Below are 287,211 nucleotides of genomic sequence, written 5' to 3' on the forward strand. Positions count from 1 at the left end.
CCGTCTTCTTGCCATTCTTTGGCAAAGGACAGATTTGTGGATTGTCTGACCAGCAAAGTGGTCATTGTTCTCTTGTCTACCTTTTTAATTAATCCTTGAGGACTGAATCTATATGCAAACCTTTTTTATTCAGACTTCTGCTAATATGTATCATTTTCCCTCCCATTTACAATCTTACTTTACTTTGTATTGGTGTTACTTAAAATCCAAACCAATTGCGTTGAAGTTTATGGCTGTAAAGTGTCACAATGTTACAAAATTAACAGGGTGTGAATACTTTTGCGATGCTTTATGATTAAATAAAGATTTCTTCTATTAATAGTTTGCTACAAACTACATTGCAAGGACCTGTTTTATTGAGGCTGAGCAACTTATAAAAGTTACATTTTAGATTTAAGTCCTTATTTTAAAATCCCAAGCAGACTCCAGAATGTCAGGAAAATAAAACTAATACTAGTTTATTAGATACATTCTGTAAAAATGGATTTGCTACTTAATATAATCAAAATAAATTTTCAGTATAAAGTGCTTCAATAACTATAATCATAATTATGTCCTGTTTTTGTGTTTTCAGGTATAGCATCTCTTACATTCCTTTCGCCAGGTAAGACCAGTGCTCCGTCTGCATGTGACCTTTCATAATGTCAATATTAATGTTTTCCTTCCTGAACGCTCCTCAAATGTTAAAAATAAGCCTCCCACTCACGTCATTTGATTGAAATCTTGTCAGATGCAACATGGATATTCTCCAATGATTGCGCACACAACAAATGGGAGGAATTTGCTTAGAGTCGTCTTTGAAAACATGTTTTTATTTACCACTGTTTGCTTCCACCATATGGCTCTAATCCAGCCCACTATAGCCAGTGTGACCAGTCTGTCAAACAAATGGCAGCTGTTTGTTTCTTTGTCTTTCTAGGTATTAGGCCTGGAATGTTAATATGTTCCTAATATCAAAATAAATTGATTTTTAGTGGCGTAAAGCTCTTTCTGACAGATTTGACAAATATTTTTCTTCAGTTCAGCTTTTATGGGTGTAATGAGCTTAGGGTAAGCTCTCGAGGGTTAACGCTCGATGCAAATTTTTGATTAGACGTAGTCTGGATTTAAGTCCTTGTTTTTGCTTTTCTTTTGGATAACTTAAAGGATTCTCAGTGTAAAAATGCATTTTATTCTTCCAGTTTAAAACTGGCCATATGTCGTTCTTTCTGAGTGCGCCGAGCAGAAGGTGTGATGTCGTTTTGTCAGTCCAGCTGTAAGCGGGGTTACGTCTCATTTGGTGAGCAGTCTGGATCCCCCATCCCCATTAGGTGCCTTGTGTGTTTGGGTGACCCCTATAATCTCTCCTGACAGCTGAGAGACATCATGTAACCACCCTGAGCTCCCCCTCCCCCAACACAAACGTAACAAAACAAAACCAAGACAAAGGAGCCGCAGCAGCCTCCTGAAAAGCAGATTCATTTGAAGAAATACATATTTATTTGTTAGTTATTTAAATCCTTGTGATCAGTTTTTGTTATTTGTCAGCCTTTTTTTCCCCCTCCCTAAGCTGCTTACGGTAATCCATTTTTCATTTAATTTTGATTCGATCACTTGGCTTTTTGTCATCCTCACTGTTGTTGTAGAGCAGCAGAATGCACTGATCTCCTTTGAGTGCCTATTAAACCTTTACATTCCCGTCTCTGGTCCCGCGAACCCATACCTGTCGAGACTCTGCACCACATGGCCAATATGCTTGATCCCTTAATGTGTTTTACCTTGTTACCTTGAATAACCTCTAAGGTTTATAGATGGAGGCACTTAAACCTGCTGCATGTGCACTTCCTATAGTCTTGTTAGGCTGCTGTTGCTCGACTCAACTTGTAGAGGACAGAATTAGATTTGATCATTTTTCAAGAGTGGAAAGCTGAGCAAATTGAAAAGAATTTTCTGATTTTATTCATTATTCTAGTGTGTGAAAAACAGAAAATCTGAATTTCTGAGGGTCATGAAAGCAGGAGTCCTCAACTTCAGTCCTCCTCTCATCCAACAAACCTGAATCTAAAGGCTGAATTACCTCCTTGATGTGTTAGGAAGTTTTCCAAAGGCCTGGTCATTAACCGTTCATTTGATTAAGGTGTGTCGGAGCAGGAGAGCATCTAAATGTTTCAGGACAGTGGCATTCAAAAACTGGAGTTGCAAAATCCCCCAAAGCAATCAAATTTAAATCGCAAACATAATGGAAAAATAGTTTTGTAATGTAAATGTTGGACTCAGACTCTGTTTGTTTAGATAGCAAACTCTAAAACCAAACTTTAAAATTTGACTTTGTGAATATGAAGTTAAGCTCTGACATCCTGGGAAGCTGTAGAGTGTAATGATTTAAGTAATTTTATCCCCATAACTTATGAAAATGCTTGATCTCAATGAAAAGTATATCAGTAAACTTTTAAGTTCACACAGTAAACGTGTCAAAGATCACAAACTGAGGTTTAAATCATCTAAATCAAAGCAAAACTCGAGTCGCAAAAAATTGTTTTCTAAATATACGCTACATGAAGTGTTAAATTATGAAAGCCAACAAAAGTAAACTAAAACTTATTTCTAGTTTCAGATTTTAGAATAAAATAATTCCTCTATTACTAAAACACATGGAAGATGAGGCGAGGGTTTTCTATAAATATGGAAAATAAAGAAAGATAGGTTGCATAGTTTGAAGCTAGTTGCTTTTAAAAGCTTGTTTTAGACATTAATGTGGATTTTCATAAATATTTAAAATTTCCAGTTGAAACTGTTCTTTACAAATTAGTGCTTACCAATCTTTGCATTATTATTTCCTTATAAATACATTATTTGAAAATGCCCCCAAAGCAACATTATTGTTGATGGCAGTAATTACTGGGACAATTTATTGTCCAGCAAATTTGATGTAGTGACAGGTCTATGTTTAGTATATATATATATTTATTTTGAAATAGAGTTAAATTAAATGCCAAAACAACATTTACATATCAGTTTTCAGATGTTACTGAACATCTCAACATTTAAGTCGCTACTGTTAAGCTGAGATGTGTCTATTTATAGAGATCTAAAATTAGCTTCAGTTGCTTAAAAATAGTGAAACCATGATGGCTGAGCGCTGCTGTAAAGAGCCGTGGGTTAAGAACAGCTCCATGTTGAAGCAATCCACTGGTTTCCTCTCGACCCCTGAACCCTCCAGGTGGCGCCTGGAGGGTTCCCCTTGATGGCGTTTTACAGCTTGGTCAGGTGAAGTCTGCATAGCAACACACTGATAGGAAAAGCAAAGAGGCAGGAGATGGATTTGGCAACAACGCGTGGTTGCCATGGTGAGGCTCCCACATTGCATCACCATTCAATATGGCGCACCTGGAGCTGGGGAGAACCCCACGACTGAGAGCGTGGAGTTCCTCCCCGTCAAAACATGCTAACTTATTCATGACGAACCGTACCTGAAATGCTGGTGGAAAAGGATGTTAGTCTCATGGAGATGAACTCAGTTGATTTGTTTATTCAGGTTATTATTTCAGAAAAAAGTGATGTTTTAAACATGTATTCCTGCTGTTTCTGTGTGATTTGTTTTTTGCAGAGATGCAGTGATGAAGTGCTTCACTACCTGCCTGAATTAAAGCTCTGGATGCTGCGGTTTCCACGAAAGCTGGCCCCAAAACGCAAAGCAGTTGTTAAATATGTCTGTACACTATTCGGTTTCACTTTTCACCTCTTTCTGCCTCATACTGTGAATTCTTGCCTTTCACCTTTAGCTAGAGGTGTTGCAATTTAACTATAATGTAACTGTAAATCATCTTTTTTCTCCAATCATGCCTAATGCCTAATATATTTAAGAAAAGGGGATTCTGTGAGATTCTTATGCTTTCTAAAGTTTTTATGCAAATCATATGCAGGAAAATTATTCGTATTATGCACAACAAACTGTAACAATGGCGCCTTAACACCTTGATGAAATAACTGTATTTATACCAAACATACATTTTCGATTATTGTAAGCTTTCTGTTTTCGTTTTTCTGAATATTTAAAGTGATGTTAAAGCCTCTTAGAAGAAGTTAGAAGCATTTTCTTGGATGTTTGGTGCTGATGGTTTTTTTTTGGGGGGGGGTTTGAGTCAATGCTTTACTGATTATGCACTGAGATGTATAGTACCTACATCTCTATAAAAGATTTCCTTTTTTTCTCAGCTGCTAATGAGATTTGTAAATGCTGCCTTTTTCTCTTGTCTACTGGTCTTAAGTGTGTGCATTCTAACACGCTGCACCCCCAACTAATAAATGTCGTTAAAGAAACACTTTTTCTCTGCTTTCAGATGTGATTTCCTGCCATATGCAGCGATGACCCAGTTAATTACGCTTCCCTGAGCATTGTGATTTTGACATGACCTAATAACCCAACTCCCTCTGTTGCGTTGGCATGTAGCCTTTGAGGATGTGGTTGCCATGACAACCTCCTCTGAAGGATGCGGTGCCTCTGCCTACCCCCATTTCTTTTTTTTTTTTCTTTTTTTAGAGCAGATGTTCACATTATGCCGATGTGGGTTTTTGTTAAATGGGAATCCTTTGGACCAACAGTTTCTTCAGCTCAACACGACGAAGACGCCGTCTTCTCCAGATACATCCGATTCTTCACTTCATTCCTTTTTCTCGTTCTGTAATCCCCCACACGGCCGCTAACGGTTTGCATTCAGGCAATCTCTCATTTGGCAGGGATCCACTAAAATCCGTCATTGTGATTTCAGGGATGAAATGATTATTCTACGTTGGGTGTCTTTGCGATTGTTTTCATCTGCCTGCTATTTTTGGATTGTTGTAAAGTTCGAGGTTGAAGGGGGCGAAGCGTTCTGACCTCCGCAATCTGCTTCAGGCCCAGCTGTTTCCTCCAGTTTTTAATCTGCGGTTATGTCAGAGATGAGGGAGCCCACACGCCTGTGCTTCCTCTTTAGATTAGTGCTCCAAATCTTCTTGCAAAGATGAATAAATAACTTGGCCAGTCTCCTGTGTGTTTGTCATTTTTTATTTGTTTGTTACTTTTGTTAGTTTTTCCCTTATGTTGCTCTCAGTAGTGATATTGTAGCATTAATGGAGACCTCAGAGCTACAGTTACACTTTTCCAACAAAATTTAAATCTTTTCCAATGTAGTGAACCAGGGTCTCACATTCTGGAAAATCCTTGTCATTGTCCTTCCCTTTTTCCCTCTGTTCTTTCTTAATCTCGTGCTTACCTCCTTCTTTCCTCTCATCTTTTTAACTTGTACCCTGTATTCCTCCTCTTGTTTGCTTCCCTTCATATTCCCTTCCTCCATTGTGTCCTTCCTCTTTCCTTATCCTTTCTTTCAGGTTGCATGTTTAAAACCTGATTACTATTAAAAAAAATAAGTCTGAAAGTTGAACCTGGAAAAGTCTGGAAGTCTTCGTGACAATGTGTTAGAACCTTAAATCCTTTTAATCACACAAGGTCAAACTTGCAAATTTATTATTAGAAAATGTCACTCATTTTCATGTTCATGCTTTTATAAACAAATTTTAAAGATTTAAATTGTAATAATTTCTTTATATAAAGTACAGTTATATGCATAAACCAATTTGTAGGAAGTAGGGAGTTCAGCTTTGAGTGCAGTAACATCATCTCAACCTGAAAGCCCTTCCCTGTCTTCATGTTTCACAATAAACTTTGACTATTCCTCTTCAAAACGCCTCTCTAGATCCTGCCTGTCCTGTTCTTGCTGCTCTTCATCTCACAGGTTTTCTATAGGATTTCTATCTGAGAACTCTGTTGGTCATGGTAGAAGGAGTTTGTTTCTGTGTAAATTTGGGAAACTGAAACTGCTTTCAGTTTTATCTAAAATGCTGTGGGGTTTTAAAGAGTTTGTGATGTCACCAGTAGCTTTAAGAAAGGAACGCCAGTTCACATCATCACAGGTCCACCACCATATTTAATTACCTTCCTACATAATCATGTCTTTAAGACATGGAGTATGTCTTAAAGATAAAGTCTAGTCCGTTTTCTTCAACTTTACATATAAATTTTTGAAAGATTGATTTATATTCATAACTTTTCATATTAACTCCTGTTGAAGTTTCCAATCAGACATTTTATGTTGCTTTAAATCTGGAAAAATTTTTTAATGAGTTCAGAAGCAGTGTTTTTTTAATTATTATAAAGTCCTTTGAAAATTCAAACCACAACTGTTGGAAAAATGACTCATTTTGTCAAAACTGTCCATTAAGTCTAAACCAATCATGGTCCGGCGAATTGGTAACCGTGGTTTTTGATAAGGGTGACATGGTTCTCTGCCTTGGGCGCCCTCCTGTCAGGGGGTGACACCATTGCTCCAGAAATGGTGCCGCCATCCAATTCAATAACTTGGATACCAATTACTGCTTATTTGCATGTCCAGTCAATGGGGACTGCAAGATGAAAGCAATGTAAAAAAAAAAACAAACAAAAAAAAACCTGTGCATTGCAGCTGTTAGAGTTGAATAATCTAAAATAGATTTGACAAAAAAAGGTTTCTTTATTTTCTTTTGTTTTTTTTTTTAGGTAGCTTGAATCTTATCTCTGGTCTAAATTAACTTGATTATTTGACATTAAAATTAGAGAGTATTTTATGTCATTTTGCAATCTGAGAAATTTAAGATTGAGATAAGTGTTAAAATTACAAATACAAACAGATGAATTATTCTACATGAGATTGTTTCAAACACAACTTTGCATTATCCCCAAAAAGGGAGAATAAATAGAAACAGTGTATTATATGAACAGTGTGACCATCAGGAGGTTGATGTGATTCATTGTTTTAGGGAAGGCCCTAAAAAAACTTAAATGACGTAATTAGGTTTTCCGTTTCTTTGTTTGGCTCGCCTCTTGGCCACGCCCTCCTCCACCAGATCCACAATAAAAGAGCCAGGATGTGTGTGTGTGTCTTTGTGTGTGTGTGTTACTCGAGCCTGTGTGGACAACAGGTGCACCACCGCTCCGGTGATAATGCCTACAGAGCGCCTGTATTCGCTCTGCGCTGGGCTTTTCAGGATACACTCGCTGCTTTTTATGTCTTGATTTTCTTCATTATTTCTGACCGTAAAGATGCCTTTTCCTCCGATCAGCCTCCAACAGCGGATCTCCTCTCCTGGCAGGGAACTATTTGGGAAAAAGAAGGGCAACGCAGACCACTCTCAGGCTGCACAAGCCGGCAAATCTGGATCCGAAAAGGGAAAACAGCCCAGTTCCTGGGCATCAGCAAACCTGCGGAATCTGGGGCGAAGATCGCAGCCGGAGAAGAATAAAAGCCAAGCTCAGAAGCCCAGTTCAGGGCAAGAGACTCAGGGAAAGTCCTCCTGGCTGTCGGTGCCCAAACCGCAGGAGCCATCCTTGGGAATAAGGCGCTCCAGCTCAATGGACTCCGCCAGACATCTCAGTGGGAAAGAGGAAACAAAGAAGGAGATCCAGTTCTCGCTCAGCCTCACTCCTGAAGCCATTCTAGTTATTAAAAAGCGGAACCTGGAGAAGCAGATGATGGCCAAGCAGCAGAAGTGCTGCGCCTCCGCGGACTTTCGGCACCGGCGAGTTTTTCCGTCCAAAAAGGCGCACGGAGCGTCCAAGTGCTGCGCTCCGGGCGGCAAGACGGACAGCGCGGAACAGCAGGACATTACCGCCATTGTTAAAATATCTCTGCTGAACGATCAATACAAGTACGATGATGTGGAGTACGAGGATGAGGACGGGGATGTGGATGAGACCGTTGTGAGGAAATGCAAAGAGTGGCTGAAAGGAGTGGAAAATGCAGCTGCTTTGGTGAAAGCAGACAAACTTTCAGCACTTCCGCACCTCAAAGGCTGCTGACACCTGACTTCAAATCTTTATCATTATTATTAAGTTGGAAGAAAGGCATGACGGACTAATTCGTTTTATTTACAAGACTTCAGACAAGTGAAGGAGATCTACTCTAAGAGGATGTCAGGATTTAAAAAGATGTCACTAAGTTTAAAATGCCACAAAGGGCAGATTACTTTTAGATAAGAAACATTCAATAATACAGTTCAGGTTTAGAAGAGTCACGTTCTTTCACGTTTTTTTTTTCTTTTTAAATCGTCTTGGTTCAAGTTCAGATGCCATTTTGCTCTCACTTTCTTCTCAGTTTCTCTTTGCACACGGATTTATTTCCAGTGGGCGTCTGTGGATTGGCTGAGGTCAGCGGAGGCAGCCAAAGCGCTCTTCTCCTTTTGTTGGAGAACAATAAACTGCTGGAGAACATCAGCGACTCAAGCACAGACTGACTGAAACCCAGCGCGGATTCTTTGGTTTTTATCTTCTGCTAATTGGGTTCACTTGATCAATCAGTGATGTGGTGAATTCAGGAAAAATGGGACAGGAAAAAATGTATGATCTGAGCATCAAAACGAAACTCCTTTTAGTCGGTCAAATATATTTTCTAAATTAGTACCTTTTTGTCCCATTTTACCAAATGACATGGTAAATTGAGACGTTCTAAACGAAATATAGCCTATCACTGTTGTCAGCACATAAGATCTGATATACAGATTTAAATTTACACATTTTTGAACGCAGTAAAAGTTTATTATGTGGGTTGTCGTGGTAGGTAGAGAAAAGAAAGAGCAAGGAAGACTGGATCATATTTTCAAATGAATTTATTTATTTAACAGAATTTACATTTATCTAAAGTTATGAGAAAAGAGTCAAGCTGTTGGTAATTATATCAGCGCTTCACAGAGCTTGTAAAACTTTGACCATTTTAGTGACAGATCAACGCAAATATGGTTTACTATTTTTATTTAACAAACTGGTGAGCATTCATAATAAGTATCACAGTTACAGTTAAATTGTGCCAATTTGCTAAACGTGTCAAATATAATTTTGTCTCAGTTATGATAAAAGCAGAGAGCCATGCTTTCATAAAATAACATACTTAACTTTTCTCACAAACTGAAGAACTCAAAGCTATAAAACACATTATAGGTTAATTGTTAAATTTGATTACAAAGAAAAAAAGTGCCCCAATTTACCTGAATTCACCCTTATCACAAAATATTGATACGGTCAAATATTTTATCAGCTGAAATTTTGTATTAATTTTGAAGTAAAAAAAAAAAAGTTCTTATACAAACTGGCCATATTAAATTGCTTAGATTTATTAGTTTCTTCTTGTGTATTGTTCTCTTGCTGATTTGTGGTCTTTAGGTCTGTTCTTGTCGCTGTTTCCCAGACAGCATTTTCATAAAGGCTCTTTGTTTCTGCCGTGCAGCTACCTAGAGCCATTTGGGCATTAGCGTTTTAAGCTTCTTAGATTTCCTGTTAAGCAGGGTTGACCAATGAGTGCTGCATGCGTTCCCAGGTGCACCATTCCTGCAGGAAATTACCTCCAAAATATGTCGATACATCAAACTAAACATGCCACTAATGTTTGTACAAGAATGACACTTTATTATTTCCTGTATCTCTTTTTTTAGAGTTAGGTATTTTGCAGCCTTGATGTTCTCCATTGTTTTCTGCAATAACTTTGTTTTTACCCTGGAAGTGTTTACTCAGGGAAAAACAGCTGATCAGGAAATGAAATACAGTCAATGTCACAGTGGAAGAGAAATAAAGTTATAGAAGGACCTTTGCGCTTCTGTATTGATTGATTTCACCTTATCCTGTGTGTTTGTGCATATTAGATCACCAAACAATAATTACATTCAACTGGAAGTTCATTCGGGCACTTTCTGTAACTGGGTAACAAGGTGTTTCTGTCATCTGTGGTTTGTTTGAAACAATCAGAATGAATGAGTTACATTGTTGTGTTGTAAATGCTTCCATAAAATCTGGATTTTTATTCAGAATCTTGAGATTTTATCGATTAATTTGAGCTCTTCTCGACTGGGAGATGGACAGAAAACAAATGACAGACTGCAGCTTGATCAAGTGTTTCCACAGGAGCTCAAAATTTGCTCAATTATAAGTGCACACCTGACTAATATTTGACCAAATATCTGTAGGAAATTTGTAGGAAAACTTTTGGTAACCACTAATAAGCTTCTGGCTTAAATTCTTTGAACTGACTAGTTGTTTATATGATGTAAAGTTGAATAATTTAGAAATAGTGGCTCTTTCTTAATCCACCTACTTTGTGCAACGCACCAACAGTACAAGAAGCTAATCGACTGATATCATAATGCTTCCTCTATCATGCTTGCTAGTTGGTAAACTCTCACCTTGGCTCCTTGAGAAAGTTATCTTATCAACAAGATGAATCTTTATCTCTTCTGGTTATGAAATATTTTCTGTTGAAGTGCACTGAGTTTGTCCCATTTGAGAGCAGATGCTTGAAGGTGATTGTTTTAGTGGCGATTTTCCTTTCTCAGTCTTCACACTCAATGTTTTCAACATCGACCAACGCCTCGGTGGCTCCTGGGTTGATCTTGAACATCCTTACTACTTTGATTTCATCTGACCTGGACAATTTGGGTCAGCCGCTTGAAACTTGGATTGCCAAAAAAAAAACCATCATGACTAGAATGGGGTGTCAAACTCTGTCATTTTGGGCCCTATCCAAAATCTGAATGTTCTTAAAGGACCAGAATGTATTAATAAAACCCATTAAACTATTGAAAATTCAATAATATTGACCATTTTTTCACTCTGGTCAATCCATCCAGGGTTTTGTTATTGATAATTACCAAAGTTGTATGAAAAACATTCACATTAATCCTCAGGTAACATTTGCCTAGTTGATTTCTTTGAATATAAAAAAAATGGCAGTAGCATCAACATGGTTTTTACTCAAGGATGAAATCTGATTGCATTTTTCCATGAGATTTCAGTCGATTCCCTGTATTTTAGATGCATAGAAACGACCTGCTGGTTTTGGAAACAAACTCTGCTCATTGGCAACTGGAATTTTCTGTTCTTCACCAACAGTTTTGGAAAGCAGTACTGTAAATATTCAGACATTGCCACAAAGTTTGTCACAATGTGGTCCAGTGTAATACTTCACTTTCTGTCTCATGCATGTCCACACAGTAAACACCTTGTTACAATCAAAGCAACTTGCAGGACAGATGCTCCACATGGGTTCAGACTCGGATCATATCAGGACCGAACCAGTCTGTACGAGGGCCTGTTTGGTCCTCAGTGGCTCCTGTACAGATATCATCATCTGGCTTGTTGACCAAAAGTTATGTAATCTCCTTGTCTATTGTGTCTTTTCAATTGCAGCCTTGTCTGTTGGACTGATTTAAGCCTGAAGCCAAGCTATTCATGACTCTGTTTCTCTATGGGCGGCTTTACTATCTCAGCAGCAAGGAGCAAGCAACAATCTGTTCATTTTCTTACTTTTACAGTTGTTTTCATCATTTTCTTGTGCTTTTATTGCTACTTTTTGTCTGCAATTCAAATCCTTTTTTGGATAACAAATGAAAAGGAAATCGCTGTAATCCTCCTCAGCCCTAAGATCACTTTCTAGGTCAGTGACGAAGCACAGCAACATTATCTGGAGCTGATTTATAGTGTCAGAGAGAAGAACAGATGGGTCCTGCCTCCGCCTCATCGTTAACACTTTGCAGCACTAAGAAGAGAACTGCCAGTCCTTCTTGCCCTAGAAGTGATAGTATTTCTGTTTGTGGCAACTGAACTGTTAAACCAGCGGCACCTTTATGAGAAAGGAAAGAAATGAATGTTTTCTGCAGGGACCTGGCCCAAAAAGCTCTGTAATGTTCCGTGACAGAGAAATTTCTCAAGGACAGAGCGGCATGAGAGAGCAGAGTCTTCCAATAGAAATCAGAACCATGACTCGTCTTCATTTATGGATCATTAAAAGAAGAATTAACCTGTTTCATACAACTTTTATCTATATTAGCTTTTTACAGCGCTGTAAAAGTGTTCACATTTAATCATGCTAGATTCACAAGTTTCCATGTACTTTACTGGGATTTTCAGTAACAATAAAAATGTAAAATTTGCGCCATGTATTGATATTCGACTTGTCTTCAATCTGAAGGGTTTAAGAACCACCATTCACAGAAGATGCAGATGTAAATCATTTGGATTAGATCTCTACCACTTTGCATGTCTAGAAGAAAATTTAAGCACTTTCTTCTTTGCAAAAATAAAAGCTTAATTAGCCTTCCAGATTCTGAACTGGTGTAGTTCAGAATCTAGTCTGAACTAAACCAGACCAGAGCTAGTTAAAATGGTCTTTAACTAGACCATTTTTATTTTGAACCAGAGTTGTCAAACTCCTGTCCTCCTGGGTCAGCATTCTGTAACTTTTACATGCGTCCCTGATCCAGTACCACAGAGTCCTGCTAATGACATAAATATTTGAGTCAGATCTGTTGAAGCAGAGCCACATCTTAAAAGCTGTGGTCATCGACTCTTGGGAATTAGCTTGTCACTTGTGATCTGAACCAGTTCAAAACATTCAGATCCAGACCCAAAATGTATAGAACTGGGGTCAGAAATTAACCTAAATACCAGCAATGATAACGAGAAAGCGTTTGCATTTCAGAAATGTTGAAAAGAATTCAAAACAGGACTTTCAAGTAAATTAAAGCACCATGTTGTATATTTTGATATTTGGTTTGGTGTTCAGTTATCTCTTTGTAAACTCCAAATTAAATATTTAGTTGTGAGTCAGGGTCACAAGTGTCCAATTTTTTAATCTGTGGGTTAGAAACTGGAAGAGTTCAGGAAACATTGGTCTAACCATTCCATCTTAGCTCTGGACAATATTTAGCAAGCTAAATATTTAGCTATCTAATTAAACATTTAGATTTCTAGCTAAATATTTAGCCTGTAGCACCGAAGATAGCTGCGGTGTGGGAGCTACAAACTAAATTTTTAGTTTGTAGCTAAAAATTTAGCTACAAACTAAATATTTAATTAATATGAAAATTGGTGGAAGTGGAATATGAAAATAAAAGTTTTGCGGATCTTTATGTAAACTCCAAATGAAATATTTAGTTTTTGAGTTAAGAGTGAGAGTTACAAGCCTCCAATATTTTAATTTGTGAGTTAGAAAATGGAAGAGTTCAGGAAACATTGGTCTAAACTCTAAAGCATTCCATCGTAGCGCTGGGAAATATTTAGCAAGCTAAATATTTAGCTAGCTAATTAAACATTTAGATCTCTAAATGTTTACATTTAGATTTAGCTAACTAAACATTTAGGTTTCTAAATGTTTAGGTTCAAACTACATATTTAGTTACGGTAATATGAAATTTGGCTTACAGATAAGCAGAAGTGGATTATGAAAATAAAAGTGCTTCAGATCTCTATGTAAACTCCAAATTAAATATTTAGTTTGTGAGCAAAATACCTCTAAGTACTAAATATTTTGTTGGTGAATTAAATATTTAGTTTGGACGTCTGACCTGTTTGAAATGTTCATATAACATGGAGAAAACATGACTTTGAAACATGAACAGCCACATTTATTTGTCTTTATGTTGGGCAAAATGAACCAAAAATATTGCTGTTAATTTTTTTTTACAAAGATGTACAGTTTATTACATCACATTTTAATTAAATTTACTTGCTTTTGTGGTTGTGAAATTATAAAATGTGAAAATATTCCAAGAGTATGAATACTTTTGCCAGTCACTGCATCTGCTGCTTCTTTCCTTCCTTGCTGTTTCTGAAGTCATTTTTTGCTTCTAAAATCTGAGGTGTGTTGGGGATCAGGTAGTAGGATGGTAGCTCTGTGGGAGAGTAGGTGGACTCACTCCTCCTGCCTTTATTTTTGTCTTTTTTTTGTTCATTGCAAAAACTGAAGATAGCTGCGGTGTGGGAGGATGCTCTTGGCTGACGAGAGGGATTACCAAAAAAGAACAAGATGGGTTCCTGATTTTTTTTTCTTTTCTCTCTTCAACAGCGTCTTTTGATAGACAGCTAATGAAAGCACAGATGGACCCTGGAGACAGAGAATGAGGCCAATTCAAGATAGCAGCCCAAATCCCCAAATACTGACACTTCATAGCCGTTTTCCGACTACACATCCCAAGCTGCTCTTTCAAAGCAGCTTATTAAAAATACAGCCGGAGCAGGTATATTTGAAGCACCTCATAGTCTACAGGAATGGCCGAATAATGAAGCAAGAAGTCTGCATTTACTGATCTCCATAGTATAATTTTAAGATCCTCTGATCTGTAATCTGTGCTTAAAGCTGAAACCAGAAATTTGCATACACTAAATAAAAATACAAATTTGCCTTTTTTCCCCACCATCTGAAGTTAAACCAGACCAAGCTTCTCTTGCTTTTGGTTAAAATTATCAAAAGTATTTCTACTTGCATCAAATGGATGGATGGATATGGCCAAAGGGTTCCACTTTGGTCTGATGAAACCAAAATGGAACCCTTTGGCCATATCCAGCCATCCATTTTCTGTTCACCCTTGTCCCTCAGTGGGGTTGGGAGGACAAGTCTCCAAAAATGAAGATTTTTATTCCTGTGTTCATTTTTATGTTTCTTTTGAAGTAAATGCTTCTTTCTTGTTGAGTGGCCTATCAGCCCGTGTCGGTACAGGAAACGTTTCACTGTGGATGATGACATCAGCTTGATGTCATCAGCAGCATCTTCACTAGGGCTTTATGTTCTGTTTTAGGGTCAATTTGCACATTTTGGACCAAAACAAGTTATTCTGTGGGACGCAGAACCTGTCTCCTTCCTGAACATCATGATGGTTGGACATTCCCATCATGTCTGTACTTGCATATAACTTTTTGAACAGAGGGATGAGGCACCTTTAAGCATCTGGAAATTATCAGCAAAGATGAACCAGAAGTGTGCAGCTCCACAGTTCTCTCTTCTTTTTTTTTTTCTTTTTTTTGACTTTCAAATCATTATCAAAAAAGAAAAACCATGTTTTAAGAAATAAATTCTCTCATTATTGAGGCATTTACCAAATAGAAATAATGTTGTTAATTCTAACCAACCTAAAAACAAGAGAAGTTAGTCTGATTCAACTTCAGACAGTGAGTAAAAAATAAAAAAACAAAAGTGTCTTTTGATTTAATGTATGTAAACTTTTGGTTTCAACAGTATGTCTGCTCATACTCATCTCTGTTTCCACTGTTTACTTTCTTTTTCTTTTTCTAGCTGTCTTCAGCTGACGTTTCCAGTCCTCCTGCGCCACCTGGAGGAATGTTTGAAGATACACGACCTAAGACTTGCTCTCTCCTCACAAAGGTAATATGCAGCAAACACAAAGACACAACTAATACAGTTCAATCCTTAAATTGTCAAGTTTATTTTTAGGCTGTTGGTTGCTCATTGTGACATTGAGAAAATCAATTTGTTGTTACTTAATTCAGTCTCGCTAGATTTTTTGTTTCTTTTAGCAATACAGTTACATCTCAGTGAGACATTGTTACACTGAGTCATAAATGAGATAATGGTCCCTTGTCCCACAAACATCTTTTAAATTTATCTTAAAGATGCAGAAAACACAGTAAACTTATAGAAGGACAATAACTGAGAGACTCTTGGACCAAATGCAGATTAAGTTCAGTTCGTAGCTGCGTGTTCTCCATCTGTGCCCACATTTTGGTCCATTTAAATAAACTTTGGGGACACCATATGGTGGAAATGTAACTGAACGTTATTGGATTGGGGCTTTATGGTCGCTCTTTGACGGAATGAACACAAGGGGGCAGCAGAGATTCTTCTCTGTAGCCATACAATTGGCCCCTCACCGTTTTCACAGCAGGATCAAGCTGCCAAATGAACGAAACAGTATGGCTTTTATGATATACAGCTTTGAAAAATATGAAAGAAGAATATTTTATGTCATTTTTTTTATTTGCAAGTTGACTAAAGTAATCACTGGACTAAAGAGAAACTGATAAAAACTGTAAAAATGAATCAATAAAATGGGGGAATTTTTTTTTCAATAAGAAACAACTAGTCAGACTAATTTCAGTTCAATTTATTTCATGGAAATAAAATTACATTTGATGTTTTCACATCCCTGAGCATCGTCTTAATGAGACTTTGTAGGAAAACCGGTGTCTTCAGTCAGAGGCTTCTTCAAAGTCACTGTAAAACTGAAAGCTACAGGAGATTCTTCCTGCCAACACCTATCACCATCTCCAACAACAACTCTGAAGAATCTTAAATAATTTGAGTTACAACAACTTTCAATCTCCCTTTGGGGTTACTCAAGTATTTTCGAATTGACAAAAGGATATACATTTTAAAATTGCTATTATAATTAAATCAAATAAATGATCCCCAAGCTAAATGGCAATAGTCAAGGTTTGTTTATTTAGTTCAAGAAGAACAGCGCATGAAGATGTAATAAACAGCTGCGGGCCATTTGCTTGTAAGAGACAGTATCATTTAGGTTCTTCATGGATGTTAATTTCAGCCCCTGTTGTGTCTGCTCTCTCTTCCCTAAGGATTGACTTTGATTTTGACCGTCTCGTCTCACTTCTGTCTGGGTGTGAAGACAGCAATACGCTCCGGGGGTCTTCCATGAGAGAGATCCTGTCTTATATTCCCCTCCTGTAAAAGTCAAGCTTCATAAGGAGGATGTAATTGTCTTCTCTAATGACTTGCACTTGGAGGGGGTGGGGCAGAGGACAAAGGGGGTATAATAAAGGATTTTAGGGGCCCTCCTGTAGGAATACTTTGCTTCAAATTGCTGAGCAAATGAAACTGCCCGTTGTTTCCTCAGCCTGGGTCGGCGCTCTGCCAGACGGAGGTAAGGCAGGACCAAAGAGGACCCAGTCCAGAACACCTGCTGGGGCCTAATTGGCCCCTGCTGCAGTAAATGGCTTCCTGTGGCTGCGTGTTTACTTCTCATTTGTTCTGTGGGCTCTGTTTCCCAGCCCCTGAAACAAGAGAGGGTCGCTTTAAAATCTTGATTCCCACAACTTTCTGTCTCTGTCCTACTCCGACTGTCTCTCAAATAAAGGATTTCTGAAAGCTGCAGCTCTGCAGCTCATGACTTAACCACATGGGCACGCTGGGGCAGTTTGACACAGGAGGGAAAACATTTAATGTGTTCATCCTAATAATGTGAATTTTCACTTATGAAGTTAGGCAAAATAAATAAACTGATGTTACAACCCACTGAAGTTGATTTCTGATGGTGGCTATACAGACTTTTCCACCCAACCAACATCTACCATTGTCTTCCCAATTCACCTCCACCCAGTTGCTTTTCATACAAAGAAATTTTTAAAGATTCAAGCGAATCCAATCCATACCTTCCTCCAGTCTCACTTTCCTGCTCATTCTGGGAGGGATCGAAGATGTTCCCATTCAACCAAGAACAGCACCTGAGTCTCCTTCCAATGGGACTCACCTGGAAAAATCCCCAAAGGATTCACCTGATCACATATTTATTTGTATGGGATTTAATTTTGTTATTATTGTTGTATAGCTGTTGCTTCCTCAATTGAAAAATAGGTGTTAAATCGTAATGGGACTTCATACGTTGTGAATTTGTAAGGGTAAAGTCTTTTGTTTTTATAACATGAACTTTTTAGTGTGAAATCTCTATGAGCTATGAACCTGCATGTCAAATTTAAGGCAAGAAAAGAAATGTAAAAAAAAAAGAAAAGAAGAGCTGATCTGGCAACTTCTCGGTGTGAAATCCCATTGACCCCACAAACAAACATGACGAGACGGCGGCCTCTCCTGCCTCTACCGTCCGGCTGTACCATAAGCACATTCCCCACATCCATGAGAAATACCGAAAATAAAAGCAATTAGAGATGAAGTCAAATGGAGAGTTTGCGAATCCCCTGGTTGGGCTTTTAAATAACAAGCCAATTCATCCCACCTGCCCGGGTTTTATTTGCTCAATATTAGCTGGGATGATTTATGGGACACTTGGTGCAGTAATTTGCTATCTTCGTGGCCATCTGGTCATAGTCATTTTAATGTGTTGAATTTCACAACTGTGCTTTACAGGTCTGCGAAATGAGATTAGACTAGAACACACCATGTCTATTCACACAAACTTCAATGAGAGGAAGATTTAAGATAGTTACTTAAGCTAGCTAGCTATATTTGAAGGCAGTTTTTTCCATACCAGTCTACAATTTAAGGCTAAGTGTTAGCATTAGTATTGAACATGTGGAAACACATGTCGTCCTGTGTTGTCTGCAGCTGATGGGGTTTGAACAGGTCTGCTGCAGCTGTCTGGTGAGTAAACGCGGCCTCGCTACAGAGTCCTCCCTGAAGCAAGTTTGCACCCAGCAGGCAAAGTGTGTTGTCACCCGAGTGTGCTGTGTTGTCGGGTACGACTATGGCTGCTCTTGAGAAGTAGCACACTGTTAAGAATATCTTAACAACACAACAAATTGTGTGCACAGGTGACACACATCACAGAAATCAAGTTAGCCAGGTTGCTGCAGACTGGGAAAGGCTCAAACCCCAAACTAAATGTAAAAAACAGAAATATTTCAATCTTGTGTTTAGTAAGAGACGTGCTTTATGTCACTTGCTAATTACAAGTAATACAGCACTGTGAAAAAGTGCTTGCCCACTTGCAGATTTATTCTGTTAAACTTTTTTGTCACACTTAAGTGTTTCAGATCATCAAAGAAAATTGCAATATCAGACAAAGATAATATGAGTAAATACAAATACAGAGTTTTTAAACTGACTTAGCACTAAGTAAGCAAACTTAAATATGATTTGTCTGATGATAAGTTAAAAATATCTAAAAGAGCAACACCTGCTGCCCCAATGTAATGAAATTCAAGAAAATATGAGAATCAAACATATTCACGTTTCAGTCTGGAAAGGGTTACAAATACACTTCTAAGTCTTTGTAACTCAAGTTAACTGTTGTGAGTCATTATCCACAAAGGAAGAAAATATGTTAAAGTAGTAGGCCTTTCCATCTGAAAAATAACTCCCAGAGGGACAATCAACAATTTATCTAGGAGGTTACACAAACCCAAACCAGTGACTGAAGCCTTGCAGACCTTATGCACCTCAGTTAAGGTCAGTGTTCACGGTTTTGGAATACTTTTTATGCATTTATTTTTGCTTGACCCAAAATATTTACTAAATAGAAAGATCATTTTAGAAAAGGCATAAGAGAATGGGTTATGTTTCTGAGCAGAGATATGGGCAAGCTAGTGGAGTCCTCTCTTCTCTCACTTCTGTGTGAAGATGGACCAAAGGCAAACAGGGAAGAGCTGGAAGGAGCGCTGGAGAAGACAAACATGTTGGTCAAAGCCAGCTGGCATGCAGGCATATTACTTATCCCAGGTGTGTACTAAAAACTGTTGGACAGTTCAGTCGCTCTGCTCCCTTTATCATTGTCATCCAGGGTTGAGCTCCAGGTATGGGTATTTGAGTTTTTCTTTATTCCTTCATTCAATCCTCTGTGAGTTTAAATAAAATGTTTCAGAGATCCAGTGTTTTCTAGTCTTTGTAACTATTAAATATTTTACTCTTTTCCTTTCCTTAGCAGCCACAGAGGTTTTACAGAAAACATCAGCCAACAAACAGCATCATGAAGACCAGTTAAAACAGCTGATGAGAACTTCAAGCTGTTATAAAACAGCATACCAAACTTTCCATATGTCATGCATAGCGAAAACACAAACTTGTGCTAAATATGTTTGGTCTAGTTTCTTGTGCAATTATCTTAGTACTTAATATTGATAAACATTTTTTTTATAACTTGAGAAAATGTCTTGTTGAAATAATCTCACTTTTTTAACATCAATATTAAGACATTGCCTACTTAAAACAGCATACTCTATCTTGCTCAAAAGCTACTTGTGAGTTAGTTTTATCTTATTTCAAGTGTATAAAGATATTTGCACTAGAAAGTAGACAAAAATGTTTAGTAAAACTTTATGATATTGCTGGTATAGCTATAATCCAAGCTAATTAATTAAATAGTTTATTCTACAAAGTATTGCTAAGGGCTGAATAAAGATAAAAATAATAAAAATCCATACTACTTTTTTAGTTAACACTTTACTTATTTTCTTCCTGAACAGTCATAAAATCTAAAGACATAAAATCCTAATAAAAGCACTCTCGGTTTTGGCTGACGCTGTAGAAATAGATCAATAATGTTCATTTATGATGCTGCAAACATGTGAGGGCTGGCTCATGGTGGGGGTGTTGGGTGATGGTGTTGAAGGAAAAGACTCAGGTGCCGACTGAGACACCAGCACTGTTGAAATGGCACTGGTTATGACACCCTTGATTTTTACACTGTGGTTTCCTCACCTCCAACACAAAGGAGTCTCTTTTCTGATGACAAAACGATTAATGGATTAGGAAATGATAAATAATCGTAATATCTGCCACCCACAGATAAAAGCCCTCACATTTACAACTTTACAACCCCGGGAGATCAGGAATCCTGATTTGCGAGTGAGCTGTGTGTGTAGTGGAGAAGAAAATACCAGAGGACTCTTACATTCAGCTTGGATAATCAGGGAGATTCTTGAGGAGAGCAGGATACTTGAGACAAATATACAATAACTTTAAATGTAGGATTATCTACTTTTCCATAGACTGGCTGCATACTAGCCTGAAACATAATTGAAAAAATGCCCCAAAAACTTCAGAGTTTGACCTGAGTGGTATTTGTTTTTCTACGCCTGCTGTGAACTCCTGTCCAGACAGTTGGACAGAGAGACAGACAGACTCGCTCTGCTGACAGGATGAACAGGACGTCCAAGGTTTGGTTAGTAACATAAACCAGCCACAACACAACAGCTCAGAGCTCTATGGAGGCTGCCATGTAGCCGTTACATTAATGTCTGGTTTTAATGTTTGTTTTCTGTTTTTTCCTCTGCTGGTCCCCACGGTAACGCAGTTGTTATTTATGAGGATGACACTGCAGTGTTACTCAGAAGTAAATTATGTCATATGTTTTATTGTGGTCAGTGGAAGGATTTTTTCCACCCTCTTTCTTATCCGGTGATTTAAAACAAGTCTTTGACACTTGGACTAAACAGTCGTGTCCCTACGCTCAAAAAATAGTGCACTGCTGACATATTTGCATCTTCAGGTTACAACTACAAACTGCAACGTGATTGGTTGGTATTTTGCACAAAGTAATGCATAATTTTGGGATGAAAAGAGATGTCTCCCACAGTTGTAGTTAGTTCTGGTCTTTGATTGGACTATTCTGTAAAATGATTATGCTTTAATCTAAACCATTGTTGCGTTAGCTGTATGCTTAGGGTTGCGCTCATGCTAAAAGAGGAACTATTCCTTTTACTTTATTTCAGTGTTTCAAATTAAATTATTTGGTATATGACATAAAATCTCAATAAAATTTATTTTGTGGTTATAATGTGACAAAATATAAAAAACTTTATAGAGACACAAAAAGATGAATATTTTTGCAAATATTGGTCCATTGTCTCAAATCACCAATAATTACTTCTACAGGACTATCCCAGTTACGCTAAACCAAAAATGGATGCCCCATTTTGTTAGATTAACTATTTTAGCTATTGGTTATAGTGAGTATTTTTGAGTTACTGTGCTCTTTGGTGTGTTTTGAAAATTTAATCTAATCTAATAATTTACATTTTTCACTAGAGAAATTGTAGGTTTTTGGAAATCACTGATTTTGCAACAAAAAACTAAATAAAACGAGAGCATTCTTGGAACTCCAATGAATCTACCGCACTTAAGAACTATTTTTAATGCTAACTAAAAGCTGAGGAAGTAATGAATAAAAGTGGGCTAACTTCGGGCCTTGTGCGGCTGAAGACTGGCCCTGGTCAGCCCTGCAGTGGCCTGGCTGCTGCAGGTGTGGCTTTGATCTAAGTGTCAATATTTACAGGTCGATGTAATAAAGCTTCATTCAAATCGCTGCCATCCTGTGGGCCCTGAATAATATGGCTGCTCTCAGCCAATCAGCGACAAGCCCGCAAAGATCAAACAGCTGTCCAGCCATGGAGCCGCTCATCCGACTATATATTCAGAAACTCATCCTGGGAAACAAAACAGCTTAGGTAATTAAATATTTCCTCATAAAGTCGCAGCTATTGTCAAACCTGGAGCTGTCTGACCTGATGGCGACTGGAGCTGGTGAGTGTCCCAGCAAGGCCGCTCAGTACCGGGTGGACCACCTCCTCAGTGCGGTGGAGAGTGAGCCGCAGGCCGGCAGCGAGAAGGAGACCCCACCGAGAGGGACCTGAAAGTGTCACTGGATGAACGGGAGCTGTGGCAAAAATTTAAGGACCTCACAAACGAGATGATAGTTACAAAGAACGGCAGGTGAGCCTCAGATAGATGGCTGGATGGATGATAGATCAATCAATCTATTCTACTAGTATTTATGTCGTTTTTCCTTTAAGGCGCATGTTCCCGGTTCTGAAAGTCAACGTCTCTGGACTGGACCCAAACGCCATGTATTCCTTCTTGCTGGACTTTGTGTCGGCGGACAACCACAGGTGGAAGTACGTGAACGGGGAGTGGGTGCCGGGAGGTAAACCCGAGCCCCAGACCCCCAGCTGCGTGTACATCCACCCAGACTCTCCAAACTTCGGGGCTCACTGGATGAAGGCTCCGGTCTCCTTCAGCAAAGTCAAACTCACCAACAAGCTCAACGGCGGAGGTCAGGTAAACGTGGAGCTGAAGCAAGCTGTTGCAATTTATCAATTAAATTGATCTATCCATTTGGATATAATTGATTTATTTGAGCATTTTTAATCATTCTTTATTTTTTAAATTAAGGAGACTTTTATGTTTCTCTGATTCGCACAATACATTTTTGATTACTACAATTTGATTTCTATTCTTGCCATGTTTTCAAAATGTTCTGTTATATTGATTTCCACTCGTGATGTTTTTCTTTTATCATGCAGGGAAAGGGCAAAAACACATTGTTCACGACTTTTTAAAGTTTTTGCTGTAATTCCTTTTTTAATCCCAGAATAAATGTTGACAATTTTGACCTGCTGGGATCGGATGACCCATCACTCCCAAAAGAATTCAAATGTGGAACTTTTTGTGAAAAAAGAAAAAAACAATGTATAGAGAGAAGGACTTGAAATGTTAAAATTTGGCATTCATAGGTTAATTTTTAAAAAATGTTCAAAATATTTGTTATCTAAGGTAAATAGTGGAAATAAAAATTAAAAAGAATCAGAAAAGAAGATATAAACATACACAATAGTTTTTGTTATTTTTATTTTATAAATAAGATCCTGCACAATTAAGAGTTAATAAACAACAATGCAATTCTGAATTAATCAATCCAGAATATAGATTTTTTATTTCTAACCTTCAAACTCAAATCAATACACCTGACCAATAATTACGCAGTTTCACAGCTGTAGTCTTTAGTGCAGGTATAGTCTTAATTAAATATATTATAATTGTACAAATATGAATTTAAAAGAGAAGAAGGCAGGTTTCATTGATTTGCTACAATTATTTTTCTGTTTGTTTGTTAATTTGTGTGTTTGTTTATTTTTGTTTCTTCCATTAAATCACCTTTGCTCTTTTTTACTTTAGAGGCCTAAAACATTACAGAAATATTCATAAAGCCACCCTCTTCTATCAAAGCCTAACAAGGTGGCAGTAAAAGCTTTTCCTTCACAGTTTCTGCCAGGATGTTTTTATTCTACCTCAGGGTGAAGAAGCTCGGTTTCTTAGGAAATTTGACCTTAGCATTAACAGGGTTCATAAGCTAGCTAAAGCAGAATAAAAACTTTAATTATCTCAGCAAAGCATACTGAGATAATTTACTGAGCTGTATCACAACAACTTTTGATGCAGCTTGTAGTTTTACAAAGCCCAGCATGTCATCAAGTTTGACACAGACACTTCTCTAATCAGTCTTACTAACATATGTAACTTTCACTAAGCTTGCTTGTTAGCAGGTTTGGTGTTACTATTAATTCTGTCGTTAACTAGTAGGAAAGCAGTATTCTTGCTGAACTGAGCTCAGTTTGACTAAAGTGTTAGCAAGAAAGTTTCAGTTTAGCATTAGCGCTATTGCTGTACTGGGTACAAACTTAAGTTCTTAGCAGTAACCTTAGCAGTAGCTTATCTTAATTGTAGCATTAGCACTGCGGCTAAGTTTGGCAATAGTGTATATAAATCAAATTTTTTTGCCTCAAGACCGAAATCTTCTTATGAGTTTTATCATCATTCTTACATTTATTACATTAATTTTCACACAATACAATGTACGTAAGCAGCCCAATCATCTTATGCTGGTTTGGTTAGAAATTTAAGAAATGAAACAGTTTTAACATTATATTTACAAGTTGATGTGCTACATCTAGTTGATATGCTAGATTTAAAGTTTACCAATTCTAAAATTTGTCCGTAGAATTCACTTCTTTAGTATACCTTCTCTCTTCCATTTTAAAATGCAAGAATAAAAAAAGTGAAATACAAGAATCAATTATGATTTAATCAAAAGTAATTTCTATTTGCTTTGTTCACTTTTCTTAAGATTATGTTAAATTCTTTGCACAAATACGAGCCACGTATCCACATCGTTAGGGTTGGAGGCCCACGTAGGATGATCACCAGCCACTCCTTCCCAGAGACGCAGTTCATCGCAGTAACAGCATATCAAAATGAAGAGGTTGGTGTAAATACATGTTTTGCTTTAATCCCATATTTTTGAAACAGTTTCTTGTACCTTGATTTTTGCCTTTTTATTTTTCCGTGGTGCCCTGAGCGGTCAGCCATATCTCATATAACAAAAACTGTCACTGGAAGAAATCAGAAATCATGCTAGCAGTATTTGCACAAAACACACTTTTAGTTAATGCTTGTAAAGAGCTTCATATGCACTTGAATTTCAGATAACAGCTCTAAAAATAAAGTACAACCCTTTTGCCAAGGCCTTTCTAGATGCAAAGGAAAGGTAAGAATGAGACTAAACTTAAATTTTTACCTGAATATTGATGTAAAGGCAAAATATGCAAACTATTCCCTCTTTTCTGCAGGAATGATCACAAAGACATGAGGGAAGAAGCTAATGAGAATCCCCAGTCTGGTTACTCCCAGTGTAATCTTCTTAAATTACGTTTTTAACTTATATTTTCAGTTTTTTGTAGTGTTAATAATATGTATCCTCTTCTCTGTGGAGCCAGTGGGTAGCTGGTTTATTCACGGCACGGGAACCCTCTGCCCCCCCACCAGTCCACACAGCCAGTATGGGACTCCCATCGCCCTGTCACCCTCCCATGGCTGTGAGCGTTACTCCAGCTTGAGGAGCCACCGCTCTGCGCCCTATAGCAGCCCGTACGCCCATCGGTCCAACTCCCCCAGTGAGTCCCTCCTGCATCCAGACGTACTTAACAAGAAACTTTAACAAAATGTTTCTGAGCCGAGGAATTGTCCACACTCCTCCTACCGTTGTGTGTTTGAAACGGCAGAGCTGTAAATTGTGTGTCTTCAGGTTATTATACTTAACTAAAACTAACAAAATAACAAAGAATTGAAATTGAGAGAACATTTTCGTTAACTGAAATAAATAAAACATTTAATCAATAAGAAAAAACAGCAGCTATCTTGAACTGGTGTTTATAAAACTAAACCATACTGAACTTATAGATAAAATATTCTTTGTTTTGAGCTGAAGCTGAAACCAGTAAAACTGTGGGGGGGGGGTTTTGTGTTGCAGCCGGATATTCAGATAACTCATCATCCTGCTTGTCGATGCTCCCCAGCCACGATAACTGGTCCAGTCTGCAGATGCCGACCCACTCCAGCATGATGCCCATGACCCACAACTCCACCTGTGCAGCCAACTCAAGGTCTGGCTCCCCATCTTTATTTCCTTATTTATACTTTGAAACATAAACCAGCTAAGTCAGAGGGGAAAAGGGAAATGAATAAAAAGAAAAATATATGCAATGATGGTTACAAATGACATAAGTAATAATATTTATGTACAAGCGGTGCAGCTTTAGTTAAAACTACAAAATAAAAACATGAAGCTTAAAAATATTTCTAAACTTTTTATTTATGCTCCTTGAACCAACAAACTTCAGTGTAATATTCTCACGATGGCATACTATAACCACAAACTTTAATGTATTTTTTGATAGAAAAATACATTTCTAAAATATGTAGCAATATGTTTAGATTTCACAACTACAAATAACATTATCCTGTTACTAACGGATATTTCACAAAGCTCACTCACCTTTAAGTTCAGAATGTGTTCACACTGCAGCCTGAAATGACCCAATTCGAATCTTTTGTCAAATCTGACTTTTTTTGCCGTGGCCGTTCACACTTTCAAATATGTGCGACTTGTATGTGTTCTCTCCAGAGCGAATGGGCAAACGACCTGAAAGTGTCCCTCATCCGCAGTAGAGGGCGCAATAACGTCAGTGTTCTCAGTATTTTGCCAACTGCCATGAAAAGAAGTGCTCAGTTTTTGCAGAAGTAAACATGGATGCTAACGGTGAAGCATAGCTTACAATTTTGAAGTTGTTGTCCGACTGGAGCCAGTATATTAACAACTTAATCCTCATTATATTCCGTCAGGGTTGTTGTTTTTCTTCCCGCTTGCGAGTATCAAGACGAAGAATAGAGACATTTGTCGAGTATCAGGTCGGATGAATGCGACCTGGACGTTAGGTCACATTTGAATCGGATACTATCGGATACCCAGGTGGCCTGGATCGCATTCGAAAAGAATCCGACCTGTGTTGTTCAGATTGTCATGACAAGATCTAAAATTCACCAGACAAAAACATATAGCTGCAATTTTTAATAAAGTTTTATAAGTTTTTTTATTGAATGAAACTAATTTTGAAAAATGTTTCTTTTGCCTGATTTTGTTAATTGAATTATTTTCATTTTAGTCTTTAAAATACCAACATTTCCACATAGCTTTATATTTTCTGATGTCAGATGATGTATTTTTAAATACTAAATAATGTTTCGATCAGTTACTCAATACTTGAGTTGCCAAACGTTTTTAGTCTTACTTAAGTAATATCTTGGATGGTTAAATTTTACTTGAGTAAAACTGTGTTGAAGTGGTGCTGTTATTTTTGAGTACTCTGCCCACTTCAGTTCAAGACAATGTAATACACGGTGCAACAACAACAACAGGTACAACAGTGTGACTATGAAAGGCAAGTAAAAAAATTGTCTTTTCACCCTTAATGCACAAAATTTCGGAACTTAAACAATAATATGAAATGTGTAATATTATTAGAGATGAGGTAACAGCCGTATAAATCAATATTGTTTTCTAACAACTTCTTTTCATTCAAAACGTTTGTTTATGTCTACAAAACTGTAAATAAATGAAATATCCAAACAAATAACTATACAAATAAAAAGAGATCTGGACCATAAGATTTGATAATATATCAGAGTGAGATAAAAAAAAAAAAAGGATTTTATCAGCTGTATTAAAATGTTTCATCTGATGCTGAAGCTGAAGCTGCTGCTGCGTGTTTGTGTTTCCAGTCAGTACACCAGCCTGTGGTCTGTGAGTAACTCCCCGCTGACTCCAGTGTCCCAGAACGGGGGGTTAAGCAGCTGCCTCGGCTCCCAGTTTCTCCGAGGATCGTCCAGTCACTATCCCAGTTTGCCTCACTCCGCCACAGCGCCTCCCTCTGTCTCTCCCATGTATGACAGCAGCTCTGCCACAGAGGTGCAGGACGCTGTCCAGTATGAAGCTTCACCCCACGGCCGGCTGCCCTCAGCTTGGACCCCAGTCACGCCTCCATCCCTTTGATTAGAGGGTCACTGAGGATTGATTGAGACCTTCTCTTGAGTAACCTCTTGTTACTTTAAGAAGGAATAAACTTTTTTAAACAAATTGTGTGGAGTATTTCACGGTGTTATAAGAAGAATAAGCAGAGGCTTGAATCAGCCTCTGAACAAATCTCAGTTTATTACTAAAGAATAACATGTTTTTTTTTTTTAATTAGTTGATCTGTTAGATCTGCTTATATTAAGCATAACTGCACAAAATTTAGAGCAGGGACTCATAAAGCTCAAATAATATGAATTAGGAATTAAGAATGTTTATACTGTAAATGGGAAATCATTTTTAAGCTCTGTAAATAAATGTTTTCAATGTTTTGTTTTGCTTTGTTTTTTGTTGCCTTTTGAAAAGATGTGATTTAATAATAGAACACACTTCTTTTGTTTGTTGTTTTTCTTTCTTCTCCCCTTTACATCAAAACAGATTTGTGTTTAAGATGACTAAAATGTTATTCTGGCTTTCTAATGTTTGGATCTGTGGGTCCATAATAGGAAGCATTCAGATTACATTTAATGTAATTTGTTTGTAAATTAATCCCAACCAGTTTTTTATTCCCACAAATCAAGCCTCCGGTTGCATTAATATGTACATTGGGTGGTTTATATTATTATTATTTCAACTAACAGGTCTTCAGGAACTCTATAGCTTTACATATTAACTTTATAGATGCAGTATGTTGTTTTCATAAAGTATGTAATGGGGGGGGATATTTTTACATATTTGTAAAAATATGACAAGACCTGTAATGACAGGAGCTTCATATTTAATCACTGATTTGATAAAATATGAAGCTCCTATGCGTACAGAAAGTGCACACTGCTAGGTCAAAGGCAACCAATCAGAGCCAGGGGCGGGTCTTATGCACCGGGTCAATGGACCTTACCAGAGGGGCCGCTTTTCATCGGCTGATGCTCTTTCTACGTGGTCACGTGGGTGGCAGTCTCACAAACACTAGCTTACCGTTAGCTAAGTAAAGCATAATAGCAGTTCTGATACAACTTCTACACCTTGAAGCCTGTCTGCTACACAGTCTAACGTTAGCTAAACAGATCAATATGCAACGTGTACTGTATCTGACACACACTAAAGATTTTATTTTAGCAGAAAAGGCTTTGTACTAAATTGTTACTCGTGTTAGCCTCTCTAGCACCAAGTACAGCTAGTAAATCAACCATCGCTGTGTTCAGGGAAGCGCTGATTAATAATCCAGAAATAAATATCAAGCCTGGAAACTTGATATCGTAACGGGCTGGATGTTATGTTTTTAACGTAATCTTTGCTCGTCTTGCGGGGCGCAGGCAGTTGATATGGTAACAAGTGTGCTTAAACTACAAAGAGAGACAGACTAAAAAGGTGCGAATGGTTTTGAGTTGATCACCTGTTCGGATTATTTTACCTTTGTTTACATTTGCTGTGGCTCATTACAGCCGCTGTAGTTTCTAAACGTTGGACTAATTACCCTGTTTGTTTATGATTATACGTCATTCATAACAAACATCAAATAGAACAAATAGATTTCATAAAATTTTAACAAACAAATGGCTTCTTTACCGTAACAGAGCTCTTTGGTTCCTCTTATAAGTCTGTAGCTTCTCATATTGAGGTCATCAAACCAAATTTCAGATCTACCATAACTGACCGACTGACACCTGCTGGCCTCAGGTTTGCAACCAGCTTGTGACTGAGAAACCAGTAACCTCCTCCCAGATGATGACATGAACTTGTTATTTCCTCTGTCCATTGTAGTAGCTGATAAATTGTGAAAATCCGGTAGAAATTATGCACTAATGGAGTCATGTTTACATAGAAACAATGCGCTACGAGGCTTTGCTTGTGAGACTTGCGGTCACGTGGGTCGGTTGTGGGCGGAGCTTGGTAAGGTCCATCCCCCTTGTGCTCTGCTGCGCTACAGCTGGTTCGCCACATTATTAGCCTGGCGTAAATGCTAATGCTTGCTAGTATGGCGACCAATGACGACGTATTAGCAGTGTTTCTGACATGGTAAGTTGTTTTTCCGCCATTAGCTGATTGAGCAGCTCCTACACCACCATGGACAGGACAAGTTTGGATGGAATACGAATGAATAACAACAATAAACTTCTCTATTTGCGCAGAAAAACAATAACTGTCTCTTTTGGTTAAGAAGCTAGAAAACAAATTGATGTTTAATGTCTGCCATCGGTTCCCAGACGAAACATTTCTGGAAAATGTAAGAAATAATTGTTTTACAATTATCGGCACCCTTATCAAATCATTCCCAACACACATAATTTAAATAGGCTATTTTATAAATCACACAGTACTTTATTAAGTTAAGAGGCCATGACTTCCATTGTTGCACAAAGTATATAACACGGGTAAGAAATGGCTGGAGGTGGATTGGGTTTTTTTTTCCCGCTATGCGTGCAGGAGATGATAATGGAAGTAAAAAAAAAAATGTACCAGTGGGCATAAAGAGCATATATTTGAAACAATATGATTGTCAACAGCATAAAAATAAAATGCATCACTTAGCAATAGACTAACAGCAGATAAGGTTTATAGTATTTTATTCATTAAGTGGAGATCCTGCAGTAAAACAGCAATGAAGTTAAAAAATGCTTATTTGTCATTTTCTTTAGGGATTTCTTAAATAAATAGCAAATAGGAACACAAGTCTGGGGAAAAATATATAAAGAAGTAAAAACAAAAACACCAAAATGCTTAAATTCACCATGCATAAATTTCCAATAGACAGTGTGGTGACATAAATAATTATATGTGTAATTTGAATGTTTATTACCCTCTTATCTGAACAAACAAAAGGCTCTACAGTCTGTCTGGCCTGAATGTAATTGCTCACTGTTGTTTCCTGCTACAGCTTTTAACCACCAGCCAGTCATTTAGAGAGCAAGAGGGTATTTTATTAACAATGTCGAGGAAAAAACAAGTGTTGATCAAAATCCTGAAAAGACATGATTGATGTTGTCACTGTTCATATTTTTCTAGGTTTTATGAAGGATCATAATGCAAAACTCTTAATGATTCTTTTTTTTAACTGCAGAATGAAATCTCACTGATTTGATTTGTCCTCACAACATCTGATGTTGGTCAAGATGTTCCACTGGAAAATTGGGGAAATCTTTCTCAAAACATGTGAGTAGAGCATTAAGTATGAGCGTAATTATTGTGTTAAGAACTTTATGAATGAGAAAAAATAGTTAGAATCAAACACAACAAGTTGGCCACACAACATGTTTAGTGTCACAGATGCTTTTTAGTTAAATTTGTAGCAAAATTTATGTCTAAAGAGCAATCAGAAGCAAAGTGGTATTCTGTTTTGTTTGTTTTTGTTCTTTACATGACCTGAGAGCAGGAAATGTTGACCCTGTGTGGTATGAACACTTTACTTACTGGAGGAAAACATTTCTGCACACCATGGGTGGTTGTTGGTGTTGAATTTGTTATCCAACTCTCAGATTAGGACTCAGGGTCATATCTCTGTTTTTTAAATATGCTACATCATCTCAGCATCTCAAATTGACATATTCATACAAAAACCGCAATTATTTTGTAAACTGAGTTCATTCTGAGTGACTGTAAGGAGATACTGACAATTTGTAACAAAAAAACAAGCTATCCTCTTTACTTTTACCAATTTCAACTGAGTCATGACAATTTACAGGACTGAAGTATCTGCTGTTAATAGATTTTGGTGCCGGATATCGCCACACACTTTCAGAGGTAAGGTGGACTTTATGCCTGTTGGCTATTTTGACACCAAAACATCAGGTGGTCATAATGTTATGTCTGATCAGAATATGCCACCTTTAAGATTTCATTAATTTCTGTTTATTTCTGTCCTTGCTTTCCTTCTTCAGATAACATTTTGGCCATCTGTCAACAGATAAAACTCGCTGATGTCTGCAGCGGGTTTACTGTTTGAGGAAAAGCACAAATGTGCTGCGACTGAAAGCTTGACAGAGCATGAAAAGAAGCTTTATGTCTGAAGTGCTCCAAGGCTGTCCGAGAGGCACAAGAACCCATTCAGCCCGGGGGATCAAGGTCAGCGATGGTACATTATGACATCCTCCCCCACATTCAGGCAGTCACCAGAGAACAGAGCATAAATCCAATCACCCACATTATTCACTGGAGTCTTTATAGACTCCACTCTGCTCCAGTAAATCCAGTAACATTGGTTACTCTTGGTGGACATTAATGGTACCTGGTTGGATCCTCTTGTAACAAACTACATCAAATATTTTGGTTCATATAGACAAGATGGCTTCACAAAAGTTGAATGTTCAAAACACAAATCTGCAAAAACACAAAATATTACCAAGGATTGGTTCAAATATCTTAGTACACTTGAAATAAGATGAAACTAACTTACAAGAAACTTTTTAGCAAGAAATAGGAGCTTATTTTAAGTAAATAATTCCTTAAAATTGATTTTAAAAATCACTGTTAAGCAACATTGATTTTGTTCCTTTGGTAAATTATTTCATTTATAATATGGGAAATTGTCTTTTTATAAGTGAAATAATCTGCCAATGGAACAAGCAGTTCTTCATCAATATTAAAAACTTAATGAGTTAAAACAAGCGCTTATAAGTTACTTGAAAAATAGTTTTCTCTTATTTCATGTATACTAAGATATTTGCACAAGAAACTCAGTCAAAATTACTTATTTATTTTGTGTTTTTGCAGGGTTCACTACATCTTATCAGATTGAGGCATCATCTGAAGACATCAGTCAAGAAGTTAATGCTTCAGAGCAACTGGATTTTCCAAATGACTAAGAATACTGCCAAATTAATTACACACTGCCCATCACAAAGCACTGATATATTACTCATATAGAAAAGTGTTCTGTCAGGAGGAATGGGCCAAAATTTCAGCAAACGTCTATGTGAATCGGGTGGAAGCAAAAGATACAGTTTAGAAAACTATCATCAATAATGCAAGTAAAATATATCTAAAATAAAATACCTCTCATTATTTCAACACACTGTGTTTTTGTACAATATGTGCAAATATCTGCTTTCAATGGTGGAGCGAGACTAAGTGAATAACGTATGACGTTCCTGATTACTTTTTACTCTCATCCTATTACCATGTTGTCTTGGTGCATTATTGAAAATTATTATTTCAGTAGGTTCTTTCTGAAAGTATGGCCATTGCTTTTATAGCCAAAGGAAACATTATTATCATTAGATTGAGGAAATAACTCGACCTTTCTGTTGGAGCTAATTATGTATCTTGTGTCTTTTTTCTGTATTCAAAGCGAGGAGGGAAAATGGAGAGATTCATCAAAAAAAAATCTATAAAAGCTAGGAAGGCAGGGTATTTCACTAAGCCTAATAATCCCATTATGATCCCAACGAGAAAAAAAAGCTCTCAGTCAAAGCACGGCGCATTGACGCAAGCATTTCTTGACGTCAGCAGCTGCAGTGAATGAGGGATGGGAGGAGGGTAGAGTTAGAGGGGAGGGGTGGGGGGGGACAGAAAGGCGTGTTTACCTTCCCTTCAGAAAATACCAGCGTCAAATGCATGAATGCAACTGCAAGAAAGCAACGAAAAACATTCACCCTGACGTCCAGACGTGCACATTTTAGAGAAACAGCGTAGGTGCTGCAGCTTCGGATATCTAAACCAGCTGTAGTAAATGGAAAAACGATCCTCTGACCTGGGGGTGCTCATAAATAAATCAGCAGAAGAGAGAATGAAAGAGAGGCTTCAGGCACCCATATGTCCCCCTGACAGCAAATTTAACGTGTCAAAGAAATAATCTGTGGAGATATGTAGAGTTTTACTCTAAAAAGGGTATTTTTTTCTTCAAAATAGATTAGAGAGATGAGTGGAGCGAAAGGGAAGGAAAACTGACATCAGGGCAATTTGTAAGAGCCAGGCTGGTGGCGTCACTGGCTCTTTTCTGGAGTCTTGCTGCATTTATTCAAAGCTTATTCTCAAGTTGCAATGTGGCTCAAGTGAAAACAAACCTGTTCGTCCAAGGACTTGCGCTCACAACACAATGCTGCCTGTTTGTTCCCTTTTATGTTACTCTGACTTTCGGATCAGGCTTGTTCAGGGAGTCACAGACAAAACAGCTCTTTTCTGCTCTTTCACCACTTTGACAAACGTTGCGTATTTACCTGCTGCTCATCTGGGAAGAGGTGAAAAACTCCTCCCATGGTTTGGTGTGCGCTAAGAAGGAAGACTGCAACAAGATAATCTACTATTACACTGGCCTTTTCTTTACTGAAAAATGCCCAAGAGTTCCCGTGCGTCATTCCTGATTAGACTTGGAGTCTGACGTCGCCAGCGCAGCATTCAAGAAGAAAATACCTCACAGAAATGTTAAAGTCCAACATCTTTTTTTAATCACATCCGGAGTGACGGATGTCTCTTTTTTTTTCTTTTCACTCTTTTTTTTTTTAATAGACGCGGATCAACAAGTTGCAGTCAGTGCGTAATTTCCATCTGACCAGAGTCCAAACATAATCCGAGAGCGACACACGTGATCCACAAAATCTCTTCGGTTGCAAATTTTCCCCATCTCATCTGACTAGAAGAAGACGAAGGGGGGAAAAATAAGCCGTGGACAATCCTGTGAAATCATCTTGTCCGATTATTAGTGAATAGCTGCAAGAGCTGATCGGCTCCATGCCTCACCGCGTCTCCAGATGCCCGCTTGGCCGGTGCTCGGCAACTTTGCGCGCCGAAAGAGGCTCACAACAGAGACGGGATCTGAATGAATGCGGCTGAAATTTCCTCGCATCTCTTATCTCGCTTCCCCAAGACTCTTGAATGTGTTTTATATCCCGCGGGTTGAACGTATCTCGCGCTATTAGCAGCTGTACGGGTAGATAAACACAAGACTCGGCGGCGCATCGGTCCATCACTGGAACAGGGGAGCGGCAGATGTCGAAGAAACGGAAAGGTCCTGATGACCAGGGCATCCAGGAATCCCCCCCGGCACGCAGCAGCGAGCAGCAGGGTAAGAGAGACGGCTGTTTAAAAGTTAAACTGTTGGGAGAACGCATGTGTTTGCATTTCTTAACACCTGAGCGAGTTAGAGCCACGTACTTCGCCGAATATTACAGATCATCACTAAGTAGCACGTAATTGTGAAGTGGAATAAAAATTATGCATAATTTTCCAAAAAGTTTTTTGCAAATACATCTGAAAATTGTGGCATGCATTGATTTTCATCCCCCTTCTAGCTCTGATACATGCTAATTGCCTTCAGATGGTTGTAGTTGAACCGCCTTCCACCAGTCCATATAAGAATAAAAACATTCATCAGATTTTGCTATTCAAGAGATTGTTTATTTGAATTCAACTCACAATCTGTAGCATTTAATATGCAAATTACCGAAATCTGGCAGAATTTAAGACATTCTGCAGCCAAAGGGCTCACATTAACTTCCTTGGTATGTTTTAGATACACATCAACAGGCATTAGTGTTATACATCAGCCATTTAGGTTGTGTGGTGGTTTGAGGTGAATTTGTGACAATTAAGGGGTTAACTATGTCTATCAAGATAATTACTGAACAAATGCCATCATGACTGGAAAGGAACCAGCAGCTAAGTTTATGGAGAAGTTTCACAATTAAATTTCATTCTGAGTACCGTATCATCGCTAAGGATCAATCCATTGCACAGAAGAGTAACTGATTCACAGACATAAATAAAATCAAGCGTTACATGAGCAGCAGCCACACCCACCCACTAAACCTTGTCTTTTCTGACCTTCTCAGAAAAGACAAAAATGTATCTTTTTGGTCTTCAAGAATGAGATAAAAAGCAAACACATCCTGTCATATTCTGCCTGAACACACCATCGACATGGGGAAACATGGTGCTGGCAGAATTATGCTTTGGGGTTGATTTTCTTCAATAGGAAGAGGAGAGCTTGTCAGAGCTGATGTTTAGATGCATGGAGATAACTCAGGGCAAGTGTTAATCTACACAAAGGTTTACCTCCCTAAAGGAACAACAATCTAAATTCTTTAAGACTTGAGTTATCACCTCCGGTTTATATCTGAACATATTCATAAATTAAGATGGTCCAGTCAAAGTCCAGACCTAAATCCAATTGAGAATCTGTGACAGGATTTGAACAATGATGTTTACAAACATTCTCCATCCAATCTGAGCGAACTTGATCTATCGGCAAATGGACAAAAAAAAAATTGTTTCTAGATGTTCAAAGCTTGTAGCGGCACACTAAAAACTGGAGCTAGTTTATGAAAATATTAATTCAGGGTAGATGGATACAGAAACATGTAATTTTTTATTTGTATTTAGTTTATTAATAACATTCTAATAAATACATTTCTGGTTGTTGTGTGATAAATTGTGAAAAGAAGAATTGAGAAATTAAAACAAAAAATAACAGAGGTTGCCAACTTGACATATTATGGGTTTAGATGAATAAAAGCCACAAAGGATGTAGTCATTTGATCAATTTACAGATAACCCAACACTAATCATGTCAATTCAGTAATCCGGTGTCTCCAAAATGTCTTATATAAACCCATGCAGTCGGAGCATGTTCATTATAGGAGCTACAGATACGTGGAAGTGGTAGCAGTAACTTTATTTCTGGAAAAATAAATTTTGATGCAGAGGATTATGTTTTTTAATCTCCTCTTAGTCGCCTGTGGGGTCACAATTGTGAGACAACAGATTTAGATTTTAGCTACAGAATAAAACAGAAATCCTCAGTGTGTCAGCAGAGTTAAAGAGGAAGATGGAGGTCGGCTCAGTTTGGTCTTCATTCTGTTGGAGAAAAATATGTTGAAGTGGAAAACTGGTTTTAAATTGGAGAATGAGTTTGTCTTTACTCAGTTGCGAAGGTGGGATTCACGTTGCGAACCATCTAATGGAGTTACATTCGGACTCCTGATGAATGTCTTTGGTGGTTTGATTAAAATAAAAGTAACAACTAAACAGTCAATGATATGTAAGGTTGTTTCAAACCAAATATGGTGTTTTCTTCTTCTTTGGTTAGTTCTTTGGTTTATTTTGCCTTACAGCAGGTGTAGATACTGAAAAAACCACTAATTCTTATCAAGAATTTTTTTTCTACTTTTTATTGCAAATATCTTATTATACTTAAAATAAGACAAAACTAACTAACAAGTAGCTTTTGAGCAAGATACAGAAGCTTGTTTTAAGTAATCAATTCCTCAACATTGATTTCAAAAAGTTCTAGTTTCTCTGACAGATTATTTCACATATGAGAAAACATCTATAAGTTATAAGTGAATGTCACTCCACTTTGTGCTCAGTTGGTTTGAAATACAGAAATGAAGTTTTTAAAAAAATTTAAATTATTATTAAAAAACTAACATGTAGCTCACCCTCATGCATAATGCATAATTATGACATAATAATTAGGTTGTATAAATGAACAAAACATAATCAGAGTAAAACCACCACAATCAGACGAAGGCGTCAGTTCTTGCTGCTATAGCTTTAATTGGCCACCAGATGTCACTGTTTTCTGTTAAACTGAAAACTTTGAAGCTTTTTCAGAGCTTCGCCAGGCTTCATCTGTTGTGGGCAGGTTGTTTTTCTGTGTCTTTCCTCTTTTTTCGTCAACTAAGTCCTAAATCAACATTTCCTTTAAAGTTGTTAGGAAAGGGAAGCAGAAAATGTTCTAAAACTTTCTGTTGACTTGATGAAACACAGTGGCGCATCATCGTTAGCTGCTTAATGGGTTCAAAGTGTAATCTTTTTTCATTTTCAATCTGCATCTTTAGACAAATCTCTGCAGTTAGAGCAGCCATATTGGTTAAGAGGTGCTTCAAAATCAAGAACAATGTTTAAGAACCTCCTATTGTTCCTATAGCAATAGGAGGTTCTTAGCGCTATGCTTTTATAGATTTTGGAGCTCTACAAAAAATCAAAACTACTTAGGAGAATCTGAGAAAATTTTAAAACCTATATGAGTTGTAACATTTTGGCATGAATAATAAATAAATATATAAGAGCCCAGATTGGAGAACAAACATCTTTATCGCCATGTAAACAAATGTACATCTTACTTAGATAAAAATATGTTCAGTGATGTTTAATCTAAGTGTAAAGGTTCAGCAGAAGATGTTTTTATTTGAGTTTGACAAAGAGAAACTGTGCCATCCCTGATTTCTTATATCAATAAAGTCCAGTGAGGTCTTTAAAAGGGAACAGTAAGTCAGGCATGAAAAGCTCAAATTACAAATCTAAAAAGCCCCAAAGAGGCTAAATAAGTTCTCACCAGATCATTACAGAAAATAAACTAGAAAGCACACAGAAGCCTGCTGAGGAAAAGTCAAAAGAAAAAACAGAACTTGAATCGTGCAGCTTAGAAATTAGAATTAAAATGAGCCCATGAGTCATTAATCGGAGTGTTATATTGATGTTTATTTCTGTCTTACTGCTTCAAGCGCTAATTTTGTACCCAGAAAACTTTTAAAAAATTAGACAAATCAGTAAATTAACATAAATTGTAGTTTCATAAACTAAAGGTTAATAATTAGAGGCTGAACGTTGTAAGGTTGGTAGCTTTGGATCAAATTTAAATTTCAATGCAAGAATCAACTCTGCAGTACAAGCATTCATTTCTAACAAACCTAGCAGAGCTTTTCTTTATGATCTGATGTTCTGTGTACGTTGTTACCTACTTAGACAGATGCCATTCTGGACTTTGCAGACTTTCTGGTCAATTTTGCCTTCGGTTTGCGGTGAAGATAGACCTGCTTCCTCGGTTTTGTGTTTTGATGCTGGGCTCCTTGCCCAAATCAGAGTTTCCCTTGCTTACGCAGGAAAGAGCAAAGAGCTTCCTTCTCCAACTGTGAGGGGCATCTGTGACTCCTCAGCGGGTAAACAGCTATTGAACCCCTCCCACTCAAAGGTTTGGCCTCTTCTGTGCTTTTATGTTGATTACGTCACTGCGGTTTACTGAAAGAAGCACAATAATATAGCAATTTGGAGAATATCCATCGATCCATCCATCCATTTTCTGTTCACCCTTGTCCCGTAGAGGGTTCGGGAGGGTTGCTAGTGCCTATCTCCAGCTACATTCCGGGCGAGAGGCGGGGTTCACCCTGGACAGGTCGCCAGTCTGTCGCAGGGCAACACAGAGACATACAAGACAAACAACCATTCACACACACACTAGGGAGAATTTTGAGACCAATTTACCTAACAGTCATGTTTTTGGAATGTGGGAGGAAGCCGGAGAACCCGGAGAGAATCCACGCATGCACAGGGAGAACATGGAAACTCCATGCAGAAAGACTCCGGGCCAGGAATCGAACCCAGGACCTTCTTGCTGCAAGGCAACAGCTCTACCAACTGCGCCACTGTGCAGTCGCTTGGAGAATGTGTGAGAAAACAAAAAATGTACCATCACACATCCAGTATGCTAAATAAATTATTTAAATAACAGTATCCTTAAAAAAAATTGGATTTGCTCAAGCTAAATCAAAAAAACAAACTGTGGACATTGCAAATGCAAGTGTATTCATAATTGTAAAAATATTTCAATCATTTAACTCAAAAAGTGAAACTAATATGTTTCATACATTAATTTTGAGCATTTATTTCTGTTAATGTTGATAATGTTCATAATTACGGCATGTAGCTACCAAAATACATTTATCTACCACATTTTTGCCTTCCACTGAACTTTCCTCAACGGTAAAATCTATTAATTTTGAGTTTTTAATATAAGTTTTAATAACAAATGCTTTAATTATTAAATAAAAAATGGGTTTTACTGTTTGAATCAGTTGTTGAAATAAATGACAGCCTGGTGCTTTCTTAATTTACTGAGGGATCCTTTATATCTGCATGTAAAATGAGGCCAGTTGCTGTGTTGTCTCGCTGCCTCATTCACCAGAACATCTGAACACTCAAGCTCATATTTTCTCACAGCGATGGTTTTTGTTTGCTCAGATATTTATGCCTGGGCCATGGAGAGGTGTAGAGGCCGGGGCATTCAGATTCCAATCAGGACAACAAAGCATTTTTGTCTCTCCTCTGATTGTGCAGAGTGAACCTGTCAATTACAGGGCCACCCTTGGGTGCCGACTGCGTCCCCCGACTCCTTATTCATTAATAATCATCACAGCTGTGCAAATGACCTGCTCTCCCAGCCGAGCTTAAGGTTTTACAAACCAGAATAATTTAAAATTGATATTCTTTATTTAGTTCTGAAACTATTTAGAGTGTTAAACAGGTATTAGATTCAAAAATGTTGTTTAATGTTAATTTCCTGCATAAATTGTACGGATTATTGTCTGTTTCAGCATATTGCAGTTTTTCATGTCTATGTCAAACAATGAAACCCAAAGATTTACCTTTATAAGTGAAACAGAATAAAACAGATTTATCAGAAAGTATTAATCTGAAAAGCTTTATCATGCTGATTGAGCCATTTGATTCAGGTGTGTTGGATCAGACTTCTAAAAGTTGCAGGATGCCATCAAAGTTCGACCTTTTCTTTCACAGATGTGTTTTTGTAGCTGTGGGTGCTTGATTTCATACAGCTGCAGCCATGGAAGTGATTGGGGCACCCAAATTCAATTATTTGTTGCATTGAGTCAATACTTTTGGCTATGTAGTGTAGCATTCTTAATATTTTGTCTTATATTTGTTAAGTAATGCCAGAGATAGTTGAGAAATAGTTGCTTTATATGTCGTTCCATAAATTTCAAAATGGTTCCCGTTAACAGAAAATGGTTGTTTCTGACAGTCTGGGGTTAGAATAATCTGAGTTCAGTGCAGATCCAAGAATTAAGTTACACATGGAAAGAGCATTTTCTTTCCTGTTTTGTTATATTTAGCGTCTTTTGTGTGTAATTAAAAGCTTTTAACTTCTTCATTATATGTCCTTCCACAGACCGACACTAGGTGGTGCTAAAGTATAAAGATGAAGCATCTCGGAGCTGAGGCTAGCATCAAAGCAAAGCAGGGCATTCGCGCTTTATGGTTGTTAAATTGTTTTTATTAACAGCTTTATTTCTAATCTTTGTAACAAATGTGGAAAGTCTCCCACAATGTGGCAGATTTATATGTGCCCTAATTTTAAATGAAGCTTTATTATCTGAGTTTTTATGAATCAATAAAAGGCAGATAAAAAGTTTTATTGATTTGCTGACAAAAGTGTTGACCCATAATGTTGAGTTTGTTTCTTCTCATTTTGACTCTATTAATAAGCAAGCACAAAGTTGCAGCAATTAAAGCCGGAGCTATAAAAGTGTTGTTACAGCTTATCAAAGGAGTTCAGGTTGAGGCAGGGGCAAATGACGAGGCTGGTCAGTGTGTGTGTGTGTGTGTGTGTGTGTGTGTGTTGGTATATATGGTTTAGCCTGCCTTTTCACCTGAATACGCACTTACGTTACGCGGACCTAGGGGTAATACAAGGACACCTCCAATGTCCGCATAAACCAAGGAGTGTATTTTAAGTTTTGAATATCTAAACAACATTTTTTCTCATAAATATAAAGTTTTATAGGAACTATGCCCGAGTTTGCATGATTTGGACCATGTATTTGTACTTTTCAGTGAATAAACAGCGGGATATCTCACTTTCTTTAATTGTCCTTTTATACCTGTAACCTGAGTTTTGTGTATTCCAGTGTATAACACAGCGCCTCCTGATTTCAGTGTATGAATTGCAGTTTTACACACATTTTCATACACTACGCGCGCTTTTAGCCGGTCATCATCTGATTGGCTGTAAAAAAACTGTGGGCGTGTCTTATTACCAAAACATCCCAGACGCAAGGTTTTTAAAAATTAAATCCTCATTTGAACCTGCAGCCCTCAATATGGACGTGTTGGTGGAATAACTGTGTACAGGTAAGCATTAATGGTAAATTACAATAATTTTTGCCTAGATGAAGTTATTTACAACTAAATAACTGCAGATGCAAGAGAGGTTTTTGAGCAAAATGAAATAATTTAGATTTTAATTTAGGTGACATTAAAGCTAAGCAACTTGTTTTGGATATTTGCATCAAGTAGCTTAAATATGTATGCTTTTATGACTGAAAAGACTTACCTGAAGCATTATAGTTTTTATTCCGAATGTTTTAAAGTAAGACACTAGCTTGGCTAGAGAGCTAGCCTCCTAGCAAGTCACAGCTGTTTGACAAATTGACGATATTTGGGGTAGGTGGTACCTGTGGTACCTACCCCAAACAGGTACCACCTAGCTTTTGGTGATAAAAGCTGGGTGATGAACTGTAAGTTTTCATAATTATATTTAACAATATTGGCAAACTGCTTGCTTTATGTTAGCTAATTGCACCATTGTGACACTTGTTAAGCTCGTTAAGCTTGATTACAAGCAGGAGATTAATAAAACTAAACTCAGAAGTTTCTGTGAAACTTGTTTATCTTTGGAAAAACACCAAAGGTTGAAAGTTTTAATAATTGGCTGCAATAGGACTGGTGCACCAATGACTTTAAAGCTGTGTACTGTAATCACTTACATGACTTAAATGCTGAAAGTGTAAACCAAGAGTCCTCAAATTTAGGCAAATATCGATGTCCTTCAACTTTTAAATGTGCATTTGTACCTGAATCAATTAGCTGAATAACCTCCTCAAATACAGTCAAATTCTCCAGATTTCTGACCTCATTATTTGACTTAGGTGTGTTGAAGCAGAGATGCATCTAAAAGTTGGAGGAGACTGTCCCTGGAAGACTGATTAAAACTGTTTAATTAAAGATCAATAGGACTTATCTAACAAAAGTCATTTGTGCAACAAACTACCCTTTTTCCTTAAAGTATGGCTCAAATGTTCTTGTAAGGCTGTACTACTGGCTGAACATCAATATATTGAACACTGATCATTGTATGAACTATTTGTAGATGGTAATGCACTTTTTAAAATCAGTGATTAAATAAATTATAGTGTTGGTGTTTTATCTGAGCTGTGTCTTGCATGCAAAACATGTTTCCATATTTATAATTAAATTTTAGCTTTAAAGCTTGTAGGAGTTACAAAGAGGCTTGTAATTCCTTCTTTGACTGTATTAACTTTTCATACATGCCAGTAAAACATGCAGAGGCGACGAAATAAATCCAAAGGAAGATGCCAAATATTATATTGATACCAAAACAGACAAAGTGGGACTTGATGTCAAGTACATCAATGCCTTTAAAGGTATGGGAATTTTTTTGGAGTGGTTTTAATTACAATCAAGCTTTTGTACATTTACACATTTCTACTATTATTTTGCTTTCTTCTTTAGGTCGTGGTATCTTTGCCACAACCTCTTTTCAGAAAGGGGACTTTCTGTGTGAGTATCAAGGTGAACTGATCAGTAAAGAGGAATGTGAGAGGAGACAGAAAGTTTACCATGACAAGCTTAAAGTGTTCTTGTTTGAATTCTACTTTAATGGAAAACTCTGGTGGTGAGTATGTTTGTATCAGAAGTCTAATTAGAACTAAATGGCATCTATATTATATATAAATAAATATTTTAATATTTAAAGTTAAATGTTATGTATTTGCAGTGTTGATGCAGCAAAAGAAGATTGCTCTCTTGGAAGGCTTATAAATGATGACAATATCAGCCCAAATGCCAAAATGAAGTATCTGACCGTGCAACAGAAGCCACATTTGTGTTTATTTGCAACTCGAGATATCAATCAGGGAGAAGAGATTACAATTATGGGGACTCAGACTGGCCATGGCGACTCAAGGTACTAAAAAAATAAAAATTGACAATGTTTATTTAAGAAATGCACTAATAATGAAGATTTACAACCTGAACCTTCTTTTACCATTCTTTTCACAACAATAGATGGCTGACTGTACAAGTCATTACTGGGCAAATTAACCAGTTGCCCACAAATGTATAACAAATAATTACAGTATCATAGTATTTACAGTAGTATTTTATGTATTCTCAAAACATTGTAACATCTACCTTATATTTTTATTATTTAAATTCAACAGAACTCAAGTGGGATGTCTTCAACTGGGCAAGATGTTGAGGTGCCATCCACATCACAGTTGGTTTCATACTATGGAATGGTATCAAGCAAAGACCAGGTGTGGGCAAATGATATTATTGAAAGTTTTAATAAGACAAAATCTGAATATAAGTGAGAGTATCTCTGTGAATTAGTCAAGGGCAGTATGGTGTTGACTTGTATTTATTTTCTGTTTCAGATCAGAGCTAAAAATGACCAGGATCAGATGTCAACCAATGTCCCAAATGAGACAGATCCAGTCCTGGATTCACTCCCCATCAATTCAGAGGTATTTTATTTTTAAGGTGCAGCTAAATGATGTCAGTCAGCCAACCTGTTCAACTTCAGTGTGTCTGTGTGTGGACCTGAATGCCATGTGGTTTATCTGGACATTGGTTTGTCAGGACAGTCTCATGTCATGGTTTTCAGTTTGTAAGCTCAGTGTGTGTATGTGTGTGTTTCATGGTCACCTGCACCAATGTGATATAGGAGGACCATATTGTATATGAGGACCTTGCGTTATTGAATTGATAAAAATATATGTTTTGATTCTTGTGACCTTATAAATATTGGTTTGAACTCTCATAAATGTTAACTTGGCATCACAGAATATATAGGGAAATTAAATATTGAAATTTCATTTAGGTTACAGAAAATATATTACGTTTGGTGATTTTAATCTAACAGAATCAGACTTCAATTTGGTCAGTACTGGTAAAACTCTAATAGTCATCTTGTTTCGTGGCGTTTGTCTTGCAGACTGTTTCCAGAATTCAAAACACTTGGGTTAACCACCAAAATACTTTGTTTGCTACATCAGAAAATCTTCCGTAGGAATAAAGCAATCAATCTTTCTTCTTTTTCACAGGAATTGGAAGAAGAAAGGTCCCAAAGTCCTGACTGTACTCATACAACTTCTACAGCTGGCAACACAGAAAAGGTAGAGTTTGGGTTTTCATTTTGAATTTACCAAACATTTTGGCTGGATTTAAAACTAGTTTCCTTCCACGGGTGTTGGCTGTCATAGAATGCAAACATTTAAGTGAAGATATCTCTGTGAATTAGTCAAGGGAAGTATGTTGTTGACTTGTATTTATTTTCTGTTTCAGATCAGAGCTGAAAATGACCAGGATCAGATGACAACCAATGTCCCAAACAAGACAGATCCAGTCCTGGATTCACTGCCCATCACTTCAGAGGTATTTTATTTTTAAGGTGCAGCTAAATGATGTCAGTCAGCCAATTTGTTCAACTTCAGTGTGTCTGTGTGTGGACCTGAATGCCATGTGGTTTATCTGGACATTGGTTTGTAAGGACGGTCTCATGTCATGGTTTTCAGTTTGTAAGCTCAGTGTGTGTATGTGTGTGTTTCATGGTCACCTGCAGCAATGTGATATAGGAGGACCATATTGTATATGGGGACCTTGCGTAATTGAATTGATAAAAACATATGTTTTTGTTCTTGTGACCTTATGAATATTAGTATGATCTCTGATAAATGTTAACTTGGCATCAGAGAATATATAGGGAAATTTAATATTGAAATTTCATTTAGGTTACAGAAAATATATTACGTTTGGTGATTTTAATCTAACAGAATTAGACTTCAATTTGGTCAGTGCTGGTGAAACTCTAATAGTCATCTTGTTTCGTGGCGTTTGTCTTGCAGACTGTTTCCAGAATTCAAAACACTTGGGTTAACCACCAAATTACTTTGTTTGCTACATCAGAAAATCTTCTGTGGGGATAAAACAATCAATCTTTCTTCTTTTTCACAGGAATTGGAAGAAGAAAGGTCCCAAAGTCCTGACTGTATTCATACAACTTCCACAGCTGGCAACACAGAACAGGTACAGAGTTTGGGTTTTCATTTTGAATTTACCAAACATTTTGGCTAGATTTAAAACTAATTTCCTTCCATGAGTGTTGGCTGTCATAGAATGCAAACATTTAAGTGAAGATATCTCTGTGAATTAGTTAAGGGTAGTATGGTGTTGACTTGTATTTATTTTCTGTTTCAGATCAGAGCTGAAAATGACCAGGATCAGATGACAACCAATGTCTCAAATGAGACAGATCCAGTACTGGATTCACTGCCCATCACTTCAGAGGTATTTTATTTTTAAGGTGCAGCTAAATGATGTCAGTCAGCCAACCTGTTCAACTTCAGTGTGTCTGTGTGTGGACCTGAATGCCATGTGGTTTATCTGGACATTGGTTTGTCAGGACAGTCTCATGTCATGGTTTTCAGTTTGTAAGCTCAGTGTGTGTATGTGTGTGTTTCATGGTCACCAGCACCAATGTGATATAGGAGGACCATATTGTATATGAGGACCTTGCGTTATTGAATTGATAAAAATATATGTTTTGGTTCTTGTGATCTTATGAATATTAGTATGACCCCTGATAAATTTAAACGTGACATCAAGGAATATATTGGGAGAGTAAATATTGAAATTTCTTTGAGGTTACAGAAAATATATTTTGTTTTGGTGATTTTAATCTAACAGAATCAGATTTCAATTTGGTCAGTGCTGGTAAAACTCTAATAGTCATCTTGTTTCTTAGTGTTTGTCTTGCAGACTGTTTCCAGAATTCAAAACACTTGGGTTAACCACCAAGTTATTTTGTTTGCTACATCAGAAAATCCTTTGTGGTGATAAAACAATTAATCTTTCTTCTTTTTCACAGGAATTGGAAGAAGAAATGTTCCAAAGTCCTGACTGTACTCATACAACTTCTACAGCTGGCAACACAGAAAAGGTAGAGAGTTTGGGTTTTCATTTTGAATTTACCAAACATTTTGGCTGGATTTAAAACTAGTTTCCTTCCACGGGTGTTGGCTGTCATTGAATGCAAACATTTAAGTGAAGATATCTCTGGGAATTAGTCAAGGGAAGTATGTTGTTGACTTGTATTTATTTTCTGTTTCAGATCAGAGCTGAAAATGACCAGGATCAGATGACAACCAATGTCCCAAACAAGACAGATCCAGTCCTGGATTCACTGCCCATCACTTCAGAGGTATTTTATTTTTAAGGTGCAGCTAAATGATGTCAGTCAGCCAATTTGTTCAACTTCAGTGTGTCTGTGTGTGGACCTGAATGCCATGTGGTTTATCTGGACATTGGTTTGTAAGGACGGTCTCATGTCATGGTTTTCAGTTTGTAAGCTCAGTGTGTGTATGTGTGTGTTTCATGGTCACCTGCAGCAATGTGATATAGGAGGACCATATTGTATATGGGGACCTTGCGTAATTGAATTGATAAAAACATATGTTTTGGTTCTGGTGACCTTATGAATATTAGTATGATCTCTGATAAATGTTAACTTGGCATCAGAGAATATATAGGGAAATTTAATATTGAAATTTCATTTAGGTTACAGAAAATATATTGGTGATTTTAATCTAACAGAATCAGACTTCAATTTGGTCAGTGCTGGTGAAACTTAATAGTCATCTTGTTTCATGGCGTTTGTCTTGCAGACTGTTTCCAGAATTCAAAACACTTGGGTTAACGACCAAATTACTTTGTTTGCTACATCAGAAAATCTTCTGTGTGGATAAAACAATCAATCTTTCTTCTTTTTCACAGGAATTGGAAGAAGAAAGGTCCCAAAGTCCTGACTGTATTCATACAACTTCCACAGCTGGCAACACAGAACAGGTACAGAGTTTGGGTTTTCATTTTGAATTTACCAAACATTTTGGCTGGATTTAAAACTAGTTTCCTTCCATGAGTGTTGGCTGTCATAGAATGCAAACATTTAAGTGAAGATATCTCTTTGAATTAGTTAAGGGTAGTATGGTGTTGACTTGTATTTATTTTCTGTTTCAGATCAGAGCTGAAAATGACCAGGATGAGATGACAACCAATGTCCCAAATGAGACAGATCCAGTACTGGATTCACTGCCCATCACTTCAGAGGTATTTTATTTTTAAGGTGCAGCTAAATGATGTTAGTCAGCCAACCTGTTCAACTTCAGTGTGTCTGTGTGTGGACCTGAATGCCATGTGGTTTATCTGGACATTGGTTTGTCAGGACAGTCTCATGTCATGGTTTTCAGTTTGTAAGCTCAGTGTGTGTATGTGTGTGTTTCATGGTCACCTGCACCAATGTGATATAGGAGGACCATATTGTATATGAGGACCTTGCGTTATTGAATTGATAAAAATATATGTTTTGATTCTTGTGACCTTATAAATATTAGTATGACCTCTGATAAATGTAAACTTGGCATCAGAGAATATATAGGGAAATTTAATATTGAAATTTCTTTTAGGTTACAGAAAATATATTTTGTTTTGTTCATTTCAATCTATTAGAATCAGACTTCAATTTGGTCAGTGCTGGTAAAACTCTAATAGTCATCTTGTTTCTTAGCGTTTGTCTTGCAGACTGTTTCCAAAATTCAAAACACATGGGTTAACCACCAAATTATTTTGTTTGCTACATCAGAAAATCTTTTGTGGGGATAAAACAATTAATCTTTCTTCTTTTTCACAGGAATTGAAAGAAGAAATGTCCCAAAGACCTTACTGTACTCCTACAACTTCTACAGCTGGCAACACAGAACAGGTAGAGAGTTTGGGTTTTCATTTTGAATGTACCAAACGTTTTTGGCTGGATTTAAAACTAGTTTCCTTCCATGGGTGTTGGCTCTCATAGAATGCAAACATTTAAGTGAGAGTATCTCTGTGAATAAGTTGATCATATAGTGTATGGGAAGTTTGCGTTATTGAATTGATAAAAACATGTGGGTTGGTTCTAGTGAGGTTGAGAATATTGGTTTGACTTCTGGTAAATGTTGACTTGGTGCCACAGAGTATAATATCAGGGAACATTTTTAAATGTTGTCAAAGTTAAATATATATAAATTTTGTCTTCCCTTGTAATTTATCTACATCTTGATCATGCAATATTTTTAATTCAACAATTTAACAATTTGCAGGAAAAGTTGTTTTTATGACTTTAACCCTCTTTAAATATTTTTCTCATTCATTATCCAATAAAGAGTAGAATATACTTGTTGATCCCCAAGGGGAAATTGCTTATTCATTGAAAAGCTACTTCATCTGAGTTAATTTATATCAAAAATACAATATATATATATATATATATATATATATATATATATATATATATATATGTGTGTGTGTGTGTGTGTGTGTTTAAATGTGTTTAATGTGTTCTTTGTAGTGTCAAAAACATCACCTGATGTGCACAACAGTATCCTCTTTGGAGAAGTGTACTCAGTGTTTTGGACCTTGTTCTTCATTCAAGTGGGTTGGTTACCAGTGCAAAGGTAAGATATTTTATTAATTTGTACCATGAATTAATTAATTTTAATAGGATGTATGTCTTTGTTGAACTGTCCACCATGAACAAATTACAGTTTCAGAATTGAGCATATAGATTTCAATACAATGAAATTTATGTCATCATAGTGACTTTCAAAGCAGTGGAAGTTTTCAAAGTACCTTAAAGCTTTTACCCTTGATCTTTATTTAAAACAGAACATAAAATTTTATCGAGAAAGTTCAATTTTGCACTTTCGAAAAAAAAATTGTTAATCCACATATAACTTTTCCATCTGATCTTAAAGTAAGGTGTAGTGGTTTATTTGAGATTTTGGATTTTGTTTGTCTTTTGTGGGTTTTTTACATTTAAATTTTTTCACAGGTTGTTCAAAAATCTGGCATTCATACTGCCTTAAAAAAATTACAAAGGATGACGGATCTCAGGTGAATAGCCACATACGTTCTTTTCAGCTTTGCCTTCTAAATCTCCATTATAACCTAAACTCTATTTCCCACAATTTCAGGGAAAAGAACTTTTTAAGTATTCGATACCTGACTCCTTATCAGATAACAACACGTCACCTTCCAAACAATGTGAAATGTCAGATGAGGACCATGCATCTGATATTGACTACATACCAAATTCAGAATCTGCAGAAACTGATGAAGACTCAGACGTTAGCATTCCCCTTCAGCCCATCAAGTCTAAAGTTGGACAAATTCAAAGAAACCCAACAATACCCGATCTCACTTCATTTTTGCCAGACTCAAGTTCCGTGGTTGAGCCTTGCACATCAAATTACTGGCCTCCTTTTCACACAGATGATATGGGTGATGGCACATTCGAAACATTCAGCCCAGCCAAGTCTACCAAAGACTCAAATGATAAACCAAAATGTCAAAAGGAGCCTCACAAACAGGAATCCTCACAGCATATTATGAGTGCCAAGAACTACTGCTTTGTGTGTGGTAGGCCACAGAGCAAAATTTCACGCCATTTAAAAACCCACAAGACACATGCTGAAATTGCTTATGCCTTTTCCCTTCCGGAAGACTCAAAAGAGCGCAAGGTTCTTCTAGAAAAAATGAGAAACAAGGGGAACTTCAAACATAACTGTGAGGTTTTACAAAGTGGGAATGGATCGTTGAAAGTTAAGAGAAAGCCGAAAGGAAAGATTGGAACGTTTATACATTGTATGTACTGCCAAGGGATGTACATTCGAAAGGAACTGTGGAGACATGTCCAAAGATGCCCCTGTAAGCCAGAAAATGAAGATTTGAACCAAAGACATGGGAGAACCAAAGTACTGGGTTTTGCTATGGCTCAAGAGTCTGCATTCTGTCAGGAGATTTCAAGTGGGGTTTGGAAGCTCCTTGGTCCCATGAAGCAGGATGATGTAGCCACAGTTGTGAGAAATGACCTGACCATTATTCAGTTGGCCCAGTCTCTCTACAACAGACATGGACAAGACCCTACCAAGTACGAGTACATCCGACAGAAGCTCCGTGAAATTGGACGTCTGTTAATATGTATACGGTCTGAATTCTCTGTACATAACTTGGAGGAAGCTGTGAAACCTGCTAACTTCCAAAGAGTTGTCCAGGCAGTAAAGATTGTCTGTGGTTTTGATGAAGAAAAGCATTCATACCAAACACCAAGTCTTGCACTAAAACTGGGACATACACTTCAGAAAATCAGTGACATTATCCATTGCCGAGCACTCATGGCAGAAGATGAAGAACTGATTAAGTCAACAGACACTTTCAAAAAGCTGTATACATCCAAGTGGTCTGAGTTAGTGTCACATACTGCCTTGAACACTCTGAGTCATGCCAAATATAATAAGCCATTAACCTTACCATTCACAGAAGATGTTCAGAGTCTTCATAGGTATCTTAAGGAATCTGGAGAAAATGCATTTTCTATCTTGAAAGATGAGGTCAGCCCCCAGAATTATGCCAAACTTGCAAAAGTTACTCTTGCACAGGTCATTGTGTTCAATCGAAGACGAGCTGGAGAAGTCTCAAAGATGCATCTCAGAGGTTTCCAGCAGAGAGATGACTCAAAGCTCCATGAAGATGTTGCTGCTGGATTGTCCAAGGTTGAAAAAAAGCTCTGTAGCTACTTTAGTCGTGTTGAAATAATTGGGAAAAGAGGTCGAAAAGTTGCAGTTCTCCTTTCTCCTGATGTGGTGGATGCTCTGACTCTGCTGGTCAGCAAAAGAGAGCAATGTGGTGTTTGCTCCACAAACATCTTTCTTTTTGCTCGACCAAGATCTCAAAGTCACTACAGAGGCCAAGACTGTTTGCGTGTTTATGGAAGCCAATGTGGGGCGAAGCATCCAGAGTTCCTCAGGTCCACACAACTCAGGAAGCATGTTGCCACATTGTCACAAGTCCTTAACCTCAAAAATAATGAAATTGACCAGGTGGCTGACTTCCTGGGACATGATATTCGTGTCCACAGGGAATTTTATCGCTTACCTGTGCCAACAACACAACTGGCAAAGATTTCTAAGCTCCTTTTGTCCATGGAGAAAGGACACGTATCTACCCTGCAAGGAAAATCCCTTGATGACATCGAAATTGAAGGTTATTGCTGATTTTTTTTTTCTGTGATCTTATTTCCATTAGTAGGACTTGTCTGACATCACCAACATTTGTAAAACTGATGGATTTAAATAAATGATTATTATTGGAAAAACACTAGTGATTCTCTGTTAGAAAATACTACTAAATACAAAATGTGTTTTAAGCCTCATTCTGGTAGTGCTTAGATATCATTTTATGTATGGCATTCAGTCAGTTGTATTCTAATAATGCCTTTCAGATGAAATAGAACTAAGTGAGGATGAAGAAAAAGAAGATTTAAGTGATTTGGATGACTGTGATTCTGAGGAACCTGAGGAACCTGTTGAACCTGAGGAACCTGTTGAACCTGTTGAACCTGTGGAACCTGAGGAACCTGTGGAACCTGAGGAATCTGTGGAACCTGACCAAAGCAAGAATATGGATGATTTGTGTATGTTACTTGATCTAAAGATGCTATAACCTTTTGTCTACCTGTTTTTTTTTGGGTTTTTTTTAAACTTTTGTTATTTGTCTTAGTGGGAGCAGTGTCATCGGCAGCAGAGGAAATTGTTCCTTCTGTTGAAGGCAAGTCATGTTTCCTTATGAGTTTGTGTTTTGATCCTAGCTACATTTAGTTAAAGCATATATCTACTGTGCTGATCATATTAACTAATTCATGCTTAAGGCCATGGGGTCTAGATGTCCTCAAACTATATGCCATTTGCTTGAGACATGTGCCAACCTAGTGAAGAGTGTTATGACCGGCTCTTTGAGCCATAACAAAGACAGGAAAACACGGAGTTCGACAATAAATAAGCTCTTTATTGAGCACGAGCTTGAAATAAAATTAAACTGAAGCAACTTATTTTTGTCCACATGCCTCCATTTGGGAGATTGCTTTTATTTATGCTTGGACATTTCTCATTGTCCTTCTTCTCCACTCAATTTCCAGTAATTTCACATATTTGAAGCATTGTATTCCAAATTTTTGTCCACTTTCTCAGTTAGTTGATTAGTAGAGAAACTAACAAACATGCTTGGCCAGCAGCCATCATGATACAACTGGCCACTAATAATGCTCTCTATACACAGCTTATAAACCCTCTATGCTCCCTATCTAGTAGAATGTTAAGGTTACTACAAATTTTGAGAGCCTTTTTCATTGATAGCTATCATGATGCTATTGCATATTAATTTCTTTACATTGTCTGGTTTCATTTCGCTGCAGGTTGTCAACTTGTGTAAAGGTAGTATGTTTTAAATATTTTGTTTTAATAAACTGTTTTAATAATTTTTCTCTTTACTGTTTTCCCTTCAGAGACCTCCTCTGTTGCACCCAGAAGACAACCAAAAAAACCATGGTCAAGTGCTGAGATTTCTGCTGTTATGAGGCATTTTAAAGCTCACATAGGTAAAGGAAAACTTGCCACTAAAAGTGAGTGCAATCATTGCAAGTTGGTGGAAGGTCCTGTGCTGGCTCAAAGAACAGCACAAAACATCAGGGACTTTGTGAGAAACCGTGGAATAACTGCTAAGAGGCAGGCACAAAAGAAAAGGCTCTAGATTTTATGTGAAGCAATTACTTGTTCAAAAGTGTTCTCATGCTACTAAAACAATTTTTTTCATTGCCTATCAAATAATATTATCTGTAAAGTCCCATGACTTAAAGGCTGTTTAAATGTAGTTGTGTTGATAGGCAGAAAAATGTTTTTCTAATGCTGAGGCATTTTTCTATTGTCCAGCATAAAAATGATTGGAAAAGATGGCAGAATTTTAATTTAACATTCTTTTACTTATTTTTTTATACTCATAATACATGGCAACATTCTGTACCCTAAATCCCTTATTTTACTTCTCTGTATGTTTTGTTGAATCACTTAAATTGGACTTTTTTGTTTTGGTAATTTCAATTTCAGGCATACTTTTATTTTTTTAAAGAAAAATAATTGAATTATTTGGTCATATTTGCCTAATAAAATATGTTCTGTTAATGCTTTGTGCTGTCAGGTTGTGTATTTATGCTAATCAGCAGGTTTTTAAAAATGACGTAATTGTCCCTTTAAAGTCCTCACAATACTTTGTTTTGTTCTCATAAACCACCTTTTGCTGATGTCCTAATAAGCCACCATGATGTCAGATTGCTGTAAAAAAGGCTGTGTAGCTGCTATCTGAAGTCTAAAGGGCGCTAAATTTTTTTCAGATTTTTTGCAGTGTTTTAAACTACCTCCCATTGCTCTAGCTGCTTGGGAAAGGGTAGTCCATCTAAACCACCTTCGGGCCTGTTTGGCGAAAAAGGCAGGCTATACCCTATATACCTGTATAGGTGTGTGTGTGTGTGTGTGTGAGAGTGTGGTAGGCTTAACATCATGAATGGACTGTGTCCATGTGTTATCAGTAAACAGGCAGACCTGGCGTCTGGCTGCTTGGCCACCTCAGCCTGTGCTGATGTGTACTGTGCAGAGAAATCGACGGGCCTCTACGTCAGCACCAACATTCTCACTTATGATTCATACGGACTTTGTTTAGTTTCGGATGAGGGTTGCAGGAAACCAGCTGCTTCTCACACCAGCAGCTGCAAAACTAATTCTTTTGTTTTTTTCTCTTTTGTTTCCAATAATTTTTGAAGCCGAAATTAATTTATTATTTGACGAAGGCATTCAAAGCTCTGTATTTTAAAACATAACATTGACCTGCAGAAATTGTCTTGTCTTCAGTTTTGACCCATTTGCAACCACAAATTACAATATATGTTTTTCTTTTTTATTAGACCTTTGAAAAATAGTGTAAAGTTAAAGGGAAATGTCGAATAATTTTCAACATATTTTACAAATAAAAATCTGACATGTGTGGCATGCTTTTGTATTCAGCCCTTTTTACTTTCTGCCATGTTGAAGAAAAGTGAAGTGACAGCATGATGCTGCCACCACCATGTTGTATGGTTTGGATGGTGTGTTCAGGGTGATGTGCTCTGATAGGCCTGCCCTTTTGCATGTAGCCCTAAAAGTTTAGTATTAGTTTCCTCTGAGCAGAGGACCTAATTCCACATGTTTGTTTGCTGTGTCCCTCTGCAAACAGAAATAATTATAAATAACTTCTTAACATTTTTTAATAAAGACCAGATTTGTGTATAGTATAGTTGATGTATTGGCAGATTTTCCACCCTGAGCTGTAAATGTGTGCAGCTCCTCCACAGTTCCTTCAGATAAAATTTTTGTTTTTTGGTTCTACTGGATTTGATTTAGGGATCTCACTTTAAAAATAACTGAATACATCAGCACAGCACACTTTTCAGATTGTTGTGACGATATGTTTCTTAAATCTAATACTTTAAGTGTGATCAAGTTTGAGGGTCATTAATATCTTACAAGAAATATATAACAATGTATTCAACTACATTTAACTGTAGTAAACCTATTCAGCCAAGATATATACAGTATATATTTAAAATAAAATCAGTATTTTTTTTCTTTTTGCTTCAAAAAAGCACCACTGCTACAATAATATAATAAAATTAATCAGAATTATTAATATATTATTTAAATGATTAATTATTATGATTGCATCATCATTATTAATTATTGCTATTACTAAGAATTATTATTATATTTTACTATTGTTGCAGCAATAATAATTATAATAATATTAACAGGAATAATTTTGTACATGTACCTCGGTGTGCTCACATTTTCTTTGTAAAACACTAAAATACACACCAATCATGTGCATCAGTAATGGTTCCAGCATGTGTTTAGCAGAAGGTCTGCTGCAGGCCAAGTCATGGTTAGCACATCAGTGTGTGTTGGTGTGTGTGTGTGTGTTCAGCAAGCAAAGCGACTGCATCATATAGCACTGAAGGAGAATGGATGCCTCTGAAGCCAACACTAACTCAGTATCACATGTGCGTGCGTGGGCGTGCATGTGTGTGTGTATGTGAGGTAGAGAGCAGAGTAACGGTTTGATGAGGAGCGGATGAGGTCACGGCTCATGTCTCCTGCTTGCGTCATCAGCTGCACGATGTGTTTTCTGCGAGTGGAGCTGCAGCTGATTCTCTTTTGTTAACGCCACAGAAAAAAAGCAAAGTGAAACACACTTTAATCCCACGTTTTGTTCAAGATCAGCCACAGATCCTTTTTGGTGAAGCACATTCTGAGCACATTAGAGGAAGCAAATTTGACTTCCGTGTTTTCCTCTTATTTATGTTATTTTATTTTTGCAGCTTAAGATTTGCACAATGAGACATTTTTGCTTGACTTTATGACATCGGCAAAGCAAATTTTCTTTCTTTCTTTCCCCCTTCCCACACGGAGCTCTGACCACATGCTCATCATCATCATCTCATCATCCTCTAGAATTACAGCTGTAATAATCTGGGTCAGCACCGGTGCCAACAGAAACTCAAACTGCTAATCTAAAAACCCAGAATTTACATCTGTGACGGATGTGTGGCGAGACGCACGTCAAAGACAGAAAAATGAAAGCAGGGTGGGGGGTTTTATATAGCTATGCGCTGTCTCTTTCCTCCTCTTTTTCTTTTTCTTTTTTGTAGCAATTACATTTTGGCCAAATTGAATTTGATCATTTCCATTTGAGACACCTCCCACAAAACACATTGTATAACACTAATATCATATCTACTGTTACACTGGTGTCTTTGCTGCTTTTTTGAAACATGAAGCAACAATCTTACATTGTATTAGCTGCTTATAAATAAAATAAATAAACAATGTGTTGCTTTATGAAGACTCATGTAACTCAGGGTATGTGGAGCTAATTCTCATCAATTTCCCCAGACAAACTCCGGGTAAAATCTTCCACAGAGATTTACCGGCAGGCTGATTTTAGTGCAGGAGAGCCATGCAGAACATGGGTGTAATGCACATAAATTACATTTTACTGTGCATGCATGTGTCACAGATGCTCAGGCAGACATAATTTGCGCCAGCGCTGTGATGTGGAGGACATGAGGCCCGAGCGGGTTCCTGTGAGTGGCAGTAACAGCATCTCCTTTCTCGAGCCTGCCCTATCTCTGACTTCATTGGCTACGGCTCTGACGCAAATGAACCCCCCCTCGCCTCCCTACTCAACACAACCACCACCACCGCTACAACCAGCCATCACCACAACCACCACCACCCCTGTGCACTTTTTTTCATCGAGTTTTTTTCTTTTTCTTTCGCATGTTTCTTTCCCTTTGATTTATGTGCTTTCTGCAGCTCCACTCACACGGCATTGGAAAGCTGCACCACCTGTCCGGTGTTGTGAGCGTGTTCTCTCCCAGCCGCCGTGATCAAAATCAGTTCTCCTTCTTACTTGCCAGCATTATTTGAACCCGTTTGCTCCTGAAATAACTGCATTGTCAGCATCGCAGAATGCAAATGAGATTCCAAAAGTATTCAAACATAGACTCAAACATATGCTGTCATCCTCTTTATGGCATCTCCCAGCTCTGCAAATCACTGAAATTCCAGATAATGGTGAATTGATTGCTAAATTAGTTGAATATTCATCACAATTAATCTGATTAATCGTTTCAGCCCTACTTTCTGCCAACAGATTATCTCTCCTGAACTGTTGATCTCTGCAGCTCTTCCAGAGTCACCATGGGGCTCTTGGCTGCTTCAGAGTTTAATGCTCTCCTTATCCTACTCATTAGTTTAGATGGGCGCTCATGTCTACCTAGGTTTGCAGCGGTACTGCTTTATGTTTAACTACTGTAGTTGTTCTTGATTTCATTTCTGAAATCAAATGCAGTACAAATGCTTGCTGAAATGTATAATTTTTAAACAATTGATAAGCATTTTATGGAATAAAATGAGTATTTGATGCAATAGAAAAGTAAAACCTAATGTTAGGTGCAGAAACCTTTGTTTCCAGTTCAAATTGTTCCAGGTTTACACAGCGTGGATATTTTTGCCCTCCGTAGAGACCTTCTCCAGATCTTTCAGGTTTCAACACAGAGCTTCAAGTCCTTCCAGTGGTTTTCCACTGGAATCAGGTCTGGGAACCAGCTAGGCCACTCCAGCTTCTTGAAATCCTTCTTACGGAGTAATTTCTTAGTTGACCTGGCTGTGTGTTTTCGGTCTGAGGGAAAGACATTTATGCCCAATATCTCACAAAACCTGACCCCATCCACTCTCTAATTGATAAAGTGCAGCCGGCCTGTGCCCTTTGCAGAAAAGCACTACCAAAGCATGATGCTTCTATCCCATGCTTCACCATAGTGATGGTTTTCTTGGGGCTGTACTCATCCTTCTTCTTTCTCCAAGTGATGTTTACACCAAAAAGTTCTACTTTGTTCTTATCTGACCCCGTGACCTTCTCCCATGCCTCCTATTACCTCCTGACACGCTTCAGATTGGCCTGTACATGCACTGGGTTGCAGCATTTCAATCTATGCATAGTGTGTTGCTATGGCAACCTTTAAGATTGAGTTTCTTCCATTTTCTAATATTTGCTGCAGCAGCAACATGTTTGCCTGTTGTCCTGTTGACCACTGCGGCCTCCTGTCATTTTGTTTCCGGTGTCCTGTAGCCCATTGCAAAGGTCTGTTCCATAGAAGTCGGAGTCTGATTGACAGGTGTATTTTACACAGACAATAAGATCAAACAGGGGCAATTAATATAAGTAATGAGCGGAGGATAGAAAGGCTTCTTAAAGACAAACTAGCAGGTCTTTGAGAGCCAACATTACTGCTAGTTGGTTGTGATCAAATATTTTTAATATGCAGCAAATTGGCAATAAATATTTAAAAGTTATACAATGCGATATTCTGTTTGTTTTTATTTATTCTATCTCTATTCTATTTTTATTATTCTATCTCTAATAGTTGAGGTGATTAAAATTACAGACCTTTTCATTCTTTGTAAGTAGAAAAATTTGAACAAATTATTAGCGCACTTATTGGATACACTACCATTAGTTTCCCCTCTGCACATTCTTATTTAAATGCATAATTTTTTTGGGTTGCAACTCAGCAAAAAATGGTAAAATGAAGGGAAATGAATACTTTTATAAGTTTCAGTGATGAATTACTATTGAAATGCACAGTTAAATTCTTTATGTCTTTAATTTTCTGCTATTCCAGGTTCTGTGTGATGATATGTTGAACAGTCCTTAAATGAAAACATTGTTATATGAAATATACTGCACACTTTAGCTTTGCTAAGTTGTTTACACAAAGACAGAAAGAAAAAAAGAAGGAAAGAGAGGAAGAAAGAAAATATTTTCCCTGCTTGAGCAGTTCTCATTTATTGGGCTATAAAATTATTAACTAATTCAAGACACGGAGTTCTGGGTTGTTAAAGGTAATGGAAACAAAAAACTGGCATTTTCTATTCCCTCTGAAGGCTCTGATTTACAGCTGAAGAAATCTACAGTGCTCAACATCTGCAGACCTGCACTAATGTGTTTATTCACTTCCATTATGAACCAAAGAAAACCTGTTTCATCACATCCCTTCTTGTTCATTCAAAATTTAACACAAAGCAAATTTTGCTTCTTAATATTGTTGCCGGTGAAAATTTTATACCACTAACTTACATTAAAGCTACTTGCAAAGGTATCCGGTAAAACCAATTAAACACTTTAAGATGCCATGGTCAGTTTATAAGATGACTTTGCTATTTTATCATAAATAATCATTTAATTGAGATAAAATCCATCCTTCTGAAAAAAAGCTTGCTCGGGATAATATTTGTCTATGTAAACTGATTACTTTATCTCCTGTGCCTGTTGTACCAAACACACAAATCGGAGTCAAAAGACATTGCATAGTAAGAGCACTGATGTTTACATTGATTTATTATACCTTAAATGACTTGCTTTTTATATATTTAATACTCAACATCTGAAAGAAAATATTCAGTAATAAAAAATATATAATTTCACTTTACTGGCTTTAAATTCATCTGAACTGGACCTGTTCTTTTTCATCGGGTTCTGGTTGAAATGCCAGGTAAGGCACTAAAACTGGTTTTATTGGAAATTGCAGAACCTTGCAAGTTTTCCAATATAGTGTAAATAATGTGCTTTTAATGCAGGACGCTACACTAACACTGTTTGACAAGTATGAATTGATTTTGAAATGGTGTTGATCCATTTGAGTTGCCATGCCAAAGGGGCACTGAAATGCCTCTACATAACACCCCAAAAATCTGAAGCCAACTGCAGGATTGTATTTCATAATGTGCGAAAGACCTTATTGCAATTGAAGCATCTAAAATGTAATAATTTGTACTCAATGTTCAGGTTTTTATTGAAACTCATAAAAAAATGAAACTTGAGAATACAAGCACTCATGCTTTCTATAGGTGTACATTACAAGATAAAATAACTCATTTCAGTTTATTTGTCTACCCTACAACATACCAAAGACATGCATTTGCACACTTGAAAACTGCTTTAGTTGACTCACTTTTCAAAAGAAATGAAGCTTATGAGCTGTGATACCCACAGTGTTTTTTGTAGCGGTACATTGACATCAGAGTGCGCACTCATGCGACTTCTCATCCTGTTTCTGCTTTTTAGTGATGCACATATGAACTTTTACATAGCTCCCAGAACACATCAGCCTCTAGCAGGTATCAAATATGAACTCAAAGGAAAAACATAATTAAAAGTGTATTTTTTCTGGTGTTGATGAATACAGCTGCTGCCCTTCAACAATTTTACATCAAACATGCATCAAGGAATTACAACACTGACATGCGGTATCCCTCTTTATAAGTTATAAGTAAGTTTGGATGCTTTTGTTTACTTTACTCACACCTTTCACATTTCCTGTTCAGGCTTTGTGAATAAAATCGCTGCATTCTTTCCAGGGAAAGCAGGTTATGACTTAATGTGACGCTAAGCTCAGGTTTCAAACTGATGCATTTCAGTTGGAGAAACCTTTTATGGGTTCCCTATATTCCTTGTCCGTATGAGCCTGTCTTTTACGTCTGGCATGCATGCAGGAAGCTTCATATTACATCGGATTTAGTCAATAAATTCTTTAAGCTTTTTGAGATGCCAATACATTGCAAATTTATTAGCTAAACAGCCCAGATGCAAAAGTTAGAGAATGTGCTCCACTCTTTACCCTGTGGATTGAAGATGGGGCGTCACTCAGCTTAATACTTTTAGCAATGTAATGTATTTTATAGCGATGCATAATGACAAATGTGGCACAAATGTGATGCCATTTAGTTGTCAGCAATTTTCTGAAGATACTGATTCTATTGATTGTGGTTCTGATCCTTATTTGGTCCTATATATGACCTACATTTGAGCAAAACCACTGCTGTATTACCTACTTGAGGCACATAACCAGTTGACTATGAGTATATTTTAGAAAATTACATAAAAGCACTGGTTCATTAAGCCTGATAGGACATATAGATTGATCCATTGTTTGTTCAAAAATGATGGATAGCTGCAGCTGAAATTAAACACTGTTTTGGTTTTTCTTCATGTTGTCAACTTTTCATATTGTCTGCCAGTTTTTCTAAACTTCATTTTATTTTCTGTTTTATAATTTATCTGGGTGACTGTGGCTGTATGGTAGAGTAGTTGTCTTGCGATCGGAAGGTTGTATGCGTTCGATTCCAGCTTCCTCCTGCCACATGTCGATGTGCCTCTGGGCAAGGCACTTAACCCCAAATTGCCTACCGATCTGCTTATCATTGTATAAATGTGTTTGTGAGTGCAAATGGGTGAATGTGACTCTACTGTAAAGCGCTTTGAGTGGTCAAAATGACTGGAAAAGCACTATATAAGTTCAGTCCATTTAGTTTTGATGTCATTTGTTGGGAAGCTGAGGCTGTTTTAAATATATAAATAAACTTTGACTTTGACCTGAAAGCATCCCACAAGACAAAACCTGTGAAATAGTGGACTGCCAAAATTAGCAGCAACTTAGGAAATGTTACAGTACTCCAGAGAAAACAACAACTTCTGAAATAATGGATTTCTTAAATCTTATTATTTCTATAAAAGCTATTTTTTGCTAAAAAAAAACAAATAATAGCAGCCAAAATAAAAAAGCCAAGTCCTAGAAGATGGACGAAAGCATTTTCTTAAAAAAAAAATCCTAAGTGTGTCACAAGTTTGTCTCTGTCAATCAGAGACTGTGCACTGTATCAGTGTGTGCAGCTGGTGTCTGTAAATGTGTGCTCCACCATGCCAGCCCTTTGTACACCCAAACCTTCCCATCACACACATACACACAGGCACCCACGCGCGTGCACGCACACAGACACATACAGAGATTTGACTTTACCTCAGCTGCTGACTCAGAAGTGCATCAGCTTAGACCCCCAATTTCACCTCATCAGAGCGGCCAACAACAACAAAGGAGCAACAGTCCTGCTGTAATCAGACAGTAGGAGCTCGAGTTGTCATGCTCCACCTCAGATGTTGCTATACCTATTAGGACAATATGCATAAAAATTGCAATTATTAAAGGTAAACACATTCCTGTTATCGTCATGTTTCATATCATTCATACCGCTGTTACATTATTTCTGTAGATACAGTTTGGTCCAAAAACAGTATTTACACATACACAGTTTTGTTCATATTAATTATATATCTATTACAAGACAATAATAACTTTGTCCTATGAGAAATGAGACATTTTGGTCCACTTCTCTGTGGACTGATCCATTTAAGAGATTTACTATTCACTGTAAACCTTAGCATTTTATGCTACGCTCACAGTGCAGAGCAGGTTCACCAAAGACATTTTGTATGGTTTTAAATACGTTCATGTTCTTTTAAATTTTATTAAATTTGAAAGAACTCTGTGTTGCAAACAGTTGTGACAATACATAACCATTAGAGTACCATTATGGCTAACATCAGCTGCTTTTTTTGTCACTCCACTCATTGATTTGACTTTTGGAGCTAATGGCTACAAAGTGGGAAAAAGTATTTATCAATACACCAGCGGTCAGTTAATCATGTTTGGTAAAGATTTCACTGGGGAGGGCAGGAAAGGGACAACCAATGTGCTGTGCACTGAACAGCTAGCTACAACTGTCCTGACAATGAACTCTAAAAGAAGAAGACATTTTATCCTCTATATTTACTACGATGCAGAGCATGATGGTTTATACAGATTTGTATGCATTCAACTGAGGTTTAGAGCTATACTGTAACATTTTGCATGAGAAGAAATCAATTTAATCCCTTCCATTCTCTCATTTTGGTCTTGGTTGAGATGCTCATGTGAGGACCAAACGGTGTCAATGAGCTGATTTAGCTAACAAGCTTCAAATTAGTAATGGAAATACTCCAGACTGCAGGGAACACAAAACCAGTTGGCAGACAGTCCTAACAAATGTGAATGAGTGAGGTGAGCTGCACTTTCTGAGTTGATCTTTAAACATTTCATTTGCTTGAAAGCAAGACTTATGTATGTTCATCTGTTCTCGATTTTATTATTTAATTTAACAACAATCTAATGACCTCACTGATGAGTTTAACCATTGTTTATCTACATAGTGTTGCCAAACATGATCATGCATATTTTCATAGGTAATTTTTGCTTTTTGAAAATCATGATCTTTGTACAAAAATGCAACTGCAATTTGAAGTGCAACATTTTTCACCATAAACAATCATGTGCTGTTTTCTGCAGGTTTGCCCCCTTCTCATCAGCTCATCCCACACGTTTTCTTTAGGACTGAGAAGATTTGTTTTCTGTTTTTTGTGTCATCTATGTTGTTTTTGGATCATTCTCCTTTTATAAGAATAAATGAAAAAACATTTTCAGCTACTGGCAGCATTTTTCAATTCAAAGAAGTCAGATTGCATGTTGATGGATTGGTCAGGTCATCCGTTCTAGTGTCCGAAAAATTCAGTGTTAGACTCATCTGTCCAAAGTACATTATTCCAATCTTTATACATTTGTTTACATTATGCCTTCATGTTTTTTTAGAAAGTAAAGTTTTCCTTCTTGCTCTCCTCCAAAAAAGGTTACTGCTTTTGGTCTCCTGAAGAGATTTCAGAGACTTCTTTTAGCATCTCACAGTCTGCCTTCAGCGAGTTTTTTTGTCAGTCGGACCTGGGCATGTTAGCAGTTACTTTGACTGTGTATTTTCTATACAGTAGAAATGCTTATTTCTAATTATTTTCTGACCTCTTTTAAGTGTGAATAAATGTGAGGGTGTACTAATTTATTCCTTTCCAGTGATTGCATTGTTTGTTTAAATTTAGCAAAAATATCAAAGGAAGGTAAAAATGTTTCCTCCGGTTTTAATGAACCTTCTCTGTTTTGTTCAAATTAATAAATCCAAATATGTTTGCAAAACTCACAGGGGGATGTTGTAGGATGTCAAATTTTTTTCACATTACAGTATTTAGCATTTAAGGTTTTTACAGAGAGCCCAAGAGAAGAGAGGAAACCACAGGAAATTAACACAAATTCATATATTATCTGTTTCAGGTATTTGATGATGACATATAATTTATCTATAAAATATTCGTCTTCAATCATTTGCTTAGAACAAATAAAAGCTCCCACGCATCAGCACAATATTGCAGGAGGTTTTCAAAACTCTGGGGCTGATTCTCCGCTGTAACCTCACTGCTCTGTCTGTGAACTGTAGGCGTAAATTTGAGTCAGAGCAGCTGGGTGCATTGTTGCTTTCTTCATTTCCAAGCCAGACTTCTGATCTTTTCCAGACTTCAGAATGAACCATTTTAATACCTTTTTAAAAGGAGCCTGAAATAAAAAGCATCCCTTATTGTAGGTAGAATGTGTCTCATTACAACAAAATAAGAAAATGTCTTTATCCTCTTTTTTAATCCAAAACACATTAAGCATTTTATTTTTATTCACACACTAATATTATCCACTGGATTAGATTTGTAATTCTTTAAATTTAATTTTTTTTTCTCTCCCTTAGCCATTGCAGCAAATAATATTTGGTCTCCTGCAGGCAAACTGCAACTACTGTTCACCTGTTCCAAGCTTGAAATTCATGAGAGGAATAAAAACAAAGAGATTATTGGACATCATGTCCTAATGATGTCTCAGAAGAAGAAGAAAAAAACAGAACAAGTTTCATAATATTAACCAACAAACAAAGATGTCATCTTCTCCCTGGGGTACAGGGACGTCTGAGGGAGAAACAAACCTTTCCTCTCGGTGCGTCTACTACGGTCTGACAGCAGTTATTCAAAACGGCAGTAATTAAGACGGCACGGGGCAGGTAAATGGTGTGCTGTGATTCGTATTTCCATTAACCTAAATTATGCACCTATCTCACATTTGTCCTAATGGATTACAGCGCAGTGACGTCCATTGACGTCACATTTGAGATGAGCCGCATTGCAGTCGCATACAAATTTGTGCACGGCAGGCTTTGTGTAAATGTGGACCCTTCTGTGTGTGTGTTTTGTTTTTTTTGTTTTTTTCCACCATGGCGTTCTCCTACGTACGTCTATAAGAGTAAACAGAGGCGGTTATATGCTCTTTGGCTGTTGAGCTAGTTGCAAGCCAAGCTGTGAAGATGTGCATAACTCCCTCAACCCCCCAGGGACCCTGTATTTTCATGGGCCTGCCTCTGACGTCAATGCTCCGGCTGTCCTGTGGATTGTCAGAACAGACTATTCAGTTGGGGGGGAGGGGACTGCAAGTCTCTGTGGTGTGTCTGCTGCATGTGATGTGTGTGAGTGTGTGTGTCTACGTAGATGTAAGTATGCTCCTGTGTGTGTGTGTGTTTTCATGTGTGCATGTGATCTGTAAATGTTTTATCCGGTGTGTGCGTATTGTGCAAAAAGCATGTATAGTGCCTAGCATCTGAAATGGGTTTAAGTGGATGAGGTCTCATGTGGGGTGTAACCGGGGGGGGTGGGGGTTAGGCGTGCACACACATGTCTGAAGGTGTGCAGCCTCTTTGTGTTTGCAAAAGCAGCCAAGAGGGGGGAACAGCTAAGCATGGCGGCCGACCCCTCGCCCAGCAGTCAGCTGTTGATTGGGGCAGAAGTAAAAGCACAAACAGAACCGTCTCGTATTAAGAGGGATGAGATTATGGTTGATCTTTTTAGCCTATTGCGCATCATAAGAAGATGTATTCTGAATTTGGTGGAAGAAAAACCGTCTTGGAACCCGTTCCTCTCATTTTTTTATTTTTATTTTTTCCCCCCTAAAAACGGCTTGTCTAGCAACCAAATCCAGCGTTGGATTCATCCAAGGCTGTTGAACGTTTTCCTTTGCTTTCTTCCTAATTCAAAAGAGGAACATTTATCAGCCTGGCAGCTGTGGTCGACCAAAACACAAAGAGAAAAATTCTGGACTGATTTCAACTTTACAAGCAGATCGCCTTTCAAAATAATTCATACCCCTTGACACATTTTGTCTTGGCAAACACACATTTCAGTGTGTTTTTAGTTGGATTTTATGGGACAGAGCAACACAAACCTCAGAGGCCTTCGCAGAACAGAACATCCATGCTGAGGTTTTTACTACATTGAATAATTAGGTGATTTCTGAAAGCAACTAGTGGTGTTGGGTTTTATTTAGGGGTGTCAGAGTAAAATTTGCCTGGATTCTGCACTTCATTGTGTTGATCTCTTGAGGTTTGATGAAACAAAATGTGAAAAAGTTTAAAGTGTGTCAATGCATTTGCAAGACTCTGTAATTTACTGTGATATAAAAGCAAGTACAGATATTTTTCCATCTATCACAGAAATTGATTACATTTATTTTTTTAACTTTGTTTTGTCTAAAAACAAATAATTAAATATTTATGAAATAGATACTTTTTTGTTGTTGTTGAATTATATGAAAAGATTTTTCTAAGTTTGTCTGTTAGTAATTATTTTGATATTTTCTCATTGTCTTTTGTGTGATATAAACTGAATGCCCACAATTTTTTTATTTTTTTTTTTTTGAGATAATGGCTATTAATTGTAAATGTATATCTATACCTGAACCCAAAGATTTTTATTTGTTGGACATTTTTATTACTAGTGAAATATTGTTGTGACTGTATGTCTTCTTAGTTCCTATATCATGGTAACATGTCAACAGCCGAGTTATCCGCAGGTCAGGCTGGTCAGGTTCTTCCTGTTACGCAATGTATCTTCATTCATCCAAGTGGAAACATGGTGGTTCGGTCCGTCTGGAGAGTTGCTGATCAGTGGGGGGTTCATCAGGGAATTGGACCCAGAATTGACACATCTTCTTTCAGAAACTTGCATTTGAAGACTATGGAGTACATCTTGCAAAGCATTTGATTCTAAATAGTAAACTATTCGCCCTGCGACAGACTGGCGACCTGTCCAGGGTGAACCTCGCCTCTCACTCGAAACATTAGCTGGAGATAGACACCAGCACCTCCCGACCCCACAAGGGACAAGGGTGTTAGAAAATGAATGGATGAACAGTAAACTGTTCAATATTGTCAACCTTTGTTAGAGATCTATAACAAAGGTCGTAGATTGTTTTGCATTTTTGTAATATGAATAATTTTATTTTATTGCAACAGCATATTTTTTTATTTGTATTGAATATAATTTACTCAGGAAAGAAAATAAATATGTTGGTTTTTTTAACATAATCATCAGGGATACATTTTTTTTAGCACCACTAACAATTTATGTTTAAAAACAAAACTTTTGTAGTGTATACTCTCGGTTTTTAGGTTAATCAGAATGTTTAGCAACTTTAAATTAGTAATCCACGAGTTCTTGTTTAACTAAGATATGACCATAATGTGACATAAAATTTTCTAACCTATATTTGTTGCAGAGCTTCATTAAGAACCTCTTTTTGTATGAAAATCTGTCACTGTTCAGGTGAATTCATTCAAAAGTACTCCAAAACTATGATTCACACAGAAGGCATGAAGTTCATTGATTGTCACTTTAATTTGTGTTAAAAAAAAATATAAAAAAACATTTTTGTTTATCTGATGTAGATTTGATGAGGTTGTTTATTTGGACTAAGTAAAAAGCCTCAAAACAAATAAAGTCCTTATTGCTGTCAAACACTACCAAAAGAAACTGATTGAAGAAACATTGATTTAGGATAATTTTTAGTAATCCCATGCAGAGAAAATAAAATACTTGAGGGAAAATCCATAGAACTGCTATTATCTGCATTTTTTTATTTATAAACGCTACCCAATCATTTTTTGTAATATATGTATGATCATTAGATCAGAGTCCTGAAAATGCTTTAACTAGTAATATATAACTTCCTTCTTCGCTAAAGTATAAGTGTAAGAAGTTTCAACAGAAGGCAGCTTCTGTTAGTGGCTCTTTAAAATGGGAAAAACAAGAGAACATGTTGTTCAAAAAAGGCAGATGTTGGTTACAAAAACAAAACTTTAGTGTAATTGCCTGAAGTCAGCATAATAGCTGCTAGAAGTGTCTAATATCTAGAGTCAAAACTAATTGAAATGGGACAAAAAAAAGCTGGATGAGGAGCCAAATGTATCTTCCCACCGTATACAGCAAGCAAGATGGTTTAAAAAGTCACCTACAAAGTTAGATTTTGGAGAACTGCAGCAAAGAATTGCATTTTAAGAACAGCAAATGGCTGTAGAAACAATTTGTTTTGTTGCTTTGAGTCACAACTATAGCAGAGGTGCCAAAATTTGTGAAGAAAGTTGCATTAGACTTGCGAAACAGAGCGCAAAGGAAATTCTTGCAACAGTTTTCTGAATTTCATGTTTTGTTTTTTTTTGTTTGTTTTTTTTACTTTTACTCTAGCACTGTAACATCAAAAACTTTTGTTAGATTAGAACACGTCTGGTTTTTACAGACAGGAAGAAAAGGCAACATCCCTGTTAACAAATGACTTAAGATGCTTTCTCCTTCTAAGGATTTCTTCTAATTGGGTTAAAATGGAGGAAAAAATGTCTGCGGTTGTCAGAGAGAATCCATAATGTTGTGCATGACCTCTAAACGGGCCAGCTGCTCACAAGTGTAGGAATGCCGGTGATTGATAGTGCACTTGCTGACGTAGCCCGTCGCAGCTCACACACCTCTCTCTCCCTCTGTGTCTCGATATGATCAGTATGTGAGGCTGCAGCCGTGAGGGAGTCTGACACGCTTTACGCCGTATCATGTTGCAGAGTCAAAGCCGTTCAGCTGCTCTGAGTGCTGATAGCATGAGAGCACATCTGCAAAGGTTGCACAGATAGGAAACTCACTTCATTTGGGGACCTGATGCTGAGCCTTTGTCTCAACAGCTCCAACGGAAAGACGTTGTCCTCTGAAGCAAATTTAATTAGCATTTATACTGATAGTAGTTGATCATGTAATCTGAACCTCCAGTCCTGCACCTCCTATGACTTTATCAATTAGTTAATCTCTTTAAAATGGTCCCTGGGGGCTTTCAGAAGACTGGTGCTACCACAGGCAACAACAGGTAAACACAAAGGTAACGCTCTATATAACATGATGCTTCCATCTTATAAATTTTAGGATTTATTTATTTATTTATTTATTTTTTTTTTTTTAAAGGACTATTTTTCTTAGTAGGCCACAAAGCCCTACAGTGGTACTTAGAGGGAAGATGGATGAAACTGCAAGACTTTTAACCTTAACGTACTTAATTGCAAAAGTATTTGCACCCTATTAACTTTTTTTGCAATTTGGCCACAAACATAAATGGATTTCATAAAGAAGTACAAGATGGCAAAGTAAAAGGAGAAGTGCAAGGTGTATTTTTATAACAAATAAAACCCTAAAACGTTTTGTAACATTTATAGTTAAACCCACTGAGAGAACAAATATCAGGTTGGATGGAAAACGTCTGTGAACATCTACATTCAAGTATCGCTACAGATCCTAAGCTGCCCCGCCTTATCTCCATCCATCTTCTCACAGCATGATGCTGCCTCCGCTATCTTTCATCATGAGGATGGTGGGCTAAGAGTGATGTAGTGTTAATTTTGTGGCCTTTATAAAGCTACTTAGGCTAATTCAAAGGTAATTAGTGGAAATAAAACATTGTAACTCATATCGTCGATGAATCTGAGGAAGCCTCTGACTGAAGACCGTTGCTATTATGACAGCCTCATAACTGTCATAACATACTAACAGCTCAATTTCCAGGCAGCAGAGATAATACTCCACAGTAGCATGTTCTGGATGACAACATCAGTTGTTGGCAATTACTGCTAATCCCCCTCATTTGCTTTTGCTGCTCCTCTTTAAATCTGTATCTGGCTGAATGGTTAGAAAGTTGGCAACAGAGATGCTGTATTATTGCCTACTATTTGAACTTCCTCTTTTTCTGTCTGCTCCTTTGTCCTGCTGTACATCCATGAAGCCTTAGTTACATTTTGATCTCATTTGACTTGAGGATGTTCTAAAACATGTTTGCTGTTTGTCCTACATGGCTTTTAGCAACTTAAATATTAAAATTTGTTCTCCCTTTTGGTTTGCTCCTTTTTTTTTTTTTTTTTTTTACAATATTCAACAGAATTAGTTCACTTCAAATCTAGAGAGAAATAAACAAAATATGTAGATGAGGCAAAAAGAAAAAAAAAAACTAGCAATCTCACCACTGCTAGCCTAAAAAATCAAGTCAATAAATTTAAGAGTGAAATAGATTAATTTAACCATACAACAACTATAAGAACAATTAAATAAACAGGACTAGTAATAAAGCTATGTTAACAAAGTCTAAACCCCAAAATAAAAGCAATATTTGTCAAAACTACAATGTCAAAAAAAAATAATTGTCTGTAATTTACAGTAAAATACCAGCAGCTGTGGTTTCCAGAATTTTAAAAACTTGTATTTATACAGTAAAATTGTGTAGTAAACTATCACAACTGCCAGTATTTTACCATAAATTAGATGTTTTTTATTTTATTTTATTTATCTTGTTGCAGTGTGTCATTTAAGAGATGTTTCCCAAGTTTATCTTTATAATTATTAAGACAGATTGCAATTGAACTGCAATTTGTATATACATTTTCCGTAGAAAGCCAAAAAACTTAATATAATGAATAAAACCTTGACCCCATTTAGCAACACAATAATGAAAGTGAAGCTTATCTACTTATCAGACTTATGTAAATGTTTTATGTCTATTTAATAGTGACCTCTGGTATTTGCGTATTTTAACTGTACTTTATACATGGATAAGAATTTTACGGATACAATAAAGATACAAGTGTGATCTCATGCCACTTTTATTACCGATACCTTACATCACATTGTAGCAGGAACCTACCATAAAGTCTTACTCAAAAGAGACACTGTAGTAGGAAACTGGTACTTCTTACTGTTAATCTCAAAGTCCATATAGTCAAAGATCTTATATCCTGCGTCATCGCCATCATCACCTGATTCATTCATGACAGTGTCGTTTTTGTGTGCGGTTTGGGGTGAAGGGCCGGGTGTTGTTGGGTCTCATGGTCTTTTGTGCTGGCCTTTGAAGACCATAATTATGAAAAAATCAGTAGTTATCTGTTGGAATATTTAAAAATAAATAAATAAAATACAACATATGTCTTATGTAAAATAAAAAATATTTTCTACCATATGTCTCTGCTCAGAAAAATATCACAGACTGCCAGAATTGATCAGGGACAATCAGAAAATTATTAGCAATTACCATGAATTTGTTAGGAATTATCTTCAGGAGTTATTTGAAAATGTTCCAAAAGTATTAATACCTTTCGTTTGCCTCATGTTTGAAATAGCCTGAAAACATCTCTAATGGTTCTGGCGACTGGACCAATCAAAAAGCTCTAAAAAGTGAGGCAATCAGTGACATTCTGTGTGTATTGTCAACAAACGTTTGGGGTTTTAAGATGTTTTTTAAGATGACAGCATATTTGAAAAGGCAGATCAGTCATAATGTAGGTGTATTTAAAAATGATAGTTTGCCAATTTGAAAATACATCTGTAATGTCTATCTGCCTGGCAATTTTTTCAGTATTCAGTGTATGCGGTAAGAAAAAAATCAAACCATAAAAAAACATTACCACGCACTTCTGGTAAACTGAACTAAAAATCTTAATAATAATCCCAAAAACTTTGGATATTTTACTTGAACTAAATTGGGATTTTTATCCATGAAAACACTGACACCACTGGTACATGGGAACTGTGATTTTGAATTGTTTACAATGTGGATACGTGAATAAATAGATTATGCCAAACCTCTTTTGGCTTTTTCTTTCAACAGTACCATTTTTTGCTTCTATTTGTCAGAGTTTCCCACCTGAGCTGTAGATCTTTTCAGAGTTTCATGGTTACTTTTCTGACTTCCTACTTCCTTGTTAGTTTAGTTGAACAGCAACATTTTGGTTGGTTTGAAGTTCAGTTGTTGTCTTCCAACTGGAAGGTGTTCAGAGATTTGTATATTATTTTATTACACGTTGTGTAGAACACCAATGAAAACCAATGAGTTTCTCGGTTGCAACATAACAGCATGTGAAAAAGGTCAAGCAGTATGAACTTTCTTTCATGGGACTGCATTTGATATTCATCTTCAAGGAGAGCGATAAGAGTACGGGTCAATAAAACTATTGACAACGGAGGTAAAATACGTGCTTTATGCTTTGATCTAGTCCTTCTTATAAATGCAATTTCAACACATCAGATGCTGCTGATTTGGGGAAAATTTGCTCACTGGGAGTCATAAATTTATTTCACACATTCTCCACATTCCACATCTGAATTGTGTTTTTTCTCCTCCACATGGCGGACGTTCATGGAGCTCAGCTCACCTACATTTTGAATATTCTTTTATGTTTTTTATTTTTGATTTTTTTCTTCTAGAATTGCATTTCTAATTCCCAAGAGTGAGAAAGAGAGTCTAAATTTGTTAGTGCCACTGCAGATGTATAGTGTAAGAGTTTCAGGCCTGTGCTTTAAGGAGTGGATTACATTGATTTATTTTACTGAGCCAATTCCAGGCAATATTTACAATTATAATTTATGTAAATGTTCAACTAGGGAAGATGGTGAAATAAATCAATTAAACTTAATTTGAAAATGGAAGTTTCTGCAGGTACTCCTATGGATAGACACAAGTATTTTTGGATAAAAGAAAACAATACAAATTGATTATAAACCTTTTTATATGTATATTTTTAACTAGACAGATTTCTTTTCACAGTTCTTGATTGTATATAAAAGGTTTTTCTGAATAAATGACATAAATCATTCAGGTGTCAGATAGGAAAGGAAATATAGAAATTATTTAATTTATTGCTTAATTTCGTTTACAGGTCAGAACAACTCAGGTTCGGATCAGAAACCTGAAGAATTCAATAAGTTGCAAGATTTGCTTAAGATATTTGTTTATCCTTTTGTCATTTTCTTGTGTCTTTTATGCGGTCCTACTTTAAAAAACACTTTTATTTTTTTTTTATATCAAATTATTTGCCCCTGTCTAACAACATTATAAAAATGTAAATAGGAATGTTCTTCTCTAGGTTTAGGTTTGAATGTTTCATCCCAAATCCGGATTTTCTTTCTTTTCTTTTCTTTTTTCTTTTTTTCTTTTTTTTTGGAGAGTTGAATCAAAATCCAGCTACATTTAAATAAATTACAATTGTAGTGAGAAAATATATTTATTTTGATCATTTAAAAGCAATACTATAATTTTGATTTACTACACACACATTGATTTGTTTCAGATATTATGGCTTATAACTAGTAAAAATTGCAAATCCTTTCTTTATTTACTTATTTTTTTTAATTAGACCAATAATGGGAGGACTGCTACAGAAGTGCCAGCCACCTTAAATGTATGTCCTCTTGAATAAAATACTGGATCAATGCAGTCAGGCATCTTCTTCCTCTTGACAATACTCCACAGATTCTCCGTGGGGCTTTGGGTAGGTCAGATTGCTGGTCGATCAATCACAGCAAAGCAGGTATTGGCCATGTCGGCAGGCACCGAGTCCTGCTGAAAAATGAAATCAGCATCTCCATAAAGCTTGTCAGCAGAAGGAAGCATGAAGTGCTCTAATATTTCCTGTGAGATGGTTGAGCTGACTTTGGAGTTGATAAGTACAGCTTCTTAAGTTTCAGTAATCTTATTGTTTTTAAAAGGGGGACGCATAATGTAAAAGGTACTGGATAGTTTGGCCACCAACAGCTGGATGGATGGATTGGATCAGGCACACAAATTAGTAAACAGTAAAACTAACAGAGTTCAGTTATGGATGCTGTGTGTGTGTGTGTGTTATGATTTTATGGAATGTTTGGTTACAATATAAAATATTGATGTTTTGTACTTTAAGTTTATACATCAAACTTGACAGCTTGCCTGAAGTTTTCTTCTTTTTTCCTGTTTTCATGTTATGTATTTTATCTTGTTTTATCTGTTTTTTATTGCTGATGTTTTTACCGTTTTAGCCATATTTCAGCCTGTACCTTCTGGGAGGAGGACAAACAGCTAAAATCAGCTGGTGTTGCACTTTCTGAACAGACAGCTTCTTTTAGCGGTGAACTTCTGTCTTCTTGTGTCTGTTATTGTATTCTGGACAACTGTCAAGTCAGCAGTTTTTACCAAGCTTGCGTAGGCCATATCATGGACATATCTGCTTTGTACTGTTTGTTTTCCATAGGTCTCAAACCACAATCATCTAAAAAAAATAATAACAGCTGAAACCTGTCAGTTCAACTTTTTGAATTGAATAAATGAAATAAATGATCTAAACATTCTAATTGAATTAAAAGTGCGTGCTCCTGCTCCGCTGTAAATGTGGAGGTGGTCGCCATCTCCCACTTGATCGCGGTTTGAGTAAACAGCAAAGCGTCCCCCGGAGAGCGCTCGGTTTGGGGCTGGCCCCTCGGCCCCTTTATACGCAGCCAAATTCAGGAACAGGAACAGCGACTAGTAACGTCAAACTGTGAGTTTGGCCACACTCCGTGAAGTGCTCAGAAACACCGGAAACAGGACCGATTGGTTTTTCAATCAGCCGCCTGTTTAGGTTACAATCAGTTTCTTTTTGCGTGTCTTTTTGCATTTCAGTCATAATTGAAAGAGTAAGTGGAGATTTATGATAAAGATAATTCAATCTTGACTCATTTCAAGATGCTTCATCTAGTGTTGTAAGTCTTAAATGGAGCTTTTATTTTGAAAATTATGGCGGATCAATGTGGGTCATCCTCCACCGGTACGCCCCCTCCTCTCGGTGTGTTCACTCCCTTCCCTCTGTGGCTCTGCGCTGACGGCTGCGCTCTGCTCAGTCTGCCGCTGCACATCCACCGCGGAGCCACCACGCCGCTGAGGCGGACTGATCGTAGCTCGGCCAGCGGTGCTGGGTCAAGCGCTGCTGCTGCAGGAGGAGGAGGAGGGAGCGGCAGCACACTTCTCTTCTTTCCCCCTCCTGAAACCGTGCACAGCTTCAAGGATTCAGGACATCATCACCTCATCGCGTCCTGGAATAGTTTTTTGCTTTTTTCCGTCCATTTTTTCCCCCTTTTTTCTTTTTCTTTTTCTTTTTCTTTCTTTTTTTACATTTTTTTGTGCTCCAGAAGACGCACAAAGTTGCAGCTGCAGAGACGCACTTTTCTCCGAGGCTCTTCTCCTCCTTTCTGCGCTCATAAATCCGACATGGAAGATGGTCCGTCTTCAACAAGCTGTTTCAGAAGGTTAACGGACTGTTTCCTGGGTGCAAGTAGGTGTTTCTGACTGACAGTCACTTAACAAGGCGTGAAAGAGAAAACCAAAGGTTTACATGCGAAGGAAATGAACCGCTGTGTGTGTCAGCACGGGGCGCAGACACAAGGGGCTCAGCTGGGATGTTTGGGACTGCAGGCAGACCGTATTTCCCTTCAACTTTATGAATGACAGACCGAGAGCTGAACTAGACGAGTGGGGACAGACGGGGAGCGGGACGTCAAATAATATTTTCGGGATTTTAAACAGCATGTAGAGCATGGTGACGGGTCTGATGTCGGCTTTGAAGTTGGTGTATCATAGTGGGGGACAATCAGCAGTTCCGCAAGAAGAAAGCAAAGCCAGGTCTGCAGCATGAGCCGGGCAGAGTGCTTATAAGAACATTTACAGGGATAAATTACGCAGAAATCCCCTGGGAAAATAGACCTTTAATGCACCATTAAAAATTTGAGCTGTGTCTCAATATCAAAGTGATTATTAAGTTGTGCAAAATATAATATTCATTAGAGTAATTAATAGAAACATATATATTACCACAATATCCATATTATAAATGTAAGAAATATGATTTATCTAAATGATAACTTTTCTCTAACAACTTTTTTCAAAAAGTTTTTGCTCGTTTTTGTTTTTATTCAGCTTGCTAAAAACATCGTAGGGCAAGTATCTTTAAATTTTTACAGCTTTTGAAACTAAATAGTCGTTTTATTTATCCTTATCATAAATTTGCCTATCAATAAAAAAGCCATTAAAACCAAACGATAAACTTGTACTTATATCCTGTATCCTTTCAAACCCAACTTCCTAACTTTTTTAACCCCCAGCCTCCACTCTTGCATTACATCGCACTTTGTATCCATACAGTACTACAGTGTAACATAAATACCTACTGTTCATATTTAAAATAAATCACCCCACAATCACAGTACAACGGTGTTCTATATAATCTTAACCCCAAAATGATTCATACCTTGGCAGGCTTAGGTTTAATATTAGTAGTCTTTGAATTTTACCAGCAGTATTTCCAGAAACACGCTGGAAGTGCTGCTGAGGTTTTTGAGTGGCCCAGTCAGAGTCCCGAGTTGAATCTGATTGCGAATCTGTGGAGGGAGGTAAAGATTAGGGTGATGGCAAGGTGGCCTTTCTACCTCAAATTCATCAATTATAAAAAAAAACCTAATCAAAATACTTGAGGAAACATACAAAAAGCTGATCAGTAATTATAAGAAGGGTCAGGCTTTACTACTGATTATCAAGGGTTTAGTTTCTGACATGCCTTTTAATTTAAAATTCATACTCTTTTTATGTAGTTTTATTACTTTTGAAAGGTATGTCTGCACCATTTTGTATCCAGTATTATATTATTTTTGTCTAAATGAAAATACTTTTAATTTAAATTTGCCAGGGTTTTGGGGTTTTTTAATAGTATATGTTGCTGCTTAGTGTCTACATCACTCCTTTGGACTTCTGGCTAGAGATTAACTGCATTTTGTTACATCTCACTTGAGTGTTTTGGGGATATTTAATATAGTAGCTGCTGTTGAATGAGTTTTTGTACTGATTTTAACTGGAGAGGCACGTATAGGTTTAGAGTGAAATTGTTCATACATTTCTTGCTCTGAACAGAGTTGGGCAGGTCAAATATTGAAAAATTTGTGTTAAATGTGCAAAAACATGTATTAACATGTTTATTAACATGCAATTTTTTAATTTAATTAAACAAACAATCATCAGTTGCAGCTTAGTTGGATAGATAAAGGTTGTAATTTGCTCATTATGTGTTAAACTCAAAACTTCTATTCTGCTTAAAGAGCATCCTGCATGTTTGTCTTTTTTTTTTTGCATCGTTTGTTTAGAATAAATCAAAATTGTAATAGGCTGATCCAACCTCAAAGAAAGCTGGAAAACGGCATTGACCAGGAAAAGCCTGATTATTGCCTCTCTAACTTGAAACAAGATAGCTAGTGTAACAATATGCAGTTATTTTATTTGAATAAATTTGATCTAATATTTCTGATTAGAAATTGTTTAGGTGTAACTGCAACCACTTTTGACTTAACTAAATTTGTTCAGTTCTGAAATAATAGTATTGTCTTGCTCCTCTGTCTCATCCCTTATGTAAACAAACAAATAAACAAACAAAAAGCAAATGTGAAGAAATGTTTTTTGATAAGATGCGACTGAAATGGTAATAAAGTTTTTAAATCTGTTCAAGCAAGATAAACATAATCACACCAAAATGTGCTCTTGATTGGTATTGATACCTCAGGTTTTACAAATCTTAGCTTGCTAGTAAGTTTGGCTTTGGTATTAGCTCTGTCACTAAATGAGAAAAAGATGCACACATACAAAACTAGATTTTCAATTCAACACCAAAACTCTCTCAACTAAAGGTTTTATACCAGTTCTTTATTTAACCTCACTAAGCTCAGCTTGCTTGCAATTTTTACTTTCACATCAGCTGGCTTGCTAACTTGTTTAAATTTAGCATTAGTGCTTTTGCTAAGCAAGTTAGAGAGAGGATACAAACTTAGATTCTCAGTCCAACAAAATAACTCTTCCTGCTGCAAGCCTTATTGGTTGCAAATTTCAACTTGCAAGCTCGTTTGAATTTGTTGATAAATCAGTGAAAGCTGAAGAAATTTAAACTGTTGTACCACAATAATTAAAAATACTTCATGTTTAACAGTTTTCAATCTTTACTAAACGTACATCTTAAACTATTCCTTTCATCCTCCACTGGAATATGATAATTAGCTAAGTGAAGCAACATTTTCAGTTTGATTAAAACAAAATGTTTAAAATGTGATAAAATGTAATTTGCCACAACATATGTCAAAATAAAATACACAATGTTTGACTTTGACATTAAACTAATTTATATCTTTAATTTTATGTAAACAATTTAAATGGCTTACATTTAATACCCTCAAAATTCATTTTACAGTGTAATTTGGGACATGAGTTGTTGATGCAAAAGAATACAGATCGTAGCGAACTGCACTAATCCAGTATGATACTGTCTGGCTTCCCCCTTTTTTTCAAAAAAGGACAGGAATACTTCTCAAAGCTTGTTCAAGCTCCCAATGTTATCAAATATGCAAAGCAGTGGTTTAGATATTAAGGTGTAATAACTTCACTGAGAAGAATAAGAATTACGTGTATCGTGTGCTTTTTAATGAATGAGTCATTCATGAAAGGAAGTAAGCACAAGTTCATCATCATCTGTCCAGTTCCACATCTGGTGTGGATGTTTGTGTTGGTGTTTAGAAACAGCCTTCTGAAATTGCTTTACAGTTCCGAGTTAATCTGGGTTTAATGCCGGATTAATACGTCTTGGTGTGAATATCTGCTTTACTTTTTTGTCTTTTTTGTACAGGACTTCAAACAATGTAAAATAGTGGTATTTTGTTATCTTATCTTTCTTCATTTGTCATTTATGAAATAGTACAAGCTGTTCAAACTCAGTCTATGGTAAAGAAGCTCAATCTAAGTGCTAACTGTGTTCACTTCTGATTTGTAATGAGTCAATTTTGACATATTGTAGCTGCAAGTTTCTCTTGAGGACAAAATGCAGCTATCCGTATGTGCGTGTGTGGATAGGTCGGTCAGGGTCAGCCCTAATGCAATCTGTCAGGCCTTTTTAAGTGCAGTTGGTTGTCGACTGTCAACTCAGAAAAGAAGGCTGCATTGTCAGGCAGGAAGTGCTCACGCTAGACATTTCCTGCCATCTCTCACACTCTGAGAACTTCTCCCAGCACAAGTGACAAAATATATATAATTCTGTAAAGTGCTTGATATAGAAATTAAAAGCCTGATTTAGGTTCGACTACAGGAAAGCATACCAAATATGTTCTCACTGTTGTTTGACTTGAGTGTTGATTTGAACCCTATTCAGGAAATTCAAGCCAAAGAAAAATTAGCTCGTTTCTTGCAGTTTGAAGTCTTTTTATACGTTATGATGAGAGCGGGCCAGGGCAAAGGGCACACTCTGAGCAGCAAAACAGATGAGATTTCTCCTCAAGGCGTCCATTGACCCCTTCCTCATCTCGTCATGGGTTGGTATCAGAGAGGATGGGAAAGAGGCCCCTTGCTCAGTGATTTTTGTGCAGCTTGTCCTTGTGAAAAGGCTCATAAAAGAAAACGGCTTTGCAGAAGGAGCACAGATCTGTGGTTCTCATTATTGTGTCCCCACAGGCCCCACTTCAGTTCAGCATCAGACCAGATGTGGAGTGGGGAACATGACCCCATATTACTGATGTGGTATTGGATAATGTTTGGGGACGGGGGGCCTGCTGCAGCGCTGCATCAAAGTAGTGTTTTAAAAAAATATCTACCACTGGTCACACTTTCAGCTTCTTTTTATCTCTATTCCTTCTTTTATCACTCTCACTAAAGATGCCACCCTCATTTACACAAACCCGTCAGAATGCAAAATCATGGTAAATAATTTCCACTGATTAAGTAAAATATTATGCCCAGTTAATCTTAAGAAGGGCAAATCTGTTAGGAAAAAAAAAAAACTAAAACTAACAAAAAACCAACTTGTTTTCATAAGTGTACACACCCTTAAATTAAAAATGTGTTGATCACGTTTTGATTTGTGTTCATATTTGATAGATGTCTGTCAGCATCCTACCTCTTGGATTGGTCATATTTTCTCGCTTCATGATGCTGAAGTTTTCCAGATATGATGGAGCATTTCTTGAGCAGATTAATTTACAAATTTGCTGTCAAAGACCATAGCAGAACTTAAAATGTCCTCCGGATGAACCAATTTTACATTAACTTTGATGAATCCTCTGATTCACTGTAATACTAAAAACTAAAACCCCTTTTCATGCTGAGCATTTTAGCTGAAAATAAACTCAAGTTATTTTGAAATTTTTATAACATTCTGTACATTGACATAAACCTCTGTTCCATTTCAAGAAAAGAAATGCTAGATCATAAAACTCCCACTCCCATGTTTCACCAAGGGTGTTTTTTTTGGAAGCGAGGCAAAAAACGATAAAGTAAATTTTTATTAGACCCAAGCACATTCTAAAATCAGCTTTGGGAAGCTTTAGCCTGGCCTTGATGTTTTCTTTAGACGTTGCTTCTTCGTTGGAGAAAATGGAGAATACAGGAGATCATTGTGATATTTAGAACAAAACAATTGCTTAATGGAAGTTCCTGCAACTCTTTCAGTGTTGGCAAGTTTCATTTTGGTCTTTTAATTACTTTTTGGGAAAATCCAATTTTGTAATCTCCTTACTATTACTGGCAACTTCGTTCACTGTGTCCTGGTTATGTAATACTGTGGAGTTTTTTGTGCTCTTCTCCTGGCTGATACCTTCGTGCAATGAAGTGTTCTTTATTCTTTCAAATCTCTCTAGTTATTATAGCTGCATCTAAAAGAGGCAAACAAAGTATGGAAAACCCTGCTAGGACTGGTTAACTTTATTTCAAGTTATTTAGCATTAATTTAAGAGTTAGCCTACTTGTTTTTAATAATTTTTTCTTTTTGAAAATGTCCCTTGAATCTTATTTGAATTGTACAGGATATTTTGTAAATGAACGGTGGAGAATGTTTTGAAAAAATTAAACAAAGTTACTACCCAAATCTGGCACTCTAACAGAGGGACATTTGAGAGCCAGTGTTTATTTTAAAGGAGCTATGTGCAGAAATATTTATTGTAGGATCAGATGTTTCAGTAACGGCATTAGCATTCCTGAAATGTTATTTTTAGCTCTAATGTTCCATAACAAATCAATAACTTATAAGAATAATACCGAGGATCTTTGCGGTACTCTGTTTAGCCTTTCTGTTAGCTGCTTTAAATCTTAATCTCTCCTGAGCCTTAATGAATCATATATATGTCTCAGTGGATTGTTTCCTTTTTGTAGCTGTGCTACATCTTTTTTTAATTTTTAAACAGGGCAATGTTTTTTAATGTAGCTAACTTTGGATCTTTCTTACTCTGTAACAAACAGGCCTGGACGTGCCTAGATATCGCGTATTCTCTGATCAGAAAAAGATGGGATTTTTCTGTTTCCAGCTCGGCCTTAACCCGTCACTTCCACTGAAGCTGAAAACTGTCCTATTCCAGGCAACAGCTGATTTCTGGGTGCACCGCTGTTGTTCGGCTGTGGTTTAAGGGACAAGTATTATCTACTTTACAGTCAACCATTCTTTTGCTTCTTCCCTTTGTACCTAAACCGTGCAGATGGAAATAATTCAAATCGAAATACCGTGGAAATCTCCCTTTCTCGAGTGTGACGTGAGCTTGCATGTTTGTGGAGAAGAATCTGCATGTCTAGAAAGAATGACAGGACCTCAGTGAAACAGCATTTTTCTAATTTGACACATTCCCACTGACTCGTGTAATGGCTTGGCTTTGGAATGTGCAGAGCGTTGGGTGAATGATGATCACTCAAACATTCACACACACATGTGCACCTGCACAGCCTCAGCGAGCGAGTGAATGAAGTGAGTGGCGGGAGGTGAGGGGCCGTAATTTTAAGCGGCTGCTCTCCGAATGTCGGTTTTGGACGCTGCGATCCAGCCCTGCCATCGATAAGATAAGAAACACATGCTCTTCCCACCTTCTGGCAAGGGAGTCCCAGGCGGACCTGCTGACGCACGCACCCAACAGCAGTCCCCCATCACCTCCCCTAGCCCTCCCCGCTCCTGCCTCGGCCTCATGTCAGGAAAGTGAAAAGTAGTGCTTTGGCAGCTTGCCCTTGACTTGCCGCCAGAAGGAGTGCACTGCAGAAGAAGTGGTCTTTTCCCTTTTTCTTCTCATGTGCACTTTTCATCTATGTGTTGGAAAGGAGGAACAACTTGAATGCTAAATGTCGCCACTGTTGGGATCTTTTTCTGCCCTAGATATTGTGTGACGGGGCTCCTGAAAGCACCATGTTCATCTCTGTTCAGCGCTGTCGCCTGGCTAAATACTTCAGCATGGGGAGAGGGATTACTGATGTAGGAAGAGTAGAACTTGTTTTTAGATGTGCAGCAAATAATCCTTTGTTTGCATGTGTCAGTTTGTCGTGTCATGAGAAAAAAAAAAGCAGATGAAGGGGAATTTGCAGTCTCACGCTGCAAAATAAAAGCTTTTCTTAACATTTAATTTTTGACTAGATCTAGCAGGATGGTAAAAACGTGTAATTGTCTTTTTGCAGTGATGATGAACCCATTCACACTGTTTAAGGGCTAACATAGCCTTAGCAATTGAATCCTTCATCTGTAGTAAAGATGCAGCAATTAGACATTTTTGAATGATTTCTAATTTCTCTTAATATTTTTAATAAAGGCAAATGTATTTGGGATTTCACAATTTAGTTCTTTAAGTGTGTATTCTCTAGAGCAGAGGTCTTCAAAATCAGACAGACGTTAACACTAACCTGAACATAGATTTATTGTAAGGAAAACAGTGAAAGTTAAGGAAGAAACTCTCTCAAAAGGAGAAAATAGCGAAGGCTGAGACGGGTTTTATTCACACTACATGCTTTTGTGCTTGAGGAGTTTAAAAACTGTCTTCCTCCTACGTTCGGAGGAAGCGAGGCGCCCTTGGCAACAATGTTAATTTTCATTGGCAAAGAATTTTTTTTATATTTCTCATCAACAGCCTTTTTAGTCCACTGAAAACTAGAAAACAGTAAATAGAAAGCCACCCCATATGACTATAACAATTAAATGTTTGATATTTGTTCAACTAATAAAAACAGGATGAAAATGTTGGTGGGAGACCAAATGTAAATTTAGTCGTGTGGAAAGGTGGGATTAATTTGTCACTCATTCTAAAGAGACTTAAGCTTGAGTCATAGGGATAATTAAGTACTCTGCAAAAGAAGAGTTGGCATTTAATTTTCAAATGTCATAAGTAAATTTGAACTTGATTCAGATAGTGTTACATCTGCCACTGCTTTCTCAAGAATGTTGTCTGTATTTTGTACACGATGTACATCTTGTTTAGTTTTCTGGGGGGTTTGAAACAAGAAAAATGAAAATTCTTACAAAACTGTTTCTAAAGCTTCTTTTGTGTTTTTTTAAAACAATAACTTGACTATATTGCAAAAACAATGTTAAGCTGTTAAAGTTTTGGTTCTTAAAGGTTGTGTAAAGAAAGTACTTTTTTTCCATAACCAGAAACAGTTTGACACCCTTGTATAACCTTAGTCTCTGTTGGTCTCCTGTCAAAGGATAAAGCTGATTATGATTAAATCTCCTCCAGTTGTTAGCGCAACATGCTAGCATGCAGCTGTGTGGTGCCACTGGTTGGAAGAAGTCTGTATTTTTGTCCAGTCACAATGCCTTTTGTCTTTTCCACACACACCCATAGTGATGGCATAGTTATTTTTAAAAAGTAACTTTAATCGGATTACTGATTACTCCTTGAAAAAGTAACTCAGTTAGATTACTGACTACTTGATTTGGAAAGTGACTAAGTTACATTAAAAGTAACTTTTTTAGTTACTTTCAGCAGCTGCTAACAACAGCGCTGTGAAAATTACATTGAGCTTTGCCAATACTTATTTGTAAGCTATTTTATAATGGTAACATCAACAATGTGTCTCCACTTATAAGGCTGAACTGAAGGGGAGATTGTTTAATGGTTACAACAGTACAAAACAAAACAAACAAAAAAAAACGTTAGTAATTTGTGTGTGTTTTTGTGTGTTCCACTATTGTCTGGAAAACTCTAAGAAGGATTTGAAAGCGACCCTGCGTTTAGTGTCAGAGCGCAGCACACAGCGCTCCTCCTGCAGCTCCACAATTCAGATACACAGATTTGTGACACTTTTCTTAATGTTAATGATTATAATAGTGTTTAGTTGCACAACTTTACGGACTCGTTCATTTGTGGCTGTTTTCACGTTTTTTGTGCTGTTCATATTAGTCTCAATGTTTGCAATTTTCTGGAGCGCAATGCGAAACTTGACGTAAGTCACAGCAAATATATTAACTTGACATTAACAAAGACACAGCGGTTCTAATTACCCAGGAAATGATGCACTAACACTAAATGGATGTCAGACAAATTCTGGGATTTATTATGAGTCTCTGGTTATTTCCAAGCCCAAATGAACAACTTCACGTTTAAAACGAAAAAAAAGGCGCAACCGTGACTCATTAAATTTGTGTTTACTTAAAAAATATATTGTGAAGAGAACATAAAATACGTTTGTTAGGATTGTGTAGGAAAAATGTTGATATCTTTTATAAATAGTGTTTTGTGGTCAATATTATTTCACCATTTTATTAATCTGGGTTGCCAGTTTGGATAAGGCCTCCTATCGAGCTATAAGAATGATAGAAAACAAGCTAACAAAAAGCTTCAGACCTGCAGCTCATAGGAGGTTCTAGACACAGGCTAACAGTAGCGGCTCTTTGGCTCACTTGTACAAGTTTATGTCCAGGAGGCTGGCGGGGGGCACGGATGAGATGTTGCATACACCTCAAAAATATGTAGTTGCGCCCCTGCTTATAATAATCGGACTTGGCGACAGAAACTCAAAATAGTTCCTATTTTTCCACCAACTAAATGCATCTCCCTTTTCCCTCCATTGTTTATGTTTCTGTCGCCGTTCATACTGTCGCATGAAAATGGCGATCACTCCCCAAGACGCGTAGAGAAAATTAAATTAAATTTCAAAAGCAGAAAGTAACGCAAAGTGATTTCAATAAGTATAGCTGTAGTCTGACTACTGGATTTGAAATAGCAGATTATATTATATATATATATCATATAAATATATATATATATATATACATACATACATAGAGAGAGAGAGAGAGAACAACGTCGCTGAAAACACATCGTTTGAGCTTTCAGAGCTTTCAAGGTGTCCGTAGTCTTCTGCATTGTGCCGTCTGGGCGGTGTGGAGCGACGACGATAAGCTGGGAGAACAGTAACTGATAACTGAGCTATTACTTTTATTGGGATTCGGAGTTACCATAGCGACGCAATTCGCAAAAAACGACGACCCAAAAACTCAATGGAGTCAGGTCGTGGAAAATTTTTTAAAAAATTTCCCTTATTTGATGATTTGCTGTCTCGCAATGGCTTCACCTAGAAACACCATTCAACGTTCAGTTCGGAGGTGCTTTGTTCAGAGGTGAAGACAGCATGTTGTTGCGTCTTGCGGTTTTTCTACAGTTTGCTTCTAAGCGGCACAAAGTTTTCCGAATTTTTCGGGTTGAGTGTAGTTACTCAACATCTCAAATATCATTACTCAACATCTGTGAGTAATTGTGTTAATATCTGTGTGTTTTTCGCAATGAAAGGCCAGTTTAAGGTCATTTTAAATATCATTAAATATGCAAACTTTTTATGTCAAAAATTTATGCCCCATTAGATGTAAAGACTTAAAAATGGACTATGGTAGTCACGTGGTAGGAGTTCGTCCTGTAATCGGTGGGGTCGCTGGGCAAGAAGAGCCGATGGTGCGACATGGCTGCCTCCATTCTGTCAGGCAGCTGTGGCTACAATCTGGTAGCTTTTCGTCAACAGCTAGTGAATGTGTGCATGAATGGAAATGAGTGATGTCACTGAAAAGCGTCTTGAGTGTCCAGAAAAGTGTTACTTTAATTTAATTTAAAAGTGACAGTAGGACATTTACTACTTTTAATAGTTTTTAGGTATATTTTCATATTCTGTAAACATTTTGTAATTATAACAGGTCAGCGATTATAAATGAGCTTTAAATCATGTAACCTGTCGCAACTCAGTTTTATTAAGGTAATTTTCATTTATTCATCAGAATATTTACCAATAATATTTTTATATCTAAGCATACATATGTAAATATGTATACATATATTTATTTTTTTAATTTTTTTTGTTTTTTAACCAATAGAACACAATGGAAGAGAAAAGGCCAGTTCAAGTGAGAGGAAAGAAAGTCAGGAAGCAGGTGAGAAAGTTGTCAGGTGATCTGAGTTGAGGCCACAAATTGATTGTCATGTCAGGAGAGTTTACAGTGCTTTAACTTCAGACTTCATTGTGAAATCCAGTGATAAAATGTGCTTGAATTTAATTATTTACTCACTGATGTTATGTTTTGGTCTTTTTGTTAGCTTGTTCTTTTGTTGTTGTCGTTTTTTTTTTTTTATTATGTATATAATTCAATAATTAATTACAACATATTTTCTGACACTCAGAAGACAGAGAGAGGAAAAAGAGAGAAACAGACTGTACATGATGATGACCAAGGTGAGAAGTAGACAGAATAGCGACAAGTTAAAAACATACTGTATGTTGCCTGTATGTGTGGAGTTATTATTGACATCATAGAAGATTGTAAGCGTCCATTGAAACAGTGTCAAAACAAGCAACTACACAAAAGATCCTTTCAGAAGAGTTGGTATGAAATGTTTAACTGGCTAATATTCAGTTAGCCAAAATTCTGCCTTCTGCTTCTCTTATTATATTAATCAGACTATTTTGCAAGCATCTACGCAGGCTTTAATAAAGATGCTTTAGTTTCTACTAAATGTCAGTATTACGTTTGCGGTTTTTCTGGCTGATCACATTTACTGTCTTCAATGTCACAACCAAGTCGAGCAAGTTGTATTTGCAAGTGGGAAAAGCAATGGGATTTGTTAATAGTTGTGGCTAACTGCTAGCTGATGTATATATTTTTTCTGTTTTATGCATTTTAACACAAAAGGAACATGTTCACGTGTTGAGATTTTAGAGTAGCTAATATGTTTTCCTTTAGCTTATTGAGAAAAACAAACATCTACTCTTCCAACTTTGATATGTTTTGTATATGTGGCAGCCATGTTGGATAGTAAGTGTAAGATGGCTTGTGACCTTTAATGGTTTCCAAGTTGGAATTCAGACTTTTTCTGCTGTTCTTTCTAATTTTCTAAATTAGAATTGGGAAAGTCCATGTTCTAAATATAAATCAAACACATTACATATCTGGTCACCCTTTCCTGTTCCTGTTTCATCCTGTTCAGGTTTATTCACAAACACTTGTCTAAATGAGTGTTGGTGATTAGTGATGTGGTTTTTTTAATGAAATCAGAGTTATATTTAAACAGCTACATTTTGCAAGCCTTCATGCAGGCTTTAGTTGTTAAATGCTTTTAGTTAGTTTAAATTCTTTAGTTTCTACTGGCTTCAAATGTATATCCAATTCTGTTCAAATATTAGTTAATTAAAATATTCATTTTAAATATGTTCCTATTGAAAGTTTCTATGAAAAATGTGGGAGAGTTGAGGGCAGCAGACAAATCTGATGAGTGCTGTTGTGAGTCATATTATTACAATAAAAACAGATAAGAAGATTTGAAGAAAACAAATAAATTACATTATACTTCGACAAAACAGCTACATGAACAGTGGAGACAAATCTTCCTAGACTGGTTCCATCAAGAGTGTAATTTTTGTATTTTTCTGATTGTTTTCATTTTTTTCAATAAGAAAAGCACCTGTCTAATATTGTCCTCAGGGGATTCAGCACTGCCCTCTATGAGTGCGGCATGGTACTTCCTGCCTCACTTTGCATTTTCACACTATTTGTGGATGAACAGAAATAGTAAATATGTTTTTTACATTCATTAAATATGTTTGAAAATGAATGTGAAAAAAGACATATATAATGGCGATATAAAGAAACAGCAATGGCCTTTCGCCAACTGCCTGCTTCATTGCGTGTGTGTGGCACACCGCAACCAGTGGTGAAGCACAACATCTCACTGCCTTACCTCACACCTTCCCTCTGTTTGAACAATTGATCCTTACATTTGGAGATTTTTACCATAAAGATGTTTAAATCATACAGAAAAAAATCCTTTATCAAGTGGATAAATTTATTTTATTTGTTACGACACAGTGATATGGTTCCTCATCTGTCACCATAACATTTCTGGATGTATCACTAACCTTCAACCCCCTCTCCAGTCCTTTAGGAGGTGAGATTCTAAAGCATTTCTGATGCTTCATTTTGCACTCATGCTTGTGTTTTGTGTTCTGTCCTCTGTGACACTTTTTGAAAAGTAGCCTTGTCATGTGTTATAAGTGCACACATTCTGGAGCATCAGACCTCTGTGCTGCATGTGGGCTGCCTCACACAGAGACCTGAAATGACTCTTGTGTCTTTTAAGACATTATGGTGGAACGACTCCTCAATAGCTGCTTTTCAGCAAACCACTCCAAACTTAAGTACAACCACAGCTGCTAGCATGCACATGTACTTTTTTATACAAATGTAATTTCATTTTTATAATCTTGTTTAGATGAGATGAAGAAAATCTCTTAAATATTATACAGCTTTAGCTAGCTCTCAGGTTGTCCTAATCAATGCTTATTTTTCCTGTATGGCTGTCATATGTTTATTAGAATATTTTAAAGTTTGCAGATGAAATTTGCCTTTATAGTTAAAAATGTTGACAATGTTTTTATTTTGTAGTGTTTAGAGTTAAAAAGACTGTACCAGCTAATCCATTTATGTCATATTTTCTAAAATTAGCACAGTAGGCTCAAGCAAAAGAAACTTGTTACACAATTAAAATTCATAAAAGCTCACTTTTCTCCTGTCATACCAAAAGTATTTTTCACACATGTCCTACATACATGCATTGATAATGTGTGTGTTCTGAAGCAGATTATGTGGCACATGCAACTAAACCCATCCCACAAGATGCACCGTCATGCTGTAACAGCCAGACCTCACTGCACTGAGGTGATAATATGTGACGAACGTCAGAGATACACAAATTCTCCCTTTTGTGTATGTTTAAGGCAGCAATGTCTAAGATGCACACATGGTGCAAGTTACAGCTGTGACAGTGAAAGTAAAGGCTAGGTGGGGAAAATACTACATTGGACCGACTGACAAAGCTTGGTTGCCAAAGAAGCCTCCATGTGGAAGCATTTTGATAATCTGTGGATTTAAGACACAAATCCATTGTAAAATTAGAACTACAAATTTGTGCTGCATTAATAAAAAATATTGCTGCGTTCACAAAGCAGGCGAATGTGACCCAAATTTGTTTTCCCCCGTCCATATGTGTCCCATATCCGACTTTTTAATGGCAGTGTGAATGTCCCAATTCTGATCTTTCACCCCCAAACACTTCCATATGTGGTACTAAATCCACTATAAGCATCTGCAGTTTGAACAATGGTGTTGCATTTCATCCAACTTTTACATCTTAACGTGAAACATGCATCATAATTCTGCACCAGAAAAGCCAGACGCAGTAAATCGAGACGTAAACAACAGCTGAAGCAAACAGTGCCGATAGTGACACATATCACATTACAATCCCACCTTTCCTGGCTTTGATTACACATCCAAAGAGACTTCTCTACAAAAATTGCAGTGACTGCTAGCTTAAAGTGCTGTTGCTGTTAGCTGTTCTTTTTTTTAGCTCCCTTTGTCTTGTTTGATTTTGTCACAATACAGTCGGCTCCCACTGCTCATCAGTTTAAAAATCAATCCATAGATGGTGACATCCATAATTATTTCTATAAATAATAATTGAGTAGTTGTAGTTACTACATATAATATCAGCTACAGCGGAAGGTTCCTTTGAAGTATTTTCAGGAGTTTTGCCTTCGAGTTTTTTGCCAAGTGTGAAATCTCTTGGCCTGAAAAACTAATTTATCTTTTTCTGATATGTACATAGTGTAAGAATACTGAGATGCTGCTTGTTTTCACCCTAATTGCGAAAACACAAAATGTCTTTAATGCTTTGTTAGCCATTCTAGAATTAGACAAGAACAAAAAAACACTAAGATCTCATTCAACAAAGAAGTCTTTTAAAAGTTACTAAGGTACGATTTTATTGTAAATTTCCATTCACAGCTTCTCTACAAACTACTAAGTTTTCCATGTAAAATAAAATTATTCTAAGTTGATTTCCTGAATGAAAATGCTCATAAATTTATATATATACTGACTTTACCATTCTGGAACATTCTTATTGGAACATTCACACTACAAAATGCTGCTGGCAGCATAAAAAATACCAACTACGCTGTTTACAAATGTATTTTTGTCCAACTAAAAGCGGGTTCATTAAGAATCTTGGATGCGAGCAGGCAGATACCCAGACGGACTGTTACTGGTTTGGCCTTTCCTTCCAAGTCCCAGGGTGTGGTGTCAAGATAAGTGTTGTGCAACAACAGCTCACTGCATGAACTCAGACCTTTATTCAGGAAGCCCAAGTTCGAGTCAGCCATAGAAACATCTGCCAACTGGGCTCCAGGCACTTCTAAGCATGCTCAACACACTGATATCTGCATGTATGATCAAACTCACACTAAAACTTTCTTTATTTGCATTTTTCTTATTCAACTTCAGTATTACGTTTGCGGTTTTCCTGGCTGATCATATTTACTGTCTTCAATGTCACAACCAAGTCGAGCAAGTTGTATTTGCAAGTGGGAAAAGCAATGGGATTTGTTAATAGTTGTGGCTAACTGCTAGCTGATGTATATATTTTTTTCTGTTTTATGCATTTAAACGCAAAAGGAACATGTTCACGTGTTGAGATTTTATAGTAGCTACTATGTTTTCCTCTAGCTTAATGAGAAAAACAAACATCTACTCTTCCAACTTTGATATGTTTTGTATATGTGGCAGCCATGTTGGATAGTAAGTGTAAGATGGCTTGTGACCTTTAATGGTTTCCAAGTTGGAATTCAGACTTTTTCTGCTGTTCTTTCTAATTTTCTAAGTTAGAATTAGGAAAGTCCATGTTCTAAATATAAATCAAACACATTACATATCTGGTCACCCTTTCCTGTACCTATTTCATCCTGTTCAGGTTTATTCACAAACACTTGTCTAAATGAGTGTTGGTGAAATCAGAGTTATACTTAAACAGCTACACACGAGATATGTTATCCAGATTTAAAGATGAATGTTATGTTTGCTCTTCTTTTGCTGCCACTCCTGGTGTGGATTCCTGTTCAAGAATGTGAATTGTTGCCTGTGTTCCTAAATAAAATAGAGTTTTTAGGACTTCATCAGTGCAGCTTGGTTGAATTCACCTTGATCTTACTTAATTATGAAATTAAGTAAGTTTTTTTTCTGTGCTACAGCAATGCTGAAAAGCAACACTTGTTGCATGGCACATTTTCTTGTAGCTTAGAAGTTATCTAATTCTGCTAATTACTAATTAGCATAATTAGCACAGCTAGTATTAGTAATTCTAAACAATATATGTGGTGTGAATTCCTGAGAGAATCCTAACCGACCTTATTTTCAGAAAGGTGTCAACATTTCCAAATCAGCAATGCTTTATTGCAGTGTAAGGTTTGAAGTTTCAGTTTGCTGTAGCCTAAAGCCTTTTAGTATCTACTGGAGTTCAGTCCAGGTCACTGGCTTCATGTAAGTCTCGAAGGTCGTCAAACTAGGGTCATGTGGCAGAAGTTTCCTTTTGGTACCGAAATTAGTCAGATACGAAGAAACCAAATCCTACCAAAGTTTAGCGATCTAGTGTAGCACACTGAATATACAACTGACACAGAGAAAATAATTTGCCCTCAAATAGTATTTCCCACCTTTTGTGCTTCATCTAACTTTATTTTTAACTTCTCACTGATTATGAAAATGCCACCACTGAGATTTATTTCCTTAACAACTTCCACACTGAAAAGTGTTGTTTACAAGACTTGGATGCGCTAAGGAATCATGCTGATTAGAAAAAGACAGGATTTTTGAGTTTTTGACAGGCCGTTAACCCGTCATGACCATTTCAGATGAAAACTGTCCCATTCTTGTTGCAAACTGATCGTAGGCCCGACCCAGGTACACACCAAATAAACAACCATGCACGCTTGCTCACACTAATTGAGAAAGTAAATTTAGAGTCACTAATTAACATTAACAAGTCCATTATTATGAACTGTGCCAAGAAAAAGCTGTAATGCCCAGAGAAAAGCGGCTGGATTTAAACCAGAGTCCTAAAACAAAAACAACCATGCAACCACACAAACCCATTAGATGGTTCCGATGAGAAATTAGAAGTGTTTGTGTAGCCTTGATGTGGCATGCAGACATGAAGCAGAGCAGAGCAGAAACTGTTTAAATGTTTACTGTATTTTTATTTTCCCTGACCTCCCCAAACAAAGCTGGTCAGAATCCTCAAACCTCTTTCCAAACACTCAGGCAAAACGTGGCAAACAATAATTAAGTCTAACATAAAGTCCAATTTCTAAATAGAAATACACAGTTCCACATGTCTAATGTTCAAGACTATTTTTACACTTATTTTAAGCCTGCCGTGATTTTTGTCTCCTCATGAAGTTTATTTTTTTAATTTAGCTTTTCCTTAAACTTTAAATATATTCACAACAAAAGCAGCACATCTTTTACTTGAAGATAGTGTGCTTAATCCTTTCCACCATTATTTAACTTTTATCAGCGAAATGACTATTATGTCCTGCTGTGTACTTTAGATAGTCCAAATTATACAGACAATTTTATGCTTGTGTAAACACAAAAAGCATTCCAAGAACTGGTAGAAAGTTGGAATACTTGACTTTCGAATGTAGAAAATTTGAAAACGTGACAAAAAAAACAAAAAACAAAAAAAAAAACCATTTTAGATTTACAACAGTTTTTTTTTTTTTTTACTGTTATACTTCGCTTGTTTGTTCAACATCTCAGCATTTTTTCCTAAATTCAGAAACATTTTTTTTCTGCTTATCATGATGACGCCTTTCCCTTCTGAAGCACTGCCCAAGTGGGAAGGAAAATTTGACTGAGGTCTGAGAAAATAAAAGGAAAATCCCAGCTCAAACCAGTGACCAAGTCATGGCACCTACCACAGGAGTCTCTCCTGTGATTGAGTGAGTACATGTGGTTCCCAGTGGGGTCAACCACTCAGGAACACAGCATGCGAGACGGATCTGGCTGCACCTTTTGATTAGTCGCCACAGTTGCTGGCCCAGCAAACTGACATTTACTCCTCAGTTCGTAGTGTCATTGTGGTCACATTAGCTTGAGCCGTGGCTTAGAAGGCTCTGATGAATGAGTGGAAAGATGTTGGCAGAAACTAACAGGAATAAAAGTTTCTGCAAAAAAAAAAAAAAAAAAACATAGGTAAAGACTGGTGTTAATATTTGTTTCTTTTGACCTATTGGATGTAAAATCCTAATTTCATTGGATGATTCCAGCTGCATAAGTAGAATGAACTTTTTCCTCTTGTATGTTGGAAAGGGACGAATACATTGAATTAAAAAATAAAAAATAAAAGTTAATGTCCAAGTTTCACCAAGTTTTTGTTTATGCGTGGCTTAGCTGCCCTTTCCCCACCGGCTGTTATACACTGACTGAAACAAGGCTGCTCCACTTTTTTGCTCACATTTGCGGAAAAAAAAAAAAAAACAGCCATGGTGTGGAAACCGACTTATGTTTATGAGATTAACAGTTTTTAACATCTGGTTAACATTGGAAAGCTATGAGCTAAATGTCTGTTTTTATGCAGCTAATTGCATCTTGGCTAGCTGAGTAGTCAGCCCAACTGGCTAACTAGCTTATATCAGCTTTTCTCTCCCATTGTAGTGAAATGACAGAATTATTTTTTTAAAGCATAAATAATGTAATTTTGTAAAAGTGCCATTTTTACTCATGATTGTCCTACCATAAACATCTTCATAAAGGCCCATCGGAAGATCTGAACATACAAAAACCTCTTCATGTATTAAAAAAATTAGTGATTAAAACAATTAAGGTGATCTTTCCAGAACAGGTCATGGCTTTGCTGTTAGGAATTACAATATTGTGATTCCAAACATTAACCAATTTGAGCCTGGGAAACAGATCTGCTTGTACCTCAGCATATCATCTAATTAGTTGGTGTTCACATTAAAAAAGGCCTTTAATAGTCATAAACGGAACATAAAAAAATGGTCTGTGATTTGAGGTGTGTCATTTCTTTAATTTTGTCAAACACTCCTGAAAAAATACCAGGATTTATGGTATTTTCATCTCCAAGAGAAAGGATTTTTATTGTTGTTTCACAACTGCATAATATTTAGAGCATCTTAATTCTTTTTAATTAAATTCTGATATGCATTTTATTTAAAAATGCGACTTATTTTAATTGAGGTGATTTAAGCATGAATAAATAGATAAGCAAAAAAAGGCTGCAGATTACTGCCACCTTACAGAATCAACATGTTTTTTTTTTGCTGTTTATGTTTTTGACAGCATATTCCTATAACAAAAAGAAAAAAAAAACTGAATTGGGGTTTTACTTTTTTACCTGTCATAAAACACGTTAATGTCATTTGTTTTTGTAACTGAGTATACTGATACTGATGTCGTGTGTTTGTTGCTCACAGCTCATAACTGATTTAAGGGTCAAAAAAGAAATGAGGGCTTGATAGCCTTCTGCACAACTGCTTGTCCTTTCCATGTGGGTATGAGGCATTTGACTGTTTTTACTCATGTGTACTGATAGATACTTACTTTAAATGTACAAAAGTTGTAATCATAAATGCACGTTACAACCTTGCAAAATTTTGTGTTGAACATTTGAAAATAGGACAGCGATACACGGCTCCCTTTCTAGTTCTCTTAGTCTTTCTCTCTGTCCCCTGCAACTACCTTCACCCCATTCCCCGTGAACTTTTTTCTGATTTATTAAGCTTAATTCTCTCGATGTGCGTCAGAGCCAGCCAGGAGTCTCGTGAGGCATTGCACACTTAAAGAGCGGTGCCTTGTGTCTGGACAGTGTCAGACTGTATCGCCCTCCTCCACCTCCTGACTCTTGTCCTACCCCATACTCTATTCGCCTCATTCGCCTGCAGCCACAAAATTGCCACATACACCGTCACACACATTCAGTGCAGTTTGAGATGTCTTTTGCAGATCAAAATATTTTTGAGGAAATCAAATCATTTTTGCTTGGAAAAATCCTGAACATCTTTGGATTTTATGATGTTGCATCCACAAAGTTCAATAAATTTTCTTTGGATTTTATGTGAGCAGTGCAGAATTGTGCAATAGGAATAAAAGGTTTTTCCCAAAGGTGACAGAAATTCTTCTTTGACTGGGCTCCACCTTAAAACACATATATTCAAGATAAAGAGAAAATAGACAAGGACACAATAACTACTAATAAAGCCCAATCATACAAAGCAACCAAATTAAAACAGTCCTAAAATGGGTAATATAGCTTAAATAGGGTAATTGCATTAGGAACAAATGACTTTTTATAAATGTATTTCCTTTTCTAAAGCTGGAAGGGAATGTGATTGGTTTCCTGAGCAAAAAGACATTATAGAACTCAGAGGCCTTAGAACCGAATCAGTAATCTTGCTAGACTGGTTAACCATGACGAGAGGATTTCTTTTTTTTTTCTTCATTGTGATGAAATTGTACCAGGTGGAGATAGTCAATATGAGAATGAATTCAATCAATGGCCGGCAAACCAATTCCAGAACATTTTCATTAACATGGAATGCATTCATTTTCCTCAGCAGGCGTAGCTTTTTTGTAAACGTGGCCCACATCCTGGGAAAAGAGAAGCAATTGACCATTTCTATGCCAAGGTATTTAAAGGACTTAACCTGCTCCACTGCCTGGCGTTGGGTGATCAAAGGCTTAAGAGAACAATCTGATTATTTACTCTTGCTTGTAGAGCACAACTCAGTAGTTTTGGTGACATTTAGAGCTAAAGCATCGTCAATTAAACAAGTCTGAATTAAATCCATGCTAAGAAAATCACTTATATAATTTACTTTAAAAAAATCTTATGAGTCTTTATGGCTGGTAAGTTAAGTTAAGTTAAACTAAACCTATTTATCATTTTAACTTCTGTTCTAAGATGCACATGCTTCAAAATAGTATAATATGAGCTTACTTTCTGGTCCATTATTGCTACAACTAAATGTAGTAGTATTAGCTGTGTAGCTATGATCTATTTCAATTAGTGCAATAGTAAGCGTGTGTTAGCATATTTGCAATGGACTGAGTGAAATGGTCAAACTTTGGTTCTTCAGATTATTAAAAGCATCCCTTATTAGCTTTTTATATAACAAATCTGTTTTTAGTCTGAAGAGGTTATTGCCACCAATTGAAGTTTCCTCTTTAGAAGTCTGATCCGATAATTAAAACTTCTGTTTTGTCTGTGTCCCTCGTGCAGTTTTGCTTTATGCAAGCGCCCGTACCTTTATATCTGCAGTGCTTCACTTTACATGTGTGTGTTTTCTGTCAGGACACATGGCTTCCAGCTGCTTGTTCTGCTGTGAATCATAGCAAAGGTTGAGTCTGCACTGATACAGCTGATAACCAGGCTTTCCGTGAGAAAGCGTCATAACAACAATCAGGGCCGTCTGAACACAGCAGTCAGTATATTTATGTTATCTAACAGCACATACAATAGGAGTGCACCTTAAATTAAAACTCTTTTAGCTCTCACATCTGACTTGTTTTTGTTCATTGAGCAATTTTTACTTTTTTATACTACTTTTTTCTAAGACTTGACACTTCATTTATTATTAGTTAGAAACAACAATTTTATTTTATTTTTCTTTGATTCTTTTCTGATTATTCCTTCATATTATTTCAACCAGTCTGAAATTTGGGTTTTGACTTAACTAACTTAGAACTTTTTCTGTACCGGTATTTTATATTATTTTTCAGCATTGTTTTTGTAAATTTTCAGTCACTCTGCAATGATTGTGGTGTTTCATGATCCAGTTCCAGCTGAGGCATATGGTGCTACATTAGCCTTACTTTTCTCTACAGAGGAACTCATGGTGACTAAATTAGGGATGGGTAGTAAGTAGTCTCGAAAATATATTAAAGTTCCAAAAGCGAACGATAGAATGATACAGGGTTTATAAAACAAGAGGTATTTTATATCTTTTAAATTTTCTGATCTTAATCAATATTAAACAACAAAACCAGAGACATTGCCATGGTTAAAAAAGGCCCTGCAGTGTTTAACTTTTAATCTGAGTAAAATCATGTATTTTCTGCCCCCCCAAAAAAATACAGTTAATGGTTATTTAGTTATGAAATGTATGAGTTGGGGCCACTCTGTAGGATTTTATTGTAAATTCAAATAGTAAATGTATTTAACCTTGAATCAAAAGATAAACCTCGCCTGGAAAGGCATCTGAATTAATCAATCGACACTAATCAGTCGACTTAGCAATTGCTGCTGTGATGTTCTGTCAAGGCATTCAAAGTCTTTGAAAGTCTGTTTATGTGAAAGTTCATTCTTGTCCAATTAGAAAGAAATTGCACAAGTTTTGAATTCCATGAGAAATGTGCAAGAATGAAGCCTTTTGCGCTCTAAGAAAAACACAAAGGCCAGCCTGAAGGTTGCATGTGAGAATGTAGAAAAGAAGCATAATTTCTGAAATAATTTTCTTTGGACAGATGAATCTACAACTGGATTATTTAGACAACAGATCTAAACATATAGCAGCGGTGAAGCATGGAGGTGGAAGTGTCATGCTTTGGGGATGCTTTGCTGAAGCAGAACCTTGTCAGCTCATCATCATGGGTAGAATCCATCATCTGTCATATCAGAGGGTGCTGGAAAAACATGTGAGAATATCTGTAAAAATATTACAATTGAAGCAGAACTGGACAATACCTCCCAAAGATACCAGTAAACCCACCAAAGACTGGTGGAAAATTGAGAAGTGGGAGTCATGGCCTACACACACTCACACGCAAACACACATAGCTGGGTTTGACTTGAGGTGAACATCCCGAAACATTCAGCCCTGAGGAAATTGGCATTTGGGTTCAGTATTTTCCACTTATAAACATTCTTTCTTGCTATAAAATGTAGTACTAAAAATCGTTTGCAAATGGCCTTATAAACCCTTCCTTCATGCTGGCAGCAGCAACAGTTGCTTCCCTGAGGTTATTATTGTGTTGACACAAATTTGTGTTACAGATTGACTGTCAGTTCTAGTAAAGTTATGACGTCTCACGAACACACAGTCTGCGTTAGTGTTTTGGCTAAGTTACAGCTGAGTAAATGACAATGAATGGACCAAGTGGTTGTTTTCACTCTTGTCTCAGTAACATGGTAAAACTTAAAGATGGAGCCGCGGTTCTGCTTGATTTTGTCTATTTGCACGAATTACCCAAATGGTCATGGTTTCTGAGTGCGAATTCTTCTCACAGGCAAACCTTCCATTAAAACAACTTTCTCTCATCAATGATCTGACAAATGGCTCTTTTCTAACAACAAAGTCAGTAAACAGCAGCACTTAGTGAGTTCTCAAGAACATAATTTGTTATTGAGCGCATGCGAGTTATCCTTTATTGTTATGCCTGCGTTTTGAGGCTTTACAGGAAACATAAGAGAGCTAGCTGGCCCATTGAGGTTTTAGATGAAACCTGGTGTCTGCAACACAAAAGTTTTCTGATGAGATGGTTAAGGATACACTCTGGAATCCAGTTTGGTTGCAAAATTATTCATACCTTTTGAACCTTCTACATATTTTGTAAAGTTTCCAACACAATCTGCAGTGTGCCTTTGGGTTACATTTTATGTGACAGACCAAAATAAGTACTAGAAAAGCCCTGGCAAGGAGAGCATTTATTAGAGAAGTAGCCAAGAGGTCCAAGGAAGCTCATTAATGGAAAAGTGATAAAAATCAATGTTAAAGGAATTCCACTTGTAGTTACCCACAATCCTGAAAGCAGGAAAGACTTGATGGGAAGATGGATGGAGATAAGTAAAGAGAAATTCTGAAAAACAAAAACTTGTTAGGGATTGCAAAAGAGAATCGTTTTACCTTCCAGCAGGATAATAACCCTAAATATTCAGCAAGACAACAATAGAGTCAAGCTGTTGTAAGGAATCAAAATTATTTTCAAATTTTCAGTTAACATTTTAGTATATTTTGTTTTTATAAAAATATGCTGTCTTTGTATCATCTCCCTACTGATTCACACTCCCACCCCTGAGGATGGCTCAACCCACATGTGATGTGTGGTCTTGCTTTGAAACGTCAGCATCTGCAAAAAAGCAATAAAGAGCAGAGGAGCAGTGGCCAAGCGTCACCCTGGCGAGTGTGAACCGACGCATGCTCAGTCCAAAACAACCCGCAGTAGACAGCGCCAGTCGGACATGAAACAATCAAAACTGCAAAGGCATGAAATGAGGGAAGCATGAAATGACCAGCAAACGCAGCAACAGTGCCTAGTAAACTCTGGATTTTAACACACAAACATGGATTAAAAAATACAATAAGTCTGTTCAACCGTCTGAAATTTAAATGTGGAAGGATCTTTTACAAAATGGCACAGAAAGGGAGAGAATTTATTCAATATATTTGATATCTTACTAAAATGTGGTCAAATTTGTTGCTCAATTTTATTTATTTATTTGTTATGTTTGTGATATGTATTGTAATTTAGCTTGAATATTATTTTTCTAAATAATTTTAAGTATTGATGAAGAATTTAGTTTTTATATAATTTGATATAGTATTCCACATTTGCATTAGTAATTTCTTGGGTATTTTGAGTGAATGTTTAACAGGAAGGTGTTGGAGGGCAATGTAAAAGTTTTAAAATATAAATAGAATTAATTTTCCAAGTGCAACAGATTTGTTGATTTTCCATACTCTATGCCTTTAAAAAACAATGTTGATTCTAATATTGATCATATTAGAATAAAAAAATCCATTATTTTATGGCTTTCAAAATGTTGATTATAATTTTTTCTGAAATCAAGAATCTGTTTAGAGGAAGAAAAGAGTTAGGCCTAAATTCAATGGAAAATATGTCACAAATTCATTCAGTTGCTCACTGGGAACTATTTTGTAAAGAACAATATGCAAAACTTTCAGTTTCATCTTCTTATAATTATCAGAGGCTAGAAGACACATTTCAGAAACACTTAGCAAATTTCTTCTCTAAAAATATTGCATCACTTTCCCTTCACTTCCTAGTTATGCAATAGGTTGTGTTAGTTTGGCATCAGTGTTTGTGAGAAAGTGGAAAAACTATGAATACTGTTGTGTCTCTTATCTGCACTTTTCATACACTTCCGTGATTTTTATGCAACATGCCCAAACAATCTGTTGGTCGGGAGAAAATTGGTAACAATTCAAGAACTAGCAGATGTTTATGTGTTTGGTGTTTTGTTTTTTTCAGGCTTGACAGATGAAAAAGTGAAGGCCTACCTCTCGCTGCACCCGCAGATGCTGGACGAATTTGTGTTGGAGAGTGTGAGTGCTGAGACGTTGGACAGATGGCTGAAGAGGAAGACCAGCAGCAGGCCTGCAGGTACTGCCGTCCCACACGCAGAACGACACATGCAGAGACGCTGGCTGCAGCTCTCGGGATCACTGTAACATTCTGATTGGATCAGCAGATTTCACTCGGCTTCACTGACGCACAGTTGTAATTTCTGTAAAATTTTGCCTGTTTGGAGGTTTGCGCTCTCCGTCAGCAGCGCATGGGATCATTCAGGTAGCTTTTAGCAGACTCAAAGGTGGAGGCAGGTCTTTTCAATACCCTGATCTTCTACAGCTCAAACACCTCAACTTCACGTGCGTCTTTTTGTTTAATTGTGGGAATTTGCGACACGCAGAAGAGAGGGAGAGTGCGCGGGGCCTGTCGGGTCTTTACAGGTCATTACATGTGTTTGAGCGGGCCGAATTGAGTTTGTGCCGCGCGCTCCACACACAGCCGACTGTTTCTCAGACCGACCACATCTATCAAGGGCCCACAGGGCTGGCACTCTGCCCAGTCGAGCTGCTGACGTCAGAGGCGACCTCCAGAGACATGCAGCCTACTGAAGGAGGCCCAGAGGAGGGGTGGGGACGGTGGCGGTGGTGAGGAGGCTGTGCTGGCTCGGGGCGTGGGCCCTGCTGGAGGAGGAAACTGGCATAGGACAGATTTGTCACATTTCGGAGCTGCCTTCTACATGAGGTATTCCATGTTTGTTGCCGCCATGTAGGGAGCCTGGTGTTTAGAGTCTGGGAATGTGTTTTTAATAGTTTCCTGTATGCTGTGTGAGTCCGTGTTTGGTTTGACTGATCCCAAACGGAGACGATCATGTTAGTAACTCTTGCTCCCGCCAAGTTTTATGAACGCAGTTTAAACCTGTTCAAATCACACCGCTGATTCACAAAAGATATATTCACATGGTAAAAACTTTTATTTATGGGTTTAAGTACATATATATATATATATATATACACACACACTCAAATTACCAGAGATAAAATCCGCTCATTGTTTCTGCTATTGCTTTTTATTTATTTATGGGTTAGCAATAGAATTAAGAAATTGTGATAAATTTATACTGAGTTAAGTTTATGGTATGATTTTTTTAAATCAATCTATTGTCTAATATTTCAGTTAATTTAAGTAATTAAAACCACTAATGTTGCTCCAAAAATAATAAGCAAGAATTTTGTTTATTTATTTTAAATACCTGAATTTGATATTTATTGCAAGTTGAAACACTTTTAATTTAAAAAGTAGCCTACAAGTATAAAGTACTAATTCCATTATGTTTATTTAATTTCAATTTATTTATTTCGGGGATAACCTCTTGAGATGTAGCATCTAATTTTTAAGAGAGCTAAAAATACAATTATGGTTTTTTTTTCAGTACTTAAAATAGAAAGCAGAAATACTCATTGAATTTCAAATATAATAAGGCTGAACTAGAAAAAGACAAACAAATAGAGCTAATAAAGTGTCATAAACCAATTATAGTTTAATTTTGGCAGCAACAATGAAGCTGCCTTCAAGATTACTTAGCTAAATAGCGAGACATAGCAAAAACTTAAGTAAAAGTAATATAATAGTTTTAATAAGAATGTAAGAAACATACAGCTCACTTAGAAATGTCTGTGTTAATTATAGTTTTTTGAACGTCGTGAAAATCACAAGCATGTATTTTGAAGGTGGTCTTGGGCTTCTACTAATAGCTTTCCCTTTTAACTAATTTAATATAATTAATAGGTTAATAATTTTTTAAGTCAGATTGTGCATTCTAAAACATAAGAAATTTTATGTTGTATTAGTTTTTCTTATTTTGAACAATAATTTTGCAAATTACAAAATAAAATCTGAACAGAAATTTTCACTTTTAAGTATGAATCACACCTCCAGCTTGACAAAAACAGTTCCTGAGATTTATGTTTGCACAAAAAAGGGAAGTCTTATTTTTTTGAATGGCAAATAGAGTTGGACTGTACAGAAAAGGAAAAAAAAAAAAAGAATCATGAGTGTAACAAAATATGATTGCGAAAACTGTTAACATTTCCGTGCAGCTCAGAAGCTTGTCTGTTCTCTATTATAAATTGTGAGAACAAGACAATAAAAAATTAATTCGGTCGCCTGCTCCAAGTCTGCACAACATGTGCAGACATGAAGTTATTCAATAAGCTGAACATATGAAAGTTTCCAAAAACAGTTATTAGGGGAAAATATGGCAAACAGACAACTTGTTTTCATACAGGAAATTCAGCAGCTTTATCGTAAGTAGCATCTTTAGTAGCATCTGGTGCTGTGAACCTCACCTGACTTGAACTGCCTCCTGAATTTAGATCACTTTTGGAAACCATGAAAAACTTTCATAATATTTCTCATTCAGCAGTGAAGTGGACATTTTATCCTGCAGGTCTGTTGTTCAGACAGAGTCAACCAATGAATGCAGCCGAACCGAACTGATGTGCAACAGGCAAAGACTAAGACAAGTACCGCCGCAGGTTCAGACACTAGGATTTCAAAACATATGTCAAAAAGTTTAGAGAAATAAAAGAAAAGTTAAATTCATTAAAAATAAATCAACTAAAAATAGTGAAGATTTTTTAGTTGGTGCCATTAAATTAGTTACTTGTATATAATTCACACCTTTGTATAATAGCTTAAGAAATGCAAGTTTTTTATTCCAGTCTTGAAATGTCTTATTCCCAACATGAAAGTTGACATTTTTTATGTTGTGAGCAAGTTGTGCTAAAAGGAGTTGGCTCTATCAACGAAGCTGTTTATGCCTAAAATGCAATCTCATTGCTAAACGTGTTGCAGCATCACAGCTAATGTCAACAAACACAGGCCACATTTCTAAAGAAGTTTTTTTTTTAAAGGAAGTTACATGAATGATCCTAAACAACCTGATAGCTGATCAGGCATAACAGCACTTTAATGGTTGAGTAACCTAAATAACAGATTCAAAACACAAATATATTTGTTGTTTTTTTCATATGTTTATTTATTCAATAATTGCATAAAGGCTTTTTGAATGAAAATATTGCATATTTGTCAATATATGATGCAATTAATTAAATTAACTCTATTAAGAGTCTTAATCAAGTCCCACTGCAATATTTTACATATTCAGCATTTTTGATATCACAAAGTAGTACGGTAAGTACCAGACAGATATTCACTAATATGAATTCGGCACATATGTAATATTTCTCTAGCCTTCATTAAGAGGCAGGAGTACCACCAGACAGGTGGTCACTCCATCCCAGGACAACAAAAGACTGTCATGTTTTTTTCTTTCAGAATTATAGTATGAAAAGATATAAGAGCCTTCTTTCCACGAGTGCTTGTTGCTATTTAGTTCTTTGTGTGGTGACTTCACTGATCATCCATCGTGTTTCTGTACGCCCTTGTTCCTAGTGGGTTTGGGAGGGGAGCTGGTGCTTATCTCCAGCTAACGTTCCGGGCGAGAGGCTGGGTTCACCCTGGACAGGTCGCCAGTCTGTTGCAGGGCAACACAGAAACAGACAGGACAAACTACCATGCACACACACACTCACACGTAGAGAGAGACCTGTGTGAAGAAGCCAGAGTACCCAGAAATAACACACATGCTCCGTGCAGAAAGACCCCGGGCCGGGAATCAAACCCAGGACCTTCTTGCTGCAAGGCAACAGTGCTACCAACTGCATCACTCTGCAGCCTGCCTTCACTGATAAGAAAAAGATTTTTTAATTTCCATTCAGCTGGTCATTAGCTAGAGATGATCATTGTGTGAACTTCTTTTCAACAGCTTATTTCTTGCACTAAATTGCTCTTATTTTGTTCTTTTCTTGCATTTACAATGGCAAGATGTACCATTTTCATAGTAATTAGTTTATAGATGTAATCAGTCCATAGATGAGATGTGATTTATGTATGTAATCACATTATATGACCATATAAATACCATATACATATGTGTTTATTATTCAGGAAGAAGAGGGACGTTTTGTGCTAAATCAGAGTAGCAGCTCTAGTATTGCACCATCTGTTTGTCTCTGTGCTCTCCTCAGTAATATTACTCACTGTACTTCCTCTGTTAGACTACGATGAGCAGACCACTCGGCTCCACTCTGACGGGTCTCTGTAGGTTCCTCTCGTTGGCCATAACCACTCACATTACAAGTTACATCTAATTTTTGGTTCCTCAAACAGCCTGAAAGGTCAGACTGATGACGGAAATATATGAACTGAAGACATTTCCCTTTTCTTTTGTTGTGCAGCCATGTTTAGTTCAGTCCATGATGGCACTGGTGGGAGGAAAAACAAGATACATTCAATATCTTGTTTATATGTTATTGTTTTTTTAGGCCAGGTCTTTTAGCGATTGATCTGATATTTTTATGCGTGTACCACCACCAGCAGCAAAAGGAGGAGGAGGAGGAGGACTTGTCATCATGTGATCGTCACTGAGATAACCGCTGCTTCCTGGAAGCAATCCCTGCAGCCGGGCTTGTTCTCACTTATCATGTGACAGACAACATTGGATTACATAAATCAGTTTGTCCGAGCATGAACACACGAGTTGTGTGTGTTTGCATGCATTGGTGTGTGTGTGCGTGCGTGTGTGTGTGTGTGTTTTAGCATTTCTCACCTTAAAAGGTCCAATTTTGCAATAAATACTACGTTGTGGGGACCCACTACCCAGGCTTTGAGCCTAATAAGAAGGGCTGTTTTTGGGTCAGGATCAGGCTATAGAAATTAATAAAAAATACACAAATGGAAGTCAATAGAAAGTCCTTGTAAAAATAGATTATTGTATGTGTGTGTCTAGAAAGGTTATATAACTGCCTGTAATTCAAGAAAAAGCCTCCACTTTTATGCAGCTGTCTTTATTAGAAATTTAGCTTCTCCTAATGGCAAAATTTCATCTGTTTTTTTTTTTCCTTCTGGTCATCATACTTTTTTCATGAAAATTATTTTTAAAACACAACTTAGGCATGTTATAAGAACATTATAGCCCAAATGAGAATGTGCTTATGTGTCACTGACTTTGTTTACGTTGCTTTTCGATGTATCGTGGGATAATTAATTGCTTCCAAACTCTCTGCTGCGTCCATCCAGAAACGCCTCGGTACTTGACTGCAGCCTCACACACAGACACAAGCTCATAGAGGAAATCTAACGCCTGCTTCCGTTCAGCTTCAGTTCTGAAATTTCAGCTCACAAAGGTGGAGCTACTCAGTGAAATCTGGTTGACGTTCAAAAATCTCTGTTTGAAAAATTTATTTTTATTGGTTTTGGATTCTGATTGTGAACTACGAAAAGCTTACGTTTGAAATTGCAATACTTTATTACAGCAGCGTCTCTAAAACATTTATAAAGAACCATTTATTTTATTTTTTAAACTACTTTCTTGTTTATATGAAGGATAAATACTGGTTACTTTTATTAGAAATTCAGTTAAACATAATAAAATTGATTTTATGTTTTGATTTTTGTTATCATTTTCTAAAGCAACAAATGGTTAACTGGCTTTTAAGGATGGGTAATGGAAAACTCTAAGGATAAGTGAATCACTGGGCTTGGGCTTTTTTTGTTTCAATACCAGAGGGAAAAAGCCTGGCTGAGCTTTTTAGCAGCTGATGCTGTTTCCTGAGTTGTATTTAGAGGCTGATCAGAAGCACACAAAGCTGGTTTTGTGTACCAGAAGCTCACATCTCAGGACTGTGATAACAGACCTGGCTCACCTGCAGGGCTTTCCATCAGGAGGATGCAGCTTCAAGAGCTCAAATCACTTGCTCTCTATGGAACTTTAGTGACCTAGTCAATTATTTTCTGCTTGTTTGCTCTTAACATCCTTTCATTATTCATCGGCTGTACAGTCGTAGCAAGATGTTTAACAGAAGCCATGTAATAATGTCAATTAAACAATGTCCCAATTAGTTTTGTTTGTTTTTTTTTTAGGCTTTTAGCTCAGAGCCCTAATTGAAAGCTTTAATAACAGTATAATAGCCATATTGGTATATAACGTTACATAAAACAAAGGCACCAGCTTTGGTTATGGCAGCATAGCAACCACCAGGTCAACCACGAGGTGCTGACCGCTGAGTCACTCCTGGTTAACCGTCCTGTGGGACGCCAGGATCTGTGGCGGCGGATCAATAAAGCTCCCATTAAGCGCTGTGCACATTAGACCCAGCTGACTGAGATGCTCGTTTTCCTGTGAACCATTAAAGAACATGTATGGAGCTGTTCATATCCTCTGCGTGCATCTATACATCATGGGTTACAACTTCTCATTATAAATCATTAACTCTGAGCTGATGCATCAGATCTGTGCTTTTATCCTTCTGCTGACATGTGACATCAGTGTGAGGAAATTGCTCTAAAAACAGAAAAAGAAAGTATTATTTTGTACAACATATGGAAGCTTTTGTGGAGATTTTTTATTTCTCTAAAGAAATATTGATAAGAGACACAACAGTATTCATAGTTTTTCCACTTTCTCACAAACACTAATGCCAATTGAGTAACATAGTTACTTAATTGTGCTATAAAATGGCAGTTTTAAAGGAACTAATGAATAAGTTCTTTGAATTGAACAACTTTGTTAAATGTCAAAGTCGACCTCCAAACTGAACACTGTGTAATAAATTTTAAACCAGTGTGACACAACACATACAAATCTTCTAACAAAAAGTTCACAAGAAGTTTAAACAGTTCCATAAAGTTAGAAGAAGTGCACATCCCACAGGTCTGGAGAGTTGCTACACAGTCCTGTTTGGTGTTCACTGCCAACTCTGCTGCCAGGATATTTTCTAAGAACGTGTCAGTGCTTTCTTTTCATATTTACTGAAAGCATAACAACTCCATGCAAATATGAGATGGTATTAAGCGACTGTTGCATAGCTGAGTGTTTCAAATGATGACCTACGCATTCACCTGAGGCACGCTCCCTGAGGACTAGCGGCCCTGTGGGGATTAATTCACCAACGTATCTGATGAAACAGAGATGTTGTTCTTGCTGAATAAGTTGAGCAAATTGTCATTTTCTCCCACTTTCATCTAAGTGGAATAAGGTGTGTAGACCTTTTGACCCACACCAAACAAAACCAACTAAACACACTGAAGCTTTACTGGTTTCCAGGAAAAACAGTGATTGGAAAAGCATGCTGAGACTGTGGCCGCTGCAAAATGGGCATGGCTGTGCATGCAAACCTTAAGAAAACCGTTGGAAGTTGTCCAAGCAGCCACCTGCTTCTGCATAACAGCTCAAATTTAAAGGCCATCAGGTTTTATAGCTCTGAGGTTTCAAGGGACAAGAGGGCTTTGTATATTACCATTGAGAAACGTGTACTGAGCAAGAACCTCTAAGCATGTTAAATGTGATGCTCCTGAAACAAGTTTTAATTCAGAATCTTCTAGAAATTCAAAAGGGATTATTATCATAAATATCAAACTATTCTGGATCTTTTAGTGATGCATTTCAATATTTATTTTCCAGCATGGAATGATGTTAGAACACACAAATTAGCAGAAACGAGATTTGAGTGCAAACGTTTCAATTAATAATGCATTTTCCCTAACAACAAGGCGACAATATGCCCTGCGTCCTCTGATACAGACCGTATTCTCTGCATCAGGATATTTTGCTAAATATCCTAAATATCTTCTGATATTTTTGTTTTAGCTCGGTTGTATAAATTGTACCTTTAGTTGTATAAACAATGAGGCTATCAAGGCGGATGACATTTATGCAAGGAGAACAAATACTGCTCTCAGCTGCCGTTAATAACAACACATATATATCATTAAATAATTTCAATCTTTGTATGTGTTTATTATGTATACAGCATGCATCAGTTTATTAACACAGTTTAGTTTCTGCTGTAATTACTGGTGTTTAACAGCTTTCAGTCTCTCTCCAGTCACTAGTTTGGTCAGATTTAGTCTTCAAAGCCATCTGTTTGTGAAATATCTAGACTTCTAGAAGTCAGAAAAGGTCGTGTCTAAAACAAACGCTCCCCTTTATAAAGGGATTTGAAGTCTTTTTCAAGTGCAGCTTTCAGTCCTCTGATTGACGTCACGCCTGGCCAGGGGTTCACTCTAAAATAAGTCTCATGGCTAAGTTAGGAAACTCATAGCATACTGGAGGAATGTTTAAAACAGCAAACAATGTGGCTGGCTGTAAAAGCCCTCTTCACATCTTCATAGGGATTTGTTTCACCAACTCTGGTCAGAACTTTAGCTTGTATTTCTAAAACGTGTAAACCTTTGTGCATGGTATTTTTCAAATGAAATATTATCAAAGGGGTCTCAATAGTTACTGTTCTGGTGTGCTGTTGACCCTGATTTGATGAAGAGCCCCTGGAGCCGTTTTGTTTGATTTCCATCCCAAGTAGCTCTCCAAGACTCCATGTGAGAAACTTTTAGGACTGGCTGAAACTTTTGTTATTGTCACTGAAAGTATTTTCATCCAATTTCAACAGCTGGAAATCGCAAGAATAAATTTCACTCGAAGCCAGAAAGTTTTACAGTTCATATTCTTTCTTTCTTCAGATTTATTCCTTCATAAGTTATTCAGACAGTGTTTTAGAGCTGATAATGAAGTGAAAGTGCATACTGGGCTCATTTTGGGCGATATAACCATGTTAGCTTTGAAGGAACATATAAAGAATATAACATAGTTTTAGCATCTATATGGAGTGTGATTTCAAATTTGTGTTTCCCCTGACGACCACAGTATTTGTCACCTTTCACACTAATGCTCATAGTGGAAAAGCTGTGAAGGAAAGACTATAATGGCCGCTGCAGCTTGGTGTCTCTGAAGTGTCACCTTGTCAGCCAAAGTTAATCTCTACTTCAGACCGAAAGCTGTGTGGGTGAGCATGAAACAGTAGTCATCAAAAAATGGCTTTAGAGTAAAGCACCTAGTTTCCGAAGCATGAGAAAAACTAATTTCTGTAAGGTTTGTTCGCACATGATTAGCTTGAATTGTGAAAAACAACAAAAAAGGAGCTGAATTATCAATGAGTCATATCAAAACTGAGAGATAATGAGCTAGCTAATACCTTTTAAATGCATATTCTAGGAGGCTAACATTTGAGTTTATTGAATACCTCCCGAGTATGAGGCAAGTTATATTGTATATATTTCAGGTGAATTGTTTAACAGAACATGTGTGCTTATTATTTTTTTCTTCTTAAAATTTTTCGGAACCTGTGGCATTTACAGTTTTACAAACCTTTAACCCCCAATATGTCAGTTTTAACAGTAAAAGTATTTCTTTTTAGAAACACAAGAATAAACAATTTCAGATTTTTGTTCGTTATGTAGAGATTTTTCCTGTAGCATATATTAAAAAATTTTAAAATTAAAAATTGACACCAAAACTAATTGTGGTTTTTGTAAGTAATTGTTAAAGAAAGTTAAAAGTGCTTGATTAGCTGATTGCAGACTGTGAAACATTCTCAAATTTTACAAAATCACCTTCATACAGTGAATTAAACTGGTGAAGTCATAGCTTTATCTCTGTCAACAGACACAAGATGAAGAACTTGATTTGTGCAGTTACACAGTTCATGAAATATGTGACAAAATCTGGTTGGATATATTTTTTGTCGTATTGCAACCCCACACTTTTTGGTTATGTTCAAAATGTTTCAATTCAGCTACTGTTGGGAGGACCACATATGCTTTTGCTTATTTACAGCTTGTGCTGTCAGCTCACTGTAATCTATCATGGTGCTTATTTGCAGAAAAGCACACACCCAGATTTCAAATAGTCAAGACACATGACTGTTCAGCTTCAGAGATTTTAATTCAGAAAACATCTTAAACTTTTAGAATTTTGTTTAGGATAAACATTTATTAGGATTATTAAATGAAACTATCAGAAACTGGCAGCTGTGATAAACGACTGTAGATGACAAAAGACCTGAATGGCATATGTTTATAATTCTATTGAAGGATGCTTGTTTTGAGCATTGAGTTGTAATGAGTTTTACATTAAGTACAACAGTAGGAGCAATCCCTGCCTGGAAAATAAGACAAAACTATTTCATAGAGTAGTCTGCTGCTCAGAGGAACTATTAATCAAGAGCAAATTTCTAACATTTAAAGCAAAATGTTCTGGTAGTTTAAGGTGATTATTGTGTTTAGCAGCACAGCTGGCTAATATTAGTGATTTAAGTAACTTCATCTTGAAAAATGGTGTGAGTTATTTTTGAAGTTTTGGTTCAAACATCTTGGAAATTTGAGTTAGTCTTAGTTTAAATGACAGAAATTCACTTTAGCACACCACCCTGCATGTTTATGGGCATTGCTGGCAAAAATGTGCAAAAAGGCCTAAACTTTTGTAGCCATTTACTATGTGTCAACACATTTGCCCTCCAGAAATAGAATCCTCTGTTGTCTCTCCCATTTTGAAGAGCGGTTAAGAAACATGGGTCTCACTGAATGCTCAAAAGTTTTTAACAAAGTTGTTTTTTTTTAAAAAAACCACCATATTTGTAGATTGTTTTTGTTTTTCGGAAATATTGCCAATTGTTTAAAGATTTGCAGAAAATGTATGTGAGACGGCAAATTATAGTCAAATAACTGTTAGTACGTTTTATTTTGGTTGATCTCTACATAAATTACATAAGTCAAACAGATAAAAGATAAATAAATCACATGATTAATTGTTACCATTTTTTTGTCTTTACAGATGGCACATCGACTAAAGAAGTCAGCAGGGTAAGTTTTGTGTTATACCTAAACCTAACTCACTTATTAAATTAAATGATTACATCCAGGACTTGTGTGGGTCTATATTCAGAAAAAGGGCAGCTAACCTCTCTGTCGACCCTACACATGCTGGACACAAACTGTTAAACTTTTATCTTCAGGTTGGTGCTACAGAGTGCTATTTGCGAAAACCAGACCCCACAGAGACAGTTTGTTCCTCCAGGCTGCCTCTCTGATGAACACAATGAACACCTTATAGCCTGAGCAGTCAGCTACTCTGCTGTGAAACAAAATGAGCATATTCCACTTTTTCTTTTCTTCATATATATAATAAATGGCTGTACATACTGTTCTTCTTATCCTTTATTTTATTCCTCTAAAGATTATCTATTTATACTTAGTGTCTGTACGCAGCGAGCATTTCAAACCAACATCAAATTCCTTGTTTGTGCACATAATCATTGTCAATAAAGTTGATTCTAATTTTGATTAATTAGCATCTCTCTGGCCTGTCAGGTGTTTGCTTACCTATCAGAACGCTGTTTGCTAATGTTTTCTTACAAACGGCTGAGACCTTTAAAGAACAGACAGATTTTTATATTATTTGCTATGTTTTATTTAGAGGTAGAAGATTAAAAGAGTTTAAAGTCTAATGCAGACCACACTTTTCAGATCTTATATTGTTTAACATGTCATAGCTAATTTAATTGAAACATTTTCAAACAAACGGGCCGTTGCCCAAACAGTTTGGCAGTCAGTCCAGTGTTTTCTTCTATTATCTACAGGATGGCACTGGTTTACTGTATGATGCTGACTATTAACAAGCATTTATAACGCTGAAGACTCCAGTGTGCATTTTATTACAACTAATTAGCCATAAAGAAATTGGAAAAAAAACTCTCCCCTGTGTCACACCTAAACTTGTACCTTTTCCCTGTCACATCCGTCCACCTCTGTAGAATAAACTTATGACACAGGAAAATAAATGAGGTCCCCTCAACCCCTCAGTGCGTCATCCATACGTCTGCGCAAACAGGATGTGGGAGGGCAGAAAGCGTCCCGTCGGGGACGCTTTCTAGTGCTTTCTCCCTGCTGTCCTGTCCTCACCCTCTCTGCAGGCGCAGAAATAGACATCTCTTTGGCCTCGTAAAAAAGGGCCGGAGGTTTGTCTTTTTGCACAGTGACAATTTTAAAGCAGAGGCTCTGCAGCCGGGCTTGTCGGGACTCCAGTCAGAACTGTGGGTTTTATGACCTTCTCTGCAGCCACTGGGGATCTCTAAGCTAAAACACAGCAGTGAGAGGGAATGTCAACGAGTCGTGGAGGAGAATATTTTGGTCAATGGCAAAAAGATAATGTTCTTTCCCTCAGTTAAAAAATAGTATCTTCCTTTTCTATGAAATGTATAAATCAATATGTGCCACAAGGTGCCAGTGGTTTCCATTGTTTTAATGTGTTGTGTTGTGTCCAGCAGTACCAGGACACAAACATGCAGGGTGTGGTGTATGAACTGAACAGCTTCATGGAGCAGCGGCTGGACGCTGGAGGAGATAACAAACTTCTGCTCTATGAGTTGTCCAACATAATCAAAACAGGTAAAAGCATATAAATACATACTAAACCTTATTACACAAAAGCTACAACAAAATGTCACAGAGAACAGCTAGATTTTTTTTTTTCTGACGGAAAATAATCTGCGTGTTTCTGACAAATTCCTGGATAAACATCTCTCAATAAACTTGGGGTCAAACACTCAGAATTCCAGAGGGGGATTTTTATGATTAAAAATAACTCTGAAGAAGCCATTTAAGTCCATATTTCATATTTTTCTTAACATCTTTTCCTTTTTGTTCAGACTTGTAAAACATGATACTTACATTTATTTCCTCCTCCAGAGTCAATAAATATTTAGCTTTAAGGAAAGAAACCAGCATTATATATGGAACATGAAGTCTGGGCATCAGTGTATAAACATGATGGCCACCCAAGATGACAGTAATGATTGCCAAGTTCCAGCTGGAAAGTAAGCTAATAAGGCAAAGATTTATACGTGGACTTGTCCAGTAAGACAGAGGAGAGAAATGACATCTGGGAGCAGTAGCATTGAGACCTAGCTATCCAGCGCCCTCAAAAGAGATTTAAAGACTTTCTATGTCAAGTCCAGTCTGCCTTTAACTTGACACAGTAACCACTTCTGACAAAAGTTCAGATCAAAATCAAAAATTCAGGCAGCATTCTGGTAGTTTCTGCTGCAGAGATGACCTGCATTTTTACTCAAAGGCAAAAATTCATGTCATGTCTGCGTTGTCTAAAATATGATGAATTATGCTTTTTAAGATTAAAGTCACACTCAGCTAAGTCTTCAGATAACATCTATTCTGTGAGGTAAACGAGAGTCACATGTATATCTAAAGAAAAATTGACACATTCACTGTTTTGTTTGCTTTGCCAGATCATAACTGTGGTGTTAATTAGATGATTAAAAACCTAAAGTATATGTGGAAAAAGACAAAAAATAGCTTGGTCAGCGGCTGAGATATGTGCAGGGTAAACCACTTAAAAATATATGTAAACATACATTTAATAGTGATTAAATGTTTCCGAGTGAACTAAATATGCCAGTTCACCCGAAGCATATCACTCATTAACTTCCTGATAATCTGAGTATTGTGTGCTGCAGCCGCCTTTCTGATGTCACATTGTATGATAACATGACCTATATCGGAGTGTGAAATGGGACTGGAGAGGAGGACTGGGAATGAGATGAACTGGAAGGCAGTGAAAGCCTCGGTCAGAGTAAACTTGTTGCTATGTGGGCCATTGTTATACGATTCGATTACAGCTGCCTCCTTGTTATGCTTTTTGTCTACGCCTGTCCTTAATCGATTGGAGAAAATGTCTGAGAATGCAAACTGCTGACGTAAGCTGCATCTAAGCACATGTATGTCTTCTCTCTGCAGCAACAAAAGCTGATAGTTTTGCACTTTATTTCTTGGGAGAATGCAACAATGTGAGTTGTTTGAATTTACTCATTAAAGTTACCTTTTCTTTATATGTGTGTTTCTCATCATCTGCTGTTACTTTTCCTTTTTTTTTAAAACAGAGTTTATGTTTATACACTCCAAGGAGGGCCAAGGATGGCGGTCCAAGCCTCGTCCCGTATGGCCCCATCTCATACGGGACAACCATTGCCGCTTACGTTGCCAAGACTCGCAAAACACTGCTAGTAGAGGACATCATGGGGGTACGACAGCTCTCTTTAAACCAGAATGAGGTCACACTAATCAGAATTTGACAGTGTTGATAGTTTAGTTACTGAACTGTTTGCAGAACCTTGCAAATACGCTTTTATTTATTTTGTCATATTATAAGAAAAGACTTCAATATACTTTGCAGAGATCTTATGTAACAAACCAAAATAAAGTAGTGCAAAATTGTGAAATGGGACAAAATTTAAAAGGTTTATTTTTTTTTCAAATGCACCATAAAGACCATAGAGCACCAAGATGAGCACTAAGAGTTTCAAACTTCTTCAAGAGATGTAAGAAGAGAAGAAATCAAGAAGCTGCAGACATTAATAGATCAATAAGAGGAATTTTTGAATGTGATTACCATTAGTCATCCACTCTACAAATCTGAGTGGCAAGAAGATATTTGCTGTTGAAAGAAAGCTAAAGCTCCAGTCTGTGACAAACCGTATAGTTCTGCATATCAGATGATATCAAAATTTTAACAGTTTGATAAAACCAACAATGCACATCACCCTGACAATACAGTCTCCACTGTGAAACATGGTAGTGGCAGCATCATGGTGGGGTAAGCAACCCCACCTGCTAAAGGAGAGCATCCTTTAGCAGGTGGTCAGAGTAGAGCGGCCATTGGATGTGACTGAAAACCAGAAAAATCCTGGAAGAAAACCTGCTGGAGGCATGGTTTAGATCAAATTCAGTCCCAAATCCATCTGAGAATCAATGACAAGATTTAAAAATAGTGCTTTGTAAACATTCTTCATGCAGCCTGACTGAGCTTTGGCTGTTTTTGCAAAGATAAAAGGATAAATTTTTCCATTTCCAAGCTGCTAAGGGACTGAATACAAATGCATGAATGATTTTTCTTCTTTGAAAACTAAGTATGAATTTTCTTTCTTCTTTTTCCTCTTTTTCTTCACAATTATGCACTTCTTTGTGATGGTCCATCTGAGAATCCTAAAAATTAAATCCTATCCATTAAATCCTAAAAATTCATAATCAAGTTTGTGGTTGCAAAATGACAATATTTGTAAAAACCGTTTTAGAGGTTATGAATATTTTTGCACCATAAGCAGAAAACATAATGTCTATATTTCTATTCATTGTGACTTCCAGGCTAATTTGCCTGTTTTGATTAGAAAACCGAATCTGACAAACCAGGGGCTTTTCCAGCTAGAAGTCAGTCTGAACAGGAACATTTTTAAAACAGATTCCAGAAGAAAATATCAACACAGATCTTCTGTGACGGAAAATCCACCAATCTAAACAAATCTCAGCAAACAAGTCAATCAAACAACCCAAACAGTTGAACGTACAATGCAAGTCACATTTTTGTGCCTGGCCGTAGACTTTCCTCTGATACACTGTTGTAACACGCATGCAGTTTAGTTGGGTAGATGTTTGGACGGGTCTCTCTGTATTTGCAGGACGAGCGATTTCCGGACGGCACAGGGCAGGACTCAGGGATCCATGTTCACTCTGTCCTGTGTCTCCCCGTCCTCACTGCCATTGGGGACCTCATCGCCATCCTGGAGCTGCATCGGCACTGGGGCAGGGAGCCTTTCAACCTAAGACACCAAGAGGTCAGCCCAAATCAGAACAAGGACACCTGCAACATTTTAAATAAGGCTGAAGCAGGATGAATTGAAATGTGCCCAAGAAACTGGTAGAAAAGGTCTGAAGCCGAGAGCAACATAAAGATGTTGCTCCGCTTTAAATACTGACAGCTTTCACTAGACGTCTACCTCAAATATTTAGAATTTTCCGAGGTAATTTGACTGCTTTATTGTGTTTCACTGAATGACAACAGCTGTAACTTTTAATATCCAAGCTGTTGCTGATAGTTTTACATTTTTTATAAAGTAAAAATGTTTTTACGGTAGAAAAATGTGAGCATTGTGCACTTTTGCAGCACCAAAAGTGCACAATCACATTAGAGGCAAATAGCTACTGAAAATAATTTTTAACAGAACTGATTAAACTGATTGTTTTTGGAACTTAAAATCAGATGTTATTTGTTATATTTCTTTTTCTCTTTTGTTATTTCGCTTGTTTTTTAACTGGGACAAAAGAGTTTTTGTTGCTACAAACTCTTAATATGCAGGGCAATAAGTTTCAAAATTCCAACAAAGTTTTAGTTTGTTTGCAATTAGTTGAAAAATAATTTTTTTAAAAACATATATGTTGAGATGGATACAAATCTTATACCCATACATTAACCTGTTAGTGTTCGATTTGACTTTTTGCCACTTCATCATGTTGGTTCTATAGCTCTCACATTGAAGCAGAGTCTCATTTACACCACATCCTGATGGGAGTACCCTTTTCCACTACCTTTGCAGCTGCACAAGTTGCATGCAGTTTGTTTATTTTTCCAAATAAATCTGCGAAACATTAAAGCTCTGTAAGCAGAAACCAGAACAGCAAGCATGTGATGCTTTTCTGTAGGATTTTAGCTGAGTATGCAGAGCTACACTGAATTTGTGAGAGAGCTAGCTTGACTGTGACTGTTTTAAAAATGTCAAAATGTGTCCAGGTGGCTTGAATTTATTGATTTTCTGTCTCCATAACTTTAAAACTAAGTTTACGTTTTTTTTGTTTTGTTTTGTTTTTTGCAGGTTGCAACAGCAAATTTAGCTTGGGCATCTGTTGCCATTCATCAAGTACAGGTAGGCATGCCTGTATACAGACCTGATCTGAATTTGAGCTTGCCCCCTCTAACAGATGTGTTGCAGTTCTCATCTTGAGCCTCTAGCAATAAGGTGTACCCTACCATTCATTATGCTTCTGGATGACATTGTTTGTTCTAGTTCTGCACTGGGGAAATCCACTGTGTACAGGAACCGCGTTGTCAGTATGCCCAGTCCAATCAACAAGACCATGCGTTCAACAAACATCTCCCCTGAGACGTCATTATGTTTTATGAAAAAGATAACATAGTACCCCAGAGGAGCGGTGTCCCACTGCAGCTCTGGCCACAGTGGACCTCTGAGCCTGGGTTAGCGCCGAAGCGCTGCTTGCTGCTGACACACTCCTTTGTTACAGACAGGAGAAGACGGCCCGTGAGCCTGTTTGTAGACAGTGAGCCGCTTCGCTTACCAGAACATGCTGGATGTGTTTTGAGAAAAGATAAGAGAAAGTTCTTCATACATCTGTGTGTCTGATCCTGACCTATTTTTCTTTATTAGATGTGCAGAGGCCTTGCCAAACAGACTGAGCTTAATGACTTCCTACTAGATGTGTCAAAGTAAGAGCTGCACTGAGATCTGCTTCTGTAACTCTCAATAAAAGCTGCTTAAAAGCTGTGAAGTTTGTTTTTACACCATGATCCTAAAATTTGGAAATTCTTTCAAGTGTGGGAGCTATTTATCTGCATTCACAACAACACAAGTCCTAAATAAACTGTTCACGCAGTAGGAGAAATAATTATATTTTAACAAACTTATAGTGCACTGCAAACATATTAATACTCCTGAAACTTTTCCACATTCTGTTATATTACAACCACAAACTTGTACATGATGTGCATATTTGTTGGATTTTTATGTGACAGGCCAACACAAAGTCTACCATGATGGTAAAAATATAATTTTGTCTTTGCTTAAAATAAGAAAATCTGACTGGTATAATTTTGGTTTTTGTACTAATACACCAACCTTATGTTGGTGTGTCACATAAAATCCTAATAAAAAGCTCTGAAATTTGTGGCTACAACACAACAAATGTGGATTAGCTTAAGCAGGACTGTAGCATTTACAATTTTATAACATCATCAGAGCTTTATTTGTTAAAACATCTCAATGTGTTGTTTTCTTTTTGCACAGAACATACTTTGATAACATTGTGGCAATAGATTCTCTACTTGAACATATTATGGTGAGTCTGACTTATGCTTTATCAGTTTTTTTTACACCTAATTATAACCAATAAAATATGATTATTTTGAGGGGAGTTCTTCCTCTAACGCCTCATCTGGCTAAAATTGTTGCTTGGGTGTCATCAGATTGAAACTGTAAAATGATCAAATCAGCTGAATAAGCAGTTTGTTTAATTTCAGTAGTCACTAAAACTAAACTGCTGATTCCTTGTTGGTTTAATCATCTATAAAATGATGTGCCCCTTTTTTTGTTTTACAGATATATGCAAAAAACCTGGTGAATGCAGACAGATGTGCGCTCTTCCAGGTAGATCACAGCAACAAAGAACTGTACTCTGACCTGTTCGACATCGGGGAGGAGAAGGAAGGCAAACCTGTGTTTAGAAAAACAAAAGAAATAAGGTTTATAACCTTTTCATTCTACACTCTAACTCTGAAGTGGTTTTCAAATTTGTATTTTTATGTTTTAGATATTATCTTGAAAGACAGATTCCTGTACTTAAATCACTAATGTTTTGTGGTAAAAGCAATCGAGAAAAAAGTCACTTCATAAATATCAACGTCACAGCCACAAAGATGAATGTGTTTGTGGGGTGATTGTATTATTGATCAACACACAGCAAAAACACAAAATCTTACTAAGCATTTTTCTCATTATAAGTTATAAAATGTTCCACTTGTTCCACTGGCAGATTATTTCACTTATAACTAGTATTTTTTTTCCATCAGGAATTATTGATAGATTAATTATTGACTTAAAACAGCTCCTGTATTTTGCTGAAAGTAACTTACATGTTAGTTTTGAGTTATTTCAAGTGTGGTAAGATATTTACACTAGAAACTAGGCCAAAAACACCAGACAAGATTTTGTGTTTTTGCAGGATTATAAAAATATCAACATCACAACCACAAACTTTAATGTACTTTGGGGTGACTAATGGTCTAGTCAAAATTTAAATATTAAATCCACCCTTAAGTGTGAAAAAAAAATTTAAAAAAAGATAAATTCCTTTTCCTCTTTACATTTATCCAGTATATTTGTCTTGCTATGTCACATTAAATCTCTGCAAAATACAGTGAATATATCAGTACCTCAAGGAACAGCATTCAGATAATACCAGACTTTACTGAAGACTATCATCATATTTGTTCATATATAGCTTCTTAACATAATGTTTATCCAATAAATGCTTCCACTCTCCCATCTCGTGTCTCTGCAGATTTTCCATAGACAAAGGAATAGCTGGCCAAGTAGCTCAGACAGGGGAAGTCTTAAATATCCCAGATGCCTATGCAGACCCACGGTTCAACCGGTAAATCACTGCTCTCTTTATTGTCTCATTGTTTAAGTATCATTAAGTTATTATTGTAGTCCAGCTGGCTGGATTGTGTTAGAATCACAAACAAAACCCACTTGTCTAAACCTGTAAGCAACATAAAGTTAAAGGTCAAACTGATGCCTTCTCTCTGTCCACGTGCTCTCTGATAGAGAGGTAGACCTCAAAACTGGCTACACCACGCGGAATATCCTGTGCATGCCCATTGTGAGCAGGGGAACCGTTATCGGTGTGGTGCAGATGGTGAACAAGCTAAGCGGAAGTGCCTTCACTAAAACCGATGAGAACAACTTTAAGATGTTTGCTGTCTTTTGTGCTCTGGCCTTACACTGTGCAAATGTGAGTATCCCACACAATCTTAAATGTTTTTGATGGAATACATAAAAAGCTCTCGAAGGGGTGGGAGATATTGACTTAAAATTTTATGGCAATATTTTGTGGTACTATTGTGATAACGATAAAAATTATCGCAAAAAAAAGCCAACAACTATTTAATACTTCTTTTTGTAGGTAACTGTATGACTGTAAATGCATGTAACAGTAAACACAAATATTATTCTTGAAAAATATTCCCATTTGAAACAGGCTTCTTCAGGATGCCACATATTTAAAAAGTGAGATTTATATCACTAAACTGCACACAGCAACTTTATTTAATCATATTTTTAAATTTCCTGATTGCCCACTATTTGTTTAACAATAGTGGGGAAAATAGTAAAAACATTTCTGATAATACTGCTAGTTTTGTTTTTTCTTCAACATCATTACTTGAAATTTATTGTGACGATGATAACAGAAAATTCTTATCATGATAATAAATTTTTCACAATAAAAATTCAATAAACTGTGACAGTCCAGATCAGTGGTTATTGTCAGCTGACCCGCAGCGTTCTTCACTCTTCATGTTTGTTGCAGCTTACGTGCTACTTTGCAATTGTAATTTCCCTCCACATCAAGACTGCAGTTTCTGTTTGTAGTTTCCATTACCTCGAAATGTGAATAAAAACTGACGATTATCTCTTTCATGAATAACACTAAATTCCCACCTCTTGCTTTGTGTGGTCTGTCTGTCAAATCGTCCGCTTACCGCGGGACCCGAGTCATTGTCGACTCCATGCGACATGCTTACGCAGGGAACGGCGTCACAAAGTTGGTTTTAAAATTGATGCGGGATGTTAATATTTTAAGACGAGCGCTCTCTCGCATCCGTCCAGTGACAGGATTTATGTTTGGCTGAGATTTATGCCCCACGTCTCTAGGAAACGTAACTTTGGCCGGCTCCTGATTCGCAGTGATTTACGCGGGGCCCAGGCGCCTGTACCTGGCCGCTTCCACCGCCCGTTTGTCTGCACGGGGGGACAGGGACACAAACCAGATGTGGAGGGAGGCCGGGGAAAAAGCCCTCTTTTAGTGAAATTACAGCAGTGACGCATGAAGAGTTTCACATCACGCTCAGGGTTTCTGTGTGATTTACTGCTCTCGAGTGTTCAGCGTGTGTGTTGACATTTTAAAGAGCAATTCCCGCTCTTTGGCCTCGCCGCTGTCTCTCTGCAGATGTACCACAGGATCCGGCACTCTGAATGCATCTACAGAGTGACGATGGAAAAGCTGTCCTATCACAGCATCTGCACGTCAGAGGAGTGGAAGACCCTCACCCAACTCAACCTTCCTGAACCCATTTACAAAGAAATTGAAACGTGAGTGAATAAGAATATTCAAAATCAACTAGAGTTGTTGTGAAATTAGCATGATGCTGCCACCACCATATTTCACAATACAGCACGATTCCCTGCAGGTTCTCCAGAAGGCCTGCTAGGTGTTTCTTTGATTGACAGTTTTCTTTACCCAGCATGTCAGTTTATATCAGCACTTTTCAATCTTTGTACCAATTAATCTGCCTAATTAAGACTCAATTAGATGCACAAATGGTACTTAATCTGCCTAATTAAGACTCAATTAGATGCACAAATGGTACTTTCAGTGTCATTCTCCAATGCAGTTGTTCCATGAAGAAAAGTGTCAAAGCATGAATTTTTTTATTAAAGCAATATTTTTAAACATTAGCTTGTTCTTTGTCATATTTAATGAAAGTTATTAAGAACCATCATTGAAAGAATCACTTGCAGCTCCGGAGTTGAAGGTTGCGGAGTCCTAGTTTAGATGGACGACCAAGTAGAAAACAAAGAAATATTGTACTAGGCTCTTTACATTTCCAGATAACCGTTTGAACGGCTGGACTTCTGAAAGCATTGCACTGTATTTCTTTAGGGGCGTCGGAGTAAGAGGGGCTGAGGAGAACTCCATGCTACACCTTTCAGATTTTCATTACTTCCTCTTCATAATGTTTTGCTACTGTCAAATGAATCCCCAGTAGCATACATTAAAGTTTGTGGTTGAAATGTGAAAGTGTGAAAAAGAAATATTTTGCAAGCCACTGAATGAAATCTTGATTCTGTGTGTAAGCCAAATGTTTGTGAAGAAAAGGATGAGAGTTTACATGCTGATCATGTTATGTCTCCCTCCAGGTTCCAGTTTGACATCAATCCCTTTGAGGAGATTTGGCCGGCCGTCTTCATCTACATGGTTCACAGCTCCTGTGGAAAGTCCAGGTAATGCCACAGTAGCAGGACGTTGTTAGTCTCTAATTCTCTCAGTAATCTTTTCTTTTTTATTTTCTACATGTGTTCAGCTTTGAGCTGGAGAAGCTCTGCAGATTCACCATGTCAGTACGGAAAAACTACCGCCGTGTGCCCTACCACAACTGGAAGCATGCGGTCACAGTGGCACACTGCATGTTTGCCATCCTGCAGAAAACCACCGGGATCTTCACAGAGCTAGAGGTTTGTGTCATGCTTGGCTTATAAAAAAAATCCGGCAATAATTAAAATAAATTCTCAATTTTAGCTGCTTTTGTTTCTTGCCAATGAGCCTCCTTCTTTTGCAGAAGAAGGGTTTGTTGATAGCCTGTCTGTGTCACGATCTGGACCATCGAGGTTACAGCAACACATACCTGCAGAAGTTTGACCATCCACTGGCTGCTCTGTACTCCACCTCCACCATGGAGCAGCACCACTTCTCCCAGACTGTCTCCATCCTGCAGGTAGAGCTCCTTTACGATACACTCGGTGCACTGTAAATAAGACCTCTGATTACTATAATCAAAATTTATATGAAATTATTTTGGCTGAAACAATTAATCAGATTAATTGTGATGAATTGATTATGAAATAATTGTCAATTAATTTAGTAATTGGTTAATCACTAACTGGAGTATATGGACTCAAAACAGCAATAATTAAGTCAAAACTGTACATACGCAAATACACACTGTACAGTTGCATCCAAGATGAAAACAAATCTTCTTTGTCGGTAAATATTTTCTAGCCAAAACTCATTATAGCTTCACCTGGTTCAAATTCTGTAAAAAGAAAATAGTGGCAGACCACAGTACATCAAAGTTGATATGTTTTTTTTCCTTTTGAGCTTTCACCCTGTCTGTTATGGAGCATGTTTGATTTCAAAATGTTGACAGCTTTTTGGAAATCTGAGTCACAAAGTTAAGGTAAGGATCCACTTTCTTTAAGGGAATATACACAAACATTAGACACAGGTATTTTAGTAATGTTAACAGTACTATTAGCTAATTTGAGATGCTATAAATCCAGAATTATTTTTGTCACATTGGCATAATTACATCTTGACAAAAAGTCTGGGAAAAAAAAGGATTTTCTGTGTCTTTTTATATAAAAGCCCTTAAGAAGAAAAGACAGTCAGAGCAAGAAAAACAAGAGCTCAGAAAAAAGCAGCAAAATTCAAACAGAGACATTTCTACTTCTTGCACATCTTTACCACGGGTGGCAATAATTTTGGAGATTGCTGTTTGCTTGTGGTGCTGCAAAAGAGATGCTCTCGTACTGGATCAAAGAGCAAAGGTCATTTCACGTTTGCATCCATAACCTTTGACCTTTCACTGATTTTCTTTCATTGAATCACTTTTGAAGGGCTGAGGCAACTCTTTGATCATACCAATTATCAATTTGGCATTTCTCCCAAGTTTCTCTTGTCTTTGTTTTTTTTTTTCTTTGGATCAGCTGATTTGGTAAAAAGGTGATTAACAGTTTGCTACAAAGATCTTCGTTTTGAATGCGCAGTGATCCGCTGATTGGGGCTTAGATGAACCTGTGATTAAAACTTTTGGAGTGTAGCTGAGCTGAACGCCTCATAAGTGGAGCTTTTGCTTTTTTATTGATCTCTTTGTTTTTCATAGCTGGAAGGGCACAATATTTTCTCCAACCTGAATTCCAGCGAGTACGAGCAGGTGCTGGAGATCATTCGGAAGGCTATCATCGCCACCGACCTTGCCCTCTACTTCAACAACCACCAGCAGCTGACGGAGCTCCTGACCACCGGTGGCTTGGACCTGAACAACCATTCACACAGGTCGGGACGCAGTTGCAGACAAAGCGTTCTTAAAAGCCGCTTTCGTTTCCTTCTGCATGGATATAACAAGGCTCTGCTCCCCTCCAGGGACCGTGTGATTGGTCTGATGATGACAGCATGTGACCTGTGCTCTGTTACCAAGCGGTGGCAAGTCACACGACTCACAGCTAACGACATCTATGCTGAGTTCTGGGCTGAGGTACAGTGGGATACTGTTTGAGCTCAAAAAGTTTCAGTGTCACGATCATGCCTCCAGTTTTAACAGTCAGGCCTCTATTCTTGCTTGTAAATAGTGCTGCAACTTTGCATGTCCTACAACCCCAATCACCCAAAATAGAACTGTCAGGTGGTCAGGAGGTTTACCGCAGCATGCACAAAATAAAAGGTATCTTGTTGTTTTGTTTCTCTGCAGGGAGATGAAATGAAGAAGATCGGAATTCAGCCGATCCCTATGATGGACAGAGACAAGAAGGACGAGGTTCCCCAGGGCCAAGTAAGACCAGCACAGAATATATGTGTGCTGTATGCCACACACACACAGAGAGAGAAGAGACATGCATGCTCTGGTGGGAACTTAGTCTGTAAACATAAGACTGTGGAGAGAGGAAAGTACAAATGGCAGAGGTGGAACAGGATTAACATACTATTTTAAGAAAATAGTTGCAGACCATATTTGAATTTGGTTTTTGTTGGCATTAAAGGGACAATTTGAAAAATAAATAGAACTTCAAAACTTTTAAACTGAATATGTATGGACAAAACTTCCCAGACTTAGACATTTCAGAACAGATAGCTGTAGTCACTAATAACACAAAGGACAGATTCTGCAGATTCTTTACAAATCTTTGTGTTGAATGGTGGCAATATGCGTACTGTCATTCATCATAATAGGCAAAAAATAAATTTTTGAAGAACCCCCACTCTTGGCTTGCTCAATTAATTTTGAACCAAAGTTTAATCAGAGAGTAATCCTGTGAACCTTTACAGGATTATTAGAGTAATCCACAGAATATTCACACGAGTTGTTTACAGCAGTTCTAATCAGAATTTAATTTTACTCTTCACTTTATTTACACAGCTTAACTGATGTATCACTCAGATATTTTGTGGCCAAATTGTATAAAGCGTCTGACCTGTCAAGGCCCTAATTTTGTTTCCCAACTCCTCTTTAAGAAATATAGGTACTATTTTATTTTTATTTTAACTGTCTTAACATGTATACAATTGTTGCAATTGTTCAGCCAAAACATACAACAGTGTATTAAGTCTACACTAGGAAAATAAAAATGATAAAATTGCTTTATTAAAGTCATGATATATGACAATAAAGTTACAATATTATGACTTTATTCTAAAATTATTCTGTCTTTATATTATTACAACTTTATTCTCATAATTTTATTTTTTATTACTATTGCCCTGAGTCTCCATTGTAAAATCCACAGAGAAGCATGGAGGCCTATTGTTCCCCCTAATGCCTGTTGAAACATATTCAACACATACTTATTAGAGTATCAGAAGCACTTTGTTGCCATCTAGTGGTCAGAATTGTACCCATTTAAAGCTTAATTTTCCTCATTTGCATACTAAATACGCAAGTTTAGATCTACTGTTTCTGCTATATTCATACTAATAATCAACTTAATTTAGAGTCAAATAATGAAATCTATCTAAGTATTTAATCTTATTTACTTCTTTACAAGACATAAATAGCCTGGTAAGTTTTGCTCACCTCAAAAAGAAGGGCACAAGACATTTTAATATTTCCCATGGAAAACCCTATTTGTTTAATTGCTGAATCATTTATTAAGTTTTCAGATTTAGCCATGGCTGCAGTTTCTCTTTCCTTTATTATAAATAGGTTCAACAATGCAGAGATGGCAGTGTAACTTGTTGCTTGGCATAAAGTCATCAAACTGTTCCTGAAGCTCGTTGTAGAAAAGCTACACATAAGTTGCTTTTTTTCTTTTCTCTTTTGTGTTGAAGGTGGGATTCTACAACAGTGTGGCAATTCCATGCTACATGACACTTTCAGAGCTTTTCCCTCCATCTAGTCCACTCCTAAATGCCTGCAAGTAAGTTTTTCTTTGTTTTTTTTATGAGCTACTTTTGCTGGATGGAGCTATATTTAGGAGTGAAAGAATTTCAAAAAGCAGCAGTCAGGACCTTTCATTAAACAATATTGTCTTTCTGAGCGAGATTAGAGGTACTTTATCCATCACATTAGATGAAAGCTTTTAAGGAGTATGAGCACTATAAAAATGCACATTCTGAGCACTCTAAATATGCCAGCTGCTTTATCGCAACTTAATGCCTCAACTTTTTTAATACCCATAAGAAAAACAAAACTGTCACTCCTCCCACCTTGATGCACTGGCTTGTCTGCTGCATCTCTCCTCTGCAAGTTCAGTAAGCGCGTAAAGAATGTATTTACGGCTGTTATTACTGCTTTTCAAACAGGGTCGAGTTGCACATTCGCTTGCCCTTCTGCTGCTGTTTTAAAATGTGTCCTTGATCTGCGGGGAATGCAAACAAAGTGAGCAGTGTAATGTTTAAACCCCGGCTGTACGTCAGCACCCAGCTCTGGGTGGGCAGCGGGCCTAGACCCCACGGAGCCCTGCAGCTAATGCTGGTATCTGCCACAGAGGTGCAGACTGCATCAGGCCAGCTGGTCGAGGAGGATGGCAGCGGACGGACGTGATGCTTCTTACACGCATCCATCAGGGCGGATTAATGGAGGGGTCGTCTTCATTACGGATCCACTAGTTGGCATGATTAATGATTTACAGTGGTGCTAACAGTGCTAACGCTATTTGAAGAAGTTCAGGAAAGGTTTAAGATTATTTTGCATTATTCTTTGTGTATAGGTATTAATTTGAGTTAAATATTCATATGCTTAAAACCTTTTTACAACTTTTCAATTTACAACCACTAAGTTTAATGTATTCTACTTGATTTTTATGTGATACACCAACCTAAAACATAATTTGGTGAAGTGGATATAAAAGAAGACATTTTTTAATAATTTTCTTTTTTTTATAAAAATATTAATATTAAGCATTAACTTTGTAGAACCAGCTTTGACTGTAATAACAGCTGCCAGTCTATTGGTTTATGTCTTTCACAGCTTTTCACATCTACAGACTGAAATCTTTCTTAGCTAAATAATTGAATCTCAGTCAGATTGGATGAGGGAGAGCATTCATTTTTAACTTTCACAACAGAATCTCAGTTGGATTTCGGTCTGGACTTGGACTGGGCCTTTGATCTAAACCATTTTCTGGCTGTAGATTTGCGGTTGTTGTCCTTCTGAAAGATATGTTTAGGGGTGACAGAGTAAAAGGGGTTAATTAGAAATGCATCCCACACTTTCCAGATGTTATTTAAATTCAAATCCAGAAATTGATCCCAAAGGGAAATAAAATGTTGCTGTAGCTCATGTTAATTCAAGCTTCTTCACAGAATTGTTGCATTTGGTGATGGCTGTGGATAGGAAGGATCTTATGTAGCAGCCTGTATTACAGCAAAGTTGAAGAAGCCTCTGACTGAAGACACTCTGTTTATCTATGACAGTCTCCTGAAGAGAATGATCAGAAGTTTCTGTTATAAAAATCCAGATAAAATACAGTGTAAAATGGATAGAGGCGTATTAATAGTTTTCTAAAGCTGACAAAAAATTATTTTCTCTGGTCCCTTTTTGTTTTCAGGGAGAACCTGAATCATTGGGAGCAGATAGTTCGTGGGGAGGTGGAGGATGTTCTGCCCACCCGGCCCAGTGAATCAGGCCCTGTCAAGGTGGACAACTGACTACCAAAGGGGTCACTGACCCAACAAAGAAACATACGAACTGAATCCTGCCACGGTCCTGGACATTTCACGAGGGGGAGTGGGGACGGGATGGAGGAGGAAGGGAGGAACCACAGCCTGCGTCTGCAGGAGTTTGACGCGCTGAAAGCGGCTTGACTTTTGAAAAACACACAGTTACCTCATTGGGTGACGGAGGTGTCCACACTGACGGTTTCACCGATCCCAGAGACTGACAGACAACGGTCGGGGAGGGATCTCAGTCCATCACCCTGCGTTTTCTCAGCTTGGGAAAATCTATTTGATAGAACAGCCTTTGAGTCCTTTCCTGTATTTTATTTTTGGTTTTTGTTATTGTTGTAATTATTTTTTTTTTTGGCTTTTCTTGTCATTTTCCTTAATTTGAACTGTTCCTGTTATGGTCTTGTATTTGAAGAGGCCTTACTCTAGACCTTCAACAGGCTAGGATATGTGAATTTTGCTTTTCAGTTCAGGCTCCTTTGAGATGGTACTGTTTGCCTTCTGTGTTGAGTTTATTGCACGCGCACTACTTCAGCAAGTTATTCCCAGAGACAGAAGGAATGTGTAGAGCAGATGTCTGGTGTAGCGACACCTTATTCAGAAGGCGGACATTAGAATGTGTTTGCAATTGCTTTATTTTTTGTCTTTTTTTAGCAAATATCCTTTGCAGTACTTGAATAAACACAGCCTGTTCTATGTGGAGATTGCAGAAATCCCCTAGAAACATGGATGAACTGTGATGTTGACGTTGGTGAACAGTCATGAGAGAGTCACATTGTTTAAAGTCTGAGGTGGTCCCTGCAGCTTCTCACCCCTCAGCATTTAGGAACCAGCTGCACCAACATCGCTCTGATCACCAGGATCCAAACCCTGCTCGTTTATTTTAAGCCAAGACTGCATAATCCGTAATTTGTACTCCCTTCTCCTTTACCGCATCATAAATTCCACTTGTGTTCAAACTAAAAGCAGTGTGTTAAAAAAAAAAAAAAAAAAGTGACTGACGCTCTAAATTTCTTATAATAGCTTTTTTTTCTCTCCATACGAGCAAATTCATTGGGAACATGGTGTATTTAATTTAGAATCAAAATATGTAGAAAAACGTACCAAATTTAGGATTTAGGGTCATTCTACTGAAACAGACAGAGACAAACCTTTAAAACAAATTATTTTCTCTATTATACTTTTCTAGATTGAACACACTTAAAGGTTTAGATTTGTCGGACATTTAGCTCCGCTTCCATTGTTTCTGAGAACTCCTTCACATCTACAGATGTTGCATGGAGCCGACCCACTTCTACCACCTGTGAACAGGTACTCCAATCAGGTCGCATTCCTCAGTTTTGCACATTTGGTGTCACTCAATGAGTATTCCATCAGGTGAAGTTCCTGGGCTTTGGACTGTTGGTTAGAAATCCAAATGCTGCCCAGTTAGAGCTGTTTCTGGAGTTGTTAACGTTTTATCTCCTGGATTTATTTAAATTGCAAAGTAATTGTAAAATGTATGAAATTCTGTTATTTGTGTCAAAGAGATTCTAAATTAAATAGAGATTATTAGTTTGGATGTAGTCTTTGCAATAGATTGAAATGTTTTTAATATGTAGATTGGTAGCCCAGTAAAAGCTGGCTGGAGGCGTGGAATCTGTTTTTAAATTTTAACCAATTGCTAATGTTTGCCAGTTCTATGCTATTAAGATTACCAGAAATTACCTGCAAATTATCTTCTTACCTGCAAGAGAGTAGAGCCAATCCAAACAAAGCGGCTGTTAATGTTAATTTTAAGATTTGAAAGCGTGAGCAAACGGATTGGACAACTCCACTGCCATTGCTAGAACTACAGGCAGACTTCAATTCTAAAACAGTGCAGAAATTCAACATCATCATTAACAACTTATCTTTCTGTTCACTGATTGGCCCGGCCAAAAATAATTAAAGCTTTTTGGAAATAAAAGTGTTGCTGGTTGAAATTTTACTAGGTTGATGTTTTTAAGATGACACACTGATATAACATTATTATGTCATAATGCCTGATCACCATGCTTTACAGTGTACTGAAACTCTTGAATTCATCTTCAGAAAAACCGTCCACTCTCTCCACAACCTGAAAGAACAATCTTCATTTCATTAGTCCATAAAATGCTGCACTGTTTCTCTTTGGGTCAGTCAGTGTGTTCTTTGGGAAACTGTAACCTCTCTGGCATATTACCTGAGTGAAGTTGCCCCCTCACCTTCTTCTGATGAAACAAAATATGGGGTCAAACGTTTGTGCAGCAAAAAGTTTTGTTTGCGTTGTCATTTTTAAGATCTAAAAAAAACCGTTTCCAGCAATCAACCTGCCCCTCACACCCTCCACATTAACAAAATCAAACAAAACTGATAGAAATTCATTGCCCTATGTTCCTGCTGGTTTCTGCAGCTAAAACATTGGAAGCACAGATGGACACCAAATTTGTTTTATTTTGTAAATGTTGGGATTGCTGGGGACTGGTTGACCTGAAACATTTAATAATATTGTTAAAATGATAGCAGCACAAATAAAAAAATTTGCTGCACAAACATCTGACACTAAGGGCGGCCATCTTCACTCAGGTTAGCATATGCCACTTTGCTGAAATACTGGCCTCAGTAGCCATCTTGTAATTGTTCTCACATGTAACGGACGACCTTTTAGATCACACTGGAGCTGATCAGTCGGCTTGTTCATGAATCATTGCTTTGAATATGTTATCAAACTCAATGCATGTCTGTTGATGTTGTTGCTCTGCTACATTCACTGCTGCGTTATTTGCCACGTAGAAATATAATTTCTACCAGAAACAAGGAGAGATCTCATTAAGGGATTATGTACTGCTGTTATTTTGAACACAACTGTATTTCACCTGAAAAAGCACATAAACAATCATTCTATTCTTTTAAACGGGCATGCAGAAATAACACCAAACATTCACAAACACCATTGAAGGCTTCATATGATTTCAACAAAGTTAAATTATGTCTCTGGGATTGTAACTCATGAGTGTTGTTTGAATTTTTGCCACTGTGTGACACACAGGCTGTAGAAAGAAATAACTAATTTTCCTAAATCAAACTAGAAGATACGTTTGGACTCTTAAATAAGTTTCCAAGATCTTCCAAGAGACAAACTGTTTTGTCCTCATTCATTTTTCAGACTCAAGTGTCTGCTCAACTCTTTCATGTTGTTGTTTTTTGTTTGTCTGTTTTGTTATTGTCCAACTGGTTCTGCAGCCCCCCTGAGTGTGGTGAATGTATCATTTTTATGAATGTCCTCATTGGTTGCAGATTCTGGGTGTCGCTGCATAGGTTCATATGCACCATCAGTTTCCTCCACGTGATCCATCTTACTGTCTTACTTTTCAGAGTTGCTTCCAGTAAGCTTCAACCAAGAGCAACAATTAGCATGCACCTTACCTGAAGTTATATATATATTTATATATACTGACTTTTCATTTGCCGAAATAGGTGAGTAGTGTGTACAATCTAGGAGGAGATGTAAGCTCTGATGGTGCTAAATGGAACGGCAGTCGTGCACTTTCTTACTAGGTTTGCGTGTGTGTGTGTGTGAACGCTTTCCTCCTTTAATCACTCCAACTCCACCAGACAACATTCTAAAGTCACTGCACTGTCCCTCCTCCTTTTCAGCACCAGTTATATCCCATTGTCTGCACTATGTTTAGCTTATGATCTTTATCATCATCCTTATTATTATTATTATTATTATTATTATTATTATTATTATTATTATTATTATTATTATTATTATATGACTATTGTTATTTTCTTAATTAGATTTAAATTTAAATTAACTTATATTTTTTATACAAAGAAGAATAATGTTTGCCTTTTTGGTTTGTACAAAGTAAACATTAAGATAAATTAAACAGTCTAGACATGTTACTGTTACCCAGAATAACTGAGGAATGTCTCAACTGTAAATGTAAGAGCCGTAGCCCAAATGACTTTTATTAAATACATCTTTGAAAAGAAACGTCTCTCTGTTGCAGCTCTTCTTTTTTTTTACTATATGTTCTTCTGACTGCACAGTTTATTTAAGCAGTGAATAAAGAGAATGTGTAGGACTATTTAGTCTTGGTTGTTCACTGTATTCTTTTGCTGTGACTGGATGAATTGGCATTCTTTTCAAGAGGTCCAACGCTCTGTTTTATGTAATCTTTCTCCGTACTATTTAAGGCGTCTCTAATCAATAAAAGCAGCATCTGAAAATAGAAAAGCATGAGACACACCTGCAAACTTATTAAAACATGACTGTCTTAATTTTGTATTGCATAAATCTGGTCCTTAAGGCAGTGGTGAAAGGAAAGCCACAAAAAATCTTGTGTGAAGAAATGTTGGGACTTTAGCAAATATGTAAAAGAAGATACTCTGGTCATCACTGAACATAGCAATGAAGATATCAACCCCCATCTGAGACATAGTGGCAGTTGCATTATTCTGTGGGAATGCTTTTTGTTGGAAAGAAGGTCTGAATTAGGGTTATAATTTGGCTTGTATGGTGTGTTATAAGAAGGATTCTAAGAAGGATTTGGAAAGAGTGAATTAGGGTAGGAATTAAAGTTGGAGTTAGGGTATGAAGGAAGTCTGGAAGGAGAACTGCCGGCTCAACAAGTTTCGTAGGTCAGCATTTTAGTTTATCAAATTCATATTTTTTTTTCCATTTTGTTTGAAATTAGACCTCATAGATTAGTATCAGCACTCTGTGAGGTCAAATCAGCTATTAATTAATCCAAAAGGGTTGGGGTAACCCTAACCCTATATCCAAAAATACAATTCAAAATGACATGATTATTAAAGAAAGGTTTGTTATTTTTGAAGCAAATGATTGTTTTAATCAGGATTTGCCAATTCCAACGCAAAATGCCTTTAATCTTGACTTTACTTTTTAATGATTTATATACACTAAATTATATTAGATGATAGAAAAATTTGCAGAAAACACTAACTCACTGTGTGATGCAATTCACTGGAGCCACACATGTCTCTGTCTCTTCGTGTTCAGCCTTTGCCATCTGCTTTTCTATTCTGGTCACTCCAGGCACTGAGGCCTTTTTTTCCTTTCTCCTCCTCTTCCTCCATCCCCTTCTCCCCACTTTAAGTGACCTGTAAAACTTACACACAAAAATATCAAAAAAAAAAAAAAAAAAAAAAAAATCCTTATTGAAAATAACCAAATTAAGAAAGCATTTTAATGCAGTTGGGAGATTTTATAGTAATCAAATTTTTCCTGTAAGATAAGTTTACACAATTTGTCTGGTAAATATTGAATTTTAACAGTTTGAAGGAAATATAATTTAACAGGAAGAATAAGGACGAATAGAAGACATTTGTTGAAGTTCACAGCTTCTATGTTAAGGTGATTACAGAGAACACATCTGGTATTCTGGTGGTCTAGACAGCTCCGCTACTGCTGGCCCGTGACTAAATTAATAACACTCAGACACAGCAATTTGTAAACCGGTTACATCTGGGATTTAAATTAGTGTAAAATGTTGGCCTGCACATTTCTTAAATCGTCCAATTAACCACAATGCAGTATGTTAATGCCTTCATTTGGGAATGATGACTGAGTGATAGGGTGTTATTTAACTGGGACAACGTAATTTCATCCCAAACTTCAGTAGATGAAGTATATCTTTCAGTTTTCAGGTGTAGTTTTATCCTCAGGCGAGGGATACAACTAATTAAATCTTCATTTATTTATTTATTTATTAAAAATGTCTTCTTCTGTTTAAATAAATTACAACTACAAAATATTACGTGAGTAAATGTACTGGGTGTTATTTGTCCCTTTTTATGTCGTTATTAGATAAGTCCAAATTGCTTACACCACTATGATCAGCACACGTTTTCTCTCTGAAAAAGCTCCCTAGTACGACGATCATCCAGTCAGTGAACGCAACGCGGGTATGACGTACTTTGGTCGCCAAGGGAACCGTTGTAAATCACAGAGTGCTGGCGTTGAAGTTGAAGTATTTTGTTTCAGTCGTGATTCCTGGGCGAAGGTACAAGTAGAAACTTTCTTTTATTTCCTTAAAAATATTAATTGGGGCCTGCCATAACATTACATAGGGAAGGACAGTGACTGCAAAGCAAGTCACTTGCAAGCAATTCTTTTGGTTTCAAAAAGCAAAAGATTATGTCCTGAAATTCATATATAGATGAAAAACAACGTCGTTCACATCTATTAGGCCGGAAGGATGTCAAAACAATTTCTAACAAGGCTTTGGTGAACCATAGTGAGAGACATTATCCACATATGGAGAAAACATGGAATAATTGTGAACTTTCCCAGGAGTTTATGGGTGAAAGAAATTGTTCCAAGAGTCTATGGTCAACTCATCCCAAAGGTCACTTGATAACATCTAAAACAAAGCAGGCAACACTTGGTTCAGTTAAACTTAATGTTTATGGTCTAAATATTATAAAGACGTTAGGGAGAAAGAGCTTCCATGTTAGATTTTTAAGGTAAAATATGATACTAAGCATAGCGTCACACCATGTTAAGATTTTAAATGTTGTCTTGTCATATGATAGGCTATAATTTTATTTGTTTTTTTTTAAGCTCACCAATGCGTCTGAATTAAAACAATCCTGCAAAGAAGAGGTGAACAAACTTTCTCAGTGATGAAGAAAAATAATTCCGTCATTATGGTTTGGATTATTTTTGTTCCTGAATAAATTACAGAATCATTTGAAAACTGCATATTGTATCTTTGTATTGAAATTTGTTTGATAATATGAAATATTTGCAAGTTACCATATAAATAAATAAAATTAAAATAAACAGAAGAAATCTGCAAATACTTTTTGCTACAGGACATTTTTTTGATATTTATTCTTACCTGGTTAAAACAATTAGGTTGCTTCTTCTTTTACTTGACGTAGTTTCTTAACTACGTCAAGTTGGGAATGAAAGTCCCAATAAAAGTTGGGAATCCATTATGATGCCTAAGTATTCATACTCTTGTACTGGTGTTAGTTTCAGCTGAATCTCTCTGAAACTGAAAATGTAATATTCCTCAGGTAAAATCTGTACATCAGATGTTTTTACTAATGTGTCTTCACAATGTATTTACCCTCACAGCCATGTCCAACAGCTCTGAACAGAAAGAACAGCATTTGGGGAGTGATGTCCAAGGAGCGCAGTCTGCTGCTGAGGCTCCTCAGGAAGCAGATATCCTCACTGACTCCCCGGGCCAAGAAGAGAGTCTAAAGGAAAGAGAGGCACAGTTACTGGGTTGTGTGAGGAAAAAAGAGAACACCTCCGGTGCTGCTTTTGTAGACTCTGAGGTCTTGAGGTCACAACAAGATCAGGCCAGAGATTATTCGTCACATGCAGGCACAAGAGAGGACACGGCTCCCACTGAAGCAGCTTATTCTTCTTCAGACTCTTTGTCAGACATGCCAAAAGATGATTCTCAGAATGAATCCGACTCTTCATCTGTTCAAGCAGATACGCAGCTTTCTTTGAACGATTCTGACCATGAAGCTCTGGACTCTGAAGCGCAGTTAGAGGTGGTGGGAGATATGGCCCGGCAGGGCAAGAGGGTGGGAGTTAATGCTAAAATATACGAGAGGAAACTCCGAAAGGTAAAAACAGTCACCTAAAAAGCATGACATTAGGAAACCAGGCGCAGACACACACTTTTATTTGCTAATGCTTTGTGTGTGTGTGTTGCTGTCTTACTCAGGGGTTGAAGAAGTTGTCAGGACTGAGTTGGCCCAGCAGAGACCGCCTTGCGGTGTTCAGTGACGTCTTTGATGATGTATGTGAAGGCTCGCCAGTATTTGGACGCATCCTGAGGGAAATCAAGGTTTTTCCATTTCCTCTGTACCCACTTGCACATTTTTAGCATGTGCCGTCAGATGTATCTGAGCCAAGAGAGAGTGAGTCCCTGGTGTAGCGAGTGCAAGTAGAGCAACCACCGGAACCTGGTCTTCATGCGTCAGGGAGCAGGACTTCTGAGGGCAGCCGCTCAGTCACTGCTCATTCACATGGAAACGTATCATTTCATGGAAGTTTCTTTTTCCACATGACAGTGTTACACAACTCTGCATTTTAATGTTTCTGTTCAAATGGAAGCAATTGTTTCATTTACTGTCAAGGCTGACAGATGGATGACAAGCAGGCAAGAACTGGATGAAAACGTTCTCCTCCGATCCAGCCAGGGTCAAAATACAAATATAAGCTCAGATAAAAACACAGGCACTAATATTTGGTCAGCTACATGCAAAATTAAATAACTATCCTTCCAGATATTAGATGACTATTCTTATCAGGATTGGTTGGTTTTCTGCTATAAGCTTTAGCTTTAGCATTTATTGATTTGGTGTATTCTGCCATGTTCTGCCAGAAAACTTGTAAGATAGTTTAAAAGGCAGTTAGCCCAGTTACTGATCAAACTTTTGAATTAGAGAAAAATGTAAAAAAAAAAAAAAATCTTTAAAAACAATTCTGAAAAAACAACATTCTCCCCAAATTTTCTGGCATTTAACAAATTTTGGTAAATCTAACCTAGGCTAAAACAAGAAAAGTTTGGTCTGATTTAACTTCAGAGGCAGTGAGAAAAAAGTGTTTGCTTCTTCTTATAAAGTGTATGTAAACTTCTGGCAATTTCTTCTTGTAATTATAATGGTTTTCTGCTTAAAGCTGACAAAAGCATATTTGGACAAATTAAGTCTGAATATTAAGTAAAATGGGTTTTTTTCTTCCAGACTGAATATGATTTATACATCAGTCACTTGATGGACATCCATTCCTCACAAGATTACGCGGTAAATATAAATGCAGATAATGTCACACTTGAAAATGTCCAAAATTACATGCTACACATGTTTTTGTAAAACAATATACATAAATCAAAATTATTTTTTCTTGGTCAGGCAGTTTCAAAAGTAATGAAAAATAGATTTGTATTTCTGAAGTATGGAGGGAAAAGAAGTTAAGATGAGGAAATAAACTGCTCAATGAAAGTACAATACCCTGCAAAAGTATTCCTAACGTTCAAACATTTTTTACATTTTACCACAAACTTTAGAATATCCTTCTGGAGTTTTATGTGACAGATCAGAACAAGTTGAATGTGTATGAATGGAAGGGTCTGTATTTTTTGTTTCAGTTGTCTTTTGAGTTACGTTATTTGTTGATGTGTCTGTTGCATTGCAGCCGCTGCAGCCATTTGCCATCAATATCAATGGTATTTTAGTCAGTGATGAGGAAATGGAGGGTGCAGAAAAAGGGGTTTGCATTCTGGAAGAAGAGGCCAAAAGTGCTCTGGGGGAGAATAAACGGTACTGCAGTGATTTATTTAATAACAGAAGACCTGAAAATCATTTCTAGTTTAACGCTTTCTATCCTTTTTTTTTTTTCAGAGCTCAAGATGAGCTAAAGAACTTTCCGGATAAATGCAGTAGCATGAGCAGTGAGTCTGATAGCAACATTTGCATGCATCATCATTGGTAAACCACATGTAAACATCTGCTGTATTATAGCAGAGTATGCATACTGCAGAGTATGCAGGAAGTGCACGCTGTTATTTTCAACTTGCATTTTATTAGGTTCTCACACACCAAAACTTGTCCCTTCATTTTATTGTGTTGACACATGTAAAGAGAGAGTATCGCTGAGAAAGCACTGCATTCATACCACCTGTAGTGGCGCATGTGTTCAAGCACAGACCCGTCATTATTCCCTGTTTTGCATTGACGCACGTTGCCCCTTCTGTGTGTGGGCAGAGACATCCTGGTCCAGAAAAGGGGACAGCGGGATGTCCATCGACGACAGCGATATCGTCCAGCTCAGGAAACTTCAGGTTCTGAATGTGTTGGAGGAGATCCAACATCTAGAGGAGGAGATCCATGAAAGGATGGCATCTGCTGTTGCAATTGCAGCCACTGAACGAAGAGTCAAAACTCTACAGGTCCTAAACGATAAAAGATCCATCCTGTCCTTTTCAAAAACCTCTTGATTAGCACAACTGAGCATTTTGTATATTTCCAGGCAGAGACAATAAATCTGATAGTTTCAAATGACCGTCTGAGGACCCTTAGCAAGGCAGGACAGCTTTTAGTATTTTACTTTTCTCTTACTATAAATTTAAGTATTATTAGGTACAGCAGGATGCTTCACTCTGTGACTTGTCCCTTTATTTTAAGGATCTACAGAACAAAATCACTTTGGTGTTGGACAGAGAGAAGCCAAAAGAGGTCATCAGACGGTATGTGGTATATTACATATGTGTGTCATGTTACTGGTTTCTACATCTTCTTCCTTTTGTTTCCCCCCAGGATGCTGTGGAAAGAAATAGAAAGGGATCTCCAAATAAACGGTCAATAGCTTCAGTCGTCAGCACCTGACAGTCACACAGTATATGCAGGATACAAAATATCTGTAACAGAACGAAAAAATAAACCTATACTTTGTCTTCCACTTCACAAATACACACTTCTTGGTGCTGGTGCATCATGGGAAATTACAATAATATACATTAAATCTATTTTAAGATATCTCAAAATGTGGAAATATCCTAGGGATGTGACTACAGTGCTGTTTTTGCTTTTATGTCATACTTTGATGTTCTTTGCATAAGCTTTAGTATTAGACATTTGGCATTTTCCATTTTATTTGAAAAACCAAAGCAGACACTTCTCAGTGTTATCTGCAAATTATGCAATAAAAACACGGAGTGAACAAACTTGAATATTAGCTAATTTTTACCGATATAATCTGCGTGGAAATGTGTGAACACATGACAGCTGTACCTTGTGGCAGGAGTTTAATTTTCTTCCAAACACAAGAGGGCAGCAGAGGAGCGTCATAAAAGTCCAATACTGGACAGATTTGACCAGTCGTCTAATACTTTGAGTGGCTTTGCTCAGGTTCTGTTTATTAGTTTCTAGCTTCATTTCAGTTCTGTTTGTTATGGTTCATTATTAGTTACATTTAAAGCTGCTCTTGAAAAGACAAAACCAACCTACTTCCTGTTTTTCCAATGGAAACTATAATTTAATGCTTGCCTCTGTTTATATTTGGTGCTGAGTTGTCAGACTGTGACCTTTATCAAAACCAGTAAGGAGAGTTTGAGGTTTGTGATGTCTTGAGAAAGGTCACAGGGGTTGGGGGGTAATAAAAGAAATACAAAGAGCATTTTCCTTTAGTTTCTATGTGACTTAAATGGTAAAAATCTACTTAACACGTTGTGACTAAAAACTGTGGTAAAAGTGATCAAAGACGTATTTAAGAATGACTAAAAATTAGAGAATTAGCTGAATTTAAGCAACCTTTCTATGTGCTGATATGCTCGGACCTTTACCCCCGATATGACAGAGTGCCTTGCTGTCGACAAGAACCTTATCAAAGGTCAAAGTCTGCAGTCAGGCTAACAGAGTCAGTAAGAACTAAGCTTTGGGATGTCCCTCACCATCTGAGCTCTTCCTTCTTTTGAAACCTGACTGAAGACTGCTCGGACTGTTGCCAGCTGACGAACATGTTGCTTCAGACTGCGGCCCTGCTCCTCCTCTGTGCGTCTACAGGAATATGTGCCACCTTGGGATACTTCCAGACTGAAGCCTTGGAGGATGGGGAAGTTGCTGCAGTTGCTGCTCAAGATGTCCCTCTAGATTATGCTTTTGATGGCAAATTATTTGGAGCAGATAACTCAGGACTACACCTACCTGAAGTCCAAGTCAAAGAGCCAGAAACAGACAAGGATAAGCCCGATGGAGACTCTGCCACTATGGAAGGGTTTGCAAAAAAAGCAGTTACTCAGGACCAACCTCCACCTGAAGAGGAGGTCAATGAGATCAGTCCAGTCCAGACAAATGAGGTCTCCAATAAACCCCTGGCACAAGAAGAAGCAAGCAGCTGGAGCCTCAACTCCATCAGGGACAGTTTCCAGACGGTGCATGGATACTTCGACTCCTTGGTGGAGCTGGTCGGAGGACACAACGGTGTCTGTCAGTACCGCTGCCGATATGGTAAAGATGAATCTTGCACTTTCACTGCATATTAGCTTTGGTGCTGTCAAAGGTGTTGTCAATACTTTTCACTGAAAAAAAAGTGTTCAGCAAAAGCACAGCAGCATTAAGGAATCCCCAAAAACTGTCCTTATGGTTCATTTTGATTATACATAGTCCATATGTTTTGTCCTGAATTAAAAAGGATTTGTTGACGGGCGTGGGTCCTTTCTGTTATGCAATCAGTGCACAGAAGTTGCATCACATCTGACAGCAGAGATTTGCAGTAGCTCCGTGATTGGGGTGTGTTAGATTACTAATGTCTAACAAATCTCTGAAGTCTTCATGAATCATCTCTACACAAGATCAGCTGCAGATGTTCTCAAGCATATGTTGCATGACACCTGACAGAGATCTGTAACAAACGTCTGGGACCTTCACAAGCACAGCTGTGTTCATTCTTATTCTTCCACAGGAGCACTCCCACTTCCTCGGCCCGGCTACAAGCATCAAGAACCCAACGGCTGCAGCTCGTCTCTGGTGGGCTTCCAGGTGAATGCTGCTGTAGGTGGCCTGCTCATAGCACCATCAGCACCAACAATTATCAGAGTATTTTCCACCTTCAACTGGGTATTTTCTTGTAAAAAGGGACAGAAAAATCTCGCCCTTTCATCATTTTGAGAAATTAGACCCTCTGGTAACCACTACGATACCCTGTGCATTGGTGAACCAAGTTGACATATACCTCTCTTTTACACCAGCTTGATGTGGGAATCCCTGCTATGACAAGGTGCTGCAACCAGCTGGATGTTTGCTACGACACTTGCGGTGTGAACAAGTACGACTGTGATGCCAAGTTTCGCTCGTGCCTCCATGACATCTGCTCTGACCTGAAGAAGACTCTGGGGTTTGTGTCCAAAGTGCAAGGTGAGATTTCTGCAAAACTTTAGTTTTGTTTATTAAAGCAACCACCAGGTTACTTTAATAAATAGGAAGGAATTAGAAAAATCATTCATGTATTTTCCTTCCATCAGCTTGTGAATCAATGGCAGATGTCCTCTACAACACAGTGTGGACTCTGGGCTGCAGACCTTACATGAACAGCCAGAGGGCATCGTGTCTTTGCGAGGGAGAAGAGAGAGATGAACTGTAACACAGAACACTGTGGTCCACTCCTCTGTATATTTCAAAGATAACAGAGTCATGGACATTTCCACATATTACAACAAGAGAAGACACTTCTCAAGAGAGTCCTCTTAAAGGAGTAGTTCAGAATATATGAAGTGAAGTTCAAATGAGAGGCTATGAGCAGTTAATAGCTTTATGCATCTTCATTTTGCATAAATTCAGATTAGATGAAGCTAACAGCTAGCCTGAAAACGGCCAAGACCAAAACAGAAAAAATAATCTCATAAAACAATTTCAGTCTTCAAAGCTATTGCTATTTGATGAAACTCTTAATAGTTCCCGGTTTTGAAAGGTGTCATAAATCCTCAGAGCTATGGAATGCTAATGGCTAGCTAGCTAGAGTGCTATTATTTTAACTGAACAATTTGACTAAAAATGCTTCCATCAGTGAGATATAATGCTGTCCAGGTTTTCACAGGCAGCAAGGAGAGATAAGCTGGCAAGATATTAATTCTTGCCAGCTTAATAGCTTAATAGTTCAGAATCATGGCAAAATCTGAACTATCCCTTTAAGATTCAGAAATGAGGAAATTAAAAAGATGTAAATGGAAAATTCAGTGATTCAGAAGATTTATTAATACAGGATCCAAACAGATATTGTGAGTCTGAAGATGGCCTTTAGCGTCTGAATTAATTGCTTATGCATATTTACCTCCTCATTGTAGGTCGAATTTGGGCTTCTATGACTCCATTACCATAAATTACTTGATGACACCAAACAAATATGAAGATGAGAAGAATATTTTGTTTGGATTAATTTCCTCTCGATTGAAATTTCAAGATAATAACTGGTGTGCAAGCGGCACAGTGTGTGTGCTGCTGTCTAAAATTTCTCACAGATCTTCAATACTAAGTCGAATGCCTAATACAGCACATAGTTTATGGAAGTTATTTTTTACTTTCCATCTAATCTGAACTTAAATGACAACATTACCTATAGGTTAGTTTCCAGAGTAGTGAGCCATGTGCATTATTACCAACGAGTATCTCTGCTAGCCCGCAACAATGTCTGACATTCTCCCAGTGCTTTGATTAAGCTCAGCAAATGAGTCAAAATACATCAATGGAAGGGTCGTGTGTTGTTTTCCAAGTTAATAATGGTATGAAATTTAAAGTAGTCTGAGTCTCAAAGCTGTAATTAATTCAGAGAAAATGTCTTTACAATGATATTCTGATAAACATCTGCTGTGCTGTGGGCCCAGCCATCATGTTTGTAATGAGAATGTCAATCATTATAATGTCAGTAATACAGCTGTGAGACACTGAAGCTTGGAAGAATATGTGTATTCTGTGTGTATGTGTATTTATGTGTGTAGGACTTTGAAGGGACAGTGCAATGGACTGTATGTCTGCATCTATTTGGTGCTTTAACTACCAAATAAACTGAAAGGGTCACCTCATTTGCAAGAGTAATTTATGCGTTGGCATATTTGCTACTGGTTGTTTTAGAGACATTCGTCTAAGGCAGGATGTAAATAGGTCCTGTGTTCAATGTTTGCTTTTGCTGATTGTTTCTAATCCAAATCTCCCGTCGTGCACGTCCACGGCAACGCTGGGCGCAGCTGGTGTCCCCTGCCCCACACACCAACACCCGACAGTGGAGGAACACTTGCTGCAGAAACAGGAAGTCATATTATTTTTGAGGCAAATGGCAACTTACACCAGTTATTCATTGCAGTCTCTTTCTACAGTACAAAGCAACTCACACGTTCACCAGCTGGCTCCCAGCATGTTAGATTTACTTACTTGGCTGTCCTTGCCAATGAACTTGAAGACAGGAACGTGGTAATGCTTGGAGAGCTGGTCCTTTGATGAATACTGTGTCACCGTTTCATCTGAGATGCATCTGAGTGAGAAAAACAGAGCCAGAAAAGCAGTGGATGTTTGGCCACAGCACCTGCTCATCCATATGGGTTTTTAAAGGCAGTTAGTGGGCATCAGCTGTCCTCATAAAGAGAAACCCACAGATAGCAAATAAACAAAGAACTTGCTGAATGATACGGGGAAAATAACCAGAGGATCAAGTGAAAAGGAATGAGAGAGTAATTATTAAATACTGGGAGTGTGAATGTTGGAACAATGAACCAGGCTGATTACTAACAGGTTGCAGGTACGAGGGAAGAGAGAGAGAGAACATGGCACGGGGCCGAGGGAGAGTTCGCAACAGAGGAACTAGAAAATAAATCTAACACTAAAGAACGACTAAACATAACGAACCTAATAAAACCACATTACTAGACAAAAGAATTAAACATGGTGAACTAGAATCACTAAGAAAGACTGAATGAAATTAAAACAGACACAAAGATGATCTAATCAAAGAAAGACACTAAGGAACACAGAATAACAATGAAACTAGAGGGTTTTTTTCTGGACTACTTTTTGTCTTGAAATAAATGAAATTAAGAGTAAATCAAACCCCAAATGCAAGTCAAAACAACCCAAGATCCTAACAGAATCTGGTTAACATCTTCTGTGATTGTTTTATGCATGTTTTATTGTCCCGTTGAAGAACCCAACTACAGCCCATTTTTAACTTTCTGATGGACGCCACAAGATTTTTATAAAAATTTGAGATAAAACATTTGGAAGGAAAAAAAGCCTCCAGAATCACAGATCCTCCCTCGTGTGGTACTTTTACACATATTTATGTTTCACTCCAAACCCACACAAACATTTAAATTTATGATGGTGAGACAGAAAACGCTTGTTACTGAGACAAGATTCTCTTTGCTGCATTTCTCCAACTGTAAACTCACTGTAAGATGATGATGCTCCAAAAACACACACACACAACTATATATTTTTTAGGCTTTTTGCACATACGATGGGTGCCAATAAATTATTTGCATTTTAAGTAACCATAAATCTAATTGAAATATGCAGCTGTCCCGCTGGTGCCAGTGCAGCAGCAAAGGGAAAATTCACACTGAAACGTAAAAGTAATAGGACTTTAAATTTTTCTAGCTCCAGCTTTCATGTTTTCACTCTGCATTTGCCAGTCTGTGGCGGTGAGTGCCTTTCGTTTGACATCGCTTTGAAGAAGTTTGAATTTTTTTGTCCTGCCGCTGTCAGGCATCCAGTGAGGTCTTGGTGAAGTTACATACGATTCTGTGACTCTTGCAAGACTAAATGTAAATCTGATCACAACCCAAATCAGCTATTTTCAGAGTGTTCGCCTTCATAAACAGCTGATTTTCAATTTCCTTTTTTTACAGATTTTATTTTTTCAAATTCTTTTTCTTTTTTTTCAAGTAATCTTTTCAGATTTTTTTTTAATTTTTGTAAAATTTAAATCTGAATAAGTAAAATTTGTAAAATATATAAATAAAATCTGAAAAATATTGAACTGAATTAATGTAGTTTGAAATATTGCATAAACAATATAAATTACTCTCAAAATGAATTTTTTGATTAAGAAGGGTTACAAAATTTCATTTCTTGCAATAATATTAAAACAACTTTAGTTTCGATCTGCATCTAAGTTACTATCTGAGGTATGACTAATTCCAGTTAAATAACATAAATTTGGTTTCTTGTTAACTAAACCTTGTGAAATAATAAATATAGAATATGAAGATATTTTTTTTCTTCGAAGTAATATTTTTGGAAAAAATTATGTACAACAGAAGCTGTTTTATTTAGCTGTTTCAGGCTAAATAAATAATAAATAGGTAGAATATTCACCCATCTTTGATGAGGTAATACTTCAGGGCCTGATCGGCTTTGGGTCCTGGAGTAGCGAAACAGCTCTCCACCAGGACCGAGAGGCCCTCCACTCTCTCCTTCGGTTTCACCCCAAAGAACAGCGAGTCGTGGAGGTGGAGCTGCGGCGGGCTGCTGTAGGGCTCAGAGAACTCTGCGTTCTTGAACAGCTCCAAGTTAAACCCAAAGATGCCATTGCTGTGGCTCTCCAGCTCCAAGGCCGAGCCCTGCAGAGTTGCCTGGTACCCATCCGACACCTGGTACTCCCTGGGGAACTCACATGTCACCGGGAGCAGTAACTTGCCGGTTCGGACTATTAAGTCCCTGCTGCTGCCGGGGATGCTGTTGGGCAGGCCCGTCACCAGGTTGGTCCCAACTATCTTGTTTTCTGTCACCTGGGAGGAAACATTTTTTTAGCCTTCATCTTTCTCCTTTTGACCCTCAGAGTGTAAAGCAAAGCAGCTGACCTTCACCACTGTGCCACAGGTTTTGAGGCTGAAGCTCAGGTTGATGTGGGTGCCATTGGAGACTCCTCGGCAGGAAGAGTTTGACAGCGAAAGCTCCAGACCTCCAACAAGGTCTTTAGGAACTGACACCGTAATCGAGCTGGGATCACACTGTACTGGCACTGGGTGAGAATGAGAGGAATTGTATTCTCTCACAATGACATCAAATCATGCAAGTATGCACACAATATAAACTATACGTTCCCAAAACTAAGAGATAGTTTTCTGGAACTTTCCCTGTGTAATTTCTGAAACTTACCTGAAACGTAGCAGGCACTCTTCTTGAACATACCAGGTACTTTGCTCAAATGTACTTGAAACCTGATCTCACCAGGAACTTTCCTAGAAGTGTCCCGCAATTTACTGTTACTTCTCTGGAACTTACTGTCAGAGGTTGATAGTAACTAGTCACATTTACTTGAGTAACTTTTTGGAAAATAATACTTCTAGGAGAAGTGTTACAATAATTTACTCTTACTTTTACTTGATTAATATTATCATGAAGTATTGCTACTCTTATTTGAATAAAACTCCTGGATACTCTACCCTCTGTGAGTATAACTTTACCATAAGAAGTACAAAGATATTTTTGCTAACCATGCATCAAATACCGACACATCTACAGTTTATGTCACAGTGAGACCTCTTGTTCATATACAAGCTTTGTTCTGATTTTATTTTCTATCTCTGAACCTGCTGTGCTATTTGGAGGTCAAGCACATGTACAGTAAACCCTACATATTATCCCTGAAAATACTTTATGCTATATATATTTATATACTATAAGTACTACACGAGTTTAATATTGTAAAAAATACTAGTCTCCTTATTTCTTTTACTTTTTAATTAGTTATTTGTATAGTATTGTTGTCATTTTAGTCTTCAAATTACCAGAATTTTGCAGAATTTTAGATTTTTTTCTGATGAAACCACTGTAAAAGTTTTTTACTTGAGTATTAAAGGGTTACTCTACAAACTTTTCTTACCAGTTACTTTCCTGGAGCCTCCAATGTGATTTATTTCCTAAAATTTATCAAACATTTTTTATGTACTCAAAGCATTATTTTCCCAGAGTCTAAATGGTTTGAACTTTGAACTTTCTTGGTCATTTACCTGAAACTTTCCACGTACATTTTTTTTTTTTTACGTTTTAGAGAACTTACTGTTTAACTTCCTGGAACTTACTGGGTACTTTCACATGCTGGACTGAATTATGACCTGACATGCAATACTTTGCAGTATTCATAGGACTTATTGGGTACTTTCCTCAAACTTATTAGGTATTTTTAGGAACTGAACAGTAATATGAAGTGGCACAAAATGTGGGACTTTCCCATAAATTATCTGGTAAGTCACAGGAAAGCACCTAGTAAGTTCTGGAAAGTAAAAGCTCAATGTGGCTGTTGAAATATTTTCTTTAAAATGGTAAAGTTGTTAAAGACGAGTTATTATAAAAAAGATCAAAGACTGAATGTAACAGTTTTTGCCGTTGGAAATGCGTTTTATCTGTTAGACCCCAGGAGATAAATAAATGGATGTGTCTACTCTTTATCTAAAACATCTACCTGCTTCACACACAGGCACCCACCCTGGCATGTGCTTTTATCTTCTCCCAGCTCCAGCCCTCGGGGACAGCTGCACTGATAGGAGCTTCGCATCTGGGAGCAGACGTGGCTGCATCCCCCGTTGTTGACGTGACAACCTGCAATCTCTGCAGAGGACGAGGAACAAGGAAAGTAGCGAGAATGCAAAGCTGGTTCCTGTTTCATTATCTCAGTTTAGAGTGTCATATACCTCTGCAGTTGCGTCCGTCCTCCTGCAGAACGCGTCCTCGTCCACACTCACAACGCCACGAACCCTTGGTGTTCACACACGCCTCGGCACAGCCGCCATTCTCTTTATCACACTCATTTACATCTGAACACAGGAGACACAGTCTACAGCCAGATACTATCATCAGATGAGCCTTGTTTTAATCCACTGAGCCGCAGATGGGTGGAGTTTATCACTTCCAGGCAATACATTTTCATTTTTCATAGATGATGGCAGATAGGCTTTAAAATGGAGCTGAGAGGAGCCCGGTGAAGAAATAATGATGGATGAAATAAGAGTGAAGAGTAATGTGGGAGTGCAGGAGAGAGTGGACGGAGTGAGGATGGAGAAAGTCATTTCCAGAAAGCCTGATTGGGTTTATGAGTGACTGATGAAATAATGGTAGTTTGTAGGTTTATGGGGCCCCACACGTTGGGCAGATGCATAAACCTTCTGCATGACATCAGAGAACATTACACTCATTCATCATTTTTAATAGAGACTCTGACCTTATTCAAACTTTTAAATGGATGCGTCTGAAAAGTTGTCAGTTTTTATTACGCAAACGGACTGGATTGGCATAGCTTTTAATCCCAGTTATTTAATGAGAACAACCAAGAGAAATAGAAAAGGTAAATACTTTTTAAACCTTAAACATTTAAACATTATTTTGTCTTACTCTTAGCAAAGTTTTAGCACTTTTAAAAATGTAAATTTAATGGTTAAAAACCCATTACTTCCCTTTTACTATTAGCAAGTTGTCCTTGCTGTCCTTTTGCTATGCTAAATGAAAATAACAGGAACAGGATGTAAGAAAATAGAAGGTCTGTGCTTCCTTCTATTATAATGCTGTCAAGGTGTGAGCACTCACTGCTAATATGGATACAAAAGCAAATAAAAGCATTTGTGGCATGAAAGAAAATCTTCATGCATTTAAACAATAATTTTTTCAGGATGAAATGATTATATAATATACTTCAGTGTATTTTTAGGTGCATAAGTTTGAATTGGTTTTGAAGTAAATATTATGTGAAATAAGTACATACACCACTTATTTTGTAGCTAAGATTCTGGCATAACTCAACATTTGGCAAATTTTCTCATCAGTATTAGTTGAGCTGTTTTAAATAGTTTCACCTTTGCAGGTTTGTCTTGGGTTATTCCAGTAGTTTAATCTCAGCTTGTTGAAGATATTCCAAAATTATAATTTATGATCTCAAGCCAATCATAATCTGGAACAGCAGTGCATGAAAACACCTCATCATAATCCAACTTGCTAATGAACACAAGGGGTGTAAGTAAAGATTGATCGTGTGTTACAGAAAACCCCCTGAGGTTTCAAACTTCACAAAAATGTCTGTTTTTAAGAATCATAAAAGTTGTTACTCTGTTATCTCTTTGTGGGGAAAAAATAGTTTTAATAAAACATTAAAAGCTCAAAATCAATATGCCATTTATTCATATGAACATCTGACCATAACTTCAATTCATAGCGTAATACTTAGAATTTTCTGTTGAGGGATGAAAGTAAAATAAAACAAACTAAAATGTTTGAGCAGCAGTTTAAAAATGAATAAAAGTAGATGTGTTTTTGTCTAGTTTTTTTTTTTTTTTTTTCAGGAATGATGCATTAAAAAAACTCACCAACGTTTTTTTTAAAACCAGTTTTTGTTTTTCTCATTTATCTTATTTCATTTACTCTACTTTTCCAGTGAAGAGAGAAATTGACCACTTGACATGACCATTAAGTATAGTCAACACAGAGAAACAAGCAGCTCATTCACAAACATAGAGGGGGGTTTGTCAAAACAAGTGGGAGCTCAACCAGAATTCAATATGATTGATTGACTTGTTATTGTTTTTCCTCAAACATTTCCTGCTCATCTGTATTCAGTGTCCCCTGGTTTATCTCTGCCTTCTGCGCAGTTTATCTCTTCCTCCCTCCCCGCCTGTCTCACCCAAACACGTCTGCCCGTCTGGTCCCAGGACAGTTCCCGGCGCACAGCGGCACTCAGTCTCTGGACATCTGGGACCTTTGCAGTCCACCTCATCACAGATATCATAGAAATCTGCACAAAACACACAAAAATAACAGCAGCCAAAATGAAAATGCCTCCGGAACAAGCAGAAAAAGCTCTTGTTTGTAACCAGGAGCAACACATATCTTGAGACAGCAATAGTAGCTCAGAGAGGAGGCGGAGAAACTTAATTTTATCCAGATTATCCGTCTCATATACTTTCAGGACAGTTTTAAGAAATATGTTTTAAAAAACAACAACATCTTTTTGTAAAAGTTACATTGTAGCTGTAAGGAATCTGAACAAGATCTGAGATGTTTTCTTACGACCACAGTAAACGTGGAAGCAGACAGAAGGCCTGGGCAGGCGGTAGACAAAGTATCCTCCAGGACAGGCCTTCACATCAATGCTGGCGTTCCACTGGCAGCAGTTGTCCTGGAAGCTGGCGCAGACTGACAGCGTCACAATCCCCTCATGGAGCTGCGGGTGGGTGCCGTTGAGCCACACCGGGGCGTGGGTGCCGCAGTGGTTCTCAGAGATACAGAAGGTAGGCATCGCGTCCCCGGCCATGCCGGTGAAGCGGTACCACTCCCCAGACATGTGGCTGTCACACAGGGGCACGCTGGACGACCGGTTGACGTGGAAGTCCGAGTTCCTCCAAGGTTCGTTCAAGCTGATGTAGGCCGAGCAGGGGTCAAGAGCTGAGAAGAGAGGGTGTGCAACATCAGAAACATACCAAGTGTGAGCAGAAACTTTGAAAGACTTCATCAGAGCCTGAAATATTACTGTCTAGAGCAACATGTCCCTCAAGATATCAAAGATGACCCATTACGCTTCCCAGAACAGGCTAGGATGTTTGGTTTGGGCTATACAAACCATGTTCAGTACATTTTGTTGCACTAAATTGTTCTGAGACAGTGACATTTCAGTCTGGTCAGTTTTACTATTTTCAGAATGAGTTGTTTTAGGGCCTCTGGTCACTTTAAATCCAAACAAGTGGCTGGTGACCACAATCCTCAGTTTACACTCCCACGTGAAAATGGCTACCAACAGACATTCAACTATACAACCATACATCTTCGAAAAGTAGAAGTGGAGCCTCCTGTAAGGCCAAGAAGAAAGCAGCAAGTAGTTTCTGGATAGTAAGTCAACAACAAAACATTTGACTTTTCCAGCAGCCATTGCACAGACTATTCAGCCGTAAAACCAGCTGCCAAAACCAGGAGGCTCTTTATTTTCTTGGGTTGATTTTAGAAGCAGCAGAAGCCCAAACAGAAAAACAAAAATGTGCAAAATATGGAAGAAACACAGAAAGATTTGAAAATGAGCAAAGATGGCTAATTACACTGATGTTGGTATCGGATTTGAAGCTTTTTGAATGCATCTAATTATTTGTTCTTGAAATGCATTAACACCAGTTAATGTTTCATTTTCAGGTCTGTTTCTATTTTTATATCATGATGCTTGTCTCTTACTGTTAACCTGAAGTTTAAAGACAGTTCTGATATTTTGCTGTCACCATGTGGTGGATTCTCAATCCATCCTGTGAGTACCCTGTAGAGATTGATTGATTGATTGATTGATTGATTGATTGATTAATACATTTATAAAAACATTTGTTTTCTGTGATGCTCCCTATTCCTTATAGTAGCAAAGCTGCCACATTTGCATTCTCTGAGTTTTGGTTTGTCCTTGAGATTTCTGCATTACCATAATGCAGAGCAGCTGACCCGGTTTGAGTCCAGTCAGGGCTTCTGAAGGCTCAGGCTCATTTTTCACCACCTTCCATCAGAAAGGCAGAATTTGACTCCCAGAAACTCAAAAACAGACTCAAGCTGTCCACTCCTTACAGCCATTAGCTTTCACTGTTGGCTGATTCTTATGATCATTCCCTCAGTTTGGCTCTCTAACACTTTCCAAAGTTAATTTTCCAGTGCTGTGAGTTCTGGAGGCCAATCCAGCTCCATTACAGATGGATGGAGTCTGACATTTTGGAAATCAAATCTGTATTAGTGAGAAATTATGTCACTTTAATTTAGCTTAATGTGAAACTAGATGAGACTCAGAGCTTTGATTTTCTCTCCATTAATTACACCTGAATCTTAATAGATTTGAATATATTTGTTCATGTACATCAGGAAATCACTTTAAAGTGTAAAACTCATGTATTATATAGATTCATTATAGAGAGGGTGATGAGTTTCAAGAGTTTATTCTTACCAATAAAAACCAGAAAAACTGCATTAAGAAAATCAAAATGCTGCATAAAATGAGTAAAAACACAGTTTAGATTGAGCTCACTACCTACACAATTATGGGGAAGACCGCTAACTTGACAACTGTCTACTAAACAGTCACTGAAAGTGGCTTTCATGGAAAGTAAAGTGGAAGGAAAAAATCCTGTGCACAAGCAACAAGTAATGAATGTTTAATAAATTCTTTATTGGTCACTTTGTATGTAATTATGACCATATCTGAGTTTCACTGTTTGAATTGAAACACTGAAATAAATCACAATTTTAACATTTTATTCTCCTCTATTCCTTTCTACTCTCTTATTTAAATTCATTGGCATGCACTTGTAGTTTAGAGCAGGTTTTAGAGTCTCTGCTTTGCCTTTAGCAAACATTATAACTCCCTCTAAACGATCTGTCCTGCTCATTTGGATCCAACCAAGATAAATGGAAACCCGGGGTCAGGTGTGACTGAGGTAAAAGCCAATGAGCTGTCAACACAGAACTCTTTATTCTGAAACTTCTGTCCGTTTTCAGTTGTTCAGCTGAAAAAAAAAAAAAAGTGGAAGCTGTAAACAAAGTGCAGAAGAATAGTCAATAGTTTCTCTCCACTCCATGTCCTCTCAGCACAGTAATTAAGAGGCAGATGCAAAACAAAGAAGACATGACAAGCGTGGGTAATGCGGGCGAGAGCGAATCTGTTAATGACTTTGTAGAAGGAACGGAGAAACAGCAGGAGGTTGATCTGCTCAACATCCTCAGAGACAAAATGGAGGCAGGAAACAGGTGAGCTGGTAACACTTCACCGACAATCTGCTCACTCAGTTTTATCTTAAGTATTTACAGTATTCAATAAATTAGAGCAGCTGTACGTTCTGATGAGTCTAGTTTGTCAGATTTAAAATAGCTTTTGAAAATTGGCAACCTTTAAGAAGGCACTGAATATGAATATCATTGTGTCCAAACTTCTGTTTTTTTATTGGTCTGACCAAATAATTTAATTTTAAATATATTTTATTACCTGTAAAAACATCATAATTAACAGAAATAAAGGCTTTCAAACATTCATCTGTGTGTAATTAGGTGGGAATTGGCATTTTTTTCTGTAACCTGGTTCCATTCATCTCTCCTCTTATTGTCTAAATAAATAAACAGTATCAGAATACACACAGCTAGCACTCTTTTCAGATCTTTATCTGCAATTTACCATCATTTAAAAAGGTATGAAAGGGTTACAAAGGTTACAGTAACACTTTATAATGTGTGGATTTAATTCAAATTACTTTCACTACTATGTAAAGTTTGTCTATTAATATTTTTTAGTTTCTGATAGAAAAAGTGAATTCTGAGATGTTTGTTCCTTTCAGGAGTAAACATAAAAACAACCTTTTGTGGGATTAATGCGAAAACTAAAAGCTGCATGAGCTTTTTCTGTCAGACAATTCATATCATCTTTCGCCCCGGGCAATAAAAATACCCCCAACATTAACAACAGTTTTTTCCTCTGGTGGAGACATACGACTGACCCGAAGCTCTCCAGTTCCAGCTGCTCATGAGTCATGAGCGCTGACTCAGGAGGACGAATGCTAATGTGAGCGTTAAATCTTCCAGATGGGGCCTGAACAACTGAGTTTGGATGAGTCTGAGTAGTGTTTAGTTTTGCCTCTTAATTTAAGTTTAGTTATTAATAAAGCTGAAGATTGCTGTGATTTTACAGCATCTGTATTAAAACCATTTACTTCAGTTCTGGTATTCCTGGAAGAAATGTTAATCTGTTAAGTGGATGATAACCTCTAGGTTTATTTCACTCAAAAAAAGGACTGGAAAATGTATCATCATCAGAAATACTGAGATGGTTACTTTTTCAAAAGCACAGTTAAAAGAATGCATTTAAATAATAATAAAATAAATAATTTTTTTCCCCACTGTCTGCCAATAAATCAATAATTTTCCTGCTTTAAACCAGTCAGCACTAAAACCGTTTCTATTTATCAGGAAGATATGAGGGAGATTGTTCTACTACTTTATCAATCAATCAATCAAACTTTATTTGTATAGCACATTTCAGCAGCAAGGCATTTCAAAGTGCTTTACATCAAATCAAACACAAAAATACAATGCAACATAGAATCAACAATAAAAACACAACATAGTCAGATTCCGTCAATAAATTTGCAATTGATTACGTTTTGAATACAACTCTAAACAAGTGGGTTTTTAGTTGAGATTTAAAGGAAGTCAGTGTTTCAGCTGTTTTACAGTTTTCTGGAAGTTTGTTCCAGATTTTTGGTGCATAGATGCTAAATGCCGCTTCTCCTCGTTTGGTTCTGGTTCTGGGGATGCAGAGCAGACCAGAACCAGAAGACCTGAGAGGTCTGGAAGGTTGATACAATAACAGCAGATCTTTAATGTATTGTGGTGCTAAACCATTCAGTGATTTATAAACTAACAACAGTATTTTAAAGTCTATTCTTTGAGCTACAGGGAGCCAGTGGAGAGACTTTAAAACTGGTGTTATGTGCTCTATCTTCCTGGTTTTAGTGAGAACACGAGCAGCAGCATTCTGGATCAGCTGCAGCTGTTTGATTGATTTGTTGGACAGACCTGTGAAGACGCAGTTACAATAATCAATACGACTGAAGATAAACGCATGGATGAGTTTCTCTAGATCTGGCTGAGACATTAGTCCTTTAATCCTGGAAATGTTCTTCAGGTGATAGAAGGCCGTCTTTGTGACTGTCTTTACGTGGCTCTGAAGGTTCAGGTCAGAGTCCATCACTACTCCCAGGTTTCTGGCCTGATCACTGGTTTTTAGTTGTAATAACTGAAGCTGTGCACTGACTCTAGATCGTTCCTCTTTAGGTCCAAAGATAATAACTTCAGTTTTGTTTTTGTTCAGCTGGAGGAAGTTTTGGCACATCCACACATTTATCTGTTCTAAGCATCTGTTCAGTGATTGGATGGGTTCTGAGTCTCCTGGTGACATCGTAATGTAGAGCTGTGTGTCATCTGCATAGTTATGGTAGCTAATATTATTTCCTGTTATAACCTGAGCTAGTGGAGCATATAGATATTGAATAAGAGGGGTCCTAAGTTGAACCTTGGGGTACCCACATGTGACCTTTGACCTCTTTGATGAGAAGTTTCCAATTGGAAACAAAAGAAATCCCTGTTCTTTATGTAAGATTCAAACCAGTTAAGCACTGGACCGGAGAGTCCGACCCAACTCACCAGTCGATTCAGTAGTATGTCATGGTCAACAGTGTCAAAAGCTGCACTGAGGTCCAACAGAACCAGCACTGTGGTTCTCCCACAGTCCATATTTATATGGATGTCATTGAACACTTTTACGAGGGCAGTTTCTGTGCTGTGGTGAGACCGGAAACCAGATTGGAAGGAGTCAAAGCAGTTGGTTATCGTTAGGAAGCTATTTAACTGTTTACACACAACTTTTTCAATAACTTTGCTGATGAATGGGAGGTTGGAGATCGGCCTGTAATTCTGCAGTAGTGATTTGTCTAGATTGTTCTTTTTTATCAGTGGTTTGATTACTGCCGTTTTCAAAGCCTGGGGGAAAATGCCCGATGAGAGCGATGAGTTTACTATTTGGATCAGATCAGTACCAACAACAGGCAGGACTTTCTTAAAGAAATGTGTGGGTAGGACATCCAGACAGCAAGAACTGGAGCTTAATTGACTTATAATTTCCTCTAGGGTTTTATAATTAAGTAGTTGAAATTGGGTCATTTTTCCTGTATTTGTTTTGTTTGGGTTCAGTGTTGGTACTGACTTTATAGTGGATGTGCAGATTAATCCTCTGATTTTTTTAATTTTCTCTGAAAAGAAACTGGAAAACTGGTTGCAGGCAGCAATAGACTGAAATTCAGGTGGTAACGTGATAGGAGGATTTGCGAGCCTGTCAACTGTTGCAAATAAAGCTCGAGCATTGTTAATGTTTTTGTTTATGACATCTGCAAAGAAGGCCTGTCTTGCATGTTTGAGTGTTAAATGATAGTAACGTAGTTTTTCTTTATAGATGTCATAATGAACGTGAAGTTGAGTTTTACGCCATTTTCGTTCTGCCCTACGGCAGAGTTGTCTTGCAGATCTAACTATTTGTGCATTTCTCCATGGAGATTTCTTCTCACCAGACACAACCTTCATTTTAATTGGGGCAATGGAATCAATGATATCTGAAACTTTAGACTGAAAATCATTTACCAACTTATCTACGTCATTACAGCTTAAAGGTGAGGAAGAATAGATTTGATTAAATGTTTCTGCTGTGTTTTCAGTGAGAGAACGTTTTGTGATGGTTGCTGTTTGTCCAAGTGGATTAAAGGATAAAGAACTTTCAAAGATAACAGCGAAGTGATCCGACAGGGCGACATCAGTTACAGAGACATTGGAAATATTCACACCCTTACTGATAACCAGGTCCAGTGTGTGTCCTTGAGTGTGTGTTGCTTGTTTGACATGTTGTGTTAGACCAAAAGTCTCTAGGATATTAGAAAGGTTTTTAGCCCCTCTGTCTTGGGGGTTGTCAACGTGAACGTTAAAATCACCAACAACTATTAAGCATTCATAATTAATACATACGAGAGATAGAAGTTCATTCAACTCAGTAAAGAAATTTTCCACATATGTTGGAGTTTTGTATAAAGTTAGTGTTAAAGTCCGTTTGAGGCCTTTAATCTCAATTCCAAGATACTCAAAAGAAGTAAAGTGACCCAAAGAAATTTTACTACTATTTACGGTATTCTTAAATATTGAAGCCACGCCTCCTCCTTTTTTATGTTTTCTATTCTCACTTAAGAAATTGTAGTTAGGAGGCGCAGATTCAATTAGTACGATCGGTTCATTATTGTCATTCAACCATGTTTCTGTCAGGAACATAACATCGATATTATGTTCAGTGATGAAATCATTGATTAATAGAGCTTTAGCACAGAGAGATCTGGTATTTAAAAGAGCTAATTTTAGTGACTTGGAGGCCAAACGTTCTTGAGTCTGAGGTTCCTTTAGGCAGGGGAACCGTCTGAGGTTTGAATTAGGTCCACTGTATTTTATGTTTCTGTTTTTTGTAACTTTTCTTGTAGTGATCCGGACAGGTAATGCCCTATTTTGAAGTGCCAGGGGGCCAGACACATTCTGGAGTAAGACAGGTGTAAAGATAATATCTGGACCCCGGCCTCAGACCTCAGAAATGGAGAGTGATGGATCCTCTGGGAAATCAGAGGCAGGTGGCTTAAATGTAGTGAGGTCTGTAGCATGAGTGCGAAGGAGAGACGTCCCAAGTAGAACCTGTTGATTCATTCCGTCTGTAAAATTGAGAAACTCTGGTCCAGAAGACATTTCTCCAAAGGTGTCTTGTGAATCCTGTGAATCCTGTGAATGAGTGGATGAGCCAGGAGGGGGCGGAGGAGGAAGGGAACCAGTCGCTCCGTCTCCAGTCGATGTTGTATCAGCTTGTTTTGGCTCCTGATACGTGGAGGGTTCCATCCTAATCAGACGTCCTCGAGCCTGTTCTTCTGAAGCGATGATGACGTTGCTGTCCTTGTTGATAAAATAAAAAAGGTTTGCAGTGAGTAGCTTTATCCCATGTTTATTAAGATTGCGTCCGCCTCTTCCAAAAAGGTGAAAGCGCTGCCAATAGATCCAGAGGTTATCGATGAAGGTCACTGAGCTGGTAGAGCAGGTTTTAATCAGCCATTTGTTTATCATGCCCAGCCTGGAGTGTTTTTCGTCTCCCCATTGAGGTGATGGAATTGGACCACTGAGAAATAACTTCATTTTTAATTTTCCCATAGTGTTCAAAAGAATATTAAAGTCCTTTTTCAGAATCTCAGATTTCTGCTTCGCCAGATCGTTGGCTCCAACATGCACAACTAAACACTCAATATCTGGCTGATCAGCGGTTAGAGAGAGAACTTTGCGAGTTAAATCAGACACAGTGTCACCAGGAAAAGAAATCACTCTGGTTTTCTTGGGATTGCAGACGTGACTGATTCCATTTATTGCTTCATCTCCAACAATAAGCACTTTTGGCGTACCTTTCGTTTTCCTGGTGGTCGCTTTGTCCTTTAGGGTCTTGGGGGGTGGATGTGTTGGTCTTGCCTCATTGTTGATGTTTGATGGTGAGGTTTCACTCAGAGGCTCAGGCTGGAGTGCAGAAAATCTGTTTTTCAGTGGGATTCCCACAGAGTCAGAATGTTTTGAGGTCTGGGCTGGTTGCTCTGTCCTTGGGAGCGGAGTCGGTGGAGCTGTTTTGGTTGCAGCTGCTTGTTTGTTTTTCTTCGGTGGAGCAGGTGTTGAAGTTGAGGGTGGGTTTCGGCTCAGAGCCGGCCACGCCGATTTGTCCAGGTGAGGGGTTCTCCCTGACAGTCGTCTCATCAGATCCGCAGTGTGAGACTTTTGCTTCGGCTTGGCACCCAGAGCATTCCAGGGTGGGCTGCTTGATGCGAGGCGTACGACCTCTCCGTCGTTTTGAGGAAGAGTTGTCTCGTTTCCACAGTTAGCGTTGATTTCAAAGTTCACCTCCAGCAGTTTGATCTTCATTTCTATAGACTGAAGTCGTTGTATAATACTGCTGAGGTCTCTGGGGTCGGCCGGAGGCATTTTGTCCTGGTTCAACTTGGAGATGAAGAAAAGTAAGGTAAAAAATAAAAGTAAGAAAATCCCTCGGTCCTTTAGGTTAGAAGTAATCCAGTTATGATGTCAAAAAAGTAACATATAACTATAAAAACTGTCACTTTAAAAATAACTCAGGCAAAGTTATCAGTAAGGACAAGAGAGAGCAGGATAAGCTGTTCCTCCTTCAGCTGCCACATGCACACTTTTACATTCACAAAGTTTGCTAAGCAGTTTGAGAAAACCCAGACATTGACGCCGTTGCTTTGTAAGTTAACATTGACGTTAACTACAATGCAACCTTCATCATTTCAGAGTTTTATAGAAATGTAAACACTTTGGGAATGCAAAGCCATCGGGTTTTTATGTGCAAAATGTGTGAATTAAAGCCAGAATATATTGATTCAACATCCAGACTAAAATGAGTAGACCACCGCTGCTCAGCAAAGAAGAAGGTATTACAGCCAATGCTAAATAAAAAGGCAGATTACGGTTGTTTTTTGCGCTGAAGAATAAAGAGCTCAATTTTGGAGGCAAGTCATGAGGTTTGATGAAACCAAACTGAACGTATTTGGCCATAATGACTGTTACAAGTTGGGTAAAGAAAGTGGTTCGCAAGTGTGAGATCAGAACAGTGAAACAAAATGTAGGTGGCATCATGTTGTGTTGGTGTTTTGCTGCATAACCGACTGATGGACTTCAGAAAACAGATGGCATCATGAGAAAAGAGTCTTATATTGAAATATTAAAGAAATATCACAAGTGATCAGTAGTGCTGCTAATATCAATGAATCAAATATATCACTAAATAATTTACAAAGTTGCTCACATGAGAGAAAAATAACGAGTTTATAAAGTGCATGTAAATGTCTGGTTTTAAATCCACATATAACAAATATTCATGCACTGGCCACTTTAAAAAGGTTGTGCATCAAAGACTATAGGAGATAATATACCGTAAGACTAGAGAAATCATGTAATTTAGTTTTGGAGAAGAAGAAATGACTGAAACTCTCCTGGTAAGATATAAACTCTTCACTCTTCTGAACAATAAATACATGAACAATTTACTCACCTACACTTGCAAGTCCAAGAACCTCCTGCAGAAGATTGAGAATAACTAAGAGCATCATGGTAGATCGGTTTATCTGAGTTCTTCACTTAAATAAGTTTACTTCTCATGTCTGCCTTAAATAGCTGCCTCTTATCTGTGTCATATTGGAAATCCTCTTTCTCACCTTGAACTCTTGACCTTCCACTAGCCAAATCCACAGGCGAGACCATCCTCCCATTGTTAGTCCTATGTCCTCCTTCCTTCATTTACACTCTTTATTTATTTGCTGTTGTGCTGGGAATGACTGGAGTGATTGGATTAGCGTAATGGATCTTGCAGTGCTGTAAAAACTACACAGTAAAACATTTAAAGGTGGTTAAATTTGAAAATATTGCAAGTAAAGTTAACTCAAAAATGAAACTTTATCAAGTTGATTCAACAAGAGACCTTAGCATTGATCTTGAACTGAGTTGTTGTAACTGAGGTTGACCAACATTGAGCACCTCAAAGTTTTCCTACTGGTATGATGTTCTTTTTCGCCACAGCTGCGTCCATGTACATTTACAGAAATAAACACTTAAAGTATAGAATTATTTGTGTAATGAATTAAATATACTTTTTGTTCATTAGCTAACTTTGTTAACCAAATATTACAAGGATTTATATGTCTTAATTTTGCTCCTACACAAAGCGAATGTGATGTGTTCTGTTTGCAGATATCTTCCTGTAAACCCAGATGCTAATGAAAACCAAAGGAAGTCATGGATTTCTATAAACATCAGCTGCACAACAAAAGCAAAGACTCTCACTGGGACCATTAGCTCCAAAACCTGGACAAGGGTTTTATTGATAATTGAATTACATTTCTCCTTTATACATATTTCATAAATGATACAGGATTTTACATTTTCTTTCTTTCTTTCTTTATTTATTTTTTGTTCTGCCAACATTACAGCATCATGTCAACTGAAGCAAACAAAAACAACAGAGTAGAATAGGTCCAAATGAAATACATGATCCATTCAATCCTACGTTCTGCTTCCATCTTGAGCATGTCCAAACAAAATCAATCACAAAAATCTGAAGCTCAATGCACATCAAAAAATGTAGAATAATAATGACACTTTGGAGAAAACAAAGGCAAGGGTGGGTGAAAAGAAAAGACGGAGGTCTTCCCAGATGATTTTAAAGCATTAACCTGAAGTCTCTCCTTTAGCACAGAGGCTCTCAGGCCTTCGTTGTTGGAATTTTTCACTTATCGGAGAACGAGGACACACAGTCAGGACCAGGATACTGGGAATACATAAGATAAAAATGGACTGGATTTAAGCAGTTGGTTGGCTGGGACTTGAATGATGTCTGGCAGGCTGGACTTTAAAGACGCAGCACTGCCTGATGTCCCTTTTTATAACTAGGAATCTCTACAAACAACGTTTCTTAAATTATCTTTGCACGTATTTGAATAAATCATCTTTTTTTTTCTTTTTAGATAAGTTTCCATGTAAACATACATTCATGCAACACCCTCTTTAGCATAAGTTTCCCTATATTTGATATAGTTTGTTTAGAAAAAAATAAAGACAAACAAAAGGCAGTAAACGGTGGATGGTATGATCTGAAGAAGAAAAATAAAAAAGAGAAAGTGATGACGGACAGAGAGACAGCAGAGGGGAGGAACCAGACCACAAACAGCCAACTATTACAGGATCTGAGTGTATTGTGTGTGAAAGCAGATATATTCAGGAAATATCAACTCTTACTTGTACTGACAAGCAGCAAAAGAATCACAGATGCAGAAACCTTCTTACATTTTTACACCGTTTAAACATTTTCAAATGTATTTCCACTTCCTAAACAAACCCATTTCTGCCTTTCTTTGTCTCTGAATGCCTAACACTGCTGTTCGTTTAAGACTAAGATCTCAACACAGATTACGTCATTTATTATCCAAAAGGCACAATTTCTCTAAGCAATAACACACACAAACAAACACACACAATGCACCAGATAAGGCTCTATCCTGTCTTTAAATTTGCAAGGCTAATTAATGATCTGAGCCCAAAGCATGCACTTAAATATGAAAGATCTGCTCCCCAGTAGGACTCGAGTTCAGGATGCTCCTGAACTCCATGTAGGAGGATGTTGGGGGACGGCGCCTCCCCGCTGCACAGGCTGAGTGATGACAGCTCAGAGTCAAAAACAACTGGCTTTGTCTTTGGAGCAAAAAGAGATGATAAAAAAAAATGGCGTTTGGACCACTAGGGGGCTCACTTTGTACTTTTGTCAATTTGCATCCAATATTGCTTTGAAGAGTTACTCAAGCCATTGTTTCATGCCAAAAAAAACAATTTTTTTTTCACTTCACAAAGTATTTACATAAATTATAGAGATAAACACGCATATAACAGTCAAATCTCACAGATGATGTTATATATTTGGGAAAACTTCTAATTACACTATATTTCCTCTCATTTAGGTTCTGAGCCCCTTTTTGAACCAGTAAACTCATGACAAAGAACAGAGTTTGACTCCTAATCAAAGCAAGATAACTGATCAGCCATCTGCTGGTGGATATCAATGATTGGAGTCAGACAACCAGTAGAACATGATCAGGTAAGAAACATCCTAGAGGGCCCCGTCCAATGGCAGATGGTACCAAACGACTGAAACTATGAAGGGATAAAATGGCGAAGGGAGCGAAATGCCAAGCCCCCCTGCTGGGGCCGACAAACCGGACCCTGAACAGCAAACTCTGCCGCTCTGAAAGAAGTTCATGGAGAAACATTCGCAAAAAAGCTTTAGGCATGGGCCAGCTACCGGTACCAAGAGTTTTAAAAGTTACCTTTTCAACGGTGCTAAAATTGTCATATAGTTCCTTACAGACTACATTTTTTTTTTTGTTGAAAATAATATTTTGCTTTTCCAGGTGTTATGGAGCATAGGCTAGCCCAATGCTGCACACCACCACTCAGCTGGCTGAAACAAAAGACAAATTTGGCTTTTTGGAAATAGCTATGAAACCTAAAGCAGTGCCACCTGCTGGTCTCTGTCTGCTACTGAGACTTGAGGAGATCGACTTATTGATGAGATTTAATCTGACCAGTTAAACCGGTCTGATCAATTTTCCTTTAAATAATCAAAATCTGATTATTTATTGGATCAAAACCAAGAAATCCCGTATTTGGGTTCATCAGCGAAGCGGATGTATATGCTTGCAAAATCTTTAACAAAATTTTAATACTTGCGTTTATTGACATTTTTGGAGTAGCAGGATCAATTTTCAGTTTTAAATCAACAAGATTAGGTCATTTGATAGGTTTTTTGGTTTAAAGTTCAGCCCAACACAGTAAAGTCACAGTATTTTGTCCGATGTTTCCCTGCAGCGAGAATCTCATACTGGCCCACATCTAAAGAAATATCAAGATATGGTTTGAATTAACAATGTGTTGCAAAACTTCATGGAGATGCTGATGGACGTCAAAAGGATGCGCGAAAAGAAGGTGCCCAGTTAAGTACAAAATTGCAATAATGCTCCTACACGTTCACAAGTTTCTACTGAGGCCATACCACAGCATGCAGTCTGCCCTGCCTTGTCACTGAGAGCAGGGGGGAGGCCATTACAGCAGCAGTGGGAGGAGAAAACTCTGACTTTATTCCATATCATCTTAGGATGAAATTTTATTTTATGTTTTTTTGTTTTTTTTGTTGCATGAATCGAATTAGGTTATACTCCAACATTAGGGCAAGTTTTTCTTCTTTTTTTTTAACTACATTGGAGATAATGCACAACACGCCGCAGCAATGGTTGGTTAAAGAGATAAAGCACAGCATTATTCACATTGCTGAGAAATACATTTATTTTGTAATTAAAGCCATTTTTCACCCTGATCTGGCTTCAGAGTTGCTTCCTCCCTCTCAGAGATCATGCACAGGAGCTCTTCTCCTGAAAATGAACGCCACATATATATTGTGCACTTGTCATGAAAATGTACAAAGCTATTAGTACAAGGTATTTATTGAATACAATGTAATGCTGTAGTTAGTGGAGTCCCTTTAGGGGGTTCCGATGATAAATTTTTTTTTTTTATGTTTGTCGGAGAGCTCCTCCCCCCACTGGAAAACAAAGGGGAAAAAAACTAGCCTCTGGTCATTTGTTTGATTGTATACATATATACCCATATTTTCGTCATAACAAATATACTATGGCTTTCAAAATAAAAAGTGCCAAAATATTAACTTTTTTTTTTTTTGTTGTTTTTTGTTTTGGAATAAAAGAACACACAGTGATGTTGTTGTCGGTAGGACTCTCTGACTTGCGGATGCCAAGCCGCTTACAGAACATCAACAGGAAGAGAAAACGAGGCGTTCCTGCTTCCTGCAGAGATACAGATGCTCCTGACGAAGGGAAGCTGCCCGCCACCTGGAGGAGGTGCGGCTCGACGGAGAGGGAGGGGAGGCGGCAGAGTTCAGACGCAGGGAAACTAGAGTCTCCATGATGGTGCGACTGCAGTCAGAACTTCCTGTAAACTTGTCTCTGGAGCTTGCACAGGCCGGGAGGAGGCGTTCACGCGCGCCTGCGTGTGTGTGTGTTGTCGATCCCTCTTCAACACACTCACACTGACTCAACAAGGGCTGCTCCTCACCATGTTTGCTATCTCAGAGTGCTTACAAGCAAGCAAATTCACATTCATCCCTGCAGTTTACCGGCAGGTCGCCCCTCCAGAGTTTGAGGCTAATCCAATTTGCTTTGATAATCTTCATCATCTTCGTCTTCCTCTTCAACCTTCAGCTGTGAGAAGTCTTCAGTTTGAGGCATTCTCGAATTCCAACTATACATTTTAGCCAGGAAAGAAAAAAAAAAAAAAACCTTCCACAATAAACAAAGGGACAGGTAAAGAAGGAGAGCAGGATAGGAGGAGGTAGAGAGGGGATTATCAGACACCAGAGGGGGGGAGAGGGAAGAAAGAGGGTCGGTTCCAGGAGATCAGAGATGAGGGGAGTCACGCTTGCCATCAATTTTTGTCGCTGGGCAGCTGCTGAATCGGGAGCTGGAGCTGGAGCGGATCCCTTAGGCGCTTCAGGTCCAGCTCCACCTGGACAGAGAAGAAGAAGAGGAAAAATACGAAAACATATGACATTTATTAAGTTAACCAGGCAAAAACATCATCTTTGAGCATCCAATTTCCATCACCTTTGGTAATTGGATTTAGACATTTCCATTCTGAAATTAACAAATCCAATTTCCGAATGGAAAATCGTGTGGTGCATATTAATCTAAAGCTAGTTAGTTAAACCTTTATTTCACCATGCAAGATATTGGGAACAATTTCTCATTTGCAATCTTAGCCTGAAAGTACTAAAACACAAATTTAGAGAGAGGGAGAGAGGAGAACATTTACATACATACAATAAGCAACGCGTTCATTCTGCAAAACTATTAGAGGACTTCTTAAAAAGATCCTTTAGTGTGTGTTAAAAGTAAGAAATGAAATCAGTGTTGAGATGTAGTATATTGTGTGGCACAAACAAGACTTGGTTTTAGGGATTTTTGATGTAATAAGTTGGTAGCAACAGATTTAAATAAGGAGGTGAAAAACTCAATAGGATTTTCATATAGAACTTGCAAAACCAAACATGGAAAGAAACACAAAAAAGAAGAAAGGAAAGCAAGAAGGGAAGAAGGTGAGGTGGAAAGAAAGACAAGGAAGGTGAGAAAGGAAGTACAGAAGACAGGAAGAGAAATAAGGTGCAAAGAAGAAAATAAGGAAAAAGAAAGGATATGAGGAAGGAAGGACAGAGGGAAAAACAAAGACAAAGACAAAGTCACTCCTTCCTCCCTCGGACAGGATGGAGGAAGGAGTGACTAAAAAGTGTAAGAAAAGAAAGGAGAAAGAGGGAAGGACATGAGGGAGAAAGAAGGGAAGAGAAGACAAGAAAAACAAGGGGGGCAATGAAAGAAGAAAGAAAGGAAACTATAAAGGAGGACAAGAAGGGGACACAAAGCAAAAGAAGAACAAACACTTAGAAAAAAGAAATAATGCAGAACGTTAGGGTGGAAGGGAGGTAGAGCACAGGAAACAAAGTAAATAAGGGCACAAGGGACACCAAAAGAGTCCAGGAAGGAGAGAAAGAAGAAAGTAATTAAAATAGGAAAGACAACATCTAAGCAAAAGTTTGGAAAAACTGACATTTTTCTCGACTTTGGAAGGCCTGGGAAATACAGAAATCTCATTCCAGACTTTAGTAGATATCATAGTAACTGTTGCAACTTCTCTACTTTGCACTGACAATACAGTAGCTATATTTACACCCCTTATATCTGCTTACAGTCAAAATAACACACTCTGCCTTATTTAGTGTCTGCTTGACAGCAAAAACAAATCAATCAAGATTTTCAGATAGAGGCTAAATCCCCGTACCTCAGCGATGTCATCCTTCAGCTTGTTGTACTTCTCGATATCAAAGCGTGTCCTCTTCACTCCCTTGTGGAAGAACAGCAGATACTGTCTATCCCTAGCATCAGGATAAACATACTCCTGCAGGTTAAAGGGAGACAAAGATGGAGCATTTTGAAACAAGAACCAGTTTATCAGTTGTCCTCCAAGCTCTGCTGTGAGTCCCTGGGACGGATCACACCGAGGGAAAAACAGACTGTGTGTCCTTGGAGCTAAAAATCAGAAGAAATTTATGAAAAAGGAAAACAGATTACTTTACTTTGTGGCAGGGGTGTCCAAACTTTTTGTCACCTGGGTCAAAATTATCAAGTCAAGTATTTGTGTTCCAAAATTCAAGTAGAATCAAGCAAATAAAGTTATTATTTACTGTTGATCCTAGAATTATAAAAGTCTTTCTGCTGTATTTAAAGAAAGGCATCTGGTTTTTAAAATTTTGGGGTTTCGATTGAACAAATGAATTATCAGTACATAAAAACAGGATGTTTGCTATAATTAGCCAAGTTTAATAAATTATATAAAATCTGATTTGATGCAACAAAGCCGACTTTTCAGTAAAAGTTTCTGGGCAGACGGGATTCTACTTATTACAAAACTTTTGTTATAAAAAGACAAATACTTTGTGTTGCACTCAATATTTTTGATTATAAGAAAATTATGTTGGTTGTTATTTTACCCTGGGTAAAAAATAAAAAGTCTGAACAGGTCAACTTTGTATCATTTTTTAAACTACCCAAAGTCAATCCAAAGGCCATAAATTTTGAACACCCCTGATCTGTTTTTTTTATTTTATTTAATTTTTTTCAAGATTATTCACTATAAATTGGGTGCAATATTTTTATCACTTTAAGATATGTTGCTTAATTCACCTTCCTTATATAATCTCCAGTCTTACCTGACGTGTAAGCACAAAGTAGGCATACATTGCCATCGCAGTGCCATAAGTGATGAAGTAGGTGACGGGCTCCATGATATCCCAGGAGTATTCCCACCAGGTCAGCCTGGCCAGGATGCCAAACTGTGTCGCCATGTACGCCATGCCGCCCCACAGCACCCAGGTGGTGCGGCGCTCCGCCTTCTTGCTCAGCTCCTCTCTCACCTGCACAAACAGAGCAGCATGAAGTGCACAACTAGACTTACAGAGAGGTCAGTTTACAAGTTGGACTGGAGGCTTCAAAAGGGTGATAAAACATAAAAAAAACAACAACCCAAAAACAAAAGTTATTATTTTAATGGAAAGATATTTCAGTTTGTCTTGTAAAATTGGCTTAAGTAAAGATTTTTTATTTTATTTTTAATGGTACAAGAGTAATTTCAAACTTATCAGGGTTCCCACAAAAGCTCTATATGACATGTGTCAAACTCAATTTAATTTTGGGCCAAATCAAGATCATGAGTGTTTTTAAAGGGCCGGCTGTGCCAGAATCTATTGCCAAAACCTGTTAACAAACTGTTAAAATATAATAAATTCTTAGAATTCGATAATATTGAACATCTTTTCAGTCCCTCCAGGTTTCGCAACTATTTTGGGGATTTTTTGCAATATAATTCAAGGTGTTTGTGGTAGTAATTTTGAAAGGTTTGCACTTATATATCATGGGAAATGTGACTTTTTATTACACACCCTATTATTATGGATTATAAATCAAATAAAGCTGAGCACCACAAAAACTGCACACGCACTTTGATTGGTAAAACTGACAGACAAAATAGATTCATGAAGCACTGCTGCAAGAGACTCGGAGCTGATTAAAATGCTGACTAATTAGGCATTTTATAAATATTTTAGAAATCTACAGTGGAATCTTGTCTAATTGCAGAAAATTGCTGTAAAATTGTAGACCATATCTAAAATATTTGATAGAAAATGCAGCTTGGAAAGATGTTAAACTGCAGACATTAACATCGGTTATGATGCTAAAACGGTTCTCATTGTGTGTGTTAATGCATATTTATGTATATTTGGTGTTTTAACTATTAAAGTAAGAAGTTATCAGCATTTATAGAGATCTCCAGGATCCAAGGGTCCATTTCTGCTTTCTTACTGACATTTAAGTGATAATTACAGGGCATCTGTCTTTCAGTAGAAAGAGGAATCATCTTGTACTCTGTAACTTGTGGGCTTGATGGACTCATGGGAAAAGCACTTAATCACAAGTCACGACCCGACACACAGCTGTGTGTGCAGCTTGGTGAATGTGACAGAAGGTAAAGGACTTATAGTAGTTGCTATGACTAGAAAGCCGCCAAATAATTTCATTTAGTAATTAATTGCTTATCAGATTGTTGAACTATAGGCATTTCATTCTAACAATTTTCTTATTTTTATTCATTTCTGTCTTTTTATATAAAGTGGGTTGTTCCAATAGTTTATAGCTTTGTAAGAAATGCTGAAAGAGTCAGCTTTATTTGCTATAAATTGCTGCTTTTTTGCTGCAACTCTGGAAAAGAATTAAGAATCCACTTAAAATGATCAGTTTCTCTGATTTTACTTTTTATAGGTGTATGTTTGAGTAAAATGAACATTGTTCTTTTATTCTATGAATTACTGACATGTCTGAGATACAAAAAATTTTTGCATTTTTTTGCAGAAAATGAGAAATGTTCAGACCTCAAATAATGCAAAGAAAATAAATTCATATTCATTTAGAAACAACAATACTAATGCTTTAACTTAGAAATCAATATTTGGTGGAATAACCATGAGCTTTTCTATGGGGTTCAGTGCAGTTGGCTCTTATTTTTTTTCCCAGAGCTGTACATATATATATAAAAAAGTATTTTTAATTTTTGGCAGAAGTGCAACAATTCAAACAATCCCATTAAGGAGTTTTAATGGAAAAAGATTACATCATGCATCTGTTCTTCTGAAATTTATGTACTGTATCAAGGCTTAATTATCATGAGATTAGCTGTTTTGTTTTGGTCACACAAATTAATTATCTCATTACGATGAATGAGGAAGATGACAACAAGCCCAGCTTAACTCAGCTCCCTCATCTCCACAGATTAACGGCATGAAACTGACCTTTCTAGAACTCGCAGTGTTTTCTGGAGTCTCTAACACTAACGGTCAAAAGCTTTTAATGAACCTTCTCTAGGGGGCGCAGCTGAGAGTTGAGGTCCTCCAGTCGTCCAATCAGCTCCCGCTCTTTGCTGAGCTGGTGCTCCTCAATGTGCAGTGTGGTGTAGAGCTGCTGCACCAGAAACTTGACGTCATTTAGCCTCTCGGCCTCCTCGTGTGGCAGAATCTCTGCTCAAACAAATACATAATCACAAGTTTATGTTTATGTATTTATGTTTATGTTTATTACGCAATCCTCTCAACAGAGAGAGATGCGATTCTTTGTTACTCAGATTCTCTCTCTGTTGGTACGAACCTCTCCTTGGTGGTCGCACAATATGAGTGGTGTCATTGATGACGAGCTTAAAGTCATCCATCAGCAGGATGTCTATGCCAGTGGAGGAGGCGATCCTCGCTCCGTCTGGGGAAAAAAAAAAGACAAAATAGTGAGAGAAACAGCTTCGGTTAGTCTCCCCACTCTGGAAAATCAGGACTGTTAAGTCTGACAGAGAGTGAAATATGCAGCTTTTGGATATTTATTTTTAATATATCAATTTATTTTCAATATATCAAATTGCACAATTATATGGTCATTGTAAACACAGCTGCTGTTAAGGCATTAACACATGTAGTTAATTTAACAAGTTTGATTGTTTAATGCAGATTGATCGCCTTGCCTATTTTGACCAAAAAGTCTTTGTCCTGTAAAAGGTCACTTTACACATTACATGGTTATGTAATGCGTTTAACAATACAGTCGCAAATGGGAGTGAAAGGATGAATGAGGAGAGTCCGACTGGTTAGACTGGATGCCTCAAGTTCAAATCCTTCCCATGGCTCCTTTGCTGCATGTTGAATCATGTTGCATGATGGACGTTCAACACTAAACTGTGATTTATTTTACAACCTAAAACCAAGCAATTTCTAGTTATCATTTATAAACTTTGTCTGAATCAAAATGGCTTCTTTTAAACCTCCCTGGATATGAAAACCTGGAAAACTGACATCTTTGGTTTGAGACAATAAAACATTTTCTCAAATGTTTTCAAAATGTAGATTCTTACATTTCAACTTTTCAAAGTTGGGCATAGTGATTACTGTTGATTAATCACAGAGCTATGGTGTGATTAATCTGATTAATTTCTCAATTGATTAACAGCAGTGGTTCTTACCCATGGAGTAGATGGCCACACGGTCGATGCCTCTGTCCTCCGCCTGCAGCTGCTGCAGGAAAACGCCCACACAGTCGCTCAGAGGCTTCAGGGTGAACTGGCAGCGCTCCCGCCTGGACGGCAAACTGACCGAGATCACAGGCAGACCATTCTGATACACCACCGTCACCTCTGAGAGAGCATAACAAGGAAGAGGGGTTAGGGAAACGCCACAAATACTCATAGGACTAATGAGAAAAGTTTACCAAAGAATTTACAACAAAAAATGATTGAACATTTGTGAACCCTTAGGAGTCAGGCTTGATCAAATACTAAACGTTGATTTAAAAAAAAAAAAAAAAAAACTGACTTAAAGTACAGGGAGGAGACCTATAGTAAAAACGTTAACTAGAGGTCAGAAAAAGAGATTTTAATTTATACATAAAACAATTAAATACAAACTGCACCCTGGAAAAACACAAAATCTCTGTCTAGTTTCTAGTTTTGTTGCTTGAAATAAGACAAAACTAAGTTCCAAGTAACTTTCCAGCAATATGTAGGAGGTTGTTTTACGTCAATAATTCCTTAATATAAATTTCTTTTTAATTTCTCGTTCCACTGGCAGATTTTTTTCACTTAGAACACAGGGAAAGTGTCTTGTTATAAGTGAAAAAAATCTTCCAGTGGATCAATATTAAGGAATTATTCACTTCAAACAAGCTCCTATATTTTGTTGATATTCCTTGCAAGTTAGATTAGTCTTATTGCAAATGTTTTAAGATATTTATTTTAGAAACTAGACAAAACAAAATACTCAGTAAGATAACTAGAGTATGGTTTGGTGATCTGCTTTTGTCACAGCGTTACACCAAGGTTAGCAGCGTTTGGCACCAGAGAGAAAAATGCCTCATCTGCCTAAAATATAAAAAGGAAATTGCATGTCAGATGTTTATAGTAGAACTAGAAATTTTCTTTTGACTCTAATAGAATTGGACTGCTTTCAATAACAGTGACTGATGTAAAAGCTATTTGTAATTTTCATCCTGATCTCAATCAATTACAAGCTCATTTAAAAGTCAATTTATCTTCGTTACTCAGTTAAACAAGCAAAACTCGAATGTTCATTCATTACCCACTTCAAGCCTTCATTTCTTTTCATTTTGATAATTACGGCTGATAGCAAATAGAAACAGCAGTAGTCTGAGAAAAAATTAAGATTAGGACCAAAAAACACTGAATTTCTAATCAAGAAAATAAATATTAAAAAACATTCACAAGGAGCTTTATCCAAGGATTTTAGTGGAAAGTTTAATTACAGGAAAGAATTTAGAAGATTGTGTACCAAAGTGTATTGAAAACTGAATTACTGAAACAACCTTTTTGTTAATATTTCATTTCAGTTACCTTTGGTCCTACAGAAACCTTTAGTATGTAATTTTCTAGTAAAGTTGAATCTACATAAAATAAACCAAATAGATGTACTGCCGATTTATGAAAACAAGGCCTACACTAATGACAACAGAGAGTTGCAGTCAACAATCTTGACACCAACTGCACTTGGTTTTTATTCCCACAGAAAGGTCTATTTATATCTCTAGATGAGGCTCTTGTGAAGATCAAAATGCCATTCAGGTGCGCATCGCGGCCGCACATCTTATTTTTAATCACTGCTGTAAGAATGGTTAATTTTGCCCAAACAGCTCCCCAGAAGCTCCTTCCTGCAAAGTAAACATCTCTATAACACAACTCTATTGGTCCATAACCAAACTGTGGTTATAAAGAGCCAGCGCAGCTTGTACCATTATCATGCTGAATGGTCTCCAATGACAGATCCATGAATCAAGGAAGAGTCCAGTGAGGAGACGGTCTGGAGTGCTGCAGTGAATCAGCACTTTTTCAGCTCAATCCCACACTGAGGTGAAGGATCATCAGCTGGCAGCTGCCTTCTGGGGGATTCTCTCTTTTGAACAGGCGCTCAAAGGAACAGACGTATAGACGTTTCATTTCACTTTATTGCAGGGGAATAGATGGGTTGCTCCTTGCTTGCACCCGTTCCCTTTTGTCCTCCTTTATCCTGCCGTCACTGATTCACCGTTTGAAGTGTGGGGGGAATCTTATGCTTGTCTCTGCTCCAATCCCACAGCTTTTTAAGCCATATTTAAAATCAAATCCTCCTGTTCTGCAGTGCTGCTGCCTCTTTCTTTCCTTCTGCCAACCAAAAAGGTGATTCCCGAGAGCAACATCCACATTAATAATCCACTGGCTGCTAACTCCAAATGAGCCTCTGCAGTCTGATTAATGCATAACTTTGCTTTGGTCCAATTCTCTTTTGTCTCGGAATGGTAAGGGAAGTCAATTAGTTGGGAGTTTTGGCATAAAGGGAACATCATGATGTGGCTCAAAGGAGGGCTTACCCTGTGGAGCAGCGGAGGAACAAAACAGTCTCTGCCCAGGCCATGAGGGGGCGCTCTTCCAAACCTGCAGACAGGAGAGAGAGATAAAGAACATTTTTAACACAGTACTCTCATCTGACATGCTGATCTTGAGACTAACCAAATATGTTGCTGGACGACGTGGCCACTATTTTCCACTTTTCACTACACATGCTGGAGCTTAATAATAATAGGTTTAATAATAAACATATTTAAAAATCATTTTTGTGGCCCGAAATGAGTTTTATTATGTAGCAGCGGAGTCAAAAATGGCTCTTTGAATGGAAAAGGTTGCTGACCCCTGGGATAGAGGGATAAATTGAGAGGAATGGGTGAAAGAATTACACAGTAAATGGTTAGATGGACAGAAGGAACAATCTTCAGGAAATACTACCCCTCCTCTAGTCTGTATACCTAGTATATACATATGTTATAAGACTGACTGAATTAAATTACAGACTGCAAGGAAGGAAGATTAATACACACATTTGTAGCTTCATTTTCACACAAATAATAGACACAGTCATGCATAATAAAAAAAATACAGCTAAACTCCTGACATCTCTTGTAATTACTCCAGTAAAAATAATCACTTGGAAAAAGAGAAAGAAAAAAAAAACAGAAAACAAGGCCACTAAAATGCAGCTTGAATATAAATTCTGTGTTTTTGTTACAAATTGGAGAGAAAGATGAAAACATGAGGGGATTGCGAGAGTCCCTGTTGTTTTTTGTGCTCAATCTGATTTGCTCTCCCTCACAATCGATGCTGCAGATGTTTTAAATTAAAAGCAACCCATCACAAGTGTAGGTGTAAAACCCGGTGTGAGACGTGGCTGTCACGACTCCTAATTTCTAAAAATTACGGCACAAAATCAAAAAAGCAAAACCTCACTGATTAAAGTCATGCACACATATGCTTCCCTGTCAAACTGCTCTTTATGATTAGCACTGTTCGCTAACCTGCCATTTAAGCAAGACAAAGCACATCTTTAAGGCAATGCTTTCAAGCAGATTTGCATCTCTTCCCCACTCACTGTGTGTACGTACAGCGTCTGCAACAGCAGGCTGACTCGGTTTTAATATTAGATTTACAACATGCATGCAGTCCCTCCTGGAGATGAACCACGGCAGCAGACATTTAGGGCTCTCAGGGCTTCACCTTTATGACCACAAAGAGTAAAAATATCTCGGAGCAGAGCGGCATATTTTTGTGCGAGCTCTTACAGCAAGCTGCAGTCGGGGAGAGATCCTGCAGTGGGATAACCGATAAACCCAGCATCCACCCGAAACACGCAGCCAATCCACAAACTGTTTACGCTCCCAGGCATCTTTCCTGCTTCGCTGCACGGCGGGAATTACACAGACATCTCTGAGTCCTACAAAGCATAGAACTTTGAAGATCCAAAATGATTTCATTGCTAAAAAAATGGATTTCTAAATAATTTTTTTTTTTGTAAAACGTGTAGTCCTTGTTAGTTTGCAAGATAAAGTAGCCTCTCCGCTACAGTGAAACTAATTTTTCTTCAGTGTTTTTCCTTTAAATAACCTCATTCATAATTCTTTTAATGTTAATCTTTTTGAAGATGTATAGACATGAAAATATGAGGGGTTTTGTTCATTTTTAAGATTTCAAACATTTATGGAGTTAGTTTTCTAGAGACATCTGTAATTTCTATACCCATTTTCACAAAAGTAGCGATAAAACACTTCACAATACACCTATGGAAAAAATTAAGGGACCACTTAAAAATAATCAGACATAAAACTCATGTGTTGTCTCTGCCTGGCAGAGCTTTTCATCCACACTTGCTTCATTACTGATTGTCTATGAGCTCTCTGTATTGTGCATTATATATGAATAACCCTGATTGAGGGATTTTACCTGAACAGTGATTGGAAATAGTATTTTTTCCACGACAAATAACAAGGAGCTTCTCAATGGGCTCCTGTAGTTTTTAAGTGAATTTAAGTGAATTGTTGCACACAATTAAATTTGTGTGCAACAACAAATTTAATTGTGGGCTCTTATGTTTTTTCCCAGAGCTGTATATGGCTGAACATTTTGCGCTCAGGGTGTAAATATGAAGGGGGACTTAAAACATTATTGTGACGATAAATTAAATTATAAGACAGTTATCATGATAAAAAATACAATAAATGCCCACCCCCAACTGCTCATCCCCAATATCATTAATCCAAATGGACACAGCCAGCGCTGACGAGTCACTAAATTACATGCGAGTCTTACATTACAAAAGACTAACTGCTGTCAAAACGTCACTCATTCAACACATCAGTGCTGTCCAGTTTTTATTCTCCCTTTTGAAAAAAATAAAGAAGACCCTCCACATTTGTGGAGTGCAATTGCCAGCACACCACAGCAGCTCTGTGTGTTGGTATTGTTAATGAGAATACCCATTGCAATCCAACAGCACCAAGTGGAGCCCAAACAGTGATTAGGCTGCTGATCGAATGACATGCTGAGAAATTGCTTTTGGCCAGTCTGGAATAACTGCACCATCTGCAGAGAGTCATCCAGCTCTGCTTTTCTCATTCATTAGCTTCTCCTGTTTGAAGATTTCGCAGTCAAACCTCCCACGCAGCCCTGACTCGCCACAGAAACATGAAAATCGCACGCAAATGCAGCCCGGCTATGTGTCTGTGCAGTGACATGTAGCCGTGCGCGAGCGCAGCTGGGGCAGAAGCACACTTGTGTGCCCGCCGTCTGTTTGCCGGGCTGTTTGTCAGTTGTGGTTGGGGAGCGGCTGAGCAGGACCTCACCCCCTCCCCAGACACGCAGCCACTGAAACGCAGCCTGAAATATTTAACAGTGAGGCAGCAGTCAACAGCACAGCAGCCTTGGAATCAATCTCTCACTGCTGAGCGTTCGGTGGCGAAACAAAGAAACAGCCTTCAGTGGAGGTGGTGGACGGATGAGCTGGAGAAAAGAAAGAGGCGAGGAAAGACAGGAGGAAGAAAGTGTGAGGATAAATGGAGGATGGAGTAGAGAGGTGCGAGTCACGAGTGTGCTTACGTTTCTAACCATGTGCTGCTCATACTGTACCCTGCAGCACACAATCCCTCCTCTCTGAAACGTGACTCCGCTTTGTGAAATAGAAGAGAGGGGGATGAGAAACTGGAGGGAAGGAGAGAAGGAGGTGGAGGGAGAGATGGGGAGGCTGCTGATCACTGCAGCAAAGGAATCCCTCGTCTTTCAAAGGTGGGGTTGCCCCTCGAATTCACCCTCCCTTCCCCACATCCCTCGCACTGAATCTTGATGTTCCCTTTACTGCTCCTCCATCATATCTCATCTGCATTGCGCTTCACCCGGGCTCCCACTTATATCGGAGCGCTTTCCTCAGTTTACAATAATAACCTCCTGTATGAAATCAACAACAAGCCCATCACATTGTGCTTCAGAAACAGGAAGAAGATGGAGATCAAAACGGCTCTTGTGTTAGCTAGAGACAAACCAGAGACATGACAGCGCTCTGCAGCGAGGATCAATCCCCTTTTCATACACCACCAAGTGCCATTATGCTGCAGACAGACGGACGAACGCTGCTGACATGCAGTCTTACGGAGAGAAAGAGCTGCAGCTCTGTGTGTTTACAAGACCTCCCCTACTGTATGTGTAACCGTTTCCATTTGTCGAGTGAATTCGCAGCAACATAATCACATTCCTGTTCTCATTTCAGTTGTGATTATGCATGTGGGGATATATGCAAGATTTATTAGTTTCCTCCTCCTCCTCTGGCACAGTCATACTCAAGACAACAAAAAAACTGTTGGCAGCAGATTTGAGGAAAATTAATTAAACTGGGTTATTTATATGACGCTTTTATATGCTATGGCTTTACACTGAAAGGATGCAAAGTCAAGTCTAGGCTTTGAATGGACAATATTAGCACAATACAGGACACCTCATCCCAGTTGAAAAGTCCTTACACCGGGTCCATGTAGCTCAGAGAATAGACTTAAAAAATATTTTTGGTACTTTATAAATCACTGAATGACATGGCATCAAAATTACAATATTCAATAATAAAGATCTGCTGCTGTTGTATCGACCTTCCAGACCTCCCAGTCTTCTGGCTCTGGTCTGCTCTGATCACCAGAACCAAACATGGAGAAGCAGCATTCAGCTTCTATGCAAAACAGCCAAAACACTGATTTCCTTTAAATCCAAACTAAAACCCCACCTGTTTAGAGTTGCTTGTGATAAGTAGGAAGCCAAACATTGGTCAACATATTTGTTGTGTTTATGATTTTTGCGATGTTATTTAACAAAATGTAACGTTTATTGTTTGTTTCATAATTGGTGACTGTATGATGTTTTTATGATATAAAGCACTTTGCACTGCCTTTTTGTTGAAATCTGCTGTACAAATAAACATGACTAAGTTTTGATCTAAACCACTGATCACTGTAGATCTGACTGTAATCAGGGTTGTCTCCATCCGATAATATAGGAAACCGGTCCAATATCAACCATAAAAGAAATATTGGATTACATTGACCTGCATCTAAAATAGAAGCACTCCGCTCCAGCATTTAGTCCACCACAGTGGATTAGTTTCTATCCAGCAGCGATTGTATCCTGCATGTAAACCCACTGGTTAGTAATAAATAGGTCTGTTGTTCTCACAGTTATTGTTGACTATTGTTCTCTGCTTGAGTTGCATCACTTGATCAAACTTTTTCTAACTTTCCACATGATGAAATAAGTAATAAAAGTAAGCATAATGTGCTGATATTGAATGGGGTCAATTTTGGTATTGACCAGTACTTAAAGCTGCAATATTGATATTGTGTTGGAAGTGAAATATTTATATCGGCACACTCCCAGACTGTATTTATGGGTTGGAAGGGATCATCTGTCTCGGTCTCAAGTCTTGCACAGTGCTATATTTTTCTCTCATGGGATTTTGCACATAGCTTACAAACATTTGGTCCAATACCAATATTCATATCAACTTTAACACTGATGTATTGAACAAAGCTGAGATATTTACAGCTTGGAAAATATTCAATCCTGCTTTAGACCTTCAAGGAGAGCCCTATGTTGACACCAGTAAACTGATAAATTCATGCAGCTGTTTGGATTTTGTATCCCTAGCAACAAGATTATTTTATTTGGCAGCATAGTGATTTTTAAGGTCTTTAAGGGTTGAGACTTAGCTCAGCCTGACTGTCAACAATCTCCCACTCTGACACCAACCTTAAAGTTACAATTTTACCTTTGGTACAGTTTTTCCCGAGTGGATTTATTGGCGTGGATGCTAAGTCTGCAGGTCAAGGTAAGCCAAAGCACTTGAATACTGGGGTGAAGAAGCTTTTTGAATGAGAAGCGAAGATTTTCAATTTCAGATTGTAGCCACTTTGTTTTGCAGTTTATTTCTTTTACCTTTAATGTTTTCTGCTCCTTTTAAGAATATCAGATGTGCAAAGTTGAGAAAGAAGTTTTAGGGAGAATTTTAAAAAAGGCTCTTCACAGTGTTGATTCATCTTGTGCTATCACTTAAGGTAAGGTGTTGAAAGTATGTTTAAAAGATGTGCAAAAAAGTTTTTTAGTTGCAGTAACAAAATCTATTAGAAAATTCAATTTTAAGCTGAATACAATTATTCAGCATGCTATAATATAGATGAAATCCTCTGTATCACATTTCTGATGGTTGTTGAGAAAATATGGCGATGTCAAGATGCTCGTCTTTGATGTGTATTTTCAACATTGAGCTTTGAAGATTTATTTTTGTTCCTTGTATTCACTGTGTGCGATAAGATAAACTCATGCTGCCTTGTTTGTCACACTTGCAGTTGTTTTAAACTTTTTACTTTATGGGTGAATTTGGGCCAGTAAATATTTTCTGAAAGCCTTTTCTGAATTATTTGGATGAACAAGCATTTAATTTTCATCCTAATGATTTAGGATAAATTATTAGGATGTTTTCTTGTCTCTTCCAGAGACAACAGCTTCCCTGTCAACTCATCTTTAAACCTTGGAGAAACAGGTAGGCTAATTTAAAGTCTCTAGATAGGTACTCTTATCTTGCAAAGGAACAAAACACCGAAATGCTTAATTCATATTGAGAATATAAATATTGGTAGTTAAAGTGAGTTAATTCCGTCATTTCTTCTTCTCATTGTAATGATTTAGAAAGAAAAACAAAAAATCTTTACTATTAATGCAACATTCTCAGTAGCATTATCAATTATTATACATTTTAAAAAAGGGAGATTCAGCTGGGTTGATATGAAATGATATTTTATGTTAAACCTAATGCTGGCAGACAAGTCAAGACAGCACTGACCTGTCAACGTTCCAGCTTTGTTTCCATGCAGGGATCTCAACACATAATTACACGCCTCTTCCCCACATCTATCCTTTTAGTTCCAACTAAATAATAGGTGCCAAGTAGAGCTTATATGTTGCATCTGGGTAAGTGCTGAACAGACACCAATATTGAGAAATAATGTTGCTGACATAACTCCCACTTCATGGTGCCCTTGAGGCTGAGTGGCAGAAACCGCAGTCTCCAAGCTACACGACTGCTTTCATCTCAGTGGTAATACGCAGCCCTGAGTTGTCACTAGGAAACATCTATAAAGAACAATTTGCACAAAAAATAAAATGTATGTCAACTATATCATCTCACATCTGAAGACCGTTGAAAGTTAGGAGAACATTCATCAGAGGACAGCATGAAACAAGCACTCCATGCATGCCACAGTAAAAAGAACAAACCAGGGGGGTAGCGTAGCGACATCATGTTTTTAAAATACTATAACATTCATCCCCAAAAAATGAAGTAACTATGAGTCTAAGCTATAAAATGTTGGCCTTGGGTATTAAGAAGACTGATTTTAGCTTGACAACCTTCACTTTGGTTAAAGTATTCTATACTGAAGTAACATTTTTTTACTTGCTTGTGTTGCTAGTTGATCAGTAAAGGATGCTAGTTGGGCTAGCTAACACCACCTGGTTACGAAGCACTGAAAAAAAAAAAATCTTCCGCTGCTTTTAAATCTCTTGTGTGACAGAATTTTAAATAGTAAATAGAAAATAATAATAATAATAATAAACTGTGACAAACTACAGTATAGACCAAAGGTTTGGAGACAACTATGTGTCCAAACCTTTGGTCTGTACTGTATATACAAATATTTGTAAGCTTCAAAATTACTGCCAAACACCGATCTTCAATCATAAAGTAATTAGTTACACCAGAAGTATCAACGTCACAAAGTCACTCAAAAAGGGAAGGGAACTGTTTCAGAAGAACCTGCTTTCTGAGAAAAAGTAAACTAATGAATAAAACATGAAGAGTAACAGTGCCATCAGCTGAGACCCTACTGACCACACTTTGTGGACTTTTGTGCTTCATCAGGGACGACAAAGGAGGTTTATGAGCTATTAAATAGAAAATGCACTGAGTCAACTGTCTTACTGTTAGTGGGTTTAATGAACCCAATAAGAGGTCCAAGTTTTTGGCTTGTTGTCTTTCTGGCTTTACGATTCTTTTACAGCATATAAGGAGACTGCTGACTGCAACATGTTTAAACCTCTTCTAATCTTTTCTTCTGTAATGTACTAACAACATAATTTTAAAGTCATATTCCAAAATTGTAAATTCAACCCAGAAGCTTCACAAAATCTATAATACTTTCAGAAATTTGCAATGAACTGCTCTGCACTTCAAACAGTTAAGGACAGTTTATGATTTTTGATTGTCTTATTTTTGAAATGTCTCCATAATATGAACTTATGAGTTCATAATAAGTTCAGATTATTATGAACTTATTTGATTCATATCAAAACTTGATATGAATGTCTGCGACAGACAGGCGACCTGTCCAGGGTGAACCCCGCCTCTCGCCCGGGACGCAGCTGGAGATAGGCACCAGCAACCCTCCCGACCCCATTAGGGAAGAAGGGTGTAAAGAAAATGGATGGATGGATGGATATGAATGTCTTTTGTTGAGTACTTTAGTCAGCTTTGGTTATTTTTTGAGTGCCGTATGAAAAAGTTAGGATTTTTATTTTTTTATATTTGTGAATTTTTATGTAGGTTCTGTCAGCGACTTAAACAGAAACTTCAGTTTTACACATTATAGATTGCACATATTATTCATATAGATTAATGAAAAAAAAAAACAACAACAACAACATTAAATTCAAAATCTAATCTTTTCCACATTTGAAAATGGAAGAAACCAAAATTTAATCTTTAAAGGGTGCAAATAAGCACAGAACAGACTGGAATGGGGAGATTTCAGGATGAAAGATCTTAGTAATTTCCCGAGTGGAAAATTTGAATAAAAACCAATCAAATGAAAAAAATGTAATGGATTATTAATAGGTGAAGTTTTCAAGATGATCGTCATTGCTACGCACTTCAGGTCGACAATCCACGGCCGTATCCATCGTGGCTTCAACAGTCACTGGCTAAAACAGCCGAGGCTGAATTATTTGCATCTTAAATGCAACTAAATCCTTGTAGAACCAATTCTTCATGCCAGTTAATCAGCTTGATTTTTGTGCCTCTTGTGATGTTATCAGCACCAGTAGAGCTGAAGGTGATTTTTTTTATTCAGCGTCCTTTTTAAAAGTCTGTATTTAGTCAAATTCTGATAAATTTTTAAACTATTATTAATGCAATTATTTGTAATGCTTACAACTAAATAAATTTAAAATTGAATATGTGTTCCTATTCTTCTTCAAAACATGTGCCTTCTCTTTAAAGCTCAAAAAGCACACCTCTGTGCACTTCAAGGCTCTCAGTTATCTGTACACTCGCACACATCCTCCATTTTCCCATAAATACAGAGAAATGAACACACACACACGCACACACACACGCGCCCACAGAGAAGGTAGCCACTCACGATTTACAGGAGAAAAAAAAGAACAGTAACATACACGGCGCTGTTTCTAGCGCCTCAGCGGTGATGAGCTTATATAACAAGAAAAATCTCTGCCTTTTCTACAGGTTGTGTTGCTTGCCTTGGAAAAGCCATTAGAAGATGTAAAATGTGCAGTGTCATTCTTTGAAAGCCTCGCCGCTAAGTAATCTCTGCTCACGCACCGTGTGAGGGAAACCGTGACGGAGCAAGCCGTGGCCTGTGAAAGCACCCACTAATCTGTTCGCTCCACTGCAATGCAGACTTGAAAACAACTTTTCCCCAATGAAGCCGTCAGAAATCTGACCCCAGTCACACAGCAAGATCTAAATAATTTTTGCTTAATCTTTCAAAGCGTTTCAATAAATTGCCTTTCAGACTCAAGAACAAGCTTTGATTAATTAATTCAGACTCATGGCCTGCCTAATCCATGGGATAAGATCTCAACTGTGGATGAATCTGTTCCTCGACATATGGGCCAGTTGCAGTGTAATAGCCATCCTTCCAGCACACATTTACACACTCCTCGTTGGGACCAACAACACTGGAACATGATGCATTATTAATAAGCAGTGCAGGTTTTACTGCCTTGTGATTAGAAGACAGGCAGCCGTGCGGCACGCTGCTCTGCAGGGCGACACCGCCAAGGACTGTATCGTGCCAAGAAGCAGCATCTGCACACGCTGGATAACCTCTGAAATAAGAGCAGCTTAATTATTGAAAACCGTGTTTGCATAAATGATGTGTACATATTTGCACATAATGCATTTATTGCATGTGTGCTTGTGTGGTCAGTCTGCAGGCACAGGGAGACCTTGTTTGAAAGCTCATACACCAGATGGCACTACCTGCTTGTTTCAGTGTTAATTTCAGTAACACACTGTTCAGCTGACAAGCAAACCATTTTACTCATTGTTTTTCTTCTTCCACTTTTCTCTTTTTTGAAGGAAAAGTGACCTCACCAGTATTTATCGAATGCATCCAAAGGTAGTCCTGTTTTCGAATGAATGATAAACACACTAACCCTGACCTCGTCGATGAGCAACATGGTTGATCTGGAAACAGAAGCGTGAAAAGGTGGGGGACTGTGGCTCCTTTGTTTCACAAGTATTCCACATAAATCAATACTGCTACACACACACTACTGAAGTCTTATTTCTAAGTCAGTCACAATAAGCAATAAATCAATTAATCACATGATATATTAAAACAAGCTTAGTTTCCATTTGCATTTTTGTTTTTCCCATTTATTTCTCTCTTTACTAAAGACTGGATGAAAAAGGGTCCCATCTTGTGAATTGGTCTCAACTAGAGACTAAAACTTTTGAAGGGCAATTTTGTTAGAGACTTCAGCATGCATTTTAGTTTTCGTTTTGGTTGTTTCATATATTTATGTTGGACATTTAAAATGTCACCCAGTTCCAGTGTTATACCGCTTTGGAGGATTCACAATGATATAGTTGTTTTTCTGAAGTAGTCTGTTTGCTAGAAATATAAGCTTATTGTTTTTTTTAGAGAGTATGTACTTGTAATATTATGCCATTACCATCATATTACTTGAAAACGGTCTCAAAACCACAATGTGTTGCAACTACATGCTTCTGCAAAAGCTAACAAAGGTGGAAAGTAGCTTTGAGAAATGGCGGAGAAGTGTGTATTTATGTGCCTTAAATATTCATTGTGTGATACGTATTTTAACAGTCACTTCTGCATAGAAATAACACCCCTGTTACACTGTAAATTACTAATTTTGAGCTTTCCAATGGGATTGGAAAGAAAAATTTGCGTTATGTTATGATCAGGTACAATTAGCTGGTTTGAACAAAATAATTTGTATTCAATAGGTCGACTCTACTGGCTAAGCTTGCATTTAAAAGATTTACAAACTTCTGTGTGGCAAAAAAAACAAAATTTATGGTTATTTGTCTGCAAAAGAGGTTCCAACATTTTGCTGTTAAGATCTAATTCTGGATTCTTAAAGCATTTCACTTCAGCTTGAGACATTTCTTAGGTTTGCACACATCAGGTTTAACGTCTGTTGTAAAACTTCAGATATTGCTTTGGAGGATTCACAGTGACAAAGTTGTTTTTCTGAAGCAGTCTGTAGCAACTTTCATTGCCTTGTCTCCTTATATTGAACGCCTTCTTCTTCTTTTTTTTTTATCCGTGTACAGGCAACCTTCAGCTCACTCTCCTTGGAGTTGAGCTCCCACACTGAATGAAAATGAAAAATATTTCATCTATAACGTGATCCATTAAATGAATCTCCCAGAGCAAATGCAGAATTTTATTCATCGCTATTCTTTTTATTTATTTATTTAACTGTTGTACCATTTTTCTGTAATCTCAAGATGTGTGACGCACCTCAACAGAAACTCCAACTCTTCACAAAATGAAAAAGACAAGAAACAATGTGCTAAGTGAGTTTTCACAGATCATAGTGTATTAACACTTCAAATATCGAACTGTTAACTGTGAAATGAGGAAAATAAAAAAACTGCCTATAAAACTACCCAATGAGGGACTTGTCTTTTTCAGATTTTTCTCAGTGAACCAGAGAAGGTTGTGCATGAAAATCCCAGCAGATCAGCCATATCTTTAACACTCATCAACCCGTCTGAAACTAACAACCATGCGACATCAAAAGTCACCTAAAAATCACATTTCTTTCAAATTTCAGCAACTTGTTTCCTCCACATCAAGATCTCTAGATATATTGAGTTGCTGCCATGTGATTGGCTGATCTCCTATTTGTGTTAACAAGTAAGGCGGCAGCTATTAAGGATAAGCTGAAGACAATGGATGAATAGATAAAACCCTACAAAAAAAAAAATCCAAACCAAAAAGCTTTTTAATTTTTTCTGGCATATTTTGGGCATCTTCTATGGATTTAGGAGAATTATCTGACACATTAGCGTGACAAGCAGACAAAATTCAAGCCACAAACAGCAGATTCACAAGGTTGTTGTTCTCAAACAAAGGAGGGTTAAACTACAACAACATGCGACGTTTCCTGTCTGTAAGGAGGTGAAATTCAGGGCTTTGTACAGTATCTTACAGAGTGTTGTGACTTCCTCCAAAAGCAGCATCTGTTATTTATGCAGCAGAGCCTGGGAATAAATTGAGAGGAATCTTCTCCACCTCTTTCTCTAGCTCTCATATTTTATTTTTTATTCCAAGACCTATAAAATGAAATAATTTATAAAAACTAAAGCTCACATCTAATTTCCAGCCAAGTCAGAGCCAACTCACTGGCCTTCTGGCTTCATTAGTGCATCCAAAAGTCTGGAAAACTGAACTCAGAGTCTTGCTCGCTTGGCTGAGTCAGAGAGTGGACATATTATGCTCAGCATTTCTGTGAGCCACACACAGCATAGGCACGTGTTGAAGCACTGGCATAATGAAAGCATCAGGCTTGTATTTGAGCAGACACTGCACAAAGAGTGGAAGGGAATTGGACATCTGATTCATACAGGAGGCATTCAAGCACAAATCTCTTAATGTTAGCATTGATACCAACAGCCTTCAGTTAGCCATGAAACTTAAAGGTGAGGTTAGGCTAGCTCTGTGGCATATAAAAAACATGTCCGCATAAAATCAATCTTCTACAATGAAATTTTAGTCCACTCAGTTCTGTTGATTTGAGCTTCTTTTAGACTGAGCTGTTTTAGGGTGTCTTGTCACTTTAAATCCAAATAGCTGCTGCAGTTTGGATTTAAAGTGCTGCCCACCAATTGAATGTGGAGACTCACATGTGAAAATGGCTGCAAACAGATGCATAATAATACAACACTACGTCTTGGAAAAACATAATTTGAGCTTTATGCACAACCAACAAGAATAGCGCAATAGTAAGTCTGAATAGTAAGTGAACGACAAAATATTCGTCATTTCCAGCAGCCATTGTACACAACATGCAGCGGTAAAACCAGCTGACCGAAGGTGCTGCACTTCTGCGTGGGTTGCTATGGAACCGGCTGGGCTTGACTGGGGTTGCTAGGTAACTGCACTGGGTGACTCAACAATTGGGGAGATTTTTGAAATGGCTCATGCCAAAAAAAAAAAAAAAGGCTGGGTGAGTGTTTTTAAGCTCTTGGGCTGATTTTAGAAGCAGCTAAGAACAAAATGGAAATACAAAAATGTAAAAATTGTGAATTTCGAATAATAGATCTCCTTCAAAAATAACATTCATTTAGCAATGACGCTGTCTACTCCCCAAATACTTTCCATTAGTTGTCAAAATGCTGAAGCAATAAATCGATGAATGCTATTGTGAAATGTACTTTTGTGCTCAACACGCAAATACTGCTGACTCACCATAAATCTCTCTTAGAGAAGATTTTGTGTGTTCATAAAAAGAATCTAACGCTAGGATTATTTTTCAGGCTGTCGACAGCAAACGCAACACTCCAGGCTCCTCACAACAAACATCAAACATTCACAGGCTCTGTGCCACGAGGCCTCGTGATGAGCAGCATGCCTTCATACACACTTTGGGCAGTTTGCAGAAATAAGTCAGGTCCCTGTGAAGCTCCTGTTATTCTGCCCACCTGCAGAGCAGCCGGAGGAAAAGTCACAGCGGCCAAATTACCGTGCTGTCCGGCCACCAGATGGAAGGCGGCTCTGGGGGCAGACCGGTACTCTGGACCCAACATGACAGCCAGAACTTTGACAGCTCTGGGAGCCACGCCGAACACAGAGTTCACAAAACTGACAGCATTGAGACAGGTCAAATAATGTCCCCGAAGGATGAATCGGTTACCGGCATGCAGGTACAGCAAGGTTTTAAAACGTTATGGCTTCAAAACCAAAGAAATATTACGTAATACCATTTCTACACTTTAGAGGCCTTTTAATAAAATGCCAGAAAAAGTGTCAGAGTGACCCTCTCCCTCCAGTTGGCCTCACAGTCAGTCAGGTGGCTGAAAAAAATTTCACTACAATGTCACTGTGTTCTGAAGAAAAAAGCCATTTGACTGTTTGGAAGTGGTCAAATTGTTCACAGTTCGTACACTAAAGCTATAGTGTAAGCTTTCTATTTTTCCATGTTTGATGGGATATAGAAAACATGTCAGGCATGACGTGTGGATTTTTATCTTTATTCATGACAATAAAGAGAATTTATGAATTGTCTTTGCAGTATACATGTTGCTTTGGTGGTGATTTTGAATTGTGTGTGTTAACTGGGATCAAGGGGATAGAATTCACAGCGTTCTGCTGCATCCTGACTGGGTATGTTGCTTTTTCACTACGTCTCCATTAATTATTTATGTATTTTTATTTTAGAATAACTTGTCTAGGGTTGACATTTTAATACTCAATATTATGCTTATAGAATCAGGTAATTTAACCATAGATATTTAACCATTTGAGAGTCCCTATGTGACATTAAAATGTGGTTAAAGACTATAGTATGCCTGTGCACACTGGTGTAACAAAACATGTCAGAGCAGGACTAGAAATTACATGTTTCTGCATGCGGTAAAAATATTTGTAGGCTGCCTTGACAAGTAGTCATTACCCATTATGATAAGTTACAGGAAAGTGAAGGGCTTTTAAATCTTTGGAAGTAAATTTTGAGCTGCAGACTTTGCTACTTCGTACAGCTATTGTGTTGTACAATAATACAAAAGGTCAGCTTGCAAAAAACTTAAAAGTATCACTCTTTGGCAACTTCTGGCTTTGCTCTGAACTGCCTTGTTTTCTCCTTCTAACTAATTCTTTAATGTATTTCAACTTTGAATACGGATACATACATTTTAACTATATATCAAAATAAAGCATCCAATAAATAAATGTTTTAGATAACATTATAATCATAGTAACCAATATATTTGTCAGGCTTTGGCAGTAACAGTTTTTTGCTTTGCTACTTAAGAAAATAAGGTTTGTACTTTTTACCATTTTAAATTTTCTGGGATATTTTAACTATTACCATGAGAATCTAACACCAGGTCATGCCTAATTTCATAAGGCATTACCAGATCAGATACTGGCTAACTGCAATTGCCTCAAATTCAGCGATTTGTGACATTTTGAACCAACATCAAAGTAAGCCAGACCAGTGCTTTTCAATTCCAGTCCTCGGGGCCCCCCTGCGCTGCATGTTTTAGATGTGCCTCTACACCAGAACAGCTGATTCAAATGATTGCATGACGTCTTCTGCAGCCACAAAGTAGTACAGGAGCCTGTTAATCACCCAAAGATTCAATCCAGGTGTGTGGCAGAAGGAAACACCTAAAACATGCAGGGCAGGGGGGCCCCGAGGACTGGAATTGAGAAACACTGAGCCAGACAGCCTCCTTAATACTGTGACAAAAACAGCCTCTGTATCTTTCTGACCTCAATGTCGTCGTAATCCTCATCATCAGTATGCCGCCCACTGTCGTAACCTTCCTCCTCAATACCTTCCCATTTCAATGTGATTTCTTTCTCCATCATTCTCAAGGGCCTTCTCCACCGCTTGACCCCATGCTGCTATTGTTCTTTCCCTCACTGTTCTCCATCCGTCACAGAAGGATTTGGTCCAGCTTGCATGCTGGCAAATTAACTTGGACAAGGGCGCCCAATACTTCCCATCGCCTTGCCCACTAGGGACGAAGCCTTGCAGCTTTTCTTGCTTCTCGGAGATAATTTCAGGCACTCAGAAAACACAGAGCTGCACCACATGACGGTAATGTGCACTGAGACTTAATTTGAGAGCTATTATCACAGCAAGTGGAGGTTTAGGAGACTCCATGTGATTACTGAAGTGTATCTGTAGGGGTCACCCCTGCCAGCCTCCCTGCCACAGGATGACCCCTGGCTGATGACTGGTGTTAAATGGGACAAAAGAAATCCTTCGATGCCAGCAAATTACAACCGCAAATACTTTCTGAAACTACAGTAAAGAACTTTTCAAATTTAGGTTGTTTTATTATCGCCACATTTCTGATTTAAACATACAGCAAAGCAAGAGCAACTACGTCACACTGACAGCAACACTCTTCAGTTTGGATATTATAACTGAGAGAAAAAAAGACTCAGTGTTAGCCTTTTCCAGTATTAGTGGGGTGTTTAATAGTGAAGTTGGAGGAAGTGTGAGTAGGAGCCCTGGTGAGATCTCCTGTTGTGTTTCTGTATATCGGCTAACATGTTTACAGATTTATTTTCAGCATCAGCTCCAATTTTTACTACCAAGCGGCATCGACTCATTATGCTTTAAAAAATAATTAACCGCATCCCATTTTTCATTGAAACAGAATGCGACTCCATTACAGTGATGCTCACGGATTCAGCTCCAATATTCAGAACTTCTCATGGCAGCTCTCATTTCTTTTATTTCCTCACCTACAGAAAATCCATTTCTCTCTGATGTTCTAGGCACCGGAAATTTACAAAAGCATAGTAACCAATATATTTGGGGTCTATGCTTTTGTTCATATTTTTTGCTTGTTTTGTTAACAATCAATTAAAGGTTAGGCAGCATAGATCAATACCTTTCTTCAAATACATGGAGCTCTGACAAAACAGAAAATGCAAAAACATTAAGCTTCATTTAAAAAATGTATAGTAAATCAAATCCTTCATGAGATCATTTATCCTGAACGCAGTTCTGAAGACGTGAGCTGACGTTTCTGTTTTTATTTACCTTCAGCTGACAGTTTGAGTCAGCGCTACATTGACATGAAACCTTCACATCTTAGAACTCCGGTTCTCTCAACTTTCGTCCCGTCTGCTGACAGCTGGCACCTGAAAATCTGATAACAGCAGCAATGACTCTTCTCACTGAGCGCTGTTATTAAAAACAGGCAATTACATGAGAATGAACCAACTTCCTAATTAGGCATCGAGTTAATTAAAGCTCAGTAAGTCTGTTGGCGCGCACTGGATTCATTTGTTGAAACTGAAAGTTTAGAAATCATAAAAGCAGAACCAAACAGATGTGAGTTGCATGTTTTGGGGTTTAGTTCAATCCATCTGATAAAATGGAAAGAACGTCCAAAGAAGTTTACCAAATGGCATAATACAGAAATTTAATGAGAAACATTTTTCTTTTATTAAGGTCAAGTTTCCCAGAGTGCTACAGAGGTTTTCCTCCTTCATATAAATAGATCAATAGCTCAGTTTTGGTGATTTTAGAACCCAAACAAATAAAGCAAAATGAGATTCAGTAAGAGAATGTCACTGTTTGGAGACAAATTACATATTTGGGCTGTTTACAATCCAAATCAATGTCACTGCACAAGCACTCTCAGACCGAACCCCTTAAAAGGAGAGGAAGGGTTTGAAACAGACAAGGAGACGCTCGATAAATTCAGATCCTCTGACTGAAACAAAAGTTTGACATAAACGGGAAGCTTGTTGCAGCTGGGATAGCAGGTCAATGTCAGGCATTTATTTTATCAAACGATCAAAACCGTCGGATTTTAATTGCAGTTCTTTCTCCTGAAATACTCCATGAGGAAAGGATTTTATAGTAAAAGAAGTTAATTAGAGCTGCTGGGTTGTTGACTCATTAGTCAAACATTTTGTGCGTTTACACAAGGACTAAACAATCTACTTAACATCTGTCCTTTGCTCTCCAGTATCTAGGTCTGCGGAGGGTCTGTTTTCCAGATGTTCTAGTGCAAAAAGGAGGAGAACCATCTTGAAATATTTCAACTTAACCACAAATCAGCAGCTGACCAGCAAATATTTGAAACATCACTTAAGACTAGGAGAGAAAATCCTTGCCAAACTGGATTTAAAAGAAAATAACAACAGAAAACCTTCTTGATAAAAATGACTCAAATTCAAAATTACATTTACAATTAATGTGTTCCGATCAATAAGTTTCGAGCATAAATTTGGCTGGATATTTTTGGTAAATGGTAAAGTTGGTCGTCGAGTTCAGACTCTATTGAGAGTTCAGGTCTGGAGTTCAACGTCAGATTAATTTTTACAATGAAAATACAGATTTTCCAGTCAAACTTGTGTCTCTTTTGTTTGACCTAAACTGTAACTCCAGGATGAAAAGAAAATTACTTGGATCTAAATAAACAACAAAGGTTGGAGGCTATTAAGCTGAAAGATACTGGAGTCGTAGTGTTCACAGTTAACCATGAGGGGTGGGCGATGATAACAATAATTTGTGGTATTATTATTATTATTACAAGACCAACTTTCAAGTGTCTTTTCAGCACATTAGATGAGCTATTTTTAAGTTAATAATTCCTTTATATTGTTGAAAAAGTACTAATTTTAAGTTAAATAATCAGCCAGTGGAACTAAACAATGTTTTTCATATTATGTTAGAATGTTTTGTTCCCCTGGTAGATTATTTCACTTATAACTAGTACTTTTTTATTAATAGAGTTATTGACTTAAAAGAAGCTCTTACATCATGTTAGCTTTGTCTTATTTCAAGTGTACTAAAATATTTGCACTAGAAACTAGACCAAAATATGTGTTAAGATTTTGTGCTTTTGCAGTGCAGAACAACAAATGCCTAAATGGGGGAATAATGCATTTTTTTCCTCCAAAGATTTACATGTTCTTCGTGCTCCATCTTTGTCAGCTTCAATACGGACCATCTCCTCTTCGGAGCGAACCTCAGCTCCAACCCTCTTGCAAGAAAGCAACATGGCTCCAGCGAGGGACAAACATCTCTGTTTCTTCCTCATTGAGATTTCTCTCTCGTCCTCCCGCCGCTTTGACATTTGACAACTGTCACCGCTCTTCTTCACAAGGAGCTGAGCTGCAGACGCATCGAAAGGTTTATCCGAGGACTGCGGCGCTGCAGAGGCTGGCCTTGCGTGCGTGAGGGTGAACCTGGCCGTGACCCACAGGAACCCCGCGGGAGGCTGTAGCTAAAGCGACGGATGCTAAAACAGGGACATAGGGAGGGAGAGAAGTAGGGAGTGCCTGGTTTGGCAAGGAGGAGACGAGTGTACCGTACTGCAGCAATGCAGGAGAACGGAGGAGAGATATGGAGGAGAGGCTGCAATATAAAAAAAAGACTAAACAGTGCAGAACACATATTGGCAGATGGGTTTAGAGCCACTTTATTATGCATACAAAGCTTGCATACACCATATTTGCTTCCTCCAGTTAATCCTGTTATGACAGTATCATCTTCAGCTGTACCCAACCGAGGCATGAGGACCTGGCAATGCAGACCCACCCTGCTGAGTCTTACATGTCTCCTCTCACCCTCTCTTCCTCCCTCCAGTCCTTGCCCTCTGCACAAACAGCTCCCTCAGGAGGACACACAGCACAAGGATACACACTTGGGACAACAGAGAAGCTCACCATCAGCTGTGTTGCTTCTTCCCCTTGTGACTAAGGCCAAGAGACACAGCAGACACCTTTTTACTATCCAACGATGTATGTAATGTCGGGCTGTAACTAAGGGCACAAGTTATTGGCTAAAAAATTTATATAAAGATATGATTTTACTTATCAATTGACAAACGATTAAACGATAAGCTGCCATTTTTCTTAAAACCCCATGTTTTCTCCTTAATCAAGGGGGATTGACCATTTTTCCATAACACAAATTGGGCTCATTTTTCATAATATAATTATACTAAATCACATATTTTAATAAAACATCCTCAGCTGTATTTTACTGACTGAATAAACAGTCAGTAAAATACTCACGTTATTAACTTTATACATATTTATATAATATAACCAAACAAGAACCTCTTAGGTTGCTCGAAAGAAGAGAACAAGATAAAAAGAATAAAACACTTAATCCTCCATCAACAGAGATATTCAGTTTCCTTCACAGAATGGACAGAAACTTCTTGAGCCCGTCGAGTGTTTATATTTCTAAACAGAACTGCCTATAGGGGATTTTGCATCTCACACTAGAATCTGCTTGGACCTTTTCACTTTCCTGTTCAGGGACACACTCTCCGCCATTTTTTTTTCTCTTACAATACCTCAGTATAAGGATGACAAGTGATGCCCTCTGTCGGATGGCAGCCAAACTACAACACTGAAATAACGTCTAAGCATGCGGTATTAGTTTATCGACTGGAATTGATTGTAATTTAACAAACCATTACTCAACAGTTAGCTGTAAGTCAATTGATTGTTTGCATCCCTAGCTGTAAGGATTAGTTGAATGTCTTGTTAAATTATTTTTCACTATTTAGTGGACTGTGTTCCTGCCAGGTGATTTTTTTGTGTTGTGAAAAGCCCTTTCTTCCTCCAATGAGCTGCTGATGAATGCTAAGTGTTATTTACTTCCAAACCTTTGACTTTCCTTTCTGCAGTCTTATTAGTGTAACTTTACCAGTTTTTGGCTCTTGTAAAATATCCATCGATATAAATCAATGTTAATTTCTTCCGCCTCGATTGTCGCTTTTTAGATTTTAAAAGTTAATGTGGAATGTTTTATTTCTCATTTATTTTTGCATTTAAAAAAAATCATGCTGAAAACATCAGTGATGTTGAAAAAGTATTGTACTTTAAATAATAAAATGCTATTTAAAAAAGGAGCTACTCAAGCAAAAATACCAGATTACTCTTATGATCCGTTAATCGTCAGAATAATCTATATATTACTCGATTACTAAAATAATCTTTTACGACAGCCCTGATGTAATGCATATATTTCCAACATTGTCCTTTCTGAGCCTGTGCAAAATGTAAACAGTCTGCAGAAAGGTGCCGCTCATCTTTCAGCATGCATCCCACAATGTTCCGCAAAACCCCACGATGGACTTTTATGTTTCACATAACCCAATGACATAAATACACACGCAACAGCTCAAACAAAGCCCACCAAACATCCACTCCCTGCCAATGCAGGAGTGTTTATACACACCCTGCATTGACGGTCAGAGGAGATAATGCACCAATATCCACAGATCTGCAAGCACTCAAGGAACAAATATCCTGCTCTCATCATCAAATTTTAATCCCCGTGCAAGTTCTGCTAGTGGGCCAAGTGTGTTTCCTGGAAAAATAAATAAATAAGAAAAAATACACCCACTCAACCTTCAGCCGATCTTTTTAACCTAATGCGTCTGCTTTATTGGATTCCAGCCGGCCTTTACTCACAGCAACACAGAGCAATAAGAGTTGTGGTCTGAGGAAGACGAGGGAGTGAAGGACAAAGTGGTAACGGTGAGAAGGTGCAGATCTTAGAACTGTCTGTCATGTTTGGTTAGAAGGTCTCAGCTACCAATCCTCTGCAACAGTTTGGTGCTAATCTGCAGATGCACTGGAGACTTGCCTGCAAAAAAAGATCTCACTTCTGAGTAAATGAATACCTGTAAAAATATAAATAAACTGAATGTTTACTCATTTAAAAGAAAACTGGACACAAGCTGGAGCCTACAAGTGAATACTGAATCATTGATGCAGCCTTGACGTGAGATTTTTCTGAATGAACAGCAACACATTCCACAAACAGATGAAACATTAAACATTTGCTGATGGTAACAAACTGCTTCTCTGTGGCAAAATAACACTGGTTTCAAAACCTGGCTAGCTTTCCGAACCAATACAGGCTGAAATCGTGGCTTCAGAATGGATCAAGAAAATTCCCAGCTGACCTTTAAAATGACTCAACAGGTGTAATAAATGATGAAATTTCAGAAATTCCTGGGGCTCATTACTGTCACCCATCAATAGGCCAAACACTAGCTTGATCACGGTTCAATAAAATATTGATTTTCATTTGAGTTTGTGAAATGGCAGAGAAATCAATAACCCAAACAATGAGGAATCAATTTGTGCATGTCACTTTCATCTACCAACACACACAGAGAGGCATGCAGAACGCTAACCTGTGGAGACAGGGCAGTGGTGGTCTGGGTGAAGAGCGTGGAGTGGGCTGCTGACCGTAGGCCATGAGCTCTCCTGACAGTCTGACGGGTGAAAGTAGCAGGCAGCACCTCCTGCAGAAGGAAAGACACAAACACACACACCGACATGTCAAGTTAAGGAAAAATCTTTGGCTCAAAGAAAATGAGGCCAGCACAGACCCTTGTAGATGTATTCACACTCAAACTTTTGCTTATTTTGTCACATCCCATCCACTGATTCTAATGTATTGTAATGAGATTCTATGATAGACCAACTATTATTCAGTTGTGTATAATGTTAATATCTTCATTGGAGTTTCTATGGTAAAGTGGAAGCAAATGGGTCAAACACTTTACTACAGCAAAAGAGCCATTGGTCTTTTCTACCAGCTTTTTGTATATTGAAATTTCTTCCGAATTTAGAGCTAGACTTTGATTAGGCCATCTTAACACATGAGTATGCTTTAATCTAAACAATTCAAATGTAACTTTGGAGCTGCAGCTCGGGTCATTAAGTTCAGTTTTCCACACAAATAGTATTTTAGATGTATGCCATAAAGTTGCATTTTGACCTCAACTGAACAGAACCATATCTATATGTTAGATGTGTCTATGTAAGTCAGATTGTTGATGTCTGTTTGTTGATGGCCTGTGGCAAACTTCAGACGGGACTTCTGGATTTCTGTCAAACAACTGCTTGTCTTTTGGCTTTCTAGGATTATTCTGCAATGATCTTTCAATCAGCTTTCACCAGTTTCCTTGTTAAAAGGGCAGTATTATGTATTTTTCCGGCACATAGTTCCATTTTAGAGCCTGATAAAGTAACTATTACCTTCAGTTGTTATAAAAATGTTGTATATATCAAACATGACTTAAGAAGCCTGACTTCACCATTCAATTTCTTGAAATTGGACCTGTCTCTTTAAGAAGCTTCTACTCTTTGTGATATTTTCCCTTTCAGCAACAATTCTCTACCATTATGATGTTTACACTCGTTCTTATAAGGAGCAATGGACTAAGACGTAGTTTGTATGGTAAGTTCAGCTGATGTGCAGTTCCACCAAGTGTTTGCCAGTTTGTTGCTGCCGCTAGTCTAAAGGAGCGATCCTCCCTCCACCAATTCCTAGTGGGGATAGTGTGTTCATTTTGATGTCTCTTTTCTGCCACATGTAGGCCGAAATGTTTATTTTTATGTCGTTTGACATGCTCCTTGATATTCACAATGCTGTTTACTCTCTAATGTCAGAATATTTGCTAACTGGATTTTACTAAATTATTCATTTCTGAAAGCTGTTGGTTTCTTTTAGATTTTCATTTGTAGAAAAAGAAATCTGCAAAACCATGTTTGCGTTGCAGACTGAGATGAAGTAACATCAGTATATGCAGCGCATGTCTGGGAGCTAAAAACAGGCTTAAAATAAGACTTCAAAGTGATAACTTGGTTTTATTTGCTATTTTTGCCACAGCAACTTGCAATTTCTCTTTTGTATTGATTCAGCAGCCGACTGAATGTCAAGTGAAATTTGCCGCTTATGTTTTAAACAGCAAGGAATTCAGCCTGCTGCTGCGGCTTACACCTGCAGATGAAAGAGATGATCAGGCCTATACAACTCAAACCTGAACTCTCAGTGCATTAATGTTTGAGAAAAAGCAAAAAGATAAGAATATGTCTCAATGCAAACTTGAATAAAATATATGATAAACATGCTGACTGCTTCTCACTGTAGGACAGGCTCCCAGCAGAATGTGTGCAGAGGTTGTGCCTTAGACAGATTTTCTCTTCTGGATTGAACATCCTCTAGAATTGCCTAAAATACTTTCACCTTGAAAATATGCAGTCAGATGCTCCCGGGCTGCGAGCGCTGACAAGAGATCAGATGAAGATAAAGTGGAATTTAAACACAGTGACCAAAGTACCTGCATCAAACCACTGAACCTTTTCTATAGCTTGTTTTAGACTAGATGTCTATGTAAGTCAGACTGTTGAAGTCTTTAGATCCCAAGCTGTTTGGTATTTTAAATGGTTAACCATTTAAGGCTTTTAACGTAGGGCAAACTTGAGCATCTTCTTCACAACAACACTGGAAAAAACTGCAGTCAGAGGCTTCTTCAGAGTCAGTGTAACTCAGACCGCAACAGGAGATCTTCCATGCCCACAGCCTTCAGCAACATCTCTGAGGAACCTTGACTTCAAACATTTAAATTTCCTTAAATGGAATCAATAAGAGTTTTTTTACTTAAATTGAGGAAAAAAAGTGTCTGCCCAGAATGCACGCAAAGAACAAAAATCTGCAAGAACAGATTGATTTAATTTATTTCTAGAAGGCCCAAGAGAGAGAAGAAATGTCTGCTCTTGCTGGGTGAATTGACCCAGAGCTGTTTTGTATGGACTTTGACAAAACAGGAGAGAAAACAACCATGAAGCAATCTTCGATCAGGACTCCGTTGAGCTGAATAAAGAATGAACAACTGCTGCAAAGTGTTTGTTGAACTGTCTACATCTGAAATTATCTAAATCCCACATGACTGCCCAGCCCTCAACCTGACTGCAAAAGGTTGCAAAACACAATTTCAAGCAACATTAAAGCTGATGCAGTCACATATTAGGCCAAATAGTAGAAAATCATGTTAGCGGAAAAAAAAGAGCATTTTTGCTTTGCTAATACATTTTAACAATGCTTTCACTCTGACTCGTGTGCATGTTTATTAGTTTATTTAACACAAAAGTTGATATTTGCTGGTTAAATTTTTTAATTAAGTGGGATCTCCTTCACTCAAGAGTTGTTTCATAACCAGTAGCTGTTTGCTAAATAGCTACTGGTGTAATTACAGCCAACAAAAGTCTAATTAATGCTAAAGCCTATTTTACAAATTTTCTGCCGTTACATACAGCATTACCTTCATATAACAACCTTCAGCTGTCTTAAAAGCCCAGACAGAGCTGCGACAGTCTCTTTGGGTTTTTGGCAAACCAAAAAGAGTGAATTGCAAAAGTAATGATTGTGTGTAAGCATTGTGTTTTATCACAAGATTATAAATTAAATATGAAACCGAAGGGCAGGAGATGCAAAAGAAGGGGTGATAATACAGACCCCTGATTCACTGCACAGCCAAAAGTAAAGTGGGTTAAGTTGTTGGGATGATGGACAGAGCTAATTATGGCCCAATTTTGATATAAAACCTGTAAAGGGCACAAACGACACTTCCGCTATAATTACAAACTTAAATTTTTGGTTTTTCATTTAAAATTCCAGAAAAACACAGGAAGTTTTAATGTAATATTACAAAAAAGGGAAATAAAAAAATATTTGCAAGGGTCTACATTACAGTGAAAACTTCCCTTTCATTTGCCTGGGAATGGCTTGTCCTATTAAACTTGTTAAACGGTGGAAAATCTTTACTTCTCAGGACGCAGCTAAGCCAGATGTTCAGTCCCAACCAAGATTAGCTTTCCTGGGGAAGAGCTGCGATTATCACCTTTGGTTTCTGCTTCCTTTTATCTCCACGTTTCTACAGCTGCAAACAAGCAGAACTAATTGGAGAAAGGACGAATGCGAACAGACCGTCCATTGTTCATAATTGTGTTTGACTTCTTCTGAGCACACACACACACCGCAGCAAATTATTAGGTTTCCAAGGAGACCAAATTCAACAACTGGCCACACTTTCAGTCTCAAAAAGCAAAGAGCAATGAAGCTTGAGTTGTGTCTAATATCAGTGGGATCCTTTCAGGGACTATGTTTGCCACATTAAGATGTGCAATGGACCTTACTGCTGACACAACAAGTTGTTGGAGGATTAATACAGAGTCTTTCTTATCTTTCACAAGCCAGGTAAAAGGCAGTAACTCATAGGTGGTGTCTCTGAAGGGCTCCTTTTGCTTTGTATATGGCCATGTTGGACACATGTGAATATGTAAGGATACAGCTAATATCCATGCAAAAGTATTCACATCACTTTAATTTTTCCATTCTGTCACATGTATGTTTTACTAGTGATTTTATGTGACAGAACAACACAAAATAATAACTAAATTCTGTAAAAACCAATTTTCAGGTATTGCCCCAGATTTTTTACTTTGACTAGACCATTCTAGCATATCAATTTGGTTTGATTTAAACCAGTCCAATGTAGCTCTTGCTGCATGTTTACTTTTGTTGTCCTGATGAAAGATGTACTTATGCTCCAGTCAAGTGTTTTGCAGATTATTTAGCTCTATCTTCCCTGTATCTGCTAATGTAAAGCTTTCCCACAGTACAGTGCTGCCACCACAGTTGGATTTATACTACGCAAAAGTGAATTTTCAATTTAGGTGACTTCCAGAGGCAATGGCACTGGAATATATTTAAAGATAACAGTGTAAAAGGGGTTGAAAACAAATTAGCAAAAGTAAAAAATAAAAATAAAAAATACAAAAATGTTATTATTTGATTTTTACCTGTGTGATCATTTTTGTCAGTCTACCTGGTGGTTGTTATGACAAAATGTAAAAAAACAAAAACAAAATGGGAGTAAGGTGTGTGAATATTTTCGCAAGGCGCTCTACATAAAAAAGTAATGCAACTTAATGCCAACAACTCAGTTCTAACTGCGCAACACTTTACATGGAAACTTAAAATTAGACCAGAACATCTCTGCACCACATGCAGAGGTCTATGTGAGTTATGAGGGGGTCTATTTCTGTTACCAGAAATAGACCCCTTCGGTTTATTCGCTATCTCTGCATCTCCAGTAGCAGAAGGAGAAAGACAACAGCTGCTCTCTACAGCTTCTACCTAACCAACAGACTCGAAGCACATATGATGCAAACACACTCAACCGCATCACCTTGTCCTCCTGATACAAAAGGTCCCACCTGGGTAAATCCCCACTGACAGCACCTGCTTTGCAGAATAAAAACACAATAAACGACATAAGCGTGCGGAGAAAGGCTAATTTTCTGCTCATAATGCATCAAGTTCAATGCGGTAAAGTGGACGGCATGCCAACTTGTTCTGTGGCATGCAGAAAGCAAGGTTTCAGAAGGACAAACTGCAAACTGGACATATGCTATGAGACTAGAAAGGATAGATTTCCTCTAATAACTAAAACTACATACTAAATACAGAAACTTCTGCTACCTATCATTCAAAATTTAAAATTAACCACTCTGTATTTTATGCTCTAAAGATAAAATTAGCTCTATAGGGCTTCCTGTTGAAGATTCATACACTGCAGTGACACCTGATTTATTTACTAACCTTATAACGCAGATCCTGCAGCTCAGATTTCATATTTTAAAATAACCCCATCATATGTGACACATTTGTGACTCAGGCAGGGACATGCTTTATACTTCATGTCACATGCACAAATTAAGTGTCCACTCCCTGCAGTGTATTGATTTCCTGACTGACTTATGGCAATGCAGTGCTATGAGCTCAGAAACCGCTCTGCACCGATATCAGACAAGTTAAATCCAAGTTCTCCCCAGTACTCAGTTACACCCTCCGTAACCCAGGTTACCTGCTGTCAGTCTGCATGTTTCAAACCTGACATGCAGTAACTCGTACAGTTGGAGTGCTTTGATAAGTTCTGTGTCAGACAAGAAGATTCTGTGCACATTCCCAAAACATGAGAGTGTTGGGAATCCCGAGCTGCTTCAATAATTGGAAACATTTCCTCACCAATGTCCAGAGGACCCATGGGTCAGGCGGACTGCAATACATTAAAACTGTTTTGTTTTTTTAAGAAGCTTTAACCAATAACCATCAGATTACCAAAAAATAATCACATGAAATGTATGGTTGAGACATTGATGAAGGTTTTTCCATCCATCCATCCATTATCTGAACACCCTTCTTCCCTAAATGGGGTCGGGAGGGTTGCTGGTGCCTATCTCCAGCTGCGTCCCGGGCGAGAGGCGGGGTTCACCCTGGACAGGTCGCCAGTCTGTCGCAGAGCAACACAAAGACATACAAGACAAACAACACACCTAGGGAGAATTTAGAGAAACCAATTAACCTGACAGTCATGTTTTTGGACTGTGGGAGGAAGCCGGAGAACCCGGAGAGAACCCACCATGCACAGGGAGAACATGCAAACTCCATGCAGAAAGACCCCGGGACGGGAATCGAACCCAGGACCTTCTTGCTGCAAGGCAACAGCTCTACCAACTGCGCCACTGTGCAGCCTGATGAAGGTTTTTAATATTTTCAATGCAACATATTTTTATATTTTTGTAAAATTTTGAACTAATTACTTCTCTGACTGTGTTCTTCCAGCAAATGGGGATTACTACATTAGTTGACAATTATATCAATAATCGATTCATCACAATTAATTATGATTGAGCACTTATTGCTATCCAATTATTAATCAGTTAATGTTTTCCTAATGGTGTATAAATGAGGCTTACATGGTTAAGTGAAAAATTAACATTTTTTTTTTTTAAATCAATTAATCATCTGAATAATCGATAGAAAAATCCGTTACTAAAATATTTGTTAGTTGGAACCCTAATAAAATGTCTCACCTTGTAAGAAATAAAGCTATATGATGAATAAGTTCTACTTTTTTTGCATCAAATTACCGGAATAAATTATGTTTTCAATAAAAGCTTGATTCGATTATGCACACTTGTATCAGAGTCTTCTTGATAAGAATACTTTGCTCGCGCCAGGCTGTGTTTTTTTTTAGCACAGTCTAAGTCAGTGAGTCTTAATGAGTCTATTTTCTGCAAACAGCAGTATGCAAATGTAGGAGATTGTTAGATAAAATAATCTGTTGATCTCTGAAAAGGTAAAAGTCTGGGCCAGTCGTAGCTCCCCAAGTTGACTTGCGCTGTTGAGCGGAATTGAATTGAATTGAATTGCCATGAAGGTCGTCGAATCAACAGGTAATAACCCTTGATAAGGAAGTTTTCATGGCGCAACCCCAGTAGGAGCCTGCAAAGCAAACACACCACTCACTGGAGGGAGTATATGTCCCTTCCAACCTGGAGCAACAATGAAGAATTATATTTTTGCAGACAAGGTGGATGTACCATCACTATCAGATTTTAATGTTAAATGAAAGTAAATTATTTTGACAAAAAGTTGAAATTTAGATTGCTGAATGTCTTCTAAAAAGCTAATTATACTGTCATTCCTCTGCAAGAAAAGAAGTTGTATCTAAAACAAGCTGCTTTCCTATAAAAGGAAAGTTTACTTTTAGACAGTTAAGACGATTCTGTTTCAACTACAAAATATATTCCTAATAAGAGAAACTGAAACTTTTGCATCTTTAACAAATCAACTGCTCAAATCAGCACAGAAGGAAGCTCCAGCAAAGTTTTCTAACAAACACAAGAGAAAAGACCCTCACTACTCATGACTCAGCATGGATCTAACAAGCTGATCTGAGATAATAGGAACAACGCAGAGCTCTGGCAGGTGTGAGAACATAAAGTGTGTTTTCACACTGCGGATTATTTACACCCAGTGAGTCGTAAGCTGCTGAAAAGTAACAGCAGAAACATTGATGGGAATGCTATTTGCTCCCAATTCAGAGAGTTAACTGGTAGCAGATGGTGAAAGGATGGCATCCAAAAGCGAGAGCAGCTGCCACAGACAGCTCAGGTATCCACAAGACTAATTAATACTGCATGTTGAGAGCATGAGATGACTGACAAACTCCATCGCCGCATCTCTGCAAAACTTTTTCATGATTCATCAACAGAGTGAGAGTTACAGTACAAGTTAAGAGACTAATTTTCCAGATCTCCTCAGATGCCCTTATCTTCCTCTCTCAGATCTTCTCCCAGCTCGGTTTGTTCGCTATCTCTGCATCTCCAGTAGCAGAAGGAGAAAGGCAGTAAGCCCCAGAGGAGGCCAGGCAATCTCTGGTTGCTGAAAGGAAAGATGAACAAAGCAAGATAGAGAAGGGGAGACGCAAATGAAATTTCCGAAGCATTAAGACGACCCAGGTTACGATAGAGGTGTGTGGTTGCCAGGTGATTCCTAGCAAGTCAAAGTGTTAGATTAGCAAGGAGAACCGATCAATTTGCAGGTGTTCCCCTGGATGTTTCCAGATGACAGGCGGACGTGACCAAAGCTCAAGGAAAAGGAGAAAATAACCTGCCCAGGTAAACAGGGTGATGCGGCAGCCTCAAACTAACCACTTTGCAGACAATCATATTCTCACTGAAACTGCAAACCCTTTTTCTCACACACCTCCAACCCCTGTCTCAGACGCTCAAGGACACAATTATGTGTGCGCGTCCAGCACGTGTCTTGTTGCGTGAGCTCGGCTGCAGCCTCGGTGAGAGAAATTATCGGAGTCCCATTGTAGGGATCCAATAAGCAAATATCCAGCAGAAACCACTCACCAGATGAGAAATTCAGTCACACACCTGCTGGCATGCATGACGTAAACACGCACCCATTATCTGAAACACAGTGAATGCATACAGATTTATTTTAGTAAAAAGAGAGACTGGAGCAAAAATACGAAACAAAAAGGTGGTGGTAACACTCTCAGCTGATTTATGGCCCCAGGTGTCACTACAACACAGCCTAGATTGCAGGAAAAACTACCAGAGTAATGTTGTCTGTGTAGCATGAGAGCAGAAATGGCCTCAAAGTGTCAGAATTAACAATGCTGACATAATCAGAGTCTGAAAGCCAGGCTCGTTTTAGCCAGCATTAAAAATAAGGACTCTAAGTGGGTTCAGTATTCTAACTTTATTCCAACTGTGAAAGTAAAAGGTGGTGACACAGAACCCAAGTTCAGAAGCCAATATGGCTGCCACACCTTACAAAAAAGTTTGTGAACAAAGTATTTCTGGACATGACATGGAGGGAAATGTTATTGCATTAGCTTTTATTTCTAATAACAGAGCGCACTAGAATTGGTTTTCCGAATTCTCGGGCTTTCATGTAAAATTCTAATCAAAAGCTCCATTAGATCTGCAAATAGGAACTCATGTTTGGTAAAGTTAAGTTGTAAATTGAAAAAAAAACTAACACAATACGGTGAACTTCCGGCTATTCACAAATTTTTTTGTACAGCACTGAATTTTCTCAAATATTAGAAAGAAAATGCAGCTTGGGAAGCTGAATTACCCAACAACAATACAGCTTAATAAGCTATCGGTTGGTGTTTGCAAAAGCAGCCAATCCAGTTGCGGCACTCATTTTCCATGTCACATAATGCAGTGGGGATGTTTCTCTGTGCCTGTTGGGCATTTTGCCCTCCTACCTTTGTAATTTCAGATGCTTAGTAGACGGCTTCATTAAATGGACTAATATGTTGCACTGGACTTTTCATGCTGGCCATTTTAAGTTCCCAGATTCAAACTCAGCCAGTTTGAGTTAAATGCTGAGGCCTAGTGTTGAGGTGAGGCTCTGAAACCAACAGTCTAGCATATTAGGTGTGCTGTTGTGCTGTACAAAAAACAAAAGTCAGTGAATGGAGGAGCAGCTCAAAATAATCCACTGAAAGTGTTGTTTTTGTTTTGTTTCTGGTTAAAAAAAAACCCCACATATCCTCTCAAGGAGTGGGCGTGTGGGAAGAAGCTCTGGCATGAATCAGAGAGAGACTTGGTGAAAAAACATCAGAGGACCAATAGTGCAAGAAGAAGAAAAGCATCAGAATGCTTGCATATCTGTAGGTCTCTATATCGATAACAAAGCATTCATTCTTAGCATCAGAGATCCACAAATTGCAAGATCCACCCACTGGCACAGTGCGCATGACTAGCAGTGGTAAATTCTAATACTGGGGCAGAAAAATAACACACTTTCAAATGGTTTAATTAAAGTATAATTATCAACACAACACTCAAGGCAAATGGCATCCACAAATACTCCATGTTAAATACTAACTAAAATATGGCTTTCAACGGGCTACAACAGGCGCCGAAAACTAAGTGACATACATTTTATACAGCTTTTTTTAAGCTTTGTACACAAATCTAGCCTGACTGCAGAATGTATCTGCAAACACAATCTCTATATTGCTTCTCTCCTACTATAAACTGACCTAAAAACAGCATCAACACGCCACAGATTGGCTTTTACTACAATTTGAGCCAGTGCTGTAACTCTAGTCCTCTACATCAGTGAAGCCTTCGTGGCTCTGTCATTCGTCTCAAGTGAAATTGAGGCTTAAATTACATAAGCCTGGCAGCTTCCCTGCAGGACAGGTTCCTAAGTAGGGGGAATTTATGTACCACCATATTTTTATTAAAAGCAAATCTGAAAAGAGATCATCCCCCTGCCTTAAATACAATCATGTTCAACAGATTTTCTGCCTATTTTCAGAACCAGAAACACAAAACGCAGAGCAACAAATATTTTCCTTCTATCTTCCCTGACTGTGAAATAAATTAATGCCTTCTGTCTATGTTCACGTGCTGTGAAATTAGAAACACTTTTCTTAGTTCACATGGCTGACATTTCTGTCACCACTCGGATGTACCAACAGCACAAGGAAAACATGTTTTTCAGTAATTCTGACTGCATAAATGATTGACATTGAACAGGTATTACCAAAGTAATTTCACACAGTGTAGGGTTAGTCTACCACCGGGAAGGATCTTGTTGGCAAGATCAAAGTGTACCAAGGTACAAATTTACGGTTCCCAAACTGCAAGAATGTTCCTGTTGCACAGTTTCTTCTGGTACCAAAGTTGGTGGTAGTTGTAGTGTGCAGAAACAGACCCCCTTTTTCTGCACATTGCAAATGCCTAAAGGAGACTGTTACACTTTTCATTGATTTAAAAGAAGCTATAAAAAAAGACATATTACAGATATCATTTTTAATTAAAATACCAGAATATTTTAGCAGCAGTAATAGTGTTGCTTTTCTGTTTTAAGCAAAACCAATTAGATCATGCTTTTGTTTTAAAGTTTTGTGGATTTTCAAACTGTAAGAATTAAATACCACCCACATCATTCGACCAAAGCTGGAGAAAACTGAAGATGAAGATCATGCCCTTCTTCTTACTCCAGTCAATTTTAGATTTGACATTATCAGCCGACAGCCCCAGTGACCGTAAACTGGGGTGTTTCTATCCCTGCTTAAAAAACACTGAATATTGCAGGTTTTTAAAAGGAAATGCCACTTAACCCTGCTTTTATTGTAAGGTAGGATTTGTTATAAATTTTAAATAATATTATGGAGGGGAATATTTATTTTTTACAGTTTTTCAGGATTACTTAATCGATTAATTGTCTCAGCCCCTACTCATATTATCACCCATATTAAACACAGACAGTCTAATTAAGTAACTTTTGAAGAATTTTAGTAAGCTGTACTAGAGTAACAGGAGATAAATTTGTAAACAATAAAAAAAGTAGAAGAAAAGAATTGCTTCCACTTTACAAATAAGCACCATTTCAGTTGGTTTATATTCTAAAATCCTAATAAAAGGCTTGAGGGGGCAGAAGAGATCAGCAGCCAGGTAAAGACATTATAATATCAGCTTGATTGGATTGCAGTAAAACTTAGACCCTGTCTGAGTATGGAGATGAAAAAGCAGTCAATATAAAAGGAAATAAATCTCATCCAGTCTGCTTGAATAAATACTGGTGTGGCAGGAGACTGCTGAGCATAAACTCCTCTGTCACGTTTATTGCCTCTGGAAAAAAAAAAAAAAAAAGACACACAAACCAAAATACATTTTGTAAAACGAGAGAACGCAGCGTCAGGGAAGAGTTATGAGCCAAGCTGGCATAAAGAGACAGACAGCAAATAATACACTTTATTCATATTTCCTCGTAGGGTTGGTGACAGATGTAAACAGCAAGTCCTTTCAAAGCAGCTTTGACAGAAAACTCAACTCAGCCCAATTACTCTCACAGCTCTAACTAAACACAGCAGAAATAATAAATCTGATGTATTTAATAAATGGAATACAAATTTCTCAGCCTGGAGATGTTGCTCCGACACAGCCTCCTTGATGAGATTAACACAGAAGCCATTTTTCATAGAGTCTGAGAGAAGGACAACCTTCAATCCCCTGTTGGAAAAAAGGACATTTTGATTGTTCTGAGCGTTTCCGTGGCAACAACAGCATGGGGAATTTCAGATTAGCTGTAGGTACCTGTACTTGTACGTTTACTGTTGTCTTAAACCTGAAAATAGGCTTCCAGAGAAATTTTCTCACACATAAAATGTCGAAATACCGGGAATTAAAAGTAGAGCTCAGTTCATTTATAGGCTGGGAATAAAATGGAGACTGGGTTTTGTTACATTAAAAAAATGCTGCTTAACTCTGTTTCCACTCCCATGGCCTCCATCTATTCCCTGCATACAGTTCACATCCAGGCTGGGAAATCCCCAGGCTGCCTCAAAGGGCCCCGAAATGAGGGAGCAGCGATGCTAAAAGACCATAAATGATCCATTCTTATACTCAGCTCCACTTGTCTGCATCGTCCCCGGATTAAACAAGGCAGCCAGGTAGATGTGAGGCAGCTAAAGCCGTGTGGAAACCTATTACTGAGGCAGATTAGGCCACTAAATCTTAGATACATACAGCTGATACCAAATATTAACATATCCTTTAATATAAAAATCACAACTTCATTTTCCTCCCACAATAAATTAAGACTAAGCTTTTGCTATTTGTGATTAACAAAATAAGTTAAAAAGGTCAGAATAAATAAGGATTTTTAAAAATTTTATTTAAACTCAGCAGTTTATATACATTTCCTTAGTATTTGGCAGAATTGGCTTTTATTCATACCGAGCACAAAAAGGCTCGGATTTTTGGATCTCCTTCCACAAGCTTCTCGCAACGATTTGCTTTAATTTTAGCCTATTCCTCCCAAAAAAAGAAAAAACCTCCTACAAACTTTGTATGGGACTGACATCTGGTCTTTGTGATGGCCACTCCAAAACGTAATTATATTTAAGCCACGTTGTTTCTAACTTATATCAGTGACCATTTGAAATCCATTTCGTTTCCAAGCTATAACTTCCTGGCTGATGTCTTGAGATGTTGTTTCAATATTTGTTGTTATTGTAGTTAGGATACCATCTTTTCTCAGTAGTGCTCCAGTCCCTTCTGCACCAGAAACTGCATGAGCAAAACCCTATTAGTTTTCTAAGCCATAAAACAGTTTATCAGTGGGGTTTTTAATAGCCTGCTGATTCAAGACGTGACTAAATTTACACAGAAACGTCTTTACCAGAAACGAGAAACAATCTTTTTCCAGATTTAAATCCAATGGAAAACCAGTCGTGTGATCTGCAGGGAAAATGAGATGGAACAAATGACCCTGGATGACCTACAGAGATTTTCCAAATATAAATTTTCAGATGCACAACTAATTTTATTATTATTTACTTCTAAAGCTAGATTTTCTTTTCTTTTACTATTCAATAAGAGATTATACTACTGCAATTGAACATGAACTGATTGTAACTGATTTCACACACCTAAGCTCAGCTTTCCATATTCAAGGTTTTCTATTTATTTATTTATATTCTAGTGACACATTCAGTTCAGGACTCCAGGGACGAGTTATGCTCTATTACCCAAACAAGAAAATAACTGACGGAAAAAGTTTCCCCAACACTGTAATTTAACATGCCACAAGCATGTTGGACATGTGGCCACTTTTAAATACCTTAAAAGAATCACAATGCACATTTACAAAAAGGCAGAGTTTCCAGTACGACCTGCTATCGATTAAATTACAGAAAGGTTGCCAGAGAGAAGAAAGAGGCTACACATGAAAATCAGATTTAAATCCATGTTAGCACGCCTCTCCACAGAAGATACTTTGCATTTGTGAGCAGACTGGAACAGCAGTGCATTTGTTTAGCCATCTGTGCATGAATGTATAGTATCCAAAAAGGCTGGTCAATGTAAACTGAAACGCAGAGACCTACATCGGCTTATCACGTTTGTTGAATGAACTCGGGGGTGCATGCTGCGGCTGTTGTTGCAGTTAACTCCTCAGAAACAAGCTAGCTGGAATTTGTCCTGCTTGGTATGCCATGACAACAGAGGGGCATTCTTAACCCACGAGTCAAAATCCCACCTTCCGCAATGGCGAGCTTATAACAACGCCCTAGTCCATCTCCATGGAAATGCATTTTCCTAAATTATTCCTCAAACCTATTTATAGAGCAGCCGACCACAAGGCTAGCCAGCTAATATGAATTACAGTACAGTGAGAGTGGAAACGTCTATCGTTCCCTCTTCTCAAAGGCTTCACACAAACAGCTGACTAACGATCCTCACTCCGACAGCGGTAAAGCAGCATGTTTGGAGGAAGCCTGTGTGTGCATTAGTGTTCAAATTTCAGGCTGATGCAAGAATCAGCAGAGGATGCACAGGCAGAACGAGGCGTGCACACAGCAGGTAGTGATGTCGTCCCTGACCTCCTCTGACAGCGCCGCCGCTCTGCTGCTTTTTAAGCTTCGCGTGTTGAATGAAGATGAGGAAACCACAGACGGCTTCCAGTTCAGCCGATTTTCACCAGTCTTCCTTTCAACTCTCGAGGTGACAGCAACCTGCAAACAGCACTCACACCCTCAGAAGTGCCTGTTGCAAACTGAACCAGATCTCTCTGTTTCAATGTGATTTTCTGTGATAAATTAAGGCTAAATGCTCCCAAATTGTAGGAATAAATATCTGAAAATTGTGGTATGCATATAAACACACATATATAAAAGTCACTGGAACCACCTGCCTTCAGAAGTCACCAGAAAACACTTTACCCTTAATGCACCACCCTAAATGGGAAAGATAGTAGTGGTAGAATCATGCTGTGGGCTGACTTCAGAAATGGAAGCAGACCGGTTTAAAGGCAGCAGAAGGCTTGAGTTTTTATAGAGGTTTACAATCCAGCAGGACAGGAACCCAAAACATGCAGTCAGAGTTACAACAAAATGGTTTGATCATATTCATGTGATAGAATGACCTAGTCAAAGTTCCTACTTCAAATGAAAATTTGTGACTAAAAAAACTAATTTTTATAGACAATCTGACTGAACTGCTTATCAAAAAAGAATATGGAAAAAGTTTGATCCACAGATGTCTAAAGCTGGAAAAAGCAAACCCTAAAAGACGCATTATAAGTGCAGTCAAAGAAAAACCTTTAAACCCAGTTGAGACTAAATTACACACAGATGTAGAATTTACTTACCAGTGAGGTGACTTCTGAAGATAACTAGTTTCAGTGAATGTTAGGGGCATCAGGGTGAAAGGGGAGTCCCACTGTCATTATGCAATCATCAATTAGAGAGAGGTGTTGCAGATTTGCTTGGGCTATAAATATCTAAATGTTTAGTATTTGCTGCACACTTGTCAAATAAAATAAAAACTTTGTATTGGTCTGTCACAAAAATTCCTCATGAAACTGCCCAAATAACAGCTGTAACATTTGTGATTGCAACAACAAAAACACAAGCACATTAAATGGGTATGAATACTTCTCCAAGGTACTATAAAAAGGAAAAAAGTGTCAGCAAAGGTAATAACTGGACATTACCATTTGACCTCACAGCTTGGTAATCTAATTATGATCAGGCTAGCATGGCAGTAGCACACCTCGAGCAAAGCTTAAGCTTTGTACACATTTGGTGTCTGCTAACAAAAGTCAGAGCTCGAGGGAAAAGCCCTCCCCGGGTTCTGCTGACGCCAGGCCTTCATTAAATGCCGAGCTTCTCATAACCGAAGAGCACCTGCACAATAAATAACTGCTACTACTACAAACAGTGTGGCAGTAACTCAGTGACCGAGAACAACAGTGGGTGCCAGCTTTCATTAATAAACCCACTAATTCACAATGACTCCTAATAAGTCAGCAGAATGCCACCATTTTATTCAAATAAGAGCATTTTAGCAGTGCCGTTGTATACTATTGGTATTGATTAGCTCCATTCTTGCCGTGAGTGAACACTGAAGTGTTTTTTTCCTTCCACTGAAGGAGCACAACAATAAAAGAAAGGTGCTTTTTCACATTAGGGCTTCAACAACAATGAATCATAGAAACTGAGATATTTACAAAAGCATTTAACTCAAACTGGCTGAGCAGAGAGAAGATTGTGCTCTCCAAGGCTGGGTCCACAAGATTCAATTTATTGTACCTTTTCTCTAATCTATACAGGTTCAATTTTGTCTATACAAGGAAGAAAGAGTGGATACCTTTTAGCTCGACTCACAGTTCCAGTTGCCCATAAATAAGAACCAAAAGTCTTCAAGACATGATTTTTATGGTGTGAGGACATAAAAAACAGATCGCTTTAGTCGTAAGGAAATGAAGTTTGATGTAGTCAAAAGGAGACTTTCAAACCTGAGAACACTAAACCAGCTGTAAAACAAGGTGGTGGCAACATCATATTGTGGGGTCGTTTCAGTAAAGGGTTTAATAATTAAACATTTTCAACTTATTCTTTAAAAAAATACATAAAAACTGATTTCAGAATGGATAAGGCAGGTTAACGCTACACTTCTTTTGACATCTAAAAGTCTGTGCTTACATACCAACTATCTTAACAGAAGTGTAGCTTTCTGCCAAGAAACTGGGTCAAATATTCAGCCAGAATTATGATAAAAATAATCCAATACAACTCTTGACTGTTGTCTGTTGTCTTTCATCTCAGCCTGGCAAAAGGAATGGCTCAAATAAAAACCTAATAGCCCTAAAATTATGACACCCAATTTATAATTTTCTTAATGCATTTACCAATCCATTTACCATTTACCGATTTATCCCCCTTCATGCATGCAACCGTAGTTTTCTAGCATGTTTATTCCGATGTGCTTCCAAGCATCGACTTTCCTGTGGTGATATAGTATGTTAATAAAAACTGACAGGCTCAAGGCTCAGACTCCTGACACAATTGTAATTTAGCAACAAAATAGTCAGTTTTCCTTTCCTATTAGAGTCAAGCTTTATAACAGAACATCAAGAATCCCACCTGAAATTTAGGAGACAGAGGTTACAACCCAAATTCAAACAAACAAAAGAAGTCATGTTTGTCTAGTCTCTCAGGTTCAACTAATCACTTCTAAATAATACAAAAGGGACTTCAGAATTTAGTCCATTGTTTGACCAAGGTGTACACCTTTTGTTTATCTTCTCCATGGTGAATACCCCTCGTGAGTGCCTGTGTCTACCATGGTACCGCTACAATCTGGGTAATTACACTGCAAATAGAGCAGGCATCAAGCCCAACACAGAGCCTTCCTTCATGGGGATCATTGACTCTGTGGCTGTGCTCCGAGCCCATTCTGTCTCACTTAAAATCTCCCTCCTTGACCTCCGGTGGTTTAATGAGGCATTCATGAGCATCCTTCACAAAATATAGACATCTAATCCCAGGAAGAGAGCAACCAGATGCAGAAAGGAAGAGAAAAATTTAATTTTGGAGAGCTTAGTGGAGCCAGTACAACTTCTCCATGAAGCTCAAAGAAAAGATTAGGTATTCATACAATGGAAAAGACTTTAACCCAGGCTCAGCTCAAAGTGCAAAAATGTTCCCAATCTAAGAAAAGTGATAAACTTAGAGTAATTATTTATAATTATTACTGTAAAGCAGATTTCTATGATAATAAAACATTGTCCTTGAGTACTACTAAGTTCAAAAGCTGATAAATTACTTTAAGAAACACAAGTTGCATATGTTTACACAAACAGACTTTCCCTTCCCAACAGGAGTTTCGCTGTCCAAGGCAAAAGATGTTGAACTTGACAGCTTCAAGTGATTTTGTTTTTATGTGATGGCTTTAGCTTATCCATGTCAACCACCCAGGGTAGAAATAGCACTGAAGAAGAAATGACAATTTGCAGCCAGCTTGGCACTGGGCCTTGCTGAGAAGACTCCTTAGTGACACACAATCCCATTCCAAGTAAAGGCCTCAACACAGCCATATTGCCACAACACTCTCTTTATTTTTAAATAATCTTATGTTTAACCATGAAACACCCTCATATTCTTGGCAAGTGAAGCATGTTTCACTACAAAGAGCAACACAGAAGCACACGCAAAGTTAACAGAAACAGGAACGCCTCAACTACCAACGTCTCCTCAGTTATCATTTATGAGAGGATCATCATCCTAAAGTGGAGGAAGTACAATCTTGGTTGTCTGGGGCCATTGTAGTTTTTTTTTAGGCTTTTCTTGCTACCAGTCCAACAAACCAACACAGACTGGAAGTGGAGGTCTTCCTCCATATTTATGTTTACCCTGGAATGTCCTGAGCTTTTAGCTTCAATTAGATTGGACTGATTGTTTTCTCGCTGTGGTCCATTTTAGCTAAACTGTAACCTAATGAGGCAAAATTGTGTAGTGAAGGAAAACCAATGGATTACCTATTATTCTAAGACTTCTTCAAAGACAAGCTGCCACATGCCTCTATGGAATGTGGCAGCTATACATTCTCCACCTATTCTGATGTTTCTTTATTGTCGGGTTTTTTTTTCACTGCATCTCCTGAAAGCAGGTCATTGTTTTCTGAATAAAACTCGGCACTCCTGAAGTTCGAATAATGATCATTTCATTTTTTCTGCTGACGGTGAGAAAAACGGCAGCTAGGTTGTATTTAATAAAAAGGGGGTGAAAATAAGGCCAAGGGAATCCTCACATCAAAACTCCCCTCATCCTCTGAGCGATCTCCATCAAATTACTCCATTAGTAAAATAGGACTCGTTCATGCATGGTGTTTCCAGTTCCAATTAAGAGCTGCCTCACTGTTGATGGTCGAGCCAGTTTTATCTCTCCAGCAGCTTTTATTGAAGTGGTGATGCTCCTCTCACTGCGATGCCCTGATGCAACAGTTTTCTGCCTCAAGCTTGACACCTGTCATTTTAGATAAAAATAAATATATAGAATTATGATCATTGATGTCGAAGTTGAATGTCAATCTTGTAGACTAGGGGAAAGCAATGCAGCCTTGTTTCAGAAAGCTACTTAGCAGTATGTGGGGGAGGGGCAGCATTGGATCATCATTTTAAGGCTATCCATGTTTTCTGACCAGAAATATTCCCGACTTCGATCAACTGTGGGGAAAATCAAAACTGCCTCCTTTGGCCGGAAGTGTGCAGCAAAAAGTGAGGGAAGCTGAAGGGCAATTCTGCTTTTTTTCAAATCCACCTCATTAAATAGACTTAAACAGACAGACCCTATGGGCAATTTAAGGTGCAGTTTAAGGTGCAGAGTCAATAATAATCAGTATTAAATCACATTTAATTTGAATCTGAATAAAGTAGATAAAAGTACTTGAGAAACAAGAGCCATCAATTTTTTTAAAAAGTTAACATTTACATGGACAGAATGATAGAAGCCAGACTCTTTTTTTTTTACTAGTTTTATCTAATCTTAATGTTTAAAAGGTTATAAACAAAGTTTAAATCAAAATGTGTTTGACTTAAAGTATGATGAGTGTAAGATTTTATAATAGTGACAGGGCGTACTTAAGGAGATGGGGTTTCATGTTACGTTTTATTTCAAGGTAAACGGTCATGAGCCAGTGTCCCGATATCTGGCCAACATCAATCCCTCACTGGAGCTTTCATTATTTCACATAAACTTGGGGAAAACAAAAGTCCAAGGGATCAATACTTCCTGAAGCAGAGGTCAACCGTACCTCTGTCCTACTAATTAGCTGAAAGCTCAGGCAGCCCTGATTTTCTGCAGGACAAAAATTTCATAGCCATTGTCCTTTTCAGGTATATGACCTCCAAATATTGACAACTAAACATAACCAGCACCTGTAATATGGGACTCCAAGAGTGGCAGACTTCTATGGAAAAAAATAGCTTTTAATGTTTAATTAATCATGTCATTAAGTCATTAAAATGCAAAACAAATATGGGTTACATTTATATTTTATCAGAGTTAATGGTCACTACTACTGCCCTTATCAATTGAACTGGTCAATAGTTAACTCATTGTCCAGGTTAACCAATCAAATATTACAGAGTATAGTGATACCAATAAACATAAAAGAAAATCTAAATAGCCAAAAAAGCCAGACTGGTGTGTTTTGCATCATTATAATAAAGCAGTGTTTTGCAGATACACTTAGCCAAATCAATATTATATTAAAAAACGTACATACAGAGGTATAAAAAAAGTTATTTAAATAGTGACACTGATAAACCTCAAACCTAAGAATTATTAACTTGTTAGTGACCAGGATATGCGTAATTGGCTCATCTTTAATTTTTATAATTTCAAGGGTTTTGTTTTTTTTACATATTTTGCAAAACAAGTGCATTAAAAAGATCTTAAGTTTTAAAGAGGGTTTAAAACACTCAGTGAATGCTGCACAGAGTTTATCAATAAAACTCATAGAAAACCAGAAATCAATCAATATCTGACAGATAATGCCTGATTGGTCCAAATAGAATGAATTCTACACTTAAATTATGCATTTATTTTAATACAAATTTTAGTTGTAGTGAAGACGGGCATAAAAATCTTTTTAATAATTCATTTAAAACATCTGAAGCAATGTTGTGATCATTTATTGCTCCATTGGGAAGGCTCAGAGAACAGCTGCCTTTCACGCGAAGTCAGCCGCTCATTTGGAGACATATTTCCTAAATATTTACCCCAATAATGAGGCCAATCTCCGATTGAAAAGACATAAAAAGCGGGCGGCCGATGACCTTCAGGTTGGAGCCGGCAGCTCACCTGGCCTCCCAGCAAAGGTTCCAAACAGCCTGGAGAGAAAGAGGATAACCAGGTGCTGCTTCCATCCATCATCTCTTTACACACACTGGCCCAGTTTAATGTCCTTTTCAGACTTGACTGGAGACATGCTGGGCCACACAGAAACATGGAAAGCAACTAATTAGTTTGCCAAAGGCAGAAGTTCACCAGTCATTTACCACTTCAAGGGTGATATTTCCTTCCAGAGTGCTAATGAGGACTTTGTCCATCACTGTAGTCTCATTCATTACAACACAACAACAACATTCTAACTACATAACAGCAGAATGCAGCACCATCGTCCAGTTTGCATCTGAAGGATTGTGCTGTTGCCTCCCTCGCTAAACTATACAGTCTAGTAACTTGAACCACCTCAGCCTAAGACAATTCCTTTGACTAGAGGGCAAACAGCTGGTGAGTGTGAGAAAGGGTGTCATGCTGAGCAGGTGCTGTAATGTGATGTGCTGAGGGAGAGCAGGGAGAAACGGAGAACGCAGAAGCTTGGAAATCTAGCAGAGGATAGGAGGAGAGTTTTTCCTCTCAGCGCCAATGAACTGGACCAGAATTCCTCTGTTTTCTGGGATAGTGAAGCAACAAAGGGATGAAATTCATCTCTTTTTATGCAGGAGCTTCAGCTTCAGTATGTTAAAGAATATACAATGTGATTAATTAAAAATATATGATAAATACTTTAGGAGATGAGATATCAACAAATTAAATTTTAAGACAAATAATTCATATAAAACTAAAATCCATTTTGGTTCAAATTTCAATTCGGATTATTCAAATTCATTCCAGTATATTCTAACATTAATCTATATTCAGAATGAGCTACATATAAAAACACACCAATCCAATATTAATAACTGTACGAGTCCCATTATTGAAAGACATTCTAAATTGGGGTATTGGTGACAATGTGCCCAATCCATAACGGCAGCTCTATTCAGTCTAATTCTATGCGTTGTGCTCTAAGCACAAAACTTAAGTGAATAAGTTACTTATTGCACTTTTGTGTTGTTTCTACACATTTGACCAAGCTTCTGAAGGTACTGGTGTATTTAAGTGTGCAGTAGTGCTACAGAGTTATCAAATAAATTTGTAATTCAGTACATTTATGTCAAATTTATGTAAAAAAAAGAAACAAAGAACAGTTGAATTAGATCTATTTCTGGTAATTAGTAAAAAGTAGCAATGACTACAGGTAGGAGGAACAATAGTTATTGTCTGTCCCGGAAAAAGAAAAAAGCAAAGGCAATGGGCAGGTAGTACTTTCTACGATGAAGCAGAACAAACGCACAACTTTAACGACAAGAATAGCTCTGCTAACATATCAGCCTAGTATAGAAACACCTATAACAGAAGTACTAAGCCAGGGGAAGAAAATAGAAGTAAGAGTTAACAAAAACAAGAGCTCTTACGGGCAATGCAGCACCGCTAAGCACAAAGCCGTTGAGCCAGGAAATCTTTCTATAGGATAGAAAAATAAAGAGAACACAAAGTTAATGGCTCCAGTAGCATTGGCTCCATCACCATAAAACGTCCTTTGTGCCTTTGATTAATTTTTTTGTAATCCTGCTCACCTAAAGCTAATGAATATTTTAAGAAAGCTATAAAAAGGTTGCAGGACTTAGCAGGAGTCTTTCTATTACTGGAGCCTTTGAAGGCAGGAGTTTTGCACTAAAATTATATATATATCACATACCTCAGAACTTTATCAATATGTTCTCATTTTAAATTCAGAGGCAGAACTGAAGTTCTCTGCTTTCTGTGAATAAATGTTGAATCTACATTAGAGAATGAAGCCAAGCATCTTATCTCTGTGGTCACACCTTAAACCAGGCATCCCGCTCACATTTCCACACCACATTTTAATTTTATAATTTTTCCACATTTTATAAGATACTCATCCAGCCACTATGGTCCATAAGAATAACATCTTAGGCCCATTTTCACACTCTGAAGAAAACACCTCCACTAACTCAAGACCTTTTCATGAGATTGGCTTAAAAATATCTCAGTGAATCCAAAATGTTTAAATAAACTACAAACCAGCAGAGATGCACCAATCAAGTTCTTTCGAGTCAATACTGAGATCCCATTTTCTCTGAATTCTAACCTGGTCAAACCAGATCTTAAAATCTGGTTTGACCCAATCCTCCTTTTTTTAAAAACATATATAAAAAGAGAAAAGAAATGTGCTGCATTATCTTTGATAGAAGCACTAGTTTTCAATGTAACATTAGTTATTAAGATCAGATCATTTTGGGTTTTTTTAATGGGAATGATACCAACACGTTAGAAAATTACAAACATAGGTTGCAATAATTCAAACTTTTCCTCCTTCCTCTTCCTCTCTCATCTGCCTCTCTTCTTCATTGAGGTGTCTGATTTGGAAACCCAAAGCGTGTTACAATTTTAATATTGTAATTAATGATGATATATTTGTTATTTATAAACTGTAGGACTCAAAAACAGTTAAGCACCCAGAGTATATGTGCTGCATTTACATATTTATTTGACATTTACTTATTTGTGTGCTTTACAGTATTCGCCTCATATTTACAAAGAGCACATGAGCCACAAACACAACGTCACAGAGGAAATGGTTCTGGTTAGGATCCACACAGGTTTGATTACAACCACATACACTTACTTTGTAAAACTTGTAAGTGACACCCTCATATTCCTCCCCTACTACCCCAACTAAATTTCTGTGCTCCATTTACAATGTCCACTGTCACAATCTGCTTCTATTAAGCGTAATTGCACTTTTCAAAGGTTAAGTTTCAACCACCATGGTTAGCATGTGATGACCAGCAGCTAGGACACAGAATGGTTTATAGACTTGAAAGGAATATCCATTCAGCAAATGACTCACTTTGTAACTACTAACCTCTGACTGAAACACTACCTGATCACTCTGTAAGAAAATAATCTGGATCAGCTTTCTCACCCACTCAGAGAAACTCTCCCTGTGCACACAGACACTTTCTCTGAGCATCACTGAATATTACCCAAGCAGACCAAACAGATCAGCAGGACTCTGCTCTGACAGAGAGGTTATACATGAAATGAAAAGTTTGTGTAATCGTCAAAAACAGAGAGTTTGTACATGTTTTTATGTTACTTTACCATAACATCTCAGTCCATATTTAGAAGAATAAATGATAAATACAGTAAATACAGTCACAACGTCTCTATGAATTTCTGAAAGATAATTCTAATTAAGTCAGTTTTTAAATATACGTCCTACAGACAAACATTAAATTCCTACCGAACAGGACTGACAAATGGATGGACGGACAAATGGACAAACGAATGAACAATCTAAAACTAGATGGACTGATGGATTCTTTATTCTCAAAAGAGAAGAAAGTTTCACACTCTGTTTTCAAAGCAGGCCACACAGCTGTCCATCATCTCTCTGAGTCAAAATGACCCAAATGTGACATTCCACCACCGAGGCCACGTTAAAGTATTTATATTGAATCTACTGCCCTTTTCAGGCATACGTGTGCATAACTGGTGTCAGAAATGGGGTCAAAAACCACTGAGTCCAAAGGGTGGAGTACATTAATGAAACTGTCTGGGTGGATGGCTAGCTTATCAATCATTCTGCTACCTTATCACCTTCAGCACAGTCACAAAGCTTCCCGTCACTCTCTTATCAGGCTAATCCTGCTAACTCGAGCACAGAGTCTGTGAGCACAGCGGGAATAAATTAGTTTACTCCTACTCTGATTGGATTAAGAGCAAGAAGTGAGCCCTGACCCTTTGACTCCGACAGCTAAAGGCGCCGGGCGCTCAGCTTTGATGAGCAAGTCGGCTTAAAAGGAAATAAATAAGTACAGGGAACGGTTTAATCTTTGACTTCAAATTTTGATATTAGATTGTGAGTTACTTTTAATATAATTCTGCTTTGATTAGCTTATGCAATGGAAATAAATCTTTCACAAATTTCAGATGTCAAAATGGAGGAGTTTATATGACAGCTGAGTTAATAGAAATCCAGTCCATGAGTCTCTGGAGCCCTCTGTCTGCTCCCCGTCCCTGTGGAGCGAGGACATCATGACTGAGACTACATTAGGATAGCAGAAGCATTCAGAAAACCCTTCCTGCAAACATAGACTAAGAGGTCCAGGACAACTGCATATACAACCCTCTGCAGCTTTATAAATAGAGATATGGAAACAAAAAATTGTTTCTGCAGCTGGGAAGTCCCACATGAATACAGACACTTGGCTGTCACAAATTGACAGGCCTGCATTATAGAAGCTGTGACAGCAACACTTCAGTGGACTAAAGAGCCTCTCTGTGACAGAAAAACAAAACAGTAATGTGAGGAGTGAAGAGTAAATGAAAGGAAATGAAAACTTTAAAAGGCCTGCCACAAAGAGGGGTGACTAACCCAATGGAGTCAGTGAAGGTTTAAATAGGACACTAGAAGGATAAAATTATACCCCTCCTCAGACTTGGACTAAAAATCCATAATACTTTGACAACCTACTTAGTACTGAGTGAGATCACCAGCTAATAAAATCTTGGGGATTCCCAGAGCTTCTAGTGAAAATAGGAAAACTGAAGTAGTTCCTCACTGGTCCAAAAACCCTGAGGTCCAAATGCAGAATGAGGCGATGAGAGAATCTCCTGGGAATGCTCAGAAAAACATGTCAAGGTTTCACAGTATTACGGTATTTATACCAAAGTATAAAGCAAAAATGTCTAACATGATCCAGGAGTATTTATTTTTTTAAAGAGAAGAACTAATTATTGCTGCTGCAACTGAAATAAGAAAATAGTTTAATTAAAAATAATTAGACAGACAATATTGATATACACCTAAGCAAACATCTACATTTAGCCTGCTAGATTTAGCCAAATTTTCAAGTAAACATTAACAAATTAGAAATTTTCCTCCATCTTCCTCCTAATAGGGCTTTTCTCTTCCATTCATAAAGTAACACAGGCTAAACTAAAACTAAATTGTTATTAAGGCGAATTTTCTGTTTGGGTACTTTTAAAATATGCCTAAAATACCTCTAACATCTATTGACTTGTGTTTGGGGTTGAGTTATCTGTAACATTTTCCTTTAGACTGCCACAGTCTTCCTTGATAACTGGAAATATTTTCAAGCAATTAAATTTGTCTTTCTAAACATGCAAGGAAAATAGTCTAATATCACTCCTCCAGCCAGCTGATGGACAGTGTGCGGCAGTGCTACAGTGCTCCTTTCTGCCACAAAAATCTCTGGCATCTTTCTGAAAGAAATCTAAACTTTAACAGCAGCATGAAAGAACATTTGATCCTTTTGAAACATTATTTTTTAAAACCTGTACTTTGGTACCGGTGTCCGTCCCAACCCAATGGCTGGGGAATCCGGAGTCCGGGAGAAAAACCTTTAGATTCTTCAAACAATTTTTGAAGAGACTGTGGCTGTTTAGCAAGAGATTATAGTGGAAGTGTCAAAGTACCATCCATGGTTAAAGCAAAATGAACATTTGCCCTGCAAAAGAGCAGTGGAAGTCACTTTACAGCAGTTATAATCTTATTTCTGGTCAAAGTACATTTGTCCTTTTTACAGGATGTGTTTTAGCATTATGGCATCTGTAATTTTTCAACACTTGAGAAAAGTATGATTTCAAAGAAAGTCAAAAGAACAAAAACATAAGTGAATGGAAAAGGACCGTTACAACTTCCTCATTCTTTTACTTCCAAAGGATTTCCCTGACTCACCTTTAATCTCAGACTGAAGCGGTAATAAACCTGTCCTAGTTGCAGTTAAATGGAAGGGGTCACCAAGAGAGGAACAAGCCACAGTTCTGCAAACACAATCACCTTCCTTCTCTATAGTGAGCCAAGGTGAAGCTGCATCTACACGCACATGCAAACACACACGCAGAGGCCATGTCAAAGACCTGCATGAGGTTGCAGGAAAACCCAGGATCTCCCAGCTGAACGGGGAAACACCCAGGGAGGGGAGAAAGCATCCAGCAGAGGCTGACATCATCCAAGTGCAGGCTGGCGTGTTCATGTGTATGTGCGTGTGTGTGTGCGTGTGTGTGTGTGTGTGCGCACAAACTTTCTCCCCATTCTACCTCTCACACTGACACACTCACTCACAGATGTGTAGCATTCATCTTTGGCTGTGAACAGATATTCATTATTCTGAGTTTCTGATGCAGTTGATACAGATAAGACCCCATAAAGCCAACCCAGCAACCTTCTACACACAGAGTATGGAAATGTCAAACCTCTATTGCAAAAGCATGGAAATATGACAGTCAAATGTCGCCACGCTAATCACTCCAGCTACACATCGCACTGCAGATGCAAGGAAATGATCCAAAATCTTAACTCACATGCAGCCATAGTGAAAAGCTCTGGTTGTGAAGTTGAAGGACAATAAAGTGAAGCATTCAGTGCAAAAGCAGATTGTTTCAGTGAACGGGGCAGAGCCAGCGGGGTGTCGATGAGCTTCAGCAAGTGCTCCAACAAAAAAAACTGCAATGTCTCCTGTCAAAGCTCCAAGTCCCGCCGAGGATTAGCAAAACCACACAACAGAGGGGTGTTGACTCATCTTCAGCCTCACCTCTTTTTCGAAAGGAGCCAAACCATGAGGACGCGAGGCAGCAGCAGAAAATCTTCAGGCTAGTTAGCACTACTTCCTTAGCAAACCCCCTCGCCAGCCAGCAGCCATCCAGCCAGCAGCGCTGCCTTCTCTCCGGTCCAGCCAGCCCGCCCGGTGCTTCCTCCCAACCCTACCCTTCCGTACAGCCCTCTCCGCTCGGAGCGCTCAGTCGTCCTGGGACTTACCGGTCTTATGTGTTGTTGGTGCCGTTGTGAAGAAGAGACAACTACGGGGAGGCTGCCGGCCGCCGATCCGCTGCTCCGGGACAACAGGAGTACCGATCTGCACACTTTCGCAGCCATCTCTGTAGTAGTAAAAAAAAAAAAGAAAAAAAAAAAAAAAAAAAAAAAAAAAAGAAACCCTCACCGGGAAGGAGACTGCTGCGGGCGGACCGAGACTCACCAAGGGGAAGAGGGAGGGTGGTAGGCGGGTTACGGGGTTGGACTATTTCTTCATACACATGCCCAGTGTTGCACCAGTAACCAATGATAAAATACTCCACAGGGTACTCACTGAGAGCAAGGCTTCATTTCCACGTGTCCAATAAAAAAAAACACTCACACAGGTACCTTATGTGTAATTCACTCTCATTGACTGAAATCTTGCACCGTGAAGTGTACTATCCCGCCTTACTGCCCTGAACTTTAGAAAAACAAGGCACGGAAATGAGTAGGCTGTGCAAACTAAACGGCATAGCTATTAATGTAATCAAATGTCGATTAAAAAAAGGAGAGAAAACAGCTCTTGAAAACCACCATTAAACTTTTAGAAGGAGTCAAAATAATGACACTCATTGGTGTTAAAAAGTGTATTTTTGTGGGGTTAATATTATCACCAGAAAAGTTTTAAAAAGTACACAAAATTAATATTAAAACCACACAGATTGCACTCTGCAACAGAATAAAAAGTCAATACTGGCAGTGTTATTTTTTACTTTCCTACAGTGTTCATTTTACAAAAACATAAATAACTCTCTGATTGTGAATATAAATGGACAATATGCTAAAATTACCACTGTTTGTTACAGTTTACATCCACTAGTCCAACTACTTACAATCTAGAGGAAAAGATCACACAGAATTCACAGACTTATTAAGTTTTTAATAAATAAATTAGGTTTATAATTTCTATGTATTTTTACTGATCTTTACTTAATGGCAGCGCAGGGAAATTGCTGGAACCTCTGGTGTTGTTCTTCAGTGGCTTATTTTCTATGTGTAGAACCAAAACTTTTATGTGACTGTCTGGTGTACAGCAGGGCTCAATACTAGAACCTCCCTTTTTCTATTTCTACACGCATCCCTTTGATCACTGCTTAAAAAATTTAGATAGCTGGTGAGTCCAACAAACAAAGGATTGCAGAGGAACAACTTTCAACAGACTATTACATAGACTTGAATAATTGTCATTACTGGACATAAAAGCAAAACAATTATACAGAATATCAGAAAACCCATTTGAAACAAGAATTTTATCAAAAAAGAGGCAAATAAAAGGGGTAACAATAACATTTTTAATTATTTGTCTCAATAGAACTCTGTTCTGCTTCCTTTTGTTCAGTGTGAAAGACATTTGTAGATGGACACTTCTCAGAAAGGCAGATTTTATCTTAAATAATACAAGTTTGAAAACATCAAAAACAAATAATTATGACAGGGCATTCTAGAGGTGACAAGCATTGTCGAAAGTGAAGTTGAATGGTTTTAAAATGAGCTGTGGCCAGTAGCTTTAAACATTAGTTCAACACTTCATGTATAATTTAATTTAGAAAATCCTGTTTTAATATGTGCCTTGCAAAAGGAGAATACATTTAAAAAACATGAATGACTGTGTGCCTTCAATAGCCACAGCACCCATTCAGCTAAGTAAAAATAGCTTGTCCTTCAGTGACTTGTGACTACACCATGTCTCAAAAGACAATACAACTGGATCAGATCTAAGATCTGCCACTTTCAAAGAGAAATTTCAAAATCTAGCATTATTTTATGTTTCAGGCTTTCTGATCCTCTTTGGACAAAAAAAAAACACACCTCAAGGTGTGTTTTTTTTTTGTTGGCCAAAATCCCTGAACCTCTGCAAATGCTGATAATGATAGAGGTGATGGGTATGTTTGGTCAATGAATGCCAAGGAAACTCCCCTCTGAGGAATGTGTATTGCTTAATCTTTGACCAAGCCTGTCATAAATTTGTCATGTGCCGCACCTTTGTTGGTCAAAGGAAAAACCTGATATCGCAATAACTCATGTTGTGTAATTTCAGGGTACAGATTGTTAATAGCAGGGCTACTTATCATTACGTTTCCTTAAAACAATTTAACACATATAAGACATATGATGAGAAGGCTAACAGGAGTTTGGTTACCTTGATGTTGATTGTAATTTTGTTGCAATGACATAGCCCTACGTAATTTCTCCTGAACTCATTCCAATCCCCTCTCTTCCTTTTACTGTGAACAGCATTCGACCCATGTCGGCAACACTATTTAAATGCTAATTTTCAGCCACAGACAATGACCTGCTCAAGGCTTTAAAGCTGCATTGATTCATAAAGTGAAAATCTCTGTGATTTTCTAAATATTATCAAGCACACAAACATGTTTTACACTATATTTGTAACAACCTATGCATTTTTAATGTGTACCACAAATGAAGTTGAAATTTGTGGAAGTGTAGATTTTAATGTATGCTTTATGTCTTAAAACATGGCATAAGATATTGTTTGATGTTTTATTGTGCTCTAAAAAATAGATAAGCCAATAAACAGAATCAAATTTATGCTAAAGAGTGTTTGATTGAAAACAAACTGATTTGTGTTGTCAAATATGGACGGATCTAAGCTTATTTTAATTTAACACAACATGTTTGTGTTCTGGAATACATGTTCAGACCCAAGTAAATGGCTAAAGTGCCCAAAAGCTAAAGTTAAACTCACCAAAAGTGAGTTGGAAATTATAGTTGACAAATTCCATCACTTAGCATCTAATCATTGGGCTAAAACATATGATTTTTTTTTTATTTATTTATTTTTTTTTATCAATCATCCATTCTCTCTTCCTGCTTTATCCTTGCAGACTTATTTCCAAACATCAGTAGGTGAGAGGGAGGGAAACACCAGTCAACCTGACAGCCACATCGAGACACAAGAAAAACTCAGTGCTGCTGTTTATTTATTTTCTTCACGCTTTTCAGAAATTTATAGTTTTGTGTGCTTTACCAGATTTTTGGGGTATAAAATGGTGCAATTTGGAACATAACTGATGTGCTGCTGTGCATTAATTTCTATCTATATCTATGTAAGGTGAGTTGAATGTTGAGAAAGGCTCCTACAAATAAAATGTATTATTATTTATTATTATTATTACTGCCCTCAGGTACAGTTTGTTCTAACTTTGACAACAGGCGGGTAAAATAATCATAATCTACAGTATTAAAATGTTGTGACAAATGTTGTTATAAGTGTGGTTCTTTGAATTTTTATTCCAATTAGGGGTCATAATTAGTCATATTTCATAAAAAAAAACATCTGGTCCATATTGGAATTACAACTAGAATAAATAGAAATAGAGTAAAATACAAAATCCTAATAAAAATAAACTAAACCTTAAGTGAGAATTCAGCAATTTGTGAATATTTATGCCCATAATTTCTTGAAATACATAACTACAAAGAGAAGTATATTGATATGCACTTTTATAAGGAAATTGTTTAGAAATGATTTGTTTTACCAGTATGAAATAGTAGCAGGAAGGTTTGAGACAGCATGAAGTGTCAAGCTCAACTAACATACATGTTTCCAAATGGTGGGAGAAAGCCTGAGCAAACATCTGCACAGAGAAAACCTGCAAATTAAACTCAGAAAGGGATTCAAAAGCCATCCTGTGTTTTTAATCTTACTGCTCCAAAGGATCCTTTATGTTTTATATAGAAAATGCTCAGATAAAAACAGCTGTTATAGATAAAGAACTGAATTTGAAAATAAATTTTAAAAAAATGCAATGCCTAGCAAACTACCGGTCTGTCTAAAACTATCCAACTTCTTCTTAAACACCATAAACCCAGATTTTGGAGGAATAAAAATGTGTGTATTTTTCAAAACAATCTTAAATTAGACATTAAATTTGAGCTGGATTAAATACCAGAAATAAAACATGACTTCTACCTTTGCACTTTCTTTTTAAAATCCAACCCTTATCTAATCACCAGTTCAAAGTATGACAGTCCAAAATTCCAACCTAGTAGCACCAATTCTTTAAATCTTTACTGCTTTAACATAGCATATTAATTAACCGTTATTAGACCTCATGTCATAGTAAGATTAAGTTACTTTTCAAACATTGTACACATCTCTTGGCAATATTTTTATTATTTCAGTTTTTCTATAACTTAAAAATAATAACATACAAGTGGTAAAATGTGCAGTTCCGAACATTCTGTACTGACATGTCAGAGTTGCAACAAGATTGAGAAATTGTGTGAGAAAAACAATTTGAGAACAAAATAAGGAGTGTCAGAGGCTTTGTGTCCCTACTTGTGTGTGCACATGTTTGTGCATGACTGAAAGACAGGACCACGCCTACAGTGGAACAAAAAAGACAATCCCTATGGGTGTGTCATTTTGGTGTTGTCACCAGTTGTTGATGGGTTGTGTAAACACAGTCCTAATAAGGAAGGGTGTGCTGCAGTTGGAAAAGCCTTATGGACAACACAGAAATATGGCCCAGCAATTTTCTGCAGCTCATGTTTTGTTTTTCACCTCTTCACAAAGGAAGCTTGTGGATCAAGTTACACCAGTTTTCAACAGCCAAATATGGTTAACTGGGGCAAAATGTGCTGTGGATGTAGAGAGCCACCGCACAGAAATGTTTCTCATGTAGCCCTCAGAGTAAGTCTTACATTGAACCCTGTTACATAGGCAGCAACGCTGTCTGTAATAAAAACAGCCTCCAAAGATGGTCTGAGACTCTGCAGGCTCTGCTTATCTTCTGCTCCACTTTTGGACTGCAATAGAATGACATTAATCAATTTGCCTTTCTGTCACATTTACTGCTGTGAGACAACAAGGCAAACTTTAAACCTTACTTTCACAACTTCTTAATCATTAACCAACATTAAAATATGCCAAATGGGATTTGTTAAGTATAGAAAAAGATACTTTATTATATTTTTTTAGGCAAAAGCACTAAACACAAAGCACCTTGGACATGGTAGAGAAACTTTAAATAATGTGTATAAAAACATTTTGTCCTACTCAGCTTCTTCACTCCATATCTGCAGAATGGTATTCCCAAATTTTATTAAAGGGGACTAAAAGGTGTGTTTTTAAGCAATCAACCACACTACAGAATCTTTCTCCAGAGTGTTGGAGAAGAGGATCCGACTAATCATCCGCCCTTAGATTTAAGAGGAGCAGTGTAGCTTTTGTACTGACCATAAAAAAATTTATCACATCTCTACCCACAAGCAATTATTGAGGGGGACATGGGAGTTTTGTTATTCACACAGAGAAGGTTTATGTTGTGTCCCTCAAATTACTTTGTGAACTTTGCTATGAGATTATGGGGTGCTGGACCTTGGATGCTGAAAGCAAGTGCTGTGTTCACATTCTTGGCACAAAGTTAAGCTTGTTCCCAGGATGGGTTGAACTCCCTCAAGGTGCTTTGGTCATGAGTGACGGCAGAAAGGAGCTGAAGATGGATTAGCCATAGTCTGCAGTAAAATGAGCCCTGATCTAGTCTGTCATACTTTAGTAAGAGAGTCAAAAAAACAAATTGTTCCTATAGACACCTACTGTGAAAAAGTATTGCCACATGTAGAAATATAAATGCAACCTTGCTAAATCATGAACTAAATTCATAATTTTGGGGGTATTCAGTTTCACTAGCCATACCTCGGCCTGATTCTTGTTCTACCTGTGTAATCGAGAAATTAAATATCACCTGTCTGATTGCATTATGTAAAAGATCTAGAAAATTAACACATTACCAAACAACCCAGAACACACCTCACTTGCCTTATTTGAGGTCAGTGTCTGATTCAGCAATAGGAAAGAGAATGGGAAAAATGTTATCCATTGTAGTTCCAAGACAAAACACAGAAGCCAAACAACATCTTGGTGATCCCCAAGACTTTAGAATATCTCATGAACCCTGTTTTCTGATCTCTAACAGAAAAAATTCGGAAGCACACCAGCAAGTTCACCTCTGAAAAGCCAAAAGAAATAAACACGGTTTTGGAGCGGTCTAGTTAAAGTCTGGATTTAAATCTAATCAAGATGCAATAGCTTGATCTCAAACAAGTGAGAAAGTACATTGTTTTCATTCACAATGAATGAAAAAAAGAAGAGTGCGCCCAAATACCTTCACAGCTATTTGGGCCGATGATGCCTTGGCTTCTCCCAGAATGAGTTGGCGAGTATTCAATGGGGAACGGGATGCATTCAGATCCTTTTGTTGAGGATATAATTACTAGAAGTTGTCACTTGAATGAATCTGACAAAGAAAAATTCATTTTTCAAGTTCTTGTTTTGGGATTTTGATAAAAAAAATATATATATATATATATAATGACCTACTTTGTGTCCATCATATTTATTAGATTATTAGAGGACTGGTGTATAGTGTATGTGAATAAGATGAATAGCTCTGAATTAAATATAAAAACCAGCTATTAAACAGTTTTGGCTCTTTAATCATTCTGTTATGAATAGGTTATGTTAATAATTCTTGTAGAGAAGCAATGCAATTGCAGTAAAGGGTTGTATATTTGTGGAATGAAGAAGAGAAGAAGCTGACAAAGGTTATTAATGAGTGCATTGCTGCACTATATGTCAACATTTTTATTTTAACAAGTTATTTACAGCTTATTTCTGAAAACAGTAAATCCGAATAATGTAATGGGGCAATAAACAAAATTCCCTTCAATCAGCCACACTATCAGTGTCCTCGGACATTTCTGACCATTTGGTTTTGTAAAAGCTGTATTGATCAAACAGTAATTACAGAACAATGATTCATTCAAAAGAGATTCAATTGTATTCCCCCCATATATCACAAACACTGAAGATTTAACACTTGGCTCAGTTTTCTCCAAGATAGAGCTTATTCATCCATCTACTGCTATTAAGCCTTATGGTGTTGGACACCGGGGCCTAAGAAGGCCCCATATAAATGTTATGATCTGTTAGATTAGAGTAATTTAGGACTATTGCATTCGCCGACCATGCAAAAAAATCTAACAAAGTGACATTCAATGAAATCCATTGTTTTAACCTACAGGCTAAATAATTTATTGTTAAATATGCACAGTTTTTTTTATGGTTCTTCCAGACTATAGGACTGCAAAAATGTGAAATTTCTGCTGTAATGCCATGTGTACTACTAAAGTCAGATATTTGCATACACTAAAAAAATAGACGTATAGCCTTTTTTTTTTCTCACTCTCCGGCATTAAATGAAACCTTTTCCTGTAGTATGTCAGGTTTTTAGGCTGTGGTTTTGTGATGTCCACTTCAAAACACTGACTTTGTTGTTCTTTGTCACTTTGCAACTAATTTTAAGGTATATCTGAAATAACTGTTCCATTTGGAAGACCCATTTGCACTCAAGCTGCAAATTTCTGGCTAATATCTTTAATCATTGCTTTAATATTTCCATATAATGTTCTTTCCTCATGATATCATATATTTTAAGTACACGAGTCCCTCCTACAGCAACAAGACACAACATGATGCTGCCACACCCATAACTCCCAGTTAGGATAGTGTTCTCAGGTTTGCCAGCTTCTTTGTTGATTTAATATATTCTTAACCGATCAGAACCTAACAAAGTCATGACATCATCATTATCATCATCAGCATCATCATCATCATCATTTAGGCTTTCTCATATTAAGACACACTCTTAATTTATATAAAGTTCTGAATAAAGAAAAAGCAAAATAATGTTCTCTAGAAACATCTTTCTTATTATTCTGGTATTAATTAAATAGAAATAATTTTGGAAATCCCAACTGACCTAAAACAGGAAAACTTCTGTCTGATTTAACATCTGACAGGGAGAAAAAGAATATTATGTCTTTTTATACAGTGTATATCAATAAATGGTGATAAATATTTATGAGATGTAACTACGCACAGACTGTAAGGGAGGGCTATGTTCCCATTCCCAATGTGTTTGCTCTGTTGTGCCACTTCATAATCTTTGACTCTCTTCCATTCATAAGCTCTTCATGCCATTGTTGGTATAGGGTCGCATAAATCAGAAATGTGATTTGCACTGTCAGTGCTCTCTGTCAATTCCCTCCGTCTACTCTTATCTGGGAGACAGGCTCAAGAAGATACACAGCTATCCCTCACATTTGCATTCACTCCACTGAAGTGTATCCAAGACAACACAAAGACTGCACTGCTCTGGTGTAAAAAGGGCGAATCACATTTTTAAGTACTGTTCAAGCTGTCAGTCAAGGCATGCATGACTGGCAGAAGTCTTCCTGTCACAGGAAGGGCCACTTCATTTTGAAACTCACCAGTATAATCTATACTTATAGTGGTGAAAAGCACAATTTTTCACCATTATAAAAGTATACTGGTGCTACACATACAGAAAGCTGTGCTTTTCAAAAATATTTACAGGTCTTGAACTTTGTTGGTCACATTCCAACTACAAACTAATAATGCAACATAAACTTGGCACACAACAGGATTCATAATCGTAAATGTTTTTTGAAAATAAAAATCTGAGAAGTGATGGTGAAGTTACTCTATTTACTCTGATGTCCCTAAATAAAACCAATCAGCCACTAGCCCTCAGAAATCTCTTAATTAGTATCCAAAGTCCAGCAGTGTGTAATTTATTCTCCTTACAAATACATGTGGGCAGAGAGGCCTCAGTTGATTGTTAAACAATATTAGTCAACATATACCATCTTTATGACTAAATAACACAGCCGACAGGTAAAGGGTAAGTTATGGAGAAATTTAATGCTGGGTTAAGCTGGTAAGACTTGATGGGCAGATGAATATAGCTAAATACATGACTTTAATGCCAGAACACCTTATAGAGTTTATAAAAGACTTCATCAAAACTTTAAATATACAGTCCAGCTAAAGCTGCAAGGAAATCCATTCAATCTGACTTTCAGCTATTTTGCTGGTAGAGTCTAAAAGACTTGCAGCTATAACTGCGGTGAAAGGTAGTTCTTTAACACATTAATGCACGAAAGCTGAACACAAATACACCCAGACTTTCCTTATTTATTGCTTTTCCATCTGTGGGTTCTCTGGAGGCTAACGGGAGGTGTCTAAAACATAACTAACTGATCTCTGTTATAATGGCTGGTTGTTTGTCCTCTGTTGTCCAGTGATATATTGGTGAGAACGTACTTAAAGAATACAAACTATTGCAGAGCACCACTATGATTATTCTATTTGGCATGTTAAAAAGTGATACAATTTAAAAACATGAGATTTTTTGCCGTTCAACAAAATTTTGTGCGATATAATTGATCAGTAAGCTAACCCTGATGCAGCATTATTGAGAAAAAAAAAAAAAGACAAACAAACAAACAAAAAAACACACACACATCTTATTTCCTTATTTTTGCGAGCGTTCTTCCGTCCGGGACAGGGGGTTGGTGTCAGGGGAGCCCGCATGTGGAGCACCGTTGGGCGGTGTTGCAGAGATGTCCGTCCCCGCTGTCTGCTGCTGAACACGGAACTCAACTCGCTGCTGCATCTCTGAAGGGGAACGGGGTTTAATCCTAAAGAGAAGACTTAATCATACCTGGACTGTCGGGTGGTGTAGTCGCTTTCAATGTGAGTGACGATAATACTTTAGTAGCTATAAAACTGCTTGCTAACAGAATTGTGTGATTAGCCAGTCGGTAAAATAGCAGCTGACAGCACTAATGTATCCCTGCGTTCACTGAAAAGCTAACTAGCATTAGCTGCGAAGGATGATAGTTACCTGTCGAGACAGCCAAACCTGAGCCATGACAAAGCTTATAAGATTTTGTTTGATTTTAAAAACGATTATGCTTTTACTAGTACACATCAGTGAGATAACCATAAAGCTTGGGTCACCGTAGACTGCTGCTAAATACGTTGACAGCTAAAAACAAAACACCGAGGTCTCTATATAAACAGAACAACTTTGGGGCTTCATTGGTTACTACAGAATATCAAAGGTTACAATAAAATAAACATATGCATTATGTTTGTAGACATATTGATACTCAGGTCTGGCAAATAACAAAAGACATTCAGACAATGGTGGGATTTGCAAAACTAAGAACCTCAAGAACCTTCTGCTCACTTTAATGCACAGAAATATCTTTAAGCATAAATTTCAAAAGATATTTTAAAAGGGATATTTTTTCCCTCCTGTGCCTGATTGGTAATGACATCATGTTTATGTTTTAAAGCAAAAAAACAAAGTGAAACAAGTGAATAACTCGTCTCTATTCATTGTGGTACCTGTATGTGGGATATATATTTCTCTGAAAGAACCAACAATGGGCATAAAAGCATCAGAACTAGACCAATGGAAAAAACGTGACCTCGTATGATTAATTAAATTTCTATTTATGTCACTTTGCTTCTATTTGTCAGGATTGTTTTGTCAGACAAATCAGAACCAAGACACCAGTAATGGTCATGATGCCTAAGGTAGATGGCTGGTTGTCTCATTGTAATTTCTGGAAACCACTTCAACCTGACCCTCTGGGTCAGTAAAGGAATTTACACCCATCTGATCTTAACATTTCAACAAATATCACATTTCGTTTCCCACAAACTGAACCATTAATAAATATCAATTTATTTTTCTTTGCTGTTGAGTATTTTGCTTAGTTTTGCAGGTAAGAAGTCATAAAAGTGTTAAACTTTTACATAAGTAGGAATTGATTTTAAATTACATTGCAACATATTTGATCAGGTTATTAAACCTGATCAAACCGAATTAGCTCACAGTGGCCTCTTTATCGTGGATCTTTTTCATAGAGTTGCATCACACCTTTTCCTGACTTAAGACTACGACACACTCAAAACAGATACAAAACATCCCCTGGTTGTATATGACTTGATGCATGGGGTTAATCTTGTAATCTCTTCTTTTCTCGTTTTTGTATTATGTTCTCGACGAGAACTTGTAATACATATTTTACTGTATTGTCTCTTGAATTAAATTGTTATTTTTTTGCACAAAAATCGAAATGAGCCAGAAGAAACCTGATTGTCACTTCTCTTAGGAGTTTGAATCATATGTTCTGCTGTATAGTTACCAGTCTTACTTATGAAGCAGATCTTCCTGTTAAAAATAGTCAGCAATGACTCTCGTTAGTGACTACACGGCTTCTATTATTGTCTCTTATGATGCCATTGTCTATGATGTCCATTTTTAAACACGCATTACTTAGTTATAGTGTTGTAGAAGTTGGTTTTAATAAGTTCCTGACCTGCCAATACTTCAGCAAAGTCTGAAATAGTTTTAATTGGTATGATCTTATGCACCAAATGGTTTCTTATGAGGAGTCATCTTGGCTTGTTTAGCCTCTCTTTCAAAGCATATTTGGCACTGGATTGGATGAACCATCTGTCTGCCACTATCTATAGCAGGCTGGTTTTAAACAGTCAGATTAAAAAAGGGAACAATTTGACAAAGCTCCCTTTTGTGGGCATTATTTCCGGTGCTAACAATTAATGTCACAAAGCTAACCAAGCATTGTTGATCCACCCTCTGCTGCTTGTTCAGGAAGATTGTTGCTATGGTTCAGCTGTAGCTTGAAGAGCAGCTTTTGTTGAGCTATAGTTTGGGTTAGCTTTCTCCAAATCATTATTTGACCAATCCAGATGTCTCCTTAGGTTGATCATGGTGAGTGTTGCCTTCAGACAAAAAGCGGTTCATGCTCTGCTTCCTGCTTCTCCATAGATAAACCAATCTATCTGTTTATGCCCAAGGCTTGGAGGAAGGAAACATCCCAGAGCAATACATGATATTGAGCTTTTATCAATATGTGAGTAGATTACAAGTTTCAACTGAGAGTACAGCCGTAAATACCAGTCTTCCAGATTAGAATATGTATATTTCATGATTCTTTTGTGATTTGTAGGTTAAAATAAATGTTTTTGTTCTGGAGTTTCATGCACAATTTGTGAACAATTTGACAGTCTTAACTGACCTTCTGATTCTAATTTGGATTATCCCTTTTTTATATTATTTATTTACAAGGACTGTAACAAATAGAAGGATGCTCTGAAATCCATTAGAAATTAAGAAAGAAGTTCAATTACAAGATCATCTTGACTTATGCATCAAGCTGTTGAAGTTGAATTTGAGCTCTGGACACCGGGTGGCATTCAATGTTTGTCTGCTGATCAATCGAGTCAAAGGAAAACTGTCTGATTGGTGTTGTCCTACTTCTAAAGGATCTAAAAGTGACCTTGTGCATCTTGTGTCTTGTCTTTGAAGGGTGCAGACACATTATTAGACCAAGACAAACACTCGGTAGGCTTTGGAATATCTGGCTTCTGATCAGTTGTTCAGAGGAATCTGAGCGATGGTGTAATTACAGAAATATGCATGCAGGTTTTCTTCTCTGTGTTTTAACTGTTGATAAAGGGTGAAAATGAGCTGTTCACAGTGTCTGAGCCACGTAAAAAAAAACATTAGAGGTCAACATGCCTCTCTCATTTCAATCCTATTGCATTAACAGTTTCCTCTTCCCTTTCCCAGTTGCATAGTGATTGGTTGGTTGCATATTTGACTATGTCTTCTGATTTTCTTTTTGCACTCTACATTACATGCTTCAAATTAAAATCTACGTAATTTTGATCTGTAGTTGCAGTATTGAGCAGCTTGTACTGATGCTCCTTGTTTTGGGTTGAGCAAACCCCAGATACAAGTTAGAATTTGAAGCATACAGAATGTGAGGGTCATCTCTTCATTTTCTATTGTATTCAAAGCTGCTATTGCTTGCAGTGCCCATTTATTTCTTATAGATAATGGGTTTTTTTAAATAATTTTTTTAGCGTGGAAAGTTTGCACAAATGTGTTTTGATGTGTTCTAATCATTGGAAAGAAAATTGTGTCCTACACGAAAACCAGAAATTATTGGCCTGTAAAGAGCCTGATTGGTGTTTGTTCAATTATTTTACACACCACAGCATTTTTCTTAACTGGAAAAAAGTTTTGGGGTTTCTGAATGGCAAGTTGTGTAACAAGTGCTTTGATATTTATTCCAAACTTTATACAGCAGAGATGATGTCTTCAAATTAAGCAGAAGCTTTTTTTGAGTTAATTGCAAAATGTTAAGCTTTAGTTATATTGGCTGATCTCAAGCCCCCGGCTGTATTAATAGTAACTTCACATTTGACATCCTGAAAGAAATTTTTTGGTGACGTCTTTGACTAGTAACTTCACATTTGACATCCTGAAAGAAATTTTTTGGTGACGTCTTTGACTGTATAATAACATTTTTAGCCATAGAGCTAAAAATCCTCAAAATGAAAACTTTGAATATGTTTGGTTAAGTTCTTCTACTGACATGGTCGCAATTGGAAAATGTGATTGCAATAACTGCTCAAAGTGCATGTCAAGCATTTCCAAAAACAGAGTGAGGCTATTAAATTGTTTTAATTCTGCCACATTGGAGGATTTCTGCACATAAATTGCCTGTTTAGGAGTGCTCACTTTGTTCACTAGTTTTGTAACCATTTTGGACAAATTGATTTCAATGACTTCAGTTCTGGAATCTCTTTTTGGTCCTAGCATGATATGTTGATTTTTGAGATCCTCAAACCAACTTTATGTTGTCAGGCTGGTTCTGTTTTGGCTGCTACACATATGACTTATAAATGTGAACAAACCAGATGTTTGCTTTTGCATCAGATTGCTTTCAGGTATGTTAGTGAACATATCGGTGGTGTGCTTTTTGTCTTACAACGTCAAAGATGATTGACGTGCAAAGGCTAAATTACATCATTGTACTATCAATTTTCATATCATAAAGAACTGTTTTGGAGGGACATGATTGTTGGCTAACATATTCCATGTGTTATGAACTTGGATTTTTATGCCACTTTGGCAAGTTAGGCTGATTCTCACAGCAGAGAGGAAAGAGAAAAATTTACAAGAGATGATTTTCTAAAACGGTGCAACTTTTCGGCTGCTCTCGTTTCGGGTATTACTCTTTCCTTGAGCCTTCATTACGGTGTGCTATTGAGAGCTACAAATAGCATTCTTAATGTCTTGTTTCTCTTCTGCTGATTCCATTTGGTAGTTAATTCCTCAATTGTTAAAGTGACATTAACAGGTGGTTGCTGTAGGCTTCAGTGATGTTAACTGCACCGTCACTTGGTTTAAAAAGTGCCCACCTGGGAGCTACAGATGCACCACTGCAGACCTCTGCTTGATTGTTAATCATCTTTGCGTGACAGGAGTTAAGAGACAGCAGCATTGCTGAAAATGGAGTTCTGGAGCTTAGCCGCACCGCTAGAAATTAGTTTCAGCATCGCTTTGTGTTGAAGGAAGGTTCCAGTATATTTATGCATCGATTTGAATAATGTCTCGTTTTGCCTCTAGTGCTTCGTGAAGACAGTTTCACAAAGGGAAATGTTAATTGTGCTGTATAAATATTTTTCCTGGTACAGCTTTTCAGATCTTTACATTGGAGCGGACAAAGTCATTATTTTTACTCAAATATAATCTAAAAAGACATAAATGTGTTATTATTGGTTATTTACGTGGCAGAAAAAGAGTTCCTAAGAGTAGTAAATTCATTTTGAGAAGATAATAGCTTGAAAAAATTAAACCAAAATGAGCTTTAGTAAAACGGGTGAATGTATAACTCAGAATTAAATGCTGTGTGCAAAAACCCATAAACTCACTCCAGAGCTTTTGTAAAAGTGCATTTAATCATAACCGGGCCAGAACAACATCTTTAATGTTATGCAAATCAGCTGATCTTTATATATATGTATATATATATATATATATATATATATATATATATATCAGGTTATATTGAGTTCAACTTCCTCATTACTGTAAACAAACAAAACAGTGCTACATTTCTCATAATTTGGCTCATTATTTCAATCCAGTTCCAGAAAAACGTTTTTCCCTGCTTCATAAATGAGCAATTTATTGAATGAAAAGTTTTTAAGCTGTATTTTTTTCTTCCTGGTTACCGGTGGTTTTTTTGGAACAATGGCAGTCGAGTTATACTATCTCCGCTCTTTTACTGTTAGCGGCATGCAGTTCACTTTTTTTTTTTGTAAGACAAAGTCACATGTAATTAGGTCATGACCTTTCCAAATTGGTCCTGCTAAAGATGACTCACATCACATAAAGCACAGCAAAAACACCATACTTTTTCCTCCATGCTTCATTGTGGGAATCCTTGGATCAAATCTTGGAACAGGAAACTCCTTAGTCTGTTTAATTGAAACAGACACACCTGTTTCTTGAACAGCTCATACAGTTAAAGAAACGCTGAATAATAACAGTCGTTATGATCATATCTGTGTCACCACGCTGAGTAACTTCAATCTTCCCTCTCTGCAGCATGTTCCGCTTGCGGGCTCTGTCCGCAGTCTCAGTGGGACTGACCCAGCTGTCCCGCCGCTATCACAGCGGGGCATCCAGCACATCTGGCCGGAGGAGGCTGATGCTGGCCGCCCTGGCTGGTGTAACTGGTGCGTCTGCGAGTGCTGGACTTCTCTGGAACAGGTAAGAGACTTCATCATGCATGTTAGCCTTTTTATAAAAATATAAGTGACCAGCTTTTAAGACTTTGGTCCTGCTTCTCACTAAATGATAAGTTTGAGCTTTTTTTCCTCTTATCTGTTAAAGGTAGTTCCTCACCTTTGTGAAGTGGCTTCCCCTTCAGATGAGCTGTTTTAGTTTTTAGCACTTCTAATATAATGTAATCGTTCTCAGTGTTTTATGGCTGTCCATTAGTCAGAAGACTGGTGCTTAGTTAAGGCAGAGCTTTGTGGGGGGAGGAAGGGGAGTGCTAAAGCTAAAACTCTTTAGGGACAGAGCGACTGAGCTGCAGCAGCCAGGCACAGTGATTGATGGACCCTCAGGGCATTTTAGACTGATGGGATAAGACGGTTCCAGACCTTAACCGCACACTTCATCCTCCTTGTGTCGCATTAATTTGAATTATTTAGCCTTTCTGGTGCTTTTTATTATTATTTTTATTATTATTTCAACTTTCAGTTCAGTCTCATAAAAATGGTCAAGTGGAATTTTGCCTTTACCCCTGTGGAAAAACAGCTTTCTGCTTCGTTGCCGTAGTTCACATTAAACTTCATATTAAAGTCTGATCTCCGCTTTCTAATTCTACTTCAGTTTGTAAAGCATGGAGATAAATAGTTTTAAATAATCATGCATGGCAGCATAAAACCATTTTGTTGGTATTAAGATTTATTTCTCTTATTTTTTTTAATCCCTAAACACCAGAGCATATGCTGATGCAGGACCTTCTGTTCAACACTCTGAGCGAGTGGCTGGAGTGGAAGCCGATTTCGTGAGGGACGCAGACTCAGAGAAATCGGTGGAGTCCAGCAGCGGAGACGAGGGAGCGCCAGACGAAGAGGGGAAGAAGAAAAAACCCCGCTCAGGATTCCGTGACCGCAAGGTGATCAATAAACTGTAGGCCTGCAGCTGTTCAGTCACTCACCAGAACAGCGTCCAATAATCGATGTTTGATATGCAAACGCTAGTGTATTTTAAGCAAGCATTTAAAGTGACATACGGAGGTAATCAGCATGCATTTCCACTGTCATTTACAACAGAAGGTTATTATCCTTGTGGATTTTATTGCTTTTAATTAGGCATCAGATGACAAAGCGAAAACAATAGGGGGACCAACAGAGACAGGATTTCTTGCCAAATAAACACTCTTTGTTGCTTATTATTATTATTATTGTTATAATTATTATTATAAAAATGTGTGAGGAGGAAGACTATGAACAACAGGGGCCATTTTTTAAGATTAAATATGATGCTATTTGGTTGGCATATTTGAGTTATGACTGCAGATGAGAACATTGCGCAGTCACTCTTCCCTCCGCAGCAGCAGCAGAAAACTTGGTTAAACTCTCTGGTCCAGAAAGCAATTTATGCTCTCACCGTCCTTGAAGTGATCCAACTTATAGATTTACAATGCAGTGGAAAGTACACACACATTAAACAAAGTTTAAGGTTTTCTAAGCTTAACTATTTTCTTTTTACTTTTGAGAAAGTGGACAATATGTTTTGATAATTGCCTTTTTAAAGTTTTTACTTTGTGCAATAAAGTTTAGCAGTTTCATCACATTGCTTTCAAACTGTTAATTCTGCACAATGGTATTTGAAAATCTTGTAAAATTATAATTAAAACCTGCTAGAACCTTTCACACCTCTCCGATTTGTGTCATGAAAAGGGATTTGTTTTGCAATGCAAAGAAATACTTTAAATACCAGTGTATCAAATTTTAATCTACATTTTGCTAATGCAGAAGGCTTCAAATAAGTGAGAGAGTGGCTATTCACACTCAGTCACTCAGGCATTTACATTTCTACAGTCTGCCTTTGATGCATTGCAGATTTGTCTGAAGCAATTAAAACTGGTTTTAAATGGAGAAAAATACAGAATAAGGCATTTTTTTTCATTGAAGAAAATTGTCTCAATAAGAACTGCTCAAAATAAAACTCTTTAGCTGATTGCTAGTTACAAGTAACTGGGATTAATTATTAACAGGAAGCTGTCTGTCAATGTTCATGTTAAAAATTTGATCTTCAAATTAATGGTGAAGCTAATTCATGATTCCGCCTGAGTTCAGAAGCTCCTGACGTCTGCTAGTTTTTCACTCATACTTGAGCGTGGAGACGATGTGTTGACGTGTGCCTCAACTTGTTGCCTACTGTCCTTGAGCTCTTCATATACACACTGGATGACTCTGGTTTACAATGCTCTTTTAGCTCGTTTCTTACTTATTTATGCACTACACTGTTTAAAACCGGAAGCTGTTATTCTTTATGATCAAACTACATTTGGTATTTCTCTGCTCGTCGTGCTCAAACTGAAACAGGAATACAACTTTCAGTATCTCTGCCATCTCGTCCTGGAACGACTCTCACTCTGAACTGACACTGTCAGAACTTGTTTTGCTGAAAACTTTCCGCTCCATCTTAAGAAATCAACTACAGAAATTCTTCAAGCTTTGCTGGGGTTTTACATCTTAAATTATTACTATATTCTTATATTTTCTCCTTTAAATTGTTTCTGCATCAATAACTCCTGCACTTTATTTGTCTAATTGGACCCACTTGATAGTTTTACTTTTAGTTTTTGTTGTTGTCTGGCTTTTCCACAATGACAAGCCAGACAACCTCCCTTGTGAAAGAGGTTCTGAGATTTTATCAGTTATATAAATGTTTAGTTATAATATTTTAAAAATCTTGGTAGAGTTATAAATCTTGGTAAACTTTGTCTGTATTCATGGATTTAGCTATTCACATTTTTTTCTCTGCAATTTTACTTAGAATTATTTATTTGCAGGAAATCCACCTTTTCATGAATCATTTTGTAGCGCATATCTAAAATATTTGAAAGAAAATGCAGTTTTGAAAGCATTAATACCCAGACACACAGCTATGTGACGAGCTATTGGCTGGCATTTTCAAACCAGCCAATCCAGGAGCACCATTCAGTTTCCTGGGTGCTGATTGGTTGTATCCCCAAGAGTTGAGATGAGGAAGACTGCTGTAGTGCTAAGATGGTGTCCATTCTGCCTAATAAACCATTTTAATGTATATTTGGTGTTGGAACTAGTAAAATCGGCAGTTACAAGTTAATATCACTGATTCACTTATCTAAACACTTACTAAACAACTAAATAAAAAAATAAACACGAGCTCTTGGATTTCTGGATATTTTCTCAGTTTTTTTGTAGATGTAGGCCTTTGCAGTTAATGTCGATGTTAAATGTTGCATGACTGAAAAGCAAGTGAAGCTTATTTGAAACCAAAAGATTCAACAGACTCATAATTGGTGAAGCACACTGCATCAGAAGAATAATCTCTCCTCTGCACTTGATCTGTACCTCTATATCTGTTTCACAAACACCCTTTTACCAAATTGAACATAATGACAGTCTGAAATACCTGAAGCTCTAAAACGTGTTGTGCTTTTCCATGGGGAAAGCTTGTTGTAAACAGCTTGCTCTGTGTCACATGAAAGGACCACTTAGCTCCTAAACTCACAGCGCTCTGTCAGTTTTCCAGCAATGCAGCATCTGTTTCAGATACTCTGCTGAAAGTAGATGGTTAAAACAAACAGTTCATGTGACTAATTTGTGCAACAGAGCTGAATAAATTAGCTCTGTTATCAGAATCAGCTGGATACATCACTGATGCAGTGCTGATTATGTTTGTGCGGCTGCAATAACTCCACGGTCTTCGTTCATTTGAAGCTGCCCGTCAATGTGACACTGAGAACACCGACTTCCTCTTCTGATGATGTGTTGCTTCAGGAAAGAGGTTAATAAACTGCTCCATCTGAGCTGACGGCTAACTTTCCTGCTTCTTCACTCTGACTCACTGCTCACTTGCTCTCTAAACTCTTCAGATATTTTCCTCACTGTAGAACGTAGAGTTGCATTGGGTTGTTATTGTTTTGTTGATCATTTATTGTGAAAATTTACAAAACAATTTGTATTCGTCATAGTCATGATAAATTTCAGTTTTTGTTTGTAAGTGAAAAAACAAAACTGACAATACAATCAGAACTGTTATTTTTTGCTATTTTCTACACAGTTTTTACTCAAGATCATCACTAAATATCAGTAAACCTGAATATATGATCAAATCCAGCTACTGTGAGCAGCTTAGTGATACAAATAGTACTTTTTAAGTAAGCAGTCTCCTAAAGATGCCTGTTTCAAATAGGATTGTTTTTCAAGAACAGTATGAACACTCTGTCACAATCATACAGTTACCTAAAAAATAAGTAATAAATAGGTTTTTTTTATCATAATCTTTATTGATGTCACAATAGAATCAAAAAATACTTTGATAAAATTAAAACCGCAACCTTAGGGTTTTGATTTTATGATTCACAGATGCCCAATGCCGGAGAAAATTGCTTTACTTCAAACTTTAACCTGTATTTGTAGTTTGAAGCGACTAAATATTAGCATGTATTTTATTGGTATTTTCATCTTTTTTATGTAAAAACAACATCTTTATATATATAGAAACACTTGAATATTTATATACCTTGATCTAAACTATTTCATTATTAGCTCCACCTGAATGTTTGGACTTGGGTTGCTGGAAGATGAACCTCTGTCCCAGTCTCAAGTCAAAGTCCTGTCAGGTTTTCATTCAGGATTACCTTTTGTTTAGCTCCTCCATCTTTGCATCGACTGTGCTGCCACCACCATGTTTCACAGTGAGGATGGTGCATTCAAAGCCAGAGTGCACTGTTAGTTTTTCTGGCTGGAGTCCATGATGATGTATCTCAACTAATGTTGTCTTCTAAACCCCTGAGGCCTTCACAGAACAGCTGGGTTTATTACAATTAATAATAAACTGCTTAAAAATGTCTCATGCCTCATGTGTTTAACCTTTAGTTAATTTTTAACTCTTGATCGCTTGGCAGGTGATGGAATATGAGAACAGAATCAGGGCGTACTCGACTCCAGACAAGATTTTCCGCTATTTCGCCACTCTCAAGGTCATCAACGAGCATGGGGATGCCGAGGTCTACATGACCCCACAGGACTTCATCCGCTCCATTACACCCAATGAGAAGCAGCCTGAGAGTGAGTTCCTCTGCTTAGTATCTTGAGGGTAGCATGTTTCTAATCACCATTCAGATTTACTTTTGTTTTTGTTTCTTGTATCATAAGAATGTTGTAAATTCAAGAGAGTGTATATTATAGGATTAGATTTTAATCCTCAAATGGACATCTAAAACACACTGTATAGCAGTCTGACTCTCTCCAGATGTAATGGCACATCTTGAGAAAAATATCCTTAGAATATGTATGGTTTTAATTCAACTTTTAAGTTGAGTACATTTATTTAGTCAGAGGAAATCCAATGACACTTTGCACCTTTGCTGTTAATCTTTGTACAACCTACTTTTGCTAATAGGACAGCCTTTAGTCTCCTCTTATAACAAATCACAAGGCCAGAGTGTACAAGGATCTTTGACCAATCCTTTATAAATTTTCTAGATTGTCTTATGTTCTGTTCACCCTGCAGATTTTCTGTTGGGTTTATCTGCTGACCTATTATTATCTGATTTTTATAAAACATGTCCCGATATTTCATAGAGTTTGCATCAACTCTTGAAACAATTCCTGGTCCCACTTGAGGTTTTGTTACCTTAAACTCAGTCTTCATCTCATGTTGGGACAGAAGATACTTTTTTGGGCTTGCCTCCCAGACAACGGATTGGCAATAAGGTGGTGTCTAATGGTTGTTATGGCAACTTGCTAATCCCTCGATCCTTTGGAAATTTACAGATGAAGTTTACTTGAAGCACATAAAACTCATTGCATTCTTATTATAAACTTTGAGTTGCTGTTGATAAAACCTCTCCACCAACTGGTAGCTGAAGTAGAATCTATAAACGAAGTGAATTCCTAAGTAATATAAAATTCTAACTATGCTGCTGTTATAGAAACTACTTAAAATCATTTTAAGTGCTTTTAGATTCTAAAATATTGCCCTTCCTGAATGACAAACCCATGGAAAGTTACAGTAATGTGGATTTACTCATCCAGCCAAGTGACAGAACACACCTTTGGAGACATTTTGCCGTCATCTACATTCTGTCTGAAAAATTTTAAGTTCCATTGAAGGAATTTTAACTTAATTGAAATGCTTTAAATCCCTTCATGTAAAAAGTGTGATGTTTTAAACTTAAAAAACAAAACAAAAATCCTGTATTAGATATTGTATTAGATTATATTAAGTTCTTAGGGACATTAATCAACTTAAACATTAAAGTGGACATTAAAAATACTTAAGTTGCATTTATTTTATTGGAACTTGGGTTGTCGGCAAGATTGATAATAGTGATTTCGTACTCAACTTAACTGCTAAGTAATTAGTTGTAATGGTACTAATTTAATACAAGTACAAAGTAATTTAAAGGCTCTTTTCGTACATCTTTCCTAATAAATGTCAAAGCTGCTGTATCAGCATTGCTGAATACCTTCCCCTTTCCTCCCACTCTATTTTAGCTACAGGAGCTCTTAACTCAGATTGCATGACAGCTCCTCTTATAACCCGTCGCTATGAGGAGGGCGGGTGGGCAGGGTGGAGTTCAGGGAATCTCGACACAGCAGTTGCTGTTTCAATTAGCTGGCTGAACCTGGAGCAGATTTCAGGCGTTGAGCGGACACCCAGTGAGAGAGATTTGATCTTTAGCCACGGGAAGCCGAACATTAACACATGTTTCAGCGCCACACGTGCTTACTATTCAATGCAAAACCTGTGTTGGATTTGAGTGACATTTTATGAGATGCGATTGGATCATGCATTTTGCTGTGGAATTTCACAGCATGTGAGTATTGTTACCCTAGGAGGATTCATTCGCAGAAAAAAACATCCAAGACCTCTTAATAAGGACATACCACGGCCTGACACGTTTACGCTGACCTTCCTCACTCCACCACCTTCATCTTCTAATCACATTCAAGGCTTCTCCTAGCTTGGCTTCTTATTAAACTTCAGTAGTTGGATCTAATACCTTTCTTCCTTGGTTTGTGGTACTGCAGCTCTCCGAGGATTAGAAAAGGCTATAGTTTACAAAGCTTCATTATAAGCAATCATCTCACTCTCGGCTTCTCTTGGCCCATAACCCAAATATGTCCAAAGCATACATTTTGTAGAGAAATGATAATGAGATCTGAGCTTCAGATGACCGACTTTATTCTGCTTCTATTGTTTTGTTTTTCAGCAGAAAGAGAAAGAACCATGTGAGGTTTTATTCAGTGAAACATAACGTGAATTTTCTTATACAAATACAAATTTGGAGAATTTTCTCCAAATATGATTCCTTGGGAAAGTATTAAAGCTTCGCAAGGAAGTACTAATACTACTTATTTAATACTTGCAAAATAGTTGCAACTACTTCGCAACTACTACTTGTGAAGTAGTTGTACTACTATAACAAAAAACTGTAGTAGTACAACCACTAATTTTTATATATATATTATTGAGATTCTTTGTGATGTACAAAGTTAAAGAAACACTTAATTGTGACTTCAAAGAAATAATTATCTGTGGTTTCTATAATGACTCTCAGTAAAATCTGGAACATGAGGTGTACATATTCAACCTTCTTTACTCTTTTTACCACTGAATAAATCCATTACCTTCATAAATCTCTTAATTTGTAAGTGCTATGTGTGATGTAATCCTAGTATAAAGACAGTTGGTCTGCGAAAGCCCAAGAAGTTTGTTGGAGAACATTAATGAACAAGTTCAAACATCAGTAAAGGAGTTCAAGCTGGGTTAGGTTATAAAATAATACTAAAGCTTTGAAGATCTTTAACCAAGAAATGGCCGTCCATCTGAAAAAGCCAGGCTGCACAGGGAGAACATAAATTAGAGAAATAGCTAAAAGCTTCTTGGTAACTTAGACAAGCAGTTAATCATGCATGCCACATATCTGGCATTTATGGAAGAGCAGTAAGATATTTTTAATTGTTGGGAAAAGATTTCTTATTGCAGTTTGCCAGAAATCATTTTGTGGACACAGTAAACATGTGAAAGGTTTTCTGGTCTAAAAACTATAAAATGTCACTTTTCCAAATGACTCTGGAAACAACCCTGAGCAGATCAAGACCACTGTGAAAAATGCTGGTGGCACCATCATGCCATTGGATTTATCACTATTCCATGGGATGTTTCCATTTCCATGGAAACAATTATCTGTATGTTTCTGACCACAGTTAAATTTTTTCTAGTTGAAATGAGGATTCCAGATCTAAAGCTCTTCTCTTATTTTAAGCATTTCCTTTTTCAATAACCAGCGTGTTTACGTGCAGATAAACAGTAGAGGCTTCAAAATGTTTTGTTTACACAATTTGTTATTTCTATTGTTGGATATATTTTTAAGATAGCCCAAAATTTGAATAAAACCTGGATATCTCCCTTATCATGTCCAGAGATACTTTCTAAGTGCTTATTTTAAATCCCATATTTGTCATTCTAACCACTACATGTAACTTTTAATCATCAGGATAGTAAAAGTTGAATGCAGAAGACTGTTTATTTTGAAGAATTGGAGCAGTAGAAATGACTTATTAATGACTATTATCCATCTCCATTGTGGGTCATTGATCACAGGAGGTCCAGTAACAACACTGCATTGTCTCCTAGCTTCAGTCTGCTGTGTTATTTTTTCTAATATCTATTTTTAGACTGTTTCTGATAATTTGCACGTCTTTGTTTTATGTGTCATCTTCAGATCTTGGCCTGGATCAGTTCATTGTGAAACGCTATGATGGGAAGGTAAGAAGCATCAGTCTTTTTTATGGAAAAAATATATATATGTATATATAATTCAATCATTAATATTCTATTTCAATGTACATTTTAGCTACTTAAGTTCTTTGTGTTATTAACTACGCTTTTTGACAAAGGGCCAAGCACCTTGCTAAGTATTTAGACCTCTTGAACTTTTTCCCATTGGTTTTTTTGTCATGTTACATATCTGGCAGATAGAAAATAATGAGTTTTTTTATTTAAAAAGTTTGAAAATTGTGTTCTGCATTTATATTCAACCCCTTTACTCTGATACTCCTAAACATTCAGCCTGAACAGTGATGAAAGATGGACTAAAAATGCAGAAACATGCCACAAAAATGTGCAGCTGAAATACAAATACAAAGTGTACCTCATACAATTTCTACCACTTCATAAATATGCTAGTGTTGTTGTAAGAATATATAAGTTTGTTTATTTACAAAAACAATGTGAAGAAGTTCAATGGGGTCTGTAGCTGTCTCATCTTGCCAACAGAATGACTGAATATCAGGCCTCAAAAACAATATACTTTTTTCTATTTACCATCATTAAGAAAAAAATCATGACTATGAGTCACCATTTCCATAATTATAACCATTACAGCTTTCTTTGATTTTGAGTTGTGACCTTTTTCTTCTTTTTTTTTTTTAATGCCGTCATAGATATAAATGAGTTTTTCTCCAAGCCAGGAGCTGCCCATCCTTATTCATTTCATAATGGAGAATCATAAGTGTGAAGATTATAGTTGCCAATCTCATTATGAAATTTATCAGCCTTTGGGCTGGAATAAATCTGCTCCTAATCTCCATAATGATGAACCCCACTAAGCCCTAAAGAGTCAGTGTCTTTGACAAGACCCATGTTTGTTTTCTTCTGTATTTGATGAAACTTCAAATTACCCTTATTTAAAATGTATGTCTAAAGAGCTTGTGGCGTACACCGGTCAAAAAAGCAAGGTGTTAATTCTGAGGAGTGCCAAAAATCAAAATTTTCATTTACAGCCCTTATGTAAATGCTGTCCTTATCTCAAGTCCACATGTCTCTTTTATTTGCCTTGCAAATCTCCAGACACATGGCTTTTACTGTGGTGCCGTATTTAGCTTTGGTTGACCCAGGAGAATTTGCTGCCATGACCAGAGGGACCCCGAGTGTTTCTTTCCCGTTGTGACCCGCTGCACCCACCCCGGCTGCTCAGAGTGACACGTGATTCCTCTGCAGCTTTATGAGCTCTTCTAACTAGTTGGATGAAAAATAAAGCAGTGTGATCATCTGCCAAAAAAGCAATATCATAAAAAAGCCAAGACATTAGACTCTGAATAGCCGATGGTGGAACATCAGTAGTGAGTAAATGAGGTTTGAAGATAAAGGAGGAGAAAAAGAGGCTGTAGCTCGGGGTGGAGTGGTAAACAGACGCTAAAGTTGATGTCATGGTCATGTGAGTAGAACAAGAGCTTTCTTTTTGAGTAGCCTCTTTGTCCTTTTGGTGGCTGCATTTAAAAATGCTTTGGCCAAAAAATAAATAAATCTCATGTTCATTAAAAGCCTTAAATGTTAAAATATAGTAATTTAAAATGCAACCTAGTGAATATTGCTTTCATTCTGAAATACTTTGTCACAATTCATCTATGTAAGCTTTAAAGGTGACTCAATATTTCTATTTAATTTCTGTAATTAACTTTGAAAAAGTAAACCTCATAGGTACATCACATATTGTGTTTTATTTTGCTTGTTTATTTATGTAGCAGCTACTGAGACCCACATTTTTGTTTCTCTGAAAATTTGAATATTAAACGTTTAATGCAGAAATGTCAGCCTTCTGAAAACGATGTCCATCTACTGTATAATACCATGAATATGTAGAACGTAACATGAACAACACTTCTCTGTGTTTGGTCTCATGGAAAAATTTTATTTTGTTTGGGGCTTTTCATTACTTGTTAGCCATAATCATCAAAAATATGTCACTTGTTGCATAATGAATCTGTGCAATTGAAATTTGTCAATTCAATTTTCACTTTTTTATTGATTGGCTGGAAGCGATTGATTTTATAGTTCATGATAAAAGTTATTTAGGTGCACCTGCCCCTCTCTGACTTTTTTATGGTTGAATTTAAAAATGCTTTTAGCCAACTATTCTCCATCTTATGGAACATTTATAGTCTATAAGTGCAGACTATAAATAATGTTTAGCTACTGATCATTTCGTTTTATGATCAGTCTGAATAAAAAATTAGCATCATGAGCTGGATATTTTGTCCCCATTTGTGTTTATCTTTCTCTTTATAAATGGAATTTTATGTGATCATAAATTGTTGTGCTGCTCTCAGCTGTTAAGGGGATTTTTCTCTACCACCGTCTTGGTTTGTCCCAGCTTTCAGCTGCCAGAAACACTAATGTGAACACGTGTTGCTTTTGTTCACTGTTGATTACTCTCCCCTGCTCTAATCAGCCACCCTCTCTCATCCCCCCCAAAATGATGCCTCCCCCTCCATATTTTCCTCTCCTCCCTCCCTTATAAAAATTGTCATCCTTGGTTCCAAATCTCTCAACCACCCCACACATTTTTCTCTGCTTCAAATCATACTGCCTACTGATTACCCCAATCTCCACCCATGAACTCCCCTCCCCTTGTCCGGTTCTTCACCTCTTCTAATTCTCCTCTGTCTCCCTCCCTCCCTCCCTCCGTCCTCGTCTCTGTGTCGCTCTGTCCCTCCCTCTCTGCAGGACTTCTGGCAGGTATGGGGTGTGTGCCGGGCAGCATGTGTTGCATCTGAATGAATAACTGCACTTTGTAGTCACCACTTCTCCACTCTTACTCCTGTGTACTTTTCCTCCTCGTAGCCTGAACTTCCTCTTCTTTTAATTACTCACACCTTTGATACGATGAAGAGTGTAGCGTCTCACTTTTATTAGTTCAGGGGAACAGCTGAATAAGTGCTTTTTTTCTTTTTAGCAAATCTCAGCTTCAGCAAGTGTAAGACTGCGGCAGATTATGAGTTCACTTTAGTTTATGGTTACTTTGGACAGGACTGCAGCCAGATAGTGCATTTATTTTTATTTTTTTCCAACCATGAAAGACTGGGTTGCAACTTAAAATATGTATATAAGGATAATCTCGATTGTTCTAAGAGAAATGGTCATAGATGTTCCTCTTTGTGTGCTCCAACTTTGTGAAATGTCATAGAAGACAAACTCCTTCTGATAAGTTTGACTGGGGAATTTTATAAAAAAAACTATAATTTTTTTATGCGGTATTTTTTTTCTCCACTGATTTAGTGCTGTAAATATTGGATTTCTATATAAATTCAATGTAAGATGCTGAAATAAAGTATTTTATTTTAAAGGGTAAAAATAATTATTGGAGGGAAAGTCTTAAAAATGCTCTCAAAGGTCTTGTGCATTAGCATTACATATAAGGACTCTGTAGCTGCTTACATCATATAGAAATAGGAGAATAAAATGTTATAAGGGAAGTAAGAGCTAAAGTCTCAACATGTGTTAAAAGCCAAACAATAAAAACATGTTTTAAAAGTGGGCAAGAAACGGTCACTTCAAATATGTAACAGAAAATTGTTCCATAATTTGGGAGCAGCAACAGTAAAAGTAACACTTTTAGTGTTGCTGATCCCAGGGGCGTGAATACTTTGTATAAGCACCCCATGATCAATTATACTGAATAAGGAGAACTTTGACCTACTGCTTTATCTGCAGAATGATTAGACCTGCTTCCTGGTCAGAATACCTCTGTCAGTGTAGGTAATGAGAAGATAAGGCGAGCGCAGCAAAGGCCAGGTTGTAACCTGTTCACCATGAGAAGAATAGGCGGTGCCGTCCAGTGAAGTGGCTGTACTCCCCACCATATGTGCGCCTGCATGAGGCTTTGCATTGTTCTTTGACATTGTGCTGGCGACCTTCCAGGTGCCCTTTTGTTTAGCTTGTTCCAGGCGGCTGCGTGCCATACCTGCCCTGCTGAATTATTGAAAGTGAGGACTATACTTTGCCTCTGCAGGGATTATTAAACGCTGCAGCACTGCTACATAATTTACATGATAGCGGTCACTCCCTTAAAGTGTGTTTCATTTAGGTGTATACGGTAGTTGAACTTTATGAAAAAAGTCAATCCTTGCGAGCTGAGATGCAAAGAGCAGCTAAAAATGACTAATTCATAAAGTCGATGGTAGATCATAGCTGTGCTGTTCCCCTGTACTCCCTCTGTCTTGCTTTGGAAACGCACCTTTTCTCCTCATTCTGTCATTTCCTCTCAGAAGTATCAGCTCTAGTTTCCACACGCTTTGGTGCTCCAGCTGTTCTCTCCAGCATGCACTGCTCTTTTTGCCTGTGCCTCAGAGGAAAGTAGCCAGTGGTGGAGCCTCCTTCCTGCGCATGGTGGCATCGCGGCATCGCGGCGTGGGTTTGGATCTAGGAAACTGCTTTGTTAGCAAATGTCAAGGCTGTTTTGATGTGCTTGCGAGCCTTCACAAATCCATCCTCTGGATTGTTGAGATGTCATTCCTGCATGAGATTTTTTTTTCTTTTTTTTTTTTGTATAGCATGGTTCAGAGCTCTTGAAACCAGGACTTGGTCTGTTCATCTAAAAAACATTTCCCAGTGTTCATGCCATGGTTTTCTGTATTTTTCTTTGTGGAGCTAAACTGTTTTCAGTGTGACCTGCTAAGATGGAGAATCCACTGCTGTCACTCCGGTGGAGTTTGGATGGGAAACGAGCCTCTTTTTACATCAACTCATGTCATGCTGACCTTTTCTGATTTCACAGGGAGCTTCCAGGAAAGCACTTTGATCATGACAGCTTTATTTTTATTTTAAAATATGTGTACATGGGTCTGAAAAACACATTTTCCCATTTCAGATTTGTTATGTTTTTGATCATCAAACATATTTCAAGTTAGACAAGGATAACCTAAGTAAATGCAAAATAATGTTTTCAGAAAGTTTCCTGCAAGACCTGATTACTGCCTGACCTACACAATAAAGAAACCCACTCAACAGGACCTGTCTGACAAGATCCAGTAGGCTAAAATATTTCAGAAACCAACACGTCATGTTCCAAACTCAGATTAGAATCACAATTTCTTACATCTATCAGTTAAGAAATAGTTTAAAATCCATTTTTGAGGATTTGGGACTCCAACCCTTAAATGAAGAAAACTCTGAGCACATCAATTAATCTAGAAGAGCACAATAGAAGCCCAAGCAATAGCTTAACATGCTAGCAGATTGCATTTACCTGATTTGAAGTTGGTGTTCATCACTCAACAATAAGAAAGAAGCTTGGCTAACAAGTCAGCTGTCTCGGAGTTCCCAGATTGAAAACACTTCTGACCAAAAAAACACATAAAGACCAAAAAATATTCTGATAATTCCCAAGACTTTAGGTTAACTATTCTATGAATTGATGAGAGAGAAGTGGAGATTGATTTGAGTGTGTGTCTCATCACATTTGGGGTAAATCTGAATTTTGGAAAATCAAGAATGATGGTGGTAGTGTGACGGTCTGATGGATCAGATGAGAACATGAAAACCCTCCACAATTGTTTGAAAAATGAGTCAAAATTTATCCACAGTGATGTAAAAAATAGTTATTCCAGTTACTGCAAACTTTTTTATTTATTTTCATGTTATTGCTGCTAAAATTGTAATTAACTTACTTTTTCACCTACAGTCATATTTTGAATAGTTTTATTGTTACATTGATAAATGAAATGATCTTTTGAAAAATATGGTTTGTATTTGCTCGGGTTATTTGATGTTAAAATGTGTTTGATGATATAAAACAAATGCAAAAAACACTAAATCTGCAAGGCTGAAGAACTTTTCATGGCACTGCTTTTCCACAGTGTTTGGTTTAACGTTCTGTCTTTCTCTAACCTTCCTGTCTGTTTTGTGATAAGACACTTCACTTTCTCAAGCAAATAAAATTTGTTGATAAGTGTTCCACATAAGGAGCCATTTTTCAAAATGTGCTCCCTGAGTAATCAAGAGTTATTAGCATAGCACCTGCTCTCCATTTACCCCAGGGATTAGAGGTGGAGAGTGAATGCATTAATTTACCCTGCACACACACCAATCTGTTCACTTACAAACAGTGGTCTCAATTGATCCCAATTTGATACCATGCACCAGTATGCATTAGTAAATGTTGACTTTTGATGTTTAAGTTGGTGAAAGATGCTTCATGGTTTTCCTTTAGTGTTTTTCAGCACACTTTCTAGCTTTTCTGTCACACAGTCAGCCACAGTTTGAGCCACAGTCCAGAAATATCCAAGTCAGACAACGGTCACCTTTAGCCTCAAGCAAGTCATTCTGAATTATGTTTCCCCTGAAACCTGTGTATTGTATTGTACCGGATAAAGTGACAGAAACCCTTAAGCTAACACATCACACAGAGTGGCACAGGGGACATACAGGTGCTGATTCTGATTTATAGCCTTTTTATTCACTACATCCTTCAGTCATTTTGTTCTGGGACTCATGCTGTATATGTTGATCCAGTTGGACTCATTTCTGCATATACTCCAGTTTAGCAGGTTATTTCAACTTGCATCTAAAACCACTGAGAAAACCCGAATAATAACGTTTCAAATTAAGCAAAGATTAGCCTGTCCTTCCTTCATTCTTTCAGTTTCTTGTCTGCTCTTCTACTGAGCTGCTGCAGTGTTGGCCGCAGATCTTATCTGTGACAAAGCACTGCAGTCTCTACATACATTGAAGGCCAAGTTTAAGCAGCCATTGGCACCCTGGCCAGATGCCCTGGTGTGCAGTAAAGGTGGAGTCTTATAGCCTCATTGTCTAGTATGACATCAATGTGGCAAATGGCATGTCTAAGTCCTAAGACATTCATCCAGTCTCACATGAGCCTCGTTTGTTTCTTTCCTTTTCCTCTTGAATCTTGGCCGGATGGGGCCTAATGTGCTGACATTCAGTGGAAAGATTAGACCCGGCCAAACCTTTCACCCTCTCTGTGTGTCTATATGACAGCAGTACATTTCACTGTCCAACCTCCAGCAGAGCTCAGAGTTCAGCCAACAGCTCTGTCAGCACTATGTTTCTGCCTCATCTCACATGCTAGTGGGCCAGCTCAGTTATTCATCTGTGTGCAGCTGGTGGACTTGGCTATAACTTAGCTGGCATGTGAAGAGATGTATGAGGCGCATCACCATCCCTGAGGATTTATTCAGACACCACACAATCAAAAGTGACACTGACTCTCTACAGTAATTTATCACCTCTTTCAGACATTATAGTATCAGTGGCTTTAAAAGAAAATGTAGGCTCAGGGTTAGTTTTTGGCAAAATTTGTGATAATTACATTATTATATTGAATTTTGGTGTTCTAGAGCCTAATTTTTTCACAGCAGCTATGCTTTGAATTTAAGGGTTGCTTTCCAAAATTTGCCATGCTAACTCTCTCCAGTTTGCTAAATATGATGACAATCAACCAAAAGGCCTTTGGAGTATGTGTTGACCAAATAGAAATAACTGATGCATGTGAGCCAGGCAGCCTTACCGCTGCTGAAGGAACGAGTCCAGTTTCATAGCAACAAATTCTGAATAAAAATACCAATCCTGTAGATGAAATGAACTTCAAATAGGTTCAAATCAGCAGTTAGAGCTTACTGTTATTTTTACTCCAGTTCCACTATGAAAGGCTGGAAAGCATCTTTACATTTACTGCTGCATAATGGTGCTTTTATATAGCTTGCCAATGATAAATATGATGCATAGCTTGATGTGTGTTCCCAGCTCTCTGTGTAAGAGAGAGAATAGATTGGGATCTTAAAAGGAAAGGTAAAGGAAGATCTCTGAGAGTTTGCAAGTTTGTTTGGCCCTGAACTGGTGCAAGATTTCTTATTTTACCAGATAAATATGCCATTTGCTCCTTCTCTTTGAGCTTTATAGCATTTGCTTTTTGTCAAGGTGAGTTAGGCTGTTCTGTGGGGCTGTTTTTGTCCTTGACTCAGGCCAGGGGGAAAGTAAGCTATTATATTTAATATGTTCTGTGCCTCAGTTCTGATAATGGTAATAATAACGAGGCACAGTGTGTCTCTGGGTATTTGCGGCTGTATGTAGGATACCTTTCTACTGGAGCAATGCTTGTTTGTTTGCCCTTTTGGTTTTTTGGTCCGGCATTAACACACAAACCAAGACGGCTTCCTTTCAGTTCCTTTATTACAAATACTACCTCTCTCTGCTCTTTCTGGTTTTACTCCTTTCTGAATTGTTCTCTGTGTCTGTGACCTTTAGGACATCTGATATATTTCTCTTTCATTCTCCATCAGATGCAAGCACCGCTCCAATGATAACATTCTTTCTCTTACCTCCTGTTTGCCCCCACACTCCCTCCTCCTCCTCCAATATGGCTAATGTAGATGGCATTAATAATACATGTCACAGTAAAATCTGCTCTTTTATGTCCCTCCATTGCTGACTTGCCAAAGTCAGACTGGACTTAAATTAAGAGTTTATTCTTGTTAACTGTAATTTGATTGTCTTTAGCAGCCACTGGGCATTCTGTATGTTACAAGGAGGGAGTTGGTTCTTGGGGACAGACTGTGAATTAATTATTATGTTGTGAATGGGGCACCACTCAATTTTAAGCATTTATTTATGTTTTTCTAAAGTGCTGGAAGTGGGGACGTGGAATTTGCGTTATCCAGGATTTAATCAGCATTCAGCTTGGGAAATAACACTGATTAGTGCTTCATCACTTTGATTTATTTCAGATGAAACAAACATGCAGTGCTGAGCTATTTTTTCACATTACCGATCATATATTATTATATTTAATGGGCTTTTATATGGTGGACTGACACAAAGTTGTGCATCATTGTGAAGTCGAGGGAAAAATATCCATGATTTTTCACTGTTCACAAAAAATATATAAAAAATATGGAAAATACCTGTTGACATCAATTGAGTCATGTTAAGAAAATCTCAATTGTATTACAGTGTGGCCTTTAGCTAGGCCCTTCTAATGTTTGAAAGCTTCTCCACACCTACCTCCCAAATCCATGTGATGTGTTCCTTGGTCCTAATAATGATGCAGTTTGTTCTCTAATCTTCTCTAACAAAACACTGAGCACGTCACATTACAGCTGTAATTATGCTAAGGTTAAATTACACACCAGCTAATTCTAATTACTAAGTAGTGGACTTCTGAAGGCTGTTGTTTGCAATTGATCAGATATATGCCTTTATTTAAGGGCATGTGTCTGTTAAGGTGGCTAAATGGAAACAAATGAAACACTTTTTGTTAAACATAAAAAAATATTATTTTCCTTCTGCTTCACAATTGAATTACATATTTGCATAAAATCCAAATAAAATACATTGAAATTTGTTGTAACTATGGATGCCCTGATGTAAAAATTTGGGTCCATGTTGACATTCAAGATTAAAACTGCTGTAATGGCCGACGACTGATTTTTAACCCTTTTGACACCTTGAAAGAAAACTACCACAGCGCTGACTTGTGAAGAACTTTTTCACAAACTTGCTTGTTTTAAAGAAAGCGGGTTTAGGATTTTTCTGACTCTCCCATCATACTTCTGCTCCATCAGGATAAGACATATTTAAACGCCTAACTTTGAGTGGCCTCCACCAGTGCTCTTGTATTGGTTACATTGATGTCTGATGGTTGTCTGTGTGACTCTGTGAATGCCACATATGTGATTTTGTCATCCAAGGCCCTGCTAAACACAGCAGAGGCCACAATGTTCTCTAACAGTTGTTTGTCCTCCCTCCTCCTCCTCCTCTGAAATGGACCCGTTTGCAGACGGAGGTAACTCCACGAGGGCTCAGTGTGGCCCCACATCCTTCCACCCACCGCACCCTGCCGTCTCTCCTCCACTAGGCATGCTCTGTCCTTCTGTGTGGTGGAGCGCCCCACTTCTGTCTTTCAAGTCTTTCTCTGAGTGTGTGCATGTTAATAAAGAACTTTCATGCAATGCTGTTAATATACACACACACACACGCTGACTGGTAAATATCAGGTCAGCTGAGCATCTCTGTGTGTAGGGTCTTACATTAACATGTTTTCTGTTTGAGTCGGGTTTCAGAGATGGTTAATTAAAACTGTGTGTTTGTGCTACAGTCTCTCATGATGTTTCCCCCTGTTTTTTATGTCACCTTCACACTGTGAGTAACGCCTCTGGTGGATAATGTGTCTCCAGCCCGACCTGACCACTCACTAATTGTTTTTCGATGTCATACTCACCCATCTGAATGGCTTCAAATGTATGCAGCAGTTGCATGACTCCTGTCATAATCCGTCTGGATGTAATTAACCCTTATGTGCATTGTGACTTTTTATTTATTTATTTATGTGCGTGGGGAAAAAATAACAATGCTTATCTGTCCATTGCGTACTGTACATGCTATCTGTTTCAACTCTGAAACACACCATTGCTTCAGAATTTGCAAAGATTGTGCTGTTTGTAACTTTGTTCCCCCCTTTTTTTCCTGTCCTGACCTGGATGAGCAGAAAATTGCCCAGGAGAGAGAGAAGTTTGCAGATGAGGACAGCATATTTTACACATTAGGAGAATGTGGTCTTATCTCCTTTTCTGACTACATTTTCCTCACTACAGTGCTGTCCAGTAAGTATTTTGCTAATCTGTTCACTTTGTCTGTGGGTGACAAGTTCACAGAGGCTTTCAAAAGTATTCGCCAAATGCCATCATTCCACATTTTGCTATATTCCAACCAGATTTTCATGTACTTTATAAGAATTTGTGCATAAATTAGGTAACAAATAATTCTACAAGTGGAAAAGTGTGACAGAGTTTTTCAGTCCTTTGTACTCTGATATTCCTACGAAGATTGTGTCTGCCTGAAATGAAAATAGAGTTTTTCACTCTGTTTGTTGTTTATACATTCATTCTACACTTTTCAGATTTTAAGTTATTGCATGCACGGGAATTGATTACACTGGAGTTTATTTAGGGGTATCAAAGAAAAAGGGGTCTTAAAACAAAAAGCATGCCACAATTCAGATTCCTCTTTACAAAAGAAGAGTGTAAATCATCTCCTACTTCACAATCATGCCCTAATAAAATGTTGCTCAGGCATAAAATCCCAAATACATTCATTGATGTTTCTGGTTGCAATGGAGCAAAATGTGAAAAGGTTAAAAGGGTGTCAATACTTTTGCAAGACCTGCGTCGTTTCTGCTTCTATAATGCGGCAGAAGAGACTCATTATGAAAGCTGACCTTTTCCAGTAAGATGATGTTAGTTTGGTCAGCTCTGTTTGTGTATCCTCTGTCAGTTTTCCTGTGTGTTCAGCTGGACAGTTTCTTTAAAATTAGCAGCTGAAGCAAACAAAAGCTGAAGTTGCATGATAATGTTTCTGCTCTGGGTATTTCAGCTAATAGTATTAAAAATTTGACATCCATCCCTCCTCTTGAAGGTTGTTAAATTTACATTTTTAGTTTAGCTAGTTCATTTATTATAATCTGTTTGTATGAAGAACGTCTCAGGCTGAGTCATTTTTAAGGAGAAATGTGGGGAACTAGACAGGTTGCAATCCATTTTATATTTAAAAGTAAACCTATGATGGATGCTTTTTGCAAAAAATTATTCCATCTTAGTCATTCATATTAAATAAATTAAATCTGTCCTTTAAATCTACAGACTTAAATTACATTCAGCTGTTTTATATCTGTAGGATTTTTGTGCAAAGCAGCCTTTGTCTGCTAAAGGTCAGATTATAAGCCACCTTTGGGGCGTCTGCTTAGGAATCAAATGCATCTAGAGTCCCACAGGATCCCTGTTAAGATGCTGAAATCGTTTACCTGGGTGTTCATCTGGGGCTTATGCACCATAATTCAAACCAATCATCATCCTGGCAGCTGCAGGTTCATTTTACATGTGGGAATTGGTGACCTGAGAGCCTGTGATGCTGCAGCAACAGCAGTAATTTTAGGAAATTAAAACATTAACTGTTTAGAGGATTTGATTTGAGCATTAAGCCAGTACGTTTTCTTGAATATGTTTTCTGTCGTATAACACAATATGTCTGTAAGGAGCAAACATTTTTCTCAGCGTTGTATATTGCAGCAGCACCACTACCGGCAGACAGAGAGGTTAATTGGGCCGTTTTTGTTTGGTGCTTAGAGGAATGTTTATTGTCTGTATGTTTGACCCAAAGCCCATCCCCTGTGGTGTGATCAAACGAGCTGCTCCGTAGTAAATATGTCATTACTTTTTGCTGCTCCTCTCTTCATATTGTGCTGCGCTGATTTAAGAGCGTATCTCTTTATGTGTCTTCATGCTCCGCCATGTCCAGCTCCCCAGAGGAACTTTGAGATTGCTTTCAAGATGTTTGACCTGAATGGCGATGGAGAAGTGGACCTGGAGGAGTTTGAACAGGTCAGACTGTTAACAGCAGAAGAAATTGGGAAACGTTCGAATACTCAGCAAAAATTGTCAAATTTGAACTGTAAAACACTGACATGGAATAGAGTTGGGACTGATCTCCAGTAAAATTAAGTTAGACAAATAAATAAATAAATTAGAGGAATTATGTGCTATAAGTCAGTGTCTGTATCCAGATTTCTGCAAAAACAGCATTCAAGATATTTTTACAAGGGATACAAAGAAATATTTACTAATTTAACAGCAACAAGATGGAAACAAATATTGGTTGTTAATATCGGCTTAGTTTTAGTTATCGGCCCAATACCGATATGTTGAAAAATTACAATATCTGATGGATATCAAAGTTAGTTCAGATATATCATGCATCCCTAATTTTTAATATTCATCCTGCTCTAAGCATTCATTAATGTTTTACATTAGAAGAAGAGTTGATGTCATGTTGTGTGTTTTGAACAGTACTTAGCATCTTAGGCTAGCACAGTTAAAGAAGCTACTGAAACAGTGTTGTCTGCTTCTGATTTTTTAGACGGTATAGATTCTTAACACTAAAGGATTTAAAACATAAATACACCAACTCCTACCCCCAACTGATTCCTCAGTGCGTCGCCAGTCTAGTATCTTGTGACATCTTTCGTGTTCAGGTCCAGAGCATCATTCGATCCCAGACCAGCATGGGCATGCGGCACCGTGACCGCTCCACCACAGGAAACACTCTGAAAACGGCCGGCTGCAGCTCTGCTCTCACCACTTATTTCTTTGGAGAGGACCTCAAGGGAAAACTCACTATTGGCAGCTTTCTGGAGTTTCAGAGGAAACTGCAACACGATGTGCTCAAACTAGAGGTAATAAAAAAGGAAATTAAAGGCATAGCTTTTATGTATCAATAAAATTTGCTCCAGGTTGATCTTTTTTTATCAGTAACAGCACACCGGCTCCTGGTAGACACTGACAGTGATGTATAACTGTGATATTTCTGTTGAGCACATCCAGTAAGAATTACTCACCAAAAGTTTTTGTACCTGGGCTGCACAGTGGCGCAGTTGGTAGACCTGTTGCCTTGCAGCAAGAAGGTTCTGGGTTCGATTCCCGGCCTGGGGTCTTTCTGCATGGAGTTTACATGTTCTCCCTGTGCATGCGTGGGTTCTCTCTGGGTTCTCCGGCTTCCTCCCACAGTCCAAAAACATGACTGTCAGGTTAATTGGTCTCTCTAAATTCTCCCTAGGTGTGTGAGTGTGTGTGTGAGTGGTTGTGTGTCCTGTATGTCTCTATTGCCCTGCGACAGACTGGCGACCTGTTCATGGTGAACCCCGCCTCTCGCCCAGAACGTAGCTGGAGATAGGCAGCAGCAACCCTCCCGACCCCATTAGGGACGAAGGGTGTTCAGAAAATGGATGGATGGATGGATGAAGTTTTTGTACCTGTTGGGGATCTTACATTTTTTTCTCTGAAAAGTTTACACATTCAGCTGATCTAGTGCATTTTTTTTTACATTTGCCCATCTGCATCCCAACAAGAACTAGAAATTAAAGTTTCAAACACCAATAACTAAAACCTTTAGTTGTCAGCTGTATATAGGAAGATGGATTTCAGTTTTTAGCACCTTATCAATCCCAAGCTGGAATCTCGATCTGGGGTCTGCAAAAAATTTTTTTGCCCTTTCACAACCCTTCAATTTTTTGAAGGGTTGTGAAAGTTTTGCAGCTCTAAACAAAGTTTAGTTCAGAGGAATTAGGAAAATTACAATTTGGATTGTAAATGTTTCAGGCCCCTGATATAGATATATGTGTGATATGATATATGATATATGTGTCCTGCAAATCACATTAGTTCTCGCAGCTAGCTGCGTTCTTCATCGACGCACGAGCCGAGTGATCCACCGCTAAGAGTTGTCTGTTTGAGTTTTGGGTTTGACAAGTTCAGAGAACTTAATAGAAGAAAATGAAAGTTTGGGAATATCCAGAACTAAATCGGACTAATTTCAAGAACTGCTGCAACAAAGAGGTGCCAAATATTACCGCGTTAAGATCTGGCATTCTGACAGGCTCCTATGAAAGAAGAACGAATGCTGAGATTGAATCAGAGGGTTCAACAAAGGTTTTAATGTTTAAGCAGCAAAACACCAAAGAAAACCAGTGTCTTTTCCTAGCAGAAATGTAGTTAGAGCAATAACAGGCAATCAGTGTTGGCCATGCAGGCATGCTGTCAACATTTCAAGCGCCCAGGCTGATGAACAAATAGCGAGTAAAATTACAAACACGAGACTGACGTGTTTCCAATAGATTCAGACATAGTTTTCTCAGCCCTGGTAGACTGGTTTTGTTTGGGGATTAAATTAATTGGCTGGCTTCAGTATTCAAAAGCTTTCAGTCCATGTCAGGTTTTCTGTTGACTGGCAGTTTCCCAAAACTTCAAGGTAATAAGAGACGAGGAAGAGGAAAACAATCGATGTGACATTTTCTGTACACAATGTCATAGTGCTGAAATGATCTGTGGGATTAATCGAGATAAATCAATTATTGAAATAATGATAGTTTTAGCTTCACCTGCATATTTCTTTGCAGACAAAAAGGAAAATCTTCTTTTGAAACTTGCTTTTTTTAAGCTTGTATTTCATTAGCATATTTAATTGAATCAAATTTCTTAATTTCTTGGTTTATTGCAGTCATTTTTATCAAAACAAGACTCTCTTGTAAATTAGACAATTTGTATAAAAAAGGTCACATAAAAATATTCACTGGAAGGACAGTATTATCTGAATTATTATTATTATTATTATTTTTTTTTTTTTTTGCATTTTTAATGTATTTCTAATATTGTACAAAAAAGGATAAGATGAAAAATCAGTAGAATGTGTCAGCTTGTTTGATTAATAATTGATAAAATAATCATTATTTGCAACCCTAACATACTGACCTGATTGTTTTACTAAATAAACTAAAATCACAGAAGGACAACATTTTATCTATAGAGGTAGTCTACCGGGATGCTTTTAATAATGACCAGGTTTCTGGTCTCTTTCTCTTTAAGGAATCTTTTCTGGCTGCATGAACAACAGCAGCTTAATAATGCTAGAAGTGCAGCAAATTTCCAGAGGTCATCACATCCAGAGGGAAACATGTGAGAGAGCATTTATGCTGTCAAACAACATCAAATCTCGTTCGGCTCCACCAAAACCCAATGTTGTTAAGTCATCCAGTGAAACATGGTTAGCATAAAGCACATTCAGCTTTAATGTCTCTAAACAAGATTCAACTTGAAGCCTGACTCCAGTATTTATTGTTCCCCGTCCTCCCCCACGCTATCCTGCTCATAGTAATCTGTCAGTCCCTCTGGGGAACGCTCATTTCCTATCTGTCTGTCTCCACAGTTTGAGAGGAACGACCCGGTGGACGGCAGGATCACGGAGAGGCAGTTTGGAGGGATGCTGCTGGCGTACAGTGGCGTCCAGTCACGGAAACTCAAGCAGATGCAAAAGGGCTTGAAGAAGATGTTTAAGGATGCGCAGGTGGAGCAGTCTTTTTGTTTATCTGCAGTCAGAGATAATCAGGTTTATTGTACTTTATTGTGCATGAATCTCATTTCACCAAATCCGTGAACTGAAAACTGCCACACAACATCAACGTCACCATCCACATTAAAGCAAGCTTCACATCGCCATGGTTAGGAAAAACGAAGTCCCTGCTTCAAAAGGAATACCTTCAAGCTTCACTCTAATAATCAGCTACCCACATTTAGACAAGACAAATTAGTTCACAGAAAAAAACAATTAAAAGTCAAGACGCAAACTAAATCTGAGACTGTGTGTATTATTGTGGCCCAGGCATTAGAGAAAACCAACTATAAATTAAAACTCAAGTTTCTCCTTGAATTTTTCACCCAACGAGGCAGTTCAGATGCGTTGTCAACCAAAATTGATGATGCATGTCTGCAAATGTCTCACCTCAACTCTCCTGGATTTAACAATATTAGACAAACATGAAAGAAACGTTTAGAATCTTCTGGTCAGCTGTGTTTGTGAACGGCAAGGTAAAAAGTAAGAAATGATAACATTTTCTACTCCAGTCATCATCCACCTGGTCAACACTGTTTAGCTTTGATCAGAGAAAGAGCTGTCATTGCGTAGAAAAAGCCAACATTTCATCCATCTTTGAGCTTCTCTGGGATCTCAGTCTCCACAGACTCCAACCGTTTCAGACTTTGTTCGGCTTCTTTAATATTTCTCTTTCAGTCGCTTTCTTTTAGTTTGATTTAAGTTGATGCTCCAGAAAGGAGGCTGTAACTTTTTTCGCTGGCGCCAACTTTCTTTCACCGCTCCCAACTTTCTTTCACCGCTCCCAGACACATTGCTTTAGGCACTAAAAGCAGGAAAGAAAATGAAAATTAAAACAAATTTGTGTCTTCTGTTTTGTATTGGCTTTCGTACTAGCTCCTATGTAGGCTAATGAGCTCATCAGTCATCTTAATCCGGAAAGTGTTGCACTTTCAGGATGTAAAACAAAAGTGTGATGTTTGCCAGGTTTAGAAGCTAAACCTGGCAAACATCACGGTGAAATATTGAAAACCACATGCCAGAGAGAGGCAGGATGAGGCATGTCTGATGGAGAAGTACTGAAATTATCTTAGAAAAGGGAACAAAAACAAAGCAGTGTTCTGTATTTTTAGTCTGTCTGAACAAAAGCTGCAAGATAAAATCTTTTTATTTCAAAGAAAACAACCAAAACAGAGTACAATTTACCCTTCAGGGAGTGGCTGTCAAACTTTGGGTCACCATTTCAAATAGTTTTTTTAAGGTTCTGAGCCAAAACCTTTGAATGTCTGCTGGAAAGCTGGACATGTGAAAATATTTCATTATTGAATCCAAACAAACATCTAAAACCGCAACATGAAAACTAAAATATAGCTGGGATGTAGGGCTGAAACGAGTAATTAGATTAATCCTAATGAATTGATTATTGAAACGATCGTCAACTAATTTTGTAATCATTTAATTGTTACCTGGAGTATACAGATTTAAAAAGGCAATTTGAGGAAAGAACAACAGAGTCAGTACAGTAATTAAGCCAAAACTGTACGAAAAAATATACATTTATTATTAAGATAAATAAAGTTAATCCAAAACAAATAATCAACAAATTTGCCCTAAATGTTATTGATGAAGAGCTGTTGCCTTGCAGTAAGGAGGTCCTGGGTTTGATTCCCGGCCCGGGGATCTTTCTGCATGGAGTTTGCATGTTCTCCCTGTGCATGCGTGGGTTCTCTCCGGGTTCTCCGGCTTCCTCCCACAGTCCAAAAACATGACTGTCAGGTTAATTGGTCTCTCTAAATTCTCCCTAGGTGTGAGTGTGTGTGTGTGAACGGTTGTGTGTCCTGTATGTCTCTGTGTTGCCCAGAGAAATTCAGCCATAAACAGAGCAGTCCTCCAACTCATGAAAAAGATGAATCCTTGCTTTGTCTCCCTCTAAGGAATTAAAGATTGCACAGCAACTGTCTCTGTTCTCCTCTTTCATCACTTAGCCTCTCTCATTCTGCTGTTTGGCGTTCAGATTTCCACTAACCCATGAAGTAAACAAAAAAATAATGAAAACCAGAATATGTTGCCGAAAAGCAGCTGCTTGCTTTTCTTTGCAAATGAACTCCAGAGCAGCAGCTGTCTGGTGGTGATTCTGGGGGTTTGTGTTTGTATGCACGTGTGTTTAACACCGTCTGTTCTCCTGTCCGTTCGCCGCGCGCTGATCATCCATGTGTGTCTAAAGCTTCTGCCCGCTTCCTCTTGTCACTTGTGTCACACCGCAGAGCTGCTCTCTGTTACAGTTGCAATAGTATTGTGACAGCTAGTGGCAGGTTTTCTTGCTTTTTGGCCAGACTAAACTTTTTCCTTCCCTGTTTTTTTCTTCTTTTTTTTCTACACAGGGAATCACTTTTGAGGAGGTGGAGAATTTCTTTACCTTTCTAAAGAACGTGAACGATGTGGACACAGCACTTAGTTTCTACCACATGGCTGGAGCTTCAATAGATAAAGGTACGCCCCCCTCGCTTTAACTGATCCATTTGTTACGACTATTACCCGCTGAGATGTTAGAACCCTGCAAACCAAATCTACTCTCAGCTTGGCTTCATTCCCACCCCTCACTCTATCCATCTGCTTATCTACCACTTCTCTCTTTAAGACTGTGGCTGTGAGCACATTTAAATCCAGGACCTGCTTATGCACACATGACAGATGACTTCCTGCAGTACAGGCTACTGATTCCAACCCTCACATGGCGGCATCCTCATGGGTCGTTGCACAGTGGAGGGGGTCAATGCTGAGGCATAAATATGTGATCTCCCTCAGAAAATACCAGGAGTACTCCTGCTAAGGATGTTTAAAAATGTTAAATAAATTAATCTCTTGTTGCGTTTATTAATCTCACGCATAAAAAATAGGTTTATATACTTCAATCAAGGGCACATTTATTTAGTGCAGGGTTTACACCACATTACCACAGTCCGTTTAAAATAGATGTAACTGAAGCCTTTTTAATTAGCATTCTTTGATCACGAATTAAATGTTTCTAGAAAGTTTCATCAACTTAAAAAAACAATGACTTCTTGTTTGTCTACGGTCTAAACATGACCCGACACAGATGCCCCAACTTGGAAAAAGACACAGTTTCATACGACGGCATGGCAGCAGAGCAGAAAGAGAAAGAGGAAGTTCAAATCTCATTTTTTCCATCTATCATATGGGAAAAGTTCAAATCCACGACTTAGTGTTTATACGCGGCTTTCTAACCGTGTGATCAAAGATTTAAAGAGGATCGGCAAAAGGAAGTCAGTTGTTAGCAGTACTTGCCAATGCATTAGCAGTACTTGCTAACAACTGACGGTTTCATCCAGGACATGGAACTGAAGAATATCTTCTCTGCTGCATTGAAATTGAGATGTTAGGTTGTCAGCAACAGTCCTCAGACAGAGGCTTCTTCACATTTGTTGCAAGACTGACTGCTAGGGGAGGTCCTTCCTGCCCACAGCATCACCTTCCACAGTGACTCTGAAGATACTTGGATGATACGAGTTACAACACCATTTAATTTCTTTTTGGGATAAAGTATTTTTTTAATTGAAGCCTTTATTTTGCAGCAACAGAATTAAGAGAAGAAGCCATGACAAAGCAGCTTTTAAATGAGTAGCAGCACAGGAAAGACAGAGAGGAGGAGACTTCCCCAAAAATGTACTTGTTACACCCACGTCAGGTTTTTTTAATCATACACATTTCTCTTGGGTTCACTACTCACTTTGCTTTAACTGGAGACCTTTAGAAAATGCACTGCATCATGAACCTCAATGAAAAAACATAAAAACCTGTGACCTCTGCTAGAAAACCAGGAATGGGTCATCAGTTGCTCTTTCCGCTGGATAATGATCCAAAACATATGTCCATATTTACATGGATGGTTCACCGGACACAAAGCTAACCTTTCTCAGTCCTCAGATATAAATCCTGTTAAACTCATGAAGAGAGGAGAGAAGCAGAAAGGATTGGTGAGGAATCATCCCTCTCTCTGTTTGCTCTACCTTGGGAAATCTTCAAGGAGAAGTGCTGCCCTGCTGGCGTTAGGGTGCAAATATTTATAGCACCAGTAATTTTATTAAACCGTTATTTTTCAAATAACGGTATTTGTGGATGCTGAAAGATTTTTCTTCATCTTTAGCAGAGATTCTCATCACTGATTAGGTTATTTGAATTTCTTAACTTTTTTTATTATTACATGCTAATAAGAACAGTTTGACATCAACACCTGAGGATCTGCAGCTTTCTAATATGGAAACTGTTTGATGATTTATTGTCTCCTACGTTTATTGTCAGGAGACAATAAATAAACCTCCTTATGTTTTCTGTCTGCACATCTACTCACTGATGAAGCAGCAACAGCTGCGTTAACGTGGTGAGGAGTCTAAGCCGATGTGCCACAGTTGGGATTCACATTGTCTCACCAACGTCTGTCTGAAACCATCAACCTGCTGCCAGGCATGAGTCTGCAACTTATCTTCTCCCCTCTGTTGTCCATTCTAAAACCGACTCCCTGCTGTTCCCGCCTACAGGAGCTCTCAGATCGTTTGCTGCTTTTCTATATCTGTTTTTTTTTTTCCTGTTTCTTCTTTTTGCTTTCATCTCTCTAATCTCACTCTCAAATCCAACAATTTCACACCCTTTCCCTGCTCGCTCTCTCCTATGTGGGCGTTAAGTGAGGAACTGCACAATGGCTCTCTGAAAGGTACAAAAGAAGGCCACTAATGGGCTTCTTGGTGGGATTTGTCTCAGGTTTATATTTCACCATTTGCTTTGACTTTTTTTCCATTATGATGGACCTTTTTCATAATTTTATTTCACTAATTACATTGGCTTGCAGAAATATTAATTTTATGTGACAGACTCACACAAGCTAGTGCGTCATTGTAATGTGGAAGGAAGATTACAATTTATTGTATCCTTCCTTTTCCAGGTACAATGTCATTTGTAATTCATTCCTCCATTCTACATTTGACTTTAGGCTTTTACTAGGCCACAGAGTATAATTTGTGTAAGCACTCCTTTCTGAGCTTCCCTGTGATTTCTGAAGAAAAGCATTCCCAAAGCATAATGCTGCTACCTGACAGTAATAACTAGCTTAAGCAGATACAACAGAACAAGACAATTTTTTTATGCAATTAGACGATTAGTCATCATAATAATTGATAGATTATTCGAGTAATAGTCCTAGTGCCACCACAGCTGGCCTCTTTATAATAATCAGGCAACATAAAAAGGCAATAGGTTGAAAATGATAATATTTAGAAGTATTAAAGTGAAGGGGTACTTTTATTTGTAGAAAATATTGAAAATTATGCATATTTTTTTGCTCTTTTTTTATTAATCGCATAATTTTCCAACATAATTAAAACTACTTTTACAGGGGACCACATGCCGGTTTCTCATTAGCTTCTAATCCCAAACACCTTTATCTCCTCAGCCTCCATCTTTCTTTTCTCCCGATACTCCCCATTCTCAGCCTCTCTCCTGTCTCTCTGCTGAATGGAAAAACCTGCCTAGTATTGATCCACTGCAGTTTGACATGTGTACACAATGCTCTCTGTGTGAGCTCGCTCAGACCTTTGTTACTGTGAAATCTCTCCCCCTCTCAGTTACCATGAAGCAGGTGGCCCGCACCGTTGCCAAGGTGGAGCTGTCGGATCACGTGTGCGACGTCGTGTTTGCTCTCTTCGACTGCGACGGTAAGTACACGACAGTCTCATTATTGTATCCCTCCACTGGAGATAATTAAACACAGCATATAGTCCCTCTAGATATGAAGAAACTGAAGTCATCGGAGCATTTCACATTTCAGTCACATTACAGTGTTAGCATATTTTAACGGGTAGCAGGTATCCAAATCAACCTTGTGTAGAAAATTAACTGAATTAACTCTGAATAATATTGGTTCAATGTCACGAGCCACACCCTTTATTATGACCAGACCTGTGGATTCAACAATTATATCCATTTTCACATCATGGAGTAGGCCAAAAGATCTCAAAAAGCCACACCTCATACATCAGTCTGAAGAAATTAACAGATGAGAAACGCAGTAATTGACATCTTTCAGTCTGGAAATGGGACTCCAGTGGAAGCCTTTATCCACAGAGAAAACATGGAAAAGCAATGAACCTTCCCAGGAGTTGCAATCTAACAAAATTTCTCCAACAATATCTCCAGCTCTGCAGGGTCTCACTTCCCTCAGTCAAGTTCACTTTTCATGGTTTAACCATAAGAAAGATACTGAAGCAAAACGGCCTCCATGACACTTCCCAGGTAGAATCCAGATCTGACCCAAAAGAACACAATGACCCATCTCTCATTCCCAAACGTCTAAAAAATATTCTTCTGGTCTCTACTGGAGAACAGTATTCCCTCAGTATGATGGGCCTACCACCATGTTTCACTATAGGGCTGCAGTTTTCTGGATGTTATTTTTACATTTATCATTTTGCAATTATTCACGACTTTGTGATAAAATTTGAAAAGAATACGTTGCAGTTTGACAAAATGTTGTGCTGTTCAAAGGGTGTGGATATTTTCCGTGTTGTATCGCCTCTAGAGTTGAGAAAATTGGAAGTCCTCTCCCCCTCCTCTTACTTCCCCTTCCTTCATTATTTCATCACCTCCCTCCCCCTGTCCGTCTGCAACCTCTCCCTCCTCCAGGGAACGGGGAGCTTAGCAACAAGGAGTTCATCGCCATCATGAAGCAGCGGCTGATGCGTGGGTTGGAGAAACCCAAAGACATGGGCTTCACCCGACTGGTCCGCGCCATGTGGAAGTGCGCCCAGGACACCGCCTGGGACTTCGCCGCTCCGAAGACGTAATGGACACCATTTCAGAGGCGTTTTGTGTGGCGAGAGACAAAGACGCTCTTGTTCAGGAGAATCGACATTAACTCAGTATAGCTGCAGCTCTGAGGGCAATCATCAGTCATTACTGCATGCTGCTGTACTTCAAGCTATTAACCCACCATGACTGAACGGCTCCTGCTCTTGTGCCTTTCTGAGGCATTGCATTGTACTTATATTTTTCAGAATATTGCAAAGTTTCTGCTTATTTTTTTCCATATTCAATCTTTTTAATTATCTGACTTAAAAACACTAAAAGCAACTGTTTTGTTTTCTTTTTGATTGCAATTAAGAGTAAATGGGAAGTAAGTTTTGTTTTTACCCAGTTTTTTTGTTCAGGACTGACACCAACCGCTCAGTTTGTTTTGCACAAAGCGAATCAAGTCCCACAGCTTCTATCTTAATATTCCTCACCAGTTTGTCCAATAAAGAACATACTTCTTTTTCTCTAAAGATAAATCTTCAAAGAAAACCCTATTAAAGATTTTTTTTTTCATAATGTAAATGTGTCGTTCTTCTTTTCAGTCTGAATTTTAGGGAAAGCTCAGTAAAAGATTAACGGCACCAATATCAGGAATCATTCGTCACGCGTAATGGAGTGTACTATAACATGTTTATGTGAAATTTTGTGTTTTGAACACATCTGCCAACTCATACATTCAGAAACATAAAAGCGATGGATGTGTGTGTGGAAACGGTCAGCAGTTTTGTCTAATTGAAATGGAAAAGGATGGGCAGTCCTCGGCCTCTGCTGCCCATTAAAAGATTGTCCTGCAGCTTCCTCACACACACGCACCATCGGCCTGAAACAAACCGCTCTGCTCTCTCTCTTGCATGTTTTACCGCTGACAGGCGGTGGAAGTGGTGCTCAGGAGTGATTGCTAGGCAGGAGATTAGGTTCAAGAACCTCTCTTCATTATTCCTCTGCTGTTTGCTTCCAGGAGTTTACGTCTGGAATCCCAATCAAATTAAAATTAAAATGTTTCATTTCAAATTGTGTTCCCTTCATCACATTTATTCCCAAAAATCACTTTAGAGAAACTGTTTGATTTGATGTGCAAAAACTCCCAGAAATGGGTGCACACAGTCACATCTGAAGAGTGAATTTCAAGAAGCCATTCATGTAAACCCTAAACAAGGACGGTAGGTCAAGTGTCCCTGCTCACTGAAGCTGCATTTGGAGTCGGTGCCAGCCCAGCTCATTTGTGTAATTGCATCATGTTCATTCACATCAACAACCCCCTTATCTTTTCTCAGTGTGCACATTAATAATACCGTTTTTGAAATGCTAAGGGCTTTTTAATTTACAATGAGAAACGTGTGACTCCTCAGACCACCTGGTCTTCTCTTGAATTAATTAAAATGCCACAATAACTGTTATGTTACAACCACATTATTATAAGAAAATTGTTGAGCTTTTAGACCACTTGTATTCAGGCCCCGACCCTTTTCTCCTGAGCTGCACTCCAGTTACCTTGGAAGTCAGAGATTAACAGGTCGGATTTCAAAATGGCGACGCCCATGTTTGTTGTACCACTTACATCATTTTAAGTTTCCATAAGCAAATACCACTTTTAATTTGTTTAGAGTTGCTGGCGCTACATGTAACAAATATTTTGCATGTGTCTTGTAAAATATAATTCCACCACAGTTACTGTTGACGTCAGAAGCGGCCATATTGAAACTCAAAGTCGGCTTTTAAAGGTCGTAACTGGGGGTAGTAGACTTGAGTTTTTTCCACTGGGAATTCCAACTTCATAGGGCGTTTCAATTATTTTTTTCCGGCAGGGAAGTTGGCATTTCCTTGTTCCCAGTACAACTACACAACAGCAGTATACCCATAAATATCATCCAGTAGTACCAATTAGCCTGCCTTCAGATTCCACCTAATCGATAGAGTCCAGCTGTATTTAATTTGTATCCAGTTGTTTTGTGAACGGCAAATGGCATCATGATGTCATGAAGACATGATGCCATTTGGTATTAGGTATTAAAGTGTTTGAAATATTTAAGGCTGGGTTTGGTAAACAACATTCCAAGCCTAGAGCATCTCGAAAACTGTCACCTGAACATAGAAATTGAATACCAAGTAACTCTGGAGGCACTGCTGGCAGCCAAAGCTCATGTGGGAGAATGAGTACTTATTTCACTCTTCAGAACAGTGTTTGGTTGCTCTTCCAACCAACCTCTTTATAGACCCATGTAGGGTCACCATGGTATGCTGGCTTCATGTAGTAGTGATAATAATTATCTTAATAGTTTCTAAAAGTTATAGGAGAGCTTTAGTTTCACATTAAAGCAGGGTTAAGTTCTTGACCAGTCATTTAGTTTGATTCCATCAATACAAAACTTATTCTCTTAAATAACTGAGAACATTTTTCTGATAAAGCACAACATTTCACAACTACTCCTGTCTGAACTTGCCAAGATCTTACTTTTAACACTGAAATTTTCTCACTTATATGCCTTGTGTGGGCGATGAGTGACAGGATCTGCCAACATAATTATGGCTTTTCCACTGTGGTGCTGTAAAACACTCGGATGCACCCAAAATTAAACATCCTAGAGGGAGAGCCATTATGATAGCAGAGCCCCATCATCAGAAATGACATAAATAATGAGAAGATGAAGCTGATGAGAATAAACCTTTTTATATCTATACGTGGCTTAATGTGCAATCTAGTGTTAAATTTTCATTTAAGGTTGAAAGAAATGCAGCTAAGGTGCTAATATTCTGACTGATAGCACCTGTAAATGTCGTGGAGATCCAGTTAAATTATTTGTTTTACTAAAGTGAAATGCTAAAGGAGTACTGTCACATGTTGACAGGCTTGTTAGTGAAAGAGAAAGCAGACATTTTTGGTTTCTGGAACCAGAAACCCACTCAGAGCTTCTCCATGGCATCCAGTAACAGAGTTCATGCTGTACTCTGTTCCACATGTAAACAGAAACACAGAAGTGCTTTACTGCCACCTGGAGGCTCCTGATGGAAACAAACCCAAACGGTTCCATTAATGATCTAAAATTATTTTGTATTTCCTCCATAAAAACTTTTTTTTCTTTTAGAGTAAGACTATAGAATACACACATTTAATGTTCCCTGCATAACTATTATACTTTTTGAAGTGTTTCACATTTTGTTAGGTCACAGCCACAATTTTTCATGAAATTGTACATTATATAGGATATCAAAATGGAAGGAAACTTATAATTTGCATAAGGATATTTTGTTGCAGTAACAGCTGTAACTCTTCACTAGACAACTGGAGGCTGAAATATTTCCCACAGATTTTCAAATAAATATAGGTCTGGACTTTGACTAGGTCTTTGGGTTACACATGCTTTGATAAACCATTGTTGTAGTTCTAGTTGATTTAGTGATATTGTTCTGCTGGCAGGTGAACCTCCTCTGCATCTCAAGTCTTTTACAACCATTAAGCTTTTGTGCAGTAAATACTATTTAGTCCAATTCATCTTCTCTGTTCCTGATAAAGACAATAATTCACACAACATAATGCTGCCACCACCATGTTTTGCCATGTAGATGACAAGTTTAGTCATCTACATGACTAGTAGTGACTATGTACATTTCATGAGTAACTTTTTGAAAAATAAAGTTGAGTAGTTTTAATGCAGGGTATGTATTTTACTCATGCATTACTTTGAAGTAATGTTACTCTTCAGAAGAGCATTTGCTTTTTTCCATACCAAAGTCTATACAGAGACTCTTTCCTGGGCCTCTGTATAGACCCTGGAAAGATGTATTATTATTATTCTAATTTTATAATTGTTAAATCTGAAGAAAAAAAATTGAACTAAATGTACAATTTTCATTTTGATATCTGAAAAATAAAAAAATGTAAATAAAATTTTAAAAATTTGATTTAATTCTGTGACGTTTTTGTTTTGAATAATTGTTCCGTTTGTTTCAATGTGAAAAATAAATTTAAGCATCAGAATCCCTCAACACAATTATTTCAATGTTAGATTTTTATTTAAAGTTAGAATAATAAAAAAAAAATCCAGAAGCTCCAACATTACACTGAAAAGCTCTCAGTTTTACAAATAATTCATTATCACTAATAAACAACATGGAAGGTTAACATGAGCATTCTCACATCAAAACAAACAGGATCAAAACAAAAGTTCCTTTAGAAAAGGCTTGGAGCAGAAATTGGTGGCTCTAATAATCCCACATGGAATAAAATTTCACTATAAATACAGTATAAAACTTTAATGTTTACTGTGATTGTAAGAGGGGAAAAAAAGCCCAAACACTCCCTGCTTCAAATCTAAATTTAACAATACCTCAGATTCATTACAAAGAAACCAAAAAAAAAACAACACATACTAAGCCTGATAGGTCGGATGGATGTCATTCACTGAGAGATAACTGACAATTAAACCTATAGAATGAAAGTTACAGGACACGAATCGTTTGAGACAGAGGGGCAGGTTAACATAAGCTTCAGCTCTGTACCATCAATTGGTGGCCTGCAGCCACCTAGTGGCCATAAGTAATATCACACCTCGAATCAGATCAAAGACCAAAGGTAGATGAGTACATTAAGTGCCAGACGGGCTCAGTTGCTCAGGTGATGCTCGTCAGACTGTCTCCAAGGGCTGAGGGACCAAATAACAGATTCCTGAGCACACAGCTGGGTTACAGCTGGATTAAGAGAGATCAATCACTGTCAAACTTGATGGAGTTAACTGTGGTGGAAATGGCTCCGCCGCGGTAGCTCCCTCTCTTCTTTTTCGTCTTTTCGTGACGGAATGACTTTCCTTTGGTGAACTTGAGAGCCTCGTTAGCTTTCTGTCCCCAGTCTCCGTTGGCTCCATGCTGGGAGGAGAAGCAGAAATGAAAACGTAAAAACTAGGGAAAAAAAAAAAAAAAAAAAAAAGGAAGTGTTGAGAGAAATCTAAACTCACCTTAGCTTCAAAGGAGTTATCTGCCAGTCGGGGATCAACTTCTACGTGTTCTTCGACTATTCTACGAAACGGTACGTTGGAGGACTGCAACAAAGTTATTTCCATCAGTTTTCTCATCAATAAAATCTGAATGCATTGCCATCAGTTCCACAGGTTTTACCTTCTTGTTGACTTTGGGGAAAGTCTGCGGTGTGGTCGTTACTTTCTTATTTTTTGGCGTCTTTACAGCTGCCTTTTCCTCCTCTTCACTTTCTGATGACTCTTCATCACGTTTCCTCTTTCCATTTGTATCTGCATGAATCAGACGCTTCAGCATTATTCTCAAACTTGGAGAAAAGAATCCAAACTGCAAACATTGAGCATATTCACAACGTGGCAAGAAAAATTCAACAGTGGTGTGCATTTATGTTCAGTTCCCTTTAACTCTGATACCCCAAAATTAAATCCTGGGCTCCAAATGCCTCCAGAAAAAATAAAAATCAACTTTATAAAGACCAAGCAGAACAGCAGACAGGTCAAGCAGAGAGTTGTCAGTAGATATAAAGCAAATTTAGGTGATTAAAAAGAAAGAAGCAATCCTGAGACTTCTGTGTGACACTAATGCCACACTTTACTGATGGCGCACAAATTTGGAAACCATGTATAATTTTCCTTGAACTTCACAATAATGAACCACTTGTGTTTTATGAAATCTGACTCAATGAGAAAAAGTTTAGAGCAGGGGCGCCCAAAGTCAGTCCTTGAGGGAAGGCATCTTGTATGTTTTAGTTCTCTCCCTGGTTTATCGCACCTGGATCAAATGATGGCTCAATAGAAGGCCTAAGAAGAACACTGACATGCTGGAAAGGTTGTTTGTACTACCCGGGAGAGAACTAAAACATGCAGGATGCCGGCCCTGGAGGACCAACTTTGGGCACCCCTGGTTTAGAGGTTTGAATGTTTTTGTATAACTGAGTGATCAAGTGATGACCAATAGCAAAAAAATGATCTGATGCTGGAGACAAACATGCAGGGAACTCACTGTTGGCTGTGGGAGTCGGGGGAGCCGTGGCTGCTTTCCGCGGAGCCTCGTCTTCTGAGGAACTGCCTGAGGAGCTGCTGCTCTCCTCGGCTTTGGCTGCCGCCGTCGTCTTGCTCTTTGCTGCAGCAGCAGCTTTAACTTGGCTAGTTTTACAAACTGCTTCCTCCTCAGAGCTGCTGTCACTGGACGAAGACTCAGCAGGCTTAGCAGCTGCCTTCGCCACTGGAGCTGCAGCTTTAGGAGTCGCTGCTTTGCCATTGGTGGCTGCAGGTTTAGCAGGAGAGGCTTCTTCTTCTGAGTCAGAGCTATCTGAAGAGTCAGAGCTGCTTTCTTCTGCCTTTTTCGCTGCAGCAGGTTTGGTGGCCTTCCCAGCTGCAGTAGGTTTAGTGGCCTTCCCAGCTGCAGTAGGTTTAGTGGCCTTCCCAGCTGCAGTAGGTTTAGTGGCCTTCCCAGCTGCAGTAGGTTTAGTGGCCTTCCCAGCTGCAGTAGGTTTAGTGGCCTTCCCAGCTGCAGTAGGTTTAGTGGCTGGTTTCTTGGCTGCTTCATCCTCTGATGACTCTGAGCTGTCAGACTCTGAGCTGCTCTTTTGTTTACCAGTTTTGGCTGCAGGAGTCACAGGCTTTGAGGCCGGGGTTGCTGCTTTGGTCACTGCAGCCTTGGGTTTAGCTGCTACTTCATCTTCAGAGGAAGAGTCAGAGCTGCTTTCAGAGGATGCTGCATGTTTTCCTGCAGGTGTCACAGTTTTAGCTGCAGGCTTTGAGGCTGGGGTAGGTGCTTTAGTTGCTGTTGGTTTAGCCTTGGCTGGTTCTTCATCTTCAGAAGAAGAGTCAGAGTCCGAACTGCTTTCTGCTGCAGGTTTGCTGTCTGCTGCTGCAGCTGGCTTTGCAGCTGCCTTTGGGGCAGCAGCAGCTGCTTTAGCAGCTGGCTTTGCAGCTGCCTTTGGGGCAGCAGCAGCTGCTTTAGCAGCTGGCTTAGATTTTGGGGGTTCATCCTCTTCATCAGATGAATCCTCTGAGTCTGAGCTCGTCTCTGCTGCCTTGGTGGGGGGTTTAGAGGCAGCAGGCTGGACCTTCAGGGTTGCGGCCTTACTGGGCGGCTTTGCTGGAGCCTCATCTTCAGAGCTGCTTTCTGAGGAGACAAAACATTTGCATCAAAACCAGGATGACATGAAATGGTCTATGGCTGAAACAATTAATGCTTGGTAAATAATTAAGTAATCAATTAATCGTTAACTGGAATATACAGATTTTAAAAAATGCAAGTTGCTGAAAAACACACTCAGAGCAGTAATTAATCCAAAATTGTAGATAATATACATGCACATTATAAATTAAAGGTAAAAACCCCTTTTGTCTGTAAATATGTTCCATCAGAAACTCTTCAAGAGGCCTCATAGTTTTAGCTTCACCCAGAGCAGATACACTGAGGGAAATAAAATGTTTATCTAAAAGGAAATTTGTTAATTTGCCTCTTTTAATGCATTTCAAAAATTCTATAAAAAAGCTAAAGAGGTTAAACAAAAATAGGAAAAAAATTGTCAGCAGATGTGCCAATTTTAAGAATAATCGATTACTAAAATAATTTAGTTGCAGCTCTAAACTGCTCCTGTTCCGCGTTCTTCACCTGAGCTCGAGGTCTCGTCTTTCTTTGCCGCAGCGGTTTTTGCAGGTGGAGGTTTGGCTGCTGGTTTTTTAACTGCCTTCTGTTCCTCCTCTGAGCTGGAATCCTCCGAGGAAGAGGAAGAATCCTTTTTAGCAGGAGTGATGGGCGCAGCAGCTTTAGTAGCAGCAGATTTGGCAGGAGGAGTCTTTGCTGCAGGTTTCTTCACCTCCTCTTCCTCCTCATCTGAACTTGAATCTTCCTCAGAGTCCTCTGCCTTAGCCGGGGTGGCCTTAGCCGGGGTGGCCTTAGCCGGGGTGGCCTTAGCCGGGGTGGCCTTAGCCGGGGTGGCCTTAGCCGGGGTGGCCTTAGCCGGGGTGGCTTTAGCTGCAGGCTTCTTGGTTTCTTCTTCATCTGAGCTTGAATCTAATAATATATAAACACAGGCAAAAATGTATTTTATCTGTTGAGCTTCACATGAACCAGAGTACAAAATGTTTGAGTTCTGGGATCATTACCGGAGCTCTCTGAACTGGACTCTTGCTTCTTTGCTGCAGGTTTGGTCGCTGGAAGTTTTGTGGTGGTTTTCTTCACAGGAGCAGGTTTTACTGTAATTATTTAACTGTTCAGTCACTAGTTGAATCCCTTGACAGGTCAGACTGAGAAAGCTGAGAAACTTACCAGCCACCTTCTTCTTCTCCTCCTCATCACTGCTGTCGTCGCTGCTGCTCTCTGAGGACTCACTGGCCTTGGCTTTGCTAGCAGCAGCTGCAGCAGGAGCCTTCTGGATGGAGGCAGGAGGAGGGACAGCGCTGTACGGTCCTGACAGGACAGAGGTGGACATTTACAGGTCACAAAGGACTGCAGGAACAAACATCCTTTACAATTTTCATATCAACATTTAGAACTATTAATTGATCACAGATATGTTTCAAGTGGTAAGGCTTCTAATATGGAAATTGTAAAAGACCGACTGTAAAGAAGTTAATGATAGAGTAGATGGAAAAAAATGGATGGATGGACAGATTGCTGTTAAGTAAATAAAAGTTTAAAAACTTTAAAACAAAACAAAACCTGGTTTGGGTTTTTTGCTTGGTGGAGTTTCATCTTCAGATGAAGAGTCTTCACTGCTGGATTCAGCAGGAGCTGCAGCTTTGCTTACTGGTGCTGCAGCTTTGCTTACTGGTGCTGCAGCTTTGCTTACTGGAGCTGCAGCTTTAGCAGGAGCCTTACAGGACACACACACAAAACCATTATTACATGTTTCTATACATTTCTACAATGATGGTTGGAGAACTTTTTTCCTGTTTACCTTTGCTGGTGGTTCATCCTCAGAGTCAGAAGAGCTGTCTTCACTGCTGCTCTCCTGCTTCTTCTGAGCAGAAGCAACTGCTTTGGCTGCTGCGACAACTTCTATTATCAAAAGCAAAACGCATGTAAAGTTATTTTTATTCTGAGCTTTACGCTGTTAAACTCATGCTGTCTTCTGACTTACTTGCTGCAGGAGTTTTGGCGGGTTGCTCATCTTCAGAGTCCGACTCTTCGCTGCTAGAGCTGCTGTCCTTCTTCCTCGTGCTGCTACCCGCTGCAGCGGCAGGCGCAACCTTTAGAGCAGTCTGCATACATAATATTTAATTTTAGAAACCGAGTGCAGTTGAAAATCCTGCAAAAATGTTGAGTTTCAGAATGAAGGTTTTGATTCTCACCTTTGCAGGAGCCTTCTTCTCCTCCTCCGAGTCACTTGAGTCCTCACTGCTGGAGCTTTCTGCCTTGGGCCTGGCCTTCTTGGCTGATGGTCCATTAACTGATGCTGGGGCTGCTTTCCGTTTCCTGGCCTCAGGAGACCTTAGAGGAAAATTAATGCCATTACTCCTAACAAATTAGATTATTCACCAGGAAATCTTGAATTTACACAATCTCCTGCTTCTCAAAGATCAAACATTAGAAGAGGCAAAAGTCAGATTTTCAAAACATAAATAAAATCAGTAAGAAATTTAATTTTTAAATAATTTACTCCATCTGTAATATATTAGAGCTTCCACAATAGTATTTTCTGTATTGTTAAATATTTTAAAATGATCATAATGGTTCTACAATTCATTGTACGCATCAAGAATAACACTGCACCCTGTGGTGCGCCAACTCCATTTCATCTAACTCAATACCACCTAATACAACCATTGGAGTATGCTCAAACATTACCTTAGTGAGTTATATTCAGGTCCTCAAGTCTATACAGCATGCTACAGATAAATTACAAGAGATTTTCAATTTACCACTTCAAAACATTACATGGTCATATATTGAAAGTCTTATTTTCTGCTAATTTTGTCAAGTATTTAGCGCCAATAAAACCCCCAAAATTCAGAAATAGTGATAGTTGAGGCTCATGAAATTCTTGACTTTGTTGTCCTCTAACTCTTAAATGGGCTTGCTCTAAAGACTGTGATTTTCCATGCCATACTTTTTTCCTTCCACTACGCTTTTCATTGATTTGACAAGCAAGACAGACATGGTGTCAATGATAACCTGCAGGAAGAGTGTCAAGTCATAATATGGCCATAACATACAATTTCTGCATTAAAATTTCTTTACTTGGACTTAAATTTAAGTTTATAGAAAAAATATTTTTTGGATTTTTATTACAAAAAAAAAGAGCTTTATTTATGCCAAATATTTTAACAGAATTTTTATTTATTGCGACAAAGGCACACTGAAGTATTTAACTGAAAAACAATAGCGTTTTATTCAAGAATTCTTGATAATGAATGAATCTTAAAATGAAGGGCGCACCAGCAATTTTCTACCATATTTAACAAATAGACTGCAGTAATGATATTGCTAGTATCCTATAAGATTACTTTTCTCAGTAGAGAGGAAATACTGATGAAAAAGAGTGTAAAAACTGAAGGCAACTGACTTCACCCAGAAGTTGTAGATGTTGACCAGACTTTCTTCATTTTGATCTTGTGGAATCTGGAAGAAGCAAGAAAATGCAACTTGGTCTTTTATTTCAAAGAACTGTCTCAATCACAACTACACATATCGACTCGTTTCTTCGTTATACTTTCACAAATAAATATATTTAATGCATGTTTTTCTAAAACAGGTAGCGACTACAACACAGCTGCACGTGTTGTTAAATTCACCGGGGCCCCCACGTCACATGTGCGTTCAATTACGTTAAAAACCCTCTCCCTGCAAAACAACAGACGGCCTAAAGTGAGACACTTACAACTTTAGTCTGCTTGAGGAACTGCTGAGCCGCCTTGGTGAACTTGTTCTCCAGCAGGAAAGAATAAACGCATTTATAGAGATCACTCGGGACAGAGTTTGGCTCCGCCATCTTTACCAGGATCCTAGGAGAGAGAGGAAGTGACCTAAGCGCGCAGGCGCCTCGTGATGGCGTAAACAGATGGTCTCTTTGAGGCGATGGCTGCCTCAGTTCGGAAAAAAATACTTAGCATTTTCAAAAAACTGGTAACAGTTCTTTCTGACAGTGTGGAAATAAAATAAACCAAACAGTGTTTTACATTCAATACAATATGTAATATTCCTTTAATTGTTTTTATATTTGAAGTATCTCTTAAAAGTTTTTTTTTCTCTATTTCGGACTAAGTGAGACCTCTACTACTAGTTTATTTTCCCAATTTCAAAGAATGTCTCAAATTTTTTTTTATTCCAATAGGTACATATTTTTACTGTAGGATTTTACTTACATATGTATTTGTATTGCTTTAATATAATATTTCAAACTCCATTTTTATTTTTATAATTAGTTGTGCTTTTTGGAGGTTATGCGCATGCGTGATTCTGAAGTCCTTCCGTGTCCCTCGTGTCATAACATGGACGCCTTCACCGCAATGACACCAACTTGTTGTTAACCAGATTGAAACCTTGAAAAGAAAACCCCTTCACTGCAGCCATGCCTCGCTACGAGTTGGCTCTGATCTTGAAGGCGATGCAGCGACCGGAGACGGCGGCCGCCGTCCGGCGCACGGTGGAGAACCTGATGGAGCGCGGCGCGGTGGTGAGAGGCCTGGAGAACATGGGAGAGAGGCTGCTGCCTTACAAGATGACAAAACACAACCAGAGGCACAGCAGAGGGACTTACTTTCTGGTGGACTTTTATTGTGCTCCGAGCATCCTCGGCGACTTGCTCAACCACCTGCACCGTGACGTGGACGTGGTGAGACCCACGTTGATGAAGAAGGAAGAGCAGGAGCCCAAAAGCAGCTGCTGTGGCCCCTCACAATAACGTCATTCACTTTTTTAAATCTCTCCATTAACGCAGGTGATGAGTTGCACAAAGCAACAAACAATGATTAATTTGAGTTGTGTAGATGTTAACTATTAAAGAAAGGTGGAAAGCCCCAGTTAATTTAACGCTTGTATTATAGGTGTGGAGATTGATAAAAAAAAGAGATAGATCCCAAATCGGTCTTGAAATTTTATTTTATTTTTGACTACCTCAAAAAATTGTTTAGATTTTATCAAATTATGTATTTTTTGCACTTTATTTAGAAAAAGATGCACACAATTTTCTTTTCACTTTTCTATTTTTTCCTGTTCTAAAAGTCTTTTTTAGACATCTGCGAACTTTGTCCAAATTCTATCATTGGTTTTAACAAAATAATTGAAAGGAAAAACCACAAAAATATCTATTGTTCAGACGTTTGATGATATATAAAAACCTAGATAATACATAGAATCAATATTGGTATCTTTCTGTGATACTCACCCTGTGCTTACTTGGTATCGAATCGCATCTCATGTACAGGCAGACATACAGGCTATTGCAGGAGATCTGTAACCGTAGAAACCGTAAACTATGTGCTTGCTTAATGATAAATGGCACACATAAGGCTGAATTAAAATACAGTATTTATGTCTAAATTATGTATTTTGTAATTTTGTAAACATGGCAGATGTTTTTTATATATTCCAGATTTAGAAACATAATTAAAAGGAGTTTAGCTGTTTAATCGGTGATCAGTTGATGCAAGTAAAAAATAATAATAATAATAATTAGGCTGTGAATAATGTGAAAAGGTCAGCCAGAGGGATTAATTGTGTCAAGCTCTGTATCCTGATTTACTAGATTTTTCCTTCTAAAGCTGAACAATATATAAACATCTGTACAAGGCTAACAGTCTTTCTAAATGTAATTTCTGCTTGGTGATGTTTTGAAAAGCTTTAGTGTGGGAGTCAGAATGAAACTGACTCACAATATAAACCTGGCAGCCTTGAAGATTATGCTCAAGCTTTATTCATCTTCTACCTTCAGCCTAACTTTATGGAGACATTCTTCAAATATAAGAAAGACAATGAACCTAAATATATATTTTCAGATCAAACATGCTTAAGTGAATTATGTTTAAACTGAGATTGTCAGTCATTAATATGTATTGATGCCGCTTTAACTGATCTATAAAAAGCAAATTTTTCAGTTTGAAAAACACATGAGGACAAGATGGACTACGGTATTTTATTAAACATTTCCTGTTTCATCTGACTTCTATGTCTCACTAAGCAGAGATGTTCTCAGATGTCACAGATTTAGAAATGTGATGGCAAAATGTGAGAAAACCAAATCTCTCCTTTTGAAACAGGAAGATGTTTTTTTCTTAAGGAATCATGGAGCACATGTTGCTGTTTTTGTTTTTACATGCCACATCCCTTCATCATATTCTTTGCACAGTTTTAATTTAGATGCACTTGGCATCCTGTTCTGTTGAGAATAAGCACTTCTTGTGCTGCACTATAAATAAATGTGGCTCACTTTGAATCACTTGTAGAAATGGATTTATACATGTTTACGTTTCTTTACCAGCTGTTACTTTATTCTGTGCTGATTATAATTTAACTATATGTAATGTTTGTTTCACAGGCTTCACTGCTCATGAGGACAGAACAACATGCTGCTGACCTACCCATAGCTGTTGGATGTGATATTACTGTATATGTAATGAAATAAATTACAATTTCCTTTTCTCTGATTGACGTTCATTGCAGACAGTGTGGGCCATGTGCTCTTTAGCCATGTGATAGCAGTTTCTGTTCATGTTTTCACATGCTCACTGACTTGACTCTCTATGGGTAGTTCTTTTTTTGTAAATGTATGACTATGCTAGTAGACATCCATACCAGATGACAGTTGTTCAAGAAATTGTTTTAAAAAACTGCCTCAGAATTTCCTAAAGAAAACCAGTCTTGCTATTTATAGACCACGCTTTACTTGGGGTTTTCCAAGAAAGTTGCCAGGCAGTTGTTGTGAAGCTTGATGAAAGCCACACCTTAAACAGCATAAGCGTGACATCCAGGTAGATGTACTTACAAGATATGTGTGAGGGTTTTACACAGACCAACCAGAGAGACATTGAATGGATTCCAAAATATATTCTTAATGTATTACAAAAAGTGTCCACTAATTCTGTACTAAAACTGTACATTGAGTGTAGCAACACGGCTTCTACATCAGGAGGAAATAGTGGAAATGAGATGAAATGGATGATATTGAGATCACCAAAAATGAAAAGAGCAATTAGGAAGAGACAAAAAAGGGCAAGAAGTTGGTTGGAAGAAAGTGAGCCAGGAGTAGAAGTTAGCAAAAGGACAAAAACAAATCAATGGGCGAGGTCATGAGAACAGGATGACTTTAGTGGAATTTAAAGTAATGGTGGAATTCCAGCAAGGAGGGGGTTATATTCATCCGATAAAGATAACCAAAGCAATAGAGGAAGAAATAGAAAAATTAAAACGGCTAGAATTATGAATAACAGAAGATAATCAAAATGAAAACACTGATGGGAGAAAGAATTAAAACATACATTCCAGGATCTTTAGCAAGGCTGAGAGGAGTAATTTCAGGAGTTCCACTTGAAATGACAATGGAGGAGGTAAAAAAAGAAATCAAAGGAGGGAAAATAATACATGCCACCAGGATTAAAAGTAAAAGAGATGGGGAACTTAAAGACACTATGGCAGTGATACTACAATTTGAAAATATCATGCCAGAAAATGTCCAGCTGGGATACATGAATTACAGAGTTAGAGATTACATCCCGAAACCCCTCAGATGTTTTACTTGTCAAAGAATGGGACGCATTGCAAAGGAATGTAAAGGAAAAGTTAGATGTGCAAGATATGGAGGTCCACATAAATTTGGAAAATGTGATAAAGATGCTAAAATCAAATGTAACTGCAGAGGAGAACACAGTGCAGCATATGGTGGATATAAAATACAAAGGGAAGCCAGAGAAGCTGAAAGAATCAAGATAACAGAAATAGTTTCATACGCTGAAGCTTTAAAAAGAATAAGGAAAGATAGTGCAAGAGGAATGAGGCTGGGAGAAACAGGTCAAAGAAACACAACTTGGAGTACAAATCAAGGGCAGAATTATCAGAGACAAATCCTGGTACCAACAACAAATATGCAAAATGCATGTTTACATAAATGTAGAGTGGATGAAAATACAATGATGGTGAAAAATGCTTTGTAGCATTTATATGTCATATTATTAAAGTTACAGTACAAATGAAGAAGAAAAGTGATAAAATAAAAGCATTGTAACAGCAGCTGGAAGGTTTTTAGATATGAAAGAAATCCAAGCATATCAGATTCATACCATTTTGAGTGCCACTGAAACAACAGAAAATGTTCAGAAATAGGAGCCAAGCTTTTATAATGGTTCTACATTATTCTTCAATGGAATGCCAGACGTTTAATAGCCAATGGACAAGAATTAAAAAAGTTTGTTTATGAATTAGACATAATCCTAGATATATGTGTTCAAGAAACATGGTAAAAACCTAACCTAAATTTTAAAATTCCTGGATATAGACAGGATAGAAGTAAAGGTAGTGGAGGAGGATGTGCCACTTTAATTAAAGATGGAATAGCTTATAAGAAAAACCCAATAAATAAAAAATTAGAATGTGTTATTTTAGAAATATTTAATTTAAGAAAATATGGAAATATTAAAATTATAAATTATTATAATCCATGTAAAGATCTTGACAGTGAAATGTTTAAGGAAATAGGGAAAATACATAGAAGAGAAGTATGGTGTGGTGATTCTAATGCCCACAATAGTCTTTGGGGTATCAGGAAGACAGATCACAATGTTAATATAGTTGAAGAAATAATGAATGAAAAGTAATTAGTTTGTCTTAATAATGGAAAAGGTACAAGAGTAAATATAGATAAAAGTACAGTTTCATGTCTTGATATTACATTAATATCTGAATGTCTTGTTAGTTCATGTGAATGGGATGTTAACTGGGAGTCTACACTTGGGAGTGATCACTTTCCAGTAAGTGCAATAATTACTGGAATTAATTATTCCAGTAATTATTGGAATAATAATTCCAATAATTACTGATAATTGTTAATTATCAGTAATTATAATAATAATAATAATAATAATAATAATAATAATAATAATAATAATAATAATAATAATTATTATTATTATTATTATTATTATTATTATTATTATTATTATTATTATTATTATTATAATAAGGAGGATGTAACCATATGACTGGTTTTCTCACAATTTATTTTACATTTTTGACAATTAGCTTTATTGAAGCACCATTTTGTTAATACGTAATCTTCTTAACAAGAAGATTACGTATTAATCTTCTTGTTAATAATTATTGATAATTAATACTGATATTATTATTATATTATTATTATTATTATTATTATTATTATTATTATTATTATTATTATATTATATTATTATATTATATAATAATAATAATAATAATAATAATAATAATAATTATTATTATTATTATTATTATATATTATTATTATAATTATATAATAATTATAATAATAATAATATCAGTATTAATGATCAATAATTATTAACAGAAGATTGTCACATGTTAAAATCTAATCAAAATATTGTTAAAAACAACGATGAAGAATGTAACAAGTCAGATATCAGAACATATTTAAAACCAATAGCTCAGTCATATTCTAGCATGCACCAAAATAAAAGTAAAAAGTAGTTCCTTGGTGGAATGATGAATGTAGTAGAACAGTTAGAGATCATAACAAGGCATTTAAAATATTACGGAAAGATTTAACAACCGAAAACCTTATTGAATATAAAAGGAAAAGAGCAAAAGGTTGAAAAACTATTAAGGAAGCAATTATGCTATGCTATGTTTCGACAAATTCCGGAAGTAACATTGAAATTAATATTAAAAGTGTTTAATAAAATATGGAAGGATGGATTGTTTTGATACTATGTCATATGTTAATTAAAGAGATCAACTAAGTGTCATGTTTGTGGACTTAAAGGGAAGCCGGAGCACCCGGAGAGAACCAACAGACAAGACAAAGACGAGATGAGAAGACAAGACAAGAGATGAAGAGATGAGATTAAATTGCACAATTGGGGAACGTTTTAGAGCAGTGGTCTCAAACTCTAGTCCTGAAAGGACGGTCTACTGAAACTTTTAGATGTCTCTCTCCTTCAGCACACCTAACTCCTATACTAGTGTATCATTTCTGTAGAGCTTGACTGCATGCTAATGAGGCAGTTTTGCCATTTAATTCAAATGTGTAGGACAATGGGCACATCTGAAAGCTGTAGGACTCTGGCTTTTGAGGACTGCAGATTGAGACCATTGCTTTAGATACTTTAGTCAATTGCAGGGAGTGTTGAAAGAGAACCATCTTTTGGCATTTGGACATGCCTTATTAAACATGCATGTTGCATCTTGATGACATTTGCCGGGTCAGGCTTAAAACTGGTACCAGCGTCAAGACTGGCACCAGCGTCAAGACTGGGACAACTGTCATAACTGGGACAAATGTTTAAAACCCTGCAAGAATCACCAACTTTGGGAGGTGGCTTGGGTTTCCTAAATTTGGCTTGGATGTATTGTACATCCAGCCCCCTGTCTTCAGCCTTCTGCAGTTCAGTCTTCATATATTCCTTAATTGGGTCTGAAACAGTAGTGAAACTGTGATGAAGCCTCCGCTGTTCTTCCAAGTCCGTGTTTTTCTTATATCTCTCTTTGGCATGCTTCTCTGCTGCCATTCGAAGATTAATGTTGGAACAGTCGAGGGTGATTTGACGTTTTTGTTGGATCTTTTCTTCTTCTTCAGCCGCATACAACTTGTCAGCCTCCCTCATTGCATAAAACCTTTTTCTGTTCTTCTCCTTTTCAGTTTCTTTCCCCTTTAGTTTCTCTCTTGCTTGGTAAGCATTTGTTTCTGAAACTAATTTTTCCATTGCAGCCCTTCTCTCCTGTTCTTCCTCCACTCGCTGTTTTTCTTTCATCCTCATTTGTTCCCCGACTTTCCTCATTCTTTCCTCTCTTGATGCTAACCTGGAAGCTTCCTCATTTTTTATCTCTACCAGCTTGTCATACACGGTTTGTATCTTCATCTGAGTCTCTCGTAATCTGTCTGCCTTATATTTTTCTGGATTTCTAGAGCTTGAGAGAAAATCCCACACCAATGGGCCTTCCTTGCGAGATTTTGCCACCTGCTCCATTTTAGAGCGTATTTGCTTTTTAGCATTTTGTTCAATGCAATTCCTTTCCCTTTCCCTCCATTTCCTTCTGTCCTCGAGTTCCTTTTGGTTTATGTATGCATCTCGGAGCATAATTTGCCTTGTCTCCTCTTGTCTAAGTAGTCTTTTCTGTTCTGCCATTTGTTTATTTTCACGCATCCGGCCAATATAATCGTCGGCATTAGCCCGTGTGTTCTGTTTCCGTTTAATATCCTCATTTTTAATGCGTTCATCAGCCTGGTTGTTCCAAGAATTGATCTCCCCACTTTCTTTTGCAAGTTTTTGTGCCTCTGTCCTCTTGTCTCGTTGATATGCTGCCAACACCCTGTTGTATTCTTTTATCCCTTGTTTATTGAGTTCTCTGTTAAAATTCTCCACGGCCTTGTCTCGTTGCATTATTCTGTATTTGCTCTCTTCAATGAGGGCACGTTTTTCTTGTTCTTTGAATGTCCTTTCTTCTTCAGCAATCTGGTCAAATCCTTGCTCTATTGCTAGTTTCTCTGCTTCTTTCTTTGCTACGTGTTTAGTGCGTTTTGCCTCCAAAGTGGCAAATTTTGGTCGCAAGCGATCAAAATTCTTTTGGCAATTTTCACCGACAAGATCATGTGCTCTTGAAATTTGCTGAATTGTATACCAACAGTATGATGGTAGGATGACTGTATTTCTCTTCATTTTTTAGTGAAAGTATTTCACAATAAGTAAAATCCGAAGGTTCTTTACACGAAAAGCAGGTCTAAGTTAAATCCAGAAATGTCTAATTCCTATCAATCCAAGAAACTCAGCTCAGAGACTGGTTCCAATTCAGTGTGTACACTTCACCGCGATCCAA

The 287,211-nt window shown here is 37.7% G+C and overlaps 13 protein-coding genes and 2 long non-coding RNA genes across 31 annotated transcripts in view; 11 read left to right on the top strand and 4 right to left on the bottom strand.

The window, feature by feature from the left end:
- The window catches only part of sft2d1 (SFT2 domain containing 1), a 10,981-nt gene extending 6,680 nt beyond the window's left edge, over positions 1-4,301 (top strand). The window contains exons 7-8 of the mRNA XM_044137197.1: positions 575-604; positions 3,587-4,301. Coding sequence (XP_043993132.1) covers positions 575-604; positions 3,587-3,626 — 70 coding nt within the window. The 3' untranslated portion in view covers positions 3,627-4,301. The remainder of the gene's footprint in view (positions 1-574; positions 605-3,586) is intronic.
- Positions 4,302-6,784: 2,483 nt separating this feature from the next.
- Positions 6,785-11,954, top strand: prr18 (proline rich 18). The gene has a single exon (XM_044137195.1). It carries the CDS (start codon positions 7,094-7,096, stop codon positions 7,847-7,849), a length of 756 nt encoding a protein of 251 aa, XP_043993130.1. The 5' UTR covers positions 6,785-7,093; the 3' UTR covers positions 7,850-11,954.
- A 10,067-nt stretch (positions 11,955-22,021) lies between these two features.
- tbxtb (T-box transcription factor Tb) lies at positions 22,022-27,870 on the top strand. The gene is given in 9 exon segments (XM_044137194.1): positions 22,022-22,118; positions 22,121-22,226; positions 22,307-22,571; positions 24,418-24,552; positions 24,776-24,837; positions 24,920-24,981; positions 25,067-25,243; positions 25,600-25,732; positions 27,408-27,870. Coding segments are annotated over 9 exon segments (1,308 nt in total). The 3' UTR covers positions 27,679-27,870.
- Positions 27,871-29,023: 1,153 nt separating this feature from the next.
- On the top strand, positions 29,024-32,700 carry LOC122842909. Of its 5 annotated transcripts, none has more exons than XR_006372644.1 (5): positions 29,024-29,064; positions 30,755-30,846; positions 31,376-31,434; positions 31,572-31,755; positions 32,404-32,700. It is a non-coding gene; the product is annotated as an uncharacterized LOC122842909 (long non-coding RNA). The 5 variants fall into 5 exon arrangements; XR_006372646.1 differs by lacking the exon at positions 29,024-29,064 and adding an exon at positions 29,669-29,712 and having other exon boundaries at positions 31,572-31,765; XR_006372643.1 differs by lacking the exon at positions 29,024-29,064 and adding an exon at positions 29,669-29,712.
- A 646-nt stretch (positions 32,701-33,346) lies between these two features.
- Positions 33,347-127,780, top strand: LOC122842905 (cAMP and cAMP-inhibited cGMP 3',5'-cyclic phosphodiesterase 10A-like). Of its 5 annotated transcripts, none has more exons than XM_044137201.1 (22): positions 33,347-34,693; positions 100,248-100,379; positions 111,013-111,041; positions 112,502-112,625; positions 113,991-114,040; positions 114,134-114,274; positions 115,706-115,861; positions 116,897-116,947; positions 117,467-117,525; positions 118,103-118,154; positions 118,415-118,557; positions 119,376-119,468; positions 119,645-119,831; positions 121,047-121,189; positions 122,018-122,101; positions 122,182-122,332; positions 122,437-122,592; positions 123,763-123,932; positions 124,020-124,131; positions 124,345-124,425; positions 125,919-126,007; positions 127,640-127,780. In XM_044137201.1, the coding sequence occupies exons 1-22, from the start codon at positions 34,618-34,620 to the stop codon at positions 127,737-127,739; spliced, it is 2,379 nt and encodes a 792-aa protein (XP_043993136.1). In that variant the 5' UTR covers positions 33,347-34,617; the 3' UTR covers positions 127,740-127,780. The 5 variants fall into 5 exon arrangements, with proteins under 5 accessions (XP_043993136.1, XP_043993134.1, XP_043993135.1 ...); XM_044137199.1 differs by having other exon boundaries at positions 33,348-34,693; positions 123,760-123,932; XM_044137200.1 differs by having other exon boundaries at positions 33,350-34,693; positions 112,505-112,625; positions 123,760-123,932.
- LOC122842910 lies at positions 42,785-43,307 on the top strand. The gene is made up of 3 exons (XR_006372648.1): positions 42,785-42,869; positions 42,958-43,120; positions 43,223-43,307. It is a non-coding gene; the product is annotated as an uncharacterized LOC122842910 (long non-coding RNA).
- LOC122842908 lies at positions 50,552-53,876 on the top strand. Its single transcript, XM_044137204.1, has 4 exons — positions 50,552-51,579; positions 51,818-52,009; positions 52,096-52,143; positions 52,877-53,876. Exons 1-4 carry the CDS (start codon positions 50,712-50,714, stop codon positions 53,119-53,121), a joined length of 1,353 nt encoding a protein of 450 aa, XP_043993139.1. The 5' UTR covers positions 50,552-50,711; the 3' UTR covers positions 53,122-53,876.
- Positions 127,781-133,671: 5,891 nt separating the features above from the next.
- On the top strand, positions 133,672-138,219 carry LOC122842913 (uncharacterized protein C6orf118-like). 2 transcript variants are annotated; one of them, XM_044137209.1, is made up of 10 exons: positions 133,705-133,792; positions 134,875-135,380; positions 135,482-135,604; positions 136,506-136,565; positions 136,957-137,081; positions 137,163-137,212; positions 137,526-137,710; positions 137,791-137,844; positions 137,946-138,007; positions 138,078-138,219. In XM_044137209.1, the coding sequence occupies exons 2-10, from the start codon at positions 134,877-134,879 to the stop codon at positions 138,124-138,126; spliced, it is 1,212 nt and encodes a 403-aa protein (XP_043993144.1). In that variant the 5' UTR covers positions 133,705-133,792; positions 134,875-134,876; the 3' UTR covers positions 138,127-138,219. The 2 variants fall into 2 exon arrangements, with proteins under 2 accessions (XP_043993145.1, XP_043993144.1); XM_044137210.1 differs by lacking the exon at positions 134,875-135,380 and having other exon boundaries at positions 133,672-133,792.
- A 110-nt stretch (positions 138,220-138,329) lies between these two features.
- On the top strand, positions 138,330-142,333 carry pla2g12b (phospholipase A2, group XIIB). Of its 2 annotated transcripts, none has more exons than XM_044137214.1 (4): positions 138,330-139,766; positions 140,221-140,309; positions 140,507-140,672; positions 140,780-142,333. In XM_044137214.1, exons 1-4 carry the CDS (start codon positions 139,277-139,279, stop codon positions 140,896-140,898), a joined length of 864 nt encoding a protein of 287 aa, XP_043993149.1. In that variant the 5' UTR covers positions 138,330-139,276; the 3' UTR covers positions 140,899-142,333. The 2 variants fall into 2 exon arrangements, with proteins under 2 accessions (XP_043993149.1, XP_043993150.1); XM_044137215.1 differs by having other exon boundaries at positions 140,221-140,297.
- oit3 (oncoprotein induced transcript 3) lies at positions 141,491-159,579 on the bottom strand. 2 transcript variants are annotated; one of them, XM_044137207.1, is made up of 9 exons: positions 158,914-159,579; positions 149,307-149,675; positions 148,915-149,025; positions 146,939-147,061; positions 146,733-146,855; positions 145,106-145,266; positions 144,621-145,033; positions 142,680-142,779; positions 141,491-142,545 (listed from the first exon to the last, which is right to left on the bottom strand). In XM_044137207.1, exons 1-9 carry the CDS (start codon positions 158,969-158,971, stop codon positions 142,393-142,395), a joined length of 1,611 nt encoding a protein of 536 aa, XP_043993142.1. In that variant the 5' UTR covers positions 158,972-159,579; the 3' UTR covers positions 141,491-142,392. The 2 variants fall into 2 exon arrangements, with proteins under 2 accessions (XP_043993142.1, XP_043993141.1); XM_044137206.1 differs by having other exon boundaries at positions 149,301-149,675.
- LOC122842912 lies at positions 155,618-158,028 on the bottom strand. The gene is made up of 2 exons (XM_044137208.1): positions 157,097-158,028; positions 155,618-157,015 (listed from the first exon to the last, which is right to left on the bottom strand). The coding sequence occupies exons 1-2, from the start codon at positions 157,824-157,826 to the stop codon at positions 156,402-156,404; spliced, it is 1,344 nt and encodes a 447-aa protein (XP_043993143.1). The 5' UTR covers positions 157,827-158,028; the 3' UTR covers positions 155,618-156,401.
- A 135-nt stretch (positions 159,580-159,714) lies between the features above and the next one.
- Positions 159,715-221,300, bottom strand: mcu (mitochondrial calcium uniporter). Of its 3 annotated transcripts, none has more exons than XM_044137211.1 (9): positions 221,132-221,300; positions 193,660-193,770; positions 171,974-172,037; positions 169,581-169,751; positions 168,725-168,829; positions 168,437-168,597; positions 166,240-166,443; positions 165,312-165,428; positions 159,715-163,985 (listed from the first exon to the last, which is right to left on the bottom strand). In XM_044137211.1, exons 1-9 carry the CDS (start codon positions 221,246-221,248, stop codon positions 163,905-163,907), a joined length of 1,131 nt encoding a protein of 376 aa, XP_043993146.1. In that variant the 5' UTR covers positions 221,249-221,300; the 3' UTR covers positions 159,715-163,904. The 3 variants fall into 3 exon arrangements, with proteins under 3 accessions (XP_043993146.1, XP_043993147.1, XP_043993148.1); XM_044137212.1 differs by lacking the exon at positions 221,132-221,300 and adding an exon at positions 220,678-221,106; XM_044137213.1 differs by lacking the exon at positions 221,132-221,300 and adding an exon at positions 198,918-199,134.
- A 9,256-nt stretch (positions 221,301-230,556) lies between these two features.
- micu1 (mitochondrial calcium uptake 1) lies at positions 230,557-268,791 on the top strand. 4 transcript variants are annotated; one of them, XM_044137217.1, is made up of 14 exons: positions 230,567-230,756; positions 236,506-236,670; positions 237,409-237,586; positions 241,595-241,757; positions 245,423-245,466; positions 248,206-248,217; positions 255,275-255,280; positions 255,983-256,097; positions 257,788-257,870; positions 258,521-258,721; positions 261,247-261,384; positions 263,790-263,898; positions 267,045-267,134; positions 268,102-268,791. In XM_044137217.1, the coding sequence occupies exons 2-14, from the start codon at positions 236,507-236,509 to the stop codon at positions 268,260-268,262; spliced, it is 1,464 nt and encodes a 487-aa protein (XP_043993152.1). In that variant the 5' UTR covers positions 230,567-230,756; position 236,506; the 3' UTR covers positions 268,263-268,791. The 4 variants fall into 4 exon arrangements, with proteins under 4 accessions (XP_043993155.1, XP_043993152.1, XP_043993153.1 ...); XM_044137218.1 differs by lacking the exon at positions 255,275-255,280; XM_044137219.1 differs by lacking the exon at positions 248,206-248,217.
- Positions 268,792-272,258: 3,467 nt separating this feature from the next.
- nolc1 (nucleolar and coiled-body phosphoprotein 1) lies at positions 272,259-279,197 on the bottom strand. Its single transcript, XM_044137216.1, has 13 exons — positions 279,074-279,197; positions 278,759-278,814; positions 277,545-277,683; positions 277,334-277,454; positions 277,151-277,251; positions 276,913-277,066; positions 276,520-276,660; positions 276,357-276,446; positions 275,863-276,264; positions 274,240-275,367; positions 273,379-273,509; positions 273,219-273,302; positions 272,259-273,129 (listed from the first exon to the last, which is right to left on the bottom strand). Exons 1-13 carry the CDS (start codon positions 279,182-279,184, stop codon positions 272,971-272,973), a joined length of 2,817 nt encoding a protein of 938 aa, XP_043993151.1. The 5' UTR covers positions 279,185-279,197; the 3' UTR covers positions 272,259-272,970.
- A 440-nt stretch (positions 279,198-279,637) lies between these two features.
- On the top strand, positions 279,638-281,832 carry mrps6 (mitochondrial ribosomal protein S6). Its single transcript, XM_044137221.1, has 2 exons — positions 279,638-280,132; positions 281,729-281,832. Exon 1 carries the CDS (start codon positions 279,764-279,766, stop codon positions 280,094-280,096), a length of 333 nt encoding a protein of 110 aa, XP_043993156.1. The 5' UTR covers positions 279,638-279,763; the 3' UTR covers positions 280,097-280,132; positions 281,729-281,832.
- Positions 281,833-287,211: the final 5,379 nt, after the last annotated feature.

This window comes from Gambusia affinis, linkage group LG13 (assembly GCF_019740435.1).
Source record: "Gambusia affinis linkage group LG13, SWU_Gaff_1.0, whole genome shotgun sequence".
NCBI lineage: Eukaryota > Metazoa > Chordata > Actinopteri > Cyprinodontiformes > Poeciliidae > Gambusia > Gambusia affinis.

Bases quoted from the DNA above. Each gene is read 5' to 3' on its own strand.
- mrps6 (XM_044137221.1), top strand. From the start codon at position 279,764: ATGCCTCGCTACGAGTTGGCTCTGATCTTGAAGGCGATGCAGCGACCG.
- LOC122842908 (XM_044137204.1), top strand. From the start codon at position 50,712: ATGGCAGAAGATGAAGAACTGATTAAGTCAACAGACACTTTCAAAAAG. The intron at 52,010-52,095 runs GTATGTTACTTG...TATTTGTCTTAG, and splicing joins CAAGAATATGGATGATTTGT to TGGGAGCAGTGTCATCGGCA. The intron at 52,144-52,876 runs GCAAGTCATGTT...TTTTCCCTTCAG, and splicing joins AATTGTTCCTTCTGTTGAAG to AGACCTCCTCTGTTGCACCC.
- nolc1 (XM_044137216.1), bottom strand. From the start codon at position 279,184: ATGGCGGAGCCAAACTCTGTCCCGAGTGATCTCTATAAATGCGTTTAT. The intron at 278,815-279,073 runs GTAAGTGTCTCA...TGCTTCTTCCAG, and splicing joins TCCTCAAGCAGACTAAAGTT to ATTCCACAAGATCAAAATGA. The intron at 276,661-276,912 runs GTTTTGTTTTGT...CTGTCCTGTCAG, and splicing joins AAGCAAAAAACCCAAACCAG to GACCGTACAGCGCTGTCCCT.
- prr18 (XM_044137195.1), top strand. From the start codon at position 7,094: ATGCCTTTTCCTCCGATCAGCCTCCAACAGCGGATCTCCTCTCCTGGC.
- LOC122842912 (XM_044137208.1), bottom strand. From the start codon at position 157,826: ATGCCTCCGGCCGACCCCAGAGACCTCAGCAGTATTATACAACGACTT. The intron at 157,016-157,096 runs TTGTGCATGTTG...TTTTGAACACTA, and splicing joins GCCAGATATTGAGTGTTTAG to TGGGAAAATTAAAAATGAAG.
- mcu (XM_044137211.1), bottom strand. From the start codon at position 221,248: ATGGCTGCGAAAGTGTGCAGATCGGTACTCCTGTTGTCCCGGAGCAGC. The intron at 193,771-221,131 runs GTAAGTCCCAGG...TTCCTTCTGCAG, and splicing joins ACCAACAACACATAAGACCG to GAGGTGCTGCCTGCTACTTT. The intron at 168,598-168,724 runs GTTCGTACCAAC...TTGTTTGAGCAG, and splicing joins TGTGCGACCACCAAGGAGAG to AGATTCTGCCACACGAGGAG.
- oit3 (XM_044137206.1), bottom strand. From the start codon at position 158,971: ATGATGCTCTTAGTTATTCTCAATCTTCTGCAGGAGGTTCTTGGACTT. The intron at 147,062-148,914 runs GTGAGACAGGCG...TCCTGTGTTCAG, and splicing joins AGACGGGCAGACGTGTTTGG to ATGTAAATGAGTGTGATAAA. The intron at 142,546-142,679 runs GTAAGTAAATCT...CTGTTTCTGCAG, and splicing joins TCATTGGCAAGGACAGCCAA to CAAGTGTTCCTCCACTGTCG.
- pla2g12b (XM_044137214.1), top strand. From the start codon at position 139,277: ATGTTGCTTCAGACTGCGGCCCTGCTCCTCCTCTGTGCGTCTACAGGA. The intron at 139,767-140,220 runs GTAAAGATGAAT...ATTCTTCCACAG, and splicing joins TCAGTACCGCTGCCGATATG to GAGCACTCCCACTTCCTCGG. The intron at 140,310-140,506 runs GTAGGTGGCCTG...CTTTTACACCAG, and splicing joins GCTTCCAGGTGAATGCTGCT to CTTGATGTGGGAATCCCTGC.
- LOC122842913 (XM_044137209.1), top strand. From the start codon at position 134,877: ATGTCCAACAGCTCTGAACAGAAAGAACAGCATTTGGGGAGTGATGTC. The intron at 137,711-137,790 runs GTCCTAAACGAT...GTATATTTCCAG, and splicing joins GAAGAGTCAAAACTCTACAG to GCAGAGACAATAAATCTGAT. The intron at 138,008-138,077 runs GTATGTGGTATA...GTTTCCCCCCAG, and splicing joins CCAAAAGAGGTCATCAGACG to GATGCTGTGGAAAGAAATAG.
- LOC122842905 (XM_044137199.1), top strand. From the start codon at position 34,618: ATGTCGAAGAAACGGAAAGGTCCTGATGACCAGGGCATCCAGGAATCC. The intron at 118,558-119,375 runs GTTTATAACCTT...GTGTCTCTGCAG, and splicing joins AGAAAAACAAAAGAAATAAG to ATTTTCCATAGACAAAGGAA. The intron at 123,933-124,019 runs GTCGGGACGCAG...GCTCCCCTCCAG, and splicing joins CTGAACAACCATTCACACAG to GGACCGTGTGATTGGTCTGA.
- micu1 (XM_044137217.1), top strand. From the start codon at position 236,507: ATGTTCCGCTTGCGGGCTCTGTCCGCAGTCTCAGTGGGACTGACCCAG. The intron at 257,871-258,520 runs GTCAGACTGTTA...TTTCGTGTTCAG, and splicing joins ACCTGGAGGAGTTTGAACAG to GTCCAGAGCATCATTCGATC. The intron at 267,135-268,101 runs GTAAGTACACGA...TCCCTCCTCCAG, and splicing joins TGCTCTCTTCGACTGCGACG to GGAACGGGGAGCTTAGCAAC.